This window comes from Cynocephalus volans, chromosome 7 (genome assembly GCF_027409185.1).
Source record: "Cynocephalus volans isolate mCynVol1 chromosome 7, mCynVol1.pri, whole genome shotgun sequence".
NCBI classification, from domain to species: domain Eukaryota; kingdom Metazoa; phylum Chordata; class Mammalia; order Dermoptera; family Cynocephalidae; genus Cynocephalus; species Cynocephalus volans.
In genome coordinates this window covers 71,454,064-71,683,461 of record NC_084466.1, presented here as the reverse complement: position 1 = coordinate 71,683,461, position 229,398 = coordinate 71,454,064, and the positions used below count along the sequence as shown (strand labels likewise).

Here is a 229,398-nt window from a genome sequence, read left to right as displayed (position 1 = left end):
ATTAAGGCCTCTATGGAGGTAAAGATTGAGCAAGATGCAGGCTGTGAGCTCAAGATGCTTTCAAAATAGTAAAGGGCATAAGAACGCAGATGAACATAACACAACATATGGTAAGAGTGGTCTCATAAGAGAAATAATGCAAGCAAAGAAGCAGGTGCAGGGGAAGAGGGTGGTGAAAAAGAGTTAAAAGATGCATGGCTTGTATTGAGTTGTGTAGATGAACAAAGATTCCATGGGAAAGGAAGTATTTGACATCATCCTGAAAGGCTGAAATGGAGCATAATGTAGGATACACAGACCTTGCGGTCAGTCAGGAATCTCTCTTCCCTCCCAGCTCTGTGCCCAGGTCTTAACCTCCTTGATTCAGTTCCTTCACAAAGGAAATAAGGAAGTTATAATAAATTGTCTGTAAGGTTCTTACAGTTTTATAAAGTTTTTGATTGATTCCAAGGGTAGATAGGCAGAACATTGCCTGTCGAAGGAGCAGGGTGAACTAAAAAGGAAAGGTAAAAACGTGATATGAGCCAGGGGCTGAAGCAAGGCAGAGGCTCAGTCAAAAAAAATATTTGCAGTTTAGTACTGAATACAAAGATGAAGAGCAAGTGTTTCATTTGATAGGCAATGGTAAGTCAGAACAGACTTCAGCAAAATGCTATGATAAAAAAATGATCTTTTGTTTTACCAACAGCAATGCATAGGATGGCAGATATAACACTAATGAGGCTAGAATCTGAAAACCTAGACGAAAAAATAATGGTGAACTGAGCTAGGATAATGACATACAGGAGGGGAAAGAAGAAAGTTGAGAAAGATGTTGTGGAGATAGATTTTTCCCAGTGTGATAATAGATTAGAGAGAATGAGGAGTCGTGGTCAAGATCACTTGTGGGGTGAGTGTCACCTTGTGGGAAGTGCATAAATAAGTTTGATGAGAAAGTTGAAGAAGCAGATGTAGATGATTCAGGAAGATTCAGAAAGAGACACATGTGTGCATAGTTTGAGGGGGTATCACTGTTGAGGGAGATTGTTTTTCTACAGAAAAATTAAGCATAATTTTAATCAAAGATGAAGCAGCTAGAAAGACTGGAATACAGGTGAGAGAGGAAAACTAGTAGAACAATTAATAGATATATTATTTATTATAATCATAATCAAACATTCCAATCTTTCATAAATAAAACACTGAGAGATAAGTCCAGAAAATGAGGGAATGAGAAACTAATAGTTTGCCATCTTTACTTAGCAAATATTTGCGGGGGGGGGGGGGGAATATATGTATATATATGTGTGTGTGTGTGTATTTAGAGAGAGAGATGTTTAAAATTTCCACTTTGCATATATACCTATACAGAAATACATACATATTTTGCATTTTCATATGCATCACTTCCTCCCCAATCACACATTTTTAGAGGTGGATATAGGACATCCTGAGCTCCAAGCAAACAAGGGGGAAAGCCAGTTTCAGAATAAGAGTTTCTGGCTGCAAGTCCAATGTTATTTCTTCTCACCCATAGTAGACTCCCATTTAAACATCGCTTTGTCTGGAAAGTCTGGGTGCTTGTGAACCCACGTGTATCACTTAATAATAGATCCATCTTGAAAATTCACTTGTCCTCATAATGAGTTTAATTTTGTTTTATATTGCTGGATTTTTATTTATTTTCTTTTTGTTTAAGAAAATTGTTATTTACAGATGTTGTATTTAAACTGCTCACATTAATGCATATTTAAAAGGAATAATTGATGCATTGTCAAGGGGGAGTGAGCTTTGAGTTTTAAGTTTTCTGACCTAATAGCAATGGTACTTTTTTTTTTTTTAATTGAGTCAGTCTTTCTGGCAAGAATGAGGTCTACAGTCTATGACCACAGAACATGGGGAAGCAATATGGCAGGTCATGCATAAATTTGGTCTCATGGGCCCAGCATATTAGAACCAAAAGGGAATTTGCCAAAAAGTCTGATTCCGTTGTTCAATAGTTGAGGAGACTGTAATTCCAAAACCTAACAAGAGTTGCCATAAGTCACATAGTAGATGTCAGAGCCAAGGCTGGACCCCAGCTCCTGGTTAATAAGTCCAGGGCTTCCTGCCCTCACCCATTTGGTGGTGCTCTGAAATCAGTCAAGTTTGCTGTTTATAGGCAAGCCATAGTTTTGAAGCTACTGAAGAATAAAAATCTGTTGAGAACTAGTAAAAAAAAACACTGGGCACAAAGCTTCAATCATCTGTCCATAGGTATTTTTAAAATGCCTGTGAGACAATCTCCTCTATTAGAGTCTTATGATCCAGTTGAAGAACATAAGGAAAGTGAAATAAGCTCTGTAATGAAAACCATAATATTCAAAGTTTAGCCAGATGTATCGAGCTCCAGTCTGACTTTAGAATATCAGACCTGCTATCAAATTTCCACCTGAATATCTTGCTTGAATCTGAACTTCATCACATTACCTCCTTTAATTTAAAAAACAAGTTATCTGGTGCTTGTCCTTAAATAAAAAATCATTTGAGTTTTAGCAATCAACAATTTTAACTTTAAGTTGATCCGAGGAGATATTTTGGTGTGATTTTCAAATAGCAAATAAATAAATGTAAGAATTTATTTTAAAGAATATTTTGCCCAGAATATGTACAGGGAGTGTTACAAGACTGAAGAAAGTAAGAACTTAAGAGTTAAGCTCAGATTTTTTAAAAATTACACATTTGCTAATTTATTTTATCCCTTATGATATTGAAGATGTTGGCCTTAAAATAATATTTTTTTGCTAGTTTAAGCATAGAGCTCTTTTAACACTGAACTATTACCCTGAAGAGAGATGACCATTATCAGTAATATTTGCTCTCAGATGAAAATTTTAATATTTTGTTATTTTACCAGTGATCAACAATGCAAAATATACTTAAGAAAATAATAATATGCATTACCTTCTATTTTTTACAAAACAACAACAAATAACTAAGATATTTACAAAAAGAAAACCTAAGAATTATTCCAGCACTTCACTTAAGTCAAGCTAAATTACAAAGTCGAAAAAGATTATAGTTTATTGGTTTCCTTAGGTTACTTGTATTATTCTTACCATGAAACAAAATATTGAACTTTGCCCTTCAGGCATACTACCATACTTCAAATGCTGATCTTATCTTTGCTTGCAAGTCAAACATAGTTGGACTTTAAAAGAAAGGAAGGAAAACCCTGGAGCCACAGGGAAGCATCAGTCTGTTGGTCTTGTTCTGGGCAGAACTTACCCAGGGTCATAATGCCTGGCTAAGGGCCGCTTTGCTTCCAGTTGACGTTTTTTAACAAAAACACATGTGCAGAATTTGAAATATAATATATAAACAGCCATATTCTGAAATTGATTTTCTATCTTACTTGGCATCTTCCTATTTTTTTTTATTTGTGAACAGGAAATAGAATTTTCCCATGTCTGGGTATTTTGAATTCTGTACCCAATAATAACTAATCATAATAAATTATAAAATAATAATGCCAAAGAGAATCAGAAATTGGTGAAAAGTTGGATGGGGATTTTCTCATATGCTTGAATCATTGGCCACATTATGTTCCTGGGTGTTCGTTTTGTAATAAATTGTGAAATGTATCCATTGATTGTAAGCGGGAGTTAAAAGCTCCCCAAACAGTGCAGAGTACACAGAATAAGCTCCATTAATATTCAATTAACTAAATGTTATTTGTCTGTTTGCTTGCTTGCTTAGATGAGTGGCTCCTTTAAATTTATATTTCACTTCTTTCTGAAAAATTTCAGAACTTCTGTCTTTAATTCCCAGGGATAAACACTACCCATTGGGCTTCCTGGAGCAGAATCTGACTTCTCCCAGCAATACTTATATACAGTGTTGTACTGTGGCCTGGAAAACAGCTGTGAATGTGTCAGGTAGGGATCAAAATCTTGAACTGGAGGAGCTCCAGCTAAAAACACAAAAGGATTAAAAAGATAGTGATTTCTTACTGAAATTGTCCACATATGCATCTTATAGCTTCGGTTTAGAATTAAATTTAAAAGGGCATTAACAGTTTCTTACACCCCTCTATTTTCCAAATTCAAGATATCTTTGAGCAAGAAAGGGCAAGATAACTATTATTCTAATTTTATGTTCCTGTTAATAATCAGGTCTGTATTATCAAACAAAAAGAACAAAACCAAAAAATAAAACATTTTGATCACAATAAGCAAGAACCAATCTGAAAAGGGTTTAATTATGGGGGTTTTTGCTCGGGGCGGGGGCGGGGGGCAAGAAGGGGGCAGAATAGGACACCTTTTAGGAAGGGAATCTACACGCTAATGAAACCAGACAAACACAAGGGGGCAGGACGAGCCCAAGCTCTGACTTCAGAACCTGTGAGTGAAATGGGATCTAAACTATTTTAGTTCGCCCTCCGGATATTTATCAATGCACTTGGCATGCAAAGAAACGTGATGCTGACAAGTGGATTTAGTTTGTACTTGGTCTAATTACTGCGAAGAGAACAGAAACGTCTCTAATGACAGCTATCCTTACAGCGGCGGCTTGGGCAGAGCCTGGGGCTACATTCCCTAGAACTCATTCTTTGGTGGGAGACTAGCGATTCTGATCACACTGCATTTCTCACGCATTCCAAATGCCCTTTTTTCCTTTTACTCTGTGAACTTTGGTTGCAATGGAGGGACTTGTTAAAAACTCACCAATCCAAGGACTGTGCCCGTGGTAATTTACCAGCAGAAGGCAGCGAGGGCGGGGGGGATGGGGGACAACCCGCTCTAGCTTTTCTAGCTTTGGCTTCTGGCTTTTAATTCCAGCTGTCCTTCTTTTGCGAGCATGTCCCAGAGTTTCTTCTCAAACTGCTCTGGTTTCCTATTCAATCTTCGAGTGGCATTGTGTCTAACTTTCCGCTCGGGTTTGCAAGTTTCCGTGAGACATGACAATCCCCTGCGCGGGATTTACTGAATGGGGGAGGGGGCGGCTAAAACGGGTAACCCTGGATCGCAGGCGGATGAAGGAGTGAATCCAGCACAGCGGTGGGTTCCGGCTCCTCTGCGCGAGCCCCAGATCGAGCTGCCCACAGCGAAGCGCGAGCAAGGGTGGGCCCTCCGGGACGCTTCTCCCCGCGCTTCCAGGACAACCTGTTGCGCCTTCTGTCTCCTCCAGTCCCCGCAGTTTCCCCGCCTTGGCCTCCAACAGCTGATTGGCAGAAATCACCACCCAATCCTCGATTCGGGGCCTCCTCCCGGGTCCAACGATTGGCCTCCTTGGGACGACTGGAGTAAGGGGGTGCGAGAGGAGGGATTTCCCTCAAAGCCTGGGGTCCGGGAACCTGGGACGTGGGCTGGAGGGACTCAGTTCGCGCGACTGAGGCGCGAGCGGCGGCGCCGGACGGGCCGGGAGGGCTTAGCCTCCGGGGCTGCGGCTCCAGCCCGGACCGCGCCGCGCGGCTTTCCCATACTTCTGGCCCAGCCCCGGCTGGGAGGAGGACCCCGCGGGAAGCGTGCGGCGCTCCCGGCACTTTCCGGAGGTGTTTCTTGGTGCCTGCCGGGAGACTGACTTTGCGCGCTCTCAGGCTGACCTGTCCGAGCCCTAACACCCGGACCATGCACACAGCCGGGCCCCCCGGGATCGGCTCCCGCGCGCGCCGGACAGCCAACGCCACCAGCTTTCAGCCAATACCTCCGCCGCCGCCCCGGCTGCTGCTGCTGCTGCTGCTTCTCCTGTCACTGGTAAGCCGCGTCGCGGCACAGCCCGCTGCCACCGGCCGGGCGTTGCTGTCCCCGGGTCTCGCGGGGGCTGCGGGGGTCCCTGCCGAGGAGGCCATAGTGTTGGCGAACCGCAGACTCCGGGTGCCCTTCGGCCGTGAAGTCTGGCTGGATCCGCTGCACGACCTGGTGTTGCAGGTGCAACCGGGGGACCGCTGTTCGGTGACCGTACTAGACAACGACGCGCTGGCCCAGCGGCCGGGCCGCCTTAGTCCCAAGCGCTTCCCGTGTGACTTCGGCCCTGGCGAGGTGCGCTACTCGCACCTAGGCGCGCGCAGTCCTTCGCGGGACCGCGTCCGCCTGCAGCTGCGTTACGACGCGCCCGGAGGGGCGGTAGTGCTGCCGTTGGTGCTGGAGGTGGAGGTGGTCTTCACCCAGCTGGAGGTTGTGACTCGGAACTTGCCTTTGGTCGTGGAAGAACTGCTGGGGACCAGCAATGCCCTGGACGCGCGGAGCCTGGAGTTCGCCTACCAGCCCGAGACGGAGGAATGCCGCGTGGGCATCCTGTCCGGCTTGAGCGCGCTGCCTCGCTATGGAGAACTCCTCCACTACCCGCAGGTCCCTGGAAGTGCCAGACAGGGAGGCGTCCCGGAGCCTCTCCTGATGGACTGTAAAGCTTTCCAGGAGCTAGGCGTGCGCTATCGCCACACAGCCCCCAGTCGCTCACCAAACAGGGATTGGGTGCCCATGGTAGTGGAGCTGCGTTCTCGAGGGGCTCCTGTGGGCAGCCCGGCTTTGAAACGCGAGCACTTCCAGGTGCTGGTGAGGATCCGAGGAGGGACCGAGAACACTGCACCCAAGCCCAGTTTTGTGGCCATGATGATGATGGAGGTGGACCAGTTTGTACTGACCGCCCTGACCCCGGACATGCTGGCAGCTGAGGATGCTGAGTCTACCCCTGACCTGCTGATCTTCAACCTCACCTCTCCGTTCCAGCCTGGCCACGGCTACTTGGTGAGCACCGATGACCGCAGCCTGCCCCTCTCCTCCTTCACTCAGAGGGATCTGCGCCTCTTAAAGATTGCCTACCAGCCCCCCTCTGAGGACTCTGACCAGGAGCGTCTCTTTGAACTGGAGCTGGAAGTGGTGGACCCGGAAGGAGCAGCCTCAGACCCCTTTGCTTTCATGATAGTGGTGAAGCCCATGAACACACTGGCTCCGGTCGTCACCCGGAACACTGGTCTTATTCTCTATGAGGGTCAGTCTCGGCCCCTCACAGGCCCCGCAGGCAGTGGACCACAAAACTTGATCATCAGTGATGAGGACGACCTAGAAGCAGTGAGGCTGGAGGTCGTGGCTGGGCTCCGGCATGGTCACCTCGTCATTGTGGGTGATTCCAGTGGCAACACTGCTCCCAAGACCTTTACAGTGGCTGAGCTGGCAGCTGGCCACGTGGTGTACCAGCATGATGACAGAGATGGCTCACTGAGTGACAACCTGGTGCTTCGCATGGTGGACGGAGGAGGCAGGCACCAGGTCCAATTTCTGTTCCCCATCACCTTAGTGCCTGTGGACGACCAGCCACCTGTCCTTAATGCCAACACGGGGCTGACACTGGCAGAGGGTGAAACAGTGCCCATACTGCCCGTTGCTCTGAGTGCAACTGACATGGATTCAGATGACTCTCTGCTGCTTTTTGTGCTGGAGTCGCCCCCCTCAGCTGCAGGGCATCTGCTTCTCCGTCTAACTCATCCTCCCCATGAGGAGCAGGAGCTTCTCAGGGGCCTTTGGAGGAAGCAGGGAGCATTCTATGAGCGAACAGTGACAGAGTGGCAGCAGCAGGACATAACGGAAGGGAGGCTGTTCTACAGGCACTCTGGGCCCCATAGTCCTGGAGCAGTCATGGACCAATTCACCTTTAGAGTCCAGGATAACCATGACCCCCCTAATCAGTCCGGGCTACAGAGGTTTGTGGTACGCATTCATCCTGTGGACCGCCTCCCTCCAGAGCTGGGCAGCGGCTGTCCCCTTCGAATGGTGGTGCAGGAATCCCAGCTCACACCACTGAGGAAGAAGTGGCTGCGCTACACTGACATAGACACAGATGATCGAGAACTGCGTTACACGGTGACCCAGCCCCCCATGGACACAGATGAAAACCACTCTCCAGCCCCACTGGGCACCTTGGTACTGACTGACAACCCCTCAGTCGTGGTGACCCATTTTACCCAAGCCCAGATCAACCACCATAAAATTGCTTACAGACCCCCAAGTCAGGAGCTGGGAGTGGCTGCTCGGGTGGCCCAGTTCCAGTTCCAGGTGGAGGACCGAGCTGGGAATTGGGCTCCAGGCACCTTCACCCTTTATTTGCAGCCAGTGGACAACCAGCCACCTGAGATCCTCAACACCGGCTTCACTGTTGAGGAGAAGGGCCACCACACCCTGAGGGAGACCGAGCTGCATGTGAATGACGTAGACACTGATGCTGCCCACATCACGTTCACTCTCACACAGGCACCCAAACATGGCCACATGCGAGTATCTGGACAGGTCCTGCATGTACGGGGGCTCTTCCGCTTGGAGGACATAAAACAGGGCCGAATTTCCTATGCCCATAACGGAGATGCGTCCCCGACTGACAGCTGCTCCTTGGAAGTCAGCGACAGACACCATGTGGTGCCCATCACTCTCAGAGTGAATGTCCGGCCAGTGGACGATGAGGTGCCCATGCTCAGCCTTCCTACTGGCACTCTAGAGTCCTATCTAGATGTCTTAGAAAACGAGGCTACTGAAATCACCGCCAATGTTATTAAGGGGACTGATGAGGACACTGATGATTTGATGTTGACCTTCCTATTGGAAGATCCGCCCTTGTATGGGGAAATACTGGTCAATGGAGTACCAGCAGAGCAGTTTACCCAAAGGGACATTTTGGAGGGCTCTGTTGTCTATGCCCATACCAGTGGTGAGATAGGCCTATTACCCAGAGCAGACTCCTTTAACTTGAGTCTGTCAGATACATCTCAAGAATGGAGAATTGGTGGCAATGCTATCCGAGGAGTTACGGTGTGGGTGACCGTCCTCCCTGTCGACAACCAGGCCCCAGAAATTTCTGTGGGTGAACGATTTATAGTAATGGAAGGTGGTAAAAGTGTTATAACCTCAAGGCATCTAAGTGCTGAAGATGTTGATTCCCTGAATGATGACATCTTGTGCACTGTAGTGACACAGCCTACCTCAGGTTATGTTGAAAACATTTCTCCAGCACCAGGCTCTGAGAAATCAAGAGCAGGGATTGCCATCAGTGCCTTCACTCTGAAAGATCTCAGGCAGGGCCACATTAACTATGTCCAGAGCGTTCATAAAGGGGTGGAACCTGTGGAGGACCGGTTTGTATTTCGGTGTTCTGATGGCATTAACTTTTCAGAGAGACATTTTTTCCCCATTATAATCGTTCCCACCAATGATGAGCAGCCGGAAATATTTATGAGAGAGTTTATGGTGATGGAAGGCATGAGTCTGGTGATCGATACACCTATTCTCAACGCAGCTGACGCTGACATTCCACCGGATGATTTAACTTTCACTGTTACCCAGTTTCCTACTCATGGTCACATCATGAACCAGCTGATAAATGGCACGGTTTTGGTTGAAAGCTTCACCTTGGACCAGATCACGGAGAGCTCCAGCATTATTTATGAGCATGATGACTCTGAGACCCAGGAGGACAGTTTTGTGATTCAAGTAACAGATGGCAGGCACTCTGTGGAAAAGGTGGTCCTCATTATAGTTATCTCTGTGGATGATGAGACACCCAGAATGGCCATCAATAACGGACTAGACATAGAAATTGGAGAAACCAAAATTATCAGCAACAAAATATTAATGGCAACTGATTTAGACTCTGATGACAAATCTTTGGTTTATATTATCCGTTATGGGCCGAGACATGGCTTATTACAGAAACGAAAACCTACAGGTGCCTTTGAAAATATCACACTGGGCATGAATTTTACCCAGGAGGAAGTGGACAGAAACTTAATTCAGTATGTCCATTTTTGGCCAGAAGGCATTCGGGACCTAATTAAATTTGATGTGACTGATGGGATAAATGCCCTCATAGATCGCTATTTTTATGTGTCCATCAGGAGCATTGACATTGTCTTCCCTGATGTGATAAGTAAGGGAGTGTCCTTGAAAGAAGGTGGCAAGGTCACTCTCACAACAGACTTACTAAGCACTAGTGACTTGAACAGTCCTGATGAAAACTTAGTTTTTACCATCACCAGGACTCCCATGAGAGGTCACTTAGAGTGCACAGATCAACCTGGAGTGTCCATTACATCTTTTACTCAGCTCCAACTGGCTGGCAACAAAATCTACTACATCCACACAGCTGATGATGAGGTAAAGATGGACAGTTTTGAGTTTCAAGTCACTGATGGACATAACCCTGTCTTCCGGACATTCCGTATCTCCATTAGTGATGTGGACAACAAAAAGCCAGTGGTCACCATCCATAACCTGGTTGTCAGCGAAAGTGAAAACAAGCTGATCACTCCCTTTGAACTCACTGTTGAAGACAGAGACACTCCTGACAAACTCCTGAAATTTACTGTCACCCAGGTGCCTGTTCATGGTCATCTCCTATTCAACAATAGCAGACCGGTTATGGTTTTTACCAAGCAAGACTTGAATGAAAACTTAATCAGCTACAAACATGATGGCACTGAGTCAAGTGAAGACAGCTTCTCCTTCACAGTGACTGATGGCACCCATACAGACTTCTATGTTTTTCCTAATACAGTATTTGAAACAAGGAGACCCCAAGTGATGAGGATCCAAGTCTTAGCTGTTGACAATAGTGTTCCCCAAATTGCAGTGAACAAAGGGGCCTCTATGCTTCGTACTCTGGCCACTGGCCACTTGGGATTCATGATCACAAGCAAAATATTGAAAGTAGAGGACAGAGACAGCCTACACGTTTCTCTTAAATTTACTGTGACAGAGGCTCCTCAACACGGATATCTCCTCAACCTGGGCAAAGGCAACCACAGCATCACTCAGTTTACTCAAGGTAGGTTTAGCTTTTTTTTCCCTTATAACCAAAAGCCAGACAGCCCAGGTTTTATTTCCTGAGAATATGGCTATTGCTGAAAGTCTTCTAAGTAGAACTTGAAATTAGAATCCAAGAGAAGGGAACTTCCGGACAGGAAAAAGAGGGAAGGGAAGAGTACAGGGACTCCCTTCCCTGGGAGAACAGCTCCCTTCTTGCTGTATGTCCCACTGCAGTGACCTTCCCTGAAGGGAGTATCGATGTATCTTGAGAGTAGCAAAATATTCACTAAAGCTGGAGCCAGACTTTGGTGAATTAAAATTGAAGCAGGGTTTCGTATTCTTTCCATTTGCCATACCTATCCCCTCTGAGCATCCTGTTTTATATGCTGCAGGTAGTTCATGAAGCATTTTATTTTCTTTTTATTTTTTGGTGGCTGGCCCATATGAAGATCCAAACCCTTGACCCTGGTGTTATCAACACCACACTCTAGTCAGCTGAGCTAATTGCCAACCCTCATGAAGCATTTTAGCACTTTAAAGAAAGATGTGCTGTCTAAATTCTGTCTATTCACAATGTTATCATTATCACTTACCATTCAAAAAATCTTTCAAATTTATGTTACTTTGATTAATTTTTAAGAGCATTGTTCTGATATTGTTATGGTTGTTAGAAACTTTATGAATAAAAGAAGGAGATTTGTTTATATTTACTTCGTAGTTTTTAAAAAATTTTTGATAGTGTTTTATGACTCAGGCAAACACCTATTCAAAGATATAAGAAATAAGCAATTATCTAGAGTGGTAACAATGATATATGTACAGGGCTTACTACTATGATACCCACAGAAAAGGACAGTATACTTAATGATGTATAAGAAATCAATGTGTTTATCACCAAAATATACATTCGTTTTATTATTAAGAACCTAAAGATAGGTAAATAAGAGTAACTGAAGGACAAAATTGTTATGAAATTATTTTATTGTTTTGAACCTCCTCTCTTCCCTGTTGCAAACACAGTAACAAACATCATTTGCCTCAAGCACCTGCATCCTTGAGGCAACAGGGTTTTTCTAACCTGAATTTCCTCTGTGTTTGGACACAGTCTGAGACAGGAAGGGCAGGTGACCTATGCAGAGTTATTCAGTGTCAAAAGGGAGACGCCCATTCGGTATACTGGCTTGGGAGTTAGGGCTCTGTTCTCCAGAATGTGTGACTTTCATTACAAAGGGATTTGAGTTGCTTTCATGGAAATCTCACCATGTCAGAAAGGAAACTAGATCTAGATCTATCCTACATGGGCTCTGTGGGTAGAGATGGAGTTTAACCCCAGGTCATCCCAGTGGGGGTATTCTTTTCCTGCAACAGTGTTGGCCCTTAGATAACAAATGCTTGAATAAATATGGTTGTAGTAAAATGTAGTGTTAAAGTGAACTACTTCTCTGTTTTAGATGCTGGCAAATAGCCCCACACTCTAACCTCCTGATTCTTGGCTGAAAGCCTGAATATATCCTAGGGCCTGCAGGGACAGGAAAACCTCAGAGTGCCAAGTGTCATGCCAGACCAGCAGGAAACTTTTGTGTGAAGACTTTCCGAAGATAGAGATGCCATGCAATCTTAAACTGGTTTATTTTCATGGAAAGTGAAGAGGATGAAAGTAATATATTAGAAAGTAGAAAATGATACTTCAAATCACTCCTCTGGCCTGAAAAAGGAATCTGATTTTAGAGATAAAAAATTTTGGATGAAGATAGGCAAATTATTTCATTTAAATTCTCTAGACCATGTCCAACAGCTCAAAACAGTAAAATAGTATTTCTTAAAAACTGAACCCTAAAATTATGCTATTTTATTGTAGGCAATTGTTCTATCTCTCACTGACTTTGAGTCACATGATTGATTATTATGGTCTTTGTAAATACAGAGTAGTTATCAGTTTGTTATAAAAAGTGATAATACTTTAAAAAGTTCCCTTTTTAAGGGAAATTATCACATTCCAGTGTGAACCCAAATATTGACTAGGAAAAGTGTTGGTATTCAATCACAGCACTCATTCCAACAAGTTGAGGCCAGAGTTTGGTTCATAGCAGTTATTTATGGAGATTAGATAAGTGATTAAAAATGAAGAAAGCTCTATCAGATAGCTACTGTGGCTGGTCTTACAGAAGAAGAAATGAAAGCAGTGTTTACAGTGAAGACTTCATAGTCTTTTTATTTGTTTTGGGGTTTTTTTTGCTAGGTCATGAAGGGATAACCTAACAATATTTTGATGGATTTTCAATGCACTGAATTAAGTCAATTTAGCACAGGTGGCCAGAGAATGTTATTCCAAAATTGATTGAGTGATCCCTAGGAGAAAAAAATTAATTCATCTCTAAAGTTTATTAAATTTTAATGTTAGAAAAAGTTAACAAGTAGAATTAGGCAAATTAGGGAAATTGTTTAGTTATTTCAAACTTCACCTCTTTGCCAAGGTTCCCCTGCTCACCCCACCCCAGGTCTAAATCACTTGTCTCAAGTATCTGGATTTTTTTCGCTACAATAAATACATGATGATATGCTGTGTAAGACAATTTGTAAATCATTTTCAGGAGAGCAGAAATTTCTCCAAAGAGTTTGAACTAGGTGTAGTTACCAGGCATGTCAATGGACTTTGAATTTTTTTTTAAAAAGGAAAAAAAAAAAATGGAAAATTGTGTAGATAAACTGAAACAAATTTAATGCATGTTTAACAATCAAAAGCAAATCTACTTAATTTTTAAATATTTGCTCAAAGAAGATAACATTTTGGCTATTAGGTTATCTTACTAATTCTTGTGTGCCTTAAGAAAGCTAATGTTTCTATATATTTATAATATGTTTATGTTATTTTAAGAGGTACCTGTAGAATAACAGCATTATGATCAAAGTCTTTACTTATTTGAGATTTTTAAAATGTCTCTTTTTTGAACCAGGAATTATTAACAAGTTATAAGGAAAATGAAAAGGGTATTAGTATGCTCCAGCTAATCAATATTGCATGCCCAGACTTGGAGGGGAAATTTGCCACTTGAAGTGTCATATAATTGCATTCAGTTCTCTTTACCTTAAAGAAAAAAGTTCTTAAAAATCAGTTTCAATGTGGTGATTTATTTCAATGAAACTAATTCCTAAATACTATATTTTTTGCTTAAGAAAACATTGACACAGTTCTTGGGACTAATAAACAGTCCTACTAAAGCCTTTAGATTTTCTTATAAAATTTAAGAAGGGACGGGAGCATTGGAAAGGGTTTTCCCCTCAAGGCCAGAGGTTGTTGTCCCTGTGGTCGGATGTGCTGTCAGCAGAGTTCACTTGATTCCTTACTGACAAAGTGAAGGTTATAAAAGTTAAGAGTAAACAGGCAAAGAGCTGTGCAGGAGCTTCACCCCCTACTCTACAGAAGCATCATATATGCAGAGGTAGAGATGCAAGTGTGGTCTACCAGCCCACTTGGCACTTGCATTTTAAAATAAGAAACATTGGAGTCTTTATGGATTATAAGACCCCGAGCCAAGCACTCTGGGGAGTGAAGATGGAAAAAAAAAATCCCAGAAGTTTTCAAACTACTAAAAATCATAGCCATATATAGAAATATGGGAGATTACAACAGAGAAAGAAAATGCTGTGGGAGAACAAAACATTTTGGACTTATTTCACCTCCTAGTACCTGTTTTAGCAAGAAGGTACCATTAACTATAAAACCAGATTTTGCCCTTCCCAGGTGTTCCTTGTTGTAAGTGAGTCACCTTTCAAAACTGTATGAGCCAGGGTAGAGCACACAGTTGACATCTGTAAAGTGGAGCTATGGAAATTCATGGAGTAATTTGCTGAGCCTAATACCCCGCCTCACTTGAGATTATTCTTTCATAAAGTCATTGTCTTATATATAATGCCTTTGAACTCCATAGCATGAACTTGGTAGAGCTTTTAGGAGATGTAAAAGCCACAGAACACACAGTAGGTAAATAAATATTACACACCATTGTTGAAACAATTTTTAGCTGTGGTCTTGATTTCATGTAGCCTTAGAGACTCCCTGATGACTCAGATCAAATAATGATCTACTGTGAGTATCACAGAACAGAATGATATTTTTTTATTATCTCGTCTCTGTGGCATCATCAAGGAGAGGTACTGGTTAAGTGGATGAATAAATTTTAACAATTCTGTCTTAATAATAAAAACGAATCTATGCAATGAATTTGATAGAATAGGAATCAACATAAGGAACATTTCTGAGGTGGTATAACTTTCTGCTATGAATAAAGATTTTCACTTTCATTAGATTTGTTGTTGTTGTTGTTCTAAGTTCTCTCTGATACAGAGTCATGATAATTATTTCAATCTGTGCAACTTTTAAAAAGTATTTTCTTGATTTTTTCTTTCTTATTTTGTGGAGTTTAAAAACAACCTGCTATGCCACATAAGGCAAGAAAACTAAGCCAGAGTGGACAAAGCCTCTTTCTTCTGATGGCCAGTCCTACAGGGAGACAAAGAATGTGATTTCAAGAGTGCCAGGAAATATGCCATCCCTCAAAATATCTTCCTTTCCACCTGTCATGGTGTTTAACATTCCATATTTAGATAGTCACTTCTTTGGTGCATGAACATGCAAATGCCACTGGGAGGGGCAACACCTTGCTATTATTATAACCTAACTCTTGCTCTCTGTTTATGTGTGTAATGATCAGATTTCCATGGGACAGCTGAAATCAAGGGACTTAGAGATCTGAGAAATAAGATAGCACTGTTTCCCTTAAGAGGAGAAGGGGCTCTAAACATGATAAGAAAAGTAATAGCTAATAGGATTTACCCTAAGTAATGAGTCATCAATTTTGCTCTAGTAATTAATCATATTGTTTTTTGGTTATTTTCTAGCTGACATTGATGACATGAAAATATGCTATGTCTTAAGAGAAGGGGCTAATGCTACAAGTGATATATTCCATTTTGCAGTTGAAGATGGTGGTAAGTGGTCCAGTCTCCTGGCAGTGAAAACAAGGAGAGGGACTTTTCTTGATTATTATTTGACACATTATTATTAGGAATTTTTATCAACTATAATTTTATGCTCACCTGGATTTATATTGAGTCAATTTGGTATTTGCTGTAGAAAATTCTACAGTCTCAAGCTGACACAATCCTCTTCTATAATGACTATTAATATGTGTTCTAGTTATTTTATTTTTGTCTTATGATTTGCAAAGCACAAAAGAGATAGATCTATATGAATACGATCTCCATGTCCAGTTGTTCAGATTAGGCCCTGTGTGAGGTGGTCTGCTATAGGTGACAAGACGATGTTGAGATCCAGCCCCAGCTGCATACACAGCCATGTGCCCACCCTGGTGTGTCTGTGCAGAGGGGGTGCCTTTTTCCAATTTGCATATGCACCCTCTGTGGACTAATGCTGGTGGATAATGTGTTGCATTCACCAAGAAACCAGTGCTAAACAAATGTCTGTTTTATCTCACCAATCTCAGCATGTCTAATGATTTTCTTAGTTTGGAGGATTTTGTGACCAATAGAGCTAAAAATTTTCCTTGGCAAAGTCTGAAGAGTACTGCCAAGACTGGGATATGACTTGTGATCTAAGAGTCCTGGCATAATTATTTCATTGTTCCCTCCAAACCAATTGCCACTAATACTTTTTCAGCTCCTGACCACTTCTCTTCCTAACCCTGTAGGCTGGGAGAAAACTGGCCATGTCTAGATTGATCATAAAGATGTTTTTGTTCTTGTATGCTCGCATGAGGAGCAAAAGAACTTCACCAAGTACATGCGTTATGTTAACAGAACACAGGAAGTGAGGGCACGTGTGAGAGAGGAAAGAAAGAGCAGAGAAATGATCCAGACTCAGTCTTCTGTTTCCTTATGATTTTTTTTTAAAGACACACTTTTATGTCATCTATCTCAAAAAGATTGCATGTTTAATCTTTAGATTTTTTGAAGAATTAAATAGCATTTGTTTAAAATATATTTGGACACAACATGATCACAGCTCTGAAAAATGACATCTATTGGATGTGTGTCAAAGAGGCAAAGAAGTGTTAACTTGCGTTCAACTACTTAATTTCTACTATAAATAAGAGATTTAATAAAGTTAATGCCTTCATTTTTAGAGTAACCAAATCATAGTTTAGTATTCTAAATATTGATAAAAGGAATCCTAGCATGAAACAGGGCTTTAAGAACCCAACTTATATAAAAATAATCGCTTGTTGAATCTTACTGCTGAAAGGGGAAATTCTACTGTTAGTAAACTTTAGAGTGCGACCTGGAAATAATCCAAAACTTTGTAGTATATAAGTATTTAAGGACCAAATTATTGGTTCAAGATACCTTGTTTATCTCTTAGTAGAATGACTGAATAAATCTTAATAAGCAAAAGTATCTTTTTTTATTACAAAAAAGTCCAAAATCCAATGGTTACAATTATTCTAAGACATTATAAACTGAACTTTTTTTTAACATTTTGCTTTTTTCTCCCATTTACACACACACACACACACACACACACACACACACAGAGTCTATTCTATTTTGCACATTCCTTAACTGGGTGAAATGATAGCATTTACTTTAAAACTTTGGTCTGTATTCAAACTTTGAAAAACATTATGCAGTATCACATTTCAAAATATTAAATGAAGAATGACTCGCTGAAGAGACTGGGTTTATTTTTGGGTTTGCTGAAAAAGTGGCAGGGCCCCATTTTTCATTTTCGTCTTTGGGAAATATGTACTCCTTTGATGATTGCCTCTTTGAATTCTGATTCCAGATCTAGTACTCCAGAATTTCATGGCGGGGGAAAGAAAGCATATATTCTTTTATCCCTTTCATAGTTGAACGTATTTTTGGTCTGATTCCTTCTTAGCATTCAACTGTATGTAATTTTTCCTTAAGGTATTCTAACATGAAAGTGTTTTTTTGGTCCCTTTTTAGTTTTCTCTCAAGGAATTCTTGTAGTTCTTTATTTTGATGTGAAAGCTGGTCTCACATAACTATTCCAGGTATGTCCCACCCTCACCCCTAATGACTCTTAATCAGCCTTCAACACCCAGCTCAAATGTCATTTCCTCTCCAAAGTTGCTCCAACATTATGACAAAGTTAGTCACACCTTTCTTTGTGCTTCTGTCCCTAACTTTATTTACAGCAAGAATGCAGTGTTATGATTAGTTGTTAATATGAAGACCTCCATATATATATATGTGTCTGTATATATATATATATATATATCACTAATCTGTGTAGCTCAGTGCCTACTCAGGGTTGAGCACATGGTAAATACTTAACAAATATTCAAATGAGTGAACAGATAATTGGGAGGGGGGAAAACTCTCTTTTTATATAAGGATCAATTAAATAGTATTCTAAGAAAAGCTCCTATAAACAAGTCCCAGTGGACCCTTTGCATTCCTTTAGAAGATTTTCTTATCCTAGCATCAATTCAAATCCCTGTGGCACCAGGAAAGATTTTTAGTAAAGCTTTCACATTTTTAAACACATGAAACCAACTATTTGAAAATTCCTTTGAAATCTCTGGTGAAATATACTTAAGATTGAAGCGATTCATAGTAATTCACAGTAACAGTCCGGAGCTCATATCATTCCTAAAGAATTCTTTTCAGAAAAAAAAAAAAAAGTCAGTATGGTAAGTAGATAAACAATTATACAATTTAAAATTTAAAAATGCATAGAAATTTTCTATAAGTCACTGAAATTTTAAAGGAAGCACCACTTCCATAAGTATATTTAGTTACCCCAGTTTTCTTCCTGGTGTGATATGAGACAATGTTACCACATGTTAGCATAAAGAATCTCCATCCTGATTAAAAAGTCAATGTGTAAGTTAGTATGTTTGTTTTTTTGTTTTAAGTGTCAAGGCCTCAGCATCAGATCCAAGATGTTTCTTGATGGGTATAAGATGGGCATGTGATCACCTGGCTTGATGTACTGAATAGGAGGAGCCTTCCTTTTTTCTTCTGTATGGAAACCAGTTTTCTGCCTTCTCACTTGAACCTTCACATGGCATGGGCTGTCTTAGTGAGTCCTGCCTGTTGGTTTTGGCATTAAAATCGGGGCAGCAGACATAATACCTGCACTGACAGTGTATCTGGTCCACAGCCAGACATTTTTTGCTGTTGTCTTTGATTATGCCTTTTGGTGCCTAATTTCCCATCTGCCAAGATCCTTAATTCATACGCTACTGAGATATAAATAGCATCCTGTCGTAGTAGAAGCTGCAGTGTCAACTCTGTATATGAAATGTCAGTTAAGGTCGAAGTTTTTGAATTTTTATTCCATATGTAACAATTGAATACTCAAACACAAAGAGACCACTGTGAGCTCTTCTTTCTAGATGGGAGAAGCAGACATTTTTCTTTGAAGGTGACCAATAACTTCAGGGTTTAAGGCAAAGTAATTACTAATAATTAGCTTGAATTTAAAGCAAGAGCTGGAAAAATATAAATAAGTACAGTAAGTAGAGAAATGAGGGCCAAGGACAAGCATTAAAAGATTATACAGACATATTCAGCTTAGACTAAAAAGCAAGCATTCTTGGCAATAAAATTAATTGCTAGTGACATGAGAACCAGAGGAAAGATATTATGCCTTAGGGAGTTATAATAAGATGGTGAAGTCATGTCAGGCACTGATACAAATATTTATAATCTGTAAGAGAACACAAGATCTACTAGAACACAAATCCCGGGAACGGGTGTTGGCTGCTATGGCTACATGTTTATAAGCCTTTCTTTTTTCATTGAGCAGTTCAGAATAGTTCAAGTCCTCAGGTTCTTTCTATGCCAGATCCCTGCCTTTAAAAGCATGATTCTATATTAAGGTACATGTACTGTGTCCATGAAAGAAGTTATAACTTTTAGATAGAAAAGTATAAACTAAATTTTATTAGTTGTTATTCTTTAGGTTCATTTCAAAATCATATGTTATATGAATGTACTATTTTTATTGGCTTAAGTTCAGAGGACTCTTTTCTTAGATCATGAATTCTTTGGGTAAGTATGAGTCCTTATTAGGCACATATCCAGAGACTTAATATGATTCCACATTTACTCTCAAGACAAATGATAGTCACCTTTTAAAAACTAAGCAAATCTTTCATAGGCGATTAAAATACCATAATCCCAAATCAAATATTTATTTGTGGCATATGTTTCATAATTCAGTGACATCTCATTCCCTCTGTTTAAGTTTGCCCTGGATGGCTGGTAGGAACAGAAGGTGGTGTGTAATGGACAAGTGCACAGTTGTAATTGATATTATTCTGTGTTGGCCAGAACCTATAAGACTGCAACAGAGAACCAGAGTGCAGTGTACGAGAAGTGTCAGAATTTGTTTGGTGAAACTTATTTGTTAAAAAGAGATTTTCTACTCATCTATTTATTGAGTTATTTGACAACTATTTTTGGAGTACCCACTAGGTTTCAGATGCCTATTGGGATCTGGGAAAACAATGACGAATGTAGAAGTCATGAACTTTGATCCATCTTCAGGATAAAACAGTAGATGAAACATAGACACATTGCAAGCATTCTGGAGATTGTAATTAAACCCAAGATAGAGATGCAGCTATCAGGAAAGCCTTCTGAAAAGTGATATTTAAGCTTAGACTTAGGGTACGTGAAGCTGTCACAGGAAGAAGGGAAGAAGAAATGTTCCTGGCAGGAGGAAAAGCACGTGTGAAGGTACTGAGCTTTTTGTGCTCAACATGACCAGAAGAGCACCAGCGTGCCTGGAGTTCAATGAACTAACCAGAGAGTGGCACGAGATCAGGCTGCAGAGCTGGACCAGAGCCAGATGGTGCAGAGTGTTCTACACCCAGGAGAGTGATTTAGATTTTTTCATAAGGGAAAGGGAAACTCACCAAATCATTTGATAGCAAGGGAGTAACGTGTTCCAATTTGTGTTTTAAGAAGATGACTCTTGCAGCTGTAGAGAATCTGGTAGACAGCAAGGGGCTGATGCACTAAGACCGATGTGATGTAGAAAGAAGAGTATATGCTTGATATAATTTTGGGTCTAAATCTGTAGGACTCACTGATGGATTGGATTATAGGATAAAGGAAAAAAGAACCTAAGAATGACTGGGGGTTTCATGGCCAGCAGAGAATGGTGGTGCCGTTTATTAAGATGGAAAAAGACCAGAAGGGCATGGAACGGAATTAAGGGTGGAAATGAAAATTGAGAGGTTTTTTCAAACATATCAATTATGAGACGTCTTCCTTGTTTGAAATTTGTATACCAGAAGGCCAGCCTCTTAACCCTGCTTATCTTCCGGTCCATTGCAATGAGCAGCACAGCCTTTGGAGTTAGAACTGAAACAAACATTGGTTTTGCCCCTTCACATAATTGAGGATGTACCAGGTGACTGAAATTCTCTTAGCCTTGGTTTTATTTGTAAAGTAGGGATGATCATAGTACCTAGCTAATAGGGTACTTTTGAAGACTAAGTAAGATAATTTGTGGAAATAAGGTCATTCATGCAGCACCGCTCCTGTCACACACTAACGACTGTGCAGGTAGCTGTGGCTGCTGTAGCTCCTGCTCCGAGGGCTTCTGGAGCTTCCTCTCTCCTTTCCTTTCCACTTTTTTCCTTGTTTCTCCTCCCTACCTTCTCCCTCTGTTCTTCCTTTCTATTGTCTTTCTTCCATCAGCTGTCGGTACAGTTTGACTGTCTGATTGTTTTTGGTGAAGAGATGGGGGAACACACAGGGATAAAAGGTGAAAAGGTGATGAATCCTGTAATGCAAAGTTTAAAAGCTAAGAATGCTTTCAAAGCTATTTCACAGTTCTTAATTAGCTTAACTAAGATTTTCATTTTTTTTAAAAAAGTTGTCGTTTTCCCTATGGTCAAATAATAGAAATACAACACACTGTGTCTTTTGAGCTCAGTTTGCATGCTGTATTTCTCCTTTTTAATGACTGGAAGTATAAATTTTATAAGCCTAAAGGTTAATTATAGTAACCTGATTTCATCAAAATGTAGTGCTTCAAAACATCTGGGTTTGGCAAATGTGAGATTTGAAGGGTAGTTTTGATTGCAAAACTCTCATGAATTGTAACAGGCTGAAGACATTGATGAAATGCCCCATGTTTATTCAGTTCTGAATGCTACAGACGCCCCAGAGGACAGATGCCCCATTTAGTGAGTACTGTAAAAAAGAAAAAAGTAATCAGATAAATGTATCTTTGAGGAAACTAGTAAATTTAGGCACTAAGAAGAGTATATACTTTGAAATTCTTTATGGAGGTCTTTGGAAAATGAATGCTGTGTATGTATATACACTGCTAACATGTTCTTTAAAACCTGAATGTTGCTCCTCTAGTAAACACGTACTTCTTGATTTCATGGGATGAAAATGTAAAATCTTATTTTCCTGTGAGACTAGAGGAAAAAAATCTGCTTTTTAAAACCTTGCAATTCTAGTGTTCTTATACATAATGACTGGGTAATAAATGAATTTTATTTAACAGGTACAATAACAAACTTTCTGCATGATAAGTATTAAAGCCATGTGTTTTTCTGAAATATCCCAGTGAGTTCAAAGGGACAAATGTCATAGTTAATCCTGACTGCAAATAAAGAAACATAAAACTTATTGAAGTTCAACTTCATGATAAAGCAATGAGTGAATGAACCACACACACACATACACAAAGTACAGGTACAGGAGTTCTGAAGTTCTCACTTCAGAAATGTAGATTGATTTCAGAACGAATATTTCCTAAGAGCAAAAATGTTTGCATAAATGAAAAAAAAAATTGGTTTTCTTATCATTCTGTTTTAGAACAGTTAGTGTAAATTTAATTATTAATTTAGTAATTATTAAATTATTAATTTAATATTATTATAAATTATTAATTTAGTAATTATTAATTTAGTAATCTGCTTCTGCTCCTGATAATCAAAAAATCAATTGTCAAGTAGCTGTATATAAGCAATTTTTCACTGAGGGAATAAATACCATTTTAGGGAAACAGTGTATCTTCAGAATGTTTACATTTAGAATTCTTACATTTTTGTTAGGGGAGAAATTTCCAGAATGAATTATTCAGTTATAACCAATTACCTTTTTAAAATGGAGTTAAGTTATATTGAAATGAATTTACAGTAGATATGAAACTGGCTTTGTCCATGGGAGAGATGGAAGTTAATTGAATCTCCACTGGAAAGAATTTATTTTCTTCTCTACAGAAAGAAAAAAGATACATTGCATTGTTATCAGTTATCTACACTAATTACCATTTATATAAGATTCATTTTTTGCAGAATATCAGTATTCTTAGAACAAATAAATTAAAAGATTAAGAAAATAATTATAGTTTGGTTTTCAATTTAGAACTATTTTTTATTCTTCATGTTAATTTTGAGTTAAGCTTAAAAAATAGCACCCTTCATCGTAGCTTTTGATGAAGGAGCCCAGGACACAATCCTCCTCTTTTTGTATCGAGAGAGCTCTGGCTGCATTAGTCCGGACCGAGAGAGCAGAGTGCCTGCTCTCCATTCCTTTGCTGGATTCTTCAGTACAGAAAGGCTTAATCACTGCATCTTGGTAATGTGCCCCCTGCTACTTTTAACTCCACTTATGTAGCTTTCAAAGACATGAATCGAGAACACTGAAAACAGTGTTTTACAGCGTAGTTGAAGAGAGCCACTTCAGAAATTGAAAATAAAGTGGTAAAACTGGTCGGTAGACTTCAGAAATACAGGAGACAGAAAAGAACCATTTTGTGTTACCAAGAATTCTTCTCTCGCTTTTCTTTATTTCATGCAGAAATAGCCAAAAATTAAGTGCGCTGCATCCCTGCTGTAAATTTAAGAAAGGTAGGCTACCTTTAACCATTTAGGAAATTGTTTTCTCAAAATTAATCTTGCTACCTAAATCTCAGATTCATTTTGTTTCTCCATCCATGTTCACTCAGTTACTAAATGCAGTTTTCCCTGCTTCCAGAATTCCTGTTGGTCAGATTCCTACTTGTAACTCAATGGCTATTGGTTCCATTAGAACACATTGAGGTTTATCTGAAATGACTCATCAGACGTGCGCTGTTTAAAATAATGACTGGACAAAGTAAATGCTGCATAAATGCTAGCCATTTCCCCCACTATCATATAGTATGAGGTCCACGAAAGCCAGGATTTTGATCTCTGTTTTTCATTCACGTATCCTCAGTGCCTGGCACACACAGATGCTCAATAAACATCTATTGAATGAATTTCTTCTATCGCAAGTTTCCTAATGGGTCTCTTTGTCTCTAGTGGCTTTCACCTGTGATCCAGATACACCTTATTTCCATAGTTACCTAAAAATACAAATGTGATTTTTAAATTGTCTTTTTCAAAGAATTCTTCCCTCCCTTCTGCTGTCATAGTTAATTTTCTAAAGTGCAAATCTGATTTCATTACTTTCCAATTCTCAATTGTCTCTCGTTAGGCACAGGATAAAATTCAGATGCTTCTTTTTGAGGCGCACACTGGCCAGGCCTGCCCTATGCAGCCACAATGCCTGCTTAGGATTCCTGCACCTGCCGTGCTCGTTCCTGCATACCTGCCTTTCCTACCTCCTGAATACCCTTCCCACTGCCTCTGCATAAGATTCAGTCTAGACAACACATTTGCTCCCTGGCTCCTTCTCCCCTATCCCTAGTGTCAGACATCACCTCCTCTGTGTTCCCATAACTACTTATATGTGTATATAGGGGCTATATTAAAAATATTGATTTATATAACAATATATTGATTTATATAATAATTTAAATCATTATTCCAATTGTTAAAATATTATGTATCCACATGAGTGTGTGAAAATATATGTACACACACACACACACATACCTATAATTGCTTACCAAGTGATGTTAGTGGCAGCACAAATAATTCATATATAGTATAATGTATAAGATTGTTAAAATACTATGCAGCAGAATATATATGTTTATATACCTATGTTTTATAAAAGAGTTTACAAGAGCTACATTATAGTAAAAAACACTTCTCAAATCATAGTAATAATTTTAAAATCTTTTATTTTGATGTCATATTTTATTTAAAGCAGCTTTTGCAAGTTAAAGGATACTGTCCCTGGGCCACCGTGATTTGACACAGGATACCATATCAGACTCTTCTAATGATTTCACCCTGAAACTGTCTATTAATAAGTGATTTATAGCCCCAGTTGGTAGAAAATTGCTCTTAACATCAATAATATTGTTCATGGTGCTGAATCTACTCTCAGCTTTTCCTGAACTAAAGTAATTACATTCAAACTATTTCTAAGTCTTACAAAATATATGAGACTTTTACATATTTGATATCTCTATTTATAGATGAAGTCACAAAAATTATTCACTGGAATGCAAGTTTTGATGAGGGGGAACTTAATACTTCTGGACCAATGAGATATGTTGGTCAATATTTTAGTTAACAATGTGAGCTCTTCCAGCCTTCTGGGCTTGAATACTGACTCCACCAAAATTTTAAATAATCTTCTGCTTACCTATTAACAACAGAGATTCATTCGATGTTTTAACAATCAGTATCCCAGTCCTGAATGTACCACTAAGTACTAGAACTCCTTATATACATTTGCGATAATAAAGCTTCTCAACTGCAAAAGCATGTTTGTGTCTCCTTGTCCAGTGCTTAGTCACCACATGGCACTTAGTAGGAGGTCAATAAATATCTGTGCAGTGAAGGCATGAATAAATGCAGAACATGAATGAACTGTTATTTTCTATTTCCTCTTAAGGTTAGATGTGGAGTAACTTCAAAAGTCAAGAGAAGAATCTAAAGAAAAATAGAATAGTCTTACCAGTTAAAAGTAACTCAGAATAAACAGAAGCTTGTGTTCACTTTTAGATATCTTTCAAGCACACATAGGTGTATATGAACATATACTTTCCCATCATTCTTTGCATAGACTTTTATGGGGACATCTAATTTAGTCTTGCTATTTATAAAATGGTGTTGCTCTTCCTACGTGTCTATGCCTGGGTATGTTTCCAGTTTAGCGATTTTACTTCCAGACAGACATTCCAGCATTTGTAGATGCTACAATTTCTTTGACTTTAGTATACTGACGCTTTTAATTTATGTTCTGGACACCATTGAGAATGGAGCGAGTTTACACCCTCATTTTAATGGGCTCACTTCACTCCCCCTTTTCCTGCATCACTTTGACAAACTGAGGCAACTCCTAGACCTTCTCTTCCCACCCCCATCTCCACCTCAGGTCAGTATGTGTGTGGTCAAAGTAAACATCCATGGGAAAAACTAGAAAGTCAACTAAATGACACTTGATGTCTGTTTCATTTAATTTGGGACAAAGGTAACACTGTAAGAGATAAAGTGGATTAGCAAAGCATTTTATACTTGAGATTTTTCTAAATACACGTAAGTGAGATTACTAAATGATGTGATAAAATAAAAGTGTCTGGAAAGAAGTCACTTTTTTTCTTGGAATACACATCTTTATGAGTCTGTATTTTTTACCTTGCTGATTAAATATCGAGTGTATGAACATATGCAGTGGATGTGGTGAAGACCATGTATTATGGAGTCTTTAGAATTATAGACACCATATACAATTGGGTTTTGAGATTTCAGAAAAAAGATTGTCCTTTAAATAGAAAAAATTTTCCTAAAGTTTCATTGTATTGATCGAAAGACAAATTTATTGCATTCATGTATAGATAGTTTTTAAAAATAGTCTTATTATTTACAAAAAAGTTAAAAAGTATTTTTGAATTTTTAAATAATTTTTTTTCTATGGAAAAACTGAAGTGAACTGAGTCCGTGCAAGCTACAAAACCTGGATTAAAGAGAATATTCCATGATTTGCTTATTAACACTCACAAGTATTGACAGTGATCACAGTTTTAAATACAGTGTTTTATCTCATAGCTTTATGTGACTGAGAGTTAAAGGAACTAGATGCAAACAGAGCACAGAGGAAGCATATGGTGTACAGAGCAGATGTGGTTAAGGGCTCTTCTGCAATACTCTAGAAAAACATGATCCTGTCTTGTTGGGTGGTTGCATGATCCATGGTGATAGTGTTACTTATCTCAAGTTTTCTTTTTTTTCTTTTTTAAGTTTTCTTATTGTAAGCAGCAAATACTACTAAATTCATAATTAAGCCTCTTTTAAATCTACCAGATGGCTTAATACAGGTTCTGCCATATTCTTATTTCTTCCTCAAGGATAATATATCCACATAGACCCCTTCTAGTATCATAGTGATAATCTAATATTTTTATTAATTAGAATTCAAGGAGCATTTTGTATACATTTCAATTTTTATCTAACCTAAGGCAGGCAGGTGCATACACACTCACTCACACACACACAAACTCGTTCACACACACAGACTTCCTGTGGGATTCCAGCGTATCACTATTTGGAAACCAGTTCTGTAATAAGTTAATAACATTTTCCTGGTACTAGTGCCAAAATCGGCCTTCTAAGCAATAATATTAAAACGTCTGAAAATATCTTATTACATTCTGAATTACTCCTAGAGGTAACTTGATTCAGCATTTAATTCTCATAGTAAAGTGGCTGTATCAGATGCTATTCTATATCCATTTCTTTAATGGTATATCTATTCTTTCAATCATCTAAACATTTTTTAATTCTCTCCCATCCTCTGTCTAATTAATGTTCACAACCTGTTATTCTTCATTTACAGTGTCTCGTTTGACCCTCTTTTTCATTTATTTGGTAGTTGACACTCGTACTTTGAGTTACTGAATTATCCTAGAAATTTTCTAAGTCATCTCCCCTCTCCTATCTTCCCAACTTCAAATTCCTCCTAAGCAAAGTGCTTCACAAAGGAAATCTTTGCGTTTGTAAGTTAATGGGAAGAACCTTGGATTTAAACTCAGAAAACTTGGGTCTAACTCTCAGCTTTTCCACTTATTAACTGACTGACATCAGGCAAGTCCATTAACCTCCCAGAGTTTCTGTTTCCTCGTCTGTAAAAATGAAAACATAATTCTAATGTAGCAGTCTCTCAGGAATGTTATAAGGACTATATGACAAAAAAATTTAAACATATAATCTAATGAATCTGTAATGTATATTATTGTTACGGATATATTTTCCTTAGTATCATTATTTTTCTCACCTGCTCAAAACCTATCTAATCAGTAGATATAGATCATGCTGCAGATTTATTAGCCTAACTTATGCATGTAAGATCAGCCATTCTAGAATCCCAAACAGTCTCTCCATTTTTATCTCCTCCTGTTTACCTGTATTCTCCTTTAAATGGATTTCTTACCAGAACACAAGGGAACACACATATTCACGTTACTCCTTTTAAAAGCTTAATTTCATGTCACTCTCCTTACTTTTAAAGTGCCACTTATACATCTTAAATTCTATGAAACCTTGTCATATTTCTTCATTCCCAAAACAAGCTTTTTCTCCTCTGTATCTATACCAGTAGTTCTCAACTGGAAGCAATTTTGTCCCGTAGAGGATATTTGACAATATCTGAAGACACTTTTAACTTGCCAACTTGCAGTAGAGGGATAGAATGCTACTGGTATCTAGTGGGTAAAGAAGCCAGAAATGCTTCTAAACATTACACAATGCATGGAACAGCCTCCTACAACAAAGAACTGTGGGGCCTAGAATGTCAATAATGTCACTGCCAAGAAACCTGGTTTTATACTACTCTCATGGAATGTATTATAAACCACAAGGCTTTGAGTTGTTGGAACTGTGATTTTAATGATTTCTTCTTTAGGAAAAGAGGCCTTGTCACAGTCATAGTTGTGTCCTGAGCAGTGCAAACAATAGTGGCCAATCAGTAATACATTCAAATGAATGAACTTGCTCAGTGAAAATATCTGGGTGAAAGCCAAATGTCAGTCAATGGTAGAAATAAAATTAGAATCTTGAGTTAGGGATGTGTCCTCCTCATTTAAAACTACATCAGATGTATAAATATCAAATGTTCCTGAAAGTGAAGTTGTCATTTGTTGACCAAAAACATTTCATTGTATCCTTAATGTTCAAAGTTGTAAGATCAGTCAAAGGTTGGGAGAGGGAAGTTGGGGAGATATTGGTCAAAGGATACAAAATTTCAGTTAGATAGGAAGAATAAGTTCAAGAGATCTATTCTACAACATGGTGACTATAGTTAATAATGTATTATACTCTTGAAAAATGCTAAGAGAGTGGATATAAAGTGTTCTCACCACAAAAACGATAATTATGTGTGGTAATACATGTTAATTAGCTACATTTAGTTCTTCCAGAATGAATATATATACTTCAAAACATCAGTTTGCACATGATAAATATATACAATTTTATCTTAAATACATACACAATTTTATCTGTCACTTAAGAAAATTAATTTTATAAACTAACTAAATAAATAAATAAATAAAATTATTTTCATAGGTTTTACAATTTTTTTTTGCAGCCTCATCTTTAAAATTTTGAAGCCATATTTATTTGAATGTATTTTGCCAAGTGGTTTCTATGAGAGATAGGAAAACCAATGCAGTAGAAGAAAGAAAATCCACACTCCAGAAATACCATCACAGTTTGCGATGATTTAAATAGTGACTAAGCATGAAAATAAAAAAGTTCAAAACATGGGGAAAAGTGGACAAGATGCGGAGAAGATTCTTTTGCCATTGCCAAATGAGTAAAAAGCAGAATCTCTCCCTAGAAAAAGCAGGTGAGCTCAACGGACTGTGTCCAGAAACAGAGGGAGATATATGTGGTCTTTCTTGTCTAAGCTAGAGTTCCTCAGACATCAAAACTTGCTGGTGTGGTCTATGGAAAGGTCTAAAAGACCCGATATGTTTCTAGATCCTAATTAGATATTTACTCTGCTTCAAAATCACTTCTAATACACCCAGGTTTTTGTTGTTGTTGTTTTTCACAAAATAGTACTGTAAAGGTGTATATAATGACCCCATTAATTGGCTTAGAGACATTTACACTTCAAGATTGATGGTACTGTAGAGAAAATTCAGAACTTAGGGTCCAGAGAACAGTTTGAATCCTGCCTTGGCCATTAATTATCTGTAACTTTGGTAAAATCCCTAATTTTTCTAATCTCTAGTTTCTCATGTATGGATAAAAATGCCTTTTTCATTAAGATAAATTAATTTAACCTTGATATAAGCTTAAATTAAAATAATGAAAATGAAAATTTGCTGTGATTTGTAAAGTGCTAAATGAATATCAATTCTTACTTGGAATAATTTGTGCTTAGAATTTTTGAGTTCCAAAGTTACACAGTAAATGAAAAATCGATTTAACCCAGAGTATAAACAATAGGACAAATGATTTATTTTATTTTAAAATAGTTTAAGGGGATAATACAGACATGTGGCCCTTTTCTTCTACATCCTGCCTCACTGGGATGAATGAATCCTTAAGAAACCCAGAAGAGAGCTTTTCCACATGATTTGGAAAGGAAGGAAGCTTCCTTTTCTCACTCATGACAAAGATCTTTACAAAGGTCTACCTTTTCTTCACTACCAACTTTTACTGCTTTCCTGGGATCCATCCCACTACCAGTTTGTGCAGTGTGCTTGGCTAGTATCATCTGAAGACAAGCACGTAAGCAAAATTCTAATCAGCCTGCATCCAGCTACTCCCGTACCCCAGGATCTTTGTGGCTCTGTAACATCAGTACAGCATATTCTCGGTGTAGACTTTCTTTTGTCTTTCTTCCCCATCCCCTTTCCTTACACCTGCCTTCCCCTTGTTGGTTCAGGAATTATCTATTCTCTTTCTTGTCCTCCCAACACACACATGTGCGCGCACACACACACACTTTTACGCACGTATACACACATTTAAGCTAGATGCCCTTTTAATTTTTCCCAGTGCTGTGCATCCAGGTAAAGAAAGCTTATGCTATAAATGCCCGCAAATACCTTGCTTTGGGATCAAGACAAATAACTGGAAGTAAGAGAAAGATATGATTTGACTAAGTATGAAGCAGAAACTTTCTAATAAGTGCTGCCTGAAATTAAACGGAGTTGTCATGTGACAATAATCTTCCTGTCACTAGAAGTATTCAAGTCAAGACTGAATACCCGTTGTCAAGGGTGTTAAAACTGATTGGTAGACAGGGCTGGATATTAGTTCTGAGTCAAGTGTCACTTGAGAAAATGACCTTTCAGGTGAAGATGATTAAGTCTTCCTCTTGAAAAATATGAATGTTTTCCTCCAAAACATTGCTATTTACTACGTGAAAGACTATTACAGTGAGTTTTCATCAATGGGATTTATTTAAGGTTTTCTTTTCACACGAGTATACATATTCATTGTAGGAGAATTAGAAAATACAAAATTAAAAAAAACATAAATTATTATAATCTCACTAACCAGTGAAAATCACGATTAGCACTTTGCCATGTCTTTTTCCATATCATGTGTTTAAAAAAGAAAAGGTATCACTTATACTGGTCTGAAGTCTGACTTTCACATTTCATTGCATGTTCTGAATATCTTTCTCAATCAGTGAGGATAGATATATTGTTTTTAATGATTGCTTTGTATTACACTGCATGATTATATTCTATATTTAAAAAATTACAGACATCTTAAAGAAATCTCTTTTCAAGAGATGAGCTATTAAGTGACTTTAGTCTAATTAGCATTACTAATTATGGCACCCCTACTCCAGGAGCAAAAAATATTTTTGGACCCATCTGTATGTGTCTTCCACTGTTAACAAGTGGAATCAAGCTGCATTATTGCTGCTTTTAGGAGGCGATGAGACTAAAATCCCCTTTACCATTCCTTCTTCCTTTTATTATTAATGGAAAGAAAGTATGGTTTATAATGATCTTTTGAACTTGGAATTCCTGGCATGCTTATTCAGAGCATCTACTAGCTCAGAAGTCATTTTATATCCTCCAGTGATAAGCTGTACGTAAACAATGTTTCTTTAGTACTTACTAATGGCTCTTATTCTACCCGTTTCTCCCTCTTTCTTTCACTATAAAAAATTACACTAATTCTTTTGAGAGATAATTCTATAATATTTATAAAAACATTATTATTAATTACAAACCCCCAGTTCTGAGTGTAGGCATGATTGCAAGACTTATGGTGGCAGCTGGTCGTGGGCCAGCAAGTGGAGGGAAGAGTTGGGGAACAACAGGTTCTGAATACTCCCTACGTGACCAGCACTTCACCCACGTCAAGTCCTTTGACCATTACAGGAGCAGTCAATGTTTTCTATTATCTCTATTCTACTTAGGAAGACATTAGACTCACATAGTTAAAATAAACTGCTCAAAGTTACTGTTTTAATTTCCTATTGTAGCTATGTTTAAAAAATCACAAACTTAGTTACTTAACACAATACAAATTTATTGTCATATAATTCAGAGGTCACAAGTTCAAAATGGGTCTAACAAAGCTAAAGTCAAGGTATAGGCAGGGCTGTGTTCATCTGGAAGCTCTAGAGAAGAGTCTGTTTCCCTTCCTTTCCTAGCTCTTGCAGGCTGCTTGTATTCCTTCTCTTGTGGCCTCTTCCTCAGTCTTCAAAACCAACAGTGTAGCACCCTTAAATCTCTCTAATGCTGACTTTCCACCTCTTTCTTCTGCCTAAAAGGACCCTTGTGATTATACTGAGCTCATCCAGATACTCCAGAATAATCTTCCCATCTCACAGTCAACTGATTAGCAACCTTAATTCCATCTGCAATCTTAATTCCCTTTTGTCATCTAAACTAACGCATTCATACATTACAGGGTTTAGGACATGGATATCTTTTAGGAGCCATTATTATACCTACCAAAGTCACTCTACTTGTAGGAAATGAGCCAAGCACTAAGTCAAATCCAGGTTTGTCCACCTGCTGATGGAATCCAAGGGGCACAAGACAGGTCCTTCCATGCAAAAATGTCTAACCCTCTGCCTGTCACAATACCTGAAATTCCATCATTGTAGTTAGTTGCTTTGAGGTTCATATGAAAAAGTCTTCAAGAATCTCCAAGTAAAATTCAGACAGTACAGGTTCTCAGGAGAAGATTTATCAACAGCTTACTGAGTACACAAGAAACGAACATTTCAGGGGAAAGGAGCAAGGGAGCAGAATAGCAAAGAAGATCATTGAAAGGGGACGTACGTGTAATGAAGCCAATTTCTTTTCTAGCCTACTATATCATTTGTCCCAGAGCTAAGCTTTGTGGTGAGATTTCCTCCTAACTTAGGCATACGAGCATGGACAAACAGCATGGTAACTTTCTTTGATATATTTTCTGAATTATTACTCTTTATTTACTACAGTCTTATTGATACTTAACAGTTTAATTCTAAAAAATTCAGTCAGCTCACTATCAACTAGAATGGAGATGGAGGTTTGTCTGTAGAGATTGACACCAGATGGACAAATTTTCATTGAAATCTTAGTATATGCAAACCGCATTGCTCAAAGTTATAAAGCTTACACGTGCTCTGGAAGATTCTAATTGTGTCTCTCATTCTGGGCAGTTTCTGACATACAAAATCCTGATTTTACAAATTCAGACCAGAGTCATCTAAATGATTTTAGAAAAAGTTGTGTAAATCACACCCTTATAAGACCTGATTCCAGGCAGGATTTCTGAGAGCCTGAACTGGGCCAGGGTAAGGGCAGGTTTCTGGCCAACAGCAGCAGGGACAGAAAGCCAATGTCCTCAGTCCAACTGTATTGCCAATTGAAGATGCCAAGAAGTATCTTACAAATACTTTATGAGGCAAAATGGTAGATGCTAAGAAAACTAAGGACAATGTGACCAGGTTCAGAAGGAAGGAGAAAAAGACTGAATCTAGACAGACTGGGTCCTCTTGACCTCTCTGGGGTATGCAGGGAGATGTTAGGAGTTCTGTTTCTAAGATGTATTATTACTATCTTCAATATGAATCCTATGCTGTTAAGGATATTATCAAATTGGAAGTAGGCAGAGATATTTCTGAGCATGACTTTCATAAAGATTAAAGTAATTGTGTGTTTGGGAAGCCCAGAACAACAACAAAAAGATTCTTGTTGTCTGAAAGTGACATTGAAACTAAGTCTAGATGTCCCTACAACTTGAGGAGAGTGGGATAAACGTTAAGACATCAGAGAAGGAGAGTAGTGGAGAGCACAGGTAAGGACAAGGAAGGGGACAGAGAGTAACACCAGCCCAAGGAGCAGCCTTGTATGAAGGCAGCAGCCCACATGGAGTGCACCAGTGGCAGAGGGAGCCCTGGGGGAGCTGTGAAGCAACACCAGCCAAATAGCTCCAGAGTCTGTGGATGCAATTTTTGTATGACAGTGGCAAGCTGATCCTTCATGCAGAGCAGTCCATAACCTGTACCAGACCAAAGCTGGGTGTGTCAGAGATGCCATCTGCTGATATCGATCCAAAAGGCAGTTTAATAATGAGTTTTCTGAAAAAGAGTGGTTGGCCAGGCTGTCCATGCTCAAGTGATAAAATACCAACACTTGCAAAGCTTCAGGGAAAAGTGTGTGAGCTGTTTCATATCTCTTATTTCTGAGGCTAGTCTAGCCCTTGGAAAATACCGTAGCACTCATGAATCCAGTCATCTTGATGAAATTTGCCAAATTTTATTTGGCAAATGAAGTAATATTAACCCCTGCATTGTAGTGGAATAAATACAGGCTCATTCTCTCCTGATGGTACTCAAAGCTACAAGTGCCTGAAATTAATATCATGTTAATACATAGTTTAAAGATGATAGAAGCTTCATCCTGCCTGTGTACCACCTACTGCTCAGAGAGAGTAAGTTCTCAGCCATGACCAGATTTACCTGGAGAGTTTTGAAAATCCCAAAGCCCAAGAAATTTCCAGGAATTTGAATCACTAATGTTGGGAAACAAGCGTTAGAATTTTTTTAACCACCTCAAGTAATTTCAATATGCAACCAAGACTGAAAAACACTGGATAAGAGAGAGTATATCCTCAATCCGGCCTGGACTCCTGACCTCTTTTTTTTTGTTTTTAAATACTGATTTAACTGTCTAAGTTAAATCTATACATCTTGAGCTGTAGTTCACAAATTTTAGCATGCATCAAAATAACCTGGAGCTCTTGTTAAAACACAGATTGCTGGGCCCCACCCTTGGAGCGTCTGATTTAGTAGGTCCGGGGTGGGGCTCAGACTATGCCAAAACTGCTTACACTGGAGGCACATTTTGAGAGCCTCTGTTCTAACAAGACAGTGTAAAGATAACCAAGAAGACTTTATATCTGATAACATTTCTTGCATCCTGCTGCCTGTCCACTTGACCTCAGAGATTCAATCTATGTCCCAGAGTTAGTATCAAGGACAAGATTTTTTAAGTCCTTTATATTACTCATTTCTGACAACTTCTTGAAGAATTTTGCAGAAAATTTTAGATCAAGGTATTGAATATTTAAACTTTGAACTCCATGGGAATGTGTCTCAGTCAATTTGTTTATTCCTTTAAACATGTTAACACATGCATCAATTTTTCATTTTATCAAATATGATAAGAAAACATTTTTAAAATATGAAATTAAGAGTACTTACACTCCTTCCTTTTCCCATATTTATATAAAGAAAGGTGTTTTTGTTTTTGTTAGCTCAGCCAGCAACTGAGTGTTTGGTGAACTGAGGTGGGGTGAGAAGCAAGAACTTTTGGTTGAGAAATGTGTGGGAAGGATTTTTAGGATCCTTGCTGTAGGTGGGGTGTGATGTAATTGTCCCTTCACTATCTCTTAAAGAGAACTTTAGTAATTGCTAATATTTACTGAGCTTTTTCTAAATCTATTTTTTCTCAACCATCGTTCCATAAGAAAATCCCTAATACCCTAAGGCATCCATTGTGTGAGATGAATTTATTCCCTTACTATGCATCTAGAATGGCACTGGGTATGTACCATTGAGAAAATAATCACTGAAATCCAGTTTACTGTAGGGCTGGAATCTAGGCACTGCTCCAAGTTCTTTGTGGGCTGTAGCTGTTTAATTCTCACAACTATACAAAGAGAAGATTCTATTATTTGTCCCCATATTTACAGATAAAGAATGGAGGTACAACTAAATAACTTGCCATAGAGTAAGTAGCAGAGGCAGAATGCAAGGCAAGAACCTGTGTTCTTTTTTGCTTTGCTACACTGTGTTCATTAATATTCTGAGTTTCTACACTTGGACTTGTGTTTCTTTTAGATTTGTTGTCTTGTTGAGTCAAATGACTGAGAACATGCATGCTCCAGGATGCATGCATATCCAGTAGATAGGAACCCCTTTTATTCCATGTGTTGTATGGTATCTATAACTCATTGAGGATGGTGATGGGAGGTACAGTAAGGAGCAAGGGCCATCAGATGGAAAGTCAGCCCTGAATATAGCAGGGCTTAGTGTCTGCCGTAAGCTTGATGTATTTTCTCATTTCATTTCCTTTAGTACATTCTAAGATAAGATATTTTATAGTTAAAAGAAAGACATAGAGACTCAGAAAGGTAAAGTAACTTAACCAAGACCGCACAGCTAGAATATGACAGCAAGAATTCACACCAGGGGTGTGGTATTGAATTCCAAAAACCCAAATTTAGATGTGTTTATTACTATCATTTGTCAGATATCACTTAAAGAACTGAAGGTTTTAAAGCAATTTTTATGTGAAATATGAACTGTCCTTATATGGGTAAAATCATCGCTCATTTGTGTCAAGTAGGTCTTTTTTCGGTTGAAAGTAATCCAAAAAACTTGAAATTCGTTTAAACAAAAAATAACTATTTAAAGGCAGGAGAGTCTGATATCAGGGGTGGTTAGAACCAACATCATGAGAACCTGGGGTCTTCCTGTTCTTGGCTTGGCTCAGTTCAACTTTGTTCGTTTACCTCATTCTCTGGGGCAATCTGGTGGCAAGACGGTGGCAGCACCGCAACCACACACCAGCCGTGGTCAAGTCCAGTGGGAAGAGCAAGCCTTTTGTTGCAGTAGCTCTCATAAAAATCTGAGATTTACCTTAATTGTACCAGCTAAGATCATATGCCCATCCACCAGGAAGTTCTTTGATGGACAGACTTGGGTGAGAGGCTCCATACCCAGGGATATTGCTGAAGGAAAAGGAAATGTGTCCTGGACTGGAAAACGTTACGTGTAAATTATATTTGTTTTGAAATATTCCTTTTAGGGAAAGAAAGAAAGCAGTAAAGCCAAAGCTAGGACTTTGAGGAATTATAGGTAATTCCCAGCCTATATTATATTAGCCACAGCCAGTAGTCTGCATGTGCAAGTGGGAGTGCATCGACACAAATTCATTTGTCATTCATCCATTCATTCATTGCTCATTATCTGCCAATTTTGCATCAAGTACAATACTAGGTGCAGGATTTAGAGCAATGAAGAAAACATATGGAATCCCTGCCTTCATGGTACTTATATACATGGGAAAAAGAAATAGAGAAGTAAACAATAGACTTTTAAAATAGTTACTAATCATGAGGAGTGGTTTAAAAAATAAAAGGAAACAAACAAGGGGGAGGGGAATAATGAAAAAAAAAATGGATAAATGTAGAGGGGACTTAACCTTTCCAAAGTATGGCTAGAAAAAGCCCTAGTTAAGCTGTATTCAGGCTAAGCCCTAATGAGTAAAAAAAAGTGTTAGTCCTGGAAATTGCTGAGAGAAGGGAGCCACTGCAAAGGAACAATGCAGGTCCTCTGTGTGAAGGTCTGGGGTAGAAAAGAGGTTCACTTCCTCAGAACTGAGAGAAGCCCAGTGTGACCAAAGCAAAGTGAACTAGAGGGAAAGTAGAGAAACTGAGAGGCCCAATCATTCAGAGACACTCACCCTGAATTAAGGACTGTGAATTCATTTAGAGTACAATGAAAACCATGGAAGGTTTTCAAGCAAGGGAAGGACATAATCTAATTTATTTTTGCTGATGTATGGAAAACTGGATTGGAGGGTTTCAGGCTCAAGTAATTGGATGAATGGCAAAGCTTTTTACTGACATGGGGGAAGGTAATTTTGGGGAAATGAAAAGTTCTACTTTAGACATGTAAAGACTGAGATGTCTGTGAATAAGGTGACACCTACGTAGTTTCATATGGAGGTGTAGAACTCGCAAAAGTCTGGACCTATTTTAAAATGTAGGTTTTCTTATTATTCAGTTTTGATAAGGCCAACAGATCAGCAGACAACTGCCATTGAAGAGATGTCTGTTACACATAGTTCCCAAGAGGAGGGGACACACCACTCCAGGCAGGGCCACGTGAGGAAGCACTGGGCAGATCAGGAGGCAGAGGGAGCCAGGAGAACGCACGGGCATGAGCCTCTATTGTGGTTTCTGTGGGAAAGACAAGGCAGGGTAAGCAGGCTTAGAATCGGCTAGTTTTAGTAATTTCAGCAGGCTCTGGGGTGTAGGGATTGTCTCTAGTTGTCTAGTTCCTGGTTCTGAGATGATCAGGGCCTCCTGTAGTGTAAGAGTCAGATAAAGGAGGTGGTTTGGAGTGTGTGCTCTGGAACAGTTGGTTTGCCTGTGAAAGGCACACTCCCAGGGGGGTCAAGGAGGTAGCTGGCTTCTCTAAGAATTAACTAGCCTTGGAAAGGGCAGTTTCTCCTGAGTCAGCAAGGCTCCAGATACCAGAGCATCCAAAAATACAGAAAATAAGAAAATATAATTAATAGAGAGTCAGAGGTATAAATTTGTAAATGGCATCTATCCTGTGTGTGGCATGGGGGGAGAGGAATGGGGGGGAGGGAGAGCTACTCACTATCCCAGATACCCTCAGTAAAATGCTGAGAAGTGCATCCAAAAAAGAGGTTGAAAACTGTTCTTTCTTTTCACTGTTTTTTTTTGTTTTCTCTTCTACTAAAGATTCAGACCGTAGGGAGTTTAGACAAAGAAATCACAGCTACTGTACCCCCTCCTTGTCTTGTTGCACAGACTGTTCTTATGTGATATTTTAGCCCAGACATATGATTGTGGGTGGAGGAAATAAAAATATTTATCCATTATGCACATAATATGCTAACAGCTGTTGCTGCACCCTAATTTGCAATCCGATGGATGTTTCTAAAAGAGTTAAGTGGTAGTTCAGTTAATCAGTAAAACTGCTGCCAAGCTGCTAGGCATTTTAATTAAAATGGTCGAAATGAAAGGTTCTGATTGTCAGGCCTGGCAAAGTAAGATTCTTTATTGACTTTAATTAAGGTGCAAAGAAAGTATTGTTTTAATTCCCCAAAGCTCATTGAACGTAGTTTTTATACCTTCGATACAATTTCATCTGCCCTCAACCAAAAATTTTCATCTGTTGAAACAAAACACCTCTAAATCATAGGTATTTAAGTTGTGGATCGGAGGCTAGGGTATAAAAATATTTACTATTTCATCTACATAAGCAATTATAAAAGAATCCCTCTGGGGTGATATTGTTTTATCCATATATTTAAAATGCTATGAAAACACAGGTTAATGGTCTGTTCTTCAAGTATATTTGAAAATTTTTCTTTTATACGTAAAATGTTACAAGTTGCATGAGGGCAGGGACCATGTTTGTTTACTATTTTATCTAGCACCCAGCATAGAACTTGGCACAAAATAAGCTCTTAATGAGCATCTAGTGAGTAAATGAATGAATGCACACCAAGTATATTACAATGTCAGCAATTATCTGTGTAATAAGTGTTGCCATCTCCTCCTGCTTTCTCTATAGCTTTCTCCACAGTTTCTCTACAGCTTTTTTTGTTTAGCTTTCTATTTTGCTTCTAGCAATACTATTTTATAATTTTATTTTGTAATCTTAGTGATGACAATAATGGAACAAATCAGAACTATAAAATTAACTGCATTCCTCATTGATTATAATTGCAAGTTAATCCAAGCTTGTTATGTGAGCATGGCTTAGATGGCAGCCAGTTACACAACAGTAGCATTGCCAGAACTTTTAGGTAAGTCGTACTTAACCTCACACACGCATGTTGGACATGGGTTGGCCTATTTCTTGGATGAAAATAAGGGAAGTAGAGGTTTAGGATATGCATAGATCCATACAGTTAGTTAATGGTAAATATAGGACTCGAATCCTTGGAGAATCTTTGCTCTCAGGAGCACACTATATCACAAACGATGCAAAGCATTGGTGGATTCTTTTTTTTTTTTTTTTTTATCCTTCTACCTGGTGGCTTTCTGAATCTCTAGTAAGGACCACCCTGTTGTCATTGGCAGGACTGCCAATGTTATCATTTTTCACCAAACAGGATTAAGTGAGTATTCAATGAGTGTACAATGAATGAATATACAATGGGTGGGTGTGAGGTTCAGTGTTCCCCATCTGGGTGATTCAGAAGGTCATATACCAGGAAGCAAAAGCCTTTTTTTTTGAGAAGAAACATCTAGTAGGGCTCCCCACTCTATTATTTCCTTTAATATGTTCTACAAAACACCAGGCTCATGAGATATTCCATTAAGAAAGAGGTTCATAGTCAAAGATGTTTGGGAAATGCTGCCTACTCTATCCCTCTCACAGTACTTAGAGTTCTGAAGCAAAGAAACCCTTACCTCAACATTTCCCGTACTCATTTGATCACAGGCATTTCTAAGTAACAGGAATTAGTGTCCCACGGAACTTGTTTTCTAAAGAGCACAGCTCATGATGCACATTATGGGCATAATGATAGTTTTTTGTGTGTGCATCTGACACTTTTCTTCTGCTGAGTTATTTTACTCATGAGATAATATCAAGATAATAACTTATACATCATTCTTGAAATGTAATGCCACATTGCTGTCCAAAAAGAATGTGAATTTGTAATAGCCTCAGGAGTTTATTAGCATATGATTTTCATTATTGCAACATCACCAGGATTGTGTTTTTTTTAATTTTATTTTAACAATGATTACTAAATTCTTGACCTAACAAGGAATTTGGACTAGTTTGGCTTCTGGCATCTTCAGTCTTACTAAAGAACTTGAATTTAACTCTCAGTCAGCTTTCTTCACTGAGGAACACTTCTCTAAAGACCTGACATCCATTTGTGAGTGGTGCATTACAAAGAACACAGCATGTGCAATACATGCGCTGAAGCTTTTTTGAGACTTTGTGTAAGTATTAAATGTGAGCTCTATTATACCTAGAAGTTCAGCATTTGTGATCAAACTATGGTAAAGAGGTGTTTTCAAAGGTGCATAATTATACAGTATCTACACCAGTGTTTCATATAATGACTTAGTAGCATCAGAAGAAATGATAGTGTCATCTGTGGTCTGGCAGCAAACATGAATTATCTTTATGTTGGCTAACTATGCTTTTATCCAGATTTGTTAAAAAATAAAACAGACACAACTGTCAGAATAAAGCTACAGTCTATGAGGTAGATAAGAGAACAGTTCTTCATTTGAGGAGTAATTTTTCTTTTTTTGCAGAATTATTAGGATAGTTGTTTAGGAGTGCTAAAGGGGAGTGAACCCAGGATGGTCAAGTATTTAGAAACAGTATTAGAATACTGTTAAGGGAACAAAGATCCATTGTCACACATGTCTCTCAGGAGCCCCAGGCCTGGATGCAATGTGAAGAGGTCTTTCTGTAACTGGAATTTTCTTATGTTCCATCGGACTGCCCCAGTATGCTTATGGTACATTTGTTCTAAAAAAATGATGGGGGGATGGATTTGTTATATGTTTAACTTTTTTATAAATGATATTTCTTTTGGTTTATAAAGTGTTTCTATCTGTTTACCATCATTCCGTGGTAGAAACGCAAATGGAATCTGAGAACATAACATATGGAATATGTACTGGGAAGGTGAACATGGCACCTTGACAATTACTGAAGGTTCTTACATGCTTGAATGAGGGATCTCTGTGAGCTTTAGCTGTTCTGTTAGTGTGACTCTGTATCCCATTCAGGGAGAAAGGAATGCTGGATACTGGAGATTCTCATTAAGACTTGGCACTTTCTTGGAAAGACTTGCAAGAAAAAGGAAAAGAATTATATTTGACCTTTTTCTCAGGCAGCTCACGCTAACTCCCCACCCTCCCCCAAACCTATTATTTGCACCTATGTGTTTTGAGATGTGTTTGTGGCTTTACTCTTACAAGACTAAAATGCTTTTATTGAACTGTGATTTGTCATTCAGACAAGGCTCATTACCTTCATTTTATAGATGCAGATAAGATTAACAGCCAGAAATATTATCATCTGTGTATTAAAGAAGAGAAGATTCAAAGGCACTATTTTTCTTCAAGTTCCTGAAGTGTCAGACTTTGCTCAAATACACTAAAATGGCTGTAAAATTATTCTTATGCAACTTAGTTTTCCATAAGCTTTTCTTCACCACATTCTTGCCTATCTATGACTTTGCTGAGAAATATTATTATTTTTTATTACTTTTTTATGCATATTTATGGGGTACAGAGTTGACAATCAGTATTTGTGTACAGTATGTGATGATCAAATCAATATTATTAGCATGTGTATATACCACATTTTCCTTATCCAGTCTTCCGTTGATGAACATTTATGTTGGTTCAATATCTTGGCTATTTTAAATAGAGCTGCAGTGAACCTGGGAGTGTAGTTATCCCTTTGACATAATGATTTCTATTCTTTTGGGTATATACCCAGAAGTGGGATTGCTGGATTGTATGGTAGCTCTATCTGTAGCTGTCTGAGAAACCTCCATACTGTTTTCCATAATGACTGCACTAATTTACAGTCCCACTAACAGTGTAGAAGAGTTCTCTTTTCTCCACATCCTCGCTAGCATTTATTATTCTATGTATTTTTGATTATAGCCAGTCTAACTGGGGTGAGATAATATCTCAATGTGATTTTGATTTGCATTTCCCTGATGACTAGTGATGTTGAGCATTTTTTCATGTACCTGTTGGCCATTTGTATGTCTTCCTTTGAAAAATGTCTATTCTTGCTGAGAAATATTAATGCTCCTAGCTCCTATGGATATTGTCTAAACTGAAGTATCCATAATTTTCTTTTTTGGATTTAAATTCAAAGGCAAAGTTTAATGGTCAGTATCAATTTCTGTCTGCCTTTTTGTTTGTTTATTTGTCTTTTAATATAACATTGTTCTATTCTGAAATTGAAATCTGAGAATTTTCCCATAAGGTTGGCAAGCAAAAAACTTAAGGAAGACTTTGAGAAGTCTCTGTCAACTTCTAGAAAATATAGCCTGTAAGGAAATAAAGAATTTCTGCTTAACTGATTTTATTTTGCTCACTAACTACTTTATATATTAAATCAAGAAAATTGTAATGTCTAAACTTACAAAGATTATTCTTAGATAAACTGGCTTTAAAAACAGCATATAGATGTTTCTGGAGGATCCCTGAAATTACAAGATGCCAGTGAAGAATGACCAAGAAGCAAGTCTTCTGTTGAATGCATTAGCTTGACAGATGGGTCTTTCAGTTTATTATTTGAAGGACTCAGAAGGACACTATAATGTATTATCTAGCCAGGATACTTTTGAGAGAGAAAGAGGGACACTAACCATACTGGACATAGAGACAACTGACATAAACTAGGACGATCCTGGACAGGTCAGAAAGAATGGTCAACCATTCTCATGGATTTTCACATGCAAAAAAAAAAAAAAAAAAAACTTTTTGATAACCACATTTTATCATTATTTATTGTGTTCAAGATGCTGTGCTAGGCACTGAGGAGTAGATTTGATATGGACAGGCAGGCCTGTTCTCCTGGTGCTTACCCATGTTACCAGGTGCAAAACAAACATTTGTCCAGAATAAAGTGATCTATAAGAAAGTGGCCTCCGTCAAGCAGCTACTGCTCATGATTTATAAAATCTTCAGTGTACAGGAGAAAATAAGCAAATAATTACAGTGGAAGAAAATCCCGCTAAGTGAGAAGAGATCCCATGAATTAACACTGTTTGGTACCTGGTATAAAACAGATAGTTCTGAATTTTTATCTTTAGATATGTTGTGTAAATATTTGAAATGTTAGAATATTTCCTACTACTAATTACTTCATTCTCAGTCAAACTGTTGACTCCAAAGAAATGTGGAATATAGGAGTGTGTATTACTCCCTCATGTTTAGAAGAAGGCAATATTCAAGATGCATAAATTCTGAGCATCATTAAAATCTTCTTAAAAGGATATAACTAGGTTTGACAAAATTTCATGTCTCAGCAGTTCTTTAAAGTTGAAATTTTGAATATCATTCACTCTTAGATTTTCAGTGTTAACATGACTGCATATAGATCAGAACTTGTCAATTCAGGTTCCATATCAGTTCTTGCCAAATTCCTAATTGGACTTTGCTCATCTATAGATGTTGCTAGTTAAATAAAAATTGCTGCTAGTAGTAAAACTGTGTACCCATTAAAATTTGTGGTTTATTTTAACTTAATAACTACTTTAGTTATGACAGCCATTATTTTCGAAGTGAACTATATGCGGATGTCAATTCAACAAGTGTCTCTTGAATTATTGTTCTCTCTATGGCAATTCAAAGATCAACAAGATGTAGCCCCTGCCAAGAAGTGGTGTGGAAATGGGGAAAGAACTGACATTGGAGTTAAACAGAACTGGATTCAAATTCTATTACTTAAGTGTGGTGTGTCTCGCTGTGCAGTCCTTGTAAATATCACTGAAGCTCACTGAAAGAACTGATAAAGATGGAGTTCCAGAAGTAAGAAATCATCTTAGCAAGAGTAGTAAGGGGAGTTAAGAGGAGACTAATAAAAGAATTACCAAATCTCCATGAAAATTCAATACTGAATCTGTAGAGAAACTATCAAACATGGTTTCGGGAACCTCCAGCAAAGCTTAGAAGCCTGGCTGTGGGGACTGGAGCGAGAGGTGTCACAATGGCTTGGTAAATGGTGAGACACGTTACTGTATTATTGGGATATTGTTTCAGTAGCTGACAATGGATAAAGAACTGTTAGACATCCAAGTAAAGTCAGAAGAGCATTTTGGACATGAACAAAATGAAGGAGGCTTCATTGTGGAGATTTGGGGGTTTGGTTTTTGTTGTTGTTGTTTTTGGTTACTTAGACAGAGGATGGCAACAGATAGTGGAGAGAAGAAAACTATAAGCCAGCTGCTAGAGGCCGTCAAGCAAAGAGGAAGGTTGTCTTGGAGGTCTAGCCTAAAATGCAGCATGCAAAGAGGGGAAGAGTTTTCAAGAGATGGCAGCGTCTACCTCTCACTTTGTAGGAAGTGTGTAGTAGGAACAGACCAACTTCCACTGGAGAGGACTTTGGGGACAGTGGTTTTTTCCCTGATGATGGGAAGATTCAGTGAAGACAAAGACACGGAAGACCATAGAAAAGCTCAAGTACATAGAATTATTTTCCTATAATTGAATAGTGGTGAAAAGAGCACAGTGAGTTTTCCTGAAGTGACTCTTACCCCTACTATCTACAATAAACTGACATCTTCTGTTCTATTTCTTTTGTTAACATATTGGTTATAACCCATCCACTAAAATGACATCACTTACCAGTAATAGAATATGTTAGGAAAACATTACAGTACAGAAATTTTTTTTTGTAATCAAAAAGTTTTCAAGAATCTTTAATTCATATGAATTTACAGCAAGTGGTATGATTGAAACAGAGGCATAATATTATCTCTCAGTTCAAATTCCTTTCCTTTGTTGTACTGGTTTAAAAATGTGTTGGAAAACCTATGCCAACTACCTAAGTGAATCTTTGTGCAGTATATGCATGTATTGAGAAAACACATTGTACCCCACAAAAATGTACTAGCAAATGTTAAAAAAAAAAAAAAAAAAAAGTTTTATGGAAGAGAGAAAAAAAAAACTGTTGGGCAAAATACTGCTCATATTTACTTTAAGGAATCATAAGCTGCCTGCTTTGACAAAATGTCTTATATAGAGCTGTCTTTGGTGCTTAATTCACGATAAAAATGAATTGTTAACTTTCAAGCCAGAAAAAGTAGTTTGCCTAAACAAATATTTAGGAAGCCCATTAAACAGATTGCATAGGCCAATGAAAGGAAGGCAATGATTTATATATACTAGATCACTTTACAGCTACCTCTTAGGTACTCATCAAAAACAATTTCAAGTGGACAAACCAAGTAAAACAACCCAGTACTAAAGAGATTTTGATTTGTAAAAACTGTGTTACCCTATCTCCTTTTTTTTCAACAATCACATATGTTTATTAAGCTTTATGTGTTCAACATACATTTTTGATCCTGGCTGAAGGTACAGGGCAATATGAAATAAAAGAAGCCCCAATGAGTCTTTAGGAAGAAATGTATTTCTTTCTTTTTCAGCTACTAAGTATTTTATGTATAACTAGTTAAGGGATTTTTTTCCCTTAATCCTGCAGTCTTTTAACAACAATTAAATTATTGTTTGTGCATATTATGCAGCAGCAGTTCTCAGACTTTTTGGAATTAGAACTGCTTTTCACTCTTAAAAAATTGTTAAGGAACTCAAAGAGATTTTGTTTGGGATATATCTAATGATATGTGCCATGATTTAAACTGAGAAAATTTGAAAGTATTCATTTGTTAATTCATTTAGATGTAACCGTAATAAACCTATCACATATGAAATAACTTTTCTTAACAGTAACTCTGTGTTCCTCAGTACATGTCTAGTGAGAAAAGCAGCAGTGCTGCACATTTTTAGACAACTCTTTAACGTCTGCCGAATAGAAGACAGCTGGATTCTCATATCTGATTCTGCTTCAGTCATTTTGGTTGTCATATATAAAGAAAACCCAGTCTCACTGCTCTTTCCCTTTCATGAAGAATTCCATCTTCATGTTATATTTACTTATTAGAAATTGAGGTTCACCCTTTTGTATACGATGTTAAATTTGTCCCAATTCACAATAATTCTCACAGTCCAAATTATAAATGTGCCCCTTAGTTTAGGAATTATGTGGTTGAATTTAAATAAACACAGACCTATGACAGCAACATATGCATCCAGTATTGTCCATGTTTGAGAGTGAAGTTCATTAAAGGAAGGAATTATCTGCTCTCTTTGATGGTTCTCACTGATTGTATCTGTGAAAAAGATAACCACTCCTTTGTCATTTCATTTTCAGTTTGTATTCTTAGTTTTTGGTTTGTTTGTTTGTTTTTTAAATCCATTTATCAAAGTAGTAATTACTTGTCATCATCACAGCAGGAAGTTATAGCACGAGTTTTAGAAAATGCTTACTCAGGAACTTCTTAGAAAAGCTTAAGTAGTTGTTTCTGAAAAGCCTAAAAGGCAATAATGAGTCCAAAAACGTTTGGGTTAGTCAGAGGACAGAGTGGCTTTTCAAGTAGAGGCTTTGTAATCTGACACACTATTCTGGGCAGGTGAGCATGTGAGATGCTGTGAGCGCCTCAAGATTAGATAACACTCTTTCGTCCCTATCTGAGAAGCCACCTTCATCCATATTTCCAGGAGATTGGAGTAGAGGTGGGAGTTAATTCACCTGACCCCTCACGGGCATGGAGGTGCTACTGAGGTAAAAGCTGGTGTCCTCACTTGTCCAGGAAACAGACAGAAGCAATCAGTGGCAGAATGAGGGGCCTGATCATCTGGGAGATGGTACAGAGCAGGGCTCCCTGTGGCTGTATTAAACCACTCCAGTATATCCTAAGTGCCCCCAGCCAGTCCTTAGTGCTAAACCAGTTTGCACTGTTTATTCAGTCAAGCTTTGCTTTGCCTCAGAGGTTCACTTAATGATACAAGATATCTCAAAAGCCTTGAAAGATAATTTTTAACTAGAAAGTAACCTATTTGCAAGAATCGTTTTTAGCAAGTAGTTCTAACTGGCTTATGTTTTCTGACCTTAGGGAGCTGCAAAATTGTTTTACGAGGAAACAAATAGGGACTAAAAGTAGATGACTTGAAATCGGGGTAGAGACTGATATGTGAAGGGAGCTTGTTTAGAAGTATCGTGATTTTATTTATCATGATTTTATATCATCAAAACCTCTCTGTAATCCGGGAAGGGGCATTGCTTTTGAAAAGCTAGAGAAAAAGTACTTAGATTTTATTGTACGATTTTGTTATTTCAACATGTGAAACTTTTTTGATGGTTTACTACAAAATGTTTTTGTTTTTTACACACACACCCCAAATGTTTATTTAAGACAGTCTTCTGTCTTTGTCCATTGTTAGATATGCAACGTAATACTATATAGCATGACTTTTGAGCATGAGGTTTATGGAAGAAGCAGACCCACAGACTCAGGGTTAAACATCATCAATTAGGAAGACAAAGCAAATCATTAGTACATATTTCTAGTTTAAATAAATAATAAGAATCATCATGTAAGGAAATTTAAATTGATGTTAAAAACTAAACATTTGCCTTTGGTGGAAATTTGATTAACTAATGATTGAATTAACTTTTAGCAGGAGATATACAGATATGTAGCTCACATATAAACTGTTTATTCCTGTTCCTGCTTCCTTAATTTTTTTTAAATTTCTGTTTTCTCTTTTACAGCATACTTTTAGTGGCCTCCGCATTTGGTAGTCTCTCTGGCTCAAATGTTCTCACTCCCCTTCTCCATATATACTAAATCCTCCTTGTCTTTTGTTATTGTTGTTATGAATATTCATGAGATACAAGGCTGATTGCCCCCCCCTTGTGCCCTAGATGTGAAGACCAGATCCATACTGGCAGCATGCCTGTTACAACAAATTGTGTTTGTACCCCGTGTCCCCCACCCAATTATCCCCAACCTCTCTCCCCTTCTCACTTTCTCCCCTACTCCACTTTGCTTTCCAAGGTATGTTCTCTCCTTCTGCAAGTCCAGTGCACCACTGTGGTCTTTCTTTCCTTCCTTCTTTCTCTCTTAGCTCCCACTTATGAGTGAGCACATGAGGTATTTATCCCTCTGGGCGTTGCTTATTTCACTCAACGTAAGTTTCTCCAAGTTCATCAGGTTGTTGCAAATGGAGAATTCCATTCTTTTTTATGGCAGAGTAGTATTCCATAGTGTATATATACCACAATTTCCATATCCAATCATCCATCAATGGACATTTAGGTTGGTTCCATACCTGTCTTGTCTTTTAAGACTCAGCTTCCACATGATCTCCACTTGGAAATCATTACTGACTAATGTGAAGCAACTTCTCTGTGCTGCCCCACCCATAAAGTCCTGTGTGCATGTGTACCATGCGTGGGTATTTCAGTAGTTGGTATCTCTGTCTGTCTCCCCTATGTCTCCTTCATTTTTGTTTCTTCCACTCCTAACATAGCTCCTTGAACATCACACATTTTCAAAATTCGTTGAATAAATGAATAAAACGGTTAATGGACTTAGCTTTTGAACAATCAGGAACCCACGAAGATTTCTAAATTATTATTTTAATGCTAAATGGCTGGAATGCACGTTTTTAATATTTAGATTATTTTAATTAAAAACTCCATCCAAGACATCTGAAGGAAAGAATAAGACATTAGCATATTTCTCTCTAATGTCTATGGCAAAGTGCAAATTGCTAGAGATTATCTAGCATATATAAACATACATAAAACTACAGGAAAATTATTTTGGTGTGTGTTCTGCACACCAGTTCTGAACCATAACTTGAAAGTTGGAACTATTAGTAAATTAAAACTGATTCTCAAGAATTAAGATAAAATAAAATAGGATAGAGTAGTGAAGAAAACAGCCTAAATCACTGCTTGGTATATAATAAGCATTCACTAAATAGTTATTAAAGTTGAATGGAGGCTTGACTGTGTCATGTTTCTGGACTAGTAGACGGTTGGGTGTGGTTTAAATGAAGGGTTGATGTGGAGGCTCCATGGGGAATGAGACTGGGAAGGTAAGAAGACAAATCCTGAAGGTTTTGGTATGTTTCTCTAAGGTTTGAGACTTTATCCTCCAGTGAATAGGGAGTAAGTGAAGGGTTTTCAAATGGAAATGATATGATTTAGGCTGGAATTTTAGGAAGACTATTGGGAGCTGAGTGGGGGATGGATTGGGGGGTGGAGGAGGAGGGTGTGAAGTGGGAGACAGATATAGCAGGTAGAAAGCCATTGCAGAAAGATTATGTGGGGCTGAAATAAGGAAGTTGTTGTGGCAAAGAATTGGGGGGATGATTTAGGACTTGGTGGCTGATTAGATATGGAGGTGAGTAAATGAGAGAAGCTGGTATGACTTCATGTTCTGCTTTGGTAACTGAGAGCAAAAAAGCACTATTTTCTGCAATATGGAACACAAATGGAAAAGCAGCTTTACAAAAATGATAATAATAAAATTATAGAGTTCAGCTTTGGTCATATGTGAGTTCCAGCTTCCTGTGAGAAATCTGCACAGACATTTTTAATGAGAAGTGGGTGATTTTGGTCTGGAGATGAGAAAAATGGTCTGGAAGAGTGCGCATTTTAGAGTAATCTGAAATTTTAGAGTGGGGCACCAGAAGGAGCTGGGGCTGTGAGAAAGGATAAATATCAGCCAGATGGAGGGTGTAAAACCAGCAGATTTCTGAGCACTGAACTCTGGAGACCAGCAATAAATATCAAAGGGGTCGCTTGAGAAAGAGAAGCCTGTAAAGGAAACTGAAATAAGACATCCAGAAAGTCCAGAATAAAACCAAAAGAGGGTGATGTCACCCTTTTAAGATCTAAGATTCCAGGGTGAGGCAGACATGGTTTTGAGCTTCAGCTGCAGAACTACTAGCTGTGTCACAGTGGGCAAGGTAACTCACTTCTGTAAGGCCTACTGTGCCAATCTGAAAATGGGCATATAACATCATCTATCTCATATTATTTCTGTGAGGATTGAGTAATATCATATACGTAGAGCACTTAGCAATGTCTAGTTCACAGGAAGTATACAAAAATTGCTGTTGGTGAAGAAAGTTTCAGTAATAATAGAAATGGTAGAGTAGTACTGGTTGCAATAATGATCATCATCATCACTGTTTTATATTATTATTAAGAAAGTTTCAAAACTGAATATGGGTTTTTTTTTAATTTGGCAAATATCAGGAAAAGATACAGGAAGACAGTCACCAAAAACTGACCAATGGGTTTGATTAGTGGCCTTGATAAGTACAATTTTAGTGGAATGAGAAGACCTACTGCCATATGGATAAAGTGTTAATGGAAGGCGAAGGAATTGGGATTGATTATGTGGAGTCCTCTTTTGACTTTTATGGGGAAGAGAAAAATAAGGAAACAGTTAGATGTAGTGTCCTCAGCATAATGTTCCTGGCCCGTTCCAATGTGACCCATCATGAAACCAGATTATTTCACCTGCAGTTCCTTTCCTTGCCCATAATGTTTCCCTTCCTAGAAACCCTGAGCCCACTCTGATCATCCCAACTTCTCTTGGAAGTCTCTTTTCAACTGCTCTTGCCTCACTGGCTCTTCTGTGTTCACTCCTTAAGCGTGTATCCTCTGTGACAGTCTCACATCACTGGTATGGACAGCCTCACTGCCAGCCATCTATTTCCCAGAGAGATTCTAGCCAATCCCTTTAAGAGCAGGGATTCTTATCCAGGTCTTTTTGGCTGTGTAATGAATGAATGGAATTTATTTTATTGATAATAATAAAGTAGCTGGAACAAATTAAAGTCGCTTTTTCGTCAACTTAGAAAATGTGATATCGATATCAGAACCTCAAATTTACATTCATAGTTAAGGCCTGAGAGCATTCAGAGAAGGGCTAGCAAAATTTTATCCTTGAGTTTGGAGTGGCTTCCATTTAAGTCTCTTTAAAATAACAGGATGGATCATAGTTCTTCAACTGTTCCTTCTTATAATTTAACCATTTTAATCTGTATGGCGATTCAAAGCCCCAAATCCATGGTTTTACAGAAATTTTTAATTGTGTTTTATAAACTCTAAGAAATTTTTAGATATGCATTATAATAATCTATTTTAGGATGTTCTCAATTAATATGTTTTTGAAAGCAAGTAATTAGTTGTAAAGTAATCAGTAAAATAAGATTACTCAAAGACTTAAGCTATAGAACACTAGATCTTATTCTTCCTATCTCTCTACAATTTTGTATCCATTGACCACCTTCTCCCTATATTCTCTCTTCCCTCCCCCTACCAATCTCTAGTAACCACTATTCTACCCTCTACTTCTGTGAGATCAACTTTTTAGCTTTGACATATGAGGGAGAACATGAGGTATTTCTCTTTCTGTGCCTGGCATATTTCACTTAGCATAATTTTCTTCAAGCTCATCCCGGTTGCTGCGAATGGCAGAATTTCATTCTTTTTATGGTTGAGTATTCCAATGTGTATATACACTACATTTTCTTTATCCAATTGTTTTAGTTCGTTTTTTGTTGCTATAACAGAATTACCCAAGATTGGGTAATATATAAAGAACAGAGGTTTATTTGGCTTATGATTCTGGGACAGCTGCATCTGACACGGGCCTCAGGCTGCTTCTACTCATGGCAGAAAGTGGCAGGCAGCCGGTGGGTACAAGCAGATCACGTGGCGAGAGAGGAAGCAAGAGAGAGAGAGAGAGGAGGTGCCAGGGTCCTGTATACAACAAGCTCTCATGGGAACTAATAGAGCAAGAACTCACTCACTACCCCTCCTCCCCCAGGGAGAGCATTAATCCATTCATGAGGGATCCGCCCCCATGACTCAATCAGTTTCCAGCACTGCCACATTGGAGATCAGATTTCCACATGAATTTTGGAGGGGACAACACATCCAAACTCCATCACCAATCATCCATTCATAGACATTTAGGTTAGTTCCAAATCTTGGCTACTTAAAAAGAGCTGCAAGAAACATGGGAGTTGCAGGTATCCCTTTGACATGGTGATTTCCTTTCCTTTTTGATATGTACCCAGTAGGGAGACTACAGTTAATAACAAGTTACTGTGTAACTTCAAGTGGCTAATTGAGAGTATTTTGAATGTTTCCAACACAAAGAAGTGACAAATGCTTGAGGTGATGGATAAGCTAAAAACCCTGATATGATCATTGCACACTGTATAAATGTACCAAAATATGATACGCTGTATTCTTTAAATATATACAATTATCATGGGACAATCAAGAAATAATAAGTTTAAAAAAAAGAAGTAGAGAATAGAATAGTGGTTATGAGAGGCAGGGAAGGGTAGGGGTAACGGGAACGGGGAAAAGTTGGTAAATGGGTACAAAGTTACAGTTAGATAGGAAGAATAAGTTCTGGTGGTCTAGGGTGACTATGGCTAACAATATTGCATTGTGTATTTCAAAACAGGCAGAAAAGAGGATCGTGAATATTATAACCACAAAGAAATGATAAACATTTAGGTGATAGATATGCTAACTATTCTGATTAGATCATTATATAATACATGCATGTGTTGAAACAACAACCTGTACCTCATAAAAATGCAGAGTAGAAAAAATTAATTAATTTTTAAAAATTAAAAAGTCAAACAAAAAATACTTAGCGATAGAGAAAAATATTTAAAAATGACATTTTTATTATATACTGCATTTTTATGTTCTAGAGATATGTTACTTCAGTTTATAGACATTAAAGACTTGTAGTGAAAGAAAAAATGAGTGAGAGTGAACTAAGTGAGATTTTAAACATGCACATTTCAAAATGGGGCTTTAACAATGTGTGCACTATTAGAAGCTATGGCTTCTGAAATGAACTTGAAAATACACTGATTGTTGAGACAGTTAATTGGAGCCCATAGATGAATCTAATTATCAGGTTGCTCTCTCTGTTCTATTCTTCGTGCAAGAACAAAGAGACAAAGAAATATTATAGTATCCTATTTGCAATCAGTATTTCTCATAAGGAAACAAGTGGATCATTCTGTTTTCTGTTCTCTGATTTCATTACAGAACCTGTCATGATGAAAAATTTAGTAGGGTGCTATTGGCCCTGTAGGCATCAATAAACATTGATGATAATTAAATTTTTAATTGCAAGTAGAAACACAGTTGTTTGCTATCGCTTAAAATAATTGTGTTCTTGTATATTGAGGTTTTAGGGAACTTTTATTTATGGCATTAAGTTGGAAGCATGCCCCTTTATTAGTGGTTGCTGTTAGCAGAATATCGGAATGAGGACTTGACTTGGCAACCCTTGACTCCTTTCCTAATAATGATGAGAAAGTTTCTCTGGAAAGTGTAAAGTTTCACTATTCAACAATCAAACCCTCTGTGTACATACAGGTCACACACATACACAAAATACCTTTCATAATAATATTAAGGAATATATACTTTTACTGTATACTCATTGACTCCAAACCCTTTCCCATGTCACAAGGTAGGAAACTGAGGCACAGAGAGTTTAAATGAGACATCTCAAGTCACACAGAATTATTGGCAGAGCTGGGATTCAAACCCTGGTCTATCTAACTCCCGAGCACATTTCTTCCACTAACCCACACTGCCTCTTAGAGCAGTGTGGCCACAAAATAGGTGAGGCTCATGCCTGATGCAACACTGGAAGTGGGATAGTAGGGAAAGCAGTGTTAGACATTCAGAAATGTAAAGACTAGTAAGTATCAGGAGTACTCTGTGCTCTTTCTGTTTTTTGGTGGCTGGCCAGTACAGTGATACAAACCCTTGACCTTGGTTTTATAACACCATGCTCTAACCTACTGAGCTAACTGGCCAGCCCCTATATTCTTTCGTTGTTGTTGTTTTGTGTTTGGGGCCAGCTGGCTGGTTGTGCTCTTTTAACATATTTTAAAACATGAAAGAAGTATTAGGTCCACCAAGTTACAAAAAGGCATAATTTATTTCTAATACAGACTTTCTTTTGTGCCTTGAAGTGAGTCACCAAATTACCATAAATTGAGGGCTGAAAACATTTTTCTGAAAAGTCTGTAAACAGGGACAATGGAGATCAGCTCTCGAGTGTGTAAAATGCAGTATATGGCCAACAACTCAAGGTGTGGACCTCTGTGGTCCCAAGAAAGTCATTGCTAGATGTAAATTAAAATACTGGAGATGCTTGATCGTAGTTTTTCCAAGGACACATCATAAATTTAAAATAGTTATAACCTTCATAGCACTTCTGTTAATGGATTCCCTGACTCTTTAACCTTTTGAAAGGGTTGTTTTCATTCCCTTACTTGAGTTGCAGCAGCCCTGTTCATCAGTCTTGGAAGGCAATTGTTATGTATCCATTGCTCTAGGCATGCATTTTATGAGGACCTGAAAGTGGGAACCACTTAATCAATACACCAGTGGAAAAGTTTCCAAAGCCTAAGTATATAAATCTAGGGCTGAAATCTAATATACTTGTCTGGAGATAGAGAAGACATTTGAGGATTTTTTATGTTTTTTTTTAATTGTTCATCTGATAAATATTTACAATGAAAAAGAAACACATTGTTGAGCAGAGGCCAGAAATACATTATGAGTAAACCATTAAATATATATTTTTAATAATTGAACAATAATGAGGCAAAATAGCATTTTAATTACAAGGCAGTCATTTTTCTACCTGTCATCAATTTTTCCTTACAATGCTCTTCAGCTGTTCAGGTTTTAAGCATCTCTACCAGCTACTGAGCCTATGTTTAGAGTTCTCATTTAGCATAAGTGGTTTAAAGAACAATTTTGGACAAATGAGAGGAAATGAATGCAACTGTAAGAGTTCTACAAAAATATGCACTTGCAAATCTAATAATGAGTATTTCTGCTGTGCTCCATGAAGCAGGATTTCCTAATTTAAATGGTACAAGGCTCATGAAAGTAAGAAATGAGATTAGATTCCTCATATGGAGAAACTGCATGGACTAAAGGGGTACAAGAACATGAATTTGGCACAGGGGACAAGTAGAGGCTACCTGTGAGGAGCTATCTGGTACTATCAGTTTCTGAGCCTTTCTAGAATCCTTAGACACACATCAGGTTGTCTCTGGGTTTTTCCCAGTGTTGATTTCATTTTTACTTTCTCTAATATTCTAAGTGTGTTATACCTGTTCATTTGCTTTCCAGATTTCGAATATTATTGCTTTTGCTTTCTTTCTCACTTGTTCTTCAGGAGATTATGCTGTTTTATTGTCTATTGGATTATAATTTTTGCGGGGCTTCCAAAGAGGGTAGGAGTATCTATGTGTAATCTGTGTGTGTTTTGCTTTTTTGTTGTTGTTGTTGTTTTTTTGTGACCGGTAAGGGGATCGCAACCCTTGGCTTGGTGTCGTCCACACCGCGCTCAGCCAGTGAGTGCACTGGCCATTCCTATATAGGATCCGAACCCGCGCGGCGAGAGCGCTACTGCGCTCCCAAGCGCCGCACTCTCCTGAGTGCACCACTGGGCCGGCCCCTGTGTGTGTTTTTCTAACCATGAGCCTCAAGCCTTGTTCTATACTATACAATGATATTTCTTCCAAAGAGTTTTGAAACTTAAATTAGGATTTAGCTTAGTCCTTTGTCTTCTACACTAGTAAGAACCAACATTTTTTAATTATTCTAACTGTTAAAAGATCATCAGACAACAGCAATTACAATGTTGTGGAAATGGCACAATAGCAAAGACTGAACTGGGATTGCTGAGATAACAGACATTGAGCTAGAACCGCAAATACCGTTAACATTCACGTGTCTAAGACTCAGTGGACCTAACAAACTTATCTTTATAGAACACTAATAAGAAGGAGCAAGTAAGCAAAATGAGCTCCCAGTGAACAAAATCAGTGCCACAAAGTCCATACACCATCTCATCCACCGTTATTCACAGGTGTGTCCCGATGTAGGGGTCTCTTACCCAAATATTCACTTGTGATATACAACCCAGGGATGCTCCAGCCAACTTTATATTTGGCATACATGAGTAAGTTTTCCACCTAGGCTTTTCTCATTCTGAATAGCATATTCCTTATCATTATGCTAGTTCTAAATACACACACACACACACACACACACACACACACACACACACACACATACATACAGAGAGAGAGAGAGAGAGAGGAGAGAGCAAGGTTTCTCATATTTGGTTCACTCAGAGTCCATGGAGTTCAGTTTGTCTCATTATTTTAGGCCTCCAGCAGATTTCAAGAATAACAGAAGGATGAGGTTAGAGAGCCTCCTAAAAGAGGGGATCACTAACATTGTCACTGTCACTAAATTAGTGACAGTCACCAATTTATGGTAATGGAAGAAAGAGAAAATCTATTTTAAAACAAGGTCATAAACTCAAATGGCACAAGGGAGACTATAGTGCAAGTACAGAAAGTCTTGCACTTCTCAATAAACCATGAGGCCTCACTGTATTACAAAGCAGTGTGATAACAGCTGTTCATAATTGTCTTCTGCAGTCATCAGCCTCTAAACCCCATAGCACCGTATGCTCTGCACTATCGTAATCCTTAGCAAAGGGACAGTGAAGATTTCTTTCTTTGTCATTTCTTCCACTACATCATGAACTTGCCTTTTATATCCATGTTCCTGGTACCAAAGCAGTGCCTAGTCCAAGATATCTACTCATGAAAATTTGTAGAGTAAATGGATTAACAAAATGGCTATGTATACACCTATATGTGTATATGTATGTATATGTGTGTATATTTTTATAGAAACAATTACAGGTAAATTTTGATGAGGATCAGTAAACTACTTTTGAAATAAAGTGTGTAAAAACAAACCCCCCTAATTATGACAGGAATGAATGAGAAGTAGAAAAAGAGATAAAGTGAACAGAGTAAACACAAACTTATTTTTTAATTTAAATAATGTCACCTAAGAATGTAAATTACTAACATTTGTGAAGTCAGAAGAAAAGTATCTGAAATATTCTGTTGTAATAGTTCTGGCTTACAGATTCATGGCAAATCTTAGTTTTTCTTTCAGTGATGCCAACTTGCTACTTAACTTAAGCTCCAACAATTCTACAGAAAAGTAGTCCACTCTTTAATGAAAAAGGAAGACCACCTTTTTCTTCCAGGTGATTAGGCAGATTTTTCAACAGTAGTTTAACTCACAGGGGCTGGGATGTATTAACAAATAATCGAAGCCGTTATTTATTTGATATATAAACTGAAGTGACATTGAAGTTCACTGGATCACCTGTTTCTCACTAGAAGTCAAACTGTCTATATTCTGGTTTAATCTTGTTTTCCCTAAATCAAATAATTCATTTCCATTAAATATTAATTAGGGAGAATGGCCCAGGAATCCTCAAATATTAAGGTAATGTCTAAATAGAAAATAGAATGTAACAAACACGTATTGTATAAAATCTGAAATAAACTGGAGGTATTAATAAAGCGAACCAATTTTAATCTGATTCGATTATTTTTACATTATGTCGAAGTACATATTTTAATAGTGTACTTATATAACAAGGAAAAGTTTTACTGAGCATGCTGTTTATGTTTTGTGGTACATCTTCATAAAGAAGCTTCAAGTTAAGCTACAAAACAAATCCTGAGACACACCTCATTTAAATAAACGCATCTGGACTTCTATTCCGTACCTGATAAAAATTGTGAGTATATTCACTAACATTTCACAACATCACTTTTTATTTTTCACTCTGGTGTGATTGCTTATAGAGGTCAAAGGTTACTATTTAATCAGGCTTATTCCCACCTTTCCTCTATGGTTTTGTCCTTCCTTAAAAAAATGCCCCCTTTTTTCCTTCCATTGGTCTGAGTCTAGGCTAACACTGTAATCACTATTTGCAGGTCTCACCTTATATAAATCCTATCCATAGAAATGTTATTTTTGTCATTTTTTTCTCCAGCATCTCATGGGCACAGACTGAAACCAGGAAACTGACAGAGTTGGTGCTGGGTTACTATCCATATTCTGAGAACAGAGTTTGGGGCAAAATTAGGAATTTTCTGCCTGTGTGTTTGCCTTCCTCATCTCTCCTTCTTCCTTTCCTAGCTCCTCACAGCTGAACCTCTTTTTGTCCCCTGTGCCAAATTCACATCCTGTACCCTTTCTCTGTAATTTCTCTATATGATGAATCTGATTTAATTTCTCATTTTCATGATCCCTGTACCATATAAATTAGGGAATCCTGCCTCATGGAGCACAGCAGAAATACTCATTATTAGGTCTGCAAGTACATATTTTTGTAGAACTCTTATAGCTGCATTCACCTCTACTCATCTGTCCTGAATTGTCTTCAAACCACTTATGCTAAATAGGAACTCTAAATGTAGGCTCTGCAACTATGAACTTTTTCTGCCTAACAACATCCCAACACCCTTTAACTTTTTGATAAGGCTTGCAAACAAGTTCATAAGTAGAGAAACCTGTGCGCAGTGAAACTCCTGTGTGTCTTCAGGCTGTTTCCAATGAAAGATCTGTAATATTGTCTAGGTGTGTTGAGTGTAAAGCACCGTAAGATTCTGATCAAGATTTTACCAAAACACATAAAAATGCCCACATTTATATTTGCAATACTCAGACCACTTTTCTAGCTGAAACTCTGTCCCTAGAAATGATGGGGGTACGGTGGTAGGGCCAGGGGGTAGGGACCAGAAGATGAAGTGAACCAATCATGTGATTTTTATGAATTTACCACCTGGCAAATTAACTAAGAGTTATGGTCTAGAGTAGACAATGATTATTGAAATATCAATGATTAAAAATATACCCTCTACTATAGTAATATTTGATGTCATGAAGCCCCTTGAAAAGTCAAACTTATGCATATCTTAGACTGAATAACTAATTAAGACAAGCTGTTCTATACTGGACAAATAGCAATCAAGTAAAAGGGTTTATACTCATAACTGAGGTTGGGGGAAAGAAGGGAAATTGCTGAGTTGGACAGACGGCATGAAAGTGTGGGTGGGGGAGGGGGCTTTAAATCGTCAGAGGGAGACTTTCACTCCTCCAGAGAATAACTAAAGCTGTGGAAGAGGAGTTTACCAAGACATGAGGTGCGCAGAGGTGATTTTTGTGTATTTGACAGCACTGCCTTTGTCCTTAGTGAAAGCCAAAGCTGAACTGCAAACACTGGCTGGGTTGGAGCATCCAAACTAGATTACAAGATAGGGCAGTTCTGTTCAGTTTCCCTTGTTTAGATTCATTTAGTCCAGCTTCTATAAGTTATGTCAAGTATTTCCCAGACCCCACCTGCCCTGTATGGAGAAAAGGGAGGTAAGAGAATAAGAAAGAGAAGAAACATGGGTGTTTCTCCAGCATCATTCACCTTATTACTAGTAAGGTACTAAAAGATATTTACAAGATTTTCTTCTCTGAAGAGTGCATTCTGAGTATCTTCCATATTCCTAGAAGATAGTTTTCTTATTATGCTTTAAAGGGTACTCACGGTGTGGTTTTCTGTGTGTGTGCATTTTCTCTTAGAAAAATTTTCAGTTTAGGTTTTTGAGGACATAAAGTTGGTATATATGTGTAAACCTTCAGAGCACCTGGTGTCTCTGTGTGTATATTCTTGTATATTTGTGCGTCATATATATATACACATACATATGCATATGACATGGGAGTAGGGGTAATGAACAATTTTCATTTTCTAGCCCATTTGGTTCTTCAGTCAATAAAAGGTATTTTCCAGTAGAACTTGTAAATATCACGGAAACCAGTTCAGATGTGAACTGGTGATTCAAAACCGTCTTTCTGCTTCCTTCTAAAACTGATGAGTACAGAGCTGTTGCATTTACTGATATTCTCATGGGAAGCAGCTACTGATCAGAGTGAGGAAGAAGTACAGACTAGGGCACAATGTGCTTTCAGAATTTTTATCTGTTTATCAGCCTTAAAGTTTATGTTGCAGCATTCTCCTCTTTCCAAAACCCAGCTTAGTCCATGCTTCCTGTGCTGGATGTTTTAATAGCTTCAGAAACATTCTTCTTAGTAAGCCTTTAAATCCCTTATCAGCGTTGGGCAGATCACAGGGTTCAAATATCCACAGGGAGTAAGATTCAACTGAAAATGGGAGGCTGACATAGTTCATTGTACATTGTTGGTGATTTGGGCTGTTTTGTTTTGTTTTTTTTTTTTTTTTTTAATTGGCCAAAATCCTGATCTTTGTCTCCTCTGAGATCTGATCCCACATTTGACTAATTAAAAAACAGGGCTGGGGCACTATACTCTTAAGCCAAAAGAATAAAAAAGAAAAAGAAAAAAGCAAAGCCTGTGTCCCCAACAGTAAATGTGGTCTCTATGGAACAAGTATACCAGGAATCAATTGTGTTTATTTGAACTTAGTTTATATTTCTTGGCATTCTACAAACTAACATATTTACTTTGCCATTTGGATTGGGAAATGGAAGTGCCTTGAACCAAATTTGTATAGCTGGTAGAAAAAAAAATCCCTTAATTTTACTGGATTTTGTTCCTCAAGATTATGAAGTGCCATGCCAACTGTTGATGTGAAATGTGGCAATTAAAAATCATATGACCTGCTGCCAGTATTGATGTGGCCATCACATCTGGGGCACAAATGGTGATGGTCAGCTTTGTACACCATGAATATTCATAACCAATTAAAAAAACTTATATGGCCTGAATGTGATTGATTTTATACAAAGCTCTTTGCTCATATTTGTATTTTAAATGTTTTATGCTTGAAGCCAGCTTGTCCCAAAGTGCATGTTGGAGAACAGAGTCCCACATGATTCCTTAGGAAATGGGTTCCCTGGTGAAATGAGATTGAGAACTGCTGTGTGCTGTAATCCCTTCCTTATGCATGCTCAATGCACAATCACATAATCAAGTCCCCAGGAATTGCTGCAGCAAAGTCTGTTTATATAGCTTAATACAGTATATTTCTTCCTTAAGTGACACAAGGTGATTTTTTAAAAAACATAATACCTATTAACTGCCAGGAAAAATAATGTTCCAAAAAATGTATTTGGGGAAATGCTTCCCTAAATCATTCAGTGGAAAATCATGCAGAGGGCACTGTGTGTTCTATATTTTTAGAGAGTATTTTGGAAAGTATTTTTATTCTCTGTAAAATCGAAGGTAAGGGTGCACGTGCATGTGTGTGTGTGTGTGTGTACACACGAGTAGGCACATTTGAACATGTAATATCTCTCTTTTCAGCTACAAAAAAAAGGCATGGAAAGCTGGATAACTTGTGTTCGGTGCCCAGCTCTGTCTACCTGCAGTGAGTGACCTTAGGAAGCCTTTCTACTTAATACTCTCAATTCTAAGGCATTCTGATGAAGCCTAATCTGCTGAGCAGACCTAGAATGGAAATCATTGCCCACATATTTGATTTCATACTAAAATCTAAATCATGCATACGATATCACTTTGACACAATTTGGTGCATTTCTTGAGATCCTTCCTCACCCCTAACTTCCCATGGGATTAGCCATAAATTTCAACTGAATAGGAAAACTACTGGCTCAACTGCTTCCTGCAACGAGAGAATGAACACTTTGTACTAGAAACTTTTCCATGTCAGTGATGGATTTTAAAAGTTCTGCATATTTATATAAGAAGAGGAGGTAGTATCATTTGATTGTATGTATTATCTATTCAATTTATTTTAAAAACATGGAATTACCAAGGAAAATCAAATAATATATTAGGCTATATGCACTGATATATTGGAATATAAGTTTAGACCATGATTTCTCAACAGCAGCGCCATTGACATTTTGGGCCAGATAACTCTATTTCTGTGTGTGTGTGTGTGTGTGTGTGTGTGTGTGTGTGTGTGTGTGTGTGTGTGTGTGTGTGTGTGTGTGTGTGTGTGTGTGTGTGTGTGTGTGTGTGTGTGTGTGTGTGTGTGTGTGTGTGTGTGTGTGTGTGTGTGTGTGTGTGTGTGTGTGTGTAGGGGTGTCTGACTGTCCTGTGCATTGTAGGATCCCTGGCCTCCCATTTTGGGCCAGATAACTCTATTTCTGTGTGTGTGTGTGTGTGTGTGTGTGTGTGTGTGTGTGTGTGTGTAGGGGTGTCTGACTGTCCTGTGCATTGTAGGATCCCTGGCCTCCCATTTTGGGCCAGATAACTCTATTTCTGTGTGTGTGTGTGTGTGTGTAGGGGTGTCTGACTGTCCTGTGCATTGTAGGATCCCTGGCCTCCCTGGCCCACTAGATGCCAGTAAAAATCCCCACCATGCACCCCAAACCCAGTTGTGACAACTTAAAATGTCTCCAGACATTGCCAAATATCCTCCCATCCAGGGGCAAAATTATCACCCCTTCCCCGAGAAATACTGGTTTAGACTATATTATGAGTTGTAAAGTCAGTGTGTTTTCTTTCCAAGTATGCCTTTAAAAAGTTTCTACGTGTAATCAGTATCAATTCTCTGCAGTAATCATTGTCTCAAATCCTCAGCATATTCGCAAACTGCCTCCTGCATTGTATGTTAACCAAATGAAGAAAAAGGTGGTTTATCTTGGCCCAAGAGACAATTTTGTCACACTGACCCTCATTTTCTTAAGAGAGAGAGAGAGAGGGAAGCAGAACTTTCACCTGCGGTATGCATTTGGATTTTGACCAGATAGACACTTAGGTTCAAAACTCCTCCAAGAAATCCAGTCAAGGTTTCTTTTTACTGCTCAGAACAAATTGGCTGTTAGAATTCCTTTCATTACATAATTTTCCTAAGGACTAAAAGAATTGTTCTGAATTTATGCACATTTTAAAAAGGCCTGATTTTCAAACCCCTGCGTATACAGGATGCCTAAATTTTAGGATCTTTAAAGAAAGATCTTAGTTTCTCAACCTGATTTATCGTATATAATACTTACAATGAAAATTACTTATAAGATTTCCTGACAATGTTTATTTAAAATTTTAATCCAGAATGCCATTGAAGGATTACTGGAATACCTGTCATTGCTACTAATGTGGCTTCTCATTACTAATAATATTTTTTTTCCTCAGGAAAAAAAAGGTAATTTTGTTTAAACAGGGGTGGTAAAAATTAAACACAATTTTTCCGTAACTGAAAAATTATTTTTCATCTGAAAGCAAGCAAATCCAAGTTGTAAATTATTTTTAAGCAGTCTTTTGAATTTTTAAAAAGATATCAGTGCCTTTCTAAAACATATTTATTAAAAGGTATAAACTGTGACTTTTGCTACAATTCAGTGGATAGTCCTTGATTTCCACACACACAAAATTAGTTGTCAGAAGAATTTTAATAAAAAAGGAGTGTTTGGGTGTGGCAATATGACACAAAGTTGCATCAAATAATATTGGTTGCTTATGGTGGACATTTTTGGTTGGCCACTTTAATTGTTCATTGAAATATTTTAACATTCAAAGGATTCCCATGTTTTTAAGGAAAAAGCCTTTATTTTTCTTGTAGTAATATTTATACACCCATTTGTATCAGAATGCAAGTTTTCTCTTCCACTGGCAGAAAACCTAATTGGAGAGTATTTGAGAAGGATATCATTGATCCTAGCCCATCTTTATTCCAATGAATTTCTAAATTATTCTACCAAATCATTATTTATTCTTGTTTATAGCTTTATTGAGTCATAATTGACAAAAATTGTATATCTAAGGTAGACAATGTGATGTTTTGATACACGTATACATTGTGAAATGATTAGCACAATCAAGCTAATTATATCCATCACTTCATACATTTATACCATTTTCATGTGTGTGGTGAGAACAATTAAGATCTGCTCCATTAGGGGGCCAGCCCGTGGCTCGCTTGGGAGAGTGTGGTGCTGACAACACCAAGTCAAGGGTTAAGATCCCCTTACTGGTCATCTTTAAAATATATTGCTTCTGAGTTTGACTTTTATAGATGCCACAAATAAGTGAGATCATGCAGTGTTTGTCTTTCTGTGTTTGTCTTTTGTCACTTAGCATAATGTCCTCCAGATTCATCCATATTGTCACAAATGGCAGGACCTCTTCCTTTTTTAAGGCTGAATAATATTCCATTGTGTATAGATGCCACAGTTTTGCTATCCATTCATCTGTCAACAGACGGATTGATTCCATATCTCAGCTACTGTGAAGAAAGCTGCCATGAATATGGGGGTACAGATATTGCTTTAAGATCCTGATTTTCAATTCCTATGGGTGTATGCCCAGTCCTGGGATTGCTGGATCATATGGTAGTCCTATTTTTAACTTTTTGAGGAACCTCCATACTGTTTTCCATAATGGCTGTACCAATTTGCATTTCCACCCATGGTGCACAATGGTTCCCTTTTCCCCACACCCTCACTAACATTTGTTATCTCCAAATCAATATTGCTTGAAGCACAGTGCAGATTATGTCTCTCCCTACCCCGGAATTCCTTCATTGGCAGCCTGACTTTCAGCTCATGTCCTCCTTCTGCCCTTTCCTTCACAGACCTTACAGAGCTGGACTATTGTACTGCTGCCCCCACACAAGCCCTGCTGTCCCCCTCCTGTATCTGTTTCCTTGCACTTCCTTCCCTGAGCAGTGGCACGTCCCGTGTCCCTCCACTGTGCCCTTGCACCAGCCTTTAGTAGTCTCCCCAATCCAATAACCTCCCATCCCTCCTCTGAGCCCCAGGCTCTTTATGCTCACCTTTTGATCCTACCTTTTGTATTATAATTTATGTATTTAGCTTACCCTCCATACCAGAGTCTAAGTTTTACAGAAGGGATTATACGTGAACCGTCTTTATACTTTCTAATATATGTGCTTTGCGTGGAGCTCAGTTCAAAAATACACATTGAATTAAACGGCTGTAGGTTGTCTACATTTCTTTCCAACAAGATCTGGTGCCATAAGACCATATCACCTTGACTTTATATTTATTGTAGGTGCGTGTTCTTTCTTTCTTCTTTTTTTCTTTCTTTTTCCTGTTGGCAGCTGAATATGTAAATAAACTGCTTTTATAATAATCTGAGATAGTAAAATCACCAAAAAGGGCTGCATTTGTAGTTTTGGCATAATTTTAAAAGGATCAGTGCAGCACCAAAGAGTTGACTAATTAATTAAAACTAATTAATTAAAACAGACAAGCTAAGCACAAAAGCTAGCTTTGCAAAACTAATCTGAAATAAATGAAAAGAAAATGTGAAAAACAAGTGACATTGATGCTATTCTGCTCCATCCTCTGTGTGTCTCTCTGTCTCTTTTTCTCTCTGTGTATGTCTCTCTCGATTACTCTTTTCTCTGCTTTCTCTTTTCCTCCTTCCCTCCTTCTGTCCTTCCTTCCTTCCTCTAAGGAAATCAGTGACACATTTGTTTTTCAGTTTGTCACAGGAGAAATAGGTAGGTAACCAGGTATGATTCCATATATTTCTTGTTAATTTCAAGTCCCAAAATTTAAAACTTCCAACTCATGATTTTGCTGCTGAAAACAAATATATCTAAGAACAAGTTACAACTCAGATTTAAAAACAACAACAACAAGAAATTTAAAAATTATATACAGAAAGTTCTCACTTAGCTCTGATTTTGTAGGATTCTGAGTTAAAATTTACTCACAATATTTTAATTCATAGAATGACTTGTGTTCCCATCCCACCCTAATCCCTCCATCTCAGCCATCAAATTTAAATTTTAGTAATAATGGAAACAAGTTAGGTTAAAAAGGTTCTTTTCGTTTGTTTGTATGTTTGTTTTTAAGAGTCAGATTAAGGGATTTCTGTTTTCTCCTCTTTTATAGTTTTTGTCTCTTAATGTGGGTATAACACATTTTTAAAAGATTATCCAAAATAGTTTAGACCGCAATCCATCTCAATTGTAATGGCAGTGTCTTATAGTAATGTGTATGGTACTGTTATACAAATAGGAATTAGAAAACCACCTCACCTCACTTCACAGGGAATTAACTAAATGGTGCTAAACCGGTTACTCCGAAAGGTGTGGACAACCGCAGCTTTCCCTTCCATCAGAGTCTCCTTCGGGGTGCGGGGTGCGGGGGAAGTCTGGCGCCACAAAAGGAATTAGGCTCCGGTTTGAACAGAGACCTGAAGGCTATTAAGTTTATTTTAAGAATGTGTTGCCAGAGATCTAATAAATTCATTTGTAGCTCCAGGCAGTGCATGCATGAAATCCTCCTGCACCAGGTGTTTTGGTTCGTATTTTTTCCTTTCCCCAGTGGGAGAAGAGGTTGTGTATCTTCTCGACAAACTTAGCTCTTGGTAAAGTAGTTATTGTTTCTGTGAAAGTTTACTGTTTTCCTTTCTTAGTTTTTACTGCTATTTGTAAATGAAAAAAAAGGTAGAAAATTATTTCTGGGTTGCTTTAAAGAGAAAAAAGTAAGTCCCCCCAGATTAAAATATATACAAGATATTTTGTATATATTTTAATCTGGGGGGACTTACTTTTTGTGTATATAGGTAATTTCATATAATTTTAAACACAGTTTTTATGACCCTATGCTTAAGAACAGTATTTGAGATTTTAGCCTGATAAGTGGAAAGACCTGTAGACCAGGAGTGAAATTTTATTTCCTTTTCTGCAAGCAGCTGCTTTTTAACCTTATTGAAATCACAGCTTTTCTGGATCTTGATCAGATGGGGCAGTGAGAAAGCCAGACTTCATTCTTCTAAAATGGTTAGAGTCTATTTATTTATTCTTCACCAACATAATTATTTCTTGAGTTAGTTTGTGTTCTTGTTTAAAATACAGTGTTATACTTGCATTTTCAGAAAAAAAAAAGAAGTTCCTTAGCCACTCACATTACAGTATTAAGATGACTAAGTTACCTTTTAATTTAGACTCCAAATGATAACTCAGTAGCATCCATGCTTTTGGTGAGAGTTTACCTTGCAATTATACATTTGCTTTGTCCTTTGTCCTCAGGAGATGTGCACCTGAATTCCTTATCCCAGGCATGCATACCAGCAACAAAGACATTCATTCCATGGGTTCAATCTTCTAATTAAGAAAGTTAAGTGTTACATAATTAAATCAGGTTTGATTAAGAAAATACGCTTAAACCCTAGGTGAGAGGATGTTAACTCATGGTTCTCCCCTTTTTCTTTTCTTTTTGTTGCAGGGTATAAAAATAAACTTTTTTTTTTTTTTGGAATGGAGTTGGGGGAGGGGGCTTTGCCTGAGGATCCCTGCAGGCTCAGGCTTGCGGGTCCTGACCCAGCTGTGGCCTGATGGTGCAGGGCATTCAGCTTGGAAGGAGGGTTTCCTTACAGCTTCCCTGGCTTTTGGCTATGGCTCCAAAGTCATGCATAAGACAAGAGGGTCTTAACTTTTGCATTAACTCTTCTATAATTCTGTCTCAAATATTTAGCAATTAACCCTCAAACCTTTTGTTTTTTCATTTAATTCTTACCATTCGATGGCCTCACTGTTCATTAGCACCAGAGTGTTTGCTGCTGGTAGAGAGAAACACATTCAGATAATCACTTTTGTTTCTATGAAATAGCACGCATTTATAAATTAAGTTAAACAAACTAGAATTAAGCTAGAGTAGCCTGAAAATAGAATATTGACCTAAATGCAGTAATCTGATTACTCAGAGGAAGTATAGAAAGAACACTAGCAGGATGGATTTGAATCCTAGATCTACCATATACTGTACCGTAGGAACTCAAAGTGGGTAGTTTAATCTGATGCTCATTTACCTTATCCATAGACTGTGGAAATGCCTAACTTGGGTAATGCTGTAAGACGCATTGAGGTCATGTGCATATTATCAAAATCACCCTGACATGCCCCCCATTCTGTCCAGCCTTTTTCTTTGAACATTTTCAGGGTCCCCATGGCTGAGCTGCATCCAGCCAGTTCACACCTGCACTAGAGTACCAGTTGCTTTGGGAGAGTGTCTTCTTTGATTGGCCAATGCCTGTGTTGAGCCAATTCTGGTTGGTGGAAGCCCATGCCACTGGTCAGTAAAGATTATTTTTAATATCACTTCTGCCCAAGGACAGGTGTTCTTTCAATAAGCCCAGTCCCACAATATCATCACAGCTCTGCCAGGAACTGTAGCAGCTATGCCCAGCTCCCCCATAGCAGATACCCTGCCTATGGCCCTAAGCGTCCCAAGGGTGGGCTCCAGAGCTATATGGTGATCTTTTCTATAATTCTGCATGGAAGGAAAAGTGTATCCAAAAGATTGCTGCTTGGGCCCTGGTAGGAAAAAGAGGTGAATTAAGGATCTCTTTAAATTTCCACTTATGCTTTTTCTCTTTCCCCAGTACCTAAACATTCATCCAGGAGCCTGGGCAAGAGTTAGACATGAGTAAACTTACACCATCCCTGCTTGACTCTGATGATGAAAAATTTGTATGGAGTTTACTATTATTCCTGATGTCCATTGCTATTACAATGAGTTCTCTGTCCAGAGGCTCCTTATATCCCAAGAAAATCAGCTTCTATGACGTTTGTCACTCCAGTTTCCCACATCAGCATAGGTAGGCATGAACCTCAGATGTGGGCTGTTGCTTAAACTGAGATCCTAGGGTGAGTGATCCTAAGATTCTCTAGTAATATTAGGAGTGATTCTGCTTTCATTTGATGTGTATTACTTTCCTATAGGTTAATGACAATACTATAAATTCTCTTTGCATATTCTCAGGTCACAGCAGGTAGCCATGCAGGAGCCAGTACACCCTTCACCCAGGAGCCACAGCCATGTCTGCATCCTAGTGCTGCTGTGGTCAGGGACAGTCATCTGGAGGGAGGCCAGGGCTCCTGTCTGAGAACACAGTGAGGGTTCCTTTCATCCACGCTCCTGAGCACATGCCAAGGAAAGGACTAATTAAAGGGGGGCGAAGAGTGTGGGACAGAAAACTCTTCTACTTCTGTGCTCTATTTTTTGAGTCATAAGAGAATTACTTATTGGGACTTGTATGGTGTAAACACAGTTGGTTTTCATTATTCATAGCAGTTATGTTCTATAAAATCACTGTGGATTCTGAATTAGCAAATGATTTCTCCTAGGGGAAATACAGGGTTAGGTTCCTGTGAGCCTCTGGTCACAACATTTTCATCCACCAATCAATACATAACCTTGTTTTATGTGTTCTAGTTTAAAGGCACCTTATTTGATGTAAATTGTTGATTCATTAACATCGTATTTGCAGCCAACAGCACTATAACTCATGCCTGAACAAAGCTTATTTAACACATGTGTTTCCATTGTAATGCACATCACAGCCTGTTTGTGCCTAGGAACACCAGACAGCACTTTAGCACCATGACTGGGGGTCACTGTAAACAGCAAAACTGCCAACAAAAAGCACAAAAATGTGAACTATGTGGCACTAAGTAGACCTTGAAAAGGACACTATGAGAGCTGAACAAGAAGTCAGAGTTTCAGGTGATGCAAAATCTTTGACACCATTTTTCATATGTCCATGAATGTCCACAAAAGCACTATAAGTATTGATTTGGGGGGCGGGGGGGTAAATACATTTCAAATAAATTTTCATGAGTAGACAAATTTGTAAATATGGAATCTAGGAATAATGAGGATCAACTGTATATCAACGTCTGGAATAGTAGATGAATGAGAATTTAAGTCTTTAAAACTTCATGTGTGAATACCGATTATATACCCACATTTATGATGGATCTTGGACATGACCGGTGCCATATTACACAGAATAAGCACAAAATAGCCACCAGCCTTTTCCTTATGAGAAACCTCATGGTTTCTGAGAAATAGAAACTCCTCTACTTCCTCATGGGTGCAAACTTCCACCTGATTGCATCCTTCAGCCTTATCTTCCACACCTGCACCAAACCCCTCCCTGATTACATCAGCCTTCCCTACAGTCTATATAAGCTCTCCCACCCCCAGGCCTGGTGCTGCCCTCCATTTTGAGCGCAGCCCAACAGATTATTTTCCTTTAATAAAGCCTGATCAGTACCTGGCATTTCAGCTCAATTTCCTTCATTTTGGTGCTGAAACCCAGGAAGGGTCCTGGCCAGAACCTTCAGACAATCCCCTCTCTTGGGTTGATTGGCCCTCCTGGCAGCCCTTCCTGGACCTGCTGAACCGGGTGCCTCTGGGACTCTCTCCTTTTGCCCTTTCAAACCAATGCATCCAACATTGGCCTCAATTCAGGGTGAGTCAGTGGGTCTGTCCTACTTCTATGGTTTCCCCTGACTACTCTCTACGACTACTGTCTACTTGCTACAAAGCCCAGGCGCCTGGCCGAGGGAACCCCTCTCATGCTCCCAACTATTGGAGGACATTCCTCTAGCCAGTCAGTGGCTCTTCTCTACATGCAAAAGAAGGTGTACAACAACGAGGATGCTCTTTGTTGGAACTCTTCTTCTACTAGGACTGCCTGTTTCCTTTCTCATCCTCTAAATGGGATCCTCACAATCCAGACCTCCACATTCTATGCCTCTGGACTGTCTCCTGGCCAATTTACCTCTTGGCCTCCAGGGAAACATTAAACCTAAACATCTCATTTTCTACTGTAATATCTACACCCTCTGGGCTGTCTCCTGGCCAACCTCTTGGCCTCCAGGGAGATATTAAACCTGAATGCCTCATTTTCTACTGCAATCAGGTTTGGCCTAAATGCAAACTAGACAATGGATCCCAATGGCCAGAAGATGGCACTCTCAATTTAGATATTCTTAGAGATTTAGACAACTTTTGTCACCAAAATGGCAAAGTTGGGGAGATTCCTTATGTTCAAGCCTTCTTCTATCTCCATTCGCATCCTTCTCTCTGTTAAAACTGTCCTATGTCTCAAATTCTCCTAGCTCAAGCCTGACCTCTCCTTCTGGACTTGGATCAATCTTTTGATCCATCAGACCACTCTGCTCCCTGACCACCTCCTTACACTCCAAATCCTTCACCAGCCCCTCCACCTTTTCCCTATCTTCCCCATACTTGGTCTCGAGATGCTCGTCCTCAGCCACCCAACCCCACTCCTTCTCTTCCTTCATCAGGTGACAACCCCTCCTCAGCTCCAGCTCCTTTATATCCCCTCTGTGAAGTGGCTGGGAAAAAGGGAATTGTCTGGGTCCATATCCCCTTTTCTCTTTCTGATCTCTCCCAAATCAAAAAATGACTGGGATATTTCCAGTCCAACCCGGACACATATCTTAAGGAATTCAGATATCTCACCTAGTCTTATGATCTCACCTGGCATGACATTTTTAAGATTCTCACTACTACTTTGTCCCCTGAAGACAGGGAGCAGGTCTGGATAACGGCCCAACAACAGGCAGATGAGGTACATGCTCAAAATAACAGACAGCCTGTGGGAACCATTGCTGTCCCTCACATGGACCTGAATTGGTACTACCGGGCCAGCCACAGGGATCGGGATCTCCAGGATAACATGATCACACACTTGATTTACAGCCTCCAAAAGGCTACTCACAAGTCAGTCAGTTATGACAAGCTTAGAGAAATCACACAGATATCCACCAAAAATCCTAGCAAATTCCTAACCCACCTCTCCAAGGCTTTACATAAACACATACATATTGATCCAAACCCCCCTGCAGGCATGGCCCTCTTACACTCTCATTTTATTACCCAGTCAGCCCCTGATATTCGAAAAAAACTAAAAAACTTGAGGGTGGTACAAATATAACCCAATGAGACCTCCTCAATGCTGCTTTCAGGGTTTTAACAATAGGGAGTGGGAGGAGAAGAAAGATCATTATAAAAGAGATCAGGCCAAATACCAGCTCCTGGCTAATGCCTTCTGAGGCTCACACACTGTAAAGCCAGCTGCCTCTAGGGGCAAGTCACCTGGGAACTGCTTCAAATGTAGTCAACCAGGCCACTGGGCATGGGCCTGTTCTGACCCCAGGCCCCCTCCCAGAACCTGTACTTACTGCAAACAGCCAGGTCACTGGTGGGGGTTGACTGTTCCACTCACTAGAGAGGGAGTAGCCCAGACCCCAACCCATAGCCTTTGGCTTCATGGCCATTCTTACTGGAACTTCTCAGCTATGCCCAAGAGCAGGACTGATGATGCCCAGGGCATGAGGCCCCTATGGAGATCATCGCGCATGAGCCCAGGGTAACTTCTCATAGCAGGTAAGCCAATCTCTTTTGTCGTCAACACAAGGGCCGCTTACTTTACACTTCCTGAATATGCAGGACCAACAACCCTGTCCTTCATCACAATAGTAGGGGTCATGGGACCAGAATACCATCCACGGATCACTCAACCCCTTTTCTACACACTACATCACACCCAATTCACACACAAATGTTTAATAATGCCTCAATGCCCAGGCCCCTTGCTGGGACATGACATCCTTTCTAAATTCAAAGCTACCCTTACCCTAAACACTTTAACTCCAGCTATAATACTCCTGTCACAGGCTGCCCCAGACCTGGCCCCTGAGGCTTCCACCTTCCCCTTCCCCTCAGACAAGGTTAATCCCATAGTATGGGACACTTCTTCTCCTGCCATTGCTATGCACCATTCCCTTATCCTTATTAAATTGCAGAACCCCTTTTTGTTCCATAATGTCCCACAGTACCCCATCACTAACAAACACCTAATAGGCTTAAAACCCGTCATACACAAACTCCTTTCTTCCCATCTCTTATGGCCTACCCACTCACCCTTTAATACAGCCATCCTTCTGGTTATAAAGCCTAATGGCTTTTACTGTTTAGCTCAAGACCTCAGGGCCATTAATGCAGCCGTTTTACCCATCACCCTTTCTAACCCCTATACTCTTCTATCCACAATCCCAACAGCAGCCCATTTTTTCTCTGTACTTGACCTCAAAGATGCCTTTTTTTCTATCCCCTTACACCCTTCCTATGAAAACCTGTTCGCCTTCACTTGGACTGATCCTGATATGCGTCGTTCCCAACAACTCACCTGGACAGTACCACCTCAGGGGGTTCAGGATAGCCCCCACTTCTTCATCCAGTCCTTAGCTCGAGACTTACCTGAACTTCCTCCAACCTCTAGCACTTTAATGCAATATGTGGATGACCTCCTCCTTTGTAGCCCCTCTTATGAGGATTCACAGGCCCACACTGTTGCTCTCCTTAATTTCCTGGCCTCCAGGGAATATCAAGTGTCCCCCAGCAAGTCCTAAATTTCTTCTCCTTCAATTACCTATGTGGGAGTCCACCTCACCCCAACACCAGAGAAATAATGGTGGATCACAAGAGTCTAGTTTCTGTACTCCTTACTCCTATCACAAAGGGTGAAATCCTTTCTTGGGGCTTGCAGGGTATCTTCGCCTATGGATTCCTAACTTTGGTGTGCTAGCAAAGCCACTTTATGAGGCAGCCAAAGGGCATCCTGCCATTCCCTTAGATCCCACAAAGCCCATTCATTCTCCTTTCCAGTGATTAAAAGCCTCTCTCCTTGTAGCCCCTCCTCTATCCCTCCCAAACCTATCTCATCCTTTTTTCCTATACGTCACTGAAACCCAAGGATTGGTGGTCGGGGTTTTGGGACAAGAGGCAGGAGATATTTTCTCCCCAGTTGCATGCCTCTCCAAACAACTAGACAATGCAGCCTGGGGGTGGGCTCACTGTTTATGGGCCTTGGCAGCAGCTGCCATTTTATTTGGACAACAGTCATTTGTTCCCCCCATCATCTGCAAGACCTTCTCAGCCATAAGGCCACACCCTGTTCACAATGTATAACCAAGGTCTAGGTGGGTGGAAGGACACTTTCCAACCTCCTTGGTCAGGCACCCAGAATCTTTAGGGGATCCCTACAGGACACATTTATATCCCTGACATACATTCCCACAATGTGCTATGACCAGACAACTGCCACATCATGTTCTTGTGGGGGTAAAAACTACTGGATAGCTCTTTCCAAAGAGGATTCTGCTGGAGTCCCATGCCCTCCCTGATAATAATATTTCTGCATCACACAAACCACTCACCTAGGCTACAGCAATGTGGAAGGACTTCAGGACAAAACACTTTGGACCCCTGACCATGATGGGACTTGTCCTTCTTGGTCCCTGCCTCTTTTGGTGTTTCTCCAGTCTCTTACAGGAATGTATGCAGGCCTTCACCAATCAAAAGGTCACTGGATTCTTAATGGGAGGAGGATATCAGTCCCCTCAGAATCAGTGACCCTTCCCCAGAAGAATACAGCCTCCCCACACGAAACCAATACCCCGTCACCTAATTGTTTTACCCGCCGACGTAAATCTTTTATTTTTTCTTATCTTCACCCATCTCTAGCAGAAAGTAGCTTCAGAAGAATGAAACCTTTGCCCCTTTTCCCTTCTCCCTGTACTTGAAAGGCAGGAATGATGGATCTTAGACAAGACCAGCACCATTTTACACACAATAAGCACAAAATAGCTGCCAGCCTTTTCCTTAGGAGAAACCTCGTGGTTTCTGAGAAATAGAAACTCCTCTATTTCTGCATGGGTGCAACCTTCCACCTGATTGCATCTGCCAGCCTTATCTTCCACTCCAGCACCAAACCCCTCCCTGATTATGTCAGCCTTCCCTGCAGCCTATATAAGCTCTCCCACCCCCAGGCCTGGGGCTGCTCTCCATTTTGAGCACAGCCCAACAGATTCTTTTCCTTTAATAAAGCTTGATCGGTACCCGGTGTTTTGGCTCACTTTCTTTCAATTTATATACTCATTATGAGTATGTATGTGATCAAATCATGTTTCTAAGGAACAGACTACTTTTAAGCTTACTTTGAAAAGTTTATGGAAGAATAGAATTTAAAAAGAATACAAATCTTTCCGTGAACTTTTGAAGAACCTTTGTATAGTAATGCGGATTGTGATACTCTTGGCTCCTAAGGTGAATGTTGGTATATTTATCAGCCCCATCTACCCCCACATCATCTGGCAAAGACCTCCACCTCCTGGGTCTTTGTCATGCCACTTCTCTTTCTACACATTTCTCGGCACATTCCCTATGTTTCTTTGTGGATCTGACCCTTGTGCTGTGCTGCTTTTTTCAGAATGCATAAAGCAGTGGGAATGAGGGGCAGGGATGTATAGAATGGAATGAGAAAATTATATATCAATTATCAAAAGTTGCATATGGCAGCAATTTTTGAATACCTCACTATTGGACAAAAATAACCATTAAAATTATTAAGTAGTCTACAAAGTGATGAAAGCTATTGATGATCTTTGGGTCTCTCTCCAAGTTTTTCAGATGCTCCATCAGTCACAGGAAGGCACCTCTGCTGCTCTGAGGTCAAAGTTCATCATCTCTCGGTCTGCACCCCTCCCCCCAGGGCATATTTTGAATGTATCTTGACCACTCCTTCTTTGTCTCTAACATGCAATCACTCAAATAAGAAAAGAGGAAAGAAATAAATATTTAGTAAATGCCCTGAGCTCCTACCAAATTGAATTCTTTGAAGTTTCCTTTTTATTAGATTTCTTATCTCCGTTCTTATACTTAATCTTCCAAGGCCACCTTTCGCTACATCTCTCTGAATGCCCCAATACACCTTGTACTTAAGGCCCCATTTAAATACTATCTCTTCTGTGAATTTGTCTTTGATCCCCAGGTAAAAATAATCTCATTCTTGTGGACTCCCTCAGCTCATTATCAGTGCCTCTCACAACATTTGCCAATCTCTCATGTGTGCACATTATCTAAGTGCATGTGCCATCTCCCATAGTAGAATGCCAACTCCCGGGGGTGGGGAAAGAGCCAAGTTGGCTTCAACTTTGCACCAGGTGGATTTCAGTAAACAGCAGAATCAACCTGACTGGAAGGGCCAGAGGACAGGATTCCACAAGCCTGCAGAGATTCTCCTACAGACGATTCTAAGGCAGTGCACAGTTTAAGAGAAGATCATCCTATCACAGAAATGGCAATATAAATCTATTTTAACTTTGATTTTAGGTTGACATCATAATTACTAACATGGTAGTTGCACAGTTGTTAATCACTGTCCTTACCCTCTAAGAAAACAAGACTTCTTAAAACTCTGCTTAAAAATCGAATTAGTTTAACTTTTTTAGTAAATTAGGTAATATCGTTATCTTAATCTTCTCCAATATTAATATCTATTTCTATTGCTAATTTAAAGGACTATGTTAAGTTTTGTTTTGTTTTTTTAATATCTGTATATTTGATTTCTAGTTCGGCTTCCAGGATGAATTTTCTTCTAGGCAAATGAAATTTCACCAAGCTAGAAAATACCAAGAATATTCTCTATTGGTAACTAACTTTTATCCAAGAAGAAATTTGTTATCAAAGATAAATGAAGGCCCCCACCCCCTTTATCAAGCACAAGTCAGACTTGTGACACTAATTTTATATTATTGAACAAGTATGCTTTTATCTTTAGAGAAATCAGGCCACCCTGTGTTTTTTTAGGGAGGGCTTAAATGGAGTTTGGGATTCTTTGTTATTCTAAAAAAAAATCTATTGAGTTCAAATTGAAATAGAAAATGAGGAAGCCTAAAGACCAGCTGGAAAAGTTCATAAGAGGTCTTTTCATCAAAACCTTAATGGCTTTAGTGTCAGCATTTAGGGACAAAGCATTCGGGAGTGTGGTCATCAGCTGTCAGGCACCTGTTGTGTGGATTTATGACACAAGCTATGGACTTTAATTTGTTTCCAGTGAGACGTTGAGGTAAGCTCCTCATGCATCAAGAATGACAGAATCTATTTTAGAAGGCAGCAAATAACATTTTAGTAAAAATTTGTCAGTTTTTAAGTTGTTTAACTTCATCTAAAATCTCACATTCAGTAAGCTATAGCTTTTGTTAAAGCATTGACATTTATTATTTCCATTTTTTTTTTTTTTTTTTTTTTTTTTGTCTTTTTCGTGACCAGTACTCAGCCAGTGAGTGCACCGGCCATTCCTATATAGGATCCGAACCCGTGGCGGGAGCGTTGTTGTGCTCCCAGTGCTGCACTCTCCCGAGTGCGCCACGGGCTAGGCCCTATTATTTCCCTTTATTGAAGTTTTAGAGGAGTGGACATGGTACGTAATAAATGTTTAAATAAAATGTTTTTCCATTCTGTAGTAAAACCAAAGTTTAACTGTGCAAGGACACAGTTTTACTAAAGGGAATTACAATAAGCTATAGCTTAGTTCCTCAGATCCCTATATCACTCCTGCATAATAAGTGGGTACCTAAGATTTTACAAATTCTGAAACTAAATATGATTCATGTCAGTATGATTCAGAAGCGTTACGTAGTATTTAATTCTATGCAGACTTAGGCTTTATAGACTTGTCTTCATATTCTCTAAGTGAATACCTACTTAAAAATTCCAGTTTTAGAGTGAATTCTAGGTTTCTGTAATAGTTGCCCTGGATCATCTCACTATCTTATAAAGCTAAGTTTCTGGGTATTGTTTCAGATGAGATCTCCAAGTGGTGGGTGGACATCTGCAGTCCTGGCAAACTTGTTCAGCTGTGTGCCATTCAAAATCCCTGATGAGCCAGTAACCTGGCACCCTCTTGCCTGGCACTCTTGTGCTTGCAGAACACAAGAACCCACCAGAAAATAAACAAATCTAGCATTGGAAAGGGTGTGATTAAAAACAATTACCCCCCTTTTTTTAATAAAAAAGTATTACTGAAAGAAATATGTTACATTTACATAGGAAATTTATATTGCCCAATAAATGAAGCACTACTAAACTTTCAACCAAGAACATTAGAGTTTCTAATTCATTCAATAGTCGTTTTTCTAACAGTAAGCAAAATGAACTTCCTGCCGTCCTGGATCGGGTATCACAGTGGGGGAGACAGAAAATGAGCAAACAAAAGAATAAATGTATATAGCACATGAAGTTGTGCAAAGCGCTATGGAGAAAAATTCGTCAGAACAAAGGGGCTCGAGAGTGCTGGGGTTTGCACGGGGCTTGCTGTTTCATAAGAGTGGAGAGAGAAGCCCTCAGTGACTCAATAGTCTTAAAATGTGTACTGTTTAGAAAAGAACGATATTTTCTGGAATATTTCAGGAAAGGGTTGAAATCAAACCTTAAGATTAGATAAAAATTGTCAAAACTTAAAGAAATAGAGATTACCAAGAGGAGTAGGCAAGCTAAGGGTGTTCTGATCAGAAGACACAGCACGTGCCAAAGCACCCACCCTCACACAGAAAACAGCCAGGGGTAGGGCTGTGGCTGGGTGATTCTCTGCCAGAGGAAGTGCTGGCATGCGAATCTGCAGGCATTAAGGTGGGCAGGAATGGCTTGGAACAGCACAGGAAGTTTGGAATCAAACCCAGGTTTGCTGCAACCACAATGTAAATGGAACAGAAGGATGGCAAAAGATGTTTTATGCAATAATTTGTCTAGAGATCAGAGCTGTTTTATATATTAATTTAATTGATTAAACGCTATTCTAGTCTTTCTTTTCTATTACTTTCTAGAAGATGTTCCATGTAATAAACTGTAAACACAATAATTTAAAAAATAGTGCTGACAATGGCAAAAGAATGGACACTCAATTTCTGACTTAAATTAGTACAATTTAGTACAATTAGTAAATTGGTACAATTAAACAATATGAGAGGATGTCCGCTCAAGTGCGTAATTGCAGAGTATTCGATACGTAAACAGCTGTAGAATCACAAAGAGATAAGAGGGCTGGAGCAGATGCCGGCCGGAGGCTTCACGAAGAGGTTGGGGCCTTGCAGAGTGGGAAGCGTGAGCAAAGGAATGACGGGGGTTATCATTTTAGGACAGAGGACAAGGGGTGAACGGGGAAGGAAGGGTGGCAAATCCCTGGAGCTGTAAGAATCTGAGCTTGATTTCGGAGTGAACAGAGAGCGACAGGAATAATCAGAGTACGTCAGGGTGAACCTGGACATCCTCAGAGAAGGGTTGACTTGATGTGTGCAGCAGCTGTGGGGAAACGGGGCAAAGGAGGAGGGAGGCTCGGGGGTCAAGGGCAGGTGAGTGGAACAGGCGGCGTGCAGGGGACTTGCGCATGCGTGCTGTGGCAGGCAGCGGGAGCGTGCGTTTGCTGACCGATGCTGTCTGTGGACCGGGGGTCTAGGGAAGCAACTTGCTCCAAGTCAGAGGGCAGATAAGTGACGTGGGCCTTGGACTCTGGGTGCGAGGAACCCAGGGCCTGTCCTCTCAGCAACAGCGCCCAGGGTCCAGGAGATGTTAGGCGATAAGTTCGTTCAAAAGGACAACACAGGAAATGAGTTTCCTTCTTAAACAAACTTTCTGCTGTCCGGTCTATTTATATTTTTGTATTTAAAAAATTAACAAAAAAATTGAAATCCCATCCATATAAAACACCAAGCGGCCTCAAGTCTCATGCCACATGGCAACTACAGTCACAGCTTCAGTACCATTCGTTTATGTGTCTTTAAGTGTTTTAAGTGTTTCAATAAGAATTTCATACATACTGTTCAGTGGTTGAATAACATCTTATTGACTTGATGTACTACAATATAATAAACCCTAAGTTTTTCAGGTCTGGGGCTATTATAGAATGTATTACAATAAATAGTTTCTTGCAAATATATTTTTGCTTCAAAAGAAGCAAAGGACTTACAAGATCAAGTGGTGTGGGCGTCTTTTTGCCTCTTGGGTACATTGCCATAGAGCTGTCTAAAAGGTCTGTGCTAATTTACAAGTCAAACACAATAAACAAGGAAACCAGTCTCTCTATATAGTCTCGGCTGTGCTGGGTATTCTCTGTCATCTTTAGTACGTGTCAATGGATAACTCAAAGTCGCTGCAGTTTTTATTTTTAAAAAGTCCTAGCAAAGATGGACTTATTTTCATGTGTTTGTTCATTCACTATGTTTGCCCTTGTGTAGATGTTTTGCTTTCAGGCCATTAAAGTCTTGATATTTTCCCATCTCATTTCTTTTTCTCTAGTGTAGTTCTATTTGAACTCAAAGAGAAGCAACTAGAATTAAAATTTTGCCTCTAGCTGTGTTTATTATTTGGGCTTTCCCGCACCCTTTTCCAGAAAGACTTAAAAGGAATTACTGATGCCTTTGTTTATAAACCTCACCTTACTCTGAAATAATTGGTGTAGATCAAACGAAGTAGAGGGATAACTGCAGAGTGATCAGCTGATAACCATTTCTCCTTTCATTTCCCCAACATAGTAGCTTTCACATTAGAGAGATCACACACAAGGTTTATTTTCTCCTGATACGCAGCCAGCTCCGTTTTGGTGGGAAGGTGGGAGGAGAAAGCCTTATCTTCAGAGTAGGATGGAAATCAATGAAAAGAGCTGTTTGTTCTAAGGAATGGAGTGGAATATAGTAGGGAAGGGAGGCGGAGAAAAGATATTTGTTTTTCCTTAAGTGGTTATAATTAAAGCCTTCCACCCAATTGCTCTGTGAACCAGAAAAAGGTATTTGTCAAATTGTGTGTGTTTTTAAGCACATCACAAAAGAGCCTTGAATCCGTCTTTGTAGAAAAACTTGCTCTCCAGCGGCACCTAGTGGAAAATGAGTCGTACTGCAACCTGGATATTCAGTTTTATGATTGAGCTGAATTGCTTGTGGTAGTTGGCGCGCTTCTAACCCCCTTACCCACTTCCCCTCCCAAAAAAGCAGGAATTTGTGAAGGATTGTGTCAGCTATTGCATTTCTGTATAACATTCCCTGAACAGTAGGCTATATCTCCATGGACATATTCTAAAATTGTGTGTCAACCCAAGTAGCTGTATTGATTCTTGAAGTTACATCATTAAAGCAGTCAGTGGAATATTTAAGGTCACTCATTCAAGAAAGCACTGATTGAGGGCTTTACATTTTTATTTTCCAGGTGGAAACAAGTTAACCAATCAACATTTTCGTCTGAACTGGGCATGGATCTCCTTTGAAAAGGAATATTACCTGATCAACGAGGACTCCAAATTTCTAGATGTTGTTCTTAAACGCAGAGGTTACTTGGGAGAAACTTCTTTTATAAGTAAGTTTAATTTCTACTTCTGTCTCAAAATCCCATTTTTCTAGCACAGGTTTATAATTTTTTTCTACAATGATTAAAATAGTTCAGTTCACTGATCTAGTTTTAAAGCTTAGGGAAATGTTGACATTTAAAGGATTTTTTTTTTTTTCTGCTACAGAAACATAACAGATTTGTGTGAAGGTACATACCTCTTCAAGCCTTCTACCTAAATATGTTTTTTCTCTGATATATATTTTTTTAAAAAAAACTTAGAAAATTGGCAGTAATCACTCACAAGTTAAAAAATAAAAGCAAATCTCAATAGATCTTGGAATAGGCTTGGGCAAATCTGCAATTTATACATAAGATAAAAGTCTGCTGAAACATCAGTATGAAACATATGTGAGGGCTACTTTAACAGTAAACAAAAAACTACTCAGTAATTTATTAGGCATTGAAGTGTAAGTTGCTAATTGTTTGTTGTATTTGAATGCTGCAATAGGTCATTAAAAATTCCATGAACGCCAATGCACCACATAAAAGATATGTGTTGTGACTTTTCTTAGTAACCAATAGTAAAGTGTTAAGTACTATTTTCTTCGATTTTACTTCTTTAAAATAAAACTTAAGAGTCAAAAGCAGATGAATAAGACCTTTTTTCAGCTCCAATTAAAGCTCATATTTGATTTTGTATAAGCATAGAATAAAGTAGGTATATTGGTAACTTTAAGCAGTAATATATAGTTGGCACAAAATTTTTGGTATGTTGATGAAAAAATAGCAGCACCCGAAGCAATTATATTATTTTTGGAACCATATGTTTTACAGACATCTAGGAGGATAGAATTTGCACTGGAGTAAAAGAGCCTTTATTGAGTGAGATTATCAACTAAGGTACAAATCTAGGAAAAAGTTGGCAAAATAAAAATAAATAATCCTATGTTTGTCTCCAAAATGATTATTTTAACATTTTACTGGCCCATGAACTTCAAAAGCCTTAAAACGTAGATCCCTATCGACAGAAACACACACACTCTCATTTCCCCATCATCCCTTTGCCACAGCCGCCACCCCCTTCTGCCTCCTATGATTTCCCCTGACATGTTTGGATTCTGGATATTAATTGCCTCTTACTTTAAATGCACTTTTTTGTTTTTTTAATTTTGGAAGAGTGGTTCTTAACACTATGCTCTGCTCACCTTGCTCCCGTGAGGCTACTCTGGTTCCAGGGGCTGGTCCACCTGCAGACCCACCCCACAGCGGGGCAGCTCTGCCTCCATCTCTGCCTGTGCCTCTGCATGGCGACACTCTGTGTGTTAAGCCCTCTAGGGCATAGTGGATGCTCCTGTCACTCTCTCTTTTAGGGACTTGTCCTCTCTGCACACACATCCTCTGCAGAACCTGTTGCTGATTGTCGGTGAGAGATTAGTCTTAACTGTTCTTTGTGCTTGAAAATACAGCAAATAAGTCATAGTGAAAATGATCACTAAAAAACAGAGCACCTTACCAATTACTAAGGATGTTTTCATCTATTTGTGTCTTACCTGAATTCCTAGTAAGTATAGGAGTGTACTTACTCCTAGTAAGTTATACAAGTGTACTTCAAAAAGTTTGTGGAAAAATGGAATTAAAAAATCATACGAATATTTCCATAAACTTTTTGAAGTGCACTCATATTTAATTACTCACAACTAGCCTTTTGATAGCACTGGGAAAGTTAAAAGTTGAAAAAGATTTTTTAAACTATCTTTTCAGAGTTTTCTCTCCACTGCCTTTTATTTTTCTTAAGCTGAATGACAAAATGTCAAATAAGAGTTCTTTTTTCTAAGTTGTTTTTTCAGTGAGCTATTATTTCCTACGAATGTGGAGATATCAGAAACTTTACAAAAACTCTAGCTTTACTTGGTCAACTCCACATCATTACTTAGCAACCTGGGGTGATAGAAAGTTGGAAAGACTGCTCTGTATAGCCACATCCATCAGTCATTAAAGATGGTGATAGAATTCAGGCTGAGTCAAATTGAAGTAAAGGGTAGTCTCATAGAAGTCCTACAATGAATATGTTTCATGTAACTGTTCCCTGACAGCCTCCATTTTTATTTATGGACTTTTAGATAGATTTCATTACAGCCAAAGACAGAGTGTCTCTTATAGCTAAAGACAGAATATCACTTGAGCACAGTTAATAAATCATGAGTTACATGAAATTTATAGTAGTATTTTTCTCGAAGATGATTATTTGTTTCATAATCAGTATAACTCAATAATAAACTAAATGTACACTTATATTTCACAATAGTATTAGTATTTGCATTTCAAAGATCTTATTGCTACCAGTTATTGAACACTCACTAATGGAAAGATACTTCATTAAGCACGTTAAGCACTATACCTATCTCTTTTACTCCTTACAACAACCCTTTATTCACCAACACAAGTAAAATATTCTTGAGTGCTCATTGTGTGCTAGGAGCTGTGTTGGGTAATGGACTATGAAGTGATAATGAGAGCTAACATTTACTGAGTTCTTACTAAGTGCCAGGCCTAGTTCCCAATACCTTACATACATCAACCCCATAAGAAGAGATCCTTCAACCTTCCCAGCTAACTGAGGCTGACCTTGAGTGAACCCCCAGTGTAAGCCAACCATCCTGCTCACAATAACAATATGTATTCAGTCTTCCAATTTGATTTATATGGTTTTATGGAATTCTAGGGTGCTCCTAAAAAATCTGACAATGGCTATGTTGACAAATACTGAATTGGATTCTCTTAAGGGTTCTAGTTCCATTAAATGTTTAGAGAATATTATAATTATTATTCTCCTTGGCTATTAATGTTTTATGTTATCAAAGAATTCTTTTGCTAACAGAGTTTCTTAATGGTCTATATTTTCTAGTTATAGAAGTTTTTTTGTATTAAATTTTATTTTATTTTATCAATATACAATGTGGTTGATTATTGTGGCCCATTACCGAAACCTCCCTCCCCAGTCCCTCCTGACAACTTCATCTCTGTTCCCTTGTCATAACAACTTCAAGAAATTGTGATTGTTGTGTCTTCTTCCCTCACCCTGCAGTTTATTTGTGTATTTATTCATTTATTTATTTATTTTGGCTCCCACAAATAAGTGAGAACATGTGGTATTTTTCTGTGCCTGACTCATTTCACTTAACATAATTTTCTCTAGGTCCATCCATGTTGTTGCAAATGACAGTATTTCATTCTTTTTCATAGCAGAGTAGTATTCCATTGTGTAGATATACAACAGTTTCCTTATCCACTCATCTGATGATGGACATTTGGGCTGGTTCCAACTCTTAGCTATTGTAAATAGTGCTGCAATGAACACTGGAGAATAGGTATACCTTCGACTTGATGATTTCTGTTCCTCTGGGTACATTCCCAGCAGTGGGATAGCTGGGTCATGTGGTAGATCTATCTGCAATTGCTTGAGGAACTTCCATACCATTTTCCATAGAGGCTGCATTAGTTTGCAGTCCCACCAACAGTGTATGAAAGTTCCTTTTTCTCTGCAACCTCACCAGCATTTATCATTCACAGTCTTTTGGATATTAGCCACCTAACTGGGGGAAGATGTTATCTCAGTGTGGGTTTGATTTGCATTTCCCAAATGCTGAGTGATGTTGAGCATTTTTTCAAGTGTCTGTTGGCCATTCATTTATCTTCTTTTGAGAAATGCCTATTTAGCTCCTTTGCCCATTTTTGAATCAGGTTACTTGTTTTTTTGTTGTAAAGTTGTTTCAATTCCTTGTATATTCTGGATGTTAATCCTTTGTCAGATATATATTATGCAAATATTTTCTCCCACTCTGTTGGTTGTCTTTTAACTCTGTTAATTGTTTCTTTTGCTGTGCAAAAGCTTTTTAGTTTGATATAATCCCATTAGTTTATTTTTCCTTTGGTTGCCCATGCTTTTGGGGTCATATTCATGAAGTCTGCCCAGTCCACTTCCTGGAGTGTTTCTCCTATGTTTTCTTTAACAAATTTTATTGTTTCAGGGTGTATATTTAATTCTTTAATCTATTTTGAGTTGATTTTCATATATGGTGAGAGGTATGGGTCTAGATTCATTCTCCTGCATATAGATATACAGTTATCCCAGCACCATATGCTGAAGAGGCAGTCTCTTCCCCAGGGTATAAGCTTGGTGCTTTTGCCAAAGATCAGATGGCTGTAGGTATGTGGGTTGATTTCTGGATTCTCTATTCTATTCGATGGATCAGTGTGTCTGTTTTTATGCCAGTACCATGCTATTTTAGTTATTATAACTTTGTAGTATAGTTTAAAGTCAGGTAGTGTTGTGCCTCCAGCTTTATTTTTTTTGCTCAGCATTGCTTTGGCTATGTGTGTTCTTTTGTTATTCCATATAAATGTCTGGATAGTATTTTCCATTTCTGAGAAAATTGTAACTGGAATTTTGATGGAGATTGCATTGAATTTGTATATCACTCTGGGTAGTATGGACATTTTCACTATGTTGATTCTTCCAATCCAAGAGCATGGGATATCTTTCCATCTTCTTGTATCCTCTCTAATTTCTCTCAGCAGTGGTTTGTAGTTCTCATTATAGAGATTTTTCACATCCTTGGTTAACTCAATTCCTAAGTATTTTATTTTTTTGGTGGCTATTGTAAATGGGCAGGCTTTCCTGATTTCTCTTTCTGCATGTTCACTATTGGAGAAAAGAAATGCTACTGATTTTTGTGTGTTGATTTTGTATCCTGCTACTGTGCTGAAATCATTTATCAACTCCAAGAGTTGTTTTGTAGAGGTTTTAGGCTGTTCGATATATAGGATCATGTCATCTGCAAAGAGGGACAGTTTGACTTCTTCTTTTCCAATCTGGATGCCCTTTATTTCCTTCTCTTCTCTGATTGCTCTGGCTAGTACTTCCAACACTATGTTGAATGGGAGTAGTGAGAGTGGGCATCCTTGTCTAGTGCCTGTTCTTAAAGGAAAAGCTTTCAGCTTTTCCCCATTCAGGATGATATTAGCAGTGGGTTTATCATATATGGCTTTAATTATGTTGAGATACTTTCCCTCTATACCTAACTTATAGAGGGTCTTTGTCATGAATGAGTGCTGAATTTTATCAAATACTTTTTCAGCATCTGTAGAGATGATCATATGGTCCTTGTGTTTGAGTTTATTAATATGGTGTATCACATTTATTGATTTGCATATATTGAACCTACCTTGCATCCCGGGGATGAATCCCACTTGATCGTGGTGAATAATTTTACGTATGTGTTGCTGTATTCTGTTTGCTAGTATTTTATTGAGGATTTTTGCATCTATATTCATCAAGCATATCGGCCTGTAGTTTTCTTTTTTGGTTATATCCTTACCTGGTTTTGGTATCAGGATGATGTTTGCTTCATAGAATGAGTTTGGGAGATTTGCGTCTGTTTCAATCTTTTGGAATAGTTTGTAAAGAATCGGTGTCAATTCCTCTTTGAATGTTTGGTAAAATTCTGCTGTGAATCCATTTGGTCCTGGGCTTTTCTTTGTTGGGAGCCTTCTGATAACAGCTTCAATCTCCTTTATTGTTATTGGTCTGTTCAAATTTTCTACATTTTCTTGGTTCAGTTTTGGGAGCTTGTGTGTGTACAGAAATTTATCCATTTCCTCGAGATTTTCAAATTTGTTGGCGTATAGTTGTTTATAGTAGTCTCAAATGATTCCTTGTATTTCAGATGAATCAGTTGTAATATCGCCTTTTTCATTTCTAAGTTTTGTTATTTGAATCTTCTCTCTTCTTCTCTTTGTTAGCCATGCTAATGGTTTGTCAATTTTATTTATCTTTTCAAAAAACCAACTTTTCGATTCATTGATCTTTTCTATTGTTTTTTGGGTTTCAATTTCATTCATTTCTGCTCTGATCTTAATGATTTCTCTCCATCTGCTAAATTTAGGTTTGGATTGTTCTTGTTTTTCTAGTTCTTTAAGGTGAAGTGTTAGGTTGTTCACTTGCCATCATTCCATTCTTCTGAGGTGAGCATTTATTGCAATAAATTACCCCCTTAATACTGCTTTTGCAGTATCCCACAGGTTTTGGTATGATGTATCATTATTTTCATTAGTTTCAATAAATTTTTTGATTTCCTGCTTGATTTCTTCTTGGACCCATATGTCATTAAGTAGAATGTTGTTTAATTTCCATGTGTTTGTATAGTTTCCAGAGTTTCGTTTGTTATTAATTTCTAGTTTCAATCCATTGTGGTCTGAGAAAATACATGGGATAATTCCAATTTTTTTGAATTTGTTGAAACTTGATTTGTGACCTAATATGTGATCTATCCTGGAGAATGATCCATATCCTGATGAGAAAAATGAATATTCTGAGGTTATTGGATGGAATGTTCTGTAGATATCTTCCAAGTCCAGTTGGTCTAGAGTATTGTTTAGATCTTGTGTTTCTCTGCTGATTCTTTGCCTAGATGATCTGTCCCATATTGACAGTGGGGTGTTCAGGTCCCCTGCTATTATGGTATTAGTGTCTATATCCTTCTTTAGGTCTAATAGAGTTTGTTTTATAAATCTGGCTGCTCCAACATTGGGTGCGTACATATTTATGATTGTTATGTCTTCTTGATGCATCAGTCCTTTTATCATTACGTAGTGTCCCTCATTGTCTCTTTTTATGGTTTTTAGTTTAAAGTCTATTTTGTCAGATATAAGAATAGCTACTCCACCTTGTTTTTCTTTTCTGTTTGCATGGTAAATCTTTTTCCATCCTTTCACTCTTAGTCTGTGTGAATCTTTATGGGTGAGGTGGGTCTCTTGTAGGCAGCATATAGTTGGGTCCTCCTTTTTGATCCAGTCAGCCAGTCTGTGTCTTTTGATTGGGGAATTTAAGCCTTTTACATTAAGAGTTGTTATGAAAGGTGTTGATTTATTCCTAGCATTTTATTGGTTGTTTGGTTGTCTTAGGTGTCTTTTGTTCCTTGCTCTCTGATTTACTGTTTGTTTTCTGTGTTTGTTGGTTCCTTCAGTTGTAGATAGCCTTTTTCTTTATTTGTGTTTCTCTTCATGGATGCCATTTTTATTATACTAGTGGGTTTTGATTTTTCTTGGGTTTTTATGGCAGTGGTAGTTATTTTTCAGGAACCAAACCCAGTACTCCCTTGAGGATTTCTTGTAAGGGTGGTCGTGTGGTGGTGAACTCCCGCAGTTTTTGTTTGTCTGAGAAATATACTATTTGCCCTTCATTTCGGAAGGATTGCCTTGCAGGGTAGAGTATTCTTGGCTGGCAATCTCTGTCTTTTAGTATTTTGAATATATCATCCCATTCTTTTCTAGCTTTTAGGGTTTGTGATGAAAAGTCTGATGTTAGCCTGATTGGGGCTCCCTTATAGGTGATTTGATGCTTCTCTCTTGCAGCTTTTAAGATTCTCTCTTTGTCTTTGAGTTTTGCCAATTTGACTATGACATGTCTTGGAGAAGACCTTTTTGGGTTGAATACATTTGGAGATCGATGAGCTTCCTGGATCTGAAGATCTGTGATTTTTCCTATACCTGGGAAGTTTTCTGCCACTATTTTGTTGAATATATTTTCAATGCAATCTCCTTTTTCCTCCCCTTCTGGAATACCCATGACTTGGATATTTGAGCGCTTAAGGTTGTCTGATATCTGTCAGATTTTCTTCAATATCTTTGATTCTTTTTTCTTTTTTTTGTCTGCCTGTGTTATTTCAAACAGCACATCTTCAAGTTCAGAGGTTCTCTCTTCAACTTCGACAAGCCTGCTGGTTAAATTCTCCATTGTGTTTTTTATTTCACTGAATAACTTCTTCAGTTCGGCAAGTTCTGCTACATTATTTTTCAGCACATTGATTTCCTTGTACATTTCCTCTTTCAGGTCCTGTATACTTTTCCTCGTTTCATCATGATGTCTAGCTGAGTTTTCTTGTATTTCATTCATTTTCCTTAGAATTAACACTCGAAATTCCTTGTCAGTCATTTCAAGGGCTTCTTGTTCTATAGGATCTAGAGTTTGAGATTTATTAACTTTTGGTGGTGTACTTTCTTGATTTTTGTATTTCTGGTATCTTTTTTTTGATGTTTATTCATTGTGGCAGGGGGTTTCACAGTCCACAGGTTTGACACTATTGACTAACTAAGGTGTTGCTGTTTTTGCCAATTTGGTATGGCTACCTCTGTGACTGCTCAGTTGGCCTCTAGTGCCTTGTGTGTGTGGTTGCCTTGGGTCTTGGGCCTCTCTGGGGAGCCACCTCTCTAGTCAGTTTGGACTCTGCTGGGCTGCTGGATCACAGGGCAGTACTGCAGGGTGTGTGGTCTCTGCTGTGCTTCCACTTCCTGTGCCGGACTTCTCCCTGTTCCGTGTGCTCTGGCCCGGGCTGCTGGGATGCACCAAGGCACCACAGAGCATGTGGTCTCTGCAGAGCTTCTCCTTCCCTTACAGCATGTCTCCCCACTCTGTGCGCACTAGGCCAGGCTTGAGATGGAGCCGGGTGGCGGCAGTGAAGCCTACCTGCTGCTAGATCGCGTGGCTGTGGCCCCCCCACAGGTTGTGTTGATTCTACGGAGCTTCTATTTCCCTTGCTGGACGTCTCTGTGCTCTGTCCACATTGGGCCGGGTTGCTGGTTCACGCAGCAGTAGTGTGGTCCCTGTGGAGTTCCTGCCTCCCCTGCTGGACGTCTCCCTTCTCCCAGCACACTAGGCTGGGCTGGGGATGGAGCTGGGTGCCTGCGGTGAAGCCTACCTGCTGGATCACGCATTGGCGGCCCCACAGGGTATGTGGTTTCTGCCGAGTCTCCGCCTCCCTAGCCGGACGTCTCCCCACTTTGTGCGCACTGGGCTGGGCTGGGAATGGAGCCGGGTGGGTGCGGTGAAGCCTACCTGCTGGATCACACAGTGGTGGCCCCACAGGGTGTGTGTTTTCTGCCAAATCTCCGCTTCCCTAGCTGGAGGTCTCTCAGCTCTGTGTGCACTGGGCTGGGCTGCTGGATCTATGTGCAGTTTCTTGTATAACAATTATACCTAGTTTCTAAGGCTGGGAAGTCCAAAGTCCATCTAGTGGTGGCAACAGTGACTCAAGGATCTCACATTGCAAAATGGTGGGAGCAGAGCTGCTCGAAATTCTTTGTCAGACATTTCAAGGGCTTCTTGTTCTATAGGATTTAGAGCTTGAGAGGTATTACCCTTTGGTGGTGTACTTTCTTGATTTTTCATATTTCTGGTATCTTTCCTTTGGTGTTTAGTCGTTGTGACACGGGATTTCATGGTCCACTGGTTCAACATTGTTGTCTGGCTAGGATCCTGCCAGGACTGTCAATTTGGCACAGCTGCCTCATTGTCTGTGCGTGGAAGGTTTGGGCCTCTCTGGTTGGTGCCCACTCACCTGGGCTGGGGGAAGGTCCAACGGCAGCAATGCCTACTTGCTCGGTGGTGCTGGTGCCTCGGGGTGTGTGGTCACTGCAGGTCTTGGTCCTCTTTCGGGTACGCCTCTCTGGTCGGAGCCCACTTGCCCAGGCTGGGGGTGGGGTCCGGCAGTGGTGACACCTACCTGCTTGGTGGCACTGGCGCTTTGGGTCGTGTGGTCGCCGTGGGTCTCGGGCCTCTCTGGGGGGCGCCTCTCTGGTTAGCACCCACTCACCTGGGCTGGTGGTGGGGTCCGGCAGCAGTGACGCCTACCTGCTTGGTGGCGCTGGCACCTGGGGTTGCATGGTCATGGTGGGTCTCGGGCCTCTCCCTAATTATAGAATTTTTCTGATGCTTTTATAATATGCAGCAACAAGTACAAAACTATATGTGAAAAGTTTTACAATTGTATGAACTAGTAGGAATAAGGATATTGCACAACATGAATATAAATTTACTTAGTCTTGTCTGAGTTTAGCTCACAGAATATACAGCACAACTATAATTGGATCATGAGCAACCCAGCACCTCCTGTGCAACATTTTCATTGTCAGACCCATACTCAATTATCCATTTCATGGAATCAAAGCAGTATGTACTTTGTTCTGCAGGGTAAAGTGACACAAAAAGTTCACAAGAAAAGCATTAATAATGGAATGGAAAATGAAACCAAGAAAATGATATTATGTTTCTGTGCAGGTATTGGCACGAGAGATGGCTCTGCAGAAAAAGACAAAGACTTCAAGGGCAAAGCACAAAAACAAGTGCAGTTCAACCCAGGCCAGACCAGGGCCACGTGGAGGGTGCGGATCCTGAGCGACGGGGAGCATGAGCAGTCTGAGACCTTCCAGGTGGCGCTCTCAGAGCCGGTGCTGGCTGCCCTGGAATCCCCCTCAGTGACCACCGTGGAGATCGTTGACCCGGGAGATGGTAAGAGCTGCTGTCAACTTGTTTACATGGTTGCTATTGAGCTTTTATGACAAAATGCCCTATAGAGGAAGTTTTAAATTCAATGTTTGGACTTTCTCTACAGAGAATTTTTTGATTAACGGTTCGGTATTCTCAGGTGGAAAAAGGGAGACCAAACAGTAATGAAGGGAAGCTTTATTTTTTAAAGTCAATGAACTACTCACAGGATTATCATATTTTCTCTGATATTACAATTCTCCCTTTAGGACCGACCGATATTGCACATCTCATTTTTCTTGAATTAATTTATCACTTTTTAAAGTCTTGCAAATGTCTTAAAATATCTTTTAAGCAAATGGCTTGAGAATTCGACCCTTTTCAGATTAATTTTTCCTCATATTACATTCAATTATTCAAGTTTTTAAAATATATTCAGCAGCCAACGTTTTTCATTTGGCCATATGTTTCCACATTTGTTACATAATATCCACCCCCACCCACCTGGCTCACCCCCATTCTGTAGTGAAAACAGTGTCTGCAATTATTGCCCTTACTTTCTATTAGATTATGTCTTCTCATCCATGCACAGCCTTGGCTGCTGTTGGTAAAAGTGAACTTTAACACTTTTGTGTGTAATTTGACCTGTTTCCTCTCCCTGCCATACTTCTGTAGTCCTGGCTTGTCTCGATGAATTCGGGGTGGGGGGGGATTGAATGGCTTTTTGAGGGCTGACATTTACACACACCTTGTAGAGACTTCTAAAGCTGAAATCCTGTCAGAAGCCAGACATGACTTTTTTAAAACTGCCAACCTACTTGATTTTGTCAGTCAGAAAACTTTTTAATGGTCTGCAAAGATACAATCTACTGAGTACACGAAATGGAGACCTATGTGGAAATTCTTACGTTAAAAGACTGAGCATAATTAAAGAGAGAGGATAAGAAAACTGGAGCTCCAACATCGTTTGTTTAACTAACATCTCTGCCTGTAGTTAAATATGAAGTTCAAGTATGTTTATAATTTGCATTAAAGAACAGTTAGCATTTAATTACATTTAATTTTATCTGCGTTATCTAGGGATAAATAATTAAACTTTCTTCTAGTCCTGCGCTTTAAGTTTGTGCTCAAATAATAAAGCTTTTCTCTTTTAAACAAGCCCATGACAGCTGTAACACAAATGAATTGGTCCATTAGTTAAAATTGGAAGCCATTTCTTGATATTTTATTTGGCAATTTGCCAATTGTACAATAGCCATGCTTTAACTTCAGGAGTAAGACACTTAAACTCATTTAAGCCCAGAGTGACGCTCTTTACCCATGATATATCTGAGCAGTGGGATATTAAAAACAAAACTAACACACAAACACACGCACGCGCGCGCGCGCACACACACACACACACACACACACACACACACACACAAAAAAAAAAAAACCCTTGTAATCTATTCTTAGTGTAGGCTATTCCAAATAAAATTTTGGTATATTTAATTTCATGTAATGATCATTTAAGTTGTCTTAGAATTTTCGAGATCATGTTCAGCCTATTCATTCTAATCCAAGATCATCCTTTGGTAACTGACAAGTGTTTCATAAACCCTGGTAAGTTCCATGTCTTGCTAATGACCATTAAACTTGAAATTATAAGACCTAGATTTGATTTCTCTTTCTACTATTTCTAGCTGTATGACCTTAAATCAAACAGCTTAAATTAAGATTTAGTTTCCTAATGCACAAAATAAGAAAAATTAATAATTCTCATGTTACAGCATTCCTATAAAGAGTTCTATATAACATAAAGCGGAATACAAATATTATTCCTAATATCATAAATCTAATGTTACATTTTATTTTAAGAAATTAAATAATCATTTCTCTCTCACAAAGGATCACCTTCTCAACTACTTCAAAATATTGTTTCTCTCCTAACTCTTCACATATAAATTCACTTGTCTAGGAACCATTAGGCCTGTAAGTTCTCCCTCTGCATATTCACTCCAGGACACATGAGATTTTTTTTTTTTTCATGCATTAGCGATTTATTCAGCTCATACTTGTGCTGGGTACAGCACTACATATTGGGAATACAAAGATGATAAGTTACAATCCCTTCTGTCAAAGACCACAATAGATGGGAAAGAGAAAATAAATAAATAAGTGATTGCAGCAGAATGTGATGTGGTACAAGAAAGTATGAACACGGTGTTGTAGGAGCTAGAAGAGGAAATAACCAACTCTGCTTTATTTTAGGCTGGGAACTACTTTTACTTACGTAAGTTTAAGCAAACACTTGCAAGTCCATACTTCTTCCAGTATTTTACTAACCCATAACTGGTTTTGATTTGGTAAAAACTGAAATTCATGGAACACTCACTATGCACCAGACAATGTGCTTAGCACCTTACATATTCATTTCACATGATTAGAAAAGATGTTTTGTGTGTGTGTGTGTGTGTGTGTGTGTGTGTGTGTGTGTGTGTGTGTGTGTATTATTTAATTCAGTCCCTTTTACCTTATTACCTTGTGGACGTCTGTACCGTTTCAGGCATTTTATTTTGATGTCTATAGGAGGCTCTCAATTTCACATGTGGCAAGTTTCAGAACATTAATTCCCAAATTGTACGACAAAAAGACCTTTTAAAGATAAACTCTTTCTACACACACGCGTGCACACACACACACACACACACACACACACACACATACATATGCATACATACATCTCACCTCCTCATACGTTTGTATTTATATTCTTATAATGTTATCTGTCCTTTATATTTTAAAAATTATATAGCTGTAATTTAGGTAAAGATTTTAAGTGGCCATGTGTTTTATTAAGTACATCAGCATCTAACCCACTGGAAAAATAACACATACACTTTTATGCTTATTTATGTATTCAATCTAAGCAATACTCGGTGCCCACATGGAGGCTCTGTAATACCTCCAATGCCCCCAGATGTTTGTGGCCCTCTGGTTGGGAACCATGACTCTATGATCAATAGAGTCGACCTCCATGCAAAGAGCGGGTCCAGCTATCACGTTTTCTGCAACCTGTGCTGGAACACAGCCTGTCTGGAGTGGCAGGTACCAGTGAGAACCTGGTGCCAGAGGCACCCCAGTCCCACCCCTGAGAGCTTTGGGGTGGCCATGAATAGAGGTGGAACTAAATCTCAAAGCTCTGGTGACAGCCGGTACCTGCCCCTGCCAATCAGGGAGGAACTACCCAGGTGTCAGAGGGGGCTTTGGAAGCTACGATTTTGTCTACAGTAGAAATATTTTGTTGTATGAAAATAGAGGACTGAAAAGGGACTTTTTCTACTTCTCAATAAGATGCTTTGGGAACACAGAAGAAGGAAGAGACCATTCTGCCATGATTGTGGATAGCAACAACTTCCTAGAGAAATGGCTTTACTTATTTATTAAATATGTAAATAAATTCAGTTCATTCATATATCAAAACCTGTGGCACAAAGAGGAAAACTAGAATAAGGAGAGGACAGACTGCTGAGCAGAGATGTAACCTCTCTTTGTAACACCTCCCAGGCCACCAGATGTCCATGGCCCCTAGGGATGCACCCATGGAAAATTTTGCTGTCATGATTTTTACCTTACTCCTTGGTCCTTCTCTATCCCTGTGCTGTCCTACCTTGTTTCAGTTTGATTCTACTTATCCTTCCTTTTCATTTGCCCATAGAAGGTTCTGTTGGAAGGGGTTTTAAGGTTCATGAGACATTTAACTCATTTTCTGAATAAGGAAACTGAGAAATAAAGCCATCCTGCAGGGTCTGCAGAAGCCAACCACTTGCAGGCTGTTTGATTTTCTTCAGTATTGACAAAGGTGGGTGAGATTACACTCATCCGAGGGAATAGGTGCTCTTCTGTCAAATTCCACTGAACACCAACAATTGTCTGCCATTGAAAGAGCCTCTGCAGCTAGGCTGGCCTGCCCTCACGAAGCAGACAGTGGATTTCCATGAGACAAGCAGCCCTTCCAGGGAATTTCAGGTCACTGCTAGTCTCCCTCCCCCTTTTTTTTTTTTTTACCTGACTCCCAGAAGTCCAAAAGGACTAGACTAGTCCACAGGCAAGGGTAAGATAGTAATACTAATGTAAGTCTCCATCATTTTGAGTAACTACTGTGAGCTGGACAATGGAGCTTTGCAAATTTATCTGATTTAAACCTTATAGGTTTAAAACTCTGTGACTTAAATGTATCTATTTGCAAATGAGATTTCTGAGGCTCAAAGAATTTACTTCAACAAAGTCCCCCAGCTAATAAGTGCCAGAGGCAGTGTTCGAATATATGTATAAATATATATGCATGTATGTGTAAAATATATATATGTCCCCTGAAGCACTGTCCTTTCACCTGAGTTATGCAGTCTTCTATCATTTCACATGATTAGAAAAGAAGTAATATCCCAAGTCATAAATAATCAGTGTACTTTGCCATAGCAACATTGTTTCACTTATTCTTATATATGAAAACAACAATAAAGTAATTTATTTCCTTTATACTCTATTATCTGTTCCATTTCTACATCAAACCTCAAATACATGAATATAGGGGAATAAAACTAAGTATTTTAAGAAAATAATCAAGATCTCTTCAGCCCTTGCATAATAAATCTGTTTATTCAACAGATGTTTATTGAGCATCTGCTCTATGCCAGGAATTCTGCTAAAAGCTATGATACGTGTCTAGAGTGAAAAAGGTATACTAGCCCTGAAATTAGTCATAGAATTAGGTGATGGCATTCCACTAAATGGTTACAAAATGCTATGTACTATGGCAAGGGAGTGATCAGAGCCCATAGAAAGAGCATCTAACCCGGGCTTGAGAGAGAAGGAAAAGTTTCTAGGATGAAGATTCTTAATTTTCTGTACATTAAGTTCCCTAACTGTCAGAAATTACACCATCTTTCCTCAGTCTTAGAAGCATATATACATTTGTTAATATTAAATATTTTCATTACTCTTAAAGTATGTAAGAGCTTTAACACTCTTATTTTATATAAAGATCCCATTTCTTTTTTACTTTGTAATTTTTAACCAGAGTAAACTGAGTTTTGTGTACATTTATTGTATGACTACAACCTCAATTACAGAGGTATTTTTAAGTATAGATAGCACAGATATCCAAAGCCTGTAAGTATTTTATGTAATTATTTAATTTGGACACCTAAAATGTCTGCAAATTTCTGATTGAAATGGAGTCATTCTGATATTTCTATGATACTAAAATATAGCCATGAACTAGTAGGTTTAATATTTGACCTCTATAATCATTTTTGGTGGGATTATACTAGGTTAACTCTATATAATATTTAATAGAGAACAAACATATTATCCTAAAGGAATGTAGAATTTAGTGTGTCCCCCCAAAACCTAATATTATTGGATACAAAGAAAAGACAAACTTGTGTCTGCTCTGAGTGAACCAAACCCATTTAGAAAGAGTATTCAGATGGCATAAGCTGACTATTATATAAAGGTCAAATGTTCTTATTTCTGAGATTTTGCAACTTGAAACACTGGCAACTTGGACATCAGATCACTAGCTAGCTGATATTTTGAGATGAATGTGCCACAATTCAAGGTCCAGAATTAGCAAAATGATAGTCAACTGCAGCTGATGACAGAGAAACGATAAAGAGCATGTAACGGCTTCAACCTCAGTGAAAGGCACCTTTTCTTTTTTTTTTTTTAGAACTCTATTATGTGAAGCATGGGTCATCGTCTTAAGAGAATCAAAAAATGCAGCCACTTGTTAAAAGTACAACACATAGCTTCTGACACCAAAATGTGGATAAGAAAAAAATGGTGCCAAATTAAACTATTTTAGTCATGAGAAACCTTTGGAAGTTTCTCCGTTCACAATATAAAGACATTTAATGATATAAATAAAGACTACCCAAAGATTCCCTCTGAACAACAAGTTTGCATAATACCGAGGGATAGTTTTCCGACCTCATGGTATTGTGATGTGAACTTGTAACACTTATCATGTGGGTTAGTCGTGTTTTCATTATTTTCATTCGTTTCTTTTTCAAGCCCCTTTTCAAATCAATCTGTATTATGTCTGTTTTTGAGAAAAAGAAAGGAAGAAAAGAAGCCCATAGAAATGTAACAGGGCTGTCAAGTTCAAATGTATCAGTGACAGAATCTGCCGTATTCAGTGCCACATGCTGGTTGGTCTAAGGGCATCATCATAGCCTGAAGACATACCGGAACATCTTCTGAGTTGTTCTTGAATGTGCCAAACTTTTCAAAGGCAAGAGACACACAGTGCCTTCATCTATGTACTGTATTTTCTCTCCTTTCCTTGTTCTATTACAGCAGATTTTAGAGGACATTTTGTTCTATCATGTTTTTAGCAGTGCCTGTGTTTTGGTTTTTTAATTTTTTTTTATCTGTATGGTATAATTGACAGCATGACAATCCTCTTTTAAATGTAACTACAACTACTTTATTTCTGAGAACAAAAGTCATTTTTTGCCTAAGTTGCAACACAGTCAAAACCTAAAAATAAAAGCTGCAGTTACAAATCAAAGTTCTTATTACAGTGGAGTCTCATTGACTGATAAAGATTGCATTCACTTTCTTCAGCTTTATTTTTCAAAATAAAAGTAAGGAAACCAGTCTGAAAATATAACAGTAACACATACGTGTTCATTGTCAAAAAGACAAGCAAGATATTAATAATGGTGGGAAATGAGTGGGGGAGAAGGGAGTTTATTTGTAATTATGCCACATGGTAATAAGCATTGTTTTTTTATTTTTTTCTTAAGTTAATTAATTAATTTATTTTTTATTTTTGTTGTAACAAAGTTAATTGTACATATCTGTGGGGTACAGAGTTGAACATCAATACTTGTGTGCAATTTGTGATGCTCACATGAGAATAATTATTGTATTCAACAATATACACTGTGCATAACTTTATTTCACTTAATATGATTTTCTCTAAGTTCATCCATGTTGCTGCAAATGGCAGTATTTCTTTTTTTTATAGCTGAGTAATATTCCATTGTATATGTATACCACATTTTCCTTATCCAGTCATCTGATGATGGACATTCAGTTTGTTTCCAACTCTTGGCTATTGTAAATAGAGCTGTAATACACACGGGAGTGCAGGTACCCCTTTGACATGAAGATTTCCATTCCTTTTGGTATATTGCCAGCAGTGGAATTGCTGGATCGTATGGCACTTCTATCTGAAGTTGTTTAAGGAATCTCCACACCGTTTTCCATAATGGCTGCACCAATTTACATTCTCACCAATGATGTAGGAGTGTTCCCCTTTTCTCCACATCCTTGCCAGCATTTCTTATTCTCCATCTTTTTGATGATAGTCAGTCTAACTTGGGTGAGATGGTATCTTAATGTGGTTTTGACTTGCATTTCCCTGATGCTGAGTGATGTCAAACATTTTTTCATGTGTCTGTTGGCCATTTGTGTATCTTCCTGTGAGAAATGCCTATTCAGTTCCTTTGCCCACTTTTTAATTGGGTTATTTTTTTTTTACTGTTAAGTTGTTTGAGTTCCTTGTACAATCTGGATATTAATCCTTTGTCAGATGTGTAATTTGCAAATATTTTCTCCCACTCTGTAGGTTGTCTTTTTGCTCTGTTAATTGTTTCTTTTGCTGTGCAGAGGCTTTGTAGTTTGATATAATCTAATTTGTTTATTTGGGAATAACCATCGTTAATGTTGAGAAAATGACCCTTCAGTCACTTTTTTCTATGGATCTCTGTTTGTTTAGTGAGAGTGTGCTATTTCTATAATTTAGCCCTTGCTGTCTCTCAGTGAACACCTCCGGAGACTGCTGCAGTTTCAGTCTAAAGTGGTAATGAAACTTGACATACATACTTTTATATTATAATATACATGTATTATATTCTATATATGTACTAATATGCACATTATACATATTATATTTTATATAATACTTTTATTATTTATTTATTTTTTTTTTTTGTCGGTTTTGTGACCAGTAAGGGGATTGCAACCCTTGGCTTGGTGTCGCCCACACCGCACTCAGCCAGGGAGCGCACCGGCCATCCCTACATAGGATCCGAACCCGCGGCCTTGGTGCTCCCAGCGCCGCACTCTCCCGAGTGAGCCACGGGGTCGGCCCTTATAATTTATTTATATGTATACTATATCATTTTAAGTAATACTTTTATAATTTTACATGTATACAATTATGTATATATGTAATTTCTATGAAAATACTGGAAATCTTTAAATGAATTCTCAAAATGCTTGTTTCTAGCTTCCATTTTTCTGCTTCTCCTTCACCTGCCATCTCTCTCCCTTCGTGATACTTTATATTTCTCTTTCATAATCTCAGTGTAGCCTTTTGTTTTTTCTCTGGTGTGAGTGAGTGTGCTACTTTTAAACAGTGGAGCCCAGTGATTCTGAGCATGGGCTCTGAGATGAACTTTCTGGGCTCACATCTCAGTATCACCACCTCCCAGCCTAACCTTCAGCTGGTTACTTAACCTCTGTGTGCCTCATGTCCTCAGAAGTAAATTGATAGTCATAGAAGTTCTTACCTCAGAAATTGTTGCAAAATAAAACTAGGCAATCTGTGTGAAGTGTTTAAAATAGGGCTTAGCAAATAATAGTCGGAACTCCATATGCATTAGCTAATACTTTTTAAAGATAATAGAAGAATTCCACTTTTAGAAATTTTACACTTAATGAGCTGTGCTTACGTAATCGAGTCAGTCTGCCTGCACACTTCTACTGTATACAAAGTGAAGGTGGAAAACAGTGTTAACTGCAAAGTCTGCCAGGGAAGTGTGTCTTTGTGTCTCTGATACCCTTTTCTAGTTTCTCCCACAGACTTCACGTTTTTACTGGAAGTTAGATCAACAGAGAAACTAAACTTGATACTGGGCCTACTTACTCTCTGTGGGATCAACTGGAGAAGTGAATTCCAGAGCTAAGGGCTTGGTCCCAACCCCCAGTTTTCTTCTTTAATCATAATTCAAACCTGATAACACTGGCAAGAAGTCCTGGCTTATTTAATCAAAACTTCATGGGTCGTAGGATATAGGAGGAACCAAAACTCAGGTACTCAAGGTTTAAATCTTAAAGGGGTTTACTAAATTATGGTCGTGTAGATGGAACTTTTCTGAATAATTTATTTGAAAAAAAGATTGGCCAGTATGGATTAGCAGTATAGAACAAATATTGTGTGTGATCAACCCTGTCTTAGTCAACAAAAGACTGAGTGGTTTAAACAACAGACATTTATTTCTCACTATTCTGTGGGCTGGGGAATCCAAGATCAAGGTGCTGGTAGATTCAGTTCTTGGTGAGGGGTCTCTTTCTGGCTTGTAGACAGCTGCTATCTCGTTGTATCCCCACAAGGCCTTTCCTCGGTGCAAGCTCCCAGAGGGAGAGCGAGAGATCTCTTTCTTCCTCTTCTTATAAGGACACTAATCCCATCATGAGGATTCTACCCTCATGAGCCCATCTAAACCTTATCACCTCCTAGAGGCCCCATCTCCTAGTAATATCACATTGTGGGTTAGAGCTTCAACATATGAATTTTGGAGGAAACAAATTTTCAGTTCATAACAAACCCTAATAAAGAATCAAACTTTCTATAATATTTATACTAATGCCATGGAATATATGACCTAAACTGCCAAAATCTAGGTGATACCCGAGCTGGTTTCCTTAAGTTAATGGAACAAAACTCCGTGGAACTCATTGAGTATTTGACTTGAATATTCCACGGCACTCTGTGTATTTTTTGTACTAAAGTCTTATAATTATGATAATTTCTATGTTGAAATTTTATATTTGGGAAATTCTTACATCATAGTAGTAGGTGCAATTCTTGCTCTTATTAAAACCCATCTTAAAAATAAACCAGCAAAGACATTTTGCTAGATGCCACTTTGTTTCATTTAAAGCAAAACTCCCTAAAAGAAATGCCTGTGCCTGTTTTCTCCAGTTCCTCTCCTCCCATTCTCTTAAACACACTGCCTATGGCATTTTTCACCTCTGCTGAAACGGTTCTGGTGAAGATAGCCAGCTTCTGTTGGCTTATCCTTTGCTAAATCTGATGATCGGGTCTCAGTACTCAACTTACTTGACTGTATTCGAGACAATTGATCACTCTCTTTTTCTTGACACACTTTTTGCACACAGCCTCCAGTTCCCACGCTCTCTCGGTTGTCCTCATCACTGGGACCCCTTCTTGGCCTCCTTTGCCCAGTCTTTCTTATCTCCTTGACTTCTAAATGCCCCAAGGTGATCCACGGATCTATTCTCCTCTCTGTAATTCCTCCCTATGTGATTTTATTCTGAGTCATGGTTTTACACACCATCAACATGCCAGTGACTCCCAGGTCTGTATTTCCAACCTGGACCTCTCCACTGAAATCCAGGATTGTACACCCAACTGGCTAATGACATCTCATCTTGGATACTTAAAACACACCTCGATTTCACTATGTCCAAAATGGAACTCCAGATTTTCACCCCTAAACCTGATTCTCCTAGAGTCTTCTCCACATCTGGAAACAGCAATCTCATCCTTTCAGTTGGTCGAGACAAAAAACTTGGAGTCATCCTTGATTCTTCTATTTCTCTCACACCAGCTCTGATCCATCAGAAAACTCGTTGGCTCCTCCTTTACATTCCTGCACATGTGATAATGTAACACCTTCACTGCTGCCTCCTGGTTCAGTCTACTATGATCTCCTTCCTGGATGCTTGCAAAGCCTCCTAACCACGCTCTTTGATTCATCTCCTGAACGCCTATGTATCTCACAGCAGCAAAAACTTATGTTCTTAAAATATGTCAGATTATGGCACCCCCTATGTCCAAAGCCTTCTCGTGACTTCACGTTGATAGACTGAGTATGCAGACAGACGACAGCCGGATCACTGTTAGAATACAACTCTGACCCACAACATTCAGCAACCATGAAGCCAATCTATAACCTCTGTAACCATCAGCCCCAAATGGTCTGGACTTGATCTGACAGGTTCCTTAATTTTTGTCTCCCCTTCCAACTTAGGACCAACCAGAGAAAAACCAAATACGCTGCTCTCACCGATCACACAGGATGCCCCACTCCTAGTTAGCCTTGCCACAGCTTCCCCAGGCCAAATCCTCCAAAAATCGGGGCGTACTTGAGCCTTCCCTTTTTTCCACTCTGAAACTTTCCCACTCCTACGCCTGCCTGAGTCTCTGTGGAAACTGGCTACAGCAAGCTCTGAATAAATAGCTTTTGCCTGTTCTCATCCACTGGGTGGCCTTTGTTTATTTCCATCTGACTCAGAGCAAAGACTGAAGTCGTTCCATTAGTCCTGAAGGCTCCATGTGATCCACCCACCACCTGCCCCATCACTACCTCTCCAGCCTCAGGTCTTACCCTCTTACCCAATTTGCTTCAACCATATCGGCCTCCTGGCTGTTCCTTGTACATACATAGCACAGCCTGGCCTGAGGCCCTTTTCACTGTTCATCCCTTTGCCTGGAATTCTCTGTTATTCACGTGGGGCACCTCATCACTACCTTCAGATCTCAGCTCCAGTGTGACTGTCTCAGAGATCACTTCTGTGACTTTCCTGTAGGTCATAGACCCCTCCACCCCCACTTGTCCAGCCCAGCACTCCCTGTCACCCTCAGCATACTTTATTTTCTTCATATCATTTGTTACCACCTGATATACTGTATATTTTTTGTATGTTTGTTTATTTTCTTTCCTCTCTCCACCTTCCAACTAGAATGAAAGCTCCAAGAGGATATTTTGTTTATTTCTACAGTGCCTGGCAAGTTGAAGTCACTGCATCAATGTTTGATAAATGAATAATTAGTTATAAAATCTTACATTCACAGATTTTTTTTAAATGAGGGCATTTTTAAAGTTGATATATCAGTCAGAGTCCCAGAAGAAAACAAATGGCACACTCAAAATGAGTAATTTAAAAAGAATTTGATCACATGACTACAAAGGCGAGGGCAAGGATCTGTTAACCTCCAGGCGAGAAGTGCCCCAAGGCTAGTGAGAGTGGCACCGTCACCACAGGTAGGCCTGAGGGGTGCAGAGTGTGACGAGGGCCCCTAGCAGGCACTGGGACCTTTAGTGGGTGTATCAGTTCATTTTTGTTGCTTATAACAAAATACATAGAACTGGGTAATTATAAAGAAAATGAAATTTATTGCTTACAGTTTCTAAGGCTGGGAAGTCCAAAGTCCATCTGGTAATGGTGACAGTGACCCAGGGGTCTCTCATCACAAGATGAGAACAGAGAGAGCAGAGAGAGAGAGAGAGAGAGAGAGAGAGAGAGAGACTCTCCTCTTCTTTTAAAGCCCTCAGAACTACGCCCCCGACCACCATTTTTAATCCATTCACTACTGCATGGTCCTACAATCCAATCACCTCTTCAAGGCTCCACCTTTCAGTTACCATAACAGGATTTCCCACCCTCTTAACAGTCACAGTGGGGGCTGAGTTTCTAATACGTAGAACTTGGGAGACAATTCAAGCCTCAGTGAGTTTGCGGGGGACATAATTCAGCCCACTACAGTGGGGGTGCAGCCAGCTCTGGGAACGTGAGGGGAGCCAGAGAAGAAATGCCTGACCCCCCTCTGCTCCTGTCCTCCTGGATCCTTCCCGTGTCCCCTTTGGCTGACCCGACAGGAAGCCATTTGGTGCGGTTCACATTGGTCAGCTCCTGGGCACAGAGCAGGGTGGAGCAGGGTGGAGCGCGGACCCCAGGGCTGGATCCGCTATTCCAGCGGGTCTTTTGTAGTCATCAAAAGCAGGGGGGCTTACTGTTTTAAAAATAAGCATGAGGCGTTTTCTGTGTGGATGTGAGGCTTTCCGTGGAACAGACTCCCAGTCGAATACCAGGGCATCTGTTTGGGGTTTACAATGTCAAACTTGAACTAAATGGTTGTTATAGTTTTACGTAGTAACTGTTTTTGACGATTTAATTATGCCATTTTTATTATTTAGTATACCTTTCAACTATGTTACAAATGAATCATCGAGATTTATAATATTATATAAATACAAAGGTGCTTCAAAAGGTTCCTGAAAAAACAGAATTAAAAGATAATATGAATGCTTCCATGAACATTTTGAAGTACCCTAGTATAATGTTGTTTACTACATGTTGTTATTTTTCTAGGGGAGGAAGGACCCTACAGAAGTATTCCTTACAGCTGATAAACAGATTTATGAATTCTAAAGGAACAGCTATTAAAAAAAAATAAAAAGTGTTGATGAACATATTGTTATATTTTTAATCATGAGTCATCCAAAAGGAACACATTTGGGGTAAAAAGAACAGCAGAGCAAACCTTACGAGATTTGAGTTCTGAGCCCTTGGCAAATAAATTCCACTCTATGAGGCTGAGTTTCCTCACCTGCAAAGTAAGAGGTGGCACAGGATGACATCTGAGGTCACTTTCACATCTCAAATTCTACTCCTTCCTTAGAAGGTGTTAATCTGTGCCAAGAGAACAAAGCGGGATTTAAAGGAAGTGTCAGCCACACTTATTAATTGAGAAAAAAGCAATCACTGGAGATAAAAGCCATGTTGGGTTTTGTTTCTAGATTAAAAAATTCACTGGCCCAGAGCCTACACACTTTATACCTACTTTTTCCCACCTTTCCTCCCTCCTTTCCCTCATAGTAGTCCCCTTTTCTGGGAGGGATATGATCCAAGACCCCCAAGGGAATGCCTGAAACCATGGATAGCAGCCCACCCCGCATATGCTATGTTTTTTCTTATATATACATGTAATTTGTAAATTAGGCACAGTAAGAGATTAACAATAACTAGTAAGAAAATGGGACAATTATATCAGTATACTGTAATAAAAGTTATGTGAATAAAAGTTATGTGTAGTGCCTCTCTCTCTCTCTCTCTCTCTCTGTCTCTCTCTCTCAAAATATCTTATTGTACTGTGCTCACCTATTTTCAGACCCCAGGTAATTGAAACCAAAGAATGCAAAACCATGGATAAGGGGAGACTATTATATCTCCAAAAGAATATCCAAGGGGTATAAATCAATTATTAGAGAAACTTTAATTTGCATAAGATTGTTTCAGAGATAAGAAGCTCACACAAAAATAACAGGTTGTGATTGTGTTTTCTCTTTAGAGTCGACTGTATTTATTCCCCAGTCTGAATACTCCATTGAAGAAGATGTTGGTGAACTATTCATTCCCATCAGGAGAAGTGGAGACGTCAGCCAGGAGTTAATGGTGATCTGTTATACCCAACAAGGTAGCTCGATTTGCAAAGAAACTAACGTAGCCCCCTAAGACATAAATAAGACTCTTTCACATGTTGGAGCCATAACATTTTGCCACATGGGGTATACTTTCTTATCAGTTTTTTTATAAATACAAAAAATACTTATCCAGAACTCTTTCTTCAGTGTTGCACCTTTGAAGGCTCCTCTGAGAGAGGCTGGAAGGACTCTGCTGCTATTTATCTCAAACATGTCTGACTTCACGTGGTCACTGACTGTAATACTCAGGCTTTTTAGATGGCAGGGAACTGAAGCCCTCTCAAGCCCCCTCAAGTAGAAGGGGGTTAGTGTTTATAAAAACAACCACCAAAAAAGGTAAAACAATGCCTACCCAAGGAAAAGGAACTAATTTGAAAATAATTTAAAACTAGTTGGAAACTTATTTCTACAAAATTTTAAAATATTGGTTTTGCTCATGGGTGAGCATCCTATGAAAGGTGATTTTATGTAATGTAAAATTAAAATTAATACCTAATGTTTATTCATATAATAAACACCTTTCTAAAAAAAAGTAGATTTTCTAAGAATGCAAAAGAAAAGGTCATATGTGCTGTTGATATCTGAGCAGATTTTCATTAAAATTTTTGTTTATATATATGACTTGAAAAGCAGTACAGAATAGTGATTAAAAATAGATTGGGGGATCAGTCTTGGGCTCTGGGTCCCGGAGCAAATGAGCTTTAACTTCTGTAAACCTCACTTACCAAATGTGTAAAACCCAGGAGAGTAGTGGTGAGGATTAAGGAGGTAAGTAGGTAAAGTGCTTGGTGCTTTGCTGGGACAGTTATCATCTGAACAGTGGAAGCTGTTATTTTGTAATATCATGTTGATCCAAAAGTCCACTGACAGACCAAACACTTGAAATGTACTATTCATCATAGGTTTGAGGTTATTGTGAAGTCGACTCATGACACTAGAACAGTGTGTAGTTACCACTGCACTCCAGGGGTGTTCATATGTACTAAATGACCATTAAAATGCCATACGTGAAAATAATTGTTTCCAGAAATACCTTTGTAATATGTTCTACATAAAACCTTTTGGATTCTCTCCACCTCCAGGAACGGCTACCGGAACTGTGCCGACTTCAGTGTTGTCTTATTCTGATTACATATCCAGGCCTGAGGACCACACCAGTGTCATCCGTTTTGACAAAGACGAAAAGGAGAAAGTGTGTCGCATAGTCATTATCGATGACTCCTTGTACGAAGAGGAGGAAACATTCCGTGTGCTGCTGAGTATGCCCATGGGTGGCAGAGTCGGATCAGAGTTCCCAGAGGCTCGGGTTACAGTCGTCCCCGACAAAGATGATGGTAAGTACTAATTTACCTGAAAATTCTTCTCTGTATCAGACACAACTTCCCAGACAGAAAAATGGAGGTCTGAAAGAATTATAACGTGCGCACGTGTCTTATGCTTGATTTTCTAGTGCAACTAGGTTTCGTAGTTGGCTGCAGCAATCAATTTTTGTCTTTCTTGATTTAATGTTTTTAAAGGGCAAAAGTCATCCCTGTGTGTGTTTTTTCCTCTGTGTAGTTTTTTTTTTTCACAATGCTATTTACCACTTGGTGACTAAACTTCTTAAATTTCACAGCAAAGAATTGAACCAATTTCAATAAACCTACTTTGTTTCTTTTTCATTTGTCTTGCTTTGTTTTCAAAGCTTATATTTTGTAACCTGTTTTTCAATGAAACCCAGGAGACAGGGCTGTTAAATGAATAACTAAAAAAGGTAGTAAATATATGGAAAATGAAGTCCAACGGGCAGCTCTCTAACCCCCCAAAAAGAGGGAGGTTATACTAGGCCTCGCTCACCCAGGGAAACTAAATTACCATGAAGTAATCCCGGGACCCTTCATAGAAAAAGGAGCAAAGCGGTCTTAATCTTCTTGGTTCAAGAAACAGTTTGTACTTAATCTTGTGAGGAAAGCAGAGAGCAGTGAACTGAGAGACATGACCCCCAGGCTAGACTCTTTTTCTTTGTCCTTCAAAATGTTCCTCATGTCAGATGAAAGAAGAGGAAACTGAGGAATGAGACTTTTGGTTCAGAGAGAAGTGGGAGGTGTCAAAAGACTTTAATCCCAAATAATCTTAAGACTTGGGAATTTCAAAATAATCTACCAGGGAGGGTCTTTGGTAGTTGTTAAGTGGAGGACAGCAGGACAGGTGGAATTCGTCAAGTGTCTTGTGACTGATACTCTTGCCAGGCCCAGCGCTGAGGTCTTTGTGCCTCACTGTGCTTTCTTTCCCTAACAATCCTGTGAAATATATAATAATGTCCACTTTTTTTTCACGGAAAAGGCTTAAACACTGATGATAAACATTAGGAATTTATCAAGGAATTATTCCTAATTAGGAATTAGGAATTTTATTGAGAGGATTGAAGAAAGTCTTGATTCTACATTTCACTTAGATAATACCCTACATATGTAAGCTACTCTAATATTTTTAAATGTTGCTTTAGTTTATTAATTTAATAAAATGTTCTATTCTGTATTTAAATAAAGTACAGAATTTTTAAAAAATTCAGTTGATCTTAGAGAGAGAGCCAGTGTTTTGAATGTCAGCAAAAACAGATCTAATAGTCCACACTAAGCGCCTATCTACTATCTAGATATTTCTCTACTGACGTATCTATATTGATAGACATAGAAAGAGATAGGTTTGATTTAAAAATAGAAAATGTAATTAATGATTACTTTAGTGCAGCTTGTTTTGTTGGCAAAAATCTTTCCTGTATGGCTTGCTATAGGATGCACCTGGGAAAAAAATAAAGGCACAGAAAGAAACCATTATTTATCAGATGCCAGGCATTTTCACAGATATATCAGCAAATCTTCATAAGATTGAAAGGTGTGAGCTTTGGACCAGCAGATTGTCAGGAACGCTCTCAGCCATCATCATCTTTCTTGCCTCCTTCACTCACCAAACACCTACACAATAGATCAAAGGTCCTGTGCCTCCTTCTCTGTGTTCTCCCATCTGTCTTTTCCCTTTCACTTCACTACTTTAGTTTGGGCAGACCCTTTTCATCTCAGGTATACATTATAATTCTCCTCACAGGTCCCACAGCCTCATTTGTATCTCTTCCCACCCAAACCTTGGTTCCCATTGCCATCACTTTAATCTTTCCAAAACTCAAACCATGACACTACCCAGCATAAAACCCAAAACCATGAACAGTAAACTTTGCCATTGTCAGGAAGATAGGCACATTCCAGTTTCCCCAGCCAAGAGCTAATAATGCACAAGAGATAAAGTGTTGCTTAATCTGCTCTGGTGGTATGATGGTTAGAAAACCTATGAAGGTTTGTTTTTCTACTTCTGCGGTATTTTTATTGATTTATTTTTAAAAATCAACTTTATTCAGGTCTACTTGCATTCAGTAGCATTCAAGTATTAAGTGTACAGTGGGATGAGTTTGACAGGTTTTTCATACCTGTAACCACTACTCCAGTCAAAAAGTAGAACATTTGCACCCTCCCAGAAATATCTTTGGTGCCTCTTTACAGTCAATTCCACGCTTCCCAACTGCTGTCTCAGGTGCAACCACTGATCTGGTTTTATCACCATACATTAGCTTTGCATTTCTAGAACATTTTTTTTTCTTATTTATTTTGTTATGAATATTCATGAGATACAGAGCTGACTGTCACCCCTCATGGCATGATGTGAGGGCCAGATTCATACTGGCAGTGCCATTCATTCTGGTAATGCCCATTACCAGAAATTGCTTTTGTACCCCGTGTCCCCCACCCAATTATCCCCACTTCCCTACCCTTCCCTCCTCCTCCACTTTGTAGCCCAAGGAATGTTCTCTCCCTCTGCAAGACTGATGCAGTACTGTGGTCTTTCTTTCCTTCCTTCTTTCTCTCTTAGCTCCCACATATTACTGAGCACATGCGGTATTTATCCCTCTGTGCTTTTCTTATTTCACTCAACTAAGTTTCTCCAGGCTCATCCATATTGTTGCAAATGGGAGTATTTTATAACGTTATATAATCACATAGTATGTACTTAAAGTTATTTCCTAATAAAGAGCAATATTTATTAATGTCATTTTACAAATATGACCATCATTTTTCTTAAAAATACAATGGCCAGTCCAGTTACTGGATAAGAAAAAAGGAGGCAGAGACAAAGAGAAGGGGAGGGACAGAGATGAAGGTGCAGAGATAGTAGATCTCACGGGAGCAAGTCAGAGACAAGATGAAGAGTTAGAACAGGACAGTCCAAGAAACTAAGGGAGAAAGTGAAAGAGCATCATATCTAAGAAGAAAAGGAAAAGACAATACAGAAAGGGGGAAACTAGAGACAAGCCTAATAGGGTCTCTGCTGTGAATAAACCACTTCTGTCACATCCTGCTACCCATCTGGGTGGTTATTCTCTCTCCTTACAGTTCTTTGAAATACCATGAGCAAAATAAGCCCAGTCCACATTTCTTTATTTTCAAGTCTTCAGAAACTCATCTATGAGATTACTATGACCTACCAGAAGGAATTATTCCTTGGACAACATAGCATAGCAGACAGCACAAACTCACCCTGAAGCCTGATCTTCTCCGTCCTGACGTTAAAGTTGTGGTTTCCCACCTTGGTATTCAATTCAATAAGAAATAACTTCAAGGTAGCTTATGACTTTATCTTGTTCACTGCTGCCTGCCCACAGAATCCTTGTGCTTGAAGCATTTCAGAATCTATCCACCTGGCTAATTGATAATTTATAGTACTTCTTCAGTGAAAAATACTCTCAGAAGATCGTATACTTGAGAAATCAGTGATGGGTAATATATCAGATGTCATCCCATAAAATCGACAATATTGACCTGTAGTCCCAAGGACCTGTATTTAGAGCTCAGCCATTCCTTTCCATTCACCACGTTTCTTTCTTCCTTGACAATTCTCAACACTGTCTTATGTCTTTCTCTTCTCTTGTTGTGCTATAAGAGTATAGGACCTTTAGTATAATACTGAATGGAAGTGGTAGAAAAGGCATTCTAGTCTTTTCTTCTAATGTGAAAAGAAATACTTATAATGGTTCACTACTTAGAATGATGTATGCAATGGGATTCTAGTAATATTTTATTAGGTTAAAGAAACAACTAGTTTGACAAAAGCTTTTATCAGAAATCAGTGTTTTCTATTTTATCAAAAGATTTTCTGCATCTATTCAAATTATCATATAATTTTTTCCCTTCAATCTGTGAACATAATAAATTGAATTTCAGATTTACTAACCTTATGCCATCCTTATATGCTTAAATAAACTTACTTGTTCATAATACTTTTTTCATAAATTGCTGGATTAAATTTAGAAATATTTTATTTAGTACTTTTAATCTATATTTATAAGTGAGATGGGACTTTAAATTTATTTCTCTGTTTTTAGAATCACGTTTATAATAGCCTCATCGATTGAGTTGGACTGCTGTCTTCCTTCTTTTTTTCCTCTGGAAACTTTAAATAAGATTGAGATGATCTGATTTCACAAGTTTGGTAAAACTACAAGTCCACCTGTACATATGTAGTAACATTTTAGCTTACTGTTTTACTTTTTTAAATTTTAGGTATGTTTAAATTTTCAATTTCTTCTTAAGGCAATATGGTAAGTTATTTTTTCCTAAGGAAATTGTTTATATCATCTATATTGTCATATTAATGGCATAAATTTGTCATAATATTCTCTCTTAAGATTATCAAACTCCTTTATTGTACCTCTAGTCATGTCTTCTTTTTATTCCAAATAATGCTTATCTATTCTCTCTCTTTGTCTCTCTTTTCCTTTTATCTCGCAACCTATTTTTCTGCCACTTTGTATATTTTATTACAGTTTTTTTTAAAAAAGCTGTTCTTGGCTCTGATTTTTCTTTTGGTGATTGCTATGACTTTCATTTTCTACCTTATTAATTTCTGTTCTTCACTCAGATCTGTCTTACAGTTGGCTAATTCCCTCTCTAGCTATGTCTAAAGTGTTATTTAACCCATCCATTGAAATATTTTATTTCAATAATTATACTTTCATTTTTAGAAATTCTCTCTGAAGTTTCTTCATATTTGTCTTTTCCTTTCTATCATGCCTTGTTCTTTTCTTTATATAGTTTCTTCTTTGATGTATTAGTAAGTTTAAACATTTATAATGTTTATTGTACAATTTTATTGTTGAAGATCTTAAAAGATCCAAATCTCCTATACATTACTTCAGCTGCCTCTTGCTCACGTTATATTATTTTCTTGTGTGTAGTAGTTTTGAATTATGAACTCATTTTTAATAGGACTTTATATGTGGAAAACCTGTACAATCTAGGTTCTGGAATTAAACCTTCAGAGCAGTTTTGCATTAACATTTGCCAAGGCCAATTTCTATATTAATTTTCTTTCTATTTGAGGAGTTCCAATGCCAAATAGATATTGTGAATTAAAACCAAGAATCTATATACAAATATTAGAGAAGCCAATTGAAACTTTTTTCCACATCCAGAGTTCAGGAAGAAACAACAAGCTCTGTTAGTGGGTGGATTTTTATTTTAACTCACTTAACTCAGGCTTCACACTTGGGGTTTCAGTTCCAAATTCCCACCTCTGTCTCCTATCCCTGTGTTGAATAATCAAATGCAGATCAGTCAGAGTAGCCACAGTATTAGCTCATTTACCTGGCGCTGTGGTTTCATCTATCTTCTTGAAGGTATCCCTCTCTTTATTGTAAAAATTTACATTTAAAAGAATGTTTATTTTATGTATAGCATTTGTGATAAGAAGGTTTTCAAGTATGCTTCACAATATTGCCATTGTAATTCATTAGGAAAGCTTTCATTGAGTGAAAATGGCATATGTCTAGCACTGTTCTCTGTAGTGGTGCTTATGGATTATTCCTCTACTACATTGCTGTTTGGACGAACTGCTATCATTTCAGTAATACCATGGCTGAGTCAGAGCGAGGTCATCCAAACTTCTTTTTTTCCTTTTTCCGTGAAATAAATTGCTCTTAAGAGCTTTAACTTCTGGACATGACCTCTTTGGCACAATGATTTAATTACTGAGCCAACTTTAGTTTTCTTTCTTTTTTTTATTAATAGATATTCAAGTCAAGCACAAAATAGGTTATTTGAAGTCTTATTTTAATTAGTCCAATTTTATCATTTTCCATAAAGAATTTTTCACATAGAATATCATAGTCAAAGTGTCAATGGGCACACAGAAGTACCATTGTAAACCAAATTCCCATGAGAAAAAGACATGAACCCTGATCAGGGATAGTGACTGAAACAGCTTGCTTCTCCATTGTCTGCTTCTCCATTGTAGTCGAGAACTGCTAGTGACTGAGATTACATAAAGGGGGAAAGGCAATAAGTTAAATTTGAAACCAGTAAAGAAAACAGTCTCAGTACTTCCCCAACAGCACATTTACAAATATATATTTTAATAGAAAGCATTTGAAAAATCCTCCTCAACCTCTTTGCTGCCTTGGTGTCTAAGCTGAAAAGCATCTAGGATAGGACTGGTGACGTGTCAAGTGAGAGGGTCCAGCAACCAAGTTTCTACCTATGCGTTTGCTGTAAAGGTGTTTCATGTGTTATCTTGATTATTCACCATTTCCTTCCCTTGGCCACCATCTCTAAAATTGCACATGAAAGAAAAATAAATGCAAAAGCACATAAAACACAGAAAGCCAAAAATACCTTACTTGTTTCATCTGGCTTGTCTCTACCTTACCACTTGCCTGACTTCCAATACCAAAAAGTATCTTCAAACTCTTACTTGAAGTGATTTCCCTTCTACCAAGTAATATCTTTTCTTCCCCATGTCCCTTATCTATCCCTCAATGAACTGTAGCAGACCCTAAATTCTGTCATTTAATGGGCCTTCCTTTTTGCTTGTCTATGGAAGTCAATTCAATATTTCTATCATATACTTAATACAAATAATGCAAAGATAAACATGGAAACAAAAATGTCCCTCCCCTTCTTCCATGGATTAAAATATCTCTGGAGAGCAAATTTGCTCCTATAGGCAGCTAACCTTCTTGCATTAATGCAAAACACTTCAGTTTTGGATCTTTACTTTTTATCATTCAACTTTCACTGCAGTCCTACAATGTGGGAAGCACCATAGAAAAGTTTGTAAGGATAACACAAAACAAAGCAGACAATAAATTCACCAGAATATACATAATTAAGTATAAGGAAATACATTGATGTCCTTTATTTTAAATAGATGCACACTGTAAAATTAATAACATACAGGACAAATTTACCTTTGGAAGAAGAAACTTTCCAATTTAAGGATTTTCTGGTTCAAATAAATCGTGAGATGAAATCTCTGGATAATGTCTCACTACAGTTTAATAAATATTTACTCATTTGTTCAGCAAATACTATTTGAAAATCTGATATTTACCTATTCATTCAAAATATGTGAGCTGAACCCCTATGTATGGGCACATGGCTAGATGCTGGTGATGCAAGAGCAAACAAGAGAACCACAGCCTCTCAGCTATGGGCATTTCAGACATGGATAAGTGAACAGACAAGCATAGAATACATGGGATGAGCTCTCTACTAGGGAAGGAACATCTTTCTCAGCCCAAGTTCAGGAAAGACTTCTTTAAAACATAATTTTCTAGCTGAAACTTTAGGACGATAAGGTAGTTGGTGAAGAGAGAATGAAAGTGGCTTCCTTGGAGGAGAAACCCACAAGTGCACAGGCTAAATGGCTGGGAAGCATTCAGGGGACTGAAGGTGTGGACACATCAAAAATCAGAGCCCAAAGGAGTGAATAACAAAGAGGAGTTTGGAGAGATGGGCAAGAAGCCAACCTTATAAGGCCTTCTAGCCATGTAAAGGAGTTGTGTTTTATTCTTGAGATAGAAATAGAGAACCGCTAAAAGGTTTTAAGGTGAATGAGAAAACCACATTTGCATTTTAGAAACATCACTCTGCTCTGGCTACAGCATAGAGAATAGGATGAAGAGCTCAGGAGGCTGCTGGAGGAACACAGGCGATAGGTGACGACGACCTGAAAAGGGTGGTTGTATGGGGACGCGGAGACCAGGAGCCATCCAAGAAATAGCACTGAGGAAGAATGGGCATGACGTGGTAATTGGCTGGACATGTAAAGATGAAAGACAGGAAAGACTGAAGGATGATGTTTTGATTTCTAGCTTTGGGTCAAATGTGGTACAGTTCACTGGGATGGGGAGAATAGGAGTAGAAGTGGCTTGGGGGCAAAAGAATGAGTTCATTCAGGGCATGCTAGTTTGAAGAGCCTGTGTGACTTCAAAGTGCTGGATGTTTTGTAGACAATTGAAGATATGGGTCTGGAAATCAGGAGTTCTGTGCCAGGTAGAGTTCTACTCTAGAGACATTGTTACAAGTTCGCTCTGTTAATAATAATAAAAGTCATGAGAGAAGATAAGATTGCTTAAGAAGACATTCAGAAATGGCCCTCATGTAATTTATAATATGAACGATTTTACACAATTCTCATTTTAAAAAAAGAGTGGATTTTGTGAAAGCTAAGCAGAGAATGGGAAATGGTGATGAGGACAGTAGTCAGTATAAGGGTGTGACAATCCCAGCAAAAAAGGTGCTAAAAAAGAATCTGAGGATCAATCACATTTCAGTGTCTAAGTGTTATAAAACCTTCCTAAGTCTGTACTACCTAGCATGTGACAAGCTAAGTTATCTTATCCCTCTTACTTACTAAAAGCTTTTAACCAGCCTATTTGGAGGAATTTTTTTCCCACATGTAAATGTTTCACCAATATTTGAAATGATAGGAAAGTTTATTTCAGAGGAATTTGCTTTATGATCATCTTTGTTGAAATACTTCACATCTTACTAACTTTTCGGTCGAGTTTTATTAATGCCTCTCAATCTCGTCTCAGTTTCCATGCGTTTATAATGGGGATGCTAATCTTTCATATATTTTTTCATTTTAGAAATTGACATCTTACAATGATGTTTTGCCTACTATTTACATAGTCTATAAGTGAAAAACAAAACATTGCTAGCTATAAAGTACTGCCTGTGTAGAGTTTCACCAGTTCATCATGGAGAGAAGAAAGAATGTCCAGTTCAGCAGAGAGAAAGTGAACTTTCATTCATATGCAATAAGGCAGATGCAGTACTAATAGCTGTCACTTTTGAGTACTTATGTACAAAGGACTTTACATGAATAATCCAGTTAAAACTCAAAACAACTCTATGAAGTAGGTATAGAAATCTTCTCCATTTGATAAATGGAAAAAGTGAGACTTAGAGAGGCTAAGAAAATTGCTTAAGATACGCAACTGTAAATGTGTTGGATATATGTCCTAAATTTAGGTTTAATTAACTCAGATTCAATGTTCTTCACTGCTAGGCTATAATGAACCTTATCAAGGAGAATAAAATACAAGTAATACCTAACAATATAACTGAAGGGAAGAAATTGGCATAGAATCTAAAAAAGAATAGTCCACATATTGGTCAACATTGGTCAAAGGGCAGATGTTGTTTCTGAGGGTGGCCAATTTTTCAGTCACTAAAAATTATGCCATTGGAGGACGGAAAATGTCTAAGCCTGTGCACAATCTGGATGAAGTGTTCCTCATGGCTTTCCAGTAATTTTTGCTCTGATTGCTATGTTTGTTTCTGCAGTAATGGGTATACTGGAATCAACAAACCAATTATTATTCCCTGACTAAAAAGAAATAACCCCCTTGTAACTCAGGGCCATCTGAATTTTAAAAAGAGAATTGATTCTCCAAAGCTAGATTATTCCTCAGTGAAAATATAAAATGACATTTCTGTGCCTGCAGAGTGGAAGCACAAGCCCTCAACCACTAGTGACTTCTCTTAGATACAAGTGTCTGAAAATCTCAGCTGGGGCCAAAGGTTTTCTCTGTGCTAACTCTTAACCGCATGACAGTAGTGTAGGGGCTCTAGAAGTACAGAAATATGTCTGTGTACAGTCTGTGTTGCATCTTTAAGAAACAGCTAAGATTTTCATTGTGTTTGGAAGAGAGCAGCATGTTACCCATCAGCAACACGTTAAGAATAGCACTGTCATTACGTGCACATAGTGAACATCCTACATCAATGTCTTCAGTCCTCAATACTTCATAAGGTTACAATTTCACTGCGGTATTGGTTCATTAGGAAGAGTATTAAGTCAGTGTTAACAATATTTCACTAATCTTTGTTGTCAGTCTTTGGAAGTGAATTAAGGAACATTCAAGCTGAATCCATTCTCTGCTTTTGTGTGACAACCTACAGGGGTTTTAGCTGGCTTCCTTGACCACCCTGGAAAAATCACCATGCTAGTTATAAGCCAGGGACATATAAAAGGCAACATGGTGAGCACTGTGGTAAATGTAACTCAATTCAGTGCCTTTCAAAAGCTCGTTGACATCCCAAAAGCTTTCTCAACAGCAGGAGTACCTTAGACAAGAAAATATTTCTGGTGCTAGAAAAATACATCATGGTATAGTGTGTGAATGAAATATTTTCTATTCATTTGTGCTGAGCCGAAAGATCTACTTGCCATCCTTTTTTGTCTTGAATATAATTATTTGCATTAGTGTAAGCTCCAATTAAAGATGCCAGATCATTCATTGTGAGAAATGGCCAGATTCAATTAAAGTAACAACTTGACAAAATGAAGTTACATTCTGTATTTAGTATGCTTGAGTTAAAGCAATATTAAAATTCAAGAAGTGGGAGAATGAGTTTCTAACTGCTCAGAATATTAATGTTTTGCAGCCATTAGTAGACTGTTTAATGTAGTTGATGATGGTAAGTTCTCAGTAAAAGCCCATGGATGTTTAGTGAGTCCCCTTCTCTGTGGAAGGCATTGCAGAAGTGCACTGAATAATAGAGAATATAAAGTTTTTCCATATGGGAAGGATACTAGATATAATGATGTGGATATTACACACTTTGATTTCAAAACAAAAATAAAATAGTATATATAAAATATCTTGCTATTTTAAAAAATCTACTATCAAGTACCACACATGCAGCAAATATTTGTTGTGCACCTACTAAGTGTAACATATCGGGAATACAAAGACATTTAAGACATAGGCCAGGATCTTACAGTACTTTAAATCTATTCAAGAGAAAAAAAACCAAGCATATAAAAGGTTAAGTGAGAATAATTTCTTTTAATAAGAATTTGAAACAGTAAAAAGGAGACTGAAAAGGCAGAGTCTGATTGAAAACAATTGTATGAATCACTCACTCTGTGAGTCAGAGGAGGAAAGAAGTAGCCTTTAAAAGATGGAAAGGATTTTGATGAATTGTGAATAAGACCAAATATTCCAAGATTGCATGAGTGAAAGGATGAGGGAGAGAAAGGCTTTGGGGAACAGTGAACAATCCAGTTTGGCCAGGCTGACTTTTATGAGAAGGTTTAGTGCCCAGCTCCTCAGAGTGCGTGTTAGGAGTCCTGGGTTGTGGACATGCTTGCGCTACTTTCTCGTCAACAATTCTTGACCAACTCTCTTTTCTTCCTCATTCTTCTTGAGCCTGTTTCCTCACTGAAGCATGAGCATATTATCACCTGACTTTCTTACCTTACAGAATTTTCGTGAGGACCAAATAACATGATCTGTAGGAAAGCACTTTAAAAACTAACTAAACAAAAGAAAGGTAGGAATCGTTGGCAGTACAGTCTGGAAAAATAAGGTTGAAGCACCTTGCGAATGACTTGAATGAATAAGGAGGTCTGGATTTATTTGATAAGGAGCACCTGGAAATATTTGAACAAGAGCGTGAAATAAAGCAGTGTTTGAAGCTTTGTAATGAGCTGGCAATATAAATGGACGGAAATTAGAATGAAAAAAAGAATTGGAAATGTAGGGTGAGGAGGTGGGAAGGAAAGGACCCACTACTAGGCAAAGCCTGACATGACTAGGACCTCATGTAGGGAGAAGAGGGGAATTTTAGAAAATGTAAATCCAAAATAATTTGTGCATGGAAGGCCCAAAGAATGGAGGTACCATTTTAGGATGTCAGGAGAGGAAACCAGTCTAGGGAAATGAAGCTGGAAGATGAGAAACTGTTCACACGTACAAAGTATGAGCTGCCTGTCGGACATGCGGGTGGAATCGGGCAATAGCCTGGCATAAATACAAAACTAACTAAGCTACAGTTTGAGATTTGTAAGTCGCATATCTGATGGTGGTAGTTGAAATCAGGAGGATAGATAAAAACTACAAAGAAGAGGAGAGAGTAAATTACTGTGCAGTGGAATTTCATATATATATATATATTAAATCAACTATGTGGAGTGGAATAATGAAAGACTATTAGAATATATTTCTACTAAATATTAATATGCAGATTTTTGGCTGATATTTGCAAATAGTAATTATCATTTATTATATAACAAGAAAATTGTGAGAATGTGCAGGATTAAGTGCACTACTGGAGTTGTCAAATAAGTCCACCCTTAAGCCTTGTAAACAAACTGGTTTTAAATGTCTCCTCTTTTAAAGAATAACTAAAAACTGACATAGTGTGGTTTCATTCCCTCACTTTGTAAATCCTTTGCATTAAATTTAAGCCACTTTCTGATAAAGAGTCACGTCACCACTTTTTTTTTTTTATTGTAACGGTTTCAGGAGAAAGGTTGCAAAATTACAGCATTCGTTCATTTTTAACAAACATGAGTGGGAGAGGGCAGGAAGAAAAAGAGCATTTGGGAATATGCGTGGGTGAGTCATTCAGCAAATATGAGTAGGAGGGTCCAGAGAAGTGAGACTTGTCCAGGTTTGGCCTGCAGTCCCCCAAAGTCCCAATTTCTGACACTCTCTACTTAATTCTGTACCTGGACTCAGAACCCAGCTGACCAGTCGTTAAGGGGGAGCAGTTTCATAAAGGAGGAGCTGGGCAGTGCACAGATTAAAATAAAGGTAAATGAGCAAGGGTCCAGGACTGCTAGAGTGGGTTCATTAGCAACGGGAGTACATTTGACGCAAGCTGGTATGGTCAGAACCTCCAAAGGACCTTGCTGCTGTGCTGCTGTGGGCTCCCCTGGTCTTTTTCAGGCTGCTGGTACAAAAGGCATGAAGAGCTTTGTTCTGCTGCACACATGAGAACTTGGCAAGCAGCCACCTGAGTCTCTCCTGCTATTTGCATGAAAACATTTCAGCACCATTACCAGAAAAGGCAAAGGCTACAGAGTTCTTTATGAGAACTGCTAACCGTTTTGTGTAATTTACACTGAAGAATGACCTTATTGCCCACAAGAAAGTGCGCACAGGGAACAGTGCCAGGATATAGGGCCCGTTCACCCAGAAACAAGCTCTCATATTCCTGAAGTCTGCATTTGCAGGTATGTAGTCTGCTAGGGTGGTTCTAGTATATTAGGGTTGAGATATTAAATAGGATCATGCTGTCCACAGTATTAAGTTAACTCATGTCCTTAATTTTCAGGGCTTCATAGATATCACATATTTCATGTAATAACTAACAAAGGCACCTTCCTAGGTTTGCTAAGCCTACTTGAATTATTTCATTGTGTGCACGCACACAATGAGTGAGATTGTGTTATAACTTGGTTTCATCATCTGTAAGTGGTTAGGTAAGTTGCTCAAGGTCAAATACCTGATAAGCATTTAGCCAGTCTGACTACAGAGTCTATACCGTTAACCATGGTGTGGCCCACCTCCTACTGTACAGGCGGTGTGAATATTTAGACACAGCTGCCTTCTGCTTCTTCACCGTAATATTCAAATACTATTAGGTATTCTAATAGAGAACTTTATAAGATGAAACAAGCTATGTACTTTTACGTGCATACAGCACCTGAATATTACCCTAGAATAATTAAACTGTTATAGATATTAGGATAACTTGTAAGTGAACGGTTCTGGTTTACCTTTCACCAATTATAGTTCCTCCCAGACCATAAGAAAGCACGTTAGTGCAGTCTGGTACTTCAATTGGACAAGGAACAGCATTGCTGTTTCTATTTCATTTAGCGAACCACCCAGTGGAAGCAGTGGCCTTTCTGAAGGATTGAGTTATGGCTCTCTTGTCAAGTGCTTATGAATAAATACTGTCTTGTGTTTGTTTTGTCCTTTTATATATATAGTAACACCATCTGCCTGACTCCCATCTCTTCTAAACAGGTGAGTGAGTGCTGGCCACGTAATACCATCGTGTAGTCATCAAAGGGTAAATATTGCTGATTTATTATCACTACAATCCTGAAAGTGAATCACTAAACATTTATAGGAACCCTAAGATCACAGTCACAAATTCCATTCTAGTACTAAAAATGGTGTAAATCTGCAAAGCAGCCTCTCAGATACAAGACTTCAGAATTTCTAGGTTTAACACTATTAAAAGAAATAGTCCAGTAAAAACCAGGAAAATACATAAAAGGTTGAATAAGGAGAAAATATCTCTCAATAAATATTGTTGTTAGCATCAGAAAGCTCTATTTACTTGCCAGTAACAGACGTCTGGTGTGTCCTTTTGCTGACATCATAAACCGTAAAGAAATTGCTATAAACCAAAAGCTGCAACTCAGCTGAAAGCAGAGCACTCCGAAGTCCTGGCCTGCATGCCTCAGTGAGGTAGAGAGGCTGGAGTCTGAAATGCTGCGATGGACTTGCAGGGGTACAGTTGTTGATTTAGTAAGTCCAGACAATGCACTACGTACCTATGGTCTATTGTTGGAAGCATATACTTCATAAAATCCATTACTAAACAGGCAGCAGCATCTCCATATATGGTATTAGAATGAAAAAGTAAGAAAAAATTTCAGAATATATTTTATTATTTTCTGACACTGGTGATACCTGCAGTCACTGTAGAGATATGAACTAGTTGTTTTGCTTCCTTATAAAACCAGTAGTTCTCTAATTAGGAGTCCTTACAGTGTCCCCAGGTTCTCTGTGTACCTTCCTTTCTTCTTACAGACAGATGTTACCTTTCACAGGGAACTGATAGGTCTTATGTTTTCTCAAAGAAGCAGGTCTTCATCCCGTCTTACTGAACTACACATCTGAATCCCCTTTTTCTCCTTTTTATTCCTACTTTATAAATCTTATGCATACTTTTTTTGTAATTGGCTTTAAATCTTTCTTAAAATGATATAGAGAACCTTGCCACTGACCCAGAGAGATACAAGGTTGCCCAGTAAAGCATAGAGATAATATCATTAATCTCTGTTGGGATTATAAAAGTTAGCTAAAACTAAAAATGCCTCCTTTATTCTTTAGGCCATTTGTAACAATCTGGCATTTAACATTATGGATAAAATTTTTCTTTCCCACTTTTAGAGAAATAAAGCATCTTCTTCATCCTTTCTCTAAGAAATAGACCTTCATTCTGTCACACTGAAACAGACATTTGAAATAATGTATATTCATGCATTTATTCATTGAAAATATTTGCTGAACTCTCTAATGTTCCTGATGCTGTACTGGGGTAACAGAGACCAAGGATTTGTTCTGCCCTCACTTCACATATTTATTAGGCCCCTACTAAGTGGTAGGAACTCTCCATGGCACTAAGGATACAGTGGTGAACAAGATTGGCCTAATCTATGGAGAATTCCAATAAAGAAATAGACAAATGGATGCAACATGGCAAATGATAGGGTCAGGCTCCACATGCAGTGGGAGCTTTCAGAAGGTCATCCAGCTTGGTCTTGGATTCCAGGAAGGCCAGGTCTCCTCCACACAAAGAATTGAGGAGACTGAGTCATTCAAGTTGGCAGCTTGTAAATTGATGCACATTGCCACATGTCCCCTTAGGCTGGGACAATCTCTCAATTGTGAAGATAATTGCACTATTTGGGATAAGCCAAGTCACAGTACACATCAGCAGTCCCTGAGTTTAAACACGTTCCTATGAAAAGAAATTAAATGGTTGGTAGATCTTTACCAGTGAGTACTTTTTTAAGAAGTGAGAATATAGGCATTATGAGAGAAAAGTAGCTTTGTTTCTACACCTTGTAGGGCTGAAATAAATCTCAGCTTCGATTTCCCTGAGGGTGTTTCCCAAACAATCTGTCTCACAGTCCCAGGAAGTATACAACAAAGCTAAAGCTCTGTGGTCAAAATGCCAACAAGGAGCTCATTCTTTTTTTCTTTTCTTTCCTTTTTAAGAATCACACTTATTCAGAGGGGTAACTTTCAGGACCACACTCACTGCCAGGGAAAGCTTTAAAAAGCCAAAGCCACAGATCCTACACAGTCCCAGTGCTGCAAGATGATCCTATAAACACAAGATAAAATAAGAAATGGTCTAGGTGTTGGTTTTGTACCTGTTGGTCAGTGTGCATGGTCTCCATCTTAATAAATTGGTGAAACACTATCTACACAACACAACAGGGCTGAAAGAGGTACAGAGTTTTATATCCACATTTCAGGGGTTCACTCTTCTCCTGACAAATCTAGTGTGCATGTTTTCACTGATATTGGTCCAGAATACATATTTTGAATTTCTTTAAAATGTTGGTATATCCAAATAGAAATATGTACTGGATCTAGTTCAATATACTGAGACATCAAATCAACTATTAGCAGGAGAAGACGTTTGATTAATTCTCTGAAGAAAGCTTCATTACCATATTCAACACATTACATCCCTTGACATTTCTATAAGCAGGAAACTCTATCCATCAAACCCTTGTGTTATAATTATGGAAGACCCAGTAATTTAGTTGTGTATTAAAACAGTTTCTTTTCTTCTTTTTCTTTATCAACAGTGAAAGAAAAGTGATACAGGCACACAAGTTACCAGGGCTTAGTGCCTTAAATCTAAAAGAAATCAAAGCAAATCAAGAAAAAAACTCAATAGATTAGATCAATTAGTCCTTGATCTGTCCTGCTTTTTCTCCTGTATTACTACTCTTGGGGAATAGTTCTACCAGCAATAGACTCCTTCCTCTCATTCCCCATCCCAGAATCCTTGAGGCTACCTCCTTCGTATCTCTGAATATTATTTCCTTACTATCTTCCCCCATATGAACTGCCACCACCTCATCCAAGCCAACTTCTCTTCTTGTCTAGATTCTTGCACTAGCCATCTAACTAGTCTCTCAGCTTTCAGTTTGCCCAACCCCTTCCCAGCCCATCCATCCTCCATACCCCTAAATACATATTTTGTCACATCTCTCCCTTTCTTAAAACTGAGCACACCTCTCACCTGATGACTTCTGGGACAAGGTTCCAACCACAAGGTCCTGCATGGTACAGTGCTTCCTGCCTTTCTTGTCCTCCCAGCTGCACCTCAAGCAGCACACCCACCATGCTGTGCCTAACTCTGCAGTCCCCAAACACATGAGGCTATCTACTCATCCTGTTTCTACCTCTGTGCTGCTGCTTCTGCATGGGGAGTCCTCCCAGCCCACCTCCTTGTCCTTCGCCTGGCTAACTCATATTAATGTCTCAAAATCCAGCTGCTACTACTAATAATAGCATGCTGACTGAGCAACACTTCCTCTGTGCAGGGAATGTACGAAGTACATTATAGTCATCTTATTTTTTCTTTAAAAGAAAATACTCAAATTAAAGAACAGGGAAGAAATGAGAGAGATGACAGAAGAACCAGGGGAAGGTGGTATCCCTGAAGGAAAAGGGTGAAGATGCAGGAAGAAAGATCTGGCTCACAGTATTAAGTTCTGCAGAGATAAAGACAAAGATTCACAATGCGCAGTTGGATTTGGCAAAGAGAAGGGAACTCAGACAGTTTCTGAGTGTTTCAGAGGATGAAGCCATGAGTTTCAAAGTTAGTGGAAACTGAAAACGTGAAGATAGTGGATAAAGTATTTCAAGTTATTATTCAAGTGAAAGGAAGAAAGGAGGAAATTTAAGATCAAATAGTGGTGTTTGCAGTGATGGACAAATGTGGTAGTATGGAGGGAAAGATTCTTTATGATGATTTTATGCACAGACAAAAGAGCAGTTTTGTAGCACAAATAAAGTGGTAAAATTGGTAGCACACACAAGCAATTAGAACGACTTCATGCATGGAGAGTCAGGCTATGCTTAGGAAGCCATATTGCCTGGTGTGTAATCCTGACTCTTGTAAGACGTATGACCTTGGGACAGTTCCTCACCCCTTCCATGCCTCAGTTTCCTCATGATGGCACCTTCTTCAAATGGTTGCTATGGGGAATAAATAAGTTAATATATGTGAAGCACTCAGAGCACCAATATGTTCAGCTGTTGTTATTATTATTGCCAGGACAACTGTGCAAGGGAGTATTTGTTCTCTGTTTCAACTACTGGACAAAGACCTCTTCAAAGACAAGGGCTGTGTTTCTACCAGTATCCCTAGCGTGGAGCATAGGTGTTGAATACATACATAATAAGTGGATGGATGAATGCATAGAACCAGGTGGGCTGGCCAGGACTACCTTTCTTAATATTCTTGCTATTAGTTATTATTTTTATAATGCAAAAAAAAACAAACAAAATTATAACACTTTATCAAAAACATTTATAGTGCTTATAAAATATGAGTATTTCAAAGAGCAAAATATGTTTTATAGATTATTTAGTTTCTCTAAAAATCAGTGTTTAGTCTCCCACCTAAAGGCTGCAGTGAAACATTGCCATTGCCCTAGAAGGTTCTACCTGCTCCAGTTTATAATCAGCTATTAGAGTAAAAATGCTAAAGAGCCTCTTAATGACATTATATTCAACTGAACTCTAATAGCCTTAAATTGGCTTTCAGTTTCTCCATATAAGCCATTTATTTAGCTGTTTGGTTCCATTACCCGACCTCCTCCTTGAGCCCCCTTTTAGCCACATAACTCACAAGGATCTGCCAAGACCATTCCTTATGCCCTAACTCAGGCCTTCGCTCTCCACCCTAGGAGGTGATATGGCTTAATTTTCAATTTTGTTTTTTACATATATCAGACAGTTTTTCATTCTCTATAAGTTAAAACACAAGTTTAAATGATTAAACAAGGTGTTGTCTTCAGAGCCATGTCCATTACTGAGTAAATTTTATCTAAATACGAGAAGTCATGTGAAAATCATAATGCCTGCATTTTTATCATCTTGGTTGATGATTTATCTGTAGTGGCAAACAACTGAGCAGACAAGAATGGTTTTCTAACTCCTGTTTGTCCTTGAGAGGAAGCAACATTTTCCTTCGAATAAGGAATGCAAAAAATAAGCATGAATGGATTGCAGAAATGCTGCATGAGAGAATTTAGTGGCCAGCTAGTATCACATCAACAAGAAAAACACAAATCTCCAAGCAGGGCAAGAAGAAAGTGGATAGATTTGAAAGCTTCGTGATCTGACTTCACACAGGCCCAACTGGAATATCCCCATATTGCAGACCAGAAATCCAAGAACCAAGGAGGTTGACTTCCCCAATGTCAGGCATTTTGTAAGGGACTGAGAAGGGACTAGCACCCATGATGTGTACAACAGCAATTTTTTTTCCCCATGGAAAGCAATGCAGCAAGGCTGACTGCTGCTACTGACACAGGGATAACCAAAGAAGAAGGATTCTGACTATAAAGGAGCACATTCCTTTCAGCTTGAAATGGAGTAACTTTAGCTATTTATTCTGGAGTCCCTTCCTTTGCTGCCTGCAGGCATGTTTCAAGTGTCAATTGTTAAGCAGTCTGTGGTCAAGATTATTTATTTTTCTAGTGTCAACCACATGCTTTTATTCCTGAGACCTCACACAGATTGTGTTTAACGCCATATTAGTCGTACTCTTTCCTCATTCAGCTGTTGGGATTCCCAAATAAATCACCCTGATGTCAAAGTCTCAGTTGATTCTGAACTCTTACTTATAAAATTCACGTTAGGTAACAGGAACAGAAATGTACTTATATAACTTCTGACCAGGGATTTTTCGAGCAGTGACAATTTTGAAAGTGTGGAAAGTTTAAGCACAAAGTCACATCTCATTTTTTTCTCTTCCTATGATGGATATTATCTTGTTTTTCAATCAAGAAACATATCTTCACAACTTAGGAAAACAATCTATATAAAATATTCTAATTTTCTCTCACATAGAAAATTGTGTTCCTCTCTTCTCCCTCAAGCAGATTCTCATTACACATCTTTAAAGAATATGTCCTAAAAATTTAAGCATCTAAAAATATTCACTTGTCCAGATATTTAAACATTTTCACAGAAAGTACTACTTAATAAAACAAAATATATATATCTATAGATTTTGCAGTATTCACGTCATGTTTGAGTCCTGTTGTTACCACATTCTAGCTGTGTGAGCTTGAGCAAGTTATTTAACCTCTCAGCTTAATTTTGTTTGTATCCAGCAAATAAAAAATAATTACCTCCTAAGACTGTTGTAAGCACAAAGGCAGTATAACAAAGATTCTAGAGATCCTGATATGACTTGCAGAGGCAGACACTCAGTATGCAGTTATTATATATTATACTATCAATATGGCATTAACTATGATGTTAATTGGTATATGCTCTTATATAAGATGAGCATTACAATCAAAATGATTACTTTTGATTAGAAACTCTGGAAGCAGTTATCAGTCTCAGCTTATGTCTCCACACATTTTTTGATGACCATCCATACTCCTTCCCCCCCAGACTCCAGGCTTCTCACTGAGGTTTACAGATGAGCAATACATGATTCCTGCCTTTGGGGAGCTCTCCTAATGGGGGAGAGGGATGTGTGGGTGGGTCCTTTGATATAGCATGGAAAGTGCGATGTGAGAAGTGTGAGAAGGCAGGACTTGCAGACAGCTGTCAAAGGGAAGTAGATTATATGCCAGAACAGGAAGACATGAACTCCGACCCTGGGACTCTTAGATAATGTTTTTTTTTTGAAACTGCAATAGCCACTCAGTTACCTTGAGACCATTATCATCCATAACATTGTGAAATACTGCAGCCAGTTAGTAAGATGCCAGAATCTGTTAGAGTAAAAAATGCTTTAAAGATCTTAACAGGAGGGGGGAGACTTTCTGCTCAATAATCTTTTTTCTTTAATCTAATATCTTGAGATTATATTTAAAAGACACAGGTTATGCAGGTGAATCCTTGTTTAGTAATAATATTTTTTGTATTACAAAAGTATTACATGAGTACTAAACAGAAATACATCAACTAAGTGGTTATAGTCTGATCATCTCCCTCACCAAAGCCACACCTCTCTTTAGAGGTCCGTTTAGATCGATGTGGGTCTTTCCATACATATGGTCACACACACACACACATTTTTTTTTTTTATTTTGATTAGAGGTAATTATTACTAGAAGGAAGTGGCAACCAGCACATGTTCTAGAGGCATGCTGTCTGACTTCCTTCCCTCCGACTGGCTGCTGATCTTGAACTTCTGGACCTCAGTTTTCTCATCTGTAAAATGGGGATGATAATAGTACCTAACTCAAAGTGTTGTTAAGAAGATTAAGTGAGTTTATATATATTATATGTTATTATATATATATACATATAAAGTGCTTAGGATTGTTCAGGCACACCAAAAATACTTGGTTATTTTTATTACATGATTATATACATATTATCTTATGATATACTTATTTCCCATAACAATATATCATGAAAAACTTTTCATGTCAATACATATAAACCCTGCTCATTCTTTTAGTGGCTATATAGTATTACATAGTGCGGCTATATTTAATAATGGACATTTAGGTTGTTTTCAGATCTTTTTTCTAATTACACAGATGCTGTAATAAATATTCTTTTTCACGTATGCAGGATGCCATTTATTTGCCTAGTCTCTATCATTACATTCAGATTCAGATGAAACAAAATATATAATACAATTAGAAAGTGTCTGCATTCTGTAATGACAATAATAACATTTATTGAGAGCCTGTGGCATGCCAAGCACTGCTCTGAGCATTTTACATATATTCTCTTATTCAGTCTTTGTAACAAACTCTTGAGGCAGGTCCTGTCATTATCCCTAATTTTACAGATGAAGGACTGGGACACAGACATTTTAGGTAACTTGCCCGAGGCCACACTGCTAAAAAGTGTGGGATGGAAACCAGGCAGTCTTACAGAGAAAACTATTTAATTGTGAAAAGATACCCACGGTGGAATTCACTGTGCCATAGCCTATAATGCCTGGCTATCAATCGTGAGAGTTTCTAACAGGTGTATACCATGTCCCTACTAGAAAGCACCTGATGACATGGGCCTTACCCAGAAATGAGACTCCTTAAGTCTCTGATGGAAAATAAGCCTTTTTTAAGGTTCCTTCTAACTGCACTTTCTACATAAATATGTCAAGCTTTTTTATTAACTTACCGAGAACTCAACCATTTATTTTTATTCCTCATTTTTTTCTTTACACAAAAGGCGAACATTTATTATTAACAATAGAGAAAAATAAAAAGACAATGGCACACACAATTAGTATAGTATACTATGTAGCATAGTACAGGAATGGAATTCACAAAATGTATTCTTTTTTTAAATTTCATTTTCGGTGTGTTAATTTCACTTATTAACTGAGTATACAGTTCATTCCTCTATAAATGAACATGTTTTTATTTGATTAAACAAATTATGTCAGTGGAAAGAAATTTATTTTACTCACATCAAAGAATTTGGCTACTTTCCATCGGTGATTCACTCTGAAAAGTTGTTTATCTGGAACTTTTGACTTTGCTTTTGTCTTTTAAAATAGATATAAATGTTACCATCGATATAAAATAATTGGGTATTTTCATCTCCTCCAAAAAGAAGGATCTGCAGGTAGTGAATTGAGCACATTAATAAATAGATATTCTTACCCGGATCATTTTAAAGAAATATATCACACAAGAGTAGTGGGCAAGGAAGCAAATGGAATTGAGGAGAATGGTGTGAATCAGAGAAATTGGCTGGCAGTGGCGCAGTGAATGATTAGATGAATATCCTTGACAGTTACACAGCTGCCCAGTTGACCAAGCTGGATATCGCCTAATCGTCCACTCTGATGTTGTCCTCCACATGCAATTGATCACAAAGCATTGTCACTATTTCTGAAGCTCTTCTCAAATCTGTATTCTCAATCTTCCCACTCCCATTGCCCTAGCTTAAGACCTCACTAGCTGCTGCCCTGGATTGCACTTTCCTCTTAACGATTCCCCACCTTCCAGTTACTCCTGCTTGCCTCAGTGCACCCTGCTGCTAGACTTTTCTTTTTGCACCCCAAACTGTGATGGTGTCACTTCCTGCTTGAAAAATCGGCACTGACTCCCCTTTTCTGTAGTTCTCAGCATAGAATGCAAGGAGAACAGCCTGGCTCCACCTTAACTTCCTTCCTTGCCTTTTGCCACCCCCAAACCCCCCACCCCCACCCCTCTGGAGTTCCCTGTGCTCCAGCCACAGCACTTACACCAACCCACGTGGTCAGCACATCTTTCCTCCTCATCCTTCCACCTGAGATGCTCTTCCCTTCACTGCTGCCAATCCTGCTCAGGGTGCAAGGACCAGCTCACATTATTTCTTCTCCAGGTTACTGGCCAGTGCCAGCCTTGCATCATGGGAACCTCTGTGCGACAGCAGCTGTCACCTGGTGCAATTGCTGTGCTCCCAGTGCCTTCCCAGACTAGCTGCTGAAGGGCAGCAACCAACTCTCAGACTCCAGTAGGCATGAGGGTCCCCTGAGACAGTTTAAAATCTTAGACTCCCAGAAATTTACATTTTGTTGATTTGAGGTGGTGCTTTCCTAGAAGGCAGGGAGCTCAACAATATTTGTTGAATAAAGAAAACTCATGAGGCCTCTTCACATGCTACTGGATGGTAGAAAATTTTGATGACTGTGACATTTAAATTTTATTTTAAACTTGTGTTGACCTTCAAAAACATAAGGTCAGAGTTTTAGAGTGAAACTAGATTGACAGTAGAATCTTTGATAACATTATCTTGCTGGAGAAAGGCTAACTAACCATGTATTATTCTCAATTGAAATCTTGGGAAGGTTCAGTTCTTAAATTATGAGCATTCTAGACATGTACTGACTTTTCTTTATTCTCTCTGAGAAAATTATAGTTGGCAAGAAAAAGAAATGTCAAAACATGCCTTTAAAATGATATATACTTTTAAACTTTCACTTTATGTATACATTTGAACTTCAATTTTTCAACATGCTTTTTAAAGACTAGATATGAGGTCACTCTTAGGAATGTACATCATTTACGCATTAAAGTATTTTGGAAAGAAAAGTGGGGAAAAGTCCACTTATATTTTTTTTATTTTTATTTATTTTATTTTGTCAATATACAATGTGGTTGATTATCGTGGCCCATTACCCAAACCTCCCTCCCCCCTCCCTCTCCCCTCTCCCTCCCAACAATGTCCTTTCTGTTTGCTTGTCGTATCAACTTCAGGAAATTGTAATTGATATGTCTTCTTCCCTCGACCAGCCCAGGTTGTTTGTGTATTTATTTATCTATTTTTAGCTCCCACAAATAAGTGAGAAAATGTGATATTTCTCTTTCTGTGCCTGACTCGTTTCACTTAATATAATTCTCTCTAGGTCCATCCATGTTGTTGCAAATGGCAGTATTTCATTCGTTTTTATAGCAGAGTCGTATTCCATTGTGTAGATGTACCACAGTTTCTGTATCCACTCACCTGATGATGGACATTTGGGCTCTTTCCAACTCTTAGCTATTGTAAATAGTGCTGCGATGAACATTGGAGAACAGGTATACCTTCGACTTGATGATTTCCATTCCTCTGGGTATATTCCCAACAGTGGGATAGCTGGGTCGTATGGTAGATCTATCTGCAATTGTTTGAGGAACCTCCATACCATTTTCCATAGAGGCTGCACCATTTTGCAGTCCCACAAACAATGTATGAGAGTTCCTTTTCCTCCGAAACCTCACCAGCATTTATCCTTTAGAGTCTTTTGGATATTAGCCATCCTAACTGGGGTGAGATGGTATCTCAGTGTGATTTTGATTTGCATTTCCCAGATGCTGAGTGATGTTGAGCATTTTTTCATATGTCTGTTGGCCATTTGTATATCTTCCTTTGAGAAATGCCTATTTAGCTCTTTTGCCCATTTTTTAATTGGGTTACTTGTTTTTTTGTTGTCAAGTTGTTTCAGTTCCTTGTATATTCTGGATATTAATCCTTTGTCAGATGTATATTTTGCAAATATTTTCTCCCACTCTGTTGGTTGTCTTTTAACTCTGTTAATTGTTTCTTTTGCTGTGCAGAAGCTTTTTAGTTTGATATAATCCCATTTGTTTATTTTTCCTTTGGTTGCCCATGCTTTTGGGGTCATATTCATGAAGTCTGTGCCCAGTTCTACTTCTTGAAGTGTTTGTCCTATGTTTTCTTTAAGAAGTTTTACTGTTTCAGGGTGTATATTTAATTCTTTAATCCATTTTGAGTTGATTTTCGTATATGGTGAGAGGTATGGGTCTAACTTCATTCTTCTTCATATGGATATCCAGTTATCTCAGCACCATATGCTGAAGAGGCAGTCTCTTCCCCAGTATATAGGCTTGGTGCCTTTGTCAAAGATCAGATGGCTGTAAGTGTGTGGGTTGATTTCTGGATTCTCTATTCATCTTGAATGGGGAAAAGCTGAAAGCTTTTCCTTTAAGAACAGGAACTAGACAAGGATGCCCACTCTCACCACTCCTATTCAACATAGTGTTGGAAGTACTAGCTGGAGCAATCAGAGAAGAGAAGGAAATAAAGGGCATTCAGATTGAAAAAGATGAAGTCAAACTGTCCCTATTTGCAGATGACATGATCCTATATATCGAACAGCCTAAAGCCTCTACAAAAAAACTCTTGAAGTTGATAAATGATTTCAGCAAAGTAGCAGGATACAAAATCAACACACAAAAAACAGTAGCATTTCTATTCTCCAATATTGAACATGCAGAAAGAGAAATCAAGAAGGATTGCCCATTTACAATAGCCACCAAAAATATACTTAGGAATTGAGTTAACCAAGGATGTGAAAAATCTTTATAATGAGAACTACCAACCACTGCTGAGAGAAATTAAAGAGGACATAAAAAGATGGAAAGATATCCCATGTACTTGGATTGGAAAAATCAACATTGTGAAAATGTCCATACTACCCAAAGTAATATACAAATTCAGTGCAATCCTCATCAAAATTCCAATGACATTTTTCTCAGAAATGGAAAAAACTATCCAGACATTTATATGGAATAACAAAAGAACACACATAGCCAAAGCAACTCTGAGCAAAAAAAAATAAAGCTGGATGTATAACACTACCTGACTTTAAACTATACTACAAAGCTATAGTAACCAAAGCAACATGGTACTGGCATAAAAACAGACACACTGATCAATGGAATAGAAAAGTCCACTTTTAAAAAAATGTTACATATGGGAGGCAGTTCACTGGGGATCTTTTTCCCTTCTTTTTTTTTTTTTTTTTTCCTATTTACAAAAGTTATAGATACCACTTAAAAAAAAGTTAAATATTTAAGTGTAGCAAATGAATATAGATAAGAAATGGTAGCAAATGTGTATCAAAGAAGATGACACTTCCACATAATTTCATTTGCAGGAATTAACCAATTAGCAGTTTGACATATATTCTTTCTTATTTTTCTATGCATCAATAATGTATGCATACATTTTAACAAAATGGATTCATTTTGTGCATGCCAGTCTATAAGTATTAAAAATTTGGTTACAGAAAAGTGCAAAGATAATACAGCATAGTGTTTCTTTATGTAAAATAAGCAATGTTACCATTTTTCACAGTTGTTTCAGATCTGTAAAAGGTATCAAACACTACACGAAAATGTCTCTACTAGTATCTTTCAACTGCCATAGGCCCCAAGAGCAGCAACAATCATAAGTTGGATAAATATCTATTTCAATTTGGTTTTTTATAAAAAAAAAAAAACATTTTTTTTTTTTAGATTTAGTCATTTTGATGCATTTAGATGATTTTTAATTATCCATTCCCCTACTGATGAACGTTGGATTTCCCCTTGTTTTGTAAGTAAAAATAAATAATGTTGCATTAAACTTACTTGTAAATGTTTTTGAATATATAAATGCAGAACTTCTGCGGGGTATGTACCTGAAGGTGGAATATCTAGGTCATACTGGATGTATAATTTCAGTTTTACCAGATATTTCAAAATCCCTCTGAAATGATTGAATCCATTTATGTTCCCTTCAGCAGCATCTGAGAATGTGTTGATCCATATTGTTGAACTATTTAGGTTTTGCCAATCTTTTGAATACTAAATATTATTTCATTGGTGTTTTAATTTTCATTTCCGTGAGTACTAAAAAAAATATTTACATATAAAACTACAAGTTTTTCTTCTGAGTCTTGTATATCTATGTAATTTTCCAATTTTTTCATTTGCTATTGGACTTTTTAGTATAGGTTTATGGAAGTTTTCATTTATTTTGATACTAGTGCTTTGAAGGGGCAGGAACATACATACATACATTAGAAAAAACTTATTTTTTTTTTATATATTCTTACTAAATTGTTCTGCCTCCTCTATTATTTTCTGGAAGTTTTACAATAAAAAAAACCACTATAATTGTAGATTAATCAATGTTTTCCTGTAATTCTGTCAATTTTTGATTTATATATCTTAATACACGTTCAAGAGTATTATATAATTTTTGTGCACTGGCCTCTCGTATTATGGAGAATTCCTCCTTACTAATGATTTTTCTTTAAATTATATTTGGATTTTTAAATCGCTAAGCCACCTTGCTTTTATTTCTCCTGGCCGAATATATACTTTTTATATGCTTGAACTTTTTACATTTTCCTGTAGTTTTGTTTTACAGCTGTCTCTTGTAAGTGGCGTGCACTTTTGTTATTTACAGTTATTCTCATTATGGACACATTTGGGCTTTTTATTTGGTTTTCTGCATACAGACTTTTTCTTTTTTTCTCCTCTCCTTCCTAGCTTCTTGTTATCTTCAGAAAGTTTTCCTTGTTCTTTGTTATTTTTGATTCTCTGCTGGTTTCTGTCCTTTTTTGGTAGCAACCCTTATCGTTTTGACAAAGATATTTTACTATCTGTCTGACAAAGTTTGCTCTTGAACAAGATGAGAACATTAAAATAGTTTACCTCCTCACTAAGTTCCTCTATTTTTAGCCTCCTTTAGCAATAAATTGAAAAATATCAATTATGATTATTAGTTATGCTTTTAGTTAATAGTTATTTAGGTTTACCAGCATATTTTATTCATGTGCTCCAGGTAGATTCTTGTATCCACAGTCCTTTGAATTTACTTTTGTTGTGCTTTTAGTAATTTTTCAAAGTGCATCTGTAGGCAGATGAAACCTCTTTATCTTTGATGCCTGAAAAATCTATATTTTGCCCTCACTCTTGAATTACACAGTTTGAATTAAACTGTGAACTAAAACAGTGTGGTTTCCTCTAACCCCCTCAAGAGGTGACTCACTTTCTGCAGCTCTAGAGACCAGCAGAACTACACACCGTAGGTTGCACTTACCACTAGGATGTTCTGCTCCTTTTTAGTCCACAGAGATGTTCGTCTTGTATTGAGTATAGTCCTCTCTTTCCTTGTTGAGTATATTAATGAAAAAGGGGAAAATCTTCAAAGCTACCAAAAAGAAATGACAGATTACCTTTAATTTTTAATCTATAATTGCTGCTAACGAAGCCAAGTGAACAGTGCTAGACTCACAGAGCTGCCTTAAACATCGATATCTCAACTAGTTTTTTTAGCTAGAGGAAAAAATATATATCTACTCCATAGCCTGGTAGTCTATTTTATAAAAGAACTGTAACTTAACAATCTGCTTCTGATGGACTTTGGGCTTGTTTCCAATATACCCTAATACAAATGAATGAAGTACAATAAACACTCTTGTATGGATAGTTGTACAATTATGTTAGCATCTCTATATGACAAATCTCCATATACAGCAAATCCTTGAATAACATGGTTTTGAACTGCATGGATCCACTTACACATGGGTTTATTTCAATAAATATATTGGAAAAGTTTTGGTTAGGTGTGTCATGAATACAAAAGTAATATATGCATTTTCGACTACACAGAGGGGTCAGTGCCCCTAATCCCCATGTTGTTCAGGGGTCAACCATATTGAATTACTAGGTAAAAATCTTGTTCATTTAAATCTTGTGATAACCTTTTATATTTATAATTCCTTTCTTGCCTTCGTAGTAGTTGAGGGTGTAGGCTTTATCTAGATTTAAATTCTAGCTGCACTGTTTCTCCAATGTGCAACTTCATATAATAACCATCTACCATGATAATCAAAAGGAACAAAATTGCCCCAAGAGGTTCAGCCATTCATTTATTCAGCCAATATTTACAAAACACACCACACTTGCCCGATATCACAGTATGTTCCAATTGTGTTCCAGGCACATTTTAAACTACTGTGCTTGAGAAACTCAGGTTCGAACCCAGGCTAAATAACCTCCTTAAGCTCTAGCACCACTATATATGCCTATCCAAGAGGGTGTTTTCTTAAGCAAAATATTTATTTTTTTAATCATTAACATTCTTTAAAACATAATTGATTGTACACATTTATGGGGTACAGACTTGACTATTGGTATGTATGTACAATATGTGATGATCAAAACAAGATAATTGCATATTCATCGCTGTAAAACATAATCATTCTTTTTGTCCATTAACCAATTTCTCCCTAACTATCCTCCCCCTCCCCCTTTCTCACTTCTGGTAATAACAGTTTGGTTCTTTCCTTCTGAAAGTTCTACACATTATTGTGATTGTTGTTTCTTTCTTTCTCTTTCTTTCTTTCCTTCTTTTCTTTCTTTTTTAGCTCACACTTATGAGTGAGGACATGCAGTATTTCTCCTTCTGTGCTTGACTTATTTCATTTGGCATAATTTTCTCCAAGCTCATTCATGTTGATACAGATGGCAAAATTTCATTATTTCTTATGGCTGAGTAATATTGCATTGTGTATATATACCTCATTTTCCTTATCCAGTCATCCATCAATGTATATTTAGGTTGGTTCCATATCTTGGCTACTGTACATAGAGCTGTGATAAACATTGGAGTGCAGGTATCCCTTTGACATGATGATTTCCATTCCTTGGGATATATCCTCAGGAGTGAGACTGCTGTATCATATGGCAGTCCTACCTGTAGTTGCTTGAGAAACATCCATACTGTTTTTGCATAATGGCTGTACTAATTTACAGTCCCACCAATAATATAGGAGGGTTTCCCTTTCTCTGCATCCTCACCAGCATTTGTTATTCTCTGCCTTTTTGATAACAGCCAGTTTAACTGGGGTGATATGACATCTCAGTGTGGTTTTGATTGGCATTTCCCTGATGATTAGTGATACTGAGCATTTTTTCATGTACCTGTTGGCCATTTGTAAGTCTTCCTTTAAGAGATGTCTATTCAGCTCATTTTTTAATCAGATTATTTGTTTTGTTTTGTTTTTACTGTTAAGTTGTTTGAGTTCCCTACATATTCTGGATATTAATCCCTTGTAGATGCATAGTTTGCAAATATTTTCTCCCATTCTGTAGGTTGTCTTTTCACTCTGTTGATTGTTTCCTTTGCTGAAGCTTTTCAGTTCGATATAATCCCATTTATTTTTCCTTTTGTTAGCTGTGCTCTTGGATTCTTATTCATAAAGTCTTTTCCCAGTCCTACATCCTTAAGTGTTCCCCCTATGTCTTCTTCTAGGACTTTTATAGTTTCAGATCTTATATTTAAGTCTAATACATTTTGAGTTGATTTTGGTATTTGGTGGGAGGTACAGGTCTAGTTTCATTCTTTTGCATATAGATGTCTTAATTTCCTCAGCACCATTTATTGAAGAGGCTGTCCTTTCCTCAATTCATGTTCTTGGTGCCTTGGTAGAAGATCAATTGGCTCTAATCAACATGGATTGATTTCTGGATTCTCTATTCTGTTCCATTGGTCCATGTGTCTGTTTTTATGCCAATACCATACTGTTTTGGCTACTATAGCTTTGTAGTATAATTTGAAGACAGGAAGTGTATTGCCACTGGCTTCATTTGTTTATTTTTTGCTCAGGATTGCTTTGGCTATTTGGTGTCTTTTGTTGTTCCATATGAATGTTAGGATTGCTTTTTCCATTTCTGTGAAGAATGTCATTGGTGTTTTCATAGGAATTGCATTGATTGCTTTGGGTAGTATGGACATTTTCACAGTGTTAATTCTTCCAGACCATGAAAGTGGAATATCTTTCCATCTTTTTGTGTCCCCTTTAACTTTTTTCAGTTGTGGTTTGTAGTTCTCATTGTAGAGCTCTTTTGCCTACTTGGTTAAATTTATTCCTACATATTTTATCTCTTTGGTAGCTATAGTAAATGGGCTTGCTTTCTTGATTTCTTTTTCTGCTAGTTTGTTATTTGAGTATAAAAATGCTACTGACTTTTGTATATTGATTTTGTATCCTGCAACTTTACTGAATTTGTTTACCATCTCTAGAATTTTTTGGTAGAGTCTTTAGATTTTCTCTATGTAAGATCATGTCATCTGTGAACAGGGACAGTTTGACTTCGTCTTTTCCATTTGGCTGTCTTTTTTTTTTTTCTTTTGCCTGATTGATATGGCTACTGCTTCCAATACTATGTTAAATAGGAGTGATGAGAGTGGGCATACTGTTCCCATTCTTAAAGGGAAAGCTTTCAGCTTTTCTGCATTCAGGATGATGTGGGTATTGGGTTTGTCATATATGGCTTTTATTGTGTTGAGATACTTTCTTTCTATGCCTAGTTTGTTGAGAGACTTTATCACGAAGTGATGATGAATTTTGCCAAATGATTTTTGTGCATCTATTAAGATGATATATGTTTTTTGTCCTTGATTTTGTTGATGTGGTATATTGATTTGCATTTGTTGAATCGTCCCTGCATCCCTGGGATAAACCCCACTTGATCATGAATTATAATCTTTTTAATGTGCTGTTATATTCTGTTTGCTAATACTGCATTGAGGACTCTTGCATCTATGTTCACCAAGGATATTTTGCTGTAATGGTTTTGTTTTGTTTTTGTATCTTTGTCTAGTTTTTGGTTATTAGGGTGATACTAGCCTCATAGAATGAGTTCGGGAGAATGGCCTCTGTTTTCATTTTTTGGAATAGTTTGAAAAGGATTGGTATTCTTCTTTAAAGATTTAGTAGAATTCAGCAATAAAGCCATCCAGTCCTGGGCTTTCCTTTGTTGGGAGGCTGCTGATTAGTGCTTCAATCTCATTGCTTGTTATTGATCTGTTTAGGTTTTCTATTTCTTCTTGGTTCTGTCTTGGTGGTTTCTATGTGTTTAGAAATTTATGTTTCCTCCAGCTTTTCAAAATTGTTGGAGTAAAGTTGTTCATAATAGTGTCTAATAATTGCTTATATTTCCATAGTGTCAGTTGTAATGTCTCCTTTTTCTTTTCTGATTTTTGTTATTTGGGTCTTCTCTCTTCTTTTTTTGAGTTAGCCTAGCTAATGGTATGTCTGTTTTGTCTATCTTTGCAAAAACACAACTTTTTGTTTAATTGATCTTTTGTACTTTTTTTTTGTCTCTATTTCATTTAATTCTGCTCTGATATTAATTACTCCTCTCCATATACTAATTTTAAGTATACATTGTTCTTTTTTTTTGTCATTTTTCAAGGTGTAATGTTAGGTTGTTTATTTGGAGACTTTCTATTTTTTTCATGTAGGAATTTATTGCAACAAACTCCTTCTTAGTACTGCTTTTGTAGTATCCCACAGGTTTTGGTATGATACATCTTTATTTTCATTAGTTCAAGAAATTTTTTGATTTATCATTTAACTTCTTCTTTGACCCATAGGTCATTCAGAGCATGTTGTTTAATTTCCATGTACTTACATAGTTTTCAATGTTTGGCTTTTGCTTGTTACCAATTTCTAGTTTTAATTCAGTGTGGTCTGAAAAAATACTTGAAATGGTTTCAGTTTTTTAAAATTTGTTAAGTCTTGATTTGTGACCTAACCTATGGTCTATCCTGGAGAATGTTCCATGTGCTGATGAGAACAATGTATATTGTGTACTCATTGGAGGTAATGTTCTAGATGTCTACCAAGTCCAATTGGTCTAAAGTGTAGTTTAAATTCTGTGTTTCTCTGTTGATTTTGTTGCTTAGATGATCTACCTAATGTTGAAAAAGGGGTATTGTAGTCCCTGACTATTATTGTACTGGAGCTTGTCTCTCTCTTTAGGTCTAATTGTGTTTGCTTTATCCAGGTGCTCCAATTTGGTGCATAGGTACTTATGATTGTTATGTCCTTTTGCTGGATAGATCCATTTATCATTATATGATGACCCACTTTGTGTCTTTTCATAGCTTTTGGCTTAAAGTCTATTTTATCCAATATATGAATAGCTACTTCTGCTCGGTTTTGATTCCCATTTGCATATTATATCTTTTTCCATCCCTTTGCTATTAGTCTGTGTGAAGCTTTAGTGGTGCGTTGAGTTTCTTGTAGGCAGCATAGAGTTGGGTCTTGTTTTTTAATCTGTTTAGCCAAGACTTTGCGTTTTGAGTTGGAAATACAATCCATTTTAGGGTTGTTATTCAAAAGTATTGTCTTACTCCTAGCACTGTCTTGATTTTTGTATGGTTGTTTTAAATGTCTTTTTTTTTTTTTTTTTGTATCTTTCCCTGTCGTTTGTATTCAGTGTGTGTCATTATTTTTTAAGTGGTGAGATACAGTTTCTTTCTGTTTCTCGAGTGCTTATCTGCTGTGCAAGTGGGTTTTGTTCTATCTCATATATACATGATGGTGATCATTTTTTGGATTCCTGATTCAGGACTCCCTTGAGGATTTCTGGTAGGGTTGGCCATGTGGTGGTAAATTTCCACAGTTTTTGTTTGTCTGGAACGTACACTATATCCCCTTCATTTCTGAAGTATAGCCTTTCTGGGTATTGTATTCTTGGCTGGCAGTTTTTTTGTTTCAACACTTTGAATATATCATCCATTCTTTCCTGGCCTGTAAGGTTTCTGCTGAGAAATCTGCTGTTAGTCTGATGGGGGCTCCTTTATAAGTGACTTGACACTTTTCTCTTGCTGCTTTTAGTATTTTCAGTCTTTAATTTTTGCCAGTTTGACTATAATATGTCTCAGAGAGGACTTTTAGATTGAATCTGGCTGGGGATCTTTGAGCTTGTTGGATGTGGAAGTCCATATCTCTCCCAATACCTGGGAAGATTTCTGCTATTTCATTGGACAAGTTTTCAATGCCTTTTCCTTTCTCTTCCCCTTCTTGAGCACCCATAATTCAGGTGTTTGTACACATAAGGTTGTCTGACTGCTCTTGTAGGTTTTCTTCATTTTTGAAATTTTTTTTTCTTTTTTTTTTTTTGGTCCATGTGGGTCATTTTACAAAGCCTGTCTTCAAGTTAAAAATTCTTTCTTCTGCTTGCTCTAGCTTGTTACTTAAGCTCTCAGTTGTATTTTTTTACTTCATGGAATGAATCTTTCAGTTCCAGAAGTTCAGCTGTGTTCTTTTTTAAGGTATTTATCTCTTTATAAATTTCTTCCTGTATATTCTTGATTTTTTTTTTCTTTTCATTGTATCATCTATCTAAGTTTTCTTGTATCTCATTAATTTTCCTTAAGATTGTTTCTCAGAATTGCTTTATAGTCATTTCATAGGTTTGCTGTTGTTTGGGTTCTGGTACTGGAGAATTTTTGGATTCTTTTGTAGGTGTAATATTTTCTTGTTTTTTCATATTTCTAGTATCCCCATATTGGTGTATGGGCATCTGGTGAGCTCTTGCCTCTTCTAATACTCAGAAGTGACTTTTGAGGTGAGAGACTCTGCCTGTAGATGTGTTTTATATTAACCATTGGATAAGCTGTTTTAGTTTTGTTCTGGGTAGACACAATAGGGTACTCTCTGTGAGGTTACTTTGACCATATTCAACATCAGAGTTGTATGCAAGACCTCCTTGGTCTAGGTGTTGGAGCAGTCGGTAGTTCCTTGTTAAGGTGAGTAATGCTAGGTTGGATCATGGAAGTTGTGGGCAAGATCTCAGGTTACTGGGAAAAGTATATGGATGCCCTGTTGCTCCTTGGCTGTCATGAGTGACTCTGGGCGGACTCAGTGGTACCCCAGCCAGTGATCCGTGATTCTGATAGGTGCTCTGGAGTGATCTGAAGGACTTCAGCTTAAATGGATGACCCTTGGCAGGGATTCTGGGGGTCAGGAATATGATCTTACTCTTCATTAGGGGGATAATAGGGTGCTCAGCAGCTCCTCAGCTAGAGGGGGTGACTCAGTGGTGTCCTGGGGCTCTGGGATGAGCCCTTTACCCCAAGGGGAGATGTTGATATACTCTGTAGCTTCACTGTTGTAGTGGACAACACTGAATGGGGTCACTGGATTTGTGTATGGGACTCTGTATTCTCAAGAGGGACAATGAGATGGTCTGCAATACCACTGTTGAAGTGGGATACTCTGGGTGAAATGTTACCAGTTTGGGTTAGGACCCTTTACCTCCACAGGGATGCTGGAACCCTCTATATCTGTTCAGCCAAAGTATCCACTCTGGGCGAAGCTGCTGTGGTTGTGGACAAGCCCCTGTGACCCTAAAAACATTATTATAACAGTCTGGATCTCCTCAGCTGGGGTGGGCTTCCCAAACAGGATCACTGGCAATGTGGGTGGGCTGCTGTTCCCCCAAGAGAGATAACCCCTTGCTGGGTCATGCAGCCCTGGGTGGGCTCATTGGTGCTGCAGGTGTGTGTCTGTGCCTGAGAGTCATATGAGTCCTCTACTATCTCTTTGTGACAGCATGAAATGCAAGGGCTCCTCACCAATAAAGGTGGGGTTGCCAGCAATGGCTAGATGCTCCAATTAGGCAGTTTCCCAATTAGAAAACTGTGTGCACCAACCCCCTCCATCCTGAGGGTGGCACACTCACTGTACTGGGTTGCCTGTTCCCAGGGCACAGGATGCCATGTGGCTGCAGGTGTGGGCAACCCATTGCAATGATGCAGCCACAGGGGAGTGAGACCTCTGCAGCAGCCAGAGTTATATGGTCTCAGGTGTTAGGGATAATCTCAAATCTGCAACCACTGCAGAAGTCTGAGGCCTGGGGTGTAATGGTGGTTTAGTGTGTGACCTACCCCAGGTCAAATCAGTCATGTGTGCCGCCAGGAGTTTCCAATACCAAGTGTCTGGCCACAGAGGCTGCCCCCGAGATTGATGTGTGGGTTCTCCTTCCCCTTCTCATGGCTATAAGTATTGTATGTGTGTCCCACCAACATAGGTGGGGTCAGTGGCCATGGCACTGGGCCTGAATAAGGTGCCTTCTGGGTCTGCAGGGAGCATTCGCCAACCCCCTCCATCCTGAGGGTGGCATCCTCACTGCACTGAACTGTCTGTTCCCAGGGTGCAGAACCTAAGCCAAAGGCCCATTCTGGTCCCAAGTTTTCCGCAGCAGTCTGGGACCCAAGATATGGGGGCATGTGTCCTTCCCAAGCCAATCTAGCCACTTGTGCCCGCAGCAGTTCCAGACACTGAGTGCTTGGCTACAGGGGCAGAGCAGACTGTCCCATGGGATGGGTCACAGGTCCCCCACCTTCCCCCAGTCAGAAACTATGGAGTAGGGAATGGGGTGGTGTTGGATGAGAATTTTTTGTTCTCTTTGTAACTACCTTGAGTTTCTGCACTCACCAACGTCTCTGATACTCCTTTGATTTGTTCCTACTCCCTCCTTTTGTTTTTCTCATCCAGGTGTAGCTGTGCATTCAATTTATTCTCCATCCTGTGGAAGAAACAAGAAACGTCTCCTTCTAGTCTGTCATCTTGCCTCCTCATCTATTTTTATTTTCTAAATTTACACATTGTAAGCATGCATATTTATGGGGTAAAATTTGACGTTTTGAAACTTACATAAATTGAACAATGATCAAATCAAGGTATTTAGCACATCCATGACTTCATGCATTATCATATCTTTGTGGTTAGAATATTCAAAGGCCTCTCTTCCAGCTAATTCAATATATGAAACCTTACCATTAACTGCTGTCACCCTACAGTGCAATAGAACACCAGAACTTATTCCTTCTATTTAATTGTAACTTTGTACCTGTTGACCCACATCTCCATAAATCTCCTTTCTCCTACCCAGTTTTTGGTGACCACTGTTCTGCTCTCTGCTTCTATGATTTTTTTTTTTAATTTTACATATGACTGAAATCATGCAGTATTTGTTATTTTGTGCCTGGCTTATTTCACTTAATATGATGTCCTCCTCATCCATGTTGCCACGAATAACAGAAATTCATTCTTTTCTGTGGCTGAATAGTATTCCATTTTATATATATATACCACATTTTCTTTATCCATTCATTCATTTTTGGACATTTGGGTTGATTCCTTATCTTGGCTATTGTGAATAATGCTGCAATAAACATGGTAGTGCAGATATCTCTTTGACATGATGATTTTTATTTCCTTTGGATATGTACCATCAGTGGGATTCCTGGATCATATGGTAGTTCTATTTTTAATTTTTAGAAGAACCTGCATACTGTTTTCTGTAGTGTTTGTATTAATTTACAATGCCACCAACAGTATGCAAGTGTTCCCTTTTCTGTACATCCTCACCAACACTTGTTTCTTTGTTTTTTTGATAATAGCCATTCTAACTGGAGTGATATCTCATTGTGATTTTGATTTGCATTTCCTTGATGATTAGTGATGTTGAGCATTTTTTCATGTACCTGTTGGCCATTTATATGCCTTCTTTCAAGAACTGTCTATTAATGTCTTGTGGGCAAATCTCTTAATTTCCGTAATCTTTGACTTCCGTATCTGTAAAAACAGGATTAATGTAGTAATACCTTAGAGACTGGTTGTGAGGATGAAATAAGATATTGAATTTAAAATAACTAGTATTGTATATAACTGTACTAGTCAGGGCTCTCCAGAGAGATAGAATCCATAGGATACATATACAAATATATGAGAGGGGATTTATTAGGAAATTGGCTCATGCAACTGTGAAGGCTGAGGAGTCCCATGATAGGCCACCCGCAGGTCCACATGTTACTCTCTCTTGGAAACACCCTCATAGACACACCCCAAAAAATTGTTTTACCAGCTTTCTAGATTATTCTTTAATCTAATCCAGTTGACACTTAGAATTAGCCATCATACTGACAATTAAGTTATCATTGCTAAAGACATTTGAAATGAGCTAAGACAATATGCAGATTGCTAATGCCAAGTTGGTTGCCTGTAAAGGGTTTTAAAAATACTAGTGTCATGCCTCTGTCGAGGAGGGGGTATTGGGAAGTCTCTATATCTTCTGCTCAATTTTGCCATGAACTTAAAACTGCACTAAAAAATAAAGTCTATTATAAAACAAACAAACACTAGTGCCAGGAGGTGCCTGATGGGATTTTGATTCCATAGGTTGGAGGTGAGGCCCTAGCATCTGTATTTTAAATCTCCTTGGATAATTCTCATGTACATCCAACTTGGGAACCACTGGAGACAAACTATTTAAAAAGAAACAAAAGCCCATTCTCCTTGATTTCATTGTGAGTCACTGCCCTTTCTCTTGTGGACTTCTTCCACATTCAAAGGGCAGCTTCACAATGTCACTTGACTCCTGAGGCTTGTTAACTGCCACTGCCTGATGCTAACAGTCTTTTCTTCTAACTTACCTGCCACAAAGACAGACCTATTTATTCATTTGTTGTAGCAAATAAATAATCCTACTTTACATGATGTTAATTCATTCTACACATATTGATTGAGCACCTACTGCCAGGCATTGATTAAGCTAATTGCTGGGGGAACACCAGTGAATAAAGGAATTCCTCCCCTTCCAGAGCTCAGAGAGTGGGGGCACGAGCATGCAATGAGAGTAGCAGGTGAGTGAGGCTTTGATAGGGAAGGCAGGGTGCTTCCCACAGAAGTGACATCTCAACAGAAGCTTGAACGATGAGCAGAGCAGGAATTGTCCTGATGAGGAGGAGGGGAGGAGTGTGCAAAGCAGAGGCAGTGCTATAGCAAAGGCTGCGAGTAGAATATTAAAGACATTGGTGACACCGGATCATTGAGTAGAAAATGGGCTAACATTAGCTTTAGAGGGCAAATCGAGGCCAGATTTTTCAGTGTTTTATAAACCATGTTGAGGAGTTTGTGAACAGTCCTACAAGCAAAGAGAAACACTTAAAGGCTTTCAGCAAAGGGATTACCATAATGAGAGCTGCTTTTGGGGATGGTCACTTTGCTTACAAACTTGGTTAACTGGTTGTTGGGGGAATTCAAATGACAGGTGGTGCTGGCCACATCTACAGTAGTGGCAGTGAGACAGAGAGAAACCAGGGGATGGGACAAGGTGGTGCCTCCATAGACTCTGTTTTGGAGAAGTTTAGCTTGAGGTGCCTGTGGGAAGTAGGTTGAGCAGACTGAGTTTTCAAAGCTCAAAAGAGAGATCTGAGCTGGAAACAATTTGGGGAAGTTCCTGTGTATTATTTTCAGCACTGAACCAAAAGACAGCATAAAAGCATTTATTTCCTTCAGTTCTAAGCAAACATGTTAGTTACATCTACAAAGCTTACTTGACTGATGGTTTATGTACATATGAGTAAATAAGATTTGGCTCCAGATAGCAATTACTACTGGCACCTCTGCCTTTCATCTCACGAGACACAATGTAATTGTAAACATCAATCTAGACACCAAAAGAAGTTCAGTTTTTCCCTATGGGAAAAAATACTTCAATTATTTTCTCTTTGTCTTTGCTGCAGGTGTGTGTGCTGTATAGCTTGCCAAGCCTCCTGTTCTACGTTTCTAGGAAGCAAATATGATCCTATCTGTGCTGTGTGCAGTGAAAGTATCCCCAGCCTTGAAAAGCATATTAATGTTTGATGAGTTAAAATAGACTCTTCTGTAGTCAATGCCTTGGTCTGTGCCCTTTACTTAAAAGTGTTAACACCACAAAGTGTAGAGAGTAGAGTTTGGCTTCACTTATGAATTTCACACTCTTTCACTGGGCCAATTTAAAACCTCCCTCAAACTACTCACACACAATTTAGACATAACTTATCTTTCCTCTGCAGCGGGAGTAAACGTGCATTCTGGAATGTCATCTGAGGGTGGGGGAGTGAGGAAGAATAGCTGTGTTATGGCATTTTGTGGGTCTAGGCTGCAGGATGTGTGGCTCTATTTGATCATCCCCTCATTCTAGATAATAATATCAGCCACTGACTGTTTCCTGCATTAAGTCTGTGAACTTAAATATAGTACAGGGCACAATGTATATTTAAGAGCTGAATTACCGAATTAAATAGGCTTTTTCTAATTTCCTTTGAGTTGTAATATGGGTATTTCTGTAATTGATCTACAAAGACCTTCTGTTCAGTTAATTTTTAAAAGGTAACCAAGTTCCTAAGCAAAAAAAAAAAAAAAAGTTACCAAGGAGAGAGGTGAGTTAAAAATTTACTCATAAATAGTAATAGTTTGCTAGAACAAGTAATCATTCCGGATTTTGCATAAGTATCCTTCAAACATTGGCAGTCTTCATGATTTTCTTCATTTCACTTGCTTCGTACCCATTAAAATGTTCCAGGAACATCTTGCCATTTTTCTCAAGAAAATGAGTGACATCTATAACTCAACTCAGTGCTTGAAGGACCTTTAACTCATTCGTATTACATAAAGTTTTGTCCCAATGGTAACAATTATAAAAAATATTCAAATTTTAGAGATTTTGAAAAGATATTGAGAAATCAAAATAAAAATTATCATTACTCTTTTCAATTCTCATTTATTTAAACTGAAAGATACAAAGATGCTGATATCCAGCTATTTATTTTTATTCATGGCACAAGAAACTAGGTAGTTAACAAGTTTTCTTTTTTTTTTTTATTGTAGAAACTATTGAATTGTGTTTTAATTCATAATAGTTAACCATTCAAACTTTAACTGTAATGATTGCAATTGATTACTTGACCATTTTTCCAGTCATCATGGGTGGAACAGGGAGGGAAACAGATCATATAAATAACTTAGATCTACTGATAATCTTTTAAGGAAGTAGTTAATTAACTTTTCTAACTCCTATTAGCTGCTTTATAAAAACTGAGGGATTTAGGATTAAAACCCTGTTTCCATTCCCCTTCTTTCCGCTGGAGGTAACAATGTACTATACAATAAGCAATATGGTAATACCGTTTCCATTATTCACATAACTTTTATTAATGGCATCATTACATGTGCCATGCTGTCCTCACCTCTCCCTCTCTCTCTCTCTCTCTCTCTCTTTCTCTTTGACATGCTCACACTCACATGCACATGCATGTAAAGCACACATATTTATGTATAGTAACTACTATCATTACTTTTCATTCTGAATAGCAACTTAGGTAAAAATTTTTAGTGTAGTACATAGAACTCCCATTTATTTTCTTATATGAACTACACATTAAGCTGTAAAGCAAAAACACTTGTTCTATAGTTTTCAGAATGAATCTGGACACACACGTAAAACATAATTTTGCCTCTGATGTGTAGCTTATTTGGTGTTTAACAGTTGTATTCACAAGATTTCATTCTGTTCCATTTCTAGCATGTATCTGTGAAGAGCAGGGAGATGAGAAGACAGGAGGTGTCATTACTAATTAGGAGGCCCTCCCTTACTGCATTTCACAGCTCTCTCCTGTAACTCAGAACCCTAATTTGTGTAATGATATGGTTTGCTGGGAATGTGAAGAGACTTGGAGAGATCACTTGTTGGATGCAGCTGAGGCAGCCTCCATGATAATTATAAAAGCCTTTTAAAAGATATACAGATGTGCTGGGTTTGGCCATCTGGTCAGAATACCCATTTTTAGGGCTGTCCTCACCTTTGCCCCCTACTTACTTGTGAGAAATGTAAGGAATGTATTGGCTGGTAGCTGAGGTCTGCTTTGACTGAGGTGAGTAAGATAACACCTTTGTCTGCTCACATACACTCACATACCCCAGCACCTTCCAAGTTGAAAAGATGTGAAGGAGGGGAACTCTGCTGCAGGCAGATTCATCACCCCCTGAACCGAAATATGCATAATTTCCAAGGTTGGTTTTGTATCATTCAAGAGTTCAGGAGAGCTATGTATGCTTAGAAACAAGAAAACAAACTTCCAGTTTTAATAAAGATAACTAGTTTGGGGGCAGGAAAATAAAGAATGTGTACTCAACTTGAGCAGTGTGCAAGATAAATTTCTTTGGGCTCTCTAAATGGCTTTCTGAGCCATTGTTGTAGAGTTTTGCCTGATTTTGCTTGTGAATTCAATTAGATGCTCTGAAACATGACATCATCTCTTTAATGGCCTTGTGTTTTAAGGAACAGTGGTGTGAATTGCATGTCCTTTTAGATTCAGGCCTTTTAAATCTTGTAAAACCAGAGACACAACCAGAATATCTCCAAAGGGCTGTTCACCTTATGTGTATACGTTCAATTAATTAATCTTTGTTAATGATTGTTTATAAAATATGCTCACAGTGGGTAGAGCAGATACTCTATCTACTGTGTTTGCAACTTTCTGTAAACCTATATACATTTTTAAATAAGCTCTTTTTTTAAAAAAAAGTGAGTTCACAGATTACCCCTCAGTTTTTTCCATTAGTCAGCTGTCTGCCATACCTCAGACTTCTAATAGCTATGTCATGAGGTAAACTGTTGGTCACAGGTAGAATCAGAGAGGAAACAATGATTAGATCCATGCAAATTTATCACTAATACAGGAGAAAAATGCAAAGCCCCCAAAGACTGTACCCTAGTTTTGTGACCCAAGTTGCATCATTTTCATATGTATTTAGGATAAATGTTAACCTCTTGTTACAAGATTATTTATTTAGTGGAACCACAGTTGGTATGGAGCATCCCCAAAACTCTACTGGTAACCTAAAATCAGGCCCTAGTCTCCCCAAAGTCTTTAGGACTGATAATCATATATATTCATTCTAGTAAGCCAATAGGTTTAACCCTAGTAGTTATAACAGACCAAAATACACTGGATTAAACCCAAATCTAATGGACTAGAAGATAGCGTAATGCAAATAGCTGTATCTTTGTTCTAGAGTGGAAACTTGGTAGGAGATAATAAAATGAGTGGTCAGGCCAAACTTTAAAAAATTTAGCCTTATGTGGTTAGTTTTATTTGGTTCCATTTTTCTAGCTAAGTTCCCAGGAGGTACATTGAGAAGCCATTTATAATCCCATATATGGGGACAAACTAATTCTCATGCCTTACGATGAGAATATTCCATTAGACACTTTACCATATGTATTTTTGTTTTTAAGCAGTGGTATTTTTACTTGAAAACTATATAAATTGACAGATTAAAGAGATGTTATCTCACTAAAAGGAAAAAAAAATGATATAAGGAAATCCATAAGATAAAGCTAACTCCTCTTTGGAATCATGTCAATAGAGTTTGATGTGAGAAAATAAAAATAACAGAAATGTTTTCTGCTTCATTCTTAACAGAACCCGTCTTCTACTTTGGTGACGTCAAGTACTGTGTCGACGAGAGTGCCGGCTACGTGGAGGTGCAGGTGTGGAGAACGGGCACTGACCTGTCCAGGTCTTCTAGTGTCATGGTGAGATCTCGGAAAACAGATCCTCCCTCTGCAGAAGGTGAGCAGTTTCCTGCATCAGCTCTTTTGGTTGTTCTGCAATTTTCAGCTCCCATGACACAAAATGCTTTAAAACTGGAATGCTTCACTCCTATTCAAGCAGTCTGGCTAATGATTTTTTTTCTGAAATTATTAGTGTAGTAGATAAATCTTGGCTTCATACACTACTGTGGGAAAGTACATTTAAGGGCCATGAATTAGAAGCTAGGTAACAAATGTAAGACTCAAAAACTAAATTCTAATGCCTATGTTTGCATGATTTGGTTCTCCACTCTTGGTAAGTCTAATATTGTTCAAAGTTATAACATATAAAACAAGAATAATTATGATGACCACCCTCTCGGAAATGTAATGACATTTGAGTATCATGCAGATAGCCATCTTCAACTGTCTTCCTCCTCATTTTAATCAAGTGACCCCATAAATACTTCAGATCCAAAAGGCTTTTCCCACACTTCATTATACAAACTATCCTAGCTAGCGCATGCCTGCCTTTTCTTCTAAGATCTACATCTCCAGAAACTTGACTATAAAGTTTAAAGTAAGTATAGGACTCAAAAAAAATTTTTTTGGAAATGACCAATAATACAAACTCTCTTTCTTGTGTACATACATGTGTGTGCACACACGCATGTCATACACACATTATACATTCATCACACAAAGCAAGCAGGGGTCATACCATTTTAAAAGTCACCCTTAGGTTTTAACTTTTTTAATGTAGTGGACCCAGCATAGTGCTTTGGATGTACTAGGTGCCCAATAAACATTTGTTCACCCAAATTAGTCATTTTTAAGAGAAAAATTCAAATCAGAGATGGGGGTGATGAGAGAGATAAATGAGAATAAAGGGGGAAGAAGAAGAAGGAAAGAAAAGTATAAAAAGAATTACAGTTAGATACAGATGTTTTCTAAAATGTTTAAAGATACACTCAAGCATAGTTGCATATTTAGAGGTAAGGTAGATACAAAATGAGAGTCAGAAGAGTAAAAGTTACAAAAAGAAAGAAGTAATAATATAGAAATATCTCCCCACTCTCAGTCTTTAAGTATGTCAGGACTCAGATTAAAAGACAGTTTAGTTTTTAACTGCTCCAGATATAAATGGAGCTATCGACACTAGATATGTACCCCTTGGTCTGAAAATATTAAACTAAAGATTAAATATGTCTTTGAAAATGGAAGGTGGCTCTCACTGCCTGGGGCATGTGAGGGTGGGCACGTGCAACAAAAGTTTACACCTGAAATGTGTTGCTTTAACGAACAGGCAACCACACACCTAAACAAAATGTTCCCTAGTGGCTCCAGAAAAGGAATATGACATCTGACTAATGTTAACAAAGTTTTAAATGTATATATTTCATATATAACTTATAACAATCATGCATTCGATCGATCTGCTGTTTATTCTAGACCTGATTTTTATTAGCTCCATTACAGAATTCCAAAATAAACATGGAAAAACTGTAACACAGAAGGCTAAAATAACTAATCCAAAGTCCAGCCATCAGACACAGAGTTTAGAACCTGATCTTTGGTCTACCTCATCAGTAATCATGGAGATACTAATCTTTTGCATTTCATAAATGTACTTTTCTGTAGTGTTATGTTGGTCTCTATTTTCTTACAACAAGAATTATAAATGCATAATTTATTTCTTGTAATTTTTTTTTAATTTGGTCAGTCTCCAACTGAATAATCCTTTTGTTACTGTCACAGCTGGAGCAGACTATGTGGGCATCAGTCGTAATTTAGATTTTGCACCTGGAGTCAACATGCAGACTCTTCGTGTTACCATTCTGGATGACCTCGGACAACCAGTGCTGGAAGGAATTGAAAAATTTGAACTGGTGCTTCGTATGCCTGTGAATGCAGCCCTCGGCGAGCCCAGCAAAGCCACAGTGTCCATAAATGACTCTGTCTCTGATTGTGAGTGTCTATTAATTCTACAGTGATAAGTAAAATGAGAAAATATATAAACTATATTAGTTTGCTAGGGCTGCTGTAACAAAATATTACAGACTGGGTGACTTAAATAACATAAGTTTATTGTCTCACAATTGTTGGCTGTAAGTCCAAAATCAAGGTGTTGGAAGAAGTGGTTCCTTCTGAAGGCTGTAAGGAAAGAATGTTCCAGGCCTGTCTTCTTGGCATGTAGATGGCCATCTTGTCCCTATGTCTCTTCATGTCATCTTCTCTCTGTGTGTCGCTGTGTCCAATTCTACCCTTTTTATGAGGACATCCATCATATTGACCTTATCTATGAATAAGTTTGTATTCTCAGGTACTGAGCATTAGGACTTCAGAATACGAGTTTGTAGAGGACACAGTTCAACTCATACAAATACCCTAGATGACCTCGTCTTTCTTTCTCCTCCTGATCTTTTGATAGAATTAGACAGTCTCAGAAGAAAACTTTTAGTCTTCTCATATTTTAAAGATAAAAAGTGGTATTATCATCAGTATCTGGGTTGTCTCTAAAGAATACCCTCACCACAGATGGCTGGAACCACGTGGAACTGCACAGGACTTTGAGTGTCAATGGTCTTTTTCAGCTTCTCAAGACAGGACACTTTCTGTCACCTCCTTCACTCAGACACTCCTGAGATTTCCCTAATAAGGTGCCAAAAACGTTGTCCAAGACAACTAACTGCTGGACATATAGCAGAGAATTCTGAATACTCTTCAACCATGATGATTCTGACAGTGGTCAGGAGAGTCTAACCTATCGTCAGTGAGACCTGTATTTAATTGACGTAGCAAAGATGTCACCTAAAAATTATATATACACACACACATATATTTTGGGGGTCTTCAAAAGTTTATAGAAAGATTTGTATAATCTTTTAATTCTATTTTTCCACAAACTTTTTGAAGTACCTTTGGTTTTTTGGGGGGTTTTTTTTGGTTTTGTGTGTGTGTGTGTATACATGAGGGCACTTCAAAAAGATTATGGAAGGATTGATATTATCTTTTTTTGTTTGTTTTAGAGAACATTTTATTCAATAAAAGTAAATCAAATAAAGAATGGATTAAGGATTTGTTGTCATTTTGTGTTACACAAAGATATCTGGGTTTACCTGAAAGCAACAACAAAAAACTGTAGCACATTATGAAAAACTCTATTTAGTGATGTTAAAGGCAACAAATAGATTATACTTTTCAATTCTCTCTCAAAGGCACACTACACACAAAATAATTTGTGACCCATCTTAGTTTCCTTACAGTAAGCAATAATAACAAAAGTAAACCATTTTATCCCTCGTGAAATTGTTGTCTGTTGAGAGAAGTATGAGAAAATTTCTTTTTTTTTAAATTTAATTTTATTTTGTCCATATACAATGTGGTTGGTTACTGTGGCCCATTACTGAAACCTCCCTCCCTCCTTTCTCTCCCCCCTCCCTCCCAACAACCTCATATCTGTTCACTTGTCCTATCAACTTCAAGCAATTGTAATTGTTGTGTCTTCTCCCCCCCCACCCACTTATTTGTGTATTTATTTATTTATTTTTAGCTCCCACAAATAAGTGAGAAAATGTGATATTTCTCTTTCTGTGCCTGACTCGTTTCACTTAATATAATTCTCTCTAGGTCCATCCATGTTGTTGCAAATGGCAGTATTTCATTCTTTTTTATAGCTGAGTAGTATTCCATTGTGAAGATATACCACAGTTTCCTCATCCACTCATCTGATGATGGACATTTGGGCTGGTTCCATCTCCTAGCTATTGTAAAGAGTGCTGCGATAAACATTGGAGAACAGATATACCTTCGACTTGATGATTTACATTCCTCTAGGTATATTCCCAACAGTGGGATAGCTGGGTCTATCTGCAATTGTTTGAGGAACCTCCATACCATTTTTCATAGAGGCTGCACCATTTTGCAGTCCCACAAACAGTGTATGAGAGTTCTTTTTCTCTGTAACCTCGCCAGCATTTATCATTCACAGTCTTTTGGATATTAGCCATCCTAACTGGGGTTAGATGGTATCTCAGTGTGGTTTTGATTTGCATTTTCCGAATGGTGAGTGATGTTGAGCATTTTTTCATATGTCTGTTGGCCATTCGTATATCTTCCTTTGAGAAATGCCTATTTAGCTCTTTTGCCCATTTTTTAATTGGGTTACTTGTTTTTTTGTTGTCAAGTCGTTTCAGTTCCTTGTATATTCTGGATATTAATCCTTTGTCAGATGTATATTTTGCAAATATTTTCTCCCACTCTGTTGGTTGTCTTTTAACTCTGTTAATTGTTTCTTTTGCTGTGCAGAAGCTTTTTAGTTAGATATAACCCCACTTGTTTATTTTTCCTTTGGTTGCCCATGCTTTTGGGGTCGTATTCATGAAGTCTGTGTCCAGTCCTATTTCCTGAAGTGTTTGTCCTATGTTTTCTTTAAGAAGTTTTATTGTTTCAGGGTGTATATTTAAATCCTTAATCATTTTGAGTTGATTTTCATATATGGTGAGAGGTATGGATCTAACTTCATTCTCCTGCATATGGATATCCAGTTATGCCAGCTTCATTTGCTGAAGAGGCAGTCTCTTCCCCAGTGAATAGGCTTGGTGCCTTTGTCAAAGATTCATATTATCTTTTAATTTGATTTTTCTACAAACTTTCTGAAGTACCCTCATGTGTACATACATATATATATGTACATACACATACATATGTATTTATGTACACACTCACTGTCAACTTTCCCAACATGGTCTGGATAAACTCTGCTTATAATTATGTGCACAATATTTAATGGTCTTCATATCAAGAAATTCTGCTAGGCTCATGACTAAGCAACATATATAGATACAAATATGATCTCTGGTTTTATATGCTTTTTAGCACTTTATTGCTTATCCTTATTCTACAAAATAGGCAGAGCAAAATAGGAATCAAAATTCTTAAAGTTGAGTGATAGGCTCCAGGTCAAAACACTGGCATGTGACTGAGTGGAAACTGGGATCCATTTCTTCTCACTTTTCCATGATTCCACTAAACAAATCTTCTGAAATGCCGTTTTCCTTAAGGAAATTTCTGTCCACTTGATCCTTGAATTTATTTGTTTTTCTCAGTGCCTAAGATGCAATTCAAAGAACGAGTATATACTGGCAGTGAAAATGATGGGCAGATAATTGCAATGATCCACAGGAGTGGGGATGTCCAGTACAGGTCTTCAGTGAGGTGCTACACACGGCAGGCGTCAGCACAGGTGATGATGGACTTTGAAGAACGCCCAAACACTGACATCTCTACCATCACTTTCCTCCCCGGTAAGTTTCAGCTTGAAACTTTTATACAAAGTTTGAAGAAGCCAAGTTTTTTTTGAGAAGCATATATAATGGAAATACAAGTTCCTTCACTTTAAGGAGCTTATGACATGGTTTTATGTAAACTAAATGATGATAAGGTAAGGTGGATTTTAAGGGGTCAAATGAATGCCCTTTTCGTTTCTGTATTAACTTACTGATTTCTAGGCATGTGCTCTATTGTTCATTCAAAACTTAGTAAATGGACAAGAGCATATCAAATGTGCAGATTTTACAATGCTGAGAACTGAACTTAATGTTTAAATGAAATGAAAGGGGAGGAAATAGATCTCACTTTTTAATATGTATCATGTCTTAAAATATTTGATCACTTTGATTCAGTAATTGTACTTATAGGAATATATTATTTTATTTATTTATTTATTTATTTATTTATTTTTATTTTTAAAATTTATTTTATTTATTGAATCAAAATCGATTATACATATTTTGGGGGTTGAACATTGAGATATATTGATTAAATCAGTATTACTAGCATATATATTGTTACAAATCGTAATTATTCTTTATGCCCCTTGTCCAATCTCTCCCCTCCCCCCTCTAATTGCCCTAGATTTCTTCTCTCCTTCTGAAAGAATAATGGCTACTCTGTTAATGTGTTGCCTAGATGATCTGTCCAATGCTGAGAGATGTGATCAGGTCCCCCAATATTATCATAGAGCAGATGCTTCTTCTGTCACTCTGAAATGGGTTTTGTGGAAAGAGACATCCTCTTCTTTTCTTTGTCTCTGCTGGTGACTCTTCTTGTGTGAATGCACTCCAGTGGTTGGCGGACCATCTGTGTAGTGGTTGTGGCATCTAGCTGCTTTTGCAGCAACCATGTTTATTGTGGTAGCTTTGGTGGGCCACCAACATGGAGGTGCTGTTTTTGGTACGCTCCTTAGCACTGGCGGTATCCCTGGTTGTGGGGTGTGTTTGGTCCCCTTCTCCATGCCTCTGGTCCCTGGGCAGGCCCCTAGGCACTGGTGCCATGTCCCTAGTTGTGGGAGAGGGGTCCAGTCCCCTTCTCCATGTCCCGGGTCCCAGGGCAGGCCCCAAGGCACTGGCGCCATGTGCCTGGTTGTGGGAGGAGGGTCTAGTCCCCTTCTCCATGCCTCGGCTACCCAGGTGGGCCCCAAGGTGCTGGCGTTTTGTGCCTGCTGTGGGAGGGGGGTCCAGTCCCTGGCTCCATAACTCAGGTCACTGGGCAGGACCTGAGGCACTGGCTTGGTGTACCTGGTTGTGGGAGAGAGGTCCAGTCCCCTTCTCCTTGCCTCTGGTCCCTGGGTGGGCTCCGAGGTACTATTGTGGTATGCCTTGTTGTGGGAGGAGGGTCTGGTTCCTGGCTCCATGCCTCAGGTCCCTGGGCAGAGCCTGAGGCACTGGTGTGCTGTGCCTGGTTGTGGGAGAGAGGTCTGGTCCCCTTCTCCATGCCCCAGGTCCTTAGGTGGGCTCTGAGGTGCTGTCATGTTGTGCCTGGTTGTGGGAGGGTGATCTGGTCCCCGACTCCATATCCCAGGTCCCTGGGTGGGCCCCAAGGCACTGGCTCAGTTTGCCTGGTTGTGGGAGGGTGGTCCGGTCCCCTTCTCCATGACCTGGGTCCCTGGCTGGGGCCCAGGGTGCTGGCATGGTGTGCCTGGTTGTGGGAGAGAGGTCCAGTCCCCTTCTCCTTGCCTCAGGTCCCTGGATGGGCTCCAAGGTGCTGGCATGTTGTGCCTGGCTGTGGGATAGATGTCTGGCCCCCTTCTCCCTGCCTCAGGTCCCTGGGTAGGCCCTAAGGTGCTGGCATGGTGTGCCTGGTTGTGGGAGGGGGGTCCAGTCCCCTTCTCCATGCTTCAGGTCCCCAGGCTGGCCCCGAGGCACTGGTGCAGTTTGCCTGGAAGTGGGTGTAGGGTCCGGTCCCCATATCCGAGCCTCCGGTTCCCAGGCAGGCCCCAAGGTGGTGGTAGTGTGCCTGGGCTGAAACTAATTATTGTCCTTTGCTTCTAACATGGGGGAACTTCCTGTGGGAACCAGTACTTGAGCTGTGTGGTTGTTTAAATTGCTACTTTGCTGCTGTTTCCCTAGGGAAGGTTTTTTGTGCAGCTCAGGGTTTAATGGTTGATGGTACTTCCAGCTCTCCAGAGACCCGGTGGATCTGTGTTCTGTAGAATCTCTGATCTGGGCCTGAGTTTTTTCGTCAAACTGCACCCCATGCAATTCTGTATTCCTGACCAGTCTCCACTGAGTGGTCCTGTGCTGATCGGGGGGCAGATCGGCTGTCCTTGCTGTGTCCCAGGGTTCCCCTGGTGGGCCCTTCTCCCCCACCACCTGAGCTCCAAACACTTCCCATGGATGGGCCCTGCACCGGTCCCTTGTGATGACTCACCAGTCCCTGAGTGGCTCCTTTTTTCCGTTGTTCTGGCTCCTCGCTCCTGCGTGGGTCCAGGGGAACCCTATTAGTGGTCTTGCTGTCCTGGGGGCCGCCAAGGCCCTCTTCTCTCCTGCTGCCTCCAAGTAACTACCTCTGAAGGGCACAGCTGCAGCTTCTGCTGGCTCGTTATAGGAATATATTCTAAGAAAAAGAATCATAAATGTACAGAAACATTTCCTTATGTGGATGTTTATCACAAAGTTTTTATAGTAATGAAAAATTGAAAACAACTTAAATGGTCAACAATTGAGGAATTATTTATTTGAGCATCCATATGATGGTATATTCTGTAGCCATTAAAAATGTTTTAAAGAATTATTAATGAAATGTGGAAAAGTTTAGGATATAATATAGGCTCCACTCTTTAGAGGCAAGGACCTAATTGTTCTTGACTCAATGATTTGTTCAATAAGTCAAAAGTCAGTAATACCAGAAACTAGTAGTGTGGTCAAATTAACAATGACCAACTAGTACAAGGCTGCTAACTTTGCTTCCTGAACAGAATGCTAGAAATTCATAAACGAAATTGGCATTTACTCTTTTTCCTTGCTCATTTTGTTTTCTAAGATGAGGGACAAAACAGAAATTTTAAAATTCTCTGTTCAGATAAGGGCCCGTCAGACATTTTTTTGCACTGACGCAGCCGGGAAAAAAGCAGCATCCTTGACCTGGTGGTGCATCCATTCTAGTTGCAGATGTATCCTTTCTGGACTATGGGGTGTGATTAACACATTATTATTGTTGCAGGTGAGACTGAAAAGCCTTGTATCCTTGAGCTGATGGATGACGTCCTCTATGAGGACCTAGAGGAGCTCCGCCTGGTACTTGGCACTCCACAAAGCAACTCTCCTTTTGGGGCTGCAGTTGGTGAACTAAATGAAACTCTGATAAGGATCCGAGATGATGCTGATAGTAAGAAGTCATCTCCTGTGCTCAGCTGTGAATTGGCACCTGAAATCCATCCATGTTGAAGTTTTAGGTGGCTCAGAAAATAACCCCCTCTTTCTGACTAGGGTTTCAAAAAAATTGAGAAATAGGAAAAGGACTAAGACAAATGGGGAACAAAATAAACCATTAAAACTGATAAAGGTTGATGGTAGAGGATGTGGCTTATATCTACATACTGAATTTGAAACATTCATACCTGCCCCACCCCCATCACCTTGAGTACAGGTAGTCCTGGGCCGACAGTTTCCTCCTCTCCCCCTTTCGGTGGCCTGCTGCTATATAATTAATGCACACAGGGACAGCCCAGAGCACATGCTGTGTGGGGGCTGGTTAATTTGGGGGAAGGAGCTTGGGTAGAGAGTCAGCTTCTCCTTCTGTGCTCACCACCAATATTGAGTAAGGGGATACAGAAGCCAGAAGTGTCGTCGTAATTAAGCTCCTCCTACGTGGAAAGAAACATTCGACATGGGGAAAAGGCATTTCCCATATTAACAATTTGATTTGTCTTTGTTTCCCACAATTTTAGAGAGTGTTATTAAATTTGGAGAAACTAAGTTCAGCGTCACTGAACCCAAAGAGCCAGGAGAGTCAGTGGTTATAAAAATTCCAGTGATTCGCCGAGGAGACACTTCGAAGGTTTCCATTGTGAGAGTGCACACCAAGGACGGGTCAGCCACCTCAGGAGAGGACTATCACCCTGTGTCGGAAGGTACGGGGCTCCCAGGGCCTGTCTCCTGACTAGTCAGGTCAAGGCTGTGTGTGAGCACTGGTGCCCTTGAGGAAAAGAAGAGAAACATCCCATTGAAATAAAAATAGACACATGGTTACATTCATCTTCTTCAGGAAAACAAGGAAAATGGAATTTATTTCTACTATTTTTCTTTTGGGCTTACAGGGTTTATATGTTAGAGCTTAGGGAAATTTTGAGTAGATGTGCTAGATGACCTTCTGTTTTGAGTCACTTTAACTTTCTACTGATTTTACCTTTGTTATACTAATGAGATATTAAATAATAATTTTCCTGTAATTTTCTATTACATAGAAAATTTGCATGATAACTGTGATGATCATCTATTTTAGTTTAGCAAACACCAGCAAATCCAAAACCAAAGCTAAAAATTTTGTGATTTTGTGTTAGCAGAGGCACCAACCACAGACTCCACGAATGCCCTGGGGCATAGGAGCCTCTTATGGATGCCTTTCTTCCCTCTCTTGTGAAGTTGGGGACCATTTCACCATTTAGTTTTATGAGTAATTAAAACAAATCAGTTCTCTCTCTCTCTCCCTCTCTCTCTCCCTCTCTCTCTCTCTGAATTATTTGCTGACAGAATACACATAAATTCATATCCTAAATTAAGTTTGTAAATTATTTAGAGTTCTATTTATCTACTTTCCTACCTCTTACTACCAGCAATTGTTAGGTCTTTATGATCATAGCACTTCAGCCATTCATCTTGATCTTGAAACTTACAAACAAAATTTACTGAATCAGTCACACAGTTAATGAGGCAATAGGGAAAAATACCATCTTCTACAAAGGAGCTTGTATTTTCTTTGCATATATGGTAAAAATCTGATAAACCACTGCAGAGCTTCAAAGTTATCCATAGATTATTCTCTATGTAGAGAAAGATAATTTATTTAAAATAAATCATATAGAACTCAAAAGAAGAGAAAGCAAAAATGATTAGTTACTGAATTAGAAAATCTAAAGTAAGTCTTTCTATAATGAGCAGAATTTACATGAAAGAAAAACCTTCGAAATAGTGACAATATGACCTTTAACAAATTGTTTTTTCTTGGAAATAAAACAATTATTTTTACTAAAACAAACAAAATTATAGCTATGTAGTAAACTGACATATGAAGTCCAAAAAACATTAAATAATATTAAACTCAGCCTGTGTATCTTTTATTCTATAAATGTCAACTTGTAGTTTATAATGTTTATAATAAAAATTTTAAGAATTTTTTTTCTGAAACATGTTCTAATTTCTTCTTTTATGGTCCAAACGGAAGAAAGTCCTTTGCAAATAAACAGAAAAAAAAATTAAATGTGGAATAAAAGTTAAAAGTTTTGTGCTAAGAAAGTCTAAAATGACAGATCAAAACAAATATGATTGAGAAAATGACTACCTATCATCTAGCAAGTGTACTATCAGAAATAATAATTCATTTTTTATATTTTTATTGAAACATAATTATACATGTTTGTGGGGTACAGAGTTGACTATCAGTATTTGTGTACAATATGTGATAATCAAATCAGGATAATCAGCATATTCATTATTGCAAAACATAACCGTTCTTTGTATAGATTAACCAATTTCTCCCTAACCCCCTCTCCCTCCCCTTTTCCACCTCCAGTAATCACAGCTCTGTTCTCTCCTAAAAGCTCAACATGTTATTGTGATTGTTCTTTCTTTCTTGGCAAATGGGGTAACTGTTGTATCTAGAAATAGATATAACTACTTTAAAAGATAAGTCTGTCTTACTAACTTAATATCAAAGAAAATAAGTCCTTTTTGTAATTGATAATAAAAAAAATTAAAGAAGAAAAGAAAACAATACACTGGAGATGCATTTTCTTCTGCCAGACTCTAAAGGTTTTATAATTTAGAATTATAATGATTAAACTGCAATTACATTAGAAAGCAAAATCTGTAATCTTCTCTAATTAGAATAATTATGCCTTATTATATTTTATATTTTCTCTTCTGAACCAGCTTCTTGAAAGGTATAGAAAAACTAACAAAATTATTTAGATGTAGCGGTACGGTCAGATGCTTAACCATGAGTTCAATCAAACCCAATAATTTCTAATGTTTTAATAATTTTGAAATGAATAGTTAAAAAAAGGATTCTAATGATTGGATTTAATTTCTATGACAATGAAGCAATCCTTTTTGGTGAGAAGAGACAGGGGTGAGGGAAAAAATATCACTAGCATTCATCTAAAATAACTTTTCCAAGTTTCCCAGAATAACAACAAATCCTTTTGAAATATTATTTGATACTCTCTTAAAAACTCAACTATTTTATGTACATTTATACACAGTGTAAATACTATTCACACTTCATTATACCTGTGATTGCATTCACCTGAGTTGGGTCCTATTGGTTTAGAAATTCTGGGGAATAAGAAGTGAGTTTGTCTGGTTATATCTCAATATCAGAATTATTCATTCCCCATATTAGAACTACTAATTGTCTGTGCCATAACTTAGCATTTTCTAAAACTGTGGGCTGACAAATCAATATCTCATAATTAGAGTCTTTTTTAAAATCAAAAAGAATGGGCTAGAAAATGTTAGAGTGCGTCACATATGGTAATAATAAGTGGCATTTGCTAAACTTTTGATTTCGTTTGACATACATATGTGCACACAGACACAAATATACGGGGCCACAATGTAAAATGTAGGCTAGAAGCAGAAAAGCTTGACAAAAACTTCTAATATTCATATGCAAAAGATTTAAATCTGGGGTTTTGCATTTGTAGAAATTGAGTTTAAAGAAGGAGAAACCCAGCACATTGTTGAAATTGAAGTAATTTTCGATGGGGTAAGAGAAATGAGAGAGGCCTTCACTGTTCACCTAAAACCTGATGAAAATATGATAGCAGAGACGCAGGTGAGTAATACCATATGTATATAAATTTATGGCCGCATTTTATCCAAGAAAATGCGTATATGAGCAATGACGTCATGTCCAATGAAGTAATGATACTTTGTACAAGCCTTACACGAAAAGGATGTGCATAATCCCTTTGCGCTGCCTAAATAGTATTCTGATTAGATCATAATATTCATGTTTGTAGAAACTCGAGGACTAGATTCACTGACCCCACATCAGCCTGCTTCCCCTTCCCACATCAGTCAGTCATGGTTGAACTTGAGACTAACCTCCAGAGAGAAAGCATCAGCCCAGCACAAAGATGAGACTTTGTGCCGCATTCATTCAAGCATGCATTTTAACCCACAAAACTGTTTGCTAAACCTCAAAATCCCCACCTGTTTCTTCTAGCTCTATCAGAAGTTGATGTCCAGAGCCTCATGACAAAAAATGTTACAGCCCTAAAACTCGTTTTCTGTGCTTATTTAACTTATACTGTATCCTGAACCAGATTTTCCTCAAGATAAACACAATTTCCACAGAATTTTAACCTTTACACTGAAAATAATTTTTAAAACTACATGTCATTTTAGGAACAGCTCAAATTTTACATCTATGCTTCACTTTACTATACTGCTTTTATTATTTGTTTTACTATGAGTATGAGGTCAAATTGGGAAATTTTTTTCCTTAAGTATGTTCACATTTTGTAATCTTTGCTTGATGGTATTTCTGCTACAGTGCCTTGCTTTTTTTCAAGTCAAAATAAAGTTCAAGATGTGTAAGCAGAAAGTTTTTATTAAATATATTTTTATGTCTTGATCACATAAAAATGAATCTTTTGTTGTTATTTTTATGTAGTGCATGAAATTCTTTTGGGTGAAAGGAACAGAGATTCACTCAAATTACTTCCAATAATAAAAAGTTTCTTTTAAGAATGTACATGTAAATATAGGTTGGGAAACTGTGATATGTAGCCAGATATCGAAAGGTCATTCAAGAGCCAGAGCAAATTTATGGCAAAGTGTTCTTGTCACCTTGCCTGGCAGGAGATGCTCCCAGTTCCTCCTCTGTATGAAACTCAAATTCTCCTGCTGCCTGTGCTTCGGGCAATGCCTTTAAAGCTTTGCTTATCACTGGTATCTCCTTCTTCATGGCCCAAACCATCCCATGACCTCTGTGATCTCCCTTTCACAGATCTGCCTTTCAGCTTTCTTCCCACTGTTAGCTAATTGACTTTTTCATAGAACTTTCTCTTCACAAGCCCAAGACAGATTTAGCTACTATTACTACAATTGGAGAGAAGAATTAGAGCCCAAATACCTCGTGGGCTGCTGGTCAGTCTTGGGATTAGCTTCCCCAGGCTCAGGCACCCTCCCCTGGAACCACAGGATGTGAACAAGGTGCCAGGGTCAATTGCAACAAACCATATAAGGCCCATCATTGTGCAGAGGTTCTAGGTATGACAAATTTCCTCATGATGAGGCCGTGGGTTTTCCAGGCAATATGAGTATTGTTCTGTAAATAAAAGCACCAAAAGTCTAATATTTCACTAATCAATGATAATTCTCTTTTTCTTCTAGGTGACCAAAGCCATTGTATATATAGAAGAAATGAACAGCATGGCAGATGTCACTTTTCCTTCTGTCCCTCAAATTGTGTCCTTGCTGATGTATGATGACACTTCCAGAGCTAAAGAGAGTGCTGGGCCCGTGTCTGGCTATCCTGTTGTCTGCGTCACAGTGAGTAGGAAATTGACAAAATTGAGGAATGTTGTAAGATAATTATTTTAAACAGTTATAAACTTGATTTAATATATATGGGCTTTTTCATGAAAAAATATAAGTAAGATAATACCATCAGGTTTAATCTTTAAACTTTGGAAAGGAAAATATAGCATTAATCAAATAAAGCTCTCATTTTTCTTCCTTCACCTAACAAAGGTTAATTAACTGATCTGTACATAGTGTGTTATCTTGGGGTCTGTCACTGATAGAAAAATAAATAAGGTAAGAACTCCACTCAAGGAGTTTAAAAATAAGGAAGAGAAAAATATATAGGAATTATTAATAGAAAGCAAAACATGATCGTTGTCATGAGAAGGATACAAATTAGGAGCTAGATCTGCAACTTCATGAGTGAGGCTTGGGATGTTGAGGTGGAATTTCGATAGTTTAGGATAAGAGTCCTATAAGAGAAAGTCATTCCAGAAAGAAGTGATTGCAACACAAGCTACAGCTAGAGCAATAGCATAAAAAATGGCATATTATCATTACTTTTTTACTTGTTTTCTCTTGACTCTAAATTATAAACTCCTTGTGAACAAAAAGTATGGCCTACTTATTTTTATATCATAACATCCTTAGTATAATGACCTGTACATAATAAGTACACAGTAAATGTTTACTGAATTAACAAAGCAGAAATAATAATTTAGTGCCAAATTATAGAGACCTTTAAATGTCATGTGAAGGAATTGGGACTTCATTTTTCAGGTGGCAGGAAGTTCTTGCATGATCAGAGGAGTTATGTTGGCATGTTAACAGGGCAACACTGTGTCACTTGACTGTACAGTAAGCCCTGAATTAGACCGGGAGATGGGAATTGGCGTTGGGAATGGAAAGAAAGGGACTAACTTAAGCAACATTCCAAAGAAAGAATAACCAAATTCACTGACCAGCTGGATGTGGGAGGGTAGAGAGAGGAACCAGGAAAGAGAAAGAATAAGGATAATTCGGCAACTCTTCAGGTTCAAGAGATGATGACGTACTTAACAATTTTACATGTTTCAATTAAGCTGTCTGAAATGCAAGATTAGAGTTCATAAATCTATTTGTGATTTCATGAAAGTAAATTGGAAGTTGGAAATTTCGAAGTTGCCTGAACAGCATGTAGAAATGGAAAAAGAAGCAGCAGTGAAATCACCATGACAGTGAGCACTTGAAAGGAATAATTACACAATGTTCTGTACTGTTGCCCTAATATAGTTATTTGTTTTCCATAGGCTTGCAACCCCAAATATTCAGACTATGACAAAACAGGCTCTATTTGTGCAAGTGAGAACATCAACGACACTTTGACCCGGTACCGATGGCTGATCAGTGCTCCCGCAGGCCCTGATGGCGTGACCAGCCCCATGAGAGAAGTGGACTTCGACACCTTTTTCACATCATCCAAGATGATCACGTTAGACTCCATATACTTTCAGCCTGGCTCCCGGGTGCAGTGTGCGGCCCGTGCCGTGAACGCCAACGGGAATGCAGGCCTGGAGCTGATGAGCCCTCTTGTAACCATCAGCAGAGAAGAAGGTAAGGCACTGCCGTTTGCACATGAAGATCAGTGGAAAACTGTGGAATGTCTAACTTCTGGTTATCAAGTCCTCCAGATGTCCCGTGTACTACTCCATAATGCTGTGTAATTACTTTAAGATAAAAATCCATTCTTACAAATATTCATTAGAAAACAAATATTTATTTATTCCACATTTTTGAGCCCCCAAAACAGTACTTTATGCTTCAATAAGAAATATAAGTCAGGATCCCTATCCTGAGTTGAGGACACTGACAAATTTTAGACTGGAGAGGGCACAGAAATGCAAAAGTGGGATTAGTTCTACCCTGAGTGGGTTAGGAAAGGCTCATCTAAGAGGAGATTCTTAAGTTGAATCTTGAAAATGGCAGAGGAATACAGCATGAGAAATGACTCATACAAGCATGAAAGAACATGGAATGTTTCGGTAATGAAAAGCAGGAAAATAGGGAAGCATGTAAGAAGGAGAGGAAAAAGGATCAGGAGACAAAGCAGGATGGTATGGTCAGATCTGGACAAGGGGTGCGTATGTCATGCAAGGAGGTCAAAAAGCTCAGGTGAGTAAGAGTTTGCTGGGGACAGGAGAGGACAGGTAGAGAGGTATGTGCAAATACTCATACCTACTTATTACAAGGGAGGTTGTGTTTGGGGCTAGAGCCAAGGATACATTGGAGGCAGGGAATAGGATGTGGCTGGAGACATCATTGCAAAAGCAGGAAATTCACTTTAGAAACTAATCCTTTACTCTGCAGAAAAATTTTTGTTAGATATTTTAAAGATTGTATGCATACAATTCTATTTCTAAAACTTCCATTTGCACACAGCGTTCAGAAGTACATTTGTTGCATGAAGAAAAGTCATGTGTACCACCTCCCACCATTGGTACAAAAAGAATTAAACAGTGCCTTAAAATGAGTGTCCTTATCAATAAAACAGCTCAGATGCAGTTCCTGCCTCTGATTTCATCACTATTCTAACAAATACCTGTTTGTTTTCTCTCTCTTTTGTATAAATAGAAAAAATTGACATATTTTCTAATTCTCTTGAAATTGTAATTCAGCAACTTGGTTCCTTCTATGATGTTTAAATGAGAACATCACAGTTGTCTCTTAAAGGGAACAATGGAGGACACGTTTCATGTCACAATTTTGAGAGTCACTGAGAGACAGAGAAAGAGAGAAAATGAACTACATTTATAATACAGATATTATAAGAAATTACATATGGAGAGAAAAATCTCTACTGTATGGATATTGCTGTCTGATTTTTAAGGAGACTTTAGTTTTTTTTGTTAAAATGAGTGCATTTTTAGTTTTATTCACTTATAAATAATGCGTATTTTATAACTAATCATAAGTACATTATTCCAAGGTAAAAATCAAATTCACTTAATGTAACTACACTTACTTTTATTCTATTGGCTTTCAATCATTTTTACTATATTTGTTCACACCTTGTATTGAAATGATCTCGTGACTATGAACATGACCTAGAATGACCAGTACATATTCAATCACATTAAACAATAACTATTTTTTCAAATGTTAAAAAATCTAAATGTTAAGTGGCCACTGAGCTGTCTGCTGTGATTACTTTCACACTGTGATATGCTGCTTTCTTATGATACACACACTTAGCCATGCCCTAGTCCACAGAGAATTTTAAACTACGTGGAAAAGTAATAATGCCTATTTTTAAAACATTCTTTAGATGTTATCTATTATCTTCTGTTAACATAAATGTGTTCATTTTCCCTTGAGGTCTTTGCCAGCCCCGTGTGCGTGGGGTAGTGGGGGCAGAGCCGTTCTCAGCGAAATTGCGTTACACCGGCCCCGAGGACCCAGACTACTCAAACCTTGTCAAGCTTACTGTCACGATGCCACACATAGACGGTAGGTGACTTGGGTAAGCAAATCCGTGGAAGTGTTCTGGACTCTTTATTATCTAGTTTATTCTACTCAATCTTCTAAATAACCAAGCTTTAAAAAGTGAGCACTTTGCAACTTGAGTTTCAAGTCCTTCTGCTTCTTTCAACTATTTCTGCTTTTTTTCTACTCAGTTTTTAAAAGTCTAACATGTTAAGCATTCTTTAAAATTAGATAAATTTAGTACATGTCCAAACACAATAAAACAGAACTTTGGTTAATATGCTAGCTTTTGTGAAAGAGCACAAATGTGTCTTTGAGCTTGGACTTCCAGTAAAGCATTTTGGTATCTCAATGCTTGCCTTCAACATGTATTTGCTATTTCATAGTGGGAGTTTTCTAAGTCTCTCTCAATATTTATTGCAATAAGTAAGATATTTTCTAGACATTAAAATAATATAAAAAATGAAACTAACAGGTATTATATTTTATGTTCATTTTCTCTGGATAGGAAGCCGTGACCAGAATTTTTGAGTCAATAATTGTATCCACATTTTATGAACATTTCCCCATGTACAGAAGGCATTTTCATGTTCTTATCAACTCAATTCACATTATACTTGAACTAAACTGTTGACGTTAATCTTATTACTTGGTATGTTTGCTGTATTTTATGTAGCTGTGGGAGAGGTAACATTAAGCAACATTAGGAACTACAAGATGGAATCTACCTCTCTCAGAATAAGGACACCCTGTTTGCTTATTACAAACCCAAATTTGTACCTGGGGGTTGGGGGTGTAGACAGGAATGTGCAAATGTGCTTCTCCTTACTTTACAGCATGACATTGGTCCCAAATTTGACCACCCTACCTCTAGGACCATGTGGCAGTGTGGCTCAGAGCTGCAAAGGAACAAGCAGGGACCCATCAAGGGAAAACAGACCTCTAACAGTTCTTTCCTAATAAAAGAGAGGTCCTTTATGCCACCCTGGAGTTTGACTTTGCACTTTCTGAAATGTTCAATAGCCACAGTTCTGCCAGAAGCATGGTAGAAAGCTGACCAGTTCTTTTATGGGGTCAGAATTTTGCTCTGGGAGAATCTGAGAGAGGGAGGTGGGAAAGGCTCAGAGAGAAGACCTTTTCCATAGTTTTCTGCTGCATTGCTTATGCCAGCAGCAGCACATGGTTACCCAGGGCCAACTCCAGCCTGCCACACATTTTTATATGGTCTGCAAGTTAAGACTGGTTTTTACATATTTAAATGTTGCGGGGGGAAATGAGAAGACTATTTCATGACACATGAAAATGATTTGAAATTCAAATCCATTGCCCATAATAAAGTTTTCTTACACACGGTTATGTTTATTCCTTTACATATTGGTGGCTTTTGCTCTACAATGGCAACGTTAAACAGCTTCAGCAGAGACCTCAGAGCCCACAAATCCTATCATATTTGCTATCTGGCCCTTTACAGAGGAAGTTTGAATAGTGGTAGTTTTCAATCTTTTAGGTCTCAGAACACCCTTAACAGTTACTGAGGATCTCAAAGACATTTTGTTTTTGTGGGTTATATCTATAAATATTTACTGGATTTGAAATTGACAGGAATTGTTAAATATTTATTTATTCATTTATTTAAAAATAACCAAAATAAATTTATTATATGTTAACATGAAAAAATCTGTTAGGAAAAATAACTATAATTAACAAAACAAGAAAATATTGAGTGGCGTTATTTTATATTTTTGAAGGTATCTTCAATATCTGCCTTAATATGAGACAGCTGGACTATCATATATGCTTCTGTATTTCAACTATTATAATCTGTCACTTGTTGTAGTCTCTGAAAAACTCCGCTGTACACTCAGGAGAGAATGCAGGTGGAAAAAGTTAAATAATAACTTAGTGTCATAACTTTGATGTCATAGATCTCCCGAAAATTTCCTGGGAAACCCCAGGGTTCCTAGGACACCACTTTGATAATCACGGCTGAGCACTATAGCACTTGTTTTCCCAAGAGATAAAAAAAATTCTGAAGTGCTCACAGCTCTGGGCTTCCTGTAAATCATGATAACCATGATTTCAATTCCTCATAGGCATGCTCCCTGTAATCTCCACTAGAGAGCTTTCCAACTTTGAGCTGACCCTCAGCCCTGATGGGACAAGAGTTGGAAACCACAAGTGCTCCAACCTACTGGATTATACTGAAGTGAGGACCCACCATGGCTTCTTGACTGATGCTACAAAAAACCCAGAAATAGTTGGAGAGATGTATCTTTATCAGTACAGCTCAGCCATCCGAGGTTCCAGTACCTTACGCTTCTACAGAAACCTGAACCTGGAGGCCTGTCTGTGGGAGTTTGTCAGCTACTATGACATGTCTGAACTCCTCACCGACTGTGGAGGCACTATCGGAACAGATGGACAGGTACAGATGTTAACATATGAGCTTTGGTCACTGGAGAAACCAATTGTTTTGTTTGTTCTGTTGCATAGATCTGTACTACATCCCAACTCTAGTCTTCCATCTTGGTAATGTGTGTCATTAATCATAAGAGATCCAGATAATTGGCATGAATGGTGTGAAAATCCATGCCTATTTCTGGAAAAAAATGGGCCAAAATATATATTTTTAACAATGGACTAGAAACATTATCTTTGTATCAAAAAAAACACTATATAGTTATTGCCTTAAGCTCCAAATCTACTCTGATATTATAAAAATCCAAATACTGATTTATCTTCAAAGAATACACTACTATTTCTTGTTTATATGCATGGATGCCTGTGATGTTGTATCATCAACCCCCTAAAATGAGGATTTACAATCCTGAGGGTCAGTCTAATTTTTTTGTCCTCCTTGCTAACATTCTCCTTCCCCCACCTTCTATTTCTCTCTCCTCTTATCCTCCTGTTTCTGTCTTCTTCCTTTTCTTTCTAGTTTCCTCCCCTTTTCCTCCTTCTCTGTTTCATTTCTCCATCATTAACGTAGTCAAAAGTATTTTTATTAAAAGCTTATTGTTATTTCTAATCTATAATTACTGACTCTTCTTTATACTTCACAGACATTTACACACACAAAAAATGCACACACACACAAAATTCTAGCCCTACCATCATCAGCATAAAAGTTGTTAAAATGATAAGGAAGCAAAGCATCCATTAGGGTTATAATAGGGAATCTAAAATATATAGGGTATAGTTTAAAATTATAGTGAGTATTTGAACTAAAAGAAATATTCTGCCTTAGCTGGAGTGAACAAAGATTTATATAATTGCGTTTATGCATGGAAGTGTTGAATGGTATGCAGAATACATCATGTCCTTCAAGATTTAGCTAAGGTGAGTCCAGATTCTTTCTCTGCTATATTCTGGAGATATTAAAATATAAAACAAGTAGCAGCAAGGAAAAAACTAGATAACTACTGTGAGTTTAATCCCATAGCATAGCTGTGGAAGTTGACAAGTTCAGCTGGTGTTGATATGGAATGGCAGCTATGTATTATGTCTGGGAACTATTGGACTCAAATGTAGTGAGACATTGTCATAACCACCTCCACTAAAAGCAGCAATATTCGGTAACTTGCAGGGAATAGGAAAATTCACAAATAAAAACACTGACAGAAAGGCAGTATGAAATGCTAGAAAGAGTCTGGATATTGAAATTAAGAAAATGCTGACCCATATTTGGCTCTGATATTTTCTAACTATATGTGCTTGGGCAAGTTATTCAACACTTATAAGTGTTAGTTCTTCAGGTCTCTCTTTCCCACCCAGTCTTAGCCACCTCAAAGAAACATGAAAGAAAAAAGATCTTATTGGCAGAATAAAAATAAAAGCTTATATTAACAAATCTATCTTTTTCTTCATAGATCGAATATCTTGAGTTCCTTCTGCTCTTCCTCACAGAGGTGTTTTTAATCCACTATTAAATCATTTCTATTTCCTCTCTGGTTGCTCTTCTCTCAGAATCTTGCTTAAGTCACAGGATCTATTGGCATAAATAAAATTGATGTAGTAATAGGATTACATTATAGTTCTGCTCCTCCTTATTAAAATCATTTCTTCGTATTATACAGCTTCTCTGTGAGTCTCATCTAATAAATGGCCTGTTTTTACCCTCAAGAATGTTTTCTATCTTCTGCACAAAGTGGCAGCTGTCTTTCATACATGCTACACAGATGTCCTTTTCTAGTGAAGACCGTGCACTTCTCCTGCTTGAGTTTTATCCTATTACATCTGTTCACTTCTCCAGTGTATCAAGGTCATTTTGAATGCAAAGCCTGCCTCCGATGTATTAATTTCTCAGACCCAATCTTACCATTAAATGCTCAGCTAAAGTGACTTGACTTTGCTGGGTTTTTTTTTATTTCTTCGGGTTCAGTAGTTTTTTTTTTTCTTCCCATGACCTCTGCTAGCTAGAAATGTCATTGCTCTGCTTCTGTTGTTGGACTGTGAGCAGTTATACTTTATTAGGTGAAACCTAGCAACTGCAGGTTTTCAGTTAACTTCACCTACCAGAAAGGCTTATGTTACATACTGCTAAGAGAAAACCCAATGTAAGAATTATTGCACCATTCAGTTCTTAACCAGTTTGTGTTACTTTCTGAGTAAGATGGCCAACGTGTTGTATGAGTTCCTTCTGAAAGGATTTTTCTGCTTTTGTACTGTTGAAAATAAATTTAATAGCATAACCACAGTGATGAACATCATAGAGATGATCAGATTCCGTGTAAGTCATTGAGACTTTAAGATCTTGTTATGAAATTCTAAAATCCTCGGTGAAAACTAAGTGGTAATACAATCTAATAAAACACGTTGTTTACACTCTTAGAGTGAAGGTTAGAGATGTGCTATTAGTCAGGGTTTTCCAGAGAGACAGAACTAGTAGAATATATAGAAATATAGATGATAGGGGATTTATTAGGAGAATTGACTCATACAATTATAGAGGCTGAGAAGTCCCATGATAGGACATCTGCAAGCTGGAGAATCAGGGAAGCCAGTAGTGTGGTTCAGTCCAAGTCCAAAGGCCTGGAAACCAGGGAAGCCGACGGTGTAACTCTCAGGGCAAGGCTAAAGGCCCAAGAACCTGAGCGGGGGGTGGGGGTGAGGGATCACTGGTGCAAGTCTCAGAGTTCAAAAGCCAGAGAACCTGGTGTTCTGATGTCCAAGGGCAGGAGACGAAGAGTGTCTTAACTCCAGGACAGAAAAAGAGAGAGAGAAAGAATTCCCTTTCTTCTGCCTTTTTGTTCTATCTGGGCCTCAGCCAACTGGATGGTGAGGGTGGATCTTCCTTACTCAATCCACCAATTCATATTCCAGTCTCTTCCAGAAACATCTTCACAGACACACCCAACAGACACACCCAGATATAATGCCTTGCCAGCTATCGGTGTATCCCTTAACCCACTTAAATTGAGATCTAAAATTAACCATCACAGATGGCCATCCTATTTCCACCTAACTTTTTTCCTTGGGTTTAAACTTCTCCCCTAGCTACTTATATTCTCCTTTATCCTCCCCCAACAAACACACACACACACACACACACACACACACACACACACATATTATGTAAATATAGGTGAGGGAGAAGAAAATATAAATTAAAGAAAAAACCCTCTATTTTCCTATTTTTCTTCCATTAGTTTTGAGTTCTAGAGAAGAAGAGAAAATATCTAATAATAGTACTAACAATTACAATAATAATAATGGCAATATCCAGCATTTATTTAATGTTTACTTTGTGCCTGTCGTTCTTCTAAATACTTTGTGTATTTCCACTCATTCTATCTTCACAACAATCCTATGAGATAAGTAGTATTTTTGTCCCCTTTTTACAAATTAGGCAGTGGAAGCAAAGAGGATTCAAATATCTTGCCCAAGTTTTTGTGGCTTATAAGCCTATGCTCTTAACCACATCAAAATGCTTATCTGGATATTTAATTGAGTGGGTGAATGTGAGGAATAAATATGGTCAGAAACTCAATTGCAAGAAAGCCAAATGAACTTTTCCCTTTGTTCTTGGTACAAGAACACTCTCCAACAGCAATCATGAAAATGTGTGCCAGATTACATCCACACCCGCTGTTGGTAAAACAATGGAAATCCATGTCCTAACAACAATGGTCTGCAGCTTCATCTGAGTACAGGAAGGTCAGTTTTAAATACAAACATATTTCATGAGATGGCATCTGAAGGAAAGCAAACTAAACGCTTGATTAATAGATTCTACTGTAGAATTTCATGAGCGTTCTACAAACATTCATATTTCTGCATTTAGAACAGAAAAGCAGGCAAAAATAAAGGTGAACCATCAGCACAGGCTACATGTGCTGCAGAACAGCTCCATGATTTTACTGACTGCCCCAGTAAAGAGCACCTGCAGGAAGCCAGTGGGGACCTGGGTCTGGTTGTCCTCTGAAATTCCACACACCTCTGGCCAAGCACCTAGCAGAGATTATTTTCCCTTTTCCAGTCCTTTGCTAGACTTGGCATCTTAGCTCAAGGTAATCACTGTGCAAACAAACTTTATTAACTGGTAAGAGCTTCTGCCAGGAACAACATGAGGGAGAACTGATTTTTTTTCTCTATGTGTTCTTAGTAGCTAAAGCTACCACCATGAAATATTGCCAAGTCCCTGCATTTTCCTTTGTGATTGAAAATCTGTTTCTAACATACTCTGAAAGGGTTTTCCGACTTTCCCAACCTCCCATTTTAAATTATTTAACTTTTAAGAAAGAGTTGCCAAGGTAAAGGAATCACTTGAAAAATTCAAGATAGTTATATATTAACAGTAATTAAGTTTTATGCAGTTTGACTACAGCTAGGTTCAGCTGATGTTAAGACTTTATCTGCTTTTGCCATCTTATGTATTCGTACATTCATTAATGAAAGAAATATTCAGTGCAAACCTACTCTGTGCCGGGGACTATAGCAGGTACCTGGTGAGGACATCAGACATGAAGCTTACACTCCACTGATTAAAACTTAAGAGTAGAGTCATATCATCACTTTTACAAAAGTTAAAAATTTTACTTGCCAAGAAAAAGAAATTTGGAATTTCTCTAATAATATTTGATTCTGAAATCATCTTTAATAGTTACTTTCTAAAATATAGAAGCAAATAAATAGCAAGAAAGAAAACTAGAGATAGATTAAAATAAATGATTCTACTCCACCTTTTTGTTCAACACTTGTTTTGTAAATAAAATTCAAAGTTGTTTGAGTATACAATAAATAACACTTTTGATGCAAAATGATTATTAAATTTAGAATAAGTTTTTAAAACTATTGAATGTTTTTGGTGATTTTTCTCTTGAAAACAATTTCTTTACAAAATGGAAGACTGCAGGTTAGTTCACCTTTCGTCAGCCTGGGTAGCTGTATCACAAGGTAGGAATCTTAACTCTCTCACCTTGTTAGATAAACAGCCACTGATGACCTCATTCAGTGTGCATGAATAAGCTGCAGAAATGCAACTTCAATTACAATTTGCACTTAAAACATGAAATTTTGGAAGACTGTAAATTTTGGAAAAGTAAATAAATGTTTTTTTCTTTTTTTGTTTTTTTTGGGTTTTTTTAGGAATAATTATGCCTCCCTTTTACTGTGTTCTTGATTTAGAAACATGGAAATTTGAAGCTAGAATATACTTTAGAGTTCATTTCTTTCCATTCCATTACTTGACACATTATATTTTATATTTAAGTCAGTCTAAATCATTTTGCAAGAAATAGTAAGAAGGATACAAAATGTATAACTTTCCTGAAGTATGTTGCTTTTTGTTTCATAAAATTTACCAATTAATTTTTTAATTAATCTTTTTTAATGAAAGTGATGATATCACCATGGAAATCTGGGAACTAAAAAAGTATAAAGACAAGCCGTCTCTCATCCATTATCCCACTATCACTGTACACAGACATGTTTTCTAATCTCTTTTCAATATACATACACATTTTTAATAGTAGTGGCATAATATTATTTATACCATTTTGTATACTGCCTTCTACTTACCGTATTATAAACATTTTTCATGTCAAAGAAAATTATTTGGCTTTTTGACTTTTGATGCATACATGGTATTTCACCTTGTGAATGTCCCATCATAATTTATTTAACCATCCTTCTATTGTCGGTCATTTAGATTCTCTCTATCATTTTAAATATATCATAAAGTTTCCTTCATGCTAAAGTATTTGTGGACCAATATTGACCCTTTTCCAAGGGTCTGCGCTTGGCTCTCTGATACCACAGACCTTCAGAAAGCCTTGTAATCCAACAAAAACCAAGGTCTTTCTCCCAGGTGTTCTTGGTTGTGTAGTCTACTATTATGCAAAAAACTTGGCTAAGAATTCTAACTTGTTAGAACGTCCCGCCGCGGGTTCGGATCCCATATAGGAATGGCCAGTGCGCTCACTGGCTGAGTGCTGGTCACGAAAAAGACAAAAAAAAAAAAAAACAACCTCAACTGAGTAGCTAAGTACCCACTTTACTGAGACTTCAAGTTATGGAGATTGATGAACCTTCTTTACACCTTCACAAATACCACCATCTTGAGGATGTAGACCTGTTTCTGGCACTGAAAGCATCAACAATAAAATATTTCAACCAGTGGGAAATCCCCACCAGTAGTAGCTCTCAGATAAAATTCTAACAGCTCTGTCTCACTTTTCAATCTTTGAAGTAAACACAAACCACATATCTCACATAAAGATGAGGTATACACATGACGGTAAAAATGTTTAAATGATTCACATTTTCAATATGTGTGGTCTAGAGTCTAGATCCAAGATGTCCAACATGGTAGCCATTAGCCATGTGTGACTATTGAACTCTCATGATGGGGCTAGTCAGAATTGAGATGTGTGGTGAATGTATAACATATACCGGATTTCAAAGACTTAGTACAAAAAAAAAAAAAAGAATGTACAATGTCTTATCAAAAATTATTTTATGTTAGTTACATATTAAAATGTAATATGTGTGATAAATTGGGCTAAGTAAATGGTATTATTAAAATTGATTTCACCTGTTTCTTTTTTAAATGTGACTATGAGAACATTTAAAATTACACATGTGGCTCACATTATATTTCTATTGAACAGCAATGGTCTGCATACTTGGGTGTTAGTTCTGATCGTACTGAATAATCTTGGGCAAGCCAATTATATTCTCCATGGATTAAGTTTCTCAAATGTAAAATATACCTTTGCTGAAGTGGAAATTGCAAAGGAACATGGTAAATCTAGATTAGTTTTTATTATGCATACATATATATAGCCTACTTTAAAATAAGAATTTTAAAGCATCCATAAGATAACATGTAAGTTGATAGCTATAACCATATACCCAAAATAGCTATAACCATATGCCCAAAATAGGTGAAGAATTAAATCTACTGCAATTTCCCTCAACACTGGTCCCCACCATAAACTACATTATGAGTATAATTTTTCTTTTAGGGTATTCATCTTTCTTCCTATTCTTTCCCTTTCCTTTCCACCTCACACACAGATTAGGAGCCTTTCTTATGACTTTAGACAGACAACACATATATACTTGCCAGTTAATAGTACTAATATAAATCTGTCCATATGTTACCTTTTCCAGAGCATTTGCATTTTACACTTTCCCTTTAAATATGGGATGTAAAGTATTGTTTGCCTTTGCTGAAGAAACTTCAAACATCGGTAAGAACACGTGAAACCACTCATTGTGTCTTAGTTTTTTATTAAGCTTTGACATATTTCTTTTAGTATAAACAAATGCCTTAAGGAAGTTCTGAGGTCCAGGCTGAAAGAAAATTAAGCACTCTTTAACATGACATCTAGAAGTTAGATTGATTGTATTGCATTCTTCACATTTGAAGGAATAAACACATAGGTGACCTGGGTGATCAAGGTAGTGCTATTTAGGCTCCAGGTCCTCTAGACAGAATTCTAAGTAGACAGAAAGAAGACCTGCCTATAGAGAATAAGAAAATGCAATAGGATGCTTATTCTGTACCCAGAAATGATCAAACTCTAGTTTACCACAAGAAAAAAGAAAATCAAATAAGAATTAGTCAGGGAGAGGTACTCCGAGTAACTTACTCATAGGAAGTGAATGCTAGTAATTCCCTCCAAAATAGCACACTCAATAACATTTTTGATGGATAGAGTATAATTCTGGCAAAAATTATTCTTAGCGTCTACAAAGTTTATTTGGAAAGCTATTCCTAAAGCCTAATTTTTTAAAAAAATCATGGTTTATTAAAATAATAGAATAAAATATTAATCTCAATTTCCAGTGGCATATGGATTGACATAATCACTTTGTATCCCACTGTCAGAGTGTTAAATCTATACTTCGAGAACAATTGCTCAAAGATAGTAATAGTAGCTACCCTTAGAAAATACTATCTCAAAGGACTTTTACTGCAACACACCTTGCCTGCTGTCCAGGTTAGCAGGTCATGGGGAGTGCTAGCTACTACACAGCCGGGAATCTAATAACTTGTTTGGTTGATGGTTCTCTTTTTATATATGAGTATTTTTGTTAGTAATTTAGGTCATCATTTTGTGACTTCAGAAGTTTACTTTTAAATTCACAATAATGTGATAAATTATAGTGCTCATAATTTAAATTATTTGCTAACTCATGTTGTCAGCTCAGTGTGGAAAGAGAACTAGACTGTTATCAGAAAGCCTGACTCCAACTTCTAAGGAGTGTGATCTGACCTAAGTCCTTTTCTTGTGCACAGAAGAGGCTAGATATATTTGCCCTACTATTCTGAGGAGCTGTTAGAGAATTAAGTACGATGACCTCTGTCGGATGATCTTAGGACTGCCCTCAGCTTTGTTTGGGATACAATGAAGCGTAATAGAGTAGAAAAACATGAGCCAAAAGCTGAGTTTTAATCTTGTCAGGGTCACTAAGGAGGTTTAAAAACTTCTGGGGGAAATTTGCTTTATTTCTTTGAGCCTTGATTTTCCTATCTCTTTCTCTTTCTATATATCATCCATCCATTCATCCATTCATCTAACCACCCACACTTACATATATAAATACAATAATGGAAGAGAGTGAAACTATTAAATAGCATTGATTGAAAACCTAGTACAATGTCTGAAATATGGTAGGCGTTCAATAAATAAATATTAGTTTATTCTTCATTACTCTCAACCCACCTGCTAAATATCTAAAGGAGGAAAATGTGAAATTCAAAGCAAGACACTTTATTTCTGCTACTTGTTCTTGAGAAATCTTAAATGTTACATGTCATTATAAATATACTTGCTTCCGGATCTTTCCTGTTTTGTTACATCTTCCTCTGTGTAATTAATAATTAGCTCATAGCAGCATTATTCATAATAGTCCCAAACTGGAAACAACTCAAATGTCTGTCACCAATGAATGAAAAAATAAAATGTAGTACATGCATACAATGGGTTATTATTCAGTAATAAAGTGGAATGAAGTATTGAAACATGCTACAACATAAATGCACCTTGAAAACATGCTAAGTGAATGAAGTCCAACACAAAACACCACTTTTTTTATTTGATTTATGTGAAATGTTTAGAATAGGTAAATACATGAAAACATAAAGTAGATCAGTGTTTGCCAGGGACTGGGAAGAGGAGGGATTAGGAGGTGACTGCTAATGGGTATGGGGGTCCTTTGGGAGGTAATAAAAATGTTTTAAATTCAGTTTGGTTAAAATTGATTTTAGTGAGGAACAACTGCTTGAATAAAATAAAAAACATTGAATTGTTTACTTTAAGTAGATGAATTATATGGTATGTGAACTGTATCTTGATAAAGCTGTTATAAAATAAAAAGGACTGTGTAAGTATAGTATGCTCAAAATGATGCCGTTTATCTTAATGATTTCTGGTACATAACCTTTGTTGCAAATACAGATATTTAGAAACAACTATTTAATTGGCCCAAAATTAAGTGAGGGAAAAATCATGTGAAATGCTGTCATTTCCTCTCCTCAATGACTACTCAAAATCTTAAATGAAGGAGAAAATGGCTTGGGCACAATTAGGCTCGTTTAGTTGACTCTGCGTAGTGTTGATATTTACAATTTCATTGTTTTAGGTCCTAAACCTAGTTCAGTCTTATGTGACCCTTCGGGTCCCTCTGTATGTTTCCTACGTGTTCCATTCCCCTGTGGGGGCAGGAGGCTGGCAGCATTTTGACTTGAAGTCAGAGCTTCGTCTAACTTTTGTGTACGACACTGCCATCTTGTGGAACGAGGGGATTGGCAGCCCCCCAGAAGCCGAACTCCAAGGTGGGTTAATAAAAATTGGAAAACTATTTTTCTTACCTCTTTTAATTACTTAAGAGGATTTTTTTTTTTTTACTGTAGCTAAAAATAATAGAAACAACTTCGATATGTTTTCTTTTTCTATTCTTGTTATCTAAGATAATTTCTACCTTTGTCATGGAAAAACTGTTTTCATTAAATCATATCATTGCCTCAAATTTTTCATAGTATGTGATTTAAATATACCTTTCTACATTTCATGGATATTTCACTCTTACAGTCTATCTTAGGTGATTAATCATTTATATGTTACACAACGCAATCTATATTTCACTGGGTTCTGGAAAACGGATAGAGGAAGTTCCAGTTGAAAATAAGGAGTAAACCCAAAGGGAAAATGTTACACATTTTTGTTTCTGAAAATGAGAGGTGCATTTTAAAGTTCGGTATAAATTGTGTCCTGGATTCTAGTTCTGACTCTACAACCAACTGGCTGCGTGATCTTGAGCATATTGATTAACCTTTCCTGGACTTAACTTCCTCTGAATAATAGGCAAAACTTCTAGTATCTCTTTCTATTTTAAAATTCTATTTATTCTGCAATACTTTAGCTGAATGCCTTGGAACAATGGTCATGATTCCGCTAACTATTGGGCCCATCAGCATCTGCAAACTTTGCTTCAGTCTTCATGTCAGAATTATCCATAAGCATAAAGCCAATTAATCCATTAGTAGACTGAGTCCTCTTTCTTTTTAGACACATATTACTGTTCTGGTTCCATGAATGTCCATAGCATCACGTGAGCAGTACATCTTACTAGCCAGAAGGAAAATAGAGTTGAGAGTGCATCTCCAATATAAATCTTAAATGTATTAAAATCACATTAGAGCTGTGTGAAAGGTAATGGGATCCCTCTGAGGAATCATTCCAGATTATTTCAAATGTTTTAACTCCATATCTTGCCTTAGAAGATGCATATTTAAGTGAACCTTAATGAGGATCCTTCCTGTGGTTCTCAACTTCTACCTAAGGATCTCTTGTTTCCTTCTTATATCTGGAGCCAAATTTTGTCAAACTGTTAAATTTCTTGGGAAAGTTTCAGTGCTGTCTTTAAGCCTATAAAATTTGGAATCATTCTGGAGAGCCCAAACCCTTTTCTCTTTTCATGTCCAAATCTCCACAATTTTGACAAGTTTGTTTGTCATGACTGTCAGTGTACAGCTTCATTTTTGTTGACTGTAGCTTTAAAAAACAAAAACAAAACAACAAACTTGGCCCATTGTAATCAACCTGTGAATCTCATAGTGACCTCACTCGTGTTACCTAATTCATTTACTCATCTTGCCTCCCTTTAGATACCTTTTCTCCTTAGAAAAGAAAACAAAGATACTCCCACCTCTCTTATTATTCTGAATTCTTCTCACAATACCCTTTGCCTGGAATGCTCAGAGATGAGACAAATCTGTATTAATTTTTGGAAGGAATCTGTACCTTAGGAGTCTCTGGCCACCTGTGTTTTCACTCTCCTGTGCTACCCCCATTGTAGGTTCTCTCTATCCAACCAGCATGCGCATCGGTGAAGAGGGCCGCTTGGCCGTGAACTTCAAGACGGAGGCTCAATTCCATGGCTTGTTTGTGCTGTCACATCCGGGTAAGCCCCATTATCCATGAACAGTCACTCTCCATGCAAGAAGGATGTGGTTTTTCCATATTCGCACACATTTCAGCATGCTTCCCTGTTAGCTCTGAAGCCCTTCATTTCAGATGAATTGTATATGTGCAGTTATCTCCGTGAGGGCTTGCTAATTGTTCAGCTTCATCTCATAATCCACACATTATTATTATGCAGACTTTTACAGAAAATGCAAAACAATTAGAGTAAATGTGAAAGGAAACCCTACTGAGTTCATTTTAAGTGAAGTATTCATCAGATAAAGAGCCTAGGAATAAAAATTCATTTCTCTACTTTGCTTTCATTGCACAAAAAAACTTGAATTTCATGTGGTTGGTTCTGCAGGTGCTTCTCTGTTAACAGCTCCTTTCTAGGTGCTGTGAGAACCTCTACAACAGACTCAGAAGTGGTACTTCACTTTCATACTTAAGTTTCAGGCATGTTAACTAATTTTACTTAATAAGTGTTGGCTAGCAATTTTATTAACTGTGATGGACTGTGCCTTGAATATCAATAAGGCAGTAGTCAATAGAGCCCCGTGTCTAACTTTGTATTTTTTTTGTAAGGGACATTTTATTAGAAATAATTTATTTTTCATTGGACTTTCCATATTACCAAAACTGGTTTGCATGTTTTACCAGAGTGCCAGCTTATGTCAGACTGAAAGGGAAAATAGTTCACTTGCCATCCCCGTATCCTTCCTTTTCCATGAGCTCTAGCAAAGGAGAGAATAGGGCCGAATATTCGGCAGGAGAAAAAGGGTTTATTGTATTTTCATGAGATTGAGCTACAGGAAATACAGAACCAAAAGAATCATTTTGCTTTATTGTAACTGACAGTTCTGGGAGACGAAGATTTCCTGGTCTTTACACTTCCCTTCCACATGTCTATCTTTCTAATAAACTGAATCTTTATTTAGCATGATTGCAGGCAATCTGATTAAAATTAGATTCCATTCGTAAATTGGGTTTGCCCAGCTGTGTGGATGCTAATGGACTATTGTCAGTCAGCTCATAGCCTTGGTGCACAATAAATGCATTCACATCAGCCTTTATCACTCTGCTCTGACTCCCTGCAAAGTAGCCTGGAACAATATGACCAATTATCTTTTGGCAGAATTATAGAGAGGAAGAAAGCACTGAATTAGAAATCAGAAGTCACACATCTTATCCATGTGTGGTCTTGAAAGAGTCACACAGTCACTCTCAGCCCAGTTTCTTCTGCAAAATGAAGATAATTATACCAACACTGCCTCTTTTGCAGGCTTATTATAATAATAAAAGCAAATAATATATGATAAGGTACTTTGAAAACTCTAAACTGTTATGCACTCTTCTAATGTAACCACTGTGCCATTATTGCTACTGGCACTTTTCTAGCATCCTATACGAGCTCAATGATCATGTCAGCTGACCATCCCGGGCTTACATTTTCCCTCCGCCTCCTAAGGAGTGAACCAACCTATAACCAGCCAGTACAGCAATGGAGCTTTGTCTCTGACTTCGCAGTGAGTGACTAAGACTCTTACTTAATTTTCCTATTTTGCTGCTTTCTGATTCTATCTCAGATATTTAAATGGAAAATATAAATGTCCTCTTCTCTCCTCAAAGGTACGTGACTACTCAGGCACCTATACTGTGAAACTGCTGCCATGTACCACCCCATCACATCAGGAGTACCGCCTGCCAGTCACCTGCAACCCCAGAGAGCCTGTCACCTTTGACCTTGACATCCGATTCCAACAGGTTTGTCTCATAGAATTATTGTTATTATTATCCCATGACTTGTAGAATCCCATTTTGGTAAAGTCATGATTCACTTTTATCATTAAAAAAAAAAAAAAAAATTCACACAGTGATGACTTTAATTTTTGCATGCTGAGAAAAAAGGAAGTCAGACAGAAGGAAGCAAAGGCAGAAAGAAAGAGCAAAGAGTTGTCCTTTATCTGCTGTTCTCTCAGGATATGAAATTCATAGTTTAAGTGTATGCAAGGGTTATTATTTTTATCTGATCTTATCTGGTTTCCTCTTGGAGTTTGCTGCCTTGGAGATTTGAGAGTTTTCCCCAGAGTTCTTCGGCCCTCCTTTGTCTTATACTTAATCTTCGAGGAGAATGAAATCTGGTGGTTCAAACCACCTCAAAGTACCTACTTGCCATTATGTATTTAAAGAAATGCGATGGCACCTTTTGTCCAAGAATTATACTAAATGTCGGCCTTCCACTGACCATGGTATTTGTGAGTCCTTTATATGCCCCAATATACCAGTGTAAATGAGCTCAAGCCATACTATTTAGACCCTCTCAAAAAAATGATTTAACCTCACCAGTTTCTCCAGAAGGACAAAATCAGTATTACAACTCTTTAAGTTGGCTTGGTTGGACACGAAAATCACAGTGCAGTGTTTAGTATCCTACATGCAGTGTTCAGTGAAGGTGTGTGTCTGTGAACAGTGTGTTTGTGTACTATCAGAACCATCAACAATGCATAAAAGGGCTTTTACACTTGGTTTTAGGTCAGTGATCCAGTGGCGGCTGAGTTTAGCTTGAACACCCAAATGTACCTACTGTCTAAGAAGAGTCTCTGGTTGTCTGATGGATCCATGGGATTTGGGCAAGAGAGTGATGTTGCTTTTGCGGAAGGTATCACTTTACAAATGAGAGGGCTGCTCTGTTAGCCACGCATATCTGTTGTGCTTTGCTTTACTGGTATTGTGTTTGAAGGAGAAAGACAAGTGGGATTGTCTTTTACGGTTTTGAGACTATAACTGAGTCTTCATCACTTTGGCAGCTATGAAGACTCACTGAAATTGGGTGTATGTTACTGGATAGCTTTTTATTCTGGGGAACCAAACTTCTATCTCCTTTACTTAAATGACTTTTGGAGCAATTCTGTTTTTTTTTTTTTTTGTTCTTTTTTTTAATGTTTTTTCAATTTGTATGGACTCAAATACTACAGCTACCTGAAACTGTAAATGCCTCACAGGCAAAGATTGTGCCTATCTTGTTCAATAGTGTATAATCAACACCTAGCAAAATACCTAACACGTGTAGTAGAGGTTCAGTAATAGCTTTGAAATAAATGATCACATACCAGGGGTTTTTATTAAACCCTCTTTCAAAAGCAAATAAAGTTAATTAGGCTTTTTATTGATGTTTTCTTTCTTAGTGTTACTCTATGTTGGATTAGTTTACATCTTACCAACTCATTTATTTACGTAAACTGAACTTTAATCACTTTGGGATGTTATGAATGTCAAATCGTAGATTTTTGAGATTTTTCCTGCTAGTGGCTAAGAATCTGAGGCTCAGTAAATCTTCAGTCACTTGTGGTCAGTCTGCACAAAGTGGTCATATCTGAGGCCTGGGAGTGAACCTGATCCTGAATCTAATACCAAAGCCTTTCAACATTTGGTGGCAGATTAGGAAGCAAAGGAAATAAACTCTGTGTCATTATCATCATAAACTGTGTGCAGCATCACACTGATACACTGTATCACACAACAGAAATAACACTGTCACATCTCTGTTTCAGGTGATATAATTTATGGTCGCATCATGGTAGATCCTGTCCAGAATCTAGGCAATTCCTTTCACTGCAGCATTGAGAAGGTGTTCCTGTGCACTGGAGCCGATGGCTACGTTCCCAAGTACAGTCCAACGAATGCAGAATATGGCTGCTTAGCTGATTCTCCTTCACTCTTATATCGATTTAAAATTGTGGTAAGTGCTTTGACCCAAACAAAGAACTAGATGATTTGCAAAGTTAAACCTTTTTGTCTTATTTTTTTCAATCATTATTTTAAAGTAAACCAAATAGTGACATTTTTTGGTAAAGTGTACTCGCACAAAACTAATAGGAAAACATTCTGCCCTTGCAAAAGTTGGCATGATCTACAGCAATCATCATTTTCCTTATCGCTTAAAGGACAAAGCTCAGCCAGAGACACAAGCCACCAGTTTTGGAAATGTCCTGTTTAATGCCAAACTGGCAGTGGATGACCCAGAAGCTATTCTCTTAGTGAATCAGCCTGGATCTGATGGATTTAAAATTGACTCAACACCACTCTTTCAGGTAGGCCAAACACAAGCTCACTTATAATAGCTATGTATGCAAGTATGTATATATGTATGTATGTCTGAATGCAAGTTATTTAACATTTCTATGCCTCAGATGTCTCATATATAACTGGCAGTAACAGTAATATTGCATGTAGTTAATGGGAACATTGAATAAGATGATGCAAATAAACCATACAGCACCATACTGGGTAGATAGTGAGCATTCTGTAAACTCTAGCTATCATTGATTTTATTAATGTATTAATATTATTTTAAGACTATGTGTGATAAAGATTCCTATTCAGCCCAGAGTATAATTCTAAGTCTGACATTTGGGTAATTTGCTTTTCTTACTCAAAATTTCCTTCCTGTTGACTTTTCACGGTCATCTTTATAAGAGTGATCTTGTGTAGACTGCTAGACCCAGAAAAGCAATTGTGTGCAGCACACAAAATCTCCACTCCCAAAGATAGAAAATCCTGACCCAGACATAGAAGATGAAGAGATACACAGGCAGCCATATCAAGGCTGCGCAGACAAACACAACAAATTTAGAGATGTGTTTACATTGTGAATCCTTGGAGGAGCAAGTTCACCCATTAGGATATTTACTAAAAATCACCAAGACAGAATGGGCTGGAGAAATGTGTTATTCTTATTCAGCCTAAGGAAGGAATCTTAAGAAAGCCTATTCGTTATTCTGAATCTTTTCAAACAAGAAATTGATGTATGATCTTTTTTGTTTTCATTTTTACCATTAACTCTCAAAGCATCTGGTCTGTCTAAATCTCGAGTGCTTCAGAATCATCAGAAAATTCTTGCTTTTCCCAGGCCCCAAAAAACATGAAAACTGATTTTTTTTTAATAGACTTATATGTTAATAAGCAGCAAGACGTACTGAAAAAGAGTCCTGGGGTTCAGAAGTCTTGAGTTATAGTTCTGCCTCTGCCACTAACCAGTTGATTCATATTGGGCAAGTCAGTTCACTGTTATGCATTCTTATTTAATTATTTTTTAAATGAATAAGATAGTCTGTGTAATATTTGATGTTCCTTACAGCTCTCACATTCTATGACTACAAGTAGCAAATATTTACTAGTATGTGCTCCCAGAAGAGTTGCACAGAATTTTATAGAGTCCTTTACACAAAGCCTCGCACATATTACTCACTCAAAAATATTAAGTAAATTAATTCTGCAGGCAAAATTAAATCATCATTTATTATTATCTCTGCCATTAAATTCACCTGCAAATAGTCATGGACTAGGTTGGCATAGTATCTACTTCCCTAACAAATAGAGTTGTGTTTTCTAGGTCACTCTGGGCCGAGAATGGTACATACACGCCATCTACACGGTAAGATCAAAAGATAATGCCAATCGAGGTATTGGGAAAAGAAGTGTGGAGTACCAGTACCACTCTCTGGTGGGTCAAGGGAAGACCCAGGCAACTACCAAGAGCCGGAAGAAGAGGGAGACCAGGAGCACATCCCCACTGGCGTGGGAAATCGGTGCTGAAAACAACCGAGGAACAAACATCCAGCACATTGCCCTGGACCGCACGCACAAGAGGCAGATCCCGCAAGGGAGAGTTCCTCCCGACGGCATCCTCCCTCGCGAGCTCAACAGTCCCGGCTCTGGGTTCAGCCTGATTATGGTCGTGGGAGGCATCGCAATGGGATTACTCACCATCTGCCTCGTGGTCATTGCCGTGATGATGTGCAAGAGCAAGGAGAGCTTCAGAAGGAAGGACGTCCCGAAGGGCTCCAGCAGCAGCGAGCCCATGATGCCCCCGCAGAGCCAGCACGGCGACAGCTCAGAGGTTTGATGACCACAGGTGGAATTCAACCTTTGCCCCAAGTGCCTCAGAAAAGACGACACAGGAACCCCAAATGCTTCTGGTAAACAGCAGAGAATTGGGGACTTCTGGGATGAAGCTGCTCAAAGGACCTGACTATACTAATGTACTTTGATTTGAATCCTGTCTACTTTTCATGCATCAAAGGACAACTTCAGACCACATCCTTCCTCTTGCCCAGAAGGTAGCAACAATGTAGTCACATGTACACAAAACCATAGATGGACCTCAAGGAATGTGCTTCTCGTGTTAGGCATATTCTCTACACCATGGAGATGAACCTGTTCAAAGGTGCTATCAGACTCTCTAAGAAGTTTAAGAGGAGTCTATTATTGCTATGTTAGTGTGAACTTTGAAGGTGCAATTGTCACATTGTTTATTCATTGTATAACAGATTATTACCAGAAAGGTTTTAAATGGTCGTCTGGAAGAGTGATGAATACACTGTTTATTATGACAAGTTTCTAATAGGTGACGATGGCATAGAATTGTGACCAGGGGTAGCTCAACCCACAAACCACCTTTTCTACTATTTGGGAATGAGTGAAAGTAAAGATAGAGGGAAGGGAACTTGCTCACTTGGATTCGAATTGCCTCTCATCCTCATCAGATCCTCCTTGTTTTATTTGTGTATTTAATTTTAAATTAAACCAAAGAATATGTTAATTCTGGAGGAAGAGATTTTTAAGAGAGTCTGCTCTGTTTGGGATATATAGTGAGTAATAGTAGAGCTCTTGCATGGTAATATACTTTATTGGTGCTCAACATTTGTGAGAAATGAGAGGGTTTGGTGACCTTTTTATGACAAAGATGCCATAAAGTTAGATTCACTACAAGACAATGTTCTCTAAGAACTGAGCCTAGACATGTGCAGTATTGAACCCATAAATAATGAGAAACGTGATTACAGATGGTGAAGGGAGAACGTGGTATTTATTAATATAATATGTATAACCAGAGTGCCTCTTATACTTTATAAAAGAACATTTTGGCAGATGATAGATGAGGTTAACCCTCAGAGTAGCATAGTCACATAATAATGTTTCGACCTTAAATTAGCCCATAGGAGATTTTATTAGCTTTCTAATCAGTATCTGATCCTAACAATGGGAATCTCTGCAACTGTCTTTCCATAAATGGTCTGGAAAGTGGCCAGCATCATTGATCATGTTCTTTTTTGATCCAAGAACAAAGCATCACTCTCTTGCATCCTCAGTTGAGAGAACTGGTGCAGTGAGCTCCCTCTCAGTTTCTAAAACTACAATTTGTAACACTGCTTAATGGTCACTTAACAAAACCAAGGAAATCGAGGTAGTCTTTCTGCAGAAATGTGCTTTTCCAAATGTCAGGAATGTTAGTTGGAAAAAGAAAACTTCAGTAGTTTAATGACCAGTCTTCCAATAGCTAGTAAATGTATCTTAAATAAAAATAAGGTCAGGAGAAAAAGAATGATGTCTAAAGATCAATGCTTAGGTGCTGCCTGGAATCCCTTTCACTTCCAGCCTTTCTTGGCCAAGCTGGTCATGCTAGTGGAATAGAGGTTTCTAGAAGGCAAAGTTTCTTCTCAGTTCATTCACGCACATCTTAATTTGGTGTCTGTGAGTACCAACCATCTCCTAATTGATGAAAAAAAAAAGCTACACTGAAAGAGAGGTAAATGTATCTATTACTTGCCTCTCGTTTTTTTTTTTAGGCAGCTCTGCACTTCACAGTCAACGTCTTCTAAAGAATACAGTAGACTGTAGTATCTTTCCATTGGGAAATTTACAAATATCACCTACATCTCGAAGGTCCACCCAAAGAACTTATGTAAGTAGAAAGTGCTGTATAGCCTAGGAGTTCCTTCATCAAAATAAATAGTGGTACATTCTTAATTATCCCCCTTTCTTTTGTTTTATCTTCTTGCAGATGCTTAGCTACTTTTTGGTTGCCTCATAATTTATATGGGAAAGAACATGAACTAAGCAGCTTCAGATAAGGTGTGGACTTTTTACTACTTAGCATTGGGTTCAATTTATGTAGACAGAGCAGGTATTCTCAATCGACTTTCTGATACTTTAGTAGGTAAGAGGCTCAGAGCTTGACTCAAGCAATTTTGACGTCTCTGTCAGTGAATATAATAGTGAAGCACCATTACAAGAAATCTGTTTTGAGCCTTTGGACCTGACTGCTTTTATCCCAAATTTCACTCTGTAATGCATTGTTCTAGTAAGGTTACTGCTAGAGAGCTTATATAAGACAAAACATGTCTCTCCTGTCCTAAGGAAGACAAATTTCTCCCTCTCTGCCCATCTCCTCTCTCTCCTTTCTCTCACTTATTCCTTCCCATCATTTCCTTGGGAAAAAAAGAGAGTCTGTGGGAAATAGGCAGGTACAGTTTTCTTAAGTATAAAGGACTTGGATTTTTTGCACCATTTTCTTGATATCTATTTACTAAATGTGTAATTCAATATACACGAATTATTTAAAAAACTCTTTTTAGTGGGAAAAAATAAGGCAAATTTTTTTTGTTAAGTAAAACACACCCTTATTTTCAGTATTTTGTTTTTAGAGAACTGTTCTGGTATTATCACAACAAATACATAAAATAACTTCCCACAGAGAACAGGATGTAGGCAATAATAGCTCCTTAGATATGTCAGTAGCTTTGGACCCCAGTAAGGTCTTGTTGATATTACATAGCACAAAAGACAAAACTAATATTACCATTCGTGGCTCCCCTAAGTGTATGAGCTATGAACAATTAAAACACAGAAGTATATTTTAATAATGGGCTTATTTATTCTCATTTGTTCCCTTAGTTAACATTTACTGAATGCTCTCCTGGGATAAGTCATTCCAAGAGATTACATAGAAACCAAACTACTCTCCCTGTCCTCTGGCAGGTTATAAATGAATGCAGCACTTTCTTTGGACTAAAATGTCAGGATTTGCATTAGGTTCTCTCCTAGACCAAGAACACACCGGGCATATCTGTGAACCACAATTTAAAAATGTCTCTAGAGCATCAATGCTAGAGTCCACTCTTTTTCATTTAAAAGAACCCCACAAGTTATGAATCATTTTGATCACAAATCTAATACAAAGTATTTCAAACTAGTAATTTAAAGGAATTGACCTTCGCACACCCACATAGAGGAAGTACATTGTAGAGCTGTGGGCGATACTGCATATTCTTTTCCTCTTCGTGGAAGATGGGCCACTTTATTCCAAGAAAGGGATAGCCATAAACTCTTCTTCCAGTTCTTTAGCATCATCAACACCTTCTGAAGTCCACCCTCTCACTTGCATCCACAATGTTTGAACAGTATGAGTAAGGGTCACTTTAAATTCTGCTGCCAACCCACTGCATGGCATTTGTGATGAGAAGGACCAAGTCTAAGCTCAATATGAAGGGATTCAGTTCTGTAAGCAGCAAAAATGCTTCTTTATCAAGTCATTTTACCTCTAATTCTTTTTCCAGTATAGCGACTCCAAGGTCAACATTAAAAATGGAAACAAAACTGTGTAAAAATTACAGAGAGGTTTTCCTCATACGTATCCATGCTAAGAGTTAAAATGTTTCCACACTGAGACATGTTAAAGTACTAATAATAAAGCTAAATGTAATGACATTTAGATTTTAAAACTTGAAAATTTTATTTCTGCCAAAATATCTATTTAATATTAACTTGGAAACCAATTCATTCCTTTAATAGGAAAAAGAAAAAATATTTTTAAAGATACAAGTGTTTTACAAATTTGAAATTTTCATAATTGTATTAATTTGAAAACAAGCATGTTACTATTCTTTAAAACTCTTTCATTTTTCTTGCCATGATAGCAATAATTAAAAGATGAAAACAGTTGTCTTCATTCACTAACCTTATGGAAATGAAGGAGACTCAAATGTTCAATCAGTCCAGCTTACCAAGACTCAGAAATGTGTAATTTGGCAGGAAACTATAAATACTAGTGTTATCACAGACACACACACACACACACACACACACACACACACACACACACACACACACACACACACATAAAAACAATCAAGCATCTCATTTCCAGAAAGGGTTGAAATTATAGGCATAGTTCTAACTGAAGTGGCATATGAAGGTTTTCAAGATCAATAGAGAAGTCACTTGTGAAAACATACTATTGTGTTAGTTTCTTTGATATTAGTTTAAAAGTTAATATATTTCCTTAAGATATTTTCCTATAAATGATTCCAGTATTGCATGGTAACAACATTGAAATTTTCAGGAAATATCATCTACAGGTTCAAAGTATCCTTTAGTGTCTATTTCTCCCTTTTCCACATCTTTTGATGCTAAGGAGCAAGAGGCTGGGAGATTTGGGTAGCTGTGTTGATTTTGATAAGGTATTCCAGCAGAAAGATTACATAGAAAACTTTTAAGGAAAGAAGGCTGATTCTCTTTCTTGAAATAAAGTTGATGAAACAAAATATACTAATGTGAGGATCTCTTTTGATTTAATTCTATTGGGAGAAATCAGAATTTTAATTTGCAGACTTTTAAACAGTTTTGCTTTCTTCTCCATCTTTCAAGTGCATTTAGTTCCTTTCCCCTGATACTTGTTCGCATGTGTGGGGTTTTTTTTAACATTTTATTTTACTGAAAAACAACAACAAAAACCTGGCCCAGCAATGACATCTACTTTTGCTTTCTTTTCTTTCTTCCTTTCTTTGGTTTAATTTAATAGACTAGGATTTTCTTTCTCTGAGATTTGATTTCCATTCTTCCAGTCATGCTTCCATTTTGAAACCATTTTGAAACCATTCCCTTTTTCAGTAAGTGGTTTGCATTCTCATTCATCTAAAAGTCCATTGTCCCCTCTGAATAAAATGTTAAGGCTTTGGGGTGAAAGGAAAAAGAACTTCCTGCAAAAGATCAAAAGCATCATATTGAATAATATGAGGACAATCTGTGCTTTGATTTTTCTCTCGGTGGAGGTTCAAAGTTGACATTTAAGAGGTAAAAAATCCCTTTAAGGATTTGAGTAAGAATCAAAAGTCAAAAACCCCGTATATGAAGTTCTTTTGGATTGTTGAACACTTTACAGTGAAATAAATAGCCAAAAGAAACTGTTAAAATGTTAACAGCATTGAAGCTTTTTAAATTATAATTATTAGATGCACAATGCTCTTTTACTATTAGCCAGATGTTGTCTAAACTGATTATGTGATTACTTAAACCCTCCAAGTGAATTTCTACTACTGATACTTATTTTTTCCAATGTTTGGATCATCCTTTCACATAAAAATTGTCAGTATTATAATAAAAATTATTTAAAATGTAGAAAGGCTATTATTGGTAAAAATAAAAGATAATTTCTGTAATAGCCAAAATTAAGCACATTACAAAAAGTAGTACAAAGCACAGTCTTTTACTGTGACTTCAGGAATTCAAGGTTTTGGCAAGATATTTTTAAAGCCCATTTGTCTATAAAAGAAAATGTTATCCTGGACAAGGAGCTGTGTGTTTTATAATTGTATTAAGTGCCTGCTTCCTTCTCAAGTGCCCTCCATAACACTTAGTAAATTTATATTTATCTAACTGCTGAGTGACGTTATGTGTGTGTAATGGAATTATTTGCAGAACTTAATAGGCTTTATTATTTTCCCATGGGAATTCTTCAAAAATGAACATGGTCTAGTTTTTTCATGTATTTACTAGGTTACTGCATATCTATTGGATATTGAAGTTTATTCCTGGGAATCTAATTATGCAAGTAATTTGAAGCCATTTAGTCTTAAACCCATGTCTAAAATAACGTCTTGCTACTACTTGTGTTTCATAACTATAGCTGTTTTCTTTCAAAATATATCATGTGTTTAATATAAATAAATCCCATATAAATATAAACGTGTTCAAATGTCCAAGTTACTGTGGTTCAGTCTATAACTTTTTTTAGCACAGAATTTTAACACTCAAAGCACAGAATTCCTGTAGTCTGCAATGAATGTCAGTTATTTTCATTCTGGTTCTAGAGCCTTAAGATAAGGCAGGCCTCTGAACTGGGACGGGTGCTCCAAGTGCCACCCTGATACTGGTGGTGAAAATTTACTGCTCCTCAGCAGGATCTATCCGCAGGGTCCAGGTACCTGCCCATCAATTGTAAAGAGGGGAGATATAGCCAGAAGCCTGCCAGGGGCAATGTATATTAAGAGGAAACAACACGTTTTCAGTAACTAATCTTTTGTCTCAGGGACCAGGGTGACTGGCCCCTGCTGTATTTAGGAAACAAACCCTGCCTAGCTGAACTGATGAGGACAAATCAATTGATCTGCTCTTTACTGCCAAGGAGGATTGAGTGGCCTCCCTTACACAAACTTCACCCAAGCCAGCAGTCATTTAATTTATTATAAGGTCAGATTTTTAACATGAGGCCACCACTATTTAATACCAAAAGGAAATGCAAAAACAGCCTCTCATGGATATTGAAGGAAAATCCCAAGATAAAGGGCAAAATACAAAAAGGAATGTAAAATAGAAGAAAAGGAACTCCTATGTTAAAGCTCTTCCAGCACTTCTAAGACTAGGGAAAAATGTGTTGTAGCAGAAAGGTTGTGATGAGCGACAGAAATGTGCAGCTCATCCAGTCTCTACCACAGAAGAAAAAGGACTGGCCTGTGTGGTAGGAAACTTCCAAGCTGCTAGGAAGAAAGCCTGGCCTTCGGGCAGTCTGGAGAAGGGAATCGATGAAGGGAAGATTCATGATCCAGTCCCACCAGGATACTGACAGTGGGAGGTAAGATCTCTCTGTCGTAAAGTTACAATAGAGGCCCCCAATTTAAGGAAAACCATTCCAAACCTGGCTTTGTCAAGATAGACCTGACTAGGAAAAACAATCACCAGGATAAACTTAGACTAGACTGTACTGAATCTTCCCTACCCTTAAACCAAGCCCCAATGGAAACTTGACAGTAGTATTTGAAAATATTATTCCCAACAGCCCGAAGAACATTTCACAATGTTAAGATGGTATCCTGGGGCTTTAAAAGTGACTAATTGCAAAGTGGCAACGAGTGGTAGAGAAGGTTATTGAACAGTGCAAGATTAAATCCAAAGGAACTTGGGGCAGATCAGGGATGAATCCTGGGTAATTACCAGGGGATTTATGGTTTTCTGTGATATGAACCACTCAGTGTATTATTTCTACAGGTACTTTGTGTACATTAAAACAGTGTATTATTTCTACAGGTACTTTGTGTACATTAAAACAGGTACCTGACTATGTAGATAAATTGGAGAAAAGTAGTCCCTCTGTGGAGATGAAGAGCACAAGCGCAAATTCCCACTTGGTGTTTTTAAATGTAGGTTTTACTATTATTCAGGTATGGAAATGCCAACAGATCAGAAAATGGTTGCCATTAAGACCATGGCATGTCATAGTCACAGATCCTAAGAGGAGGGGCCATGCCACGCCATGGAAGGCCAGATCAAGAAGACCACATGGGCAAATACCAGGGTTGATCAGAAGGCAGAGGGTGCAAGGGGAAAACGTAGGCAAAAGCCTTTATTGGGATGTCTGTGGAAAGGAACAGTGAGTCAGGAGTGAGCAGGTTTAGGATTGGCTAGTTTGAATATTTTCAGTAGTCTCTGGGGCATAAGGATTGTCCCTAGTTGTCTGGTATATGGCCCCAGGTTGATTAGGCCATGTGGGTAGTGCCCCAGAGTGAATGAGCCAATAAAGGGATGGGTGAGGCAAGGCTCTGGATTGGTTGGTTCACATGTGAAAGGACACCCACCCATTTAATATCTCTAGAAATTGGCTAGCCCTGGGAGGGGCAGTGTCTCCAGGGTCCCCAAGGCCCCAGTGTCAAAGCATCGGAAACATGTAGTTAATACACTTGGCAAGGGGAAGAAGGCCTTTTGCAGGGAGTGCATGGTTTGGCAAGTCAAGCCAGTGGTGTGCTGGTGGATTTTAAAACCAGCTCTCCAAAGAAAACAGAGTTCAATTTCCTGATGTAAATGCTCCCATCATGGCCAATTTCAAGCTATCACTGTGACATCAACTAGGCAAAAAATTCCTTAAAATTTAACAATTAGCTCTCACAAGCCAATACACACACACACACACACACACACACACACCCATCACGTCACTCAAAGGCTGTATGTCAGCACTCAATCATGCTCTCTCTCACGAATCTTTGTGAACTACACAATCTGCAAAACTACAGGTGGGGGGCTGTGATTTTTTTACAACACGAGGGCTTATAAACCTGAAACAATAAGCATACAAATCTGATCACAACATTCATCCATAAAGGCCTATAAATTGATGTCTATAAAAAAGTAATCTTTAAAAGTTTAGTCCAATTCTTTTCTATACGGTTTTCCTGGTTGGACCCCATATATTCAGTGGTGGAGGTGGGGAGAGTAGATATCACTAAGAAAGGGTCAAAATTAGTGGCAACATCTACTGTTGAGAGGCTTGAAAACTGAGATGGGAACTCACATGAACATGAGATGAGGCTTCACAATAGTAATGAATATTATTCAAGTGTTAACACTTCTGCAGAATTATTGGATGATTACGAATCATAAGTACAGGCAGCAAGGAAATAACACCAAGACAAAGCTCCTTTTTAGAGAAAGCTGAATAAAATTCAATTAGACTTAGGAGATACGTGGGCCTAGAGATGATTTTGTTGTGATTAAAATAATTAGGCTATGAAGAAACACTAACACACGATCCCAACTGATCTCAGAACTGCCACGTACTCCTATCTATTGGCTCAATAATTCTTCCTCTAACAAGAACAGACACAGCAGGGAGAGGAGCAAAACGGACAAGTGAGTCAGGCTCTGGTGAGTCACCTGGGGCCTCTGGCAGGTGAGAGATCTGAGCGTCTCCTCCGCCTCATACTCCCCCGCCTCTGGGACTTGCTATAATGATATGAGAAGGTGGAAGTCTGCAGAGCAACGTGGCTTAGTGAGAAAGGAAGTAAACAGAGGCAGCCTTTCTCCTACCAGAGGAATGGCTAATGGCTGGAGCAGCCCAGGATAAAGAGACTGAGGGAGGCACTAAACATACCTGTTTATCTAGGGATAAACAGACAGGATCCATGTAAAGTCAGCATGTTATGTAAAACTTGACTTTTAATGGCTCTCAGCAGCAAGGTCTATGTTTCTGCCAGAACTGCCTCCATGGTTAGAGGTGAAATCAATTTTTATGAATCCGGGTTACACCAATAGACTTTACCCAGTGCATCCTGAAGAAAAGCAGGTGTGCAGAGCTCTGGTCGCATAGTGCAGCTCCCAAACCAGATGTCCGCAAGATGTCCAGGGATTGTAAGGAACATTAGATGGCCAGAACTGCCAAGACAGCAGTGACAGTTTACAGGAGGGGAGAGCCCAGTGGTCAGACAACCACTTGTAACAGATAATCTTACCATTCCTTTACAGTGGTTTATAAATTTGTTCATTTATTTTTTCACTTATTTAACGAATATTTTACTAGCTACCTACTACATGTATGGTAAATACTAGAGTACATTGCTGATTCAGCCAGGTACTCACCGTCCTTATGTGCTTACGGTATGGAAGAGAAAGGCTTTAAGTTAGAATTATACAAATACTTAGCCTGTTGTATTAATTTACCACCGTGCTATGAAGGATGCCATGTGAATGGACGATAATATGGTCCCACCAAGACTGGGAGGGTGGGATAGAATCAGAAAATTCTCCTGTTTCCTTTGGCCACGAGGCTCACATCCCTGCTACCTGGACCCGGGACACCTATTGCCTCCCATGCCCATAGTTGAAATAGTGACCTCTTTGAATCTGTTTTTGGGACACAGTTAATTTGATAGAATGAGCAGGACCTGTTAGTTCACCTCCAGGATATTTAGATACCCAGAACCCAAACAGTAAGGACAAAGACTTTCACAACCAAAGTCAAATTAATAAAAACTTTAGACTCTTTCTTTCTCTTCTCTCAAGTAACACTCAAGTCCCTCAGAAAAGGGTAGAAGGAAGAAAAGCATGTGAGTGGCAATGATGAGTCATCCCCTCCAGCTGTGCCCAGTCCCCTGGGGCCATCGGTCTGGCCATGACAGATCCAAACGCTGAGAGCACAGAAACAAGACTCAGGGAGGAGCGAGGGAGCAGCAGGTGCCTGGGTGGCTCTTTTCAAACATTTTGAGGGAAATCTGGAATGAATAAATTTCTGGCCGAGGAACAGCAAAAACTCTCGTCCTTGCCAAACTCTAAATAATTGATAGGCTCTTTTCATAAAGCAGAGAATAAAGGTTCAAACATACAAGAGAGAGTCAGAGTGATTTTCAACAGTTTTAATTTCTATCTAAAACAACATTAAATAATAATCATGTCTCCTGCATCAATGTTTTTTTTTCTACAATCTGCTAGTAAGTTGATTTTCTTTAATTCACAAGTACAAACGGAATGGAGACCACCCTCCTACCCTGTCCCCTACAAGTCCCCACCACCGCGTGGAGGGACAAATAGATTTATACTCAGTCAACCTTCCTGAACACAACTTTGCCTCTGCTTCTCTCCTGAGGTGTCTGTCCCCATGACTGACAGGAATGTCATCCAATTAGCATTTTTCCTTTCTGATTTGGAGCACTGAGGGAGGTGTTTTTGCTTTTGTTTTTGTTTTTTTCCTCTAGCAGATATCAGAAAATTACAAGCAAGCAAAAATTATGTTAGCAGAGATATTTCTATCCAGGCAGTTAAAAAAAGAAGATGGAAAAACTTCTGGAAACATTTTTTTTTAAATGTGTTCTCTTTCCTGAACTAGAATAGCCTAAGCCATGAGTGTCACATCTTTCAGGGAATTTAGCAAGTCTGCGGGTTCAGAGATGAAGGCTGAGGCAGCACGGCACCCCTGCAAGAGGAGTGAATTTATGTTCTTCTGTAACACTGGAAAATGAGGACCTGGAATCTTGTCTCACGTGCTCTCAAATTCCAGTTTTCCCAGCATCAGTCAAACAGTCCCAAATTTTTATTGACAGAAAGATCTGTCTGGAGATTTTATGATTTCCTTACACAGCTCAATAAAAGGAAAAAAATAAAAAGGGTTAAAAAGCCACAGGGTTGGTTCAACTATTTGGTAAGCTGATTTTAGAAAGAAAAGTTTTATTTCTTAGGTATTTCATAGATATTGGAAAGAGGGAGTAAATCACATTTTAATGGTGTTTGGTCAAAGAAATAAATTTCCTTTTGACAGTTTTGGAAGGCCTAAAGAAGACCAAGAGATTTTGCCGTACAGAAATTTAGGACATTTTATTGACTTCATAAAATCCAGAGAGATAACTTGAGACTAACCTGGGCCATGGATTAGGCTGGATTCCAAAAAAGGAATTTTCAAAAAAGTTCTCCAGATGAAACATTATGTTGTCATAAAAGATGTAAATCACGTTTCTTCCTGTTACTACACCCTGCACATCTCATATAAAAGAAAAAAATGAAGTGAGACGGACCTTCTGTTGTTTGCCTTCTTAGGCCTGTCGCCCTTCTCACATTTTGCAACCATTAGATTCAGCATGGAATTTAGAAGATCCATGTTACCCAAATTTTACATATCAGGGAGAGAAAAAAGGTTTCCGTCACAGGCATAGGACACTGTAGATGAAGCAAAGGCAGAAAAGTCATTCTAAACTCAGTAGTCTCTACATTGGCTGCATATCCCACGGGGGGAGGGAGCCTGGGTCACACCTCATATTGATTAAATATGAGACTCAGGTATCAGTATTTCTTAAACCTCCCCAGATTATTTTAAAGGTAGCCAGGGTTAAGACCTTCTAAATAGGCAGGTGGAAATTCATTCATCCTTAGATTTCTTCATCAGCATTGAGGAAATACTTCCAAACCATAGGCCTAGACTCACCAAAAGGAAAGTGTATTAGTCTACTTGGACTGCCATAACAAAGTACCACAGACTGGGTGGCCTAAACAACAGAAATTTATTTTCTCGTAGTTCTGGAGGCTGGAAGTTCAAGATCAAGATGTCAGCAGGTTAGGTTTCTTCTGAATCTCTCTCCTCAGCTTGCAGGTGACCACCTTCTCCCCATGTTTGCACACGGTCTTTCCTCTGTGTGTCTGTGTCCTAAGCTCCTCTTATTATCAGGACACAGTCATATTGAATTAGAGGCCATCTATATGACCTCGTTTTAATTACCTTTTTAAAAAACCCTATCTCCAAATACAGTTACATTCTGAGGTACTGGGGTTATGATTTTAACATACGAATTTGGGGGAATACAATTCAACCCATAACAGGAGGTAATCCATGTAAATGTTTCCTGCCCTTCAGTGTTCTCATTTTACTTTTACTGCCAGTTGGCCACATGGCTAATACCAGTCAGAAGATGTTAGTAAACTACTAGAAAGAGTAGAGAGGGCACACATTTAAATGAATAACACTGAGCCCACCAAGAGATCCCAAAGAGTTTAGAGTCTAACTGAAGAAGCGAGAATTAAGCATGTGAAAACCTTTATAAGACCTCAAGTGATAAGTAGCAATTAAACACAGCTGAGTGAGATGTCAGTAAAGAAGCAGAACACACACCAGTGCCATGGGGGATGGCGAAGAAGTGGACCAAGTGAGATGTCAGGGGAGAGGTGGGAATAAAGGCTGGGCTGGGCTTGGACAAAGAAAACTCAGAAGGTGGCTGTAATGTAAAAGCTGTGTGATCAGTTTTGAGCAGCTTATCAATTAGATGTATAACTAGAGATAAGGAATAAGACAGAAAGGAAGTTTGTGGCTGGACTATGAATGTCCTTAAAATCTCAGGCTAAGACTAATGTATAGTCAATACATAAAAAAAAAAAAAAAAATGTTTTTTGAGCTTGTTAGTGATTGTACATATGGTCAACTCTTAAATTTTTGTTGAATAACCAAATAGTTGGTGAAAGAAATTTCTTCTTTATGAAAGATTTTCTTTCAGTTAATGCAGATAGCTGAAATACAAAATATACCACTTGCAACTCAATTAGAATAACGCATCCTGGAAAAATCGATGCACAAAATGTTATGAGAAAACTGCAGGGAACATTTGTAACTGGTGAGTGAATCAACATCAAAGTGCATGCCCTGATGAGCCGAGGAAATGCTCAGCAATGCAAGTGTTTGCCAAAAATTGAACCCTCACTGAATCAAGCTTCCAGATTTAATTAAGCAGCTTGCAGGAAAGTTGGCAGATGGAGAAACATGTTAAAACAACATCAACCAAATTCTGAAAGAGGAAATTCTAGAGGAGAAATGACTTGATCTCCTCAACAAATGGCATAAAAAGAAAGTGGGAGTGTGAAAATGTTGTAGATCAAGTGAAACTTAAGCAACCTACCAAACAAATACCCTCTTCCCGAGAATTTTGGATTTGTATTTAAACATTCTACAGGGAAAAAATATTTGGGGGACAATGGGGGACATTTTAACATGAATTGAGTATTAGACAATATTATGTAACACAGTTCTTGCTGGTCAGAGTTACCTACTTGTTTAAATGATACAGTGTCTGAAACTCTTTTTCAAATACTCCAGAAGAAAATGGGGGAAGGGTAGATGAGACAAGATAGGCAGAATTTGGCAATGGTTGAGCCGAGTGATGAGTACTGGGACTTCATTATAATATTCTCTCTAATTTTAGGTATATTTAAATATTTTTACAATAAGTTCAATGATTAGAAAATATCATCTTTATGAATTAAAAAACAATGTACAAGACTGTTTGGAGAAGAGGAGAATAGAGTCAAAAAAATCAGATGGCCATTGGGTGTGAGGTAACAGGGAAAACAACAGCAGCAAAGGAATGGCAAAGAGCAGGAGACATTCTGGAGGCCAAATCGATAGGAAATTATGAATGGAAGGCTAGAGAAAAAACATCAAAGATGACACCAAGCTAAGCTGCAGGTCCAGCCACACCTGGGGCCAATTTAGGCACAGCTGGAGCAGTCAAAACACCTGAGGTTCCAATGTGGGGACCAGCATTCCAAGGTGGCCCTAGGCAAACCCATGGAGGGTGTTTCAGGCCTGTTCCCCAAGACCATTCTGTCTCCCTAGGCCTCGGGGCCTATAATGGAAGGGTTGGCTCCAGAGGCTTCTGCAATGTCTTCAGAGCCTTTTCCACCTACTCTTGCTAATCCCTTTCTTTTGTACTAATATTAGCACCATTGAATTCTTCTCCTGTAAGGACTGCCTGCTTCTCTACCATATGGCCAGGCTGCAAATTTTCTAAATCTTTACACTCTGCTTCCCTTTTAAATTCTGGCTTTATGTCATGCCTTTGCTGCCATAAATCAATCTAGGCTGTTACAAGTAGCCATGAAGCTTCCTGAATGTTTTGCTGCTTAGAAATTTCTTCTGCCAAATACTCTGGTTCACAACTCCTAAGTTCCAATTTCTACAAAGTCCTAGGGTATGGACAAGGGTAAAGTCCTAGGGTAAGTTCCTTGCCAGTTCATAGCAAAGGTGATCTTTGCCCCAGTTTCCAAAAAGATCCTTCTCATTTACGTCTGAGATCTTCTTAGAATGGTCTTTACTATCCATATTTCTGTCTTTCCAGGGTCCTGCTATTCACCACAATTTAACCAGTCTAAAACATTTTAAACTTTCCCTGGTTTTCTTGTCTTCTAAACTTTCACCAGCATCCAGGCTTTTTCTAGCCTGTTTCTCCAAATTCCTCCAGCCTCTCCTCAACACCCAGTTCCAAAACCATTTCCACATTTTCAAGTGTTTGTTATAAGCAAGACCCCACTTCTTTGGTACCAATTTTCTGTATTAGTCCATTTATGTTGCTTATAACAAAATACATGGAACTGGGTATTTTATTTTTAAAAAAATGAAATTTATAGCTTAAAATTTCAGAGGCTGGGAATCCATACTGTAGGGAATACGTCTGGTGAGGGTCTTGGTAGTGGCAACAGTGACCCAGGGGTCTCACATGGCATAAAATGGCAGAGCAGAGAGAGAGGCTAACCTCTCCCATGTTCTTCTTTTAAAACCCTCAGAACCACGCCCCTGAATGCGATTTTTAATCCATTCACTATGGCATGGTCCTACAACCTAATCACCTCTCTTCAAGGCCCCACCTTTCAAATACCGTAATAGGATTTCCCACCCTCAACAGTTACAATGGGAATTAAGCTTCTAATATATGAACTTTGGAGTACACAATTCAATCAATTCACAGCAGGACCCTGGAAAGTCATCCCCTCTCAGCGAATCCCTACAGCCAAATACAGTTAGTGAACAGTGTTTGTCATGACAACAATCACTAGAAATTGAATTGGCCCAAGATTCAATGTGAAATAGGAAAGGCTGGTCCTCCTTGCCATTCCATTACTTTAGAGTTGTGACACGTTGTGACTCTGTCACATCCTGGTTCTGTGACCTTGAGCAGATCACTTCACTTCTCTTGGTCTTTGTCTCCTAGACTTTCATATGCGGTGATTCAGAGTCCAGAGATTATCAAAGGGGATCGTCTGAAGGGGGATTGGGAGTGGGGAGAAGACAGAGGCCAGCAAGTGGAGCTGAGACCCTCCTTCCCTGCTATAATCAGTTTATCGACTGGATACATTGGATTTTGCTTTAAATTCTCATTTAAAAAACGTTTCAAGGTTTTTGGTTAAAAACCAATGGATTGTATGGCCTCCAAGGTCTTTTCCAGGTTTCATCATCTACCTTCCTTTCAGTCCAGACTTCCCTTTCAGAAATCTCCCCCTTTTCACAATCTCTCAGTGCCCTTCCATTGTTTTTTGGCAGCTCAGAGCCCCTTGGAGTAAGCGTTCACTAGGATTGGCATTTAACAAGTATTTTCTATGGCCTGAATGTTTATGTCCCCCCAAATATGTTGACATCCTACCCCCCAAGGTGATGGTATTAGAAGATGGGGACTTTGGGAAGTGATTAGGTCATGAGAGCAGAACCTTCGTGATTGAAATTCATGCCTTTATGAAAAAGACTAGAGAGCTCCCTCACCTCTTCTACCATGTGAAGACACAGGGAGAAGATGCCGTCTGTGAACCAGGAAGTGGGCGCTCCCCAGACACCTGGGTCTCGGACTTCCCAGCCTCCAGAAATGTGAGAAATAAATTTCTGTTGTTTATAAATTACTCAGTGTATTAGTCCATTTCTGTTGCTTATAACAAAATACACAGAATTAGGTAATTTATAAGAAAATGAAATTTATTGTGCTTATAGTTTCCGAGGCTGGGAAGTCCAAAGTCCAGGGAACACATCTGGTGAGAGCCTTCGTGGTAGTGACAGTGATGGCAGAGTATCACATTGTGAAAATGGCAGAGCAGAAAGAGAGGCAGACTCTTTGTGCTCCCCTTTTAAAGCCCTCAGAACCACGCCCCTGACCACCATTTTTAATCCATTCACTACTGCACGGTCCTACAATCCAATCACCTCTTCAAGGCTCCACCTTTCAATTACCACAATAGGATTTTCCACCCTCTTAACAGTCACAGTGGGGACCAAGTTTCTAACACATAAAACTTGGAGGACACAATTAAGACTTCAGTGAGTTTGGTGGAACATTCAATCTAGTATAATCACCTTATGTTATTTTGCTGCAGCAGCCTGACCAGACTAAGACAGCACCAGTATCACTGGTCTTACCTCCAGCCTCACAACAAAGGTGCAATGCCTGTGACAGTGAGGTACTTCAAACCCCACTTCAGCACTGTGGCCAGTGCCAAGCCATTCTGTACATTTTGCTATACATTGCCTGGAAAGATTTGCATTTGTCACGCAAGTCACTGAAACCAAAATAGGAACAACTATAGATTTCTGGAAGAGAGTTTTGCAATGAGCCAACAAAATGCCCTTGTACAATTAGGGCCTCCTTCTCAGATGGCTCTCGGTGCCAGAGGTGCTCTAGCCTGTGTTACATGTAGGGTCACCAATTAAGTGTCTAAACAGTATAACTTCACAGACCCAGATTCTGCTGCTGTGGATGACCTATCTTATGCTTCCACCTATGCACCTTCAATTCCTGTTGAAATGCAAGTACTTAGTCCACAAAGAAAGAATAAGAACCTCAGCAGGTTGAGTATGAGAGCTGCAGTCATAGAGTCAGTAGAGTCTACCGTAAGACTCACAAGCTGCTCATTGCCCAGAAATCATATAGTTCATGGAATAAAACAGAAAACAGGTCAGAAAAACAAAGGTAGAGCATGATCCCCATTTGCATTTATATGCAGCTAATGCCTATGTGTTGACAGGGTGTGTGTTAAGAAAAAACAGGGAGGTGATATGAGTGGAGATGGGGGTGTTGGAGTTACATGGGGAGTGAGTGTGGAGTGTGAAAAGGAGTGTGAAGCATGTGGGGAATGTGCATTTACATGTACATATGTGTGTGCGTGCATGTGTAGTCCTTGATACTACAGTGGATTCCTAGACTCCCAGGACCTAAAAGTATGGTGTTGAAGACAAAAAGGGAACTGGAGTGCTCTACTCGCCTCGTTCTCTTTTCCCAAGTAAAACTGAATGACGTGTAAGAGCAAGGACTTTGCAGTCAGACCTGGTGTTAAATCCTAACCCAGCACTCACTAGCTGAGGGACTGTGGGCAAGTTATTTAACCTGTTGACATCACTTTCACACCTGTAAAATAAGGATATTTCTTGGCATCTGTGAAGGGAGTGCAGGGTAATGCAGAGCCAATAGTTAATAAATAGTAACTTAAACAATTCTAGCCCATTTCTTAAAACTGATCCAGAAAATTGCACCTTGGCAACAAAATAACCTGCAACAAAGTAATTTTTTAAATGCATTCACATTCTATGACTTCTTTATTTTTAACAGGTTTTGTTTTATGGGGATGGAATGGGGGTAGAGTTTACAAACAATTTTCTTTTACTTGTGGCTCTTGGGACTAACAATAGAGTGAAAACATGAAATCACACCTGTAGGCAAAGAAATTGACCAGAGCATGCGGGTTACTGAGCTTTGTCCCACCCTCTGACAAAGGAGCAGGGAGGCTGAGAATTGGCCAAAACTCCCAGCGGGACATGCAGCAAGAGAAGTGGAGTTGTGAGCCGAGTGCAATTTACCCCATACAGTTGGCGACAAGTTTATGGCTGGAGGCCTCTATATGTCTTTTGTCTTTACGTAAAAATCAATTATAATTTTCCACATTGTGGGGTTCTTTTGCAATTATTGGAAATTTATCAAGTAACTACTCTGAAATTGAAAAGCAAATATCTAGGATGAATATGAGGCTTACGTTACTTTACAAATTATCGAGAGTGCTTCTTAAAATAGTTAAAAAGTAATTCTGAAGTTTTAGTCACAGTCATCCAAAGATTTTCCCCCTACTGCAAGAAAGTTCCTGCTATGTCAGAGACAAACTACTAAATAATTATTATAAGAATATTGCAAAGTTGATTACGTTCTTAAAAATAAAAGTAATATACAGTCTTCATTTTTGCTTTTTTTAAAAATTTTTTCCTTTTCTTTTCGTAGCCCTCTATAGCTTCCCCCTGCTAACACCATTCCAGCTGTGGGGTTACTGCTGCTTGCATAGAGTTGGAATTCTCACCGTTTCTGACTGCTGGGTTCTCCACAGGAACAGATACAACTCCCTAAATTGTGGGTGGGCTACCTCAGGAAGACCTCAGGCTCTGTTAGGAACCTTCCCGTGGTTATCACAGCTGACACCACCAATGCCCTCTAGCATATTCATGGGCAGAGGAAACACAATTGTGGAATTCTTCTCGGTAGCTACAGTGGTTAAGGTCTGCAGGTAGCGCAGTTGGAGGGCTATTGGGGACTCAGCCAGCACCATGGAGGCTGACTTCAGAGATTTGGAAGCATTCATTTCTCCTTCTGCTGCAAGGACCTAAAACAACAAAAACACAAGTAAAGGTTTACAACTGTGACTAGTGCTTTCTTTTTCTGTACTGATACCCCTCCTCCCCCCTCCCTGCACCCATGTTGCCACGTGTGTTTCATCTACTTAACTTTTTTGGCAAAGGTAAGAGTTTCACATTCTAATGTCATTAAAGAAACACAAGGAGGTTACAGGAAGTGGAACGAGATATTTTACAAATTAGAAATCCCTGGATTTCATCCTCAAACATAAATAAAGCACTAGCTTTAACACAAATGAATGCTTGGCCTCCACCCTAGTAACAATGCAAGAATTGTTTCTTGTTCTTTCAGCTCTTGCTTACGAGTAGTAGCAAGTGCCAGCCTGGCAGCACTCATGGGAAATCTCTTACATTCTCCACTCTCTTCTAGTTTTCAGACTGCCCAAAAATGACCCAGGCAGGATGCAGCTGCCCCATCCACGGGCATCACTGCCCATGTGCAAAAGTGATCTCCCATCCATCTTCACCTAGTCCATCATCTGAAGCTTCTGGAGCTTAGCAGAGAAAGCAGATACGAGTAAGGAATGAGGGCAGAAAAAAACCTTCACCAGCTCACAGGATTTCCAAGAGGGTAACAAAGCCTTCTAATCTCAGTTGGTTTCTGATACTTCATGAAACCTATCCACACAGGCATGAAGGCTACGGATCCAACAGATTCAAAGACAATTGGGTCTTACATGTTGTGCTTACATTTTGTAATCCCAACCTGGATTGTATTTAATTACCTTTTTAAACACTGTAACACTTAACATCCTAACACAATGATGCTCAAAAGACAAGTACCAAGTTGGCTAAACCAAATCACCAGCTGCTCTGGGTTAAATGTGTCTCCCAAAAGCTCATGCATTGGAAAGTTGATTTCCTTTGTAACAGTGCTAAGAGGATGGGAAATCCAGTTATGGTATTTGAAAGGCAAGGCCTTTGAAAGGTGATTGGATTGTGAGGACTGTGCCCTCATGGATGGATTAATCCATTCGTGAAGTAATAAGTTATCATGGTTGTGATTCTGATGGCTTCATAAGGAGAGTGAGGGGTAAGGTTAGCTCTGTTGCTCAGGTCATTCTCTCCATGTGACACCTTGGTCACCAAGGGACTCTGTAGAAAACAACCACCAAGAAGAAAGCCCTCACCAGTTGTGCCCCCTGGACCATGGACTTCCCAGCCTCCAAACTGTAAGAAATAAATTTCATTTATTTATTTATTTATTTTATTTTATTTTATTGTCTTTTTCGTGACCGGCACTCAGCCAGTGAGTGCACCCGCCATTCCTATATAGGATCCGAACCTGCGGCGGGAGCGTCGCCGCGCTCCCAGCGCTGCACTCTCCCAAGTGCGCCAGGGGCTCGGCCCTCATTTATTTTTAAATTACCCAGTTCCAGGTATTCTGTTACAAGCAACAGAAACAGACTACTATACTAGCTTTATAAAAATGTAGGTTCCTGGCTCACCTAAGGCTCTGCTTCACTGGGTCTGAAGGGAGGCCTGGGAATTGGTGTTTTGTTTTGTTAAATTCTCTACAGGACTCGGATGTGCAGCCAGAGCTGGCCCCACTCTGCTAAGCTGCTGGGCATGTTGCTGAGCACGCTCTCGAGTGTTACCAAGCTTCATCAAGGTACATTAAATGCTCATTACTTTTTAATTCAGGTGTATTCTCAGTAACAACAAAACTGTAGAAAAGAAACCCTTTTCTTGGAAAAGTCATTGAGAGACCCTGATCTTCGTTCAAGCTCAAACCTTATCTGCCCAGCACCCTCCGTGTGTAGACAGAACAGCCCTTACCCTGGCTCTGGCTTCGCGGGTGGCCTCGGCCTCAGCAGCCATGGACCTCTGCAACTGCATGGGAATCCGGACATCCTTGATTTCCACTCGGGCCACCCGGATCCCCCACAGCTCAGTAGCATCATCGAGTAAGGTCTGTTTCCGAATCAAAAGAAAGAACATTGATCAGGAGACAGATAATGTGAGGTAAGTTTCTGAAATGTTTTATACTTGCAAAATAAGTTCCTCTTCTCTTTCTCCTTTTGTATTTACAGCATTTGGAGTGAGACAGTTGGGAATAGAACTAGGAGTTAACTTCCTTCTTGATTACTTCCTGGAATTTAACGTGAATCTTACAAAGGATTCAGGAATAAAACATGACAGATGTCTTAGTGGGCATTTACCAGCAGGATCCACCCCAAAACCATACCTAATGAAGTATATGATATCCATCTAGATTTGAGCAAATACCCCAAATATGCTGTCACTGATATTAAGCAGGCAGTCAGGCCCGGGCTTCTCAGACAGACCTAGATTTTGTCCTGGCTTTGCCATTTGCAGCTGTGAATCATTAGGCCAGCTTCTTAACCTCTCTGATTCTCAGTTTTCTCACCTATAAACAGGTGACTTTCAGGACTGTCATGAGGTTTGGAGATAATACATATAAGATATCTATTAATGCCTAGCGATGACTTAATGAATACTATTATTGGGTACTTTTCAAGATATTATGTTTCTTGCTCTGTTTAACCTCTGCCCTATCACCAGTTTTAAAGAAGCAAGACACATTTTTTTTAGAGCAGAACCAGCCTATAGCCAAAGATATCCTTGTCCTTTGTAAAAGCTAAAAACCACTGAAGATATCTTGTGGGTTATCCTGGAGAAGGTGGGTCGAGGGATAATGCTTTCAGAAATGGTGAGATCAGAAGGGCAGTTCCCCCAGAGGGGAGGGAGCAGAGAGCTCTGCTACCAAACAGCAAGTGAGCCCCTGCCTTTCAGTGACCCCTGCAGGACCCCAGGAGATGGCGAGACCTCACAGGAAGCCAGTGACCTGACCATGGGTGGGAAACATCTGAGTTGCCAAACTTACGTGCTCTTACAAATGAAATGGGGAGCTATCGTCCAGAACTGATATGACCTCATAAAATCTTGGGGCCTTTGTGCTACTTCAGGGACTGGAGGAGATGCCAAGAAGGACTGAAGTCTAATTTCCTTCCTAGCTCACAAAAAGGAGGCTCAGAATCAGAATTTAATTGATTTTGGAAAATGCAGAAATGTGACTGTTTATGAACTAGGAGTAAGAGATGAGGTCACTACCCACTACATCCTCATGAATATTGTAGTTATTATTACTATTGATATTATTATTGATATTGGTGGCATGATGTGAGAATTTCCAGAGGTGATAGGTCTACACCATCTCAAATGAATCTTCTTCTAACTTTCACTTTTTTTTCCCACTTTTTATTTCATTCTGAAATGTAGGAATATACGGGCTACCTGAGAAATGGGTGAACTAGAGTAATCTAAACTAAAAATAAATCTGATCTCTAACCTCTTCAGAAAAGGCTGAAGTGCACAATGTTAACTCATAATTTTAAATTCCAAAGAAAATGGATAAGGGGCACAATTCCAACAGCTTCCTTCTGCCATACAGATATTTAAATCTATATCTCACAATAAATAAAGCCACAAACTGAAGCTCACCTTTCCAGAGCTGTGTGTACAAGTGTGTGTGAATATGCAGGTGGGGGAGGGGATCTGAGCTGCTGATATTTGATAATCACTGATAATTAAAACAAATGAATTAAAAATTCAGGCTACTAGTTCTTGGTGTCTTTACCTGGATGCTATGGGCGATCTCTTCTCGTCCGGCTAAGATCTGGGACAGAGTCTGTGTCCCTAAGACATTTCTCAGAGTGGTCTGAGCCAGCAGAAATGTGGCTTGGTGGACGTCGTTTACATTAGCCACGGCTGAGACAGCACTGTAGATCCTGTAGTAGACGACTCCATCCACCTGAGTAGTCACGGAGTCTCTGGTGAGGATCTGCAGAGCAAGAATAGGGGAAAATCACAGCAACGGATAAAGTGACAGCCAGCCCAAGAGCCCTCATCCACAGAGGAGAGCATTAATGACAACTCATGCCAGCAGTCACCAAAAACCTGTCCTTCCTACTTGATAACAAAATGCCTGCCTGGATGTGGTCTACACTCACCCCTGTAACCTGATCTCAGAGAAGTCTCACATCCTATAGGCAAGCCCTTGATTTGGCATGGTGAGAACATACACTAAGAAACTTCTGGAATTCTATCTTCTGTCTTCTAAACAAAGGTGGAACACTTGTTTCCCTGATACCAGGAATCTTTTTGAATTTCAGTTTTTGTCAGACTTGATGAAGCAGTGCTTCTTAGAAAACATAGATGGCACTAGAGACCGTGTTCTGTCTGCAAGTGAAGAAAGATGGATTCAGGTTAAGGGAGAGGCTTGGTGTCAATCATTCTGAATGTGACGAGGTGTTTTGGAGCAAATGACAGATTTCTGGGTGTACCATGGGAGCAGAAACTAGAACTGCCCATTACAGAGCCAGAAGCCCTCCACTACTGGTCACTGAGCATCCCAAGCTCTCCTATGACTGGGGCTCAATTCTAAAGTAAGTTTCCTGCAGTTCCTGAGTGGCATTGGAGACATCATTGTTGAGTCTTGATTGAATTTCCTGAACCAGAGAAAATACAATTAACATTTACTCATAAATGCTGATTTTCTGTCTTCTTGTCCTCTTTGCACTCCCACATCCCAGGTCCTACTCATATTTTCTTTCCTCTTCCTGGATCACTGTGGTTATGAGAGGGTGACATGGTTATTATAACCCTGTTCCTCTTTCCTATTGCTCAGTTACTGTTTTGGGTGATTTATTTATAATACTTCAAGAACTAAAAGGAATTATTTGAAACCCAAACGCAGGTGGTCCCTGTGCAGCGTCTGCTCTGTTCTCACACCTGTCCCACTCTATTTTTTTAAACACAAAAATAATTTAAAGTCAAAAGCAAAGGTGAGTAATGTAGATATTACTAAAAAAATCTGAGAAGGTGATGGAGAGGGTGATATCATAGCCAACCACTGCCCTCCATCAGGTTTAATTCAGCTCCTCTGTGCTGTGACTTATCTGTCTTTCTACACATCTGTCTGCCATTCTCCATCCCAGCCTCCCCGTCAGCTGGATCTCTTCTCCCGGGCTTTCTCCCACCGGGTCATTCCAAATCTTCTAGCAATTCAGCCCTTGCCTTGGCTTCCTTCTCATTTGTCAAAACGAAGGCCCAGTAGTTTCACGAGCCACTTTGGGCCAGTTTCTGGGGGGATTCAGTTCATCCTCCCCCTTACAGTTTAAAAATATACTGTACGGTTTCAGTTGCCCATATGGGAAAGGTACAGGTTTTATTCTTGGTAACATATCTTTAACCAGCATTACCTCTTGTGGAGGAATGTTACAAGTAACAGTTCGGAGATCAACTTTGACAAAAACGTCTATGCAGGGCAGGACCAGAATCAAACCTATGACAAAGAAAAGTGGTTTAATATTTCACCCACTGCAAATAACTACAACAAATAGCCTCCTAGCTACATGGTACATAATTTTCATGGGCTATATATTTTTCTCAGATGATCTTTAGTATGAACACATATAACTTTGGGGGAAATTATTTCTTCCTATCAATCAGTGACTACAGAAAAGTGATTGCCTAGGAATTAAAGTCTTTTGTTAAGTAGCTAAAGATCCTTGACATTTAATTTTTATATTTTATTATTTAAAAAAAAATCTACTTCTATCCAAGTGTTTCATTTGGCATTAATTAAAAATAATATTTTGGAAATGGATTTTCTTAGAATAAAGCTACCTACATAAAAGATTCAACCAATAGACTTTTGGCTTTGAATATCAGCGACCGCCAACATTCTCAGTCACTTTCAACAGTATTAAAGGAATACTGAATTAAAATCTTCCCAGGGTTTCAGATTCCCTGAAACTAGTGTCTTGCAGAACTAACAGTTTCTCCATAGCCGTGTTCTTCTTTAAATACATGGCATTTCCCAATTGTAAACACTTCTACTTCTCTCTGAGTTGTGAAGTATCTGGCTTAAGGCCAGGTCGGAGAAGGATTAGTATAAAAAGAGCCATTTAAGGAGCCCTTAACAGTACCCTGGTGAACGTTCTTTCTTTACTGAAAGAGTTATAAAGATTAGAACCACAGGCGTGTCAGCAAAATGGGGACACTAATCCATTTCCACTTATTGGGAAATTTTTTGTTATTGTTTTTGTTTTCAAGGCAGAAACAAGTTTTTAGGTTGAACATCATAAAAAGCGCTGGTAGCAACAGGAGAAAATGCTGCTAAGGCGCTTTCTTTCTTTTGGTCTCTAAACCTGAGACTTGTGGTAAAAATTACTGCTCAATTTCCTTCCTTTTTTTGGTGCCAGGTCACTGTGGTTAAGATCATCACCCTTAAAATGAGAGAGTTACGTCCCAGCCCTTCCACTTAGTAATCTTGTGGCTGGGGAACATTCACCTGACTTTTCTGAGCTTTGGTTACCCAGCATATATAAAATGATAGTGAAGATTAAACATGATTCAACATGATGATGAAATAAAGTACTTAACACAGTGCCAGGTATGTATTAAGTGCTCAAGAAGTGGCAGCCCTTATTATTAATGCTTTAATTATTAAAGAATAATTTACAATTTTCAAAAGTGCAGAGATTTTCCATTAACAATTTGGCTTGTTTCCCTCTGGTCCTAATGACATTCTGAGGTAAGCCGTTAACCCCAGAGACATGTATGACGAGAGTTGTTATCCTGGGACATGTAGTAGTGAAATCTTCTGGGAAAATCCATTTACAAAAGATACATTTTTCTCTAGAGTCCTCCAAGTTATGGCTATTCTGCCTCTCTCAGATCCACTTTTATTTTAACTTATAATCTTAGCTCTACCAGTTGGAACATGACTGGGAAGAGGTTAACTTTGTCCTGCTGTACCTCACCTGGATGATTCTAACACTTCTGTTTTGACAGACTCATAAGAGCATCCATAATAAGTCATTCTTGGCTCTTTTTCTTAGGCCTTTTATGTAATTAAACAAGAAAGATTACAGTATTTGACATGGCCAAGTCTCTTTCATGAGCTTCTCTTTTGCAGTTTCTCAATTTTTTTAGGTAACAGATATTTGAGCATCTACCCAGTTCACGGCCAAGTACAAAGCACACAGAGTATCACCATGCATAAGAAAGTTCCTGCCCCCACAGATCTTACAGTCCAATTGGAGACAGACCAAATTATTCAAATAAACCACAATAAGGGAAGGAAAAAAGGATTATCAGAGAAATATAGCCAATAACCTTTGTTTTCCATGTGTCTTCCAAGATGGTGTTTTTGATAGCCCTTCCTTTTGAGAATATTAGAATTAACCATATGAAATTGCCATTTTTGTGAGTCAAAAACAAATGTTAGCAATTTTATATGGTTCAATTAAATATATACTAAGAGGGTTTATGAATATTAAATCAATATCATATATTTAGGGAGTTTTAGTACTTGACACTACCCCATCCCTGCCAAAAAATAATCCCATCCTTTTGTAACATGACCAATTTGAAACATTTTTTCTTCCAAGGTTGTAGAGAATGGGTGGAAATAAATACTACATTAGGTATTAGAAAGCCTAAAAGCTTATCTTTACCTCCAACTACAAGGGAAATCCTAAGTAAATCTCCAAACCTATGCTGGGCTCACGTTCTTCATTTTCAAAACCAGGGGATTTGACAAAGGAGTTGTACAATGGCTTCCAGCTCTATCTTTCTATTCATCTACTTGCCATGAGAGGAAATTACCTTCTGCCTTTCCATGAGCCTTTTTCAAAGAGTGAGAATGAAAAACCAGGTCCTTGGGTACTCTCCCTGGGTAACTTAATGTCTACACCAGCTATTTCCTCCCTCCCCTGGTTTTTCTGACATTCTCTTAGTGGCCCCGGTAGTAAGTAAGTGACATTCAGCCAGCATAACCAGAGCCACTCTTTCTTCATTCATGGTCACTGAAACTCTTAAAGGGAGAGTTAGGAAACAGGTCCACATGTCCAAACTCTCAAACTCATTGTCATTCACACTAACTTGCATAACAGGACACCATCCTTCTCTTGTACAGAACGGCAAGGCTTCCAAGTTCCAGTGACTTTTCTTTGACTCTCAGTAGGCACCACCAGGGGAAATAGTGATGGTGGGAGCAGTAGTAATAGGTTCCCATGGTCTGTGTGGCAGCCACAGTGTCATACCTGGCCCTTTGGCTTTGTCAGCCTGGATTCGTCCCAGTCGAAATACAACAGCACGTTCATACTCCTTAATGATCTAAGAGATTAAGGGAGAGCATTTAGTCTTAATGGCTCCTCAGCTCCTATAGACAGCCCCATTTATTTCCCAGGGTATTACCTTCAGGCACATCCATATGGAGATGGGGAAGGTAATGATCACCAACAGAAAAGAAAGGGAAATCAGAATCCAGCCACATACACCAAGCTGCTTATTGCTGACACCTAGGAAATGAGAAGGAAGCAAGCCTGTAATCAATGGGGCTCTTCGAAAATCCACCCAGCTGCATGGGTAAGGAGATCATTCAAACAGGTAGCTAAGTCTGATGTGACTGAGGAGGAAACCTAAATCCATGCACACCCACGAATGCAGTTAAACACACGCACCCACACACAAATGTTTATTCAGGTTTTCAGAAATTAAAATTGACCCGTCCCTCCTAAGAAAAGTCTCATGGCAATCAACAGCGATGATTGTCATTACATTTATATAGCACTGCCGTGGTTTATTATCCTCAAAACACATGGTTTATTATTCCTCAAAATGTAATCCATGGACCATCTACATCAGAATCATCGGATTCCTGGGCCCCATGAATTCTCCAGGTGAAATTTAAAGCAACCGCCAAGGTAGATAGGTACTGTTATCCCCAGAGGAAGACAATGTGGCACATGGAAAAACGTTCCGGAGAGACCGTGGGTCTGAATTTCTACGCAAGCTCTCTCACTCACTCTACGGCTTTAGCCTCACCACTCGATCGCTCGGGGTCTCCGTGTCTTTATCTGTACGATGGGGATAGAAGTTACCTACCTGGGTGGATCTGATGCGGATTAGATGAGATTACCTGTATATGGTTCCTGGCCCATACGTTAGTCAATATGTGTTACTCTATTAGTCCTCTTTTACGATGAATAGGTATTCCAGAATTTGTTGATATTTGATATTTCTGGGTTTTCATGGAAATTTATTTTGTTATAATTGGCTCATTATATTAGATGTCTTTTTTACTAATCACACATTATGATGGGGGGACATTTTGGCTTAATAAATATTGCCTTGCAATAAGTACTTAAACCTGCGTAGCTTAATCACATCAGTTGCCTAATTTCTCAATTCTCAAGATTTTTGTTTGTAAAACATGCAGCTCTGTCTGACCTGTTTATTTTAGAAATCTTTATATTCACCATCTTACCTCTTTTTTAATCCTGGTTTCTCCTTGTCCCTTCTTGTCCCTTCTCCTTGACAGCCACCTCGACCCTCAACCCCACATCTCCCCCAGTTGATTCACACAAACACTGGAACTAACTGTATTTACTAGATATTTTCACCCAAGTAATCCCACAATCACCACCGTCTCTGTCTCAGTTAATGCCTTAAGCCATCCTGCCGCCTGCCCAGGTCGGAGGCTCAGGTCATCATTGCCTCTTCCTGAACTAAGCACAGAAATCACTGAGTGTAAGTGATGCCATCTCAAATCCATCCCCACTTACCCATTTTACTGCTACTGAGGCATTGGGACCTGAGCCAAATAAATGAATATTTAGGAAGGTTCTAGGTTTTTGTTCTTACAAAAATGATGAAATGTGTGCTCTGTGCACTTGTGTAGGATAAATTTCTAAAATGCCCTTCAGAGAGTCTGTACCAACGTGCCCTCTCACCAGCAGTAAACATGTGCCTGTTTCCACATGTCCTGTCCCCATCAGACTATTTCAGTCTTCTGAGTAGTTACATTCTGGAAAAACACCTCCATCTTAGATACCTATCTAGTATTAAAAACTTTTGAGGACAAATGTCCTTTTACAGAGTCTAAATACACAAAAGTTACATTCTGAACGATAATGGCTTGCCTGCCTACTCCAAAGTTTAAATTCTTAAAATATCACCTTCCAAAGCCTTGGATCCACAGTGAGGTGGATAGGCTATCATTGTGTAAGATGAAAAGACACTGTGTGTATTCTCATAGAATCTTTGTTGTATTTTATTAATGAGTGCTTTTAAATATTAATAACACAGTCCATAATTCTCACTGAAAAAAAAATTCAAGTAATAAAACTAAATTTCTCTGACTATCCTCTCCTTGGTCCACTTTTATCTAGAGAAGTTCCAGAGTTACCCGTTGGGTGTTTGTCCTCATAGACCCATTCCTACCTATTTACACACGTATATCTAGAGAATACTTGGCTTTAATTTGTAGATTTTATTTTATGATAAGCGGCACCACACTGTATCTAAGTTTCTACTTTTTTTTCCTTTTACTTAATATATCTTGGAGATATTTCCTTGTCATGACACAGCCATCTACCTCATTCTTCTTTTTTGCATACTCTTTCATCCTAAACCTGTGTCTCAGTTTACTTAGTCATTCTCCTACTGATCAACGTGGAGCTTACTTGCAACTTCACCTTTACAAACAAGGCTGCAATAACTGTGCTGTCCATGAGTCACAGGACCACATGCTCTTTTATTGAATCTTGATAGTAGTGTTGACAAGGCAGCACCATTCCTGCCACCTTTGGTGGGTTTCCTCCCTGCTGGGACTGCAATATTGGGTATTCAGAAACCTTGAGGTGTTCTAAGGCTGTGGTGTTAGTGCAGCACATGAGCAGCTGGGGCCGCACAAAGGATACCAACTATACTTAATGCCCTGAGACAAGCCCTAAACATTTCCAAAGGAGCCCAGCCTTAGCACCAGCTGCATAAGCAAGTGTTAGTCACAGAGAAAATCAGCCTGACCTGCAGGAGCTCCTCCAGAGTCCTAGCAAGCCCTTTCATCTCTGCATGCACGAAGAAACTCAGCTCCCTTAGATACAAACATGGGAAGAGAGACAAGAGATAAGGTCATGATCAGTCTGCCAAGATTCACACCTGAGAATGTTGCCGCTGGGAGAACTGATGGAACCTTGGGGTGTCATTAGCTGCCAGTTAATGTGGGGTGTCCCTGCAGGCTCCCCAGCTCAGTCTATGAGCACCCTCAGCTTTGGCGGGGCGGGTTGTCACAAAGTGAGCACTGCTTTTGCAGCTTCCAAGGAAGCAAATTCTTCAGGCAGCCTTTTCCTCTCCCCACCCTCTCTCATAGTTAAGATGACGATGCTGTGCTGATAAGTGGATATGAAGATTACAATTCTGCCTGCTGGGATATGCTGAGATTGTATTACAAGGATCTCCAGAAGTCTCCCACACTGCCTTCACTTCAGCCTATAGAAAGGCTCCTGCCAGAGCCCTCCCTTGAGGCTGAGGGGATGATGGAAGGAAAAAGGGCTGAACCGCCTCTTTGTTGACAACAAAGTCCTGACCACGTCTAATCGTCTGTTTTATCCAAATCCACGAATGCATATTTTCTGTGGGCAATTGTCTGTCCCATAACCATAAAGTACCATCATAGGCTTACTTTCTGGAAGGGAACTAGATTTTGCCACCACCACCCCCCCCAAATTGCCCCTGTTTTCTCACCTGTTCATTTAACAAATATTTTACCAAAATTCATATACCAAGCCCTGTGCTAGAGCTGAGGATTCAGAGGTGGATGAGGTAGGAACTTGCCACGCATTGTTGAGATCTAGGAGGGGAAGGAGACAACAGGGACAGGTGGAATTATATGAGCAGGCTCGGTCCTCTGCTGTGCTTACTTCTAGGAAGCCCACAGCTGGTGAAATAAGCAGAGTCGCCCTCCTGTAGGTGGCTGTCACAGAGAACAGCAGAATGTTTATTCAATGCCTGCCTTTCCATCCACAGAGGGAAAGGTACAGCAGTAATGCTGCCAACACTGGGGAGGAGGGCTCAGGAACGTCAGCTGGAAGGACTTTGGAGACAACCAAGGCTAATTTTCATTTTGCAGCCAGAAAACTTCCTGGTTAGTGTCATCATCGTCTTAATGTCTCTCTCAGGTGGCACCTACAAGTTCCACAAACTGACAGTAATTCATGTTTACTTTGACTCACTTAGGCCATGAGGCAAAACCAAGCCTCACTGGTAGAGGCCTGTCCCTGGGGCGTTGTACCCGGTGCTTGGGTACAGCCCTGCACCAGAGGAGACTTCAAAACCCTTTAGGAAGAGGGGTAAACACTCAAGGCTAGACTGATTACTTGAGTGAGGCCAAGAGGTAGGGGAGAAGACTCCAAATCACAAGCCCGCCTTAGATGACATTAGAAGTAAAAATGAGCTACAGTTAATATAACAGACTAGGTGACTTGGTTGCTTATTTCTCACCTTTGGCCTGGTCAACAGTGTTTAAATGTTAGAGTAATACTACGTACAATATTTGGCCATAGGTCTGTGTTACCATAAATAGTCATTTCCTTTCTTAGCAGACATAACTGATTCGGTATTAGGACATTATTTAAAAACATCAAAATAGAATGATGCACATGACACATCAGGGAAGGGAAAGTTAAAACCACAGTGAGATGCTAATACACAGACAGTTACCAGAATAGCGAACAGTAGAGACTGACAGCACCATGTTTTAGCAAGGTTGTGCAGCAAGCGGAGCTCTCAGATGCGCTGTTGGGAGTACAGATTGGTTCGGTCACCTGAAAAACTACTTGGAAGTATTTACTAAGCTAATTGTACACCTATTTTGTGACTCACTATTCAACATCTAAGTAATACCTGAGAGAAGTGAGAGCCGATGACAGCAAAAACCATGTTCAAGAATGTTCATGGCAATTTTATTCATAAAGCCAAGAAGTGAAGGGTCACCCAAAACCATCAAAGTAGAATGGATAAATAAAGTTGTGGTCATACAAAGGAGTAATTACTCAGCAAGAAAAAAGACAAAACTACTGCTATATACAAAATATGGATAAATCTCTTAAATGTAATACTGGGCAAAATAAGCCAGACATAAGAGTGCACACTTTTTGATTCCATGTATGAGTACATACTGTATGATCTGATTTATATTGTATGATTTCATTCAAGAACGAGCAAAACTAGTATGTTTGAAGTCAGAGTAGCAGCTATCTCTGCGTAGTGGCTGGGGTATTAACTGGGAAAGAACATGAGGGAGCCTTTTGGGGTGCTTGAAGTGTTCCATATGTTTATCTGGGTGTGATCATATTGAGCCTGTGGAAATAAATGAAGACCAACCAAATGAGAAGAAACTAAGGCCGTTTACTCAGAGCTTGCTATAGTAAGGAGTCAGCCGCCATCACTTGCATTTTGGCCATGACTCAAAAGCAGGCAGAGAAGTGGGAAAGCTTGAGAGTGGAAGAAAGGGAAGGCTCAGGTACACCTCGACTGGAGGCTGTTGTCATGGGGATGCTGTGGCAGGCTAACTAGGAGTGGGGCGTCCTGAGTGATTGGTTAGGGGAGTATATTCGGTTTTCTCTGGTTGGTCCTAAATTGAAAGTGGGGACAAAAATTGGGGAAGCTGTCAGTTATTAATCAAATCCTTGCCATTTGGGGCTGATTCTTCTTGGATTGTTACTAGAAATAGCAATCTGGCTTCCTGTATGTCTGACTTACAGCAGGTTGGTTTCCTGTGTTGTCTGTTGCAGAAAAGGGAGTTGGTTTCCTGGGCAAATTGCTGTAGGTTGTGGGTCAAAGTTATATTGTTATATATGGTCTCGCCATTGTTGATTTGTAGTCTGTCTCTCAAGCCAAACACTTACGACTAGTGTACATATGTCTGTCATACCTCAGTAAATAATTCAAATAATGACCAGAGTAGGGAAGGTTGGGCTAATATTGAGAATAAAGATTTCACTGCTTGCTTTCCATTCTCAGAAAGAAGAGAGCACAAAGCCCTCCACAAAGCCAGTGTGTGGGCAGACAGAAGACCATGCAGAGCAGCGATGAAAAGCACAGGCCCTGAGTCTGTTGGCCACACGTTCTCACTCAGACAGTTCCAACCTACAAGCTGGGTGACAGCTCACAAGCCACTCAATCTGCTTATGTCTTGGTTTCCTTCTCTGTAGCATGACAATAGAGGTTGAGTATCCCTTATAAGAAATGCATGGGACTAGATGCACTTTGGATTTCAGATTTTTTTCAAATTTTGAAATATTTGCACATATATAATGAGATATCTTGGGGATGGGACCTAAGTCTAAACGTGAAATTCACTCATGTTTCATATGCACCTTATACACATAGCCTGAAGGTAATTTTATACATTTTTAATAATTCTGTGCATGAAATACATGACCCATCATGTGAGATCAGGTATGGAATGTTCTCCTGTGGCATTGGGTTGGTGCTCAAAAAGTTTATTATTTTGGAGCATTTCAGATTTCAGATTAAGGATATTCAACCTATAATGACAATAATAGCTAGTTGCAAGGGTTAGATAAAATAATACATGTAAAAAATTATTAGCCATGTTATCAGGCCCTCTAGTCATCCTGGCAATTTCCCAGCATTTTTGTAGAAGTATGCTTTGACCAAGACAGCCTTAAAATTCCCCTCAGCTTGACTCAAATTCAGGCAGGCTTCTTCCTGACTCTAGGCCCCTGACCTCTTTTTCTTAGAACATATTCTTTAGAAAACGTGTCATTGTAAATTCTTTTTCTGCCCCTTCAAGATTAGAATCTTTTAAAAAACCTATTGCTAGTTTTACAACATAGCGCTATCTTTCTCATGGACTTGGGAACTACCCCTTAGAATGTAAATATCAAAGAAGATAGCACCCCATCTGCCAGTTTCTGTGAGAAGTAGCAGCCTAACTTCAGTGGGCACCTTTCTCCAAGTTGTGGAACTATCTCCTATCATAAAGATACAAGGGTACTTCAAAAAGTTCGTAGAAAAATACAATTGAAAGATAATGCAAATCTTTCCATGAACTTTTTGAAGTTCTGTTATATGAGAAGTATATTAGTAACCACAGACAGCCTATGACCTCCCCTAAGGTCCTCCAGTACTTTTTTGCTTGCTATAAAAACTCTAGCATCCTTTGTTTCAGTGGAGTTGAGCTCAGACTGTGTTATGGCCTCTCTTCTCTATTGCAAAAGCCTTGAATAAAGTCTTCTTTGCTGTTTAACTTTATTTGGTGCAATTTTGCTTTGGCAATTTACACTTGATTTTCTTCTATTTTTGTCTTCTTTTACCAAGCAGTATTCTAAACATCAGTTGTGGATGTTCTGGCCCATCCAAATAATGGCTCTTTTATATGTATAAGAACAAAATTCTCAAGAACATGTAATAAAACCTCTAGACCCCTAAGAATTTCAACCTGCTAAAGTAATCTGGCCACTGACATTATAAGCTTTTTCAGCTAACATTCGGAACCTTAAAAAAAAAAAAAAAAAAAGATACCTGGTCTTTGGTGCAGAACTATTAAGTCAAAGCTGGATGATGATTTTATCATCTATGGTAGTCTTATGAGTAAAAATTTCATAATCCTAAGAGTTTTCTAAATCCTGTTTGCATTTCAACACCAGAAGGATAATTTATGCTTAGTAGTTACATGAACTTTAGATCACATTATCTACTGTGAGCTCTTTTTTTTTACCATTTGCTTTTTTTTAGAAATATTTAAGACATATTTTGAAGTAGTAAGAATGTTCAGTAAGGTGTAAAAACAATTCATTTAATACATTATACCCACCATCCAGCTTAAGAATGTCAGCATTGCCAACACGATCAAAGCCCTCCCCTGAGCCCCTCTATATGCACCCACCCCCCAGAGGTGTCTTGCCCCATAGCTTCTTCATGATGAGTGCCACCCCCGTCACCCAAATGCAGCAGCAATCTCCATGCCTGCCACTCAGATGCCAGGCTGGACACGTGGCCTCTCAGCACATCATTCAGTTTTTCTAGTGGCAGTGATTTTGGTGGCCTCTCCTTATGGGTCTAGGTGACCCAGATGAGAGAGTCAGCCCTGTACTAACAGTACATGGAAGCCCCTACAGTAGAGAAAGTGACCCACGTCCTCACACATCTTTGTCCCTCTGTGCAGGGCTTTTTGTCCCCCTGCCTTCTTTTGCCTCCCACATTCTGGTCTCTCTCGCCTAGCCCCAGGGCGCAGCTCACACATCACCTTCTTTTCGCCACCCCCACCCCCACCTTTGGGTGCTCCTCATTTGCATCTCTGATACACCCTCTATAATCATTTTTCATAATACATTGTAATTTCTAACTATCCTTTGGGTCTTCCCTGTACATGTGTAGTGCTTAGGGAGCAGGTGCTTCGTGCTGAATGGATGAGGTGGACGCTGAACTGCCTAACACTGAAGTTTCAGGAGGACGCTGAGCAGCGCGATAGATCTACGGGTGTGTTTGAAAGGTCTAGTCTGGAAATAATGATTCATCACAGGAGATTCTGTTTTCTCTCAAGAGAATCAATTAACCGGAGAACCATACGCCCTCGCATTTTCTCCGACGTGTACTGCCCTGTGGTACTCTCACCCCCACATCATTATGAGAAGAAAATAAGAGAAAGTGATTTTCTTGCATCATTCTCCTCTCGCCCCATCCTCCCTGGGTTTTCAGTTCTCTGAAATAACAGCACTGCCAACAATGAGAACAAATACTTTGTCCTTAAGATTTAGACCCAAATATTCTCATGACACTGTTATTTGCAACAGTGGTAAATTAAAACACCCTGAAAGTACAGCAATGGGAGGATAATTACCATGACACATTCATACGATATTCTGTTATGCATATTTTTTAAGTGTACAAGAGCATGAGAAAATCATTATGGTACAACATTAAGAGAAAAAAAGTAGTAGGATACAAAATTATACAGACAGTAGGATCTCAATTAGTAGAACATATATACTTAGAAAAAATTTTGGAAGGAAATAAACCAAAATATTAACAGCAGTTATTTCTGAATGGGGGAAGTATAACTGGTTTATACTGTTCTGTTTTCTTAATTTTTGCTATGCTTATAATTTTAAAAAGTTAACTGAAAATTAAAAATCTTGTCAAGTAAAAAAAAAAGAATGTCATCTGTACTTCTAAAGAAGGCAAGACCAGGTGCTTCCCTGCAGAAAAATAAAAGGTATGTGCAGGAAAAACAATCACCTTCCTTGGGCCTAGGGTGAGAGTTAACAATTCTCCCTCTCTCTCTCTCTCTCTCTCTCTGTATATATATTCACTTCCAATATTGTGACAATATAGCCAGTAAAATAGAACTTCAACAACTTCCTCATTCTTTCTCTAGAGAGAATCAAAAACTTTGAGCATCAAGCATAAATCTAAAGTAAAACTCTAGGAGCAAATACTATCTTTTCATCATCTGTAATATCTCCCCTCCTGCCTTTTTCTCTGAAATATGCACACAGCTGGCATCAAGGAACACTTTTCAGGGAAGTGCACAGTTGCTGAAAAGAAACACAGTGCTACTCAATACGTGGTCTTAGCCTGACAACGTCACCAAGTCCTGGGAGTTTGTGTGGATGCAAAATCTCAAGTCCAGCCCAGACCTAGAGAACCAGAATTTCTGCAGGCAAAGACCAGCACTGTGTTTTAACAAGCTCCCCAGGAAGATTCTTTTGCATATTAATCTTGAGAAGCCCACTTTCTAGATTCCTATTAACTTCGCTTTAATTCAAAAAGAAAAGAAAGAAAAAAAAGGGGGGGAACAGGAGAGAATGTCAAAAGGTAATGTGGCAGTGTGGTAGTAAATGTTTAACAACTTGGTCTCTGGGGGAAAAAGCCCTAATTTATAGCATTTTCATGATGTTAATAAACCACCTCCTCATCAGGTGATTCTCATCTCTCCTTGTGATGACATGAACTTGGAGTTAGAAAGAGATGCACCCAAGTGGCTTTCAAAAGCTGGCACATGCCAAGGGCACACTACTGCATAAGGCTCCTGCTGGAGGTGCTAACAAGGACGCAGTTATTTATTTAATTCCTTCTGCATGTGTGAATGGAAATTTCTGGGCAGTCCTTTAGGACTGAATAACGTTGTCCTGTTAATGTATCCGAGTTGAAGGAAGCCAAGAGAAAACTTATTCTATAAATTTCAGAGAATGGTCAATAGTGCATCTCTCATAATCTTCCAAAAGCACATGAAATCGGAAGCTGTAAAATATAAGATCCAGTTCTGTTTATCTTGTGATAGTGCAACTTTTTTACTACATTGAAAAAATCAAAACCAAGAAAACTCATGAGCGTTTTCAAATATCTCACCGATGACAGAGCTCCTATCATACCATCTAGCTAGCTGATGTCTTAACCTGTTAAAATGGAAATGAAAATGCATCATGAAGCTTCTTGTTTAAAAAAAAATAATGAAGGGTACTCTTGAAGAGACCTTTCATTTGCATTTCTAAATAATATTTATTGCCACCATCATATCAGTGTTGCTATGCCTACTCCAAGAGAAACGTTTTGTTTCCAATTCAGGTAAATGTCTCTACATGTACACTTTATCTTTTACAAATTAATAATGCCAGATGTGTTCTTTATTTCTAATTGTACTGTGACTTCTTTGTCAGCATAAGGTATAGAGCACAGGCTAGGTCACACACACACGCGCACCCACACACACACAACCCTTCACCGCCATCACTTTCTGGACTTCAACAAGTTTTTAAACTCTCCAAGACTCAGGTTTCTCATTTATAAAATGAGGCTATCAGAGGATCTACCTCAGGACTATAGTAAGGTTTAAAAAGATAATACAAGCAAAACAGTTTGTCATACATTATAGTCATTAGCATTAAGGGTAGAAGTTGGTAATTATGGGCTATGTCTTATTTTTCTCAACTTCTCTCCATTAATCAAACATGATGCAGCTCACACCAACCTTTCTTTTTAATTCTAGTATTACCAGATGATATTTGCAGATAGAGAAATGTCAGCCTCTTCAACATGTCTTTACTACTCAATGCAAAAAAAGAGTGCCAAAACATCAAGATAGCAAGATAGACTGCTATTCAAGAAGCAAATAAAACCAGCATAAGCAATGAATCCAAAATCCCGGGCTCTAAATGAAATTGAAGGTAAACTCAGGAAGTATGTCCTATGCTTACACCGCAACTCTCTATAATGCTACAACTCCCACTTTGCTTAATATATAAAACAAGTGTAAAACAGGACAAAGGATCTTACCCACTAAATTCTCTTTATCCTGCTTCTCAGGCGAAGACATCCCAGAATCCATCTCATTCTTGAGAAGATTTTATCCTTGGCAAATTTTCATGGGTTTGGAGCCAAGGCTGGACTTCAGGCAGCAATCCAGAAGTGCTAGGGAGAAGGGAGAGGAGGAAGAGTATAAGTGGGTGAGAGAAGTTCCTGCTCTTTATTGAACACCCCAAGGAGTAGTTACCCTAGTGAAGGAAGCCTGGTAACACAAACAAGAAGATTTCTTTCATGAGTTCAGATTGCCTTTGTTCTCAGAGCAGTTCAAGAGAATCTGACCTTCTGGTGATATTGCTTCCTGTAAAATATCACTAGGCAATTTTCTATATCATTTATATTTTATAAAACACTTCTATGCACTTTATGTAATTCATCAGCCACAATGAACTGTCCAAAACAAAGGGCAAGTATATCCATCCTTATGTTTCACATGAAGATATTTAACTCAATTCATTCTACACACCGCAGTGAGTGGTCTTTTGAAACTCAAATCTGATCATGTAACCATCCTGCTTAAAATAATCTAAGACCACCAATTGTTAGTAAAGACTAAAATCTTGAATGTCCTGCAAGAACCTGCTTGTCTGCCCCTCCCTTCCTTTCCAGTCCCACTTATAAGACACTCCCCTCACTAGCTCAGCAACAGCCCCGTTGGTTTTCTATCAGTCCCTCTACAGTTTCATGTGTCCTCTTGTCACAGGGCCTTTACATATGTTAACATATGCATGATTATTTGGGCTTCTGTCTGTTCTTCCTCTGGACCAGGGATTGGCAAACTACAGCTCTCCAGACAAATTTGGTCTATCATCTGTTTTTTTTTGTTTTGTTTTGTTTTTAAATAAAGTATTATTGGAACACAAACACACCCATCTGCTTTTGCATTGTCTATGGCCACTTTTGCACTATGCCCGCAGAGTTGAGTTGTTGCAACAGAAGCCATATATGCTGCAAAACCTAAAATATTTACTATCCATCCCTTTACAGGAGAAGTCTGCTGACTCCTGTCTCACACTGTAAATTTCCATGAGGGGAGTGACTAGGTCTGGTATTAGGTGCCATTGCATCTGCAGCATTTAAAACAATGCAGATGCATAACCGATGTTTTGCAGATACTCTTTGAATGAATGACTAAATAATTTGTTAATGATAACAATTCAAAAATGGCGAAGCTCTTTCCCCAATCCAGAATGTCAGGCTCCTGTCTCAGGATGCCTTCTTTCACTACACCATCTGGAATCAAGGACAATTTTGAGCTTATTCCAATACTAAAAACACCAAATTTCTAATTTTCTAATGTTTATCTTTCTCATATCAATATCCCAAATAATATTTTGATTTTTTGTGCATGAATATAAAACAATACAAAACAAACTCTGATCTTGCCCTGGTCATCTTTTCTTCTAGTTTTCCAATCTCCCAACAATCTAGTCATTTCTTCTCCCAACAATCTAGTCATCTAGTCTCCTTAGCAACTCTATATTAAAATTTTCCCAGATTGTGGGTTCCTTTTGCCAACTATTTGATCATTTTAATTGCCTTCCTCACAAACTCAGGTTGCAGTAATAACTATGGCTGCTATACACGGTTTGAAATTATAAGAATTAACACGGAGTATTAGAACTTCAGGAAAGGAGGCTGGAGACCAGAAACATAAATGAAAACAGACAGGCACACACACACACTGTCGGTGTCTGTCTGTTCTAGAAGGCTTTCCTCTGCATTTTTCTTATACATCCTTGGTTATGGTTCATTGTGGAAATAATGCCAGAAACACAGTGGATAAGAAAGCAGGCTCTGGGATCACACTGCCCGGATAGAGAAAAATCCTTGCTCTATCATGAACTACCTGTGTGACTATGTAAGTTATTTAAGCTCCTGGTGCTTCATTTTTCTCATCTGTACCATGAGGATGATAACAGTATCTTCCAGAGTTGTCTGTGTGAGAATTATATGCAATATCAAATATAAAATACTCAGAATAATGACTGAGTTTAATAAAGGGTAACTATCATTACCTTGAATGGGAGCAGAGCGATATTTCTCAGGCAGCAGGTATCTTCCTCCTAAAGTGGGAATGTTGGGTTACTTTTCGCAACTCCCTTTTCCCCTGGTTTCAAGTGAAAAGAAAATTGATAGGTGATTGATTCCATACCCCAGTACTTTTATCATTTCTCTTCTTTCTCTTATCTAGTGCTTCCCGTCTGCTACGTATTTGAAAACTTTAGGGCCATTCCTGGTTCTGTATTGTCAATACATAGATTCCATCCTGTTTCTTCTTGGCCTCTACGCATCACTAACTACATCATCATCTCTTTGTGATTAACCTTTCATGGAAAGAGCAACGGAAAAACTTCCTGTTTGCATCATTTCTTGTGACTAGGCCATAGACAATCTTGATATAGAATGGGAAACCCCTTTCCCTTTGAATCGGATGCCCTTACGCAGTCATGCTGCAAAGGTGCTAGGTTAACTTATTTCTAAATACATTTCTTCTTAATATCGGGCAATGGGAGAAATATTTGCAAACTGTGCATCTAACAAAGGATTAATATCCAGAATATACAAGGAACTCAGACAACTCAACAGTGAAAAACCAAATAACCCCTGTTAAAAAAATGGGCAAAGGAACTGAGTAGACATTTCTCAAAGGAAGATATATGAATGGCCAATAGACACGTGAGCAAATGCTCAGCATCACTCAGCATCAGGGAAATGCAAACCAAAACCACAGTTAGATGTCATTCCACCACAGTTAGACTGGCTGTTATCAAAAAGACAGAAATGCTGGTGAGGATGTGGAGAAAGCAGAACCGCACTGTTGGTGGGACTGTAAATTGGTGCAGCCATTAGGGAAAATGGTATGGAGATCCCTCATACAACTACAGATAGAACTGCTATATGATCCAGCAATTCCACTGCTGAGTATATACTCAAAGGAATGGAAATCATCATGTTGAAGTGATACCTGCACTCCCATGTTTATCACAGCTCTATTTACAGTAGCCAAGAGTTGGAAGCAACCTAAATGTCCATTGATGGGTGACTGGATAAGGAAAATGTAGTATATTTACACAATGGAATACTACTCTGCCATAAAAAAGAATGAAATCCTGCCATTTGCAGCAGCATTGATGAACTTAGATAAAATTATGTTAAGTGAAGCAAAACAGGCACAGAAAGAGAAACCACATGTCCTCACTCATAAGTGGGAGCTAAAAATATAAATAAATTTTTTAAAAAGAAAGGAAGATACAATAATCACAATAATATGTTGAATTCTCAAAAGGAGAAAACAGAACCGAGGTTACCAGAGGTGGGAAAGGGGGAGGAAAAGGGGGTAAGGGAGGCATTTTTAAAGGGCCATGAAAAGTGATTACATTGTATAATGTTGTATATTCTAATTATCTTGATTTGAGCATCACATATTGCACACAGGTATTGATATTCAACTCTGTACCCCACAGGTACGTACAATCAACTGTTTCAAAAAAAATAAAAATTAAAAAAAGAAATACCACTTATGCTAGTACAGCCAGTCACTGAGGT

The 229,398-nt window shown here is 38.5% G+C and overlaps 2 protein-coding genes across 2 annotated transcripts; one reads left to right on the top strand and one right to left on the bottom strand.

The window, feature by feature from the left end:
* Positions 1-5,338: 5,338 nt before the first annotated feature.
* FREM2 (FRAS1 related extracellular matrix 2) lies at positions 5,339-191,858 on the top strand. The gene is made up of 24 exons (XM_063101477.1): positions 5,339-10,767; positions 15,648-15,737; positions 81,203-81,349; positions 91,437-91,667; positions 105,802-105,927; positions 107,017-107,268; positions 150,396-150,545; positions 152,264-152,473; positions 155,614-155,811; positions 159,008-159,172; positions 159,735-159,917; positions 162,711-162,841; positions 164,407-164,565; positions 165,828-166,131; positions 167,893-168,024; positions 170,094-170,425; positions 180,094-180,286; positions 181,810-181,914; positions 183,315-183,442; positions 183,546-183,680; positions 184,449-184,575; positions 185,468-185,655; positions 185,861-186,007; positions 187,309-191,858. Exons 1-24 carry the CDS (start codon positions 5,589-5,591, stop codon positions 187,819-187,821), a joined length of 9,525 nt encoding a protein of 3,174 aa, XP_062957547.1. The 5' UTR covers positions 5,339-5,588; the 3' UTR covers positions 187,822-191,858.
* Positions 191,859-206,450: 14,592 nt separating this feature from the next.
* Positions 206,451-219,459, bottom strand: STOML3 (stomatin like 3). Its single transcript, XM_063101543.1, has 9 exons — positions 219,424-219,459; positions 218,783-218,856; positions 216,144-216,248; positions 214,936-215,098; positions 214,782-214,854; positions 211,932-212,014; positions 210,308-210,511; positions 208,486-208,620; positions 206,451-206,675 (listed from the first exon to the last, which is right to left on the bottom strand). The coding sequence occupies exons 1-9, from the start codon at positions 219,457-219,459 to the stop codon at positions 206,451-206,453; spliced, it is 1,098 nt and encodes a 365-aa protein (XP_062957613.1).
* Between the last annotated feature and the right edge of the window lie 9,939 nt (positions 219,460-229,398).

Coding starts and splice junctions, on each gene's coding strand:
- FREM2 (XM_063101477.1), top strand. CDS start 5,589: ATGCACACAGCCGGGCCCCCCGGGATCGGCTCCCGCGCGCGCCGGACA. Junction 155,812..159,007: donor TACCATCACTTTCCTCCCCG/GTAAGTTTCAGC, acceptor TTATTGTTGCAG/GTGAGACTGAAAAGCCTTGT. Junction 166,132..167,892: donor AACCATCAGCAGAGAAGAAG/GTAAGGCACTGC, acceptor TTTTCCCTTGAG/GTCTTTGCCAGCCCCGTGTG.
- STOML3 (XM_063101543.1), bottom strand. CDS start 219,459: ATGGTTTTTGCTGTCATCGGCTCTCACTTCTCTCAG. Junction 216,249..218,782: donor CCAGGGACAGGCCTCTACCA/GTGAGGCTTGGT, acceptor TTCTGTGCTTAG/TTCAGGAAGAGGCAATGATG. Junction 212,015..214,781: donor TGACAAAGCCAAAGGGCCAG/GTATGACACTGT, acceptor TCTTTGTCATAG/GTTTGATTCTGGTCCTGCCC.